Source organism: Cydia splendana, chromosome 13 (genome assembly GCF_910591565.1).
Source record: "Cydia splendana chromosome 13, ilCydSple1.2, whole genome shotgun sequence".
In the NCBI taxonomy this organism is placed as follows: domain Eukaryota; kingdom Metazoa; phylum Arthropoda; class Insecta; order Lepidoptera; family Tortricidae; genus Cydia; species Cydia splendana.
In genome coordinates, this window is record NC_085972.1 from 1974374 (window position 1) to 2262731 (window position 288358).

General features: G+C 36.9%; 8 protein-coding genes across 8 annotated transcripts; 5 read left to right on the top strand and 3 right to left on the bottom strand.

The window, feature by feature from the left end:
* Window positions 1-3361: 3361 nt before the first annotated feature.
* On the bottom strand, window positions 3362-9485 carry LOC134796335 (protein PF3D7_1417600-like). Its single transcript, XM_063768475.1, has 8 exons — window positions 9340-9485; window positions 8991-9175; window positions 8609-8706; window positions 8284-8516; window positions 7850-8085; window positions 7344-7450; window positions 4347-7260; window positions 3362-4234 (listed from the first exon to the last, which is right to left on the bottom strand). The coding sequence occupies exons 1-8, from the start codon at window positions 9463-9465 to the stop codon at window positions 3436-3438; spliced, it is 4698 nt and encodes a 1565-aa protein (XP_063624545.1). The 5' UTR covers window positions 9466-9485; the 3' UTR covers window positions 3362-3435.
* Window positions 9486-17514: 8029 nt separating this feature from the next.
* LOC134795957 (dynein regulatory complex subunit 2-like) lies at window positions 17515-19014 on the top strand. The gene has a single exon (XM_063767848.1). The coding sequence runs from the start codon at window positions 17572-17574 to the stop codon at window positions 18976-18978; it is 1407 nt and encodes a 468-aa protein (XP_063623918.1). The 5' UTR covers window positions 17515-17571; the 3' UTR covers window positions 18979-19014.
* An 11320-nt stretch (window positions 19015-30334) lies between these two features.
* LOC134796414 (cuticle protein 10.9-like) lies at window positions 30335-49415 on the top strand. Its single transcript, XM_063768617.1, has 3 exons — window positions 30335-30415; window positions 40073-40177; window positions 49084-49415. Exons 2-3 carry the CDS (start codon window positions 40073-40075, stop codon window positions 49297-49299), a joined length of 321 nt encoding a protein of 106 aa, XP_063624687.1. The 5' UTR covers window positions 30335-30415; the 3' UTR covers window positions 49300-49415.
* A 9190-nt stretch (window positions 49416-58605) lies between these two features.
* Window positions 58606-65169, bottom strand: LOC134796479 (probable ATP-dependent DNA helicase HFM1; the record flags this gene model as incomplete). The annotated part of the gene is made up of 10 exons (XM_063768670.1): window positions 58606-58641; window positions 59258-59392; window positions 59683-59833; window positions 60158-60244; window positions 60723-60811; window positions 61249-61420; window positions 61974-62103; window positions 63741-63866; window positions 64316-64396; window positions 64956-65169. Coding segments are annotated over 10 exons (1221 nt in total), but the record flags the coding sequence as incomplete, so codon positions are not given.
* Window positions 65170-66097: 928 nt separating this feature from the next.
* Window positions 66098-70035, top strand: LOC134795958 (uncharacterized). The gene is made up of 4 exons (XM_063767849.1): window positions 66098-66246; window positions 66363-66648; window positions 66938-67465; window positions 68692-70035. Coding segments are annotated over exons 1-4 (1122 nt in total). The 5' UTR covers window positions 66098-66244; the 3' UTR covers window positions 68998-70035.
* Window positions 69902-74846, bottom strand: LOC134795959 (geminin). The gene is made up of 5 exons (XM_063767850.1): window positions 74695-74846; window positions 74465-74586; window positions 73937-74074; window positions 71896-72022; window positions 69902-71279 (listed from the first exon to the last, which is right to left on the bottom strand). The coding sequence occupies exons 1-5, from the start codon at window positions 74713-74715 to the stop codon at window positions 71163-71165; spliced, it is 525 nt and encodes a 174-aa protein (XP_063623920.1). The 5' UTR covers window positions 74716-74846; the 3' UTR covers window positions 69902-71162.
* An 803-nt stretch (window positions 74847-75649) lies between these two features.
* Window positions 75650-97464, top strand: LOC134795960 (phosphatidylinositol 4,5-bisphosphate 5-phosphatase A-like). The gene is made up of 9 exons (XM_063767851.1): window positions 75650-75981; window positions 76790-76909; window positions 78440-78665; window positions 82958-83133; window positions 86591-86836; window positions 87768-87921; window positions 92527-92670; window positions 96113-96314; window positions 97193-97464. The coding sequence occupies exons 1-9, from the start codon at window positions 75968-75970 to the stop codon at window positions 97366-97368; spliced, it is 1458 nt and encodes a 485-aa protein (XP_063623921.1). The 5' UTR covers window positions 75650-75967; the 3' UTR covers window positions 97369-97464.
* Window positions 97465-106158: 8694 nt separating this feature from the next.
* On the top strand, window positions 106159-233528 carry LOC134796352 (G-protein coupled receptor Mth2-like). The gene is made up of 10 exons (XM_063768506.1): window positions 106159-106701; window positions 217969-218192; window positions 221642-221868; window positions 224279-224464; window positions 225117-225195; window positions 225337-225518; window positions 227970-228095; window positions 229880-230027; window positions 231236-231425; window positions 232965-233528. Exons 1-10 carry the CDS (start codon window positions 106189-106191, stop codon window positions 233067-233069), a joined length of 1980 nt encoding a protein of 659 aa, XP_063624576.1. The 5' UTR covers window positions 106159-106188; the 3' UTR covers window positions 233070-233528.
* Window positions 233529-288358: the final 54830 nt, after the last annotated feature.

The window sequence follows — 288358 nt, forward strand, 5'->3', positions numbered from 1 at the left end:
GTTTGTCGTTGTTGACCGACCACGACGGAAACCATGTTGAGCGTCATTCATTTTTACTGCGATCTGTTGAGCGATAAGATGGTCTACAATGGATTCAAACAATTTGCCAAACACTGACAGCACAGCAATGGGTCTATATCCTGTTACATCGGATCCTGTACTACTCTTGGGGACAGGGGTTACTCTCGATAATTTCCAGCAGGACGGATACTCCGCACACCGTAGAGAGAGATTGAATATAGCTAGAAGGGGTGACTCAAGAGCAGATATACAATCCTTCGCTAAAAAGGTAGGTATGCCATCAGGCCCAGCAGCGCTCTTCGGCTTGAGCCGCTTTGCAGCGCGTCGTATGTCAGTGGTGCTGATGGCATCAATGGCAACCCGCGCCGAGTCGCGTGCATCTCCGCTGCGCGTTGCGCTTTCCCGCGCCGCATCTTCGGCGTTTAGTCGCGGTACCTCATTATGAAAGACTGAGCTGAAATATTGAGCAAAGGCATCTGCCGCGTCCTGGCCCGAAATCGTTCGGTCTTGAAAGGTATATTCGTCACTTATTTGGTTCATATTTTTACGTTTGCTCTTTACATATTTCCAAAACTTTTTTGGGTCGTTAGTTATGTCTCGCTCAACACCTGTTTTATGTTTTTTATACTCACAGTCAATCAAAAATTTAGCTCTACCTCTATAATATTTAAACATTTCTTTATTGAATTCAGCGCCAGTTACTTTAATTTTTTTTAAATGAAAGTATTTGTTTTGTAGGGTTTGTTTAATTTCAGATGTATACCAAATCGGGTAAATGTATTTTCCTATTGTAGGTGGTGGATTTTTTTTTAATGGAACATGGTGGGAAATGCATTCCCTTAATTTAAAATAGAATTCTTCGGTTGCTGCATCAACACTTACCGAATCTAACACAGATGTCCAATCGGTTTTGGCTATGCTTTCATATAGTGCACTAAAGTCTGCTTTGCGAAAGTTCCATTCAGGTACAGGAGAGACAGTTGGTGGTTGCTTACAAACGAAGAGAGAATGGGCATGCGCCCGCGGCAACTTTATACTCACCTGTAGCGGCGGATGGTAGTTGTCGGGCGGCACGAGCGCCGCCTCAGCGAGCTCTACTATCACTCGCTCCTGCCCTAAACCACTTAGAACCAAGTCTAATAACCCGTCTTGATTATTGCGAATGGTATTGTGCTGATGTATTTCACAGTACTCAAGAAAGCATTCAAATTGTTGGCGTACCTGCACACTACATGAATTAAGATTAAAATCACCTAAAATTAACACGTCTAAATCTGAATATTTACATATTGCATTTTCTAAACATGGTTTAAAACGTTTAAATATTGGTCGTCCGTATAGTTCGGTGGTAAGTAAACAACGCAACATAACAACATAGTTCCCTTATATTCTAATTTTACTATTAATAATTCCATATAATCGGATATACCATCAACGTCAGTTACTATGCGCGCAGTATAAAGATTGGGTACCGCCAGCAGCACACCCCCCCACCCGGTATCCCCCGCGCGATCCTTCCTTAATACGACATAACCAGGAGGAAATAATTCTGCGTCCATGACAGAGCTAGTTAGAAAGGTCTCGGTAAGTGCAATAATATCACAATTACATAGAAGTAAGTTATTGTAAAATAAATCAGCTTTTGACCGAAGTCCCCTTACATTTTGGTAGTAGACAGAGGTGCTTACAAATACATTTTTTTTATTATTATGCACTTTGGGGACGAAAATTATCACGCCAAGGTTTGATACATATATCTTGGGTCCAGTTCTCGGAAGCTAGTACTTGGTGTGTAAAATTTGGCGGTACACCTATTTTAAACGATGCATAATTTCCGCGCGTTTTGAGGCTTTTGGCTTTTCCAAGCCTGGTCGGCCAAGTGGACTGCCGCTAATCGATCCCGAACCAAATCTTATTACCTTGTACAACCTGATGTACCAAGAAAACCTTGGTTCTCAAGGATTTTTATCCCAAAACAGTTCTGTTCCATAATTATTTTATTCGAATGAGACTGGGCCATTGCTGTTCTCCTGTCCATCTGAAAAAAATCCATAGTCGAGACTCCTCGCTGTGCGAATGTGGGCAGGAGGAAGGTGACTTAAATCACATTTTTCTTGCATGCCCTTTATATAATCATGATTATCTTTATACGGATCTTTTTCACCTTAAAGTTTCCTTACCTACTTCTATTATACAATTGATTAAATCCAAAGACAAATTTATATTTTTAGCTCTAGCTTCTTTCTGTGAACTTAATAAATTGAAACTTTGATATATACCATTTTTGGAATCGGCAACTATTATTAATTATCTCATTATAATTTCTAAATTTTCGATTTAATACATATCGACATGACACTGGCTACTGTAATAAACGCCAATATTAAAAAAAAAAAAAAAAAGGTAATAGGGCAGATATAACACTTTAAACTCTCGCGTTTTGTACACATATTTAATTACACAAACGGGTCTACCGCGATATAATTTCATTGTTTTTACCTTTAATTCCGACGTTTCAGCTGAGTTGCACCAGCTGTGGTCACGGAAAGACTGACTATATCGCGGTAGACCCGTTTGTGTAATTAAATATGAATAGGGCAGATATTTGCTGAGGGTCGAATGGATTTACCCGAGTTTGAAGTTAAGCGACACATATGTCGACTACGAAATAACGCGCGTTTTGGTAAGAAAACTGATGTATGGAGTTACCAGTCTTTCTTTACTTATATTACTAGAGATGTTATTACATATACTTCTACCACAGTGTAAAAAGTAACAGTGGTCCCATGGAGTATAGAGTAAGTAGAGTACCTATACCTTCCATAAGTGATCCGACGGCCTTTGACTTGTACCGAGCTATTAACAATGGCGATGACAGCGATGTATTCAGCTCGGGTGCACGCGACCTCCCCGTCTCCCTATCGAATGACGAATAGACTGTGCCTCTACCCTCCGTACTTACCTACAATATTTTGCAGTTGCACTACTACTCGGCATTCTATCAGTAAAATCTGATCTTGATTTTATGGATGGTGCATCTCGCTCGCATAACTCCATTAACTATGATATGATGGAGTATGGAGTCAAAATGCGAGTACATTAATAATGTACAATCACTAACACTATAAAACGAAAGTCCCCCGCCACGTCTGTCTGTATGTTTGCAATAAACTCAAAAACTATGGAATTCCATGCGGTTTATATCAATAGAGTGATTCTTGGGGAAGGTTCAGGTGTATAATTTGTTCAGGTTTTGTGTTACTACCCGTGTGAAGCCGGGGCGGGACGCATAATTAAAATCATAATCAGTATGATTTTTGAAGTATGGTAAAGTAACCTGCATTTTCGTCAATGGCTAAAAATGAAAAGCCAAATAGTTTTAAGAACTTTTATTTCAAAACATTCAAATCACTTTCATTTAGGCTTATACGTCTTTTTCCTTACAAACTTGAACTGGCACAACTTATCGCGTCTTGCACCGAAATTAGTATGTGCCCGTTGTGAAATGACCCAAGGAGCCGATCTCATCGGTGACTGATATGTTTCGTCATCTTTGGATAAACACCATGTTTCCATTTCTTGAGGAGGAGATGGCAAATCTGATTCAAAGGCAGCGCTATTGAAGTTATCTTCCATATTTTCCGTTTGATCATCATTGTTGTAAAGGGATGTAATTTCTTGACTAGCTATCGGGGAATAGATAGGCGCATTATCACTGAAATCTGCTGGTGGAGCGATTATATTAGTGTCTTCATTCGTTTCGGTACAGTATTGTAATAGTAATTTTGGATTAAACATACTTTCGTCTTTCATATCTTGTTTTGGGTTGAATATATTTTCGTTCTTAATATCTTCTATTGAGTCTAATTTTAAACTGTGGGCCGAAACAGGTGATTCGAAAGATTTGTTGTCAACTGTTTTATTATGGAAGTTAGTTTTAGGGGTCAAATTAATATCTTCTGGTTTATACAATTCTATATTTTCTTTAGTTTCAAGTTTGATTCTTTTAGCTGTTGCAACAGGTTCGATCTGACTACTATTAACAAGTGGTTTATTGGTTATATCGAGAGATAAAGGCATCTCTACACCATTAATATCGGTGATTTTAAACGGTTTTCTGGATTTGGGTATGGTGTGCTCAATAGCTTTAGCGCTTGTGGTGTCAGCTTTCTTATTGATCTTGTTAAAAGACGGTGTAGATGTTTCAGGTTTGCTGAAAAAAAAAAGCAATAAACTAAAATGACATAGGTATTAGGTATGTTTGGTGAACAAATGTATGGTAGGTAAATCAACGGTTTGTCTTGTTAATTGTAGTTAATACTTACACTAATATTTTACTGTATTTTTGTAAAATATTCCCGATACTGTTATTTGTTGCTGAAAACTTTGGTTTATCTTCGATACTTTTTTGTATACTCTTTCTTGCATTACTATTTTTATGTATATCAGGTTTATCGATTACAATAATGTCATCATCATTCGTTTGTTCATTTTCATTAGTCATATTTTCTGCAGTGATATTTTCGAATACATTTTCATTGTTTTGTTTTGGTTTCCTGTCATCGTGACCTTCATATGTTTCTCCATTAAAACCTTCATTGGTCTGATTGGTATTGTCCTGTTTCATTATTTCTGTTACATCTACATCTAACTTAAGTTTTCTTGTAATTCGGAGTTCGTGGTCGGGAGCATATTTCTTTGTGCAGACATCTACTTTTGTTGCAGTGTAAGAAAATCGTTTAAAGTAGGTTTCGTTTTGATTGTTAAAATTTTCATGCTTTTCTTGTTTAACTTGTTTTGTATCCGAAGGGCATGCATTTTTATTACCTATACTTGAGGCATTGTAAAAATCACAAGGTTGATTAATATTCCTCGTCAAATTTTCGTTATTCCTCAAAGGTTTCAAATTAAATCTACTTACTAAATCGTTACTACGATCTATACCTCTCATTTGGTCTGTTAAAACCAGATTGGCGCTATTTACGCCATAGTCTGATGGACCACATTGATGATTACTTTGGTTCATCATTTTGTCAATAAGCAAATCATTGATATCTTGACCATATGTATTTTGATAATCGGAATACGGTATGAAAGATTTCAGCTTGGTAGGTCGTTGACTATGGCTTTTCCCGATAGTTTCAACACTGCAATTATATGGTATCAGAGCATTATTGGTATAATTTGGTTTGGTAATCGTTTCTAACGAATTAACGTTAGAAATATCATGTGCTATGTTTTTCAGACTTTCCTTAGAATGTTTAAATGCAGTTTGGCCATAATCAATCCTCTGGCTAGGCGTATTACTTTCTTGTCTACTATGCATATCCATTTGGTTACTATTCATTATCTTTTGGTCATAATTATTAAGGCCTACGGGTTGGAAAGTCGCCAAAATCTTGTCACTAACTTCTGCCAAGCCAAAATCAGCACTTTTGTTAGTTTCCAATGTTTGAACAATTTTCATAGGACTATCGTGATTAAGTGTAACTGGATTCCGTTCCAAGTTTGTATTTAACGGCGTAATCATATCAAGGCTTTGATCACAACTATTACTTCCTTTAATTGTTTCGTTTTCTTGTATGTCCATTTTGTTAAATATAATATTTTTTTGATCAGATTTACTTAAACCATTGCTGATAGTATCTGCTTGGTTTTCTGCATATTGGTTCAGTTTTAAAGTTAGCACAGGGTTTACATTTACTTTTTCAGACTTAAAATGTTCTTCTTTTGATTCATTCATTCTCGTAGTTTGCAATGGATTTACTGGTATGGTTTTATCTCTCGTAATGTTAGAAGTAAGCGCAAGGTTTTGGTTTCTAATTGGCATATGTTTCAAGTTAGTATTTAGCGGCACAGTTGGATATACTGCCTTAAAATCATTACTATCGTCAGGTTTATTAATTTCTTGTAGATTGTCACTTATATCCATTTTGTCGTATTCTACAGTTCCATTGTCAAAGGTTTGATCATCTTTTCGTTCATATTTATTAGATTCTTCGAATTGTACACTTTTTAAATTTACTTCTGGCAAGTCAAGATTTTCATCAAAGTTATAGTTTTCGTCATTTACATCAGGTTGTACATATTTGTCAACGTCTTGCGGCATATCTTTAGCTTGAATTTTGATTTCACGACATTGTACCTCGTTGTTTGATTTGCTGCAAGTAGTGCTAGTATTTTCTTGTCTATAACCGTTGACAAATACTTCTGGTAGTTCTCCGGCCACTGAATTATCAAGCAGCTGATCTATTACTGGCATTTTAGGTTTAGTTGTATTTTGTGCCCGCTGTAAGAACTTATTTATTTGAGATTTAATTGCATCAGAAAATCCACTATCGATGCTTTTGTCAGAATTCTTTTCAATGTTGTCATCAGCAATATTCGCTTTCGTTTCTATTAAATCTATGACACTGAAATTGGATTTAAACATTTTACGTTTATTAAAGTCTTTAGCACTTCGGCTGGATTTATTTCTCAAATTTTGTGTGTTATTCATATTCCTATATTTAAATTCCACTTTTTGCGCTTCTGACATTGGTCTCGCATTAGAATTCACATTATTAGGCTCCTTTGAAACATTCGTTTCAGGGATTATATTATATTGCATATTAGTAGAAATAGGATCATTTGATGTCATTTCAGATTCTATCTTGCTCAATATACTATTAATCTGTGAATCATCTATGTAGTCATAGTTATCATTAATTGTAAATTCTTCAAATTTGTCAGCTCCTACATTTTTTGTGAGATCTACAGTAGGATACTCTACTACGAGACTGTTTTCTGAAAAACTGGGTCTATTATTTGAGCCATCTGTAATGCCTTTTGTGAGATCAACTCTAGGAAATTCTTTAGCCGCTTCAATGATTACTTGGTTATTCTCTGGAAATCGGGGCCTGTTTCTGCCGTCCAGCAAGTCATGTATAACTTTGTTCGACGTTTCTACTGATTTATCTATATCAGTTTTTAAAGTCTTTGATGTTTTACTAAAAGACTCTTTTAGTGCTTTAAGTTTTTGCGTCAAAGTATATTCACGTTTCTTTTTTTCTTTACATTGCGTAATGTCATTTTCGTTCTTCCGCTTGCGTTCTTTGTATACATCTGTGATGGCAGTTTGCTTCGATGCAATATTTGGTCTGGGTGTGTTTGAATTAGACCAAAGAGCATGGTCATTTTCACGTGGTGCTTGCGGTTCCAAGTCAAGAAATAAATAATCAGCTTGCACGTCGATGCCAACTGTCGTAAGAAAAACGTGTAGTCATTATTGAGTTAAATTTAACTTAATATCAATGCAATTTAAATATAATAACATTTCTTACCTATGACAGAACTCACGCAATGGATCAATATTTTATGTTCATTTTGGAGTTTTCTTGTAACCTCGTATTTCATTGTTCCATCATAGACGCTTATGAAGTCCTTATCACTAAAATAAAAAAATACAGATGAGCACGGTTCAGCAGCATCAGATGAATGGTTAAATCAGAGTCAGCCAAGAAGAGGATTTTCCGAATCGTAAACAACCAGTAGGAACTCTTGTGACTTTAGAGTGGTAGTATTTCGCAGTAAGTTGATCCATTTTCTGACAGATGTGCATGGCCAAGTAGAATCAGTTTGATGGTTACCAACCGGTCGTTTTTTTCTGAACTCTTCATCTTATAGAAAATACAGTCTTACGTGTATTGGTTCTCTGAGTGTCCAACGACCAGGTAATTTTTATGGCTGTCTCCCTGTTCTCCGACAGATTCGCGTGGTTCAGCAATATCAGTTGGATGCTTAACCACTTAACTGGTTACCTGAACTATTATGGAAAACACAAACTTACGTGAATTGAGTCAGCAACAACAGATAATTTTCCGAATCCCCAACGATCAAGTAACTCTTATGGTTGTCCCCCGCTGTAAGCTGGTCCATGTTCTCAGATAGATGATTGTGATTTAGCAGCATCAGTTGAATGGTTACTGATCGGGCGTCGATTGGTGTTACGGTTAATTGATATTTCGGTAGGAGGCTGACTTGCTTTCGTATTATGTTTCCAGCTGGTGGGCCTTTGTTCATTATCTGAAAATAATGACTTTGAGTAACTTTTTATGCTATAGGTATTTGTATTTTCATACTGCACTAGTCGCCACTGCGTAGTTTTCCAAAATCTCAAGAACGCCGGCATGTCATGTCATGACAACAAGGAACTGTTTGATGAAGGCAGCGCTGGGCGTCCAGCCGTTGTGAAAATTATTACGGCCCTAGGCCCTATCTTACCCTTTCCAAGTCCCTAGGGTGACTTTCTTCCAACAGCATGAAGCTTGTAACTCCAGCACTGGCCAGTAGCGTACTGAACGTAGGCCCAATGCCTTTGAGCTGCTTGCTGACGTAAGGAGAATTTTCCCACAGGTGTGCCTCGATGCATTTCGATAGGATGATCGAGTTCAACACGGCCGAGAAGGTCTGAGGTTGTGGGGGTAGTTCTGGACGTGTCACGTATTTCACTAAACCTGAGGAGTTATAATGATTTTTATTGATGGGGCATAGATATTATTTAAGAGTCCAGAGGAAAATCTATGACATTAAATAATAAAATACTAACATTTGCAAACCCTGGATGCCGTTCTCATGACTTTTAGAGCTTCTTGATTCAATGCTGGTTCGGGGATGGGCAGACATCCTAAAGTAGCCTGGATGATGCTACAAAATACATATGAAAACTTTATTATTACAGGTAAAAAGAAGAGTCAATCATAACTATGAAAACAAATCAAAATAGTTATTTAGCTTAGCTTTGAACTTCGAAATAGGCCTAGACTTTCTAAAATTGCATATACTCGAGAAACTGGGGTAAGATAAGGTAGCCTACATGACTTTAGGAGCCTAAGTTGAAGACGCCGGTTCGAATGCAGCTTCAGCCACTGGAGGGCTTGGAAACTTTTTCTTTAGTATATGACATACCACTTTATACCAAAAGTACTTACCAATTCAGCTTCATTTGTCTAGTACTTATTTTTTCCTTCATTGGGAATCTGATTGTTGCTGCCTTGTTGTTCCTGTTGAGTAGATTAAGGCACCTCCGCTCGTCTACGCGGAGGTGCATGTCTGCGAATTCGTGGCTTTCGCAGACGATACACAGCAGGCGTTCAAGTGTTTCTGAGCCTTGGATCTGTTGGGAATAGGGGTTATTACTGCAATATTATATTAGAGCAGTACTAGCACTTACCGTAAACCATAGAGTAACCATAGAGTATGCACACGCGTCACGAAATTGATGTGCTGTCTTTCATAAGAATTTGTATACTTAAGTATTACAATGCGTGGTCTACCTACCTTCATAATGTTCTTCATGGTTTCCACGTCCATATAAAACAGGGACATCAAGCGCCCAGCTTCAGTGGATTCTATGCAGCTGAAGTCATCCATTGTTATTAGGCCGGAGCTCGCCAAACTGTTCATGGCTTTCACGCAGAGTTCTGTAATAAGCAAGATTATAGCTCCAGTAAAGCGAGGGTTGAAAGTTGAAGGTTTAAATCCCGACTTGCCAGCGCGTCGTGTCACAAGCTTTTTTAATGGTAATAATTTTCCCAGGTTTTTTTAACTACTTACTACTTACCGCATTTTTGACACTATTCGCTGGCTAGAGTCCGACTAAGCTAACTTTGCACCGACTTTAATTTTACCAAGTGAGGAAATTCAGTTCAGGGAATGCCATTATAATCGTCATATTTTCAAATTTGACATAAGTGATGATATTGCCACACTTTATCATTGCAAATGCCATGCAGAGTTAGATTTTGGCCACGCTAACTTTGCACAAACTTGACAATAAGAATGCATACATAATCCCTCTAAGCCTCAATGGTGCACCATTCCACTAACCCGGGGTTAACCGGTTAAACCTGGAGGTACCATGGTTACCAGTACAATTTGACACCGGGTTAACGGTTTAACCACGGTTCGGATGGTGCAAGTGGCTCTAAACTCCATTCGATACTTAACATAGCACCTGATATGAATTCGAATTAGCGACTCTAGATTCATAGCAATAATATTTTTACTCCCGACACGGCGACAGTACGTATATGCTTTTAGTAAGAGATAAGCTTTTTTTGTGTAACCGGATTTAGTAAAGATTTTCTGTTAAAGGGTTTATAGAGAATGGTGGTTTTTAGATAAGTTTTAATTCACCAGATGGTGTTCTCGTTCTTATTGAAAAAAAAAAAAACAAACAATCATTTCTATCGTTAGGCTACCTAAGTAGTTAGACTTACGAGTATTAGATTATACGGTATTAGCCCTCGCCTAGCCCTTCGACGAATCATACAAACACACACGACATGGGTCAAGAGTCAATCTGAACATGACTAATAAGGAAAAATACAAGCATTACGTTAATATCGCGACCTAGAATAGAGCGAAGATGATCAGCATTATTTATAAACTATTAAAAGCTAAGCCTCATTATGGTAGCGTCTTCTGGAATTATTCGTAACGCTTAAAGAATCGCGTCTGGCCAACCATACCAGCGAGATCTGCGATTACACATATGTGCATTGTGCAAGTTGCGTAAAATTTCCAAAAAGTTGGAAAAGTTCTCAAACTTTGAGGAAAATTTCACAGTAAATAAACAAAAGAGACATTCATTTAGGAAATGCAAAATTTTGATTCGTATGCGGAAATTTCGCAATTTTGGAAACTTTCCGACGGAACATGAGTACCTATCTATTATTATAGGTCCTTATAGAGAAGGGATATTTGTTATGGACTCGAAGTAAAGCGTTGTTAGGGCGAGTTGCACCTCTCGTAATCAACGAACTGATAAACGTAATATGTATCCCACCAAAAACAGTTTCATGTAAAATGTTGCCAAGGCGAGACCATATTAGCTCGAACTGTCAAAAAGTTATCAAATCTCATGTAGAGGGTCTCTATTGTTTCCCATAAAGTTCGTTAGTCATAATAATTTGGTTTTTCTCAGAAATGCGTAACTTTTCAGATGGTCTAGCATAAGTTGCGTTCTCTCGCGCGAGTCCATACTTGAAGTCGCGCTTATGATGTATGGAGTCGCGCGCGAGAACGCAACTCATGCTATACCGCCAGGATTGCCATAAAACAAACCTTCCCTAACCTAACCTATCTATAGGATAACCTTGCGAAAATCCTGAAAAGTTAACAGTTTCAGAATTATGACTAATGATAATCTGGCAATCATCACATTATAACTTTCAATAATTATGTCAAAGAAAGGGATCCGTCATGTAGAGCCAAGCTTCTAACTCTACACGTCCTAACTCTACAAGCCCTAACTTCACAAACTCTACAGTCTACCTTAGTCAAAAATTTCAAACTATGAGACTTAAGGGGCCCACAAATTACCAGTTCGCCGGACGACATCAGCCTATCAGTTGTTCGGAGCTGTCAAAATTTGCGTTTAACTGACAGGCTGATATCGTCCGGCGAACTGGTAATCAGTGGGCCCCTTTAGCCATTTCGCTACCGTCACATACCGTAACTGGCGTAAGGCTGACTAGAAGCCAGTAGAGACAAAATGACTAGTGAATTGAGTACCTAAGTAACAGAAATACCTCAACGTAAAGGGCAGGCCATAACAAGGTATATGCCGCAAATGGTAAACGCGTAGCGATTGATGTCGTCTGATTATTCCATTGAATTAATATGTCGATCGAATGCGTTGCTTCACGGATATGTGGTTATTGCACGATACAATGTAAATTAATTAAATGCCTACACATGCATGAACAATACGTCAATAGTTATAGCCGAAGCCAATAAAAAAACCGGACAAGTGCGAGTCGGACTCGCCCTACGAGGGTTCCGTACTTTTTAGTATTTGCTGTTATAGCGGCAACAGAAATACATCATCTGTGAAAATTTCAACTGTCTAGCTATCACGGTTCGTGAGATACAGCCTGGTGACAGACGGACGGACGGACAGCAGAGTATTAGTAATAGGGTCCCGTTTTACCCTTTGGGTACGGAACCCAAAAAACTGAAAAGTAAAAATTATTTAATTTACCTCGGGCCTCGTCCTGAATTCATTCAGATAGTAATTGGTTGAAGAAATGACACTATTACTTGAGCCAGCACTGATCCCAGGTAAGAGCACAGAATAAATAATAGTGTTTACCATACAGAAAGGAAACTTCCTACAAAACCGAAGTTTGACAGCGGTTCAGGGTCGAATCATGCTGTCCCTTTCTAATATATGGCACTATCCCTTTCGATTATTTAGGGTTGTCAAAATTCAAGCCATTATTTTATTCTACTCTGTGGTTGTGCACAAGAGCAAGAGTCAGCAGCAGAGCAAGTTTCATGCATTTTTAATGTTTTCTAAGAAGCAGTCAATATGATGTTTATCAATTGTGCTTATTTTCATGGACTCATATAAATCTAATATGATTCTTGTGACTAAATAAGAGTAAATTTTGCTCGATTGAATCGCATGTCTGCCGTCACTTATCTGTTTTCAAAAGGGCTGTATGTATATCGTTGGCTTCCCGAGCTTGGGCAGTTTCGAGTTGTCGGAAAAACCAGTATAAGTTGAGCTCTAACAAACAGATAGTTGTCTAGATTCTACTTATAAGTGCTACCAGGCCCCTATTTCACCACGGTGACAGGTGCGACAATTGTCGACATTACTCGCGCGACATGTTTCGGAGAGTATAGGTAGGTATCCATTTTTCGAGCACTAGAACATAAGCAGCGGTCTCGATAGCCGCGCGCTGCGTAACGTCGCCCTCACTGTTAACTGTCGGTCATCGGTGGATCCAGGCGGCTATTAACGCGGGTATCAAAATCGACGTCTAACACCGCGGTGTTTACAAATACGCATTTTGCAAGCAAACAGATCTATTCCCTAAGAAATAAAGCATACACAAAACAAGCTCATTCATTGGTCTATCGTGCCCATTAGTGTGCATTTGTGTGAGTGTAACAAAAAACTCGCGATTCGTCAGTTTGTGCGACGGCGGCGCAAGAACCGGTTATTCCATACAGACGCGTGACGCCACAGGTAAGTGCACTTCAATCTTACTTAGTGTATAACGTAATAGTTATGGCAAATAAACTAGTGCAATGCCTTTTAAGAGGTTGTGTATTGTTTTCTACACGATTTTGAATTACTTTTAACTTAGTTTTTGACCGGGAAATACGTTTAAAATGGAAAATAAAATACAGCGGTGATAGGCGCCAATTACTTCTGTGGTAAGTAATTCCGTGGTATGCCACGGTAATAGAAAAAGTGGTAGTTTTGTTATTTACTCTTTAGTTTTGGTACAAATTATCAGTTTTATAATTTCTTTTATTTATTCCAATCTTGATCTATTCACGCTATTAAAGAGCTATTTCCGTGGTATGGAAAGTATTCAACTAACCCTTAATTTTTAACAAAAACTTCAGCACCGATTTCCTTGTTTCTATGGGAACCCTTAATCTGTCAACTTTTTTTTATTTTGAGATAAAACCTGAAATTTACTTGCCGGTTATGTGATTTTGTCTTTACAAGAAGCTTGTAATATACGTGTTTGATTTGATTTGAAAAATCATCTGTGTTTTATTCTTTTTATGGGTCGGAATTAGGTTTAATGAAATGAAATGAAAACATTTATTTTCAGGCAACTATTGGCCCATAGATAAATACCTTAAAACTAGCATACATATTATTACAAAATATATCTTAAAACTAAAAACACAATCAAACTCCAAATTAAGCCTATTACCGATGGTATGATCAGATTACCCTCGGTGATAGAGTGTATAGAAATCTATTACCGACCCATAGAAACATCGAATGGGTCGGTAATAGGCTCTTAAAGAGTTATCTATTACCGAGTGACTATTTGGTATTGTATTTTTGGTATTTTTAAACATACTTACTCCTATAGTTTTATTTTTTATTTTTGTGTCATTATTAAACTTAATGACACAATAATAATATACAGAACCCACGTCGTTATTATTGTTTTAACCCTCGGTATTAGGTTTCGAATTTTGAGTTTGGTTTCTATTAACGAGTGTAGAAAAATCATGCCAATTGTACCCTCGGTAATGAAAGCTCAATTCGCGGTAATAGAATCACAGCCTGTCCCTTGCCACGGTAATAGAAGATTTGGTCATTTTGGCTTCAAAAAATATTTTAATACATATAATAACCCAAAATGAATCCAAAAACGTGTGAAACGGAAAGTTAATTAAATGCTCTGATGAAAAAAATATATTCCTGGCTGTTAGACAGCATTGATACCCTTAATATTTGGATCTCTTTTGAAAAGTTCCTTAACTACCACGGTAATAGGTGCCTTTACCTTACAGTTAGGAGTGTTGCTGTTTGTACTATAAAATTAGCCCAATGATAATATGACTCACGATTGTTTAAATTCGAATATTGCTTCCAGATCTATCGATAGTACCCTGAGCAACTCATGCAAGGCTTACGAGCACACATTCAGCAAATAATCATGCGTGAGCGCTTGCGCCGCATTCGTCGCGATTCTTAACAAGTAGACCATCGGTACGTCAGCATAGCAGAGAAGATGGCCGATGGGGTCGAAAAGTGCTCGAGTGGAGACCACGGACTAGCAAGCGCAGCGTAGGACGTCCACCCACAAGATGAACAGACGACCTTGTTAAGGTCGCCGGAAGACGCTAGATGAGGGTCGCTTCCAACCGGTACGTATAGAGGTCCAAGGGGGAGGCCTATGTTCAGCAGTGGACGTCTTATGGCAAAGATGATGACGTCAGCATACGTACTGACTCGACAGAGGGGTATAACACCTGAAAGCCTCTAGGAACGTTATTGCATTCTTCAGAGACCGTGTTATGTAAGCGATTGGAATGGGAATGAGCCTGATCCGTCGACAAATGCTAAGATTCCTACGGATGCGGCGCCATCCATCACGAGCCGGAACTTCGCGAAGTCACGATGATGTTTGCAGTTTGCAATAAACTGGAGCGGATTTCGAATGGTAATAACTCATCATATCAACCTGAAAGACACCCATAATTGGAGAAAACCCTCAGAGGGTCTGGGCAACGTTTTATAAGTACCACTTTACCTTTTTCCACGCATTTACTCTATCTATGTTTTTTTATACTTATTTTGTTATTAAAGTAGCTAAGGGGTTAAAAAGTTATTGGCAAACATGGAAATGGAAAAAAAAACATGTTAATGTTTATAAAATGCCGATGAGGTAAAAATAGCAAAGCAATTTGAATTACAAATTGTTTATTACAAGGATGCTCTTTGCAATTGTTTACTCTTATTAAAAGCAATTAAATAAATAAAATTAATAAATAATTAATTTAATGACTTGCATTGTATACCGGATACCTACACTTAAGTTATTCTATTCAATGATTACAAAAGCTTCATCAATTTCATAATATTTATTTACTTAATTAGATATAATTAAGTAGGTACCTATTTAACCTACGTACCTATTACCTATTATTGAACTTATTGTGCCAGTCTTTTAATTTCCTCATACGACGCGTTATTTTTTATTTGGCTGAGATAAGTGATTCTAGGTCTCCCTTCTAAAAATAAAAAAATTAAAAGACTGGCACAAGAAAGAAATGATTGGCGATTACTCCGCCGACAAGAGCAAAGCTCTTAAGTTATAAATAAACGAAATAAATAAATAAATATTATAGGACATTTTTACGCAAATTGACTAAGCCCCACGGTAAGCTCAAGAAAGCTTGTGTTGTGGGTACTCAGACAACGATATAAATAATATATAAATACTTAAATACATTGAAAACAACCATGACTCAGGAACAAATATCTGTATCATCATGCAAATAAATGCCCTTACCAGGATTCGAACCCGGGACCATCGGCTTCATAGGCAGGGTCACTACCCACTAGGCCAGACCAGTCGTGATGATATTAGATCAGTTATGATCTTATGATGATGATGATGAACTTATTGTGTGACTAGGAGGTATAAATTCATATTCTTAAGCTATCCAAAGTAACATAACGTTTATACCTTCAATTTTCTTCAAAATAATTTGCTGCGGGGCACCCGGTGGCAATCCCAGGTATCTCTTCGGATCTTTGGCTGCTCTGACGTACAGGAAAGTGGAGCGGAGCCACTCTACACACTGGGCTACATCTGTGACTGTGCCCAGTGCTGCTTCGCTGTTCAGGTTTTCTGCTAAGCGTTTGTGGAGGTAGCTTTGTAGGGGCTCGCTGCCGCCCACGAGTGCTTGGTAACGGGGCTGTGAAAAAAAAAAGTTGACGAGTGTTCAAACGTTACAATATCAACAATAACGATCATTCGCTTTTTATAGGGACCGTGCGCGTTGGAGGGTCTGACATCTTGTGGCACCAATCAGAAACATAAACATGTACATTGCCATAGCAAGTGCTGCCATCTACCGTTCTCGTACGGTTTCGTGTGCATAATAAGTTCTGCCATCTTGTGGGCTATATCTGAAGCATAAACTTCACATTTACGCCTTGGCCCAACAAATTCAACGTCTCCTATGCTGCCTCCTATAGTTCATACACGCTCCAGCGTGGCGAAACCTACAATTTATTTTTCACGCCACTGTTCGGAAATGTGGCAATAGATGGTCTAAAACCAAGCTGGAAAGTAGGCAATAGCTGTAGCACCTGGACCACCACTACTACAATGTTTCATTGTTATCATCATCTGTCATTGGTGATGGTTCGCTACAGCAATGAGTATCATTTAAAACATAAAAATCAATAAAAAGTCTTTTTTGGCACAACTTTTTCCTTAAAAAATAAAATAAGGTTATTTATAGGACCAATTTCTTGTTTGAAAAAAAAAAGAAATGTCAAAACCATTCAGTTCATTTTTTTTTAACAATTATCCATTCAGTTCACGCTTAAGGCGTTTTTTTACTTTTGTAGCTGTTTGTGGTTTTTTTAGCAAAAACGCTTCTAAGTTTAGAGTCGGTTTGAAGCAAATAACAGAAAAACGCCTCTTAAAAGTGACAAAAAAAGTAAAAAAGGCGGGATTTGAAAATACTTACTGAATTGGATAGTGTAAATTGTGTTTGACTAAAAAATACAAGAAACAAATATATCTACGCTCGCTATATAAATGAGTTCTTCTAGTGAAGAAAATGATATTCTTACACTGATGCCTACCGAAATTCAAGAGACAGCACATGCAGTGGCTAGCAATTTGCTACCTGAGAAATCGCGGGCAAGTACTTATAGTTATGCAAATGTTTTCTTATTTCCTCGCAGTAGTCGTGAAAAGCACTATGTAATGCCTCGGCCGGAAACGCTAAAGATGGACTCGTATTATTTGAGGGCCTCCACTAACGTGTCGGCCCTCAAACGACTCGTCCATCTTTTAGCGGTTTTCCATCCTCTCCTACAATGTACTATTTCAATTCAATTATTATTTAACCTTTTTCCATTTACTTGACATTTCATTTATAATTATTATTATGACTGACAAGCGAATGTCATATTTGTCAAATTAAATTTTTACTATTTGGTTGAGGCAAACCGATTTTTAGTGTATGTTGTAGTGCATTTTTTATACCTAAATCAAAATGGGTTTGACACCAGAACAGAAGAAGGCTAAAAAAGAAGCCCAGAAGCTAGCAAAATTTGCGGCAGAGGAAGAAAAGCGTAAACAACTAAAAAAGAACGAACTTCAGCGCGAAATCGCATCACAATTGAAGAACAGAGATGCCTTGGATCGACAGTATAGAGCACTCATGGCCAAGATCAAAGAACCAGAGTTCCGGAAAGAGATGGAAATCATGTGGCGCACTTTTGAACGGGCTTACGATAAGAAAGACCAGCTAACATCACATATTACGAATTTAATTAATGTAGCTGATGATCAGTTTCAACGCACGGTATCTAGCTTCTGTGATACTATAGACACTATGATCAACAAATTCTTAACCGAGTTGGAGGAGATGACGAAGCAAAATAATCTAAATACGGCGAATCTCCTAAAAAGTGGTGAGCATGAGGCAAATGATATCATGAAAGATCACAATACCGCTGAAACACATTTGCAGCTTTTGTTATATACTGCTAATAAAGAGGCTGACTTCCAAGCATGGACGAAACGTGGAGAAAATTTAGTAAAAGAAGACGAAGAGCGCACAAAGTACTCTAACGAAAGAGAAAATTTACGTTCGTACTTAGAAAACAATTACAATAATATGTGGGATGATTACAAGGCAGTGCTCAAAACATATGTAAGTGAAACTGCTGAGAATCAGAAGCAAGTTCGTAAATTACGTCGTAAAGAAAATACAATGGCTGATGTGATAGCATCGCAAGGTAAGAGGATAGCGAATAGTGATGGTATGTTGAGGCGCCTGCGTGCCGAGTTAGCGGCATATGAATCAGGGACGAAGCAAGCTGTGTTTAGAGACAGGCGAGCTAGGCACCGTGCCGCCTGCGATAAGCTGAAACAGCGAATGATCAACGGAGTTAATCTTGACACGAATCTATTAGCAGTACTGGTAAGCGCCTCAGACAGTACCCTAGAATGGCTTGAAGCAGCTCACAAGAAAGGCGAAAAAATTTTACGCATGGCGGCTTTATGCAGAAAATTCGAGACGCAACGAGAGAAGGTTCTTCCTTACGGAACGGATCAACCTCATTCCCCGACACAGACAGTTCGCAAGCAACATTCAGATGATTCACTGGTGATAAAGGCTATTTCTACTACATGCGGCATGACGAGAATGTGGCAGCGCGTAGCCAACGCCGAAATGACTAAACGTGCCTTAATGCGCGAGAGAGAATTATTGCTACAGGAGAACGATATGATTGAGAAGAAGTTGAAGAGTATTAAGAGACAGAATATTGAACCGAAGACAGGAGAATGTCTTTGTAACAAAAATAAACAGAAAAAGGAAGTGTTCCATCCAACTGCGGTTGAAGGAGCGTTGGAAGCGGCTAAAATAATGAAATTTAATGCCCAATATAAATGATTATATTTTTATTGAATAAATCTGCCGTTAACAATGTGTTCGTGTTATTGGTCACGATTCTCTCATGAGCATTGTTAACGTTGTTCCGGCTTTGCTGATGACACCGTGCTGGATTTATACACAGTGGTCCGGAGATAGGTACCGGATATATTTATAATTGCTTATTTTTTATTTCATCTTAGGTATTTAGAAATTGAAATTTCGATATTGCAATCTGGTTTCATTTCCCATTCCCATGTTAGGGGAGAAGAGAGATAGGTATGTAGGTAGAGTCTGTGCGGACAGAGAAGAGTCGTAGAATGTATTGGATCCCATACCTTTCACGACTCTTCTCTCTCCGCACAAAATCTATACATTTATTGTGAAAACAAACTTTTTAGCTTGCGACGTTGCGATTTGAAACTTTGAGGATATATAAACGTAATAAATAAACAATCCTTTTTATTGAATCATAAACGTAAATATTATGCATAATACTAATAAATAAACTATTCTTGAATCATAAACGCAATAAATTATGCCAAATTTTACTGAACAAATTATTTCTTACTCCCTATAGAGCTTTTGACTCAAAACTGAGACTATTTTAGAAGCTAGACCAAGAAAAGTCTGCAACGATTGTGATAGCCCAGCAGTGCAAGTGTCATTTTAAACGTCAAATTTCTATGAAATTATGACGTATAAATAACACTTGCCCTGCGTGGGCTATCAAAATCGCTGCAGACTTTTCTTGGTCTATCTCTACTTAGTTCAGAAATGTGTTTTAAAAATCACACAGCTCACGATGTATAAGCTAGGTTTCATGTTAGGTTTGTTTTCGCATGTCGCAACGGTACGAAATCCTCGAGAGGCGCAAACGATGCCACTTTGACCTTACCCACTTCTGTTGAGTATTCACATCGGAAACGCGAGAGCGGGTGCGCCTAGTATTCAGGAAAACCAGGGTCTAAAATATCTATACACTAATTTATTGTCAAGGCAATAAGGTCGTATACACGTATTTTTGTCTGTATTTTTTATTCAATGGTAACTGCCATGTCAAACATTTGTCTGCCTTGAAAAAAAAACACTGGATAAAATTTGGAAAATGACAAACTATTTTTTCATATCTCATGCTCTGAAAGTGGGTCGTTGTTGTTCTAAAAGGTGCGCAGAAAGTGATACGTTTATGCTCTAGCGCAGAAAAGTGGTGTACTCCTCTGCGTCCCCGTCCCACGAACAACTGGGTGGAAACAAAATGGAAAAATAGTGTCTTTATTTCCTCGCCTGGAACAATTGGTAATTGTTTAATTTTACTAATCCCACGTTGATACTTTTTTTAATAAAAAATGATGTAAGTAAATTGTTAAAAACAAATTATTCTTGATTTCTTTCGTTGAATTCTATTTACTCGATTTCATAAGGCGGGAACCAAAAGGAATACACCAAAATTTTTTTTTTAAACCTTACACTTGCGTAAATGAGCAAAGGCAGAATCTTATACAGCCACAGTTAAACGTTTGTACGATATTAAATTGGTTTTTAAAGTTATTTAGCACTATATTTATGAAATAAAGTAAAATACAATATAATAATTTCTTATATTATTAATTAAATTGTTATTTAATATTTAAAATACTTTTATTATGTTATTACGTGGTGCGGCGCACCAAGGTCGCGGTGCGGTCCGGTAGTCTGTTGCGGCTTTAAGAATAAAATTAAAAAGTAATTAAAAAGTAAGAGGCGATCCCGCTGATTTTCATACTATAATGAACTCATTTTAAAATTACTGCAGTTTCTTAAAAAATGTGTGTTTTCGTAAATTATATTGCAATCTAAATGATTTTCGCTAGGGGTTATTAATCTTCACACATGTAAAGTCTCCGATTGCAAGTAAGTCCTAATGAAAAAATCATGGCCGTAGGTCTATTGGGTACTTCAATTACTGATTTTGCGAAATTGCCTTGTCTTTTTTGGTTTCCTCGCATTCGATATGAAAAGTAGAGTGTTTAACTCGGGTGAAAGGCACCATTTCCGTCTCGGACTATTGGCATGGTAAACTACCTCGACAGAAATGGGTGCCTTTCAACCCTTGGTTAACAATCTACTATACACTACGAGTATATACGTAGTGTAGCAATACTAAGCAAGTTGTTGCAGTAGCGTAAGTGTTGCTGAAGTATGAATTAGTGGTATTTTTTTTGCAATTTATTTGGGACAACAACAGTAACACACAGGGTTTAGGCACAGATATAGAGTCCAAAGGATAATAAAGTGTGAGACCAACAACATCGTATTTGGTAATTTGGTGGTATGACGCTGTTTGAAGTTTCGAGCGCGTTAAAAATATATTTTACGACTTTGATTTGACATTACGGCCCGATTCGAACTTTAAGATACGTCAAATATTACGGCTAGATACGATATGGATTAGATATGTCAGTGTCAAAAGTGACGTCGCTTCAAACAAAAACGTCAGTTTTGACACTGACATATCTAATCCATGTCGTATCTAGACGTATCTTAAAGTTCGAATCGGGCCGTTATTTTCAATGCACCTTTTATACCTATGAATTGAGGAGCGCACATAATACTGGTTCGCATCAATCTGCTTGTAACTCTCGGTAGGCGATGCGACTCACACCCATGAACTTGTGGTTACGGTAATAAACGTTAGCGACTTCTATGACCAATATAGTTAAAATAAATACCTACCAGAGCCTAAGGTAGACGCAGGCTTCGCGAGATTAAAATGACAAGGTGAAGCTAGGGATGTCTACGATGGTAAATACTTTTGCCAACCCTGATTTTTAATGAATTTCAACGTTAATTATGGGGTTTGGTCATCATAAAAGTATCGACTTCTGGGCCCATTTGGGATAACTGGATGTCTTATCCAGTTATCCCAAATGGGCAGATATAGTCGCCATTAGATATATGGGAGCGCCCGAGGTACCCTGAACTGAACACTGACTCTAACGCCTTGACAATAGAGGCGTGTTTAGATATTCGTGAGTACTTTGACCGCTCAGATATACCTGGTGGCGACTGTACAGTGACCAATGCTTAGTTGTATGTATTCATTTCATTTCATTTCATTTCATTTCATTTCATTTATTCATAAACAATAATACAATTGTGTCTGAATGTTACATTATTATCTAAATAAATCATGCCTATTTACAATTTACAAATATTCATTTACAATTTTACAATAATACCTAAAGTCATAATACATAATTGAGCCTATTATTAAAACTAATTAAAATACATATAGAACGATTAAATTACAATATGTCAAAAACCAACAAAATTTGTCCATAATTATTAACATTAAATAATAATATTTACTTAAAACTGATCAACACTATAGTAATTTTTTTCCAACAAATATACTGTTAGCTTCGATTTGAATTTCTTATGACATGTTATAGATTTGAACTCGACAGGCAACTTATTAAACAACTTCACTGCTTGAACTCTGGCAGTGTGCGAGACCACCGCTAGTCGCGAGGCTGCAGTTACAGGAAAAAAATTTGTTCTCGACTGTAGTCTCAATTCCATTTCAGACTGTGACTCATAACAATCCCGATGCTTCACGACGCTTGTCAAGAGAACTAAAATATAAAGAGACGGAGCTGTCAAAATCTTTAATTCTTTAAAGTGTTCGCGGCAAGATTCCCATTGCGGGATACGCACCATGGCGCGAATAGCTTTTTTTTGTGCAATAAAAGCGCGATCCATATTGTATTTATAGCTATTACCCCAGATCCTTATGCTATATCGAAGTTTGGACTCTATGAGAGCAAAATATACTAATTTTAACTGTTCCATAGTCAGTTCATTCCTAAGACTACGCAAAGCAAAACAACCCGAAGCGATTGAGTCTTCAACAGATTTTAATTCCTCTTTCCAATTTAATAAATTATCGATGTACACACCAAGTATCTTTATATTGTCAACAGAGTTTATTATTTGATCCATCATTCTTATGTCTAGCCTCTCATTATTCCTAAAAGTAGTCTTGAACAGCATCGCGTAGGTTTTGTTGCTGTTTAGAACCAAACTGTTAGCCGTGAACCAGCGACAGCATGCCTCGATAACAAATGTTACTTTCTCGTTTAAGTCGTCAAGGTTTTTACCAGAAGTTACTACGCTACTAGAATTGAACCTTGCGGGACTCCTTTCGTTATCTTAGTGTAACTAGATCTGTGTACCACCTCTGTAGAACTGTCATCTATTTCTTTTATTTCCACGAACTGTCTCCTATTAGACAAATAAGACTTACATAAGTTTAAAACTTGTCCCCTGACTCCGTAAAATTCTAGCTTTTGAATCAATATTTCGTGATCAATAGTGTCAAAAGCAGCTTTTAAATCAAGAAAGACACCTGCTACTTTCAATTTTTGGTACAATTTACTTGTTATATCATCAATAAGAGTGTCCAAAACTTCAGATGTTCCAACGCCAACTCGGTATGCGAATTGCCTGTTATTCAAAATCCTATTGCACATAAGATACTTAGAAAGTCTGTTTATTATAACTTTCTCTAAAATCTTTGAGATTACTGGCAACAAAGAAATTGGCCTGTATTTTCTTACTCGCTCTGTACCTACAGTGACTTGAGAGCTAAACTATTTATTACGGCAAGCTTTTCAATTAAATGTTTAAAATATGCACAATTTAGTAAAGCCACTTAAAGCCATAAATGATTATGAGTTTGAAGACGTGAATAAGTTAAAAGACGTTGAAAATAATAATTATGAACTGTAATTGGTCATAAAATATGCAGTTTCTTGTTGATTGTTATTATTTTATTTCAAAGGTAAGGTAAATAAAGTTGCCTAGATAAAATATTAGTAAAATTTATATTTTACGCGTCACGGTTACGTTCTGTGTTGGTTAACACAGAACGTAACCGTGACGCCTAGCAGCGCCATGAGCGCTATGACCAGACATCGTAAATATAGCATTTTCGGTGCAGCGGAGTGGTGTTAACGGAATTGGTATAAACAATTTCAACCCTAATGATTAATTAGCGTTAATTACGTTAATATTAACCTTAATTTACCATTTCAGTTGGAATTATCTATACCAATTCCGTTAACACCACTCCGCTGCACCAAAAATGCTATAAAATTTACGATGTCTGGCCATGACACACAGAGTAGCTAGAATTTATGTAGGTAGAGTTAGAAGCTAAAATATATATCTCACGCAAAACATGTAAAACCTTATTACATTGCTCACAACATAGGTCTTAATATCACTTATGTCAACTTAATAATGTACCGTGTTTAAGCAAATAAATCATTATCTTATCTTATCTTATCTTATAAAGGGTAAAGGATACATTGATAGCGAAAACGTCACTGAAATAGGGGGAAAAAGTACCAGTATTTATGAGTTTTGACGTGATAACGTCTTATAAATCGATGAACACCGGTAGCATGCACGAAAAAGTGTCACGTTGTGGACAGATCTCCATGGTAACGTTGTGGACAGATCTCCATGGTAACGTTACAGCCAAAGTATGCAAACCGATAAATAGTTCATTTCAGAAAAAATATATAAGTAGAAACAAGTTCATTCATATTTCGTGGTCAGAAATGCAGGCTTCATCAAGTGGTCACAAAAACAAATCAGCTGCAGGCTTTGTAGACTAGGAATCCTCTAGACCGAGTTTAGAGCAATTATTTCATGCAACCGATGATGCCAAAAATGCGGGGGTGCGCGGGGTGAGCGAAGTCCCGTGCCGTGATTGGTCCGTTCAAAGACACGGACGTCACACAAAGACACTTTCGACTCGAACATGGAGTAAAATTACCGTATGCATGGCAGAGGGGGTAGCGCGACTATGCTCAGTCTGGAGGATGTTTTGTCTGTGTAACCTTCTAACAAATTATATAATCTTTTAACAAATTAAATGTAAGGAATCGAATGGTACCTTTTTTTTTTCCTTTTTGGAAGTTAAAAAACACTTAAATTTTGAGACTTTGAGGTCTTGTATTTTTTTATAATTTCCATATTTTTAAGTGTTAAATTATTGTGATAAATGGCTCATTTTCTATCTATTTAACTAAATTTTTTTTTTAAAACTCAACGTGTAACATATCTAATAGTCGTAATAGGGATGTTACGACTATTACGAGTAGGATGCACAGCTGTAATGTTCCACTATGTGATGCGCCTTGGTATGTAACTAAATTTTATAATTAGTGACACAAATTATTCGTATTTTCATGCCCTTATTGGGGTTAAATTAAATAATTCGCGAACAAGCGTTAACTATATTCAAACGATTATTGAATAGATCTGACATTTAGCAAATACCTCTTTCCAACACGGTCCCATCACGATTGTCTCATATTGTAGGTAAATCAAAGACGAGGAAATAATAATGACTAATAAGGATCCTCTGGCTTGCCTTAGCCGGTCGTCCAGAGTAGACTCGCGAGAGCTTTATACTCTAGGGTAGATGTGGAAACTTAAGTGGCTATATGTTTAAAGTCCAGTGATACGTCTCTACCCTCAGCCCTTACACCGGTGTTGCTCTTGAGCCATCTTACATGTTGCTTTTTGTAGGGGCGTCTCATCGTCTATCGGATGCATACTTAACTATCGCTTTCTTAGGCGGGCGTCCAGTTTTTTATCCCATAGCCCAGTATTTAGTCCATTTTAGTATCTTAATTTATTCAATGTCTCTGTCTCTAGCGTGAATAAATTAAATTGCATAGTTAAAAGATGCCATTATGGGAATAGCGGGTAGAACAAGGCTTGAACAATAAAATTACAATTGATGATCGATCGCGCCGATAAGGCTGTAATTTGTTGACAGAGCTTCTTCGAATACCAAAAACATGACTGATTATTGTTGTCGTTGCGACATTAAAATGAGTGCTTGCATGGACAAATTTTCTATCTGGCAGACTGGCTGGTCAATAAAATATTGACATTATAGGCTAGGGGAGGTAGGGGACCATTTTGCAGTCGGGAGGCTCGGGCACCCCTCAACCCTCCCTCCCCCTTCGTTTACTAACATTAGCTCAAATATATACACAAAATACTACAAAGTTACAGTCATTTGTAAAATTAAGACGCCAATTTACAACGCAATGATACAAATTCAGAGCTTTGAATGAAACACATTGCGCGAAGTGTCGTGATGAGGATAATAGCTTCGCGCAAAGCACAAAAACTAAGTTCAACAAAATATTACTGTCACTGTCTAATTCAGAAAACATTGTGTCTGTAGAGTTAGCTTTTCTAATTTAAATTGGCCTCGAAATCCGTGACAATTAGGAGCAAGCATGATTTTTGCAAAAAATCTATTTCCCGCAATATTCAAATGTCTCTTACATTCAAATTTGAAAAATAAACCCGGCGAGTGCAACGCGACTAACGCGAGTGAAAACGCTCCATACAAAAAGCGTTTGACCTGTCACATTGGTTGTAGTTGTAATGTAATCCAGCGGAGATGTGGATACAACAAATGCAAGTGGTTGATTCCTACACGTCTCCCGTCATCTCCGCCTCAGGGTAAGGCCCAGCCTAAAGGAAGGGCCAAACTCTGAGCCCATCACGTTGATCACGTACGCAACGTATGAAATCTGAACTGAACCCTGAAATTTGTATGCTTGACGAGTATGTTTTCAAGCATACAAATTTCAGGGTACAGATTGTCATAATGCTGTATGCTCAGTTATATTTGGCTCATTTTGTCCTTGCCTCTAATCTTGGCAGGGGACTTAGCATGGTCGGACTCTACTTACCTATAACCCCTGCACTAAAATAAGCAGTAATACGATCTATAGCTTTCCTAACCATATTGGCCAGTGAAAGCATGTCATCCCGCGAATCAGGAAGTCCGTATCGTACGCTTGCAGATCTTTGACACGCTCCGAGATTTCGTATTGTCGAGATAACGATAACTCACGTAATATCCATATAGGATTTTGTTATGTTTGCATGGATGTCCTAAAAAGTACATATCATCGTCTACACTATTAAGGATGACTCACGCTAGACCGGGCCGGGACCAGGCCGGAGCTTCCGTTTTCTATGGAAAGCACCACGTGATCACCGATCACTCGGCCCGGGCACGGCCCGGTCTAGCGTGAGTCATCCTTTAAGAGGGGGCTCCCGCGAATTTGTAGTATTTATTTTGATTTTTTACACATTTTAATGAAAGGCAAATGCAATGAAAAATTCATACGGATGCTAGACTATATTTCCGAGGGCAGACTTTAAAATAACAATATCTCAGTCCTGCAATGGAATTCCGCTTGGTGCCAATAGAACGAAATGAAGTACATAGAAATACCTATCTAATGACCTAAATCTAATTTCTGTTGGTTTTTTGACCAGGCTCCATACAAAGTTGCCCATGGTACGGCCTCGGTGGGCGAGTCCGACTCGCACTCCGGGTTTTCCTATAAGTATTTCAAACAACTTTATGTGAAGCTACGAGTTACGACCATGGTAATATTGATAATACGTTTTGAGAACCATATATACCTAGGTTGGATCAATTAAGAATAATACCTAATAGTGAGTGGGTACAATAAATAACAACACATGTGAGGTTTATAGGCCATCAAAGGCACACATCATAAATGATCACCTTGTTAACCTTAATCTAACGATGTTTTTTAATTATGCTTACGATATTCCTTAGTTTCTAGTGTTTGTTGACGCACCTTTTATCTAGGTAGCCTAACACAACGTGACACGTTTAAATAAGAATACTTACCTACATAGTTATGTTATTCAAAATATTTAGTATTTAGTTTGAAAATGAAAAATATTAGTAAAACAAAGGGTTATCGATGAAATGGAATCAGTAATGAGCCAAAAAGAATTTTTAAAAATGTCGCCAACGAAGCCGGGCACAAAAACTAGTAGATCATAAAATGTAGGTATACAAAAAATTCTATACAACGTGTGTACGTTGTACATATACAGAATATAGCCGGTAGTAAAATATGGATAATTAATATAATTATGTTAGTTTCATAATTATTTTCCAATCAAGGATTCGTCATCCACGCCTTGTGCGACCTATCGCACAATTAAAATAGAGTTCATGGTTATTTTATAATTGGCTGATGGTTAAAAATTTTAAAAACGCGTAGATTAGTTACGAAAAACTGTCAGAGGCGTTATTCAACGCGGCTTTTTGATAGCTCGTGACATCGTTCGCATGTAATAACTTGGCAATTAAACTTCATGACCTAGTGTTAAGGGAATCAAGAGTGAAGACTGCAGTTTGAAAAACAATTGTTTTACAGGCATTTTTCCGTTAAAAATAAAAATAGAAATAAAAAAGGGCAAAAACAAAAGTTTCTTTAATTTATATACATATAAAAAACCCAAAAAGGATAATTATATTATGATTTAATGATATTTCAATATTATAAAACCCACAAGACAATTTAGTACTTACTACCTTACACCTTACTTCTTTTTATACATTTCGGTGACTGGTTAGATCATTTTCCCAAAATCATACCTGTACCACCTGTAGCATAATTTCTATTCGCATTTTTTCCTATTCTTCACTTACTCGTACACCAGACGCATTAATTCCTAACATGATTTTTCCATTCGCATATTTTCCCATTAGACAATTTAGCCACTCACAAATATTTCTTACGGCGTTTATTCTATAATCAAAAAATCGATTACCCCACCCCACTTACTTTTCAAAAAACATTTAGTTCACAACTTAGCTAGACCGCGGGGCTCCTATTTCTGGGCGGTTTGCCCTTCGGGCATCTGAAGCTACGAACGCTAACGAACCTAACCTACCTATACCTAACCTATTAATTTAGTGTGACGTCCATGAAAACATTACACTTTGGGGAAAAAAGTGTAGGTAGGTTAGGATCGTTAGGTAGCTTCAGATGCCCGAAGGGCAAACCGCCCAGAAATAGGAGCCCCGCGAAGCGGGGCTCCGTCTAGCTAATTTGTAAACTAAATGTTTTTTGAAAAGAAACAGTGCGGTGGGACCATGGTAATTCTTATCGCCTAAGAAATAAAAAGAATGCGAATAAAACGACGGAAAGTATTAATTATGAGAAAAAATTAACCTAGGAATTAATGCGTCTGGTGTAAATTAAGAATAGGAAAAAATGCGAATAGAAATTATGCTACAGGTAAAATATGATTTTGGGAAAATAATCTAACCAGTCATTTCGGTGGTAAGCACGGTGACAAGCCTAATCTATGAAGCCAAGTTTACAATTTTAATGACAGTCATCACTGACGAATTGCCGACGAATTTCTATTCACAAAACATAATTATGCTCGCTATTTCTCCAACTGTCATTCTTATAACAAGTCGAATACATACACGCGTGTTGCGAAAACTGTCTTAAGACATGATATAAGTATACCTAATGCCCATCGACGGTCAACCTTATTAGGCCTTTTCATTGGTCGTCCATTGTTGAGCGCTTCAATACAATATGTTCCATCATTACAAAGCTTGTTGGATATCAATACGTGTGAAGTCACGAGTTAATTTATAATTTTCCTAACAATACTTTATAGTTTGACGTTTTCAGTATGTAGGTACTTACACGGTGTTTTTTTAAACTCCGATAATTTCGGGGTATGGCTAAGTACATATACTGAATGGCATAATATTTCTTTTTTGTATTTTCATAAGAAGTAATTAATAGCATTGTTGTAACACGGACATTATTTAAATCCACCAAACAATTGACATAGTTTTCAATTGTTTGGTGGATTTAAATAATGTCCGTGTTCGCGATTTCGGGGTTGGTCCCATAGTAAAAGTTGCTCAGTGTAATCCCAAAAACCTCCCTGGCTACAGGAATGCAGTTATGTTTTAGCCACCGTATATAAAACCGTATTTTTTTTCTTTTTTGCAAGTTGAAACATTATTCTGGGCTACGTATACGTAGCCTATATCCTAGTATATCAACCGCTATGAACTAAAATAGTTCAAACCCGGGTCACCGAACGCGAGCAAAGGTTACACGCGACTTTTGGCAGTGATATTTACTCATGACTTTATCGTCGTATCACTAAGATCTGCTACCGAACTCACAATATCAACTGGCACTAACCAGTATAAATGGGCCTCTAGTCAGATAACAACTGTTTAGTTCGTGATTTTAGTTACACTGGTTGGTCTTGAGAACTATACATGTGTGGATCCCTGCATCTATCACGATAGGACATTGTGGCAACTTTAGTGTTAATCCAAACTTGCCAAGCATCTGACTCCTAACAGCTAGCATAACAGTTACATAGAGTTAAGTAAAGATACGTACGGTCATAGTTCAGTATACACGGGTTGCCCCATTGTGTGCAATGACGATACCGCGGTTAGAGTTCGTGGGGTACGCGATATAAGACGCGTACGGGTGTCCCGCGGCAACAGTTGACGATCGCTAAGGGTCCTGTGTGTGTTGTGATTGTTTTTACGGTGAGTTTTATTGTGTGAATGCACGTGTGTGTGATATTTTGTGCATTTTGGCAGTCTTTCAATTTTATTCAGGTCCTTATACATCAAGTCAAAAATATTGGACAGATCTAAACAAAAAGCGGTGTGAACAGGAATTTAGGTTTATGGCATGGATTTAGGTTCTAGGTTTTCCTAATTAATTTGTCTAATGTGACACTTAATGTTACTGGTAGTGACAGGTAGGTAAACCGTTGAAGATAAAGGGTTAGGAAAACACTAAATACCTGTAGATTTAGGATAACCTCTAGGTAGGCATATACAGTTACATTTAAAACCCAAAGTTTAGGCTTCAGTGAAAACCATTTTAAGTAACAGACAAAAGTGTTTTGTTTTTTAATAAATACTTGACCTATAAAAAGTATTAAAATAAACTTAAGACGAATTAAGAAATAATGAATATCCAATGAAATGACATTGAGATTTTAAAATCCATTCCGTTGGATTCATCGTGTTAAAGTTAGACCAAGCTAAGTTGGCTGCGATTTCTATAGCCCAGACTGTGCAAGTGTTATTTTAAACGTAAAACTTCTATGAGTAAGGTTATCAAAATCGCTGCAAACTTAGCTTGGTCTAACTCTAGTAACTTCCTTATACAAACTAATTTAACGCCATGGCTTAACAATAGACCATCCATCACCCATTGTACATCGACTATCGATTTATGTAATAACTGCAAATGAAGTTTACATTTTCACGTACTTTTACATAATGTGTGGTTCAAGGCCTGCATATATATAAATGTATTAGTATTTATTTGTAAATTTTATCTTATTGCATATAAGAAAAACTTGTCGTAATTACAATTAGGCTGTTCTCTGCCAGGACTAAAAAAAATTTCTTCGGATAGTAAAGATTATCGGCAAAATAACAACTAACCCCCTTATTCATAAACGCGCTACAAACCTCGATTAGCTAATAATATTCGTTTGTCTTTATCTGTCATTTTGACTTACGTATTTGTAAGAAAGGGATAAAAAATAATTTAACTAAATCAGGCCCATCAGTTTTATGAATAAGGGGAACAGTATTTATTTGTAAATTTTATCTTATTGCACGTATGGAAAACTTGTTGTAGGTAATTACAATTACGCTGTTTTCTGTCAGGACTCAAAAAGTTTTCTTCGGATAGTAAAGATTATCGGCAAAATAACAACTAAGTACTTAATTAATAAGTTTCATCATATCAGTTATGTTTATTGCTATTGTAAATATTTATAAAATAACAATTCTACTGATCTACATATAGATGTATGTAACGGTAACTCTGTAATTTATGAAGTCGAGTCGGCGTAAGAAAAACCTGATAGTTTTTTAAATAAAATTTGCTAGACACGTATACTGCGCAAGATACCCATGCAGCCATATAAGACTCACGCTAAACCGGGCCGGGGCCGGGCTGAAGCTTCCCGCACGTCGATTTCTATGGAAAGCACCACGTGACCACCGATCAGCCGTCATAGAAAATGATAAGTCGGACGCCTCGGCCCGGGCACGGCCCGGTCTAGCGTGAGTCAACCTTAAATATGTACCTACTTGAAATTGGAAATGAAATATCTATGCCTGTTTTTAACATAGAGCAAAAGTATAACATGAGGTACATTTGCTAGAAATGTAAAATACCTAATACCTATCATAACCTAAAATATAAAAAGACCAAACCTAACCTTAAAGTCTAGGATTAAGTTATTTCATGTATTTTCTAAATTACGACAATCTAAATTAGCCCATTATTATATTAATTATTCAATGTTATCAGTTACATAGATGTGAAAATCAATTGTTAATCCAGCCTAGGCAAAAACGTGTGAGTCTAGAACCGGCAGGCGCTAGGTTTTTACGTATTGGAGCAATGAAGATTTATTACGTCTATTCTGGTCTATTATAACAATGAGGGCATGGTTTGTAAACCCTATATAGATAAACTTACCTAAGCTTGCCAGATGGTCAAGAAAATATAGAGTCTGACGACTCTATATTTTCTTGACCATCTAAATTAAGCTACTAAATTACCAACTAAATTAATAATAAACCAACTAAATTAAGCTAAAAAAATATTTTTTTTTGTTTATTTTTCGCAAGATTAGATACCATGAACTTGTAAATAGTTCGTAGAGACGTATCACATGACCCAAGATAATACATAATAACACAAGTATGAATCATGACCAGACATCGTAAATTTTATAGCATTTTTGGTGCAGCGGAGTGGTGTTAACGGAATTGGTATAGATAATTCCAACTGAAATGGTAAATTAAGGTTAATATTAACGTAATTAACGCTAATTAATCATTAGAGTTGAAATTGTTTATACCAATTTCGTTAACAACACTCCGCTGCACCGAAAATGCTATAAAATTTACGATGTCTGATCATGACATTACGTGGGCGTCTAAAAAGGTTTATGAATAACTTTAACCTAAAAATTAATCATTTGGATTTCAACCAGGAATAAGGTAATCCTATAGCTGGACAATATTTTACAATCTACATACTAATGCTCAATAGAAGACACGTTGCTATTAACTCTATTAAGTTTAAAGATGACATGAACCGGGGCAGTTAAGTAGAAAATTAAAATCTGCGCGTGTCCCTATTACTCGTATATTAACACGGTAGCAGTGGCAGCAACAGCAACACTTAATTGCCGCTCGGTGCACTTTATATCTTTGCAATAAGATTTACAATCAGTCAACAGTGTGAATGACAGTAGGTACTTCTTTTAGGTCAGACAATGACCTTTCTATTATGTATATAATATAATCCGTATATTATTTCCATACTTGACACAACATACCGTTGCATCATGATTTAGATACCTAATTGTTTTCTATTAGATACAACATTTTATTTGACGTCTTGTAAACCTTGGCTTCTGAATTACGAGACATTCGTTTAGTAACAATTGCTAATTAGCTGTCTAATGGCCTAATAGCACTAATGTTGTATTTCAGTTCTCAGACTTTTAGTCTGATAATGATACGGCTACCGATTCTAGCGAAGGTCAAACGTCGTTAGTACTTCAATATATAAAATAAATTACGTGCAAATTATGTTTTACATATCATAAGTTTAATATTTAATATTTAACAAAAACAAAATAATTAAACTCAATATTAAAATTAAAACTAAAATTAAACTCTAACAACTATATACAGATATTTACAAATAAAAAATGGGAGCTAGCTCTGCGCCGGATGGTAGGGTGCCCAGAAGGCTGGTGGCATTGCCGCGCTGAATGGCAATGCCAATTCTCTGGGCAAGGAAGTACCCAGCCCTCTGGTCACCCGTAGCATCATTGAGACGCTTCGCTATTTATGTTTATTAATTATGTTTTATCTTTATCATTAAAATAGGTTGACTAAACATCGCTAAAGTCAACATTTTACATAGGTAGGTAAGTAAATTGACAACCGTTAATAAAAGTAGTCAAACTAGTGGCTCGGTAAAATTATGTTTTTTTTTAAACAAACGTTTTGAAACGAATGTGTGTAAGTATGATACCTTCGGTATGGTGCTTTAGCCCCCATTCGCACGAGAGCTTTTACAACGCGCGTTCAAAAAGCGCTTGAATCTGTCCGCACTCTAAATTCGATTTAACGACCAAGGCTTAAAGTCGAAAATCCAACAACGCTTGATAAAAAACGCCACCGCTGTCGTGTGAATACATACATGGTTATCCATTTGTGTCATCCAAACGCTTTTTTAACGCGCGTTGGAAAAGCTCCCGTGCAATGGGGGCTTACGCACACTACCTACCGTTCTGGTCCTGGTTGACAGTTTTTTAGAATTTTTGAGAAAACTATTAAAGTTAGGAAAAAAGTGTGAATGAAATATATAATCTTTAATAAATTCTAAACTAAAAAGGTTAGATTTAACATTAGACATCGCGAACCCCCATGGCTCAGCCATTTTGAATTTCCAAATACTGGATCGACATTGACTTACAAGCTTAAGCCACCATAAACGTTATTTCTAAGAAAATATGACATTTACCGTGACACTGACACACTTTGTCGCTGCCAAATCGTTGTAGGGTTAGCTTAGACATCCTTAGACAGACTTTAAAATTTCAGCCACATGCAAATCGAAAGAAATAACCTAGCTTAGCTCAAACTAATTAGTAAAGAAAACCAGATCCCATAAGGCACTCAAGCAATAAGCAAGCAATTGCAAATGCTAATTTCAACACAGAACAATTTTCTTTCACATTTCCTGGACAAAAACCTGCTGTCAAGTGTACGCAATCACATGTTTGCAAGATTGTAGACAACACAAAGACATTCCCTTTAGGAATCGATCACGCAAGGCCAACTAAATTATTGGCATACCTTTTTATGCAGATAACCAATGTCATGTTGATTATTTTAATTAGCTAACATTAATCATGAGCGTAATTGGCAGATGGTTTATCTTAAAATCACTGCGCTTAAGAGGTGTCACGCTGTGATGTGGGCTTCTTAGGTTCTTGCGGGTGGTTGATGCGTCTGATACTTAATAGTGGTAATGTATTGTGTACCTAAATGTGGAGTACTTACGCCTCGTAGGGGAGGGGGGGGGCGGTCATTCTCAAATTATATGACTGCGGTTGGACTCAACTCCGTCAAACTTTTTATACATTTAGTATTGGTTTGGCGGAGTTTAGACGCACGCACTAATTGTGGACCGGTGGACCAATTCCATTCCATTCATGCCGCAAACTACTTAGCTATTGAGTTACAAGAAAAAAATTGACACAAAAAAACGTTATTTGTTTTACAACAATATAATACTTACATAAATTATTACATCATCAAACAAGTGCCTAGTTCCAGCTAGTTACTCGTAGGAAAGTTGTAAGTTTTCTTTTGAACCGAATTAATAATATAAAATATAGCCTATGTCACTACTAAACTTTCGTAGAATGCAACATAAAATAAAACCATGGTACTTAATATGGGCTTAAAACTAGCCAAGCTATGCCCATATACCTTTTTCCACAATTACGTAACTAATAATAAGACCTACGTTGATTGTAAATATTAATGGAAATGAACGATTAGTACTTGAAAATTCCCTCATAACTATTTTGCAGCAGTAAATGCCAAATACAGAAACAGACATTCATATATTCGGATAATGGGCTAAGATCTCTTTGTGATTCGAATCTAATAAGAAATATTAGAATTTTAACAATTTACTAATAACTTGATTACTTTTTTGCAAAATTATTTGTTATTTCTATAATCAAGTTAATTGTTAATGGGCATTCATATCCTATTGAAACAATGAGAAAATCAGCATCGCCAGTAATTCGTGATATGGAAACATAAAGTATCTAGTAATTGCTGACTGCGCTGACATCTCCGCTATAAATTATAAAAGTCGTTACCAACACCAACCAACACTTACTTAATGATTGTATTACCTTCGCGTTCATTCAATGTTTACCTAGTTACAATGTTAAGAGCAGAATGTGCTAATGTTTTGTAAGAGTTCATAGGTAAAGCAATAAATCTACAGTTAAATTGAAAATGCAATGCAGGCTTTAAGCGTGGTTAATTGTAGTACAATCATAGTATCAAATATGTCAATATTAGCCATAGTAGCTTAATATATTTCAAACAAAATATCCTTAGTATCTTCTCCAGAAAAGTAATTAATTTACATTTTGTCTTATTGAATTTTCTCTCCAGTGCCTATCATCTTAAGAGCCAACGGGAGTGGTCATTTCTCCATACAAACGTACTCCTCGTTTTCCTCCGTGGTTTTTGAAGCTAGAGCAATGATTTTTTCAACACAGATTAATATTGTCAATATCTGTGTCGGACCGTTTTGCTTTTTTTGATATTTTTGTTTTTTAAGGCGCTAGAGCCCTTCAAAAATGGCCAAAATGGCCTAATTGACTATGCCGCAATGAGAGGCGTGGCATTCAAAACTGATATCAATTAGCCGAAAAAGCAAAACGGTCCGACACAGATAATTTCATAATCATTTAGATTTCCAAATTTGGTTACGATTGGTTAAGTTTTGGAGGAGGAAACAGAGGAGTACGAAACCTCGATTTTTGAGATTTTTACGCAGGATTTTTCGCCTTGTCCTTATCGCACTACTTTTAGGTGCCGCTTCCGTTAGCGAGACGGGTATATTTACCTAAAATATTTAAAACTCAGCTCCTGTTTCGTCTTAAGTCGATCTTCTTGATCTAGTTTAATTTACATGACATCGCAGTATTGTAAGTTAGTTATTCAAACTACCATTCATTGTAATACCTGTTTGTCTCTACACAGGCAATTATCACATTCTTTGCCATTTAATCTGTTTTGATCATAGTCTAATAAAACATGGTCTTCTCTTCCCAGAGTGACTCAAGCCTACGTCACAATAACATTGCCACTTTATATAGCGCTATCGCATATTATCATATAGCGCTGTCGCATGATGACGTAGGCTTGTGTCAGTCACGTGACCACGAAAAGACGGGAAGAGAGTACCAGGCGGAGTATAATATTATTATACCATGGTTTTGATCAAAGAACAAAAGCCGGGATGACACGTGTTCAATGTGCATTTAAATAAGGACCTACTTGTTGATCTTTTGAGTAGTTAGGTCTGAGGTAACCTAGAATAAATGTGGCTTTCCATCACAGAAGACCCCCTTATGATTCATGTGCAATAAGGATTTTTTTATCAGAAAATCCAACAGAAATAGTGATAGACAGGTCTTTATTGCACACGGAGTACCCTTCTCTGCTGGAAAGCCACAAAAGATCAGCATCTCTTAACTGTCCATTGGTGGACTTTATGTCTATCCAATAACTCCAATAAGGTTTACAAAACTAACTGACAAGTTTATTCAAAACAAGTCATGCGGCATTTTCGAACGAGCGAGCGAAGCGAAGGGAAGTTCTTACATTCGACTTGGATCACGCGGCTGGCTAGCGGCACGTCCCGGCATTTCGATGTATTTAAGCTGAACTGTCAGAAGATAGTTTGATACTCAAGAACTTAAGTAAATTTGTTCTAATTTAAATGAAATTGGGTAAACGTGTAGTTGAGGGCATTATATTTTAGTCATTAAATTATGAGCAGGCTCGATCAAGGGATTATTGAGGTAGAAGGGCTTAGAAGGCCAAAAACTGTTTGTGAGAGGTCTGGCTATTCTGGTCATTTTATTTGCAAAAAACATGGTCGAAATTTACCATTTTGATATAATTAGCAAGATAAAAATAAAATAATATAAACATAATATAGGTATTTGACATTTGACAGGAAATATTTCGGCTTAGCACAGATACAGTTTATTTTAATCTCTCCATGATGACTTAAATCCAGGGGAGGGACAGTCGTATATAAAATATAAAGCACTTTATTCGAAAAAATAGCGACATCTATATTACTTAACGCTAAACTTTGTTTTTTAATATGGCTTCACTTTATTTCGTCCGAACGTCTTAAAAGTCTTGTATCCAGCGCATGGATCAAACAAAAAAACATCTGTTAGAACAGATTTATTATGGCCATCGTTGCCATGGAGGCGATTGTCTCAAAAAAACAACTATGTCAAATAAAACTCAAAATATTATAACACCCCATTTATTGTCTGTACTACGACATAATTCAGATAAATAAAAATACTTTCAGTTTTACAATGTTAATAAAAGAAACAAAGTTTTCATACGCCATCACAGTTGCTGAGAACTTTATTACCAAAAAATTTAGAAAAATATTTGGCGGGTAGATTCACAACCTCCTGCGTGTAATTGTGTTTCGTGGTCAATTGTGTGTTATTCCAGCCGTGTATGATAGGTAATTTATTTACATCAACAGTCGAGTTAAAAGTACCTAATCTGTTTTCGTGTATTAATAAATATCCTGAAGCCTTTCTTCAAAGTCAAAGTTTTTTACGTTCGCAACATACTTCAGACGCTATTTATGCCCCTCCCCCCCTGATATTGACGTTGATATTTCTGGTTAAGAATTACAGATGGCACTTCAAAATGGATGCAAAAAAGTTCCACGAGAGGGCTCCTTTTGTCCCTATATACATATTATACATACTACTCTTTGCTAAAATCAGTCAAGGGCTCCACAGACCTTGCAATAAATCCACAGGCGATTTTTGATCCATTGGCGCCTATAGTGCGTTATAAAATAGTAGAAATTAAATAAAATGGAACTCAAAAATGTCAATACTAAATTGTTGCCATGTGTCTAAATTGTTGTGTGTGGTTCACGTCAAAAATGTGACAGTTACGTGGAAAGTGGTGCCCTCATTTATTTTCTATTTTATGTCGCACTACTTATACGAGTACCTAAGTAGGTGCAACAAAGTCAGTCGCTCTATAATAATTTTTGATTAACTGCGAGTTCTCAGTTCGGGGCGAACTACTAGTTATATCAATTTTGTAAGATCCGATCGTGTTAAAGCGAAGGGTCGTATCGTAACCGCCATAGATGTATGTAAATCTATAATACCTTAGGAACAATATGCACGCCAATCGAATTGTCTCGAAAGACAAAGGATGCGTTATTTCGCAAGCCGATTCGGTGAATCGTTTTATTGCGATGTGCAGGATAGAATAGGTCGCATTGCATGTTTGCAGCGATAGGGTTTTTTGAGTACACAATGTAAGTACATTGGTTAAAGGAAGGCCTTTAACTGTGAATTAAACTTGCAAAATTATGAAAGACGAGGTTAAAAAAAACAAATTGACCTACTCAATTTTGTCAGGCTGCTAAGCAATAAAAAAAAAACAACGGGTTGCACTCCGGGAGTGCCGACAGAAGTGAAAACTCAATGACTAGTCCAAAATGACTGCAGCACTATGTATAATTGACCCATCCTCCTTTCTATTGAAAAACATTAGTTCCGAAATTGCTGGCCAGTGAGCTTAAAATTGTACCGTTAATTGTTCAAAATTCGAATAGAAATTGTAAAGCTACCTTGCAGACCTCGTATCTAAATATATTTGGTCATGATATTTTGAGTTTTATTCACCTGTACTAGAGTTCACTTTTATTAGCGATTTCATCAAGATGTAGCTTTATTGAATTATATTGGAGTGATATAAAGTTATGTAACTGTGAGATCCTCGTATTTCAGCCCGTACAAGATTAGAACATTGAGCTTTATTGCTTAATATAAAAGTCCAGTTTTAAATAATTGACCTGATTATGATACGTTATGACTAAAGGTCTTTGGTGAATAACATTGTCCGTGACACATGACGTCAGCGTTACGTAACGCGTTCGAATCGAGTTTATCATTTTTTCCCCACCTCAAAAAGTGCTCAGCGCCGCTAAAGAAGTTTTCACTTCAAAAAATGATCAATATTAATTAATATTTAGTATAAGGGGTGTAAGCTAGGCAAATGCAAATTCATTTAGGTACCTTTATTCACCAAAATCAGTTACTAAGCCAATTAAGTTTTGACGCTACTGCGAAACACACGGTACAAACATACATAGTTAGATACTCTGCTATAAATGGCTATAATTTTAAAATCGTATCCCTTCCCGTAGTCGGGTATAAACATTTTTTGAGCTAAATCAGCTACCGCGTAATGTTATCACTATCAGGCACCGGGCCCAAAATTATAAATGATGTATTACTTATAGAAATGTATAATTTTCAACAGATGTGTTCCGCAAAATGGTTGATATGTACGTTGGTGGTGGTGTGTGTGGCCGTGCGACAAGCCTCAGCAGCGCCAGCCCCGCAACAGGAAGATCCGCCTATGCCTGTAAGTACATATTTCTACCTTTGCGATCCCTACATTAACTAGTACCGTAAAATGGGGTGAGTAGGGACAAAACTGACATTCAAACCTCGATAAAACTTTATTTTTACATGTGGCAAACTGATTTTTATACATAATTAATATTCCGGTCGTTTGAATTTTAGTTTATTTATGATTTTGTACAGTTCCATTTCATAACTTTAAAGATAAATACGAAATAGTAGGAAATCCCAGCTCACCCCGTAATAGGGGTGAGGAGGGATTTCCTACTAAGGTGAGTTTTGAAAATTGTTGGATCGACACTTTGGGATTATGAACATTATAATAGCTTGATTTGTTATTAGAATATATGATTTACGTTGCAGCTGGTAGCCTGTAAAAACCAACTCACCCCTCTGTCATCCCTCCTCACCCCATTCATAACCCAACTGTCCTCGTAATCCCTACTCACCCCATTTTGGTACAGGGTACCCTAAATACTGGATTACTTAGGTACTCCATGAGTGTGAGTGTCACTAACAAGCGTATTCTGATTTTAATAACAGGTTATAAATTAGATCTGAATTAGTTATTGATCTGATCTGACAGTGTCAAAAGTGACGTTTTTGGTCGAAGAAATGTAACTCCAGTAATTAATTGAACCGGTATAAATCAAGCATACTTTGCATCGGGTCTTTCGACCCGATACCGCAGTGATTGAATTTATTAACAACTAATAATGGCATTAATTGTATAAATAGCAAATGTGTCAACCTAACATTTAACGCATTTAGCTAAAGGGCCCATAAAACTAAAAGTTGTCTGCCTTAACATATAAGCAAGGATGCGCATCGGCAATAATTTAAACAAAACGTGCATACCTTTGACCTACACGAGTGCAATGCATTTGAGAATTTTATACGACATATAGCATATAACCCCTTTGTAATAAGACTATAAGGGCTACTTTTCAATGAGTGTGTAAGAAGCTTATAAGCTTTATTAACATTAAGTTTTCTTGGGAAAGATATTGCGACAGGATGTGAAGTCCTACTTTAAATGCGGATGACATTTTAATGTTAACGTAATTATAAAGGGAATTCTGGATTCAGGTTAACGCGCGACCTTAAGCGACCTTTGGTTTAACCTTGACATTGAAAGGTCGATATGATTTTGTTAAGTTTGAATAAGACTAAGCTTAAAATTTAGTAGATTAGATACTCGTACTGTTTTACAGTTCTAATTTTTCTTTTTCATACTTGACTATGCGATTTCATGTGTAACACTAACTGATTACAAAATCGAAATTAATTTGTAGTGGCCTTTACTTCCGGGTACAGACAGCGAAATAGTAGAGTGTATTCACTTTCGCTGTCTGTACCTGTTATAATTTTCAAAAATATGGTTAATACTTTTGGGATACTTTTTTGCGGTCTTTTTTGTAGGTTCTTATTTTTTTTCGTATGAATGTGACTCTTCACGACCCGCACGCGTTGGTCCCTATTTCATATTACGAACCAAATAATTAAACTTAGGTTAAATAGATAGAGTATCTTTTTCATAGAGCACACAAGCACTTATCTGTAAGCCTATAAGCCTATCTATAAGGAGCCTTATCTGTTGCATCAAACCAATTATGCTAACCATGAGAACACAGGCATAATGCTAGCCCCTAATTGGCGTTTTAACCGCCTTTGTGCACTTTTAATGCTTATCTAGTTTATTTTAATCATTAATTGTAAGTTAAGATCGCACATTGTCTAGTAGAAGACCTACGTTTAATTGCTTTTTATGTAGGTATTTGCCGTGGAAACTTAGTGCAGTCAGAATAATTAAGTCATTAGGTATTAGGTATCCAGATTTGTTCCACCATCCAAATGATACTAAATGTGTGAAAAGTTTGACGGAGTTGAGGCTGACTACAGTCATGTACCTAATTTGAGGACGACTCAAAAGTATCGTTGCAAATGCCATGCAGGGATACGAGTATTTTGGCGCGACTCTACAATAATTATAATCTTAAAAACAAATATGTTCATCTAATAACTTTTACAGTGGAACCTGGATAATTGCAATCTCAAGGGACCGGCCATTTTTTGTCAATTAACCAGGTTTTTCATTCAAGCAGGTCGTGTCAATTAACGAGGTTCAAGAAATCGTTGTGTCAATTATAGAGGTTTTCATTAATAGAGGTTGCGTTCTGACAAATTTCTTTTATGGAGGTGCAAATAACCATTGAAAGTAGATTTACACGCTTAAATTCTGGGTTTCTGTTCTATATATTGCTTCTGTCTATACTTGTACTTTTGGACTACATTAATTACTACTTTATTATCTTATTAATCATTTGGGTTTAAAAATTCCCTTGAATTGTAGAAGAAAGTCTTATTAGAATGTAAAAAGCATACTTTGTTTTTGATTAAATCAAAACTATTTCACCTACTACAGGCTGTGATAGATACCCAATAAATAAATTGAATTCTGGATGAAGATATAAATAAAATGATCATTGCTATTAAAATATTGTTTCTGCTGTCTACAACTACATTATTTCAATTACAGAGGTAATAAGTAAGACTCGTTTCAATAATAGAGGTAAAAAGAAAAGCAAAAATAACGGATTTTTTTAGCACAGTGTCAATTATAGAGGTCTTAGTTGCGATGTGGTCAATTACAGAGGCAAAATTACGAAAAGCACTAAAATCTAAATTGCAATTATAGAGGTTCCAAACTTTCAATTATAGAGGCCTTTTGGTCTCAAGGGACCGGGACCGGACTTTTGGTTGCAATTATTGAGGTTTTCCATTTATCCAGGTGCCAATTAACCAGGTTTCACTGTATATATATATTTTTTAAATAAATAAACATTTTGGCGACACAACGGTGTTTTGCTGATGCGTCACCTGTTCTGATGTAGGATTCGGTAGATTCCCACGGACCCTCCAAAAACCATTGCTTGCTCTTGCTTAGTAGGATTTAAAACCAGCCAAACAACGATGAGGAAATTTTAATCTTTTGATCTCCGACCGCCAGTTGCATCCTTATTAACTATTCAAATAAAACTGTAATTATTTCCTTTTTAAGATACAGTGAAGAATATTTAATTGCTAACTTAATTAGATTGCCTTTTTAGTAGCAAATACTTATTGATGCGTTGAAGTTATTTGCGATATTTGGAGTAAATGCCATCATGATTTAAACATGGCAGAAGATATGCGACTTTGGTATTTCTATTATGTTGCTTCATAGTGTGAGTCAGCCAAGAGACATCTGCGAAGTGTCAATGATGGCATATTATCGATGCTTCGATATTGTAGCATTTGCAGTTTAATGGCTTGCCTTAGTCGGAATTTCCAAGCTTTAACGAGATTAATCCTGATAAGGTTAGCATCGTTTAATAGGGTACCTGTGTAATTAAATAATAAAAGGAGGGACGAATGTTAGCCTCATCTTTTTTTGTTCTTTTCCCTATTTGAAAACCAGCTTCAAGTTGTCTCAAAAAATTATCTTTGAGCAACAAAATGAATTGCATATTAGATCCCACTTTTCTAACGAAATATTTACTAATTTTACAATCAGTTTTTGTTTCGTCCAACTTTTCATTTTAACGATTTATTCCTAGACTTGAGTTCACGCATACATCACCAGGCTATTTATTACCTATTAACAAGTGGGTTTTATATTTCTCACGCTAGTCCTATTATTTATGATTAGGGCTTGAGGTTATGTATCCCCATGGTATAATAATATACTCCGCCTGGTACTCCATTCCGAGATTCGCGTATGACCTAACTGACACGCGCCTACGTCATCATGCTGTTTACAGGTTCTCAAACTTTGAAATGTGGGAGAATTTTAACCAACGGTGAAAATTATTTTAACGGCATTAATTTTAAGTTATTTATGTAGAAACATAGTAAAATAAAACAAATCTAATGTATTAAATTAAACTTTATTTATCTATACAAGACAAACGTTTAAAAAACTAATTCACAGTTACACATTAATTACCAAGCTTACGACGTGAAAAGTTTGGAAAACACTGCGACTGCTGACACTGAGCGAGAAGGAAATAACAATTAACACGCGTTCGACAAGGATGACGGTCAGGGCATGAAGTTATCTAGATCCGAATTGTCAAATGTCCACAGCGCTATTCTGTGTTGCCAGTAGTATAAACAGAATTACCCGAAAGTCTGAAATTTCTTTCGTGAATCGGAAGATATTGCTAACGAGTAATTAAAAATGACGTGTTATTGTAAAATTTAAGCTAAAATACATATAAATGAAAATTATAAAATTATAAAGAAATATTTTAACTTATTAACCATAGGTATAATCCCAACAAACAATTAGGCGACACTTAGCACTTATTTTATCACCTAAAGACATATAACGGCTGGAGAATAGCTATATACTCTAAGCTTACAGGCTCTGGTGACATCAAGGTCTTTAAGAAGTCCATGTATAGCTTTAAGATCCACAGTAGCCGTTTTGGCCGCTATAATGGATCTTAAGCAGCTAGTGTTATAGCTCAAAGTGAATTCTACCACCTTAACATCTATATGAGTAATAAGCAGCTGCAATTTTCACTTAAGGTTCTAAACAGGCGATAAAAACTCTTTTATATCTCCGTTACTCGCAATCGCTTCTTAACTCTCTTGTCTCATTTACAGTCGAAAAGAGAAGTTATGAGTCACTTTTATAGATCATGTAGTCGCAGACGGGCGTTATTCAATACCTTAGTACATCTTATAGTGTTATTAGAGTCTTACTTACAACCTAAGCCTATAGCGCCATGTTAATATGACCGATGAATCAATAAGCAAAACGAAAACTGTTAATTAGAACGTAAATACTTAATAAAAATTGATAATTTTACTCAATATAGACATAATGTTAGTATTGTTGTATTTAAAACCGGACTTCACGTATATTGTGTAATTTTGCGAAAATTAAATACGGTGGACCACAATTTAAAAAATATTATATTCAGATAAATATGCAAAGGATCAGAGGCCCTTTAAAATTTTGTTAGTAATACATATAGTTATTGACAGTGTAATTAATTTCGCCATCATAAATCCGCAGATAACACCGGCATCGGTGAACTAAAATAATTATTTGCTTTTATTTATCCGCCATTACATTTCACTTCAAGCTGTCACAGTGCAAGCTTACAAATAATAATACAAAATGGAAACATCTGCAACCAAAGCAGTCAGGGCTAAGGAAAAAATGTGCAATTACCTTCTTGAGTGTTACAAATATTGACTTTAAATGCTAATATACCATCTAAAGCTGAAAGTATCATCTATATAGCTCTACACTACTACTCAAACAGTTAGTAGTCGCTTATTTGGCACCCTTTTAAATCCTAAGTTGTTAATCAACGCTATTACAGCACTGCTTTAGCGCTCTTCTACTACAACAGTTTGTAGTCACCTATATGCAACCCATATAGCTCCTAAAGAATTAATTAACACTATTGTAGCTCCACTATACCGCTCTTATGTCTCTTTTTTTATCCCCTAACCCTACTGTAGCACTGTTATAAATCTTACGGTGATAAAATTTGTGCCCAATCCGGGGTTAAAACGGGGTTATAGCCGGCTATAACTCCTATTTTTAGAGTACTAACAACACCTAAAGAGTAAATAGGCGCTTATATAAATCTCTTGTAACCCTTAAATTTAGCGCCTAATGTTAGTTGGGATGTACCCATGTAACATGTTATGTTGAAATAAAGTGGCAATGTTATTGTGACGTAATCGCGTGTCACTCTGGGAATGGAAGACCATGTTTTATTAGACCATGTGTATCCCTATCCTATATAGGACGTCGTAATGGTAATAATTGTAAATAGTTGTACACAGGTTTTTTAGGGTTCCGTACCCAAAGGTTAAAACGGGACCCTATTACTAAGACTCCGCTGTCCGTCCGTCCGTCCGTCTGTCACCTGGGCTGTATCTCACGAACCGTGATAGCTAGACAGTTGAAATTTTCACAGATGATGTATTTCTGTTGCCGCTATAGCAACAAATACTAAAAAGTACATACGGAACCCTCGTTGGGCGAGTCCGACTCGCACTTGTCCGGTTTTTTATGATATAGGAGGCAAACGAGCAGACGAATTGCCTGATGGTAAGCGATTACCGTCGCCCATAATTAATAAGGTACCTAAGTTGTTTCAAAAAGTTGACTTTCTGGGCCGTTACGACTACAAGTTTGGTTCTAAAAATAGGACATTATTGTGCCTAAAGAAGTATTAAGCAATGACTAACATTCATTATGCGTCTAATCCAGCTGATTCTAGAATAATTACTTAATTCGGTTCATTTTGAAATCTCACATAATAAGTTTTAGTCGCTGCATCGCAAGCTCTGTGTCGTGACTCGATTTTTAGGTGCAGAAAATTACAGGCACCTAAAGCGTTGTGAAATCACAACGAGTAGAATTTCCAAACAAAATAATTTTGAAAAGGAACCCCATCAGTTGGAATTGAAACCAAGCCTTTATGACTTATCTTTATGAGTCCTATAAGAAACAAAAAATAAGTCTATAACTTAAAAAAAATTGACACTATTAACTATTTGAAAACTAGACACTGAATGAAGTGAACTTTACAAAACATAATTAGTGTTTAAGGATGATCAGTTAAAATTCTTCGGGTTCCTCTTAAGAACCTCTATGATACAGCATACAGCACATAGGTACATTAATATTACAGACAGGCCCAGTCCGCAGCTGTCCTTATGAATCATGCTCATCAACCGCACTGTTTATGAAACCCTGCGGCTACGGCCGATAATTCGATACTGTACAATGAAAATGTCAACGGTGCTTTATGAAGACATTATGGATAGTGAAAAGCTTGGAGGCTTTGTTCATTTATTAGTTATGACAAGTTAATTATTAATAATTTGCCTTTTCCCTTAGGGCCATTATTCGGGATGAAAGTTTTATGGAAGTTGAGGTAAAGAAGAGACGCTTTCCAGATAGATTTTCGTACGTTGACCCGCCTGTTGCTATCTCTATAATATTGCACGCACATAGAGTCAGTAGGTACATGAAAAGTCTGCAGCGGATTTGATAGCCCACGCAGTGCGCGTGTTATTTTTAACGTCAAACTTCTATGAAATGATGACGCATAAATGACACTTGCACTGCGTGGGGGGTAAGTAATATAACGTATACAAACCTATAATATATTGCTCAGAATATATAAATTCAATTAGTATAATTTTGAATGGCATAACGTGCAATAAGTATAACGTGCGATACGTATAACAATAAATTCTATAATTTTATAATGTATAATGAACTTTACATATAATATCGTTTATGATAAGTATTTAAAGGTATAACGTTGAAATAATATAATATACAAAACAAATACCACGCAATAAACCTAACCTTTTATTTTTCTGGGGGGTAACAGTTCTAACCTAACCTAATACTTTTCTGGTAGCAGTTTCTTTCTCTGAGGGGTCACAGTTCTAACCTAACCTAACCTATTTTTATGGTAGTAGTTTCTTTTTCTGTGGGGTAACAGTTCTAACCTAACCTAACTTGCTTTTCTGGTAGCAGTTTCTTTCTCTGAGGGGTCACAGTTCTAACCTATCCTAACCTATTTTTATGGTAGTAGTTTCTTTTTCTGTGGGGTAACAGTTCTAACCTAACCTAACTTACTTTTCTGGTAGCAGTTTCTTTCTCTGAGGGGTCACAGTTCTAACCTAACCTAACCTACTTTTCTAGTAGCAGTTTCTTTCTCTGAGGGGTCACAGTTCTAACCTAACCTAACCTACTTTTCTGGTAGCAGTTTCTTTCTCTGAGGGGTCACAGTTCTAACCTAACCTAACCTTCTTTTCTGGTAGCAGTTTCTTTTTCTGGGGAGTCACAGTTCTAACCTAACCTAACCTACTTTTCTGGTAGCGGTTTCTTTTTCTGGGGAGTCACAGTTCTAACCTAACCTAACCTACTTTTCTGGTAGCAGTTTCTTTTTCTGGGGAGTCGTTCTAACCTAACCTAACCTACTTTTCTGGTAGCAGTTTCTTTCTCTGAGGGGCATAGTTCTAACCTAACCAAACCTATTTTTCTGGTAGCAGTTTCTTTTTCTGGGGAGTCACAGTTCTAACCTAACCTAACCTACTTTTCTGGTAGCAGTTTTTTTTCTGGGGAGTCACAGTCCTAACCTAACCTACTTTTCTGACAGTAATTAGTTTCGATGACCTATGAAATACTGATCGAGCTATCCAAATAATTTTACTGATGTTTTGTTCAGATACTTATCTGAGATGTTATTCATTATTTTAATGTATATGCATAATGAATGTTGTATTAAATGTAATTACTTAGTTTATTTGTATGTTATACCAAACAGCGGTATGTATACTGTATGTTATATTATTTTTATGTTATACTTATTGAAAATATAGATTTAGTGCATTATACATAAGATTAGTAGGTATACGTTTTGAATGTTTGTAAACTGAAATTATACCAAAAGTTCGTATTCATTATGATACGCACCCCTGCGTGGGCTATCAAATCCGCTGCAGACTTTTCTTGGTCCGACTCTAATTATATTGCTGTCAAACTCGTACGGTATCATGGGCGTTATTTTTTTTTTACTGAGTAAATATTTTAATTGGGCTTCTTAAACAACATTTTGTCATAAAATCATTACAATTTTATAATTACAGTCAGTTCAAGATAATCTTAACCATCATAACGTGTCTCAAAAATCCGGTTGTGTCCTGCTTAACTGGGGGTATATTAATATTAACCCTATTATAACACCTAAGAGCAATATTTTTTAATGTTTCTAATCAAAACCAGTAAAGACTAGTCACCTAAAATTATCCATAATAGTCCGAACCATGTTTTTTTTTACATAAAAGTTAAATAATATTTTTAATCCTTTCCAGTATGAATACAAATACGACGTAGAAGACCAAGAGAAGGCCCTCTTCTTCGGAGCGAACGAAGCTGGCGACGCGCAAGGCAAAGTTAATGGCGGCTACAAAGTACTCCTACCTGACGGTCGTCTCATGACTGTTGAATATACTGTGGAGGGAGAAAGTGGATTTGTACCGAAGATCAGCTTCGAGGATAACGCTAATCCGTTTGGGAAAGGGAAATAAGTGAAGGATTACTTGGATTGGGAATATTGGGATTGCCTGTTCCTGGTGGGAAAAGAGTTTGTGATTAAAACGTAACAGCATCATTTTTAATTGGCGATTGATGGACTTTTATGTTTTTGCAAAAAGGTTTACGAATTGTCAGTTGAGTCAAATTTATTTTCGTTGTCTTGTTTTTGTTCCAAAAATTGTGATGGAGTTGATGTTAGGTTAGGTTATCATGTAAAATATAATCTACAGGTTAGAAAGATGCAAAAGTACTCGACTTTTTTTCTTTAAATTTGAGTCTAAAAAATCTAGATGATTTGGATCTAATACTATGTCTTTTTCTATCAGGAACAGGAGAGACAAAAGTAAATCCGAGTATGATCTTATAGATAAATTATATTGCCAGCCTGCTCTGAAGATTCCATGATATACTTATTGAAGATTGTGCGTTTGAACCAAAATCATTGTACTTAATAAATTTCCAAACGATTTTCTTATGGGCGTGAATTTACTATAAAAGAACGATATAATATCGGTAGTAAAGTTTAACCAAAAATTTACTAATTCAACAAACAGAACAAACGATTATTATTTTATTATTTTAATTTTTTTTTATTCATTTCAAATTGATTATAATTAATTAATTTCTGGTTGTGACTAGCATCACGACAGAAGGAAATTGTTTGGCATGTCATGTTTTGAGAATATAATTACGGTGTTCAAACGCTCAAATATGCGATACAAAATCTCGTTTTTAAGTAACTTAGGTATTTCCTTTTAAAACTTTCGATTTTCATAAAGCCAGATACGTAATAACAGCATTTATGAATAAGTACCTTTCAGAAACTATAACATTTATTCTTTGTGTTTTTTTTTTGAGCCAAAAGTTAAGATCAATAAATTGGAGAATTATGTAGGTACCTACTTAGTGTAAAAAAAAATTGTTTATTTTAGGATTTTTTTCCTGTACATTATGTTCTGTAATATTTTCGTATTTAGTGAAAACTGACTTTTTATTTTTGTTTAATTTTGTTTATCTTACTTATCAGTGATCACTATACTTTTACAAATTTTAATTGGAATATTTAGCGATTGTAGAAAGTTACCAATTCTGTGATTCAATTAATTATAGATAAGGCCACTATTGCCAATAGGTTTAAGAAATTATTAGCGTATAATTTTGTATAGGACTATTGTTTTATCATCGAACTATGTACAATTTGTATACAAATAAATATTTACGATGACTTATTTTTGTTTACTTTTGCGATGCAGTAACGAAAATTGAATTCGCGACATCAATTGAATTTTGTACCTTAGTACAGACAAAACAAAGTTCCTATTTATACACATCGTCAAATAATATACTACCATGGTTAATTTTTGACCATAGGCCAAGGACACCATGTATACATACGCTCAAGGATATAGGCAATTTAAACTCCGTAGTTAAAGATTGAGCAATTAAGTTATTAAAATAGTAATAAAACAGGTTTATTAACAACCGTGACTGATTAACAATATAAAGTTATAAACACAATAAAAACACAAACAAAACAATTAAGATCATAGTAGTAAACCACTTGTAATGTAAATTATTCTTTATAGAAGGAGAATCTTACTATGCTAAAAAAAGTGACTCAGAAAATGACGAACTCAGAATGTGACGTCCTCAGAAAGTGACGTCCTCAGAAAGTGGCGTTCTCAGAAAGTAACGTACTCAGAATGCGACGAACTCAGAGAGTGACCTCCTCAGAATGTGACCTAACTTGAAAGGGACCTCCTAAGAATGTGACATACCTACTCCGCCTAAACCCTATCGACTACACAAAAAATAACTACCTAAAAAAAATATAGGTACAAACAACAGACAAATACTAAAATTCTTTAGAGATGTAAAAGTCTCCAAGTGTCTGAGATAAAATATATACATATAAAAGCAGCTGACTGTATCACTGTACTTGTAGTCATTTCCCAATACAGATGTAATGCATAAATTGTTTTCCATCGTATTTTCTCGAAAACGTTCGTATTTGTCATGCTACTTCAGTCACGGTCAGTACTTTTTGTACCGAGATTGACTGAAATAGCAAGACACGTTCGTACTTTTCCGTGAAAAAACGATGGAAAATAATTATGCAGTACATTGTACATAATGTAGGTACATGATTGGGAAATGGATCCTTACTTTGTCTTGTAGCCGGGTCATGATGACGGCGGTGGCTTCCGTGTCGAACTGCGGGCGCCCGGCGCGACCCACCATCTGCAGGACTGTGCTGATGCTGTATTCCTGTTCAATTTAGTAAGATTACGGTTGGCAACGCGCATGTAACACCCCTGGAGTTGCAGGCGTTCATAGGTTACAGTGACCGCTTACCATCAGATGGACCGTATGCTTCTTTGTCAAATTATATATGGGGCTAAAGATAAACTAGCTTATATAAACCACGCACGAGCCATGTTCAATTTTGGAGGGGTATTTTAATGTTGTAAGTATTACATTTTGTCCTTTCGACATATACTAATGCTATCTTGCAGCTAAGAGTGCTACTAAAAGGGAAAGAAAAACAACAGCAGCAGTAAGTGTTCTAGAAAAGGATAGACGTAATAATTCCTTACCTGTCCCCACCTCGACCACATAAAGCAAATACAGAGGGGAATGATTAATTTATATTTACGCTTGACAAGAAGAGATAGCAGTACTTTCATTCCCGTCCGTGACCGCCGTGGATTGATAGAAATTATTTCATTTCCATCTGTTGAGAATATTTCCCTTATGCCAGGGACACAAAAGGGAATAAAAGTATTTCCAATAATCCTATCCATATTTTCCTCGGTCACGTTGGGCGAGGACAACGGAATACAAAATTTAAATCTAAATTTTGGTGTCTAAATAAAATAATATATCTAAGATCAATATTACTAACCTGATAGGCTCCATTTACGTATTGCTGAGTATTCTTCACAATCACAAGATGAGCTGGCAAGTTAACGCCCATTGCTGAAATGAAATCAAATTGTGAAATACAACAAATATTTTTATTTACATCAAAACATGAAATAAATTTATTTTTATTGCTATATGTATATTAATAACCCTTTTGACATGTAAAGTTTGTAATTTTATGAATAAATGAATATGAATTTGAATAAGAATATGAATATGAATATTAAACGGTTACAAAAACGCATAGATAATATTTTTTAGTAAATATTTTTTACTACGGCATATTGTAAATGATTTTAACAAATTTAATGTTTGCGTTTGTGTATCAAAGCTGAATGAGAATATCTTGAAGACAATAAGTTTTGTTTCAGTTAAATGATTGTAGTAGTAAAAAAATACTCCAAAAATCTAGTAAAGGGCGCAAATTTCAAGTAAAAACGAAAATGGGCTTCAATTCATTCAAGTTTTTTTTTTCAACGTTAGGTTATGTTTGTTACACAATAAATAAAGGAAATAAACCTAAAGTAGTAGTAGTGATGAGAATGGGTAGGTCTCTGTTGCGAAAGGCACGTTCGATGTTTGTTCTCTCTTCATACAGCAGTCCTGCGTGATGACATCCTACACCGCTCATTGCCAGCATCTGAAATTATACACCCGTAAAACTACCCATTTAAGCTGAGCCTTAAGCTGTCAATGTCACGTATGTTTGTTGTTATCGCGGAAAATAAATAATTTTATCGGAAAATAGTGATAAATACGTGGAAAATTGTGATATCTATGAACAATTACAAAGCTGTGAAACGTACCAATATTATCTAGACGTAGTATCTACGACCACACGGTAAAATGCGTGCGTAACAAAATTGTTTGCTCCTGTCAATACATATTGTTTACTTGAGTTTCTTATGAATACAAGTTATAAACAATGTTACGCACCCCGCCTAATTCTCATAGAAAACTCCGCTCATCAGAGGGCCAGTCCTCAGAATTACCTGAGGAGTTTACCAGGGATACTAAAGATGCAGATCCGTCACTGCGCCCTAATAACTCTGACCTAGAGGACCCCGCCAACCTAACATTCATTCTTGATCCAGATACAGTAGACGCTGAACAGATAAGTGCGCTTACTTTGGAACAATGCAGCCCAATTAATATAGACAACAACTGGCCAAACCAAGAGCAACCAACTGTTCTGTCTGAAACCACAGAAAGTATGCACATAACAGATTTCGCCACCATGACCAACAATAGCAAGAAACAAAAATATAAACATGAGGGCAATGAAAAAGAGGACTCAAGAGTTACCGAAATAAAATATGCCGTCATCAACAACCTACAAATGTATTCAGACGTAACAGAAAAGATAGCAAACCTGACCAGCGAACTCCTTGGTCAAAAATACCTCAATGCGTCAAACAAACGCGCCATACTTGCTCTGATGGAGCAACAAATACATATGGTCAAAAAACTTCCAAACATCCTTACACAATGTAAACCTGTGAACCAAGAACTTAACTGCAACAACATTGAAAACATCCTGGAAATAGAGGTAAGAAAACCAATTACTGAGCTACAAAAGGAAATTGGAATAATGCAAACAAGCGGTCTCTCACACATAAATAAGATTCAAGAGCAAATTATTAACCTCAAAAAAGAAATAAGACAACTACAGACAATTCACCCCACCTCTGCAGCGCCGTTTCCACATGAATATGTAAGCAAGCCAGACGGCCAGCAAACGGAAGAACAACACCGAAAATTTATCTCATATGCAGCTGCAACACGAGCCACTAGCACGAGCCCACAATCGTCTAAACCAACGAAAGTACAGTCTATTTCTGAGACTGCACATCTTACAAGCTTAAAAAATGTCCAAACCACCAGCTATGCTGTTATACTAGAGTCAATGGATCCAAACACTGAAGGAGACGATATCATCAATGAAATAAAACAAAAAGTCAACATCGCGGAAATAGGCATTGGAGTGCAAGGAATTCGGGTGACTAAGAAAAAGAAGGTGGTCATCTTATGTGACTCAGAACAAGACCAACAAAAGCTAAGCTCTATTATTAGACAAAAAACAAATGGAATAACTGTAGACGCGCCTCAAATTAAGAACCCCACAATAAAAATTATTGGGGTTATCCCAGAATACGCCAGTGAAAAGATTGTTGATGCTCTAAACAAACAGAATCACAGAATCCTGGGGACCATCAAAAAAGAAGACATTCACATCAAATATATACGCAGTGTTAGAGGAAGAAATGCTGCAATCAAAAATGTCATTGTTGAAACAAGTCCACAAGTCTGGGCGGCTATGCAAAATCAAAAAGTGCGGATCGGATATCAATCGGTACGAGCTGTTGATCAATCACCGGTTCTGCAGTGCTATCACTGTCTGGGCTATGGACATCGCGCAACTGAATGCAGCTCAGAAATGCGATGCGGCTTTTGTGCAGAGAGACATGATACAAGAAGCTGCCCAAGAAACACAGCCACACCATGCTGCACCAACTGTAAAGAAAATGGAAACCAACATGATCACCCAGCCTATAGCCAGACTTGCCCGGAATGGCAAAAATGGGACCGAATAGCACGAGCGGCAATACGATATTGTTAAGGGCCCCCCACAAGGTACAAAACAAAGAAAATCCGCTCTCACAGTATTACAGTGTAATCTTGGACGTGGCTATGCAGCAACCAAAGAAATGAAACATAATGTCGCTGAAAAAGAACATGATATAATCATGATATCAGAACCATATGTTGGCAAAAATAATAAATTAAGCTCCATTAATGGATATGACTTATACCAAAAATCAGACGCCACCAACAGAACCAAAGCATGCATTGCAATAAATAAAAAATTGGGCACTTACCTTGGACTCACGCAACATATAACAACCAATTTCTCAACAGTGCAGTTATCACTTGAAAATAATAAAATCATGCTTACCTCTATCTATGTAGAACCAGGCGAAGATCCTTCACGTACTCTACCCCACCTGGAACAGTTCCTACAAAATAACAAAAGACAAAAACACGTCATATGTGGTGATTTTAACGCATGGCATACAACCTGGGGCTCCACAAGGAACAATGAAAGAGGTGAAGAAGTGTATGATATTGCCATTGCAAATGATTTAGTGCAGTGGTTCCTAACCTTTTCAGTCCGGTCACCCCTATGACTAACTAGGGAACTTGATTTTACCCCTCCTCCCAATGGTGGTAATAAAAAATAAAACGTGTACGTTTGTTGTATTGTTATATTAGGTTAGCTTATTACCCCCGTAAAATACCAGTTTTACCCCCACGGGGGTAATTACCCCCAGGTTAGGAACCACTGATTTAGTGACTTGCAACCAAGGAAATGAACCAACATTTGAAACGATCGCACAAGGACAAACAAGAACCTCTATAATTGACCTTACCCTGACAACACTAAACACATCGAGAAACATTATAGACTGGAAGGTAAACCAGAACGTCATACCATCTTCAGATCATCACGCTATAGAATTTAAAATCAATCTCAATCAGGAGAGACTAAAAAAGAAGATCTCAACAACAACTTTTATATATAATACTGACCGTACCAACTGGGAAAACTTTGACACAAAACTAAAAGAAGACTTTGAACAAATGTCATTAGACACAGTCAACATTGACTCATTGTGCGCAGATCAAATCGACACGTACATAACTAACATAACACAAACAATAAACAAGAGTTGTGATGCCATTTTCCGTCGCAAAACACCCTACCAGAAAATTCCATGGTGGACTGAAGAACTTACTGAATTAAAAAAGAAAGTAATCCACTTACACCACCGACTTCAAGATCTGAAACGCGGAAAGAAAGACCTCACTAACATAATTATAGAAATAAATAAGGCCAGAGATGAATACAGCAGAAAAATCCGGACCACATCTACTGATAACTTCAAAAATTTCTGCAATAAGCAAGATAGAGAAAACGTATGGTCTGTCACAAACAGATTGCTAAAAAGTACACCTCAGCCACAGCCACCGGCAACTTTGAAAATAGACGAAAACAACTACACAAAGTCTACGGATGACACAGCTGAAAAACTTATGTTCAAATTCTTCCCCGAAGATAACCCAACCGATGACTCTCCGTACCACCAACAAATAAGAAACGATAATGACAACACACAAAATACAATGAACTCTAATACGCAAAATAATGAACCTGCATTCACGACCGAAGAAATCAAAGAAGCCATATATAATATGAATCCTAAGAAGGCTCCAGGCGTAGACCACTTAACCTCAGATATATGTAGACATTTCATCGACTCGTACCCGGCACTTATCACAAAATTATATAATAGATGTTTGTTACTAGGATACTTTCCAAAGTCATGGAAATCCGCGTACATAAAAACTATACCGAAACCAAACAAGTCAGGTTATGGCGAGCTCGCCTCATATAGACCTATAGGATTAATAAATATTTTAGGGAAAGTTCTAGAAAAGCTTATTGCGAGGAGATTAACGTACTACATGCATACAAGATACGCCTGCAACTCCAAGCAATTTGGTTTTAAAGAACAGCAAACAACAACAGATGCACTAATTACCGCTATTGATACCATGAAGGAACTAAAACTTAACAAAAAATTAATTATAGTAATATCCTTAGATATACAAGGAGCTTTCGACCACGCATGGTGGCCAGCCTTGATTAACCGGCTTAGTAACATAAACTGCCCGAATAATATATTAAATCTCATACGTAGCTACTTCACAGAACGAACAATCACTTTAAACTATTCCGACGCCACCGTAACAAAAACGCAAACCAGAGGATGTGTCCAAGGATCTGTCCTTGGACCTATCTTCTGGAACACTATAACCGACACCTTGCTGGAACAAATATCACGAACCAACACCCACATACAAGCGTATGCGGACGACATTCTATTAATTTGTCACGGAAAAGATTTAATTGAACTGGAGTTAAACACAAATAGCATCCTAGAGATGGTATATACGTGGGGGGAAAACAATAAGTTAAAATTCGGACCTGCGAAAACACAAATGATCTCACCAACGCCGAAAGCCAAAAACTCCAAAATATTTTTTAACAATATCCAAATCCCATTTAATAAACATTTCAAACTACTCGGAGTAATTATAGGCCAGCGTTTAACATTTATTCAACATGTAGAATACATAATTAATAAGGCACAAAATATTTACAAAAAAATGTGTATGTATGTAAGACCTACATGGGGGGTCCATTCTGAAAATGTTAGCACAATCTACCGACAAGTCATTGAACCCACAATAACATACGCGGCTGAGGTATGGCATCACGCTATTAAATATAAAAAAGTGAAAAAAGCACTTCTAAGCCTGCAACGCGGGTTCGCTATCAAAATTATACATGGCTTTCGAACTCTCCCAACCATACAATCGATAGCACTAGCTGGACTCACGCCCCTTCCGCTGAAAGTGCAAGAAATTGCTTCCATCGAAACTGTTAAACGAACCAGACTGACAGAATACCTACCAGACGACATAACATATGACAAAAGAGTACCAGTGACTGGCTTATTACACCCCGCAGACAGAATTACTATAAATATAACCGACATACTTACTGAAAACGACTTAGAACCTTATTATACGTCAGATATGCACAGAATCTACACTGATGGAAGCAAGCACGATGCAGGAGTAGGAGCGGCATTCGTTATACACTACCCTGATGGAAGTGACAGAACTAAAAAAATTAAGCTACATAAGAGCTGTACAGTTTTTCAGGCTGAATGTGTGGCTATAGAAGGAGCGTGTCATGAATGCATCATACTGGGCCTTGAAAAAATCACAATTTTCTCGGACTCGAAGTCTGCGCTGCAAGAAGTTGCAAATCGCAGCAGCACAAACAGAACAATAAACAGTATCCATAAATTAATCCGCCAAATCCAACAAGCAGGAGAAATCCATTTTTGTTGGATTAAAGCCCACGCCGGCCTTCACGGCAATGAGGCAGCAGACACAGCCGCCAAACACGCGGCATCATTACACAGAAGTCCTGATTTCTGCAGATTTCCCCTATCCTTTCATAAAAAGAACCTACATAAAACAATAGTAGGAAAACATGAACAAATGTACACAAACAGTACAACAGGAACCCACACAAAGCAACATCTGCCTACACTTACACATGTAACAACACTTCGCAAGCATATGTCACTCACCTTCGAACTCACTCAAATACTTACCGGTCATGGATATCACAAAGCCTATCTAGCACGCTTCTCATCACCGACACTGATACCTGCCCATGCGATGACACAACTCCACAAACTATCGACCATCTCCTCAAACACTGTCCCAAATATTCATACTTCCGCTGTGACCACGAGTTTCTCTGTGAACTACATCAAATAGACCCATATGATATATCTAAAATAATAGAAAAAGAAATAACAAAAACATCGTTCGAAAAATTCATAAGTAAAATAATAAACACACTTAAAAAATTTAATAACACATAAACATGCTATATACTATAATATAAAACTAATGAAACGAAGTAATAATAGTTATAGGCCGCCCGTATTGAAAGCGAGGACCTACAACTATAATAATAGTAAAAAAAAAAAAAAAAAAAACCCATTTAAGCTAAAATGAGTAAAATGACAGATTGACTCGCCATTTACTACTCGATCATCATAAACTTTTTACTAGCTTTAATTAAACTTGCAATGTTTGTATGTATATGTTGGTGTCTAATCTTGCAACCTAAATTTAGGCTCACTTCCCTTTATTCGATTGACCTGAAACTTTACATATTTATATTTATGTAAGTACTATTAAGTTATGGTTGGGTGACAACGCGGTGTTTGGGTTTATTTTAGATTAATAGTTTAAAGAAAAATTAAGTCAGCGATGAAAGCATGTTAGAAAAATGAAATATTAGATAAAAGAACTTTTCACTTTTTGTTATTAAAATGATAATAAAAATGTTTCATTTGTTAGTGAATTAGTAACCTGTAATTTCTTATTTTTCAAAGTGGAAGCTAGCGCCGTGAGCTTCGCTTTCTGTTCAGGACTAAAGCTGACGGTCACCTCTCTTGACAAAGTTTCTGCAGTAAGTGCGACGCTCTTTCTCGTGTTACAAAATATCTGGAATTAGGTTAAAAAGTCACATATTATAAATCATTTGTCCCACCGGGCACAGGTGGGAATAGGTGTATTCATATGAATCATTCCCATCTGTTGGGCCTCATGTATGGCGGCAGTCACATGGGTCAGGGAAAATGGAAATATTATTAATTATTAAGGTTCAAACGTTCGAAAAATCTTTAAATACATACAAAAATATTTATTGACAGAATAACTTCGTATTTTTGAACGTCCTGGAAGAATTTTCGAACATATATATTTTTATTAAAATTTAAATAAAACAATATTACCAGAGTAGGTTTTCCGTTATAGTATTTCTGGATGATAGGCCACAATTTGTAGTTCAGTATGAGGTCGAATTTAAATATACTGGTGCCTTCAGCGCATGCATATCCTTCCACTATTCGCTGTAACTTTACTGGACGGCATTCGTCTCCAAATCTGAAATATAAATGTTTTTTAGATTACAAGCCCCAATTTTATAAAGCAACACTGACCATTGACCAAAAAACTACTCAAAGACTACTCATTACTTATCATTAGTCAAGCAAATACGCCTGCATGATTGTATCTTATACTTTTAAAAATTAGGTCCAAGAACCATTCACTAAGGGGATAAAATTGAGAACAAAAGTGTGGGGACACTAAAACAATGGGAAGAGAGAGGATGTTTCAGCCTAGGGACTTCTACATGCACAAAGTCACGGGCAGAAGCTAGCATATTATGATATTTTTGTGTAGTAAGTAGGAGTAAGAAAACCTTACTTATGAAATACCGCAGGTTTCTCGTTTGTCCCGAGCCAATCGGCTACGTCTTCAGGATTTCCGACGGTGGCAGAAACGGCAACAAATCTGTAAAGTTAATATATTATGTACTTACTTGTCAGTAAAACGGCGTCAGAAAAATGTAGGCGCGAAGGTTAAATCTCTCATACAAATTTTGAATTTCGCGCCTTGACAAAAACGCGACTGACGAAGTTGGTTTTCCAGAGCATACTTTCATTATACTTATGATCACAGATGAGGTACAGCGACGCCAAGATATTCAAAGAGATTCGAACCCAGAATCTTCAGCTTCATAGGCAAGATCAGTGCCGACAAAGCTAGAGTTAGACCAAGAAAACTCTGCAGCGATTTTGATAGCCCACGAATACGAAGTGCAAGTGTTATTTTTACGTCATAATTTCATATGTGTGACGTTTAAAATAACACTTGCACTACGTGGGCTATCAAATCACTGCAGACTTTTCTTGGTCTAACTCTAAGAGACCGTTTAATTTTGACTTTTAATACCAATAATGAAGATTCCAGTATGGAAAAAAGTTCAAACCTGATGCTCGGAGGAACGCTGATGCTAGGCTCAGCTCCTTGATACTGCTGCTGAAGTTGCTCTATACGGTGTGCTGACTGGGCTGCTGACTGTAGGGCACATAAAAAAAACAGATGTGAACAAATAAAATAGTTACCTACAGTAAGCCCGTAATTTTGTACTGATAAAAGTATTAAAAGTATCTACCCAAAAAAACAATAATATGAAAGAGAAAATTACTGTTAGTAAATATTTATTTTCTGTTAAAATTATTACTATAGCTCGGACAAATCATCGCAAAATAGTTTTAACTCGAAAATAGCTCAAGATTCGTGTTTTAAAGTATTTACAGTGTTTTTTAATTAATTTCTAAATAAAATTCATTATCGCAACCCACAAAGTTTGCGCCTTTATTTTGCGATAACCTACCTACTAACCTGTCCGAGCTCTGATTACAACCTACTTTTTGACACATTAACTTCTTAACTGCTCAGCAAAACTTGTCTTCAAATCAACTTTCATAAATACATTGTGGCTATTCACATACCTCAACAGTCTTCATCCTGCTAACAACCGCTTCTAACACCGGCCCTCTAGTCTCATCGTTGAGTATGTGCACTTCATCGATGAGGAATAATTTTATCATTTCGACCAAACCGCGGTGGTCGCGCCAGCGACGGGTCAGCATGTCCCATTTCTCTGGCGTGGTTATTATTACCCTGGTTCGAATAACATGAAAAATAATAAATTATAGAGAGAAAGGTGAAGAATGAAAACGTTTCAATGAGGAGTCGGATTTTTTCTAAACAAAATTAAGATATTTTAAAATAAGGTCAGAAACAATTTTGTACCAGACAAAGTACCTATTCCCAGCTGGCGTTTTCTCAAGAGACTAATAATATAGCTAGTCTAGCTTAAAATGCTCTCTTTTTTGGCCTTAGAAGATGCCAAGACAGGTGCGGAGAACTTAACCAATAAATACATCAAATTTAACACACGGCACAAAAAAGATTCTCTTTTTGTATGGTCGCAGCATAAAAGGTTTAAAAACTGTTTTAACTCCTTAGCTGGATTTATAACTTAGGTCAGGACCTAGGAAGTTGTATATCTTGTAAGTGGCACTTCCACACTTTGTCACTGCAAAGTTATTTACTGTTTTTTTTGGAATATCTAATTAATGCAAACTGCAACTCCTACAATCATTGTTTACAACAAAAAAAAATTCTGCGATTTAAGTCAAATAATAACGCTAATATGAATTATAACGCTCACCTGTATGGGCTTAGTTGCGAAAAGTCCACTTCCGTGTCGCCAGTGACTTCAATACAGAGGAGCCCTAATTTCGTAAGCTTCGGGTACCATTCTGTTAGGCGTTCGTTGCATACCGCTTTTACTGGTGCCACTAAAATTATTACAACAATGCGTATTTTCTTTATTGAAAATATATTTTTTAAAAACACGTAAAATAGCTAAGACGAAACTTTCTTTTAGCTATGATGCCACAGACATATAGCGGATGGTGCTGGGCCTAAAATACGGCGTTGCGTGAACAAGAGATTTCCTTTGGCAGGATTGGTCCTTAGGACCCAAGGATGGATTTAAGAAGTGGAGCCACCGAGATTTTTGATGTAAATTTTTAGGGGGGGGGCTCTCAACTTGATCTTGATATCTATATAATTTAAGCTACTAGGCCAAGTTTGGTATCGTTTTCGTATAAATCGGGGATGCAGAGTTCATTTCTGATATCATAATGACACCATTCAGAAGTAAAAACACATAAAATATGAAAAAAATACTTTTTTTTAATTCCTCTTCTCGCTTAAACCAATTTAGTTAAAAATTGGTACAGAGAGAGTTTGAGTTCCAGGGAATAACATAGCCTACTTTAAATCTCAAAAATCATCCTTTAAGGGTGTGAAAAGAGAGGTGGAAATTTGTATGGGGATTCAATAACCGCTGAACCGATTTAGATAAAATTTGGCATAGAGGTATTTTGAGTCCCAGGGAAGAACATAGGACAGTTTTTATTAAAAAAAAAACTTTTAACAGTGAAAAGGAAGGTGTAAGATTGTATGGGGAATCAATAACGGCTGAACCGATTTAGATGAAATCTATGTCTACATCTTTGATTTACTTGAAAATGATACTAAACCTTACATAGAACCTAAACTTAAACAATTATTAACATCAGACGTCGCCGACGCTTAAAACCCCCCCACCCCCCACCTGCATCAAAAATCTGGGTGGCTCCACTTCTTAAATCCATCCTTGGGTCCTAAGGACCAATCCTGCCAAAGGAAATCTCTTGTTCATGCAACGCCGTGGTTGACCTTTTTATGCTCTGAGCACACTCAACTAATAGAGACAAATATTTATTAAATTTAGAAGTAATTTAAATATTTTCCACTATTCCTCATTATCTACGGCGGGGGCGGATAGAAATGAAACCATTTTTATTTGTCCAAGCGGTCACAGATGGGAATGAAACCATAAGAGTGATTCTTATTTATCCCCGTAGTTACAGATAGGAATGAAGCCATTCTCATTTGTTCCTAGTACGGGAATGAAAGCAGTCTTATTTGTCCGCGCGCTCACAGATGCGAATAAAACCATTTTCATTTGTCCCTGCGATCACAGATACGAATGAAAACATTTTCATATGTCCGTGCATTGACAGATAGGAATGAAACTATTCCCAACTGTCCCTGGTGAACACAGACTGGAAGGAATATCGGTTCCCGACTGTCACTTAGAAAAGGAGTAGGGACATTTGGGTAATTATTGCCTTTAAACATTTAAATAACACTAGCACAGTCTGGGCTATCAAAATCGCTGCCAAAACAGCTTGGTCTAATTCTAATTAGAATGAAATAGTACAGTCCGCAACAGAAGTGTCTAGCAGGCGAGGTGTTCAAAATTATAAGCACACGCTCTGAACCTTTTAACAATAAAATGTGTTCAGATCGTTTTGAACACCTCGTTCGCTTTGACGCTTCTGTTGCTGACTGTAGGTACATTCGCTGACAGGAGGATATTTACTGTAGATGATCTTGAAGTCTCCATTATAATGTGTGTCTTCCATATGCATAAGTAGCTGTAGAATGGCCTGTTCGAATACCACGGTCTTTCCCGAGCCTGTCGGGGCGCAGACCACCAGCGACTTATCTGTAACACGAATATCCAATGTCACTACACCTTACTTACAAAAGTTATAAAACAACTAGCGACATGCCCCGGCTTCGCACGGGTTAAACAAATTATACACCTAAACCTTCCTCAAAATCACTCTATTGATAGGTGAAAACTGCATGAAAAGCCGTTCAGCAGTTTTTGAGTTTATCGCGAACATCGATTGCAAAACAAACAAACTTTATCATGCCATCAGATATGCGGAGCGGCCGAGGTGCTCAAAAATATCTGAACAAGCACTTACTCTAGCGCCTTGATAATATAGCGGCGTGTTCAGATTTTTGTGACCACGTTGACTGCTCCGATCCGATGACGACTGTTATGTACCAGTTTACATGTTTGGAAAGAATGAGATGAAAACCTATATGATGCACTTAAACGATTAGTTACTTTTGCTCACTGAGCTATTTAAAATGTATATTTACCTGAATATAAGGCATCTTCTATGATCCTGGATTGCACCAAATTGAAATATGGATACGTAAATAAACACCTATACTTCGGATCTGAAATCAATGAAACATTTTTAGAAAATATGCAACAATAATATGTAAATTATAATTATATCTACATAATCTATATAATTTAAGTAGGGCCATATTTAATTTTATCACGTAACCAGTGAGACTACCTATAGAGTTAGACCAAGAAAAGTCTGGAGCGATTTTGATAGCCCACGCAGTGCAAGTGTTATTTACACGTCATAATTTCATAGAAGTTTGACGTTTAAAATGACACTTGCGCTGCGTGGGCTATCAAAATCGCTGCAGACTTTTCTCGGTCTGACTTTAGGGACATAGGGACCGTGCACGTTGGAGGGTCTGCCATCTTGTGGCCTGAATCGGAAACATTTGAGCACATGTACATTGCCAAAGTACTACCATCGACCGTTCTCGTCGGTACGTTTCCTTGTGCATAGTAGGTTCTGCCATCTTGTGGGCTACATCGGAAGCATAAACGACACATTTACGCCTCGCGACAAAAATCTGACGGCTCCTATGCTGCCCCCTATAGTTCATGCACTTCCCCTATTTTGTTTATTTTGATTAAGATAATGCATCTTACCTATTTCTTCGACACTCCGAAACTCTCCATGTTGACCAGTATGTTTCGCAGGTCGAATAGTTTCTACCCCATTCGTATTAATTCCGTTAGATTCAGGAGGAGTATCACACGTGGTAGGTAAAGAAAGAGGTTGCGAGAAGTTCTCATCTGCAACTTCATCAATTGTTTCACCGAAAACATCAGTAAAACCATCCCTGAAATATTGTAAAATTGTTTACTTGGAACACTCTTTTAATCATACCACAGATCGAATACAAATTTTAAGTAATCTTACAGCTGTGAAACAGTTGGAAACATGCTCGTGCGTAAATAATGAAATTATTTAGTTACACTTCACTTTAAGTTGCACTCTATTTTCATAAAATTTGTCGCATTTCAATATTTTTAACGTCAAACTAAGTTACACAAAATTTCACTAATTGCACTTGGGTTTTCCCGCCATCGATCGTTTTTTTTTTTATATATCACAAACAATTGAACTGTGCCTGCGTTCGAGTAACCCTTTAAAGGCCATAACAGACGGGCGTACTGGACCACGATCTTGGTCCGGTTAGCATATCTCTTTCTCGCTTTCACATAACTGCATCCTTAACGGACGTACGGTACGGCGGACTACCTTTTACACGATTGAACCATTGCGTGGTTTCGTTACTTTTTGTATGATATATTGAACAAAAAGATGATTCTCGCGGAATTACAAGGAATTTCGTCGTTACCTACTTTAAAATTAAACGTGCGATAGGTTCTAAATAGGTCATTTCCAACTATAGTCTGTCAAACAACTTTGTCAGAAGGAAAATGCGCGAAATTCAGATTTTCTATGGGACGATAACTCTTCGCGCCTACAATTTTAAATTTGCCGGTTTTTCCTACTGACGTTAATGGCGTGACAGGTTGACAGACTATAATAATTCATTGTGTTAAAAATAAAAAATACTGGCTAATAGTAGATCATCAGAACTAGCAAAAACCATTTGCTAAATTAAAAAAACCTAAATATGTTTTTTTTATTACTATTTAAAGGCTACGCGTGGGCTATCTCTAGCCAGTATTTAAAACTGTTTACCGGTTTTTTTTTAATGTTACCGTTTGTGTCTATGATCCTCACGTGCGTGTAAAAAAAACAACCCACGCGTCATAGACAGCTGTCATGTCAATGTCAGATGCGATCTAAACAATTTCTGAGAAACTTTTCCTTAAAACTTGCGCTGTATTTACCGTGGGATTTTCTGCGTGTCTTACCGTCAATGAAGTGTAAACAGTGAAATATCAATCGATAATTAATTGTAATGTGAGTAGATTAGTTAAAATTTCTCAATATTCAAGTGATCAGTTTAAATTTTAATATTGTGTTTATTAAATTGTATCAGTCATTTTTGAGTAAACTATGTACTTCTCAAATTACAGGGAAGTTCTAAAAGATTACGACAATGCAGACACAATCAGTATTGATACTTTGGCGCTTGAAGAACTTCTTGAAGAGGAAAGGGCGAGAGAATTGGCCGACTTGAACTCCTTGAGTAAAAAAGTGGGTCACCTTCATACAAGTTTGCTGTATTATCGTAACTCAAAGTCTAAGATGGGTGCAGCGAGCTATGAAACTTGGAGGACGCTGGTAAAGAAGGTCGGAGGCACTCCCGACGGTTGGAGGGATCTTGGCTACATTTTAGGCATACCACAGGATGATTTGGATGTAAGTTTATGTCATAAGGAAAATACCATGCCTCATAATTATTTGATACATATTTTCATGGATACTTATGATTTAGATAAAGACAAGATTTCGTTGTATATTTGTAATATTATTGATTCTGGCACATTGATAGAATGTTTTTTTTTATCATAAAAAAAATACTTAAACATCTTTCACATAGTTTAAGTAAAATTATACACCTTTGGAGAAAAACTAACCAATATTTAAAGCCATCAGAAATAAGTGGAAGTATCATGGTAAATTTATTAATTTATGATTTTCCTTTCAGTACATATCAAACTCAATGAAATATGAACCAGACCCAACTAATGTAGTACTTAAAGTGTTCATGCAAGATGAAGATTCAACATTAGACAAAATTATAGACGCTTTCCTGAAGCTGAAACGCTACGACATATTAAAAGCACTTGAGCAGTCGCTCCTCGATCTCACACAATGCTTTAACGATAAACAGGAAGACAGTGGTTATCATAGCAATAGCAAAAACGTACAGCGAGAAATAATAAGTTACATGAAAAATTTGGTGAACGATTTACCACCCGCCTTATCGAAAAATAAAGACCACAACCAGCCAAATCCGGTACCAAGAATACCGCTAAATCCAGTAGATATTAATGTGCAAAAGGATGGGCCAATTCTGTTTCTCACATATGTGGAAGATGGTTTACGGACAGCTTGTAATATTCAGCGATTGGTTGCCGGTTGGGATTCAGAAGTTAGGGTGGTTATGCTCAATGATAGAAGGGATGAAGTTTATCAGAATCCGGAGAGATTTATTAGGGAGTATGTGGAAAAGGTAAATGTGTCTTTTTTTTTATCATTAGTATCATTACATCTGCTGTAATTAGAAAAGATAAACCATTAGTACCTTTTCAACAAGACATTCTTTATAAACTGAATAGATGTCATATACAAAAAACAAGTGACCAAACAAAGCCTTCAGTGCCCAGGGTATGAATCAAACTCTACATCTTTAAAATTTCCGGCTGACATATATTGTGATTTTTTTTTTCTTTAGGGCTAATTTATATAATCCATCACAATCTTAAAACAAATTAGTACCTACCAATATACTGAAATTTAGCAATTGATTGACAGTATTTCCTTAACCTTTCGAGACCCGTCGGCTCCCTGGGTAGCCAGCATCCAAATCGCATTTACTATAATAGACTCAGGAGATTAAGGATTCTTATCATTATTTGTAACAATCAAATTAATGACAAAGTCAAGTTTAAATTAGTTAATTATGAAATTCCTAGTTTAATTTAATAGAAAACCGCATTTTCCTTCCTACAGTTGTGTAATGTGTCTGGGACTACCCCACGGAACTATTGGTAAAGCCATTTTGTTTCATTACTAAGTACTGAGAATCAATAAAGGAAAAGACATAGTGGTACCAGGAATGGGTGAAATAAAAACCTATTGTCATTGTGCTTAATATATTTAATGTCAGTGCTTGATAGGAATTTTATCAAAGAATTCATATAGGCTAACCCTCTAAAGGCCCATGCTACCCATAGGAGGAAGAGCATTAGATAAAACTAATTTTAAAATTAATAGGATAAACATTTATTTTAATTTATGCTTTATTACCTGTATCATAAATAAAACTACTTATTCTTTTTAGGGTTCCGTACCCAAAGGGTAAAAACAGGACCCTATTACTAAGACTTCGCTGTATGTCCGCCCGTCCGTCACCAGGCTATATCTCATGAACCGTGATGGCTAGGCAGTTGAAATTTTCACAGATGATGTATTTCTGTTGCCGCTATAACAACAAATACTAAAAACTACGGAACCCTCGGTGGGCGAGTTCGACTCGCACTTGTCCGGTTTTTTTTTTCTTTAATTACAAGCTGTTGCCCTAAATCAATTTGCAGACAGCTCAATTCAGTGAAACAGGCTAGATTATGTTAACATCATGAAATAAACGTTATTGCCAAATGTTAAGGTCCAAACATAAAACATAATGTTGATACTACATAATCAATCAGTATTAACTTGTTGAATTTTTTTTTACAGGCTGACTATGTAGTACCAATCCTCACAACGGGCTACCTAAGCGCAATAAGAACACACAACACCAGCGCACCCAGCACCAACGGCAACTTAGACCACAAATACGTCAACTACGTCTACAATTTGATCACCGGACAATATATTTACGCAGACGGGTGTCTAAATAAGAAGGTTAGAAGTGTACTGCCTGAAGGAGTGTTTGTGCCTTGGATGTTGATATCGTCTTATCCGGTATTGAAACCGTGGACTTGTGAATCAGAGTTTGATAAACAGTTCAAATCGTTTTTGGGGTTGACTGATGGCTCATAGATAAATGTATTATTGTATCTAGATTATTTTATAATTTTAGTCTTATTATTTACTAAATTGGGACTAAAACATTAACCTCGTGAGACTAAATGTACATATTCGTTGCAATCTACTTTGAACCTTTCATGAACCAAATAAAGTAGCATTTCTTTTGTTTCATTGCTGTTTAAAACAAACGAAATTCGTTCCAATTTACTTTTAGAATAAGGTTCAAATAAAAAATTGGGAATCTTTTATATGGTGGGTCTTACGAGGTTAAGTCGCGCGATAATGAGCGCGAAATTGCACTTGTGCTCCCTGAGAAAGACTAAAGTTGATTTTAACATCTAGAGCGGGTATTTCGAGCTACCCACACTTGGTCTTTACTCTTTAGTGTTAACTTTAAAATCCTGCACATTATCACTCACTAAACCATATGACTGGATTCTAAGGGCCGGTACAGACGTACTGCAACTTGTACGAACGACGGACGAAGAAAATTGCAGTCGGGTTGCAGTCTGTCTGTATCGGCCCTAAGTGAATGATATCCTATAACCATTGCAGCAATTTTATTTGTTTCAATGGCTTTACGCCTATTCCCGTTTTATTAAATAACAATGTGATTGTGAAAGCGAATATATTTCAGTCTTGCCTATTAATGTATGCCGTGTGCTTGATATGTGTAGCAATGATTATATAGCAATTTAATTGGCCGTTATTTCCTTAAACTATACTTTTTGGAAATGACGGCCAAGTATCAGTGTAAGATATACCTAAATACCTAGATATTAAGTGCCTTCTAGCTTTATATTTCTCATATTGAAAATGTAATGAAATGAGGCTTTACTTAGCCTTTTATAAAGATGTCCGAAATGAAATAATAGTTCAAATTGTATAAGCTTAGTTTGATTATTTTTATTTAATATTATTTAACCTTAATAATTCTTTGCCTCAATGTACCTTATTATCATTTAAGTAATGATTGGGTTGTGTGCTCATATTCTGGCAGTTCAATTGTATTAATGTAATAGTTTAATTATGAATAAAACACTTTTATATTTTAAAGTTTTTTTTATTAGTTATTTAAATATTTCAACTACATATAATGTGGAAAGGAAAAATAGAGGAACTCACATAATATTACTAAAGAAACTTCATTCTAAAAAGTTGCTCTATCACTAGGTTGAGCTTAAATTTTTAATAGAAAAAACAATTACCTACCTACATATAAACTTGGCACATTATTTAGTGCTTAGATGGCTGAAAGTCGATTAATCGTAGACAAATGCATTAGTTTGGAAATAATATTGAAAAATATGATAAAGTGAGGTGACAGCTTAAATGTAAACTAAGATAATTTATATTAACTCAAATTACACAACTTTTAATATTGTTATTTAAGTTAGACTATCTTTTGTACTTACTAACTATTTATACATAATAAAGACTGGAAAATTAGGTGCTGTGTAGAATGACTGAGGGGCTATTCATAAATTACGTCATTTCAATGGTAGCATGACGTAGGAGGAAACGGGGTCATTCGAAACATGATTTTTGGATGATTTTGGGGGGGGGGGGGGGGGGGGGGGTCAAAACTCGTCAAAAATCGATGACGTAATTTATGGACAGCCCCTGATACATAGATTGATTTTGTAAGTACTTATTTGGTGCTATACTAATACTACATAATATATATACATAGACTAACTACCAATCAGATTATTTAAACAGATGGCGGAACCTAAAACTATGCAATTAAATTATTGTTAACCCTTTTCCAGGCCGCACCAAACTACAAGGTTTTTCCAAAAAATGCTAATATATAAAAATGTATGCAGCTTTGATGATTCATTTAATGATAAGTAACTTTTCCCGAAAGACCAATCGAATATGAACCTTAAATCGGATTCCTAAGGTTGAAATTCTATTGGCGAGTATGTGGTCGCTACGTGCACTATGCCTGAAAACGGGTTAAACTGCCAGCAATGAACAATACTCAAAGTTAAATGTTACTTTGTGTTTTTAATCAAAATATTACCAATTGTTTAACTGGCGAAAACTGTTTTTGAAATGTTACATTACAATAATCCAATTGATAGCTAGTCCATTTTTATATACTTAAGGACTTATGTTCATTCCCAGAGTCATAATTTTTCAAGTGAACATAATAACTAGATTACTACAAGTTACTTCTTTTTGGGAGTCTTTGGGGAGGGTTCAGGGTCTTCTGTGGTCTCGTCAGCCGTGCTGACATCGTTCACGTCGATACCGGTGTCGTCGTTGCTGCCAGTATTCAACTCCTCCTGGAATAAAAACGTAAATTAATGCCAAGTCCCCAGACATTTGACATCTGGGGGCCGATTTTTGAATTCCGATCGCTCGATTACGTGTTCTCCTGTGGAGATATCACTAAAGAATATAATATCTCCACTACTATGCATTTAAATTTTACTAATAGAATTGAAAACGAATCATCGCTCGTATTTTAAAAATAGCATTTCGCCGTTTACCACAAATTATCAAGTGACGAAATCGGAGGAATTAGTGATAAGGCAACTTTCAATGGTTGCCCCACCAACTTATGTACAAAATATCATTCAGACTCTTAAGAGCATTTATTTTAACAACTGGAGATGCCTTGTCTGTAATTTTCTGTACAAAACAGTCTGCCGATTTTCGTGGGGGAGGGGCACGTCAAATGTATGGCTATTTGTACGCAACGAGGCTTTCAACAGAGCTCTTAAAAGTGACTCTGCCTCCGGTTGTTAAATTTTCTATGTCCAGGCTCATCCCAATTAGTTCCGCTTCTTGATTGAAACGTCAGACGGCAGTTGTTTTTGTAATTCTTGGGATTAGGCTGCTGAAAGCTGCTAGGAAAACATATGAGAAATAATGGCAAAATGGTTTATATAGACTCGCCTTGATGACTTCAATGAAACTATTGGCCTCCTCCAACATCTGCTTGTATTCTGCATTCTTTTCCTTCAGCTCCTCAATTATTTGGCGGAGCTTTTCATTCTCATCCAACGCATCTTGTAGAGCAACTCTGAAAAATTTAGATTATACAAATAAATTTTACTTCTGATTGAGCAATTTTTACATTGTGAAAAGGAGAGTGATATTTTAGATGCATCCACACCTCAGTTAAGTTTTGTGGAGAAACACAGTAACAATAGGTAACTCACCTACTTAAGGGGCCCACTGATTAACAGTCCGCCGGACGGTATCGGCCTGTCAGTTAGAACAAAATTTTGACAGTTCCGAACTACTGACAGGGCCATACCGTCCGGTGGACTGCTAATCAGTGGGCCCCTTTACTGTTGCACAGTGTTGCACCGCAGTTGTTCCACAAAAGTTAACTGTTGTCTGGATAATAACAGAATGGTTTCCACAAGATGGAAAAAGGAAGAAAAGGTGGCCAATTTAAAAGATGGAGAGACGACATCAATACAATTGGAGAGGAACAGAATGGCCCAAAAAGTCTAAAACAGAGAGGAATGAAAGAGGCCTTTGTGTCACACGACTAGTGATGTGCCGAGAGTAAAATACCATTACCGGTATTTTACCATTTGGGAATATTACCAGTAAATTACCATTCTTCCCGGTAATATTCCCAAAAGCGGGTAATATACTCGTACTTGAACGCTTACGTTATAAATGAATTAATTTAATTTAAAACATGTAGAAATGGCTTAATGTTGTGAAGATATACTTTTATTTAATATTAGTGCATACAAACTTAATACCTAGAATCAAAATAATACCATAAGTAAAACATAATAAAATAACTAACCTAAAAACTTAAAAACTAAATCTAAAAATAAATAAAACTAATCTAAAAATAAATAATTACAAACTATCCTGCGGAATGGTGCCGTAGATGCTGGCAGCATTTCCCCGCTGTATGGCTTAATTATGTCACTAAATAAATAAAGTAAATAAATAAAATGAATAGAATGAATAGAATGAATAAAATGAATAAAATAAATAAATAAAATATATAAAATAAAAATTAAAAAAGAAACAAATATACACGCTCAAAATAAGAATATAATTATATCAATTAAGCTATAAAAAAATAATGAATAAATAACGTATAAAAACAATGTCATTGAACTACACCTTAATACCTACTCATAAAAATGTGATGATTATTATTAAATCAATGTGATTTTTACATTTTCGTTTTAGTTTTACTAAAATTCTAGTATTATTCATTGAGTGGTTTTGACTGGAACTGGTTTTGACTATGCCCACTTGCCCAGACAAGGGGAATACTTCCTAGTAATATTGGTAAAATACCGAGTAACATTGGGAAAATTACCAGTAGTTTTGGGAACTAGAAAAGTAAACCTATGTTGATTTTTTGCACTTCGTATGATGCATTTGTTGACAAGTAATGATTTAATGTAAAACAACTTATGTTGACATTTACTTAATTTGAATATTACCGTAAATTACTGATTCTGGGTAATATTACCGGTAACATTACTGGGTATTTTACAACCTTGGGTATTTTACCGGTAACGGCACATCACTACACACGACACGCTGGACACTAAATCAAGAAAAACGATGCGTGATAAAACTGACAAACAATGATGTGTAGTTTAGTTTCCAGAAATAAAAGGCAATAAATAATAAAACTGTTGTCTGAAAACTCCAGCCATTCCACAGCTATTAATTAGACGTCTTTGGGATTATGCTAGACTAGGGCTTTTATCTCTGAATTTTACATAATAAGAATACTCATAAATTTTGAAGTGACAAGATCTTTACCTTTTCAAAATCCAGGTTCATGCTTGAAATAGAAATCAAATCCTAAGTATTGCAGTATTATTAAAAAGATTAAGTTTCACAGCGAGATAATTTATTCTTATTTGTAAGTTTTCGAACGCAAATAAAATTTCATCCATTATATTTGTAAAGTTGTTACCAGCAATATTGAATCATTACTCACTGGCGCTTCTCTGCTAGGATTTGCCAATACTTCTCCGATGCTCCTTCAGGATTGGTAAGGTCATCTGCAGATATTTTAGTGTCAAAGTTGGCTTGAGTCTCCTTGGTCGACAAATTCTTGCGCTTTACTTCAACATCACTGAAACAAACAAATTAATAAAATAAAAAAAACTTAAATAAACTGCGGCCATTTCATAAGATAAGAAAATGAAACCTTATTAAAACATTTAAAATGAAGCTTACGCCCCAAGCATACAAACTAATTGATTTACACCCTATTCACCAAAATGGGGTCATATAATACAAAAACACACATAGGAAGCTATCATAAGCCTGTATTCATTCTTGTGGTGGTGTGAAAATGAAAATCTATTTCTATAAAATCACTAATATGGGGAATTCTTAAAGTACCCCAATTGGATGTGATAATGGTTCTGAAAAACCTCTTCTTTACATGTGTTTTATTCACTGTATTACCAATAAAACATAAGGATAGTTTGCAGTTCGAAACGCATGAAATAAAACTTACACTGGCGAATCCTGGCTTAGTTGATGCTTAAGAGTTTTTGAAGGCCTGCCAACTAAGTTTTCTCGGTCAGAAGCCGTGTGCTGCAGGGTCTTGAGTCCCTTCCTAGTCACCCTCGTCGAACCCTAAAATTAAAACGCTTCTAAATTTATAACACTCGCGAGTATAAACCAAAGCATCATTGTTCATCATAATCTATTAACGGTTGACAATAATAGTTATGTTTACTGTACCTGAATTTCCCGATTACTCATGATGGAAGCTTCAGGGATATTAGCACTTTCTGTTTTAAACTAAATCACTTCGTATACGAAATAAACACGAATATCATGAACCAATTTCTTTCTGGTAAGCAAAGCAAACCAAGCGTAGCAGTAAGCAACCGAAAGAAGTCACTGTTGACAGTGACAAGGGGATCATTTCCCGCCTTTTCTCATGTCCAAACTGTATTCAAAGGTGAAATCTATGAGATATATTATTTGCATATTATTGTATTATACACATTTGAGTTAATATTTAAAGCCATAACAAATTACCGCACCGCAACGTGTTATTGACATGATTTTATGTTATTCGGTACTTCAATATTAGTTGCGAGCTTCTAATTCAAGTGTACAATTCGGACATAATAATGACGTCAAAAATGAAATTACCAGCATTGCCAGAGGATTCCATATCCCGGAATCTAGGGGTAATTTAATTTCACTTGTCTTATTTTTAGAGTTCCGTATCTTAGTCAGCAAAAATGGAACCTTTATATAAACCAAGTCTACACCAATATTATATTATATTATCTATTTATGTAATAGATATGGTGCAAGTATTAAAATGTTTCATTCCATTTACCCGTCATCAACTCTAAATTTTGTAAACATTGTCGTTTTTGAGCTTGAATCGCCTAGTGCTGATTTTTTACTAGTGTAAAATTATTCGTCACGCGGAAAACTAATTCTCACACGCCGATTTTGTAAAGTTTCACCATGTTTTTCCCGTTCATCACAAAACACAAGGAATACTTAAACGATTTTGACAAACATATACCATAGCGAATGCACAATTGCACTGCAAAGTTTCTGTGGACTCTATGCATATTAGTGAATTAGGGGAAATAAAAATATTCCACTGGCAACTTTAGTAATTACTTCACTTTTCGTTTTGACACTTTTGACAGCTAGTTTTGCGATTGAAGCGTACTCGATTGCTCGTCGTGATTACGATATAAAATAATAGTTTTTTTTAGAGAAACCTCTCATTGTAATTATGCGTAATTGAAAGGTTTGACAACGGTGACCTACATCACTGAAACTAGTGGTTTAAGTAAGTGTACTGTGACTAGTGGCGTGAAATTTGTGATGTTCGATTACAGTAAAAATATTATCTTATCTTTACCTGGTTTGTTTATCTTGTAGTGTTTAAACCTGTGCTTGTTTCTAGGAAATTTACTAGTGATCGATACAGTTCGTATAAGTGTATTGGAAGCCCTTAGGAAAGGGTTTAATAGCAAATATGGATAATCTTAGGTAAGTACCTTTGTACCTAGTAATACGAGTTTCGCGTCAAAGCCAAGGTTACTTAAGTTTGCTTTACACGAGATCGATAACAGAAGTTATTTATAAAACCCACCTGATGTTGTGCATTGTGTAGAACTTTTTCTAATTTGACCTACTTTACTATCTAATAATAATGTGCAGTTTCAGTTTGGTGCAAAACATTGTTTTTATAAACTTTTAATACTTTTATGCAAAAATGTTGATATATTACATAGTGACAATAGACCTTTAAAGGTGCAGCTGCAGTCACTGGCAATAATATTTGATAGAACTCAAAACTTTGAACATTACTATTTTTCTTCTTTTTATTTGAATTTATCAAATTATTAAACTTTTACATATAAACTCTTTAAACTTTGAATTCTACTTACCTAATATTAGACAAAATAAGCGTATACCTAAGTCATAGAATTATTACAGAGTGTTATTATGGATCTAATTTAAGAAGTAATGGTACCATCTATTCTTTTTTATCCTCCAGCCACCCACAAACCATTGTACAGATGTAGTGCATAATTATTATCCATCGCATTTTCACGGAAACATACCAATGTGTCTTGCTATTTTAGTCAGTCTCGGTACAAAAACTACTGACATTGACTGAACTAGCATGACAAACACGAAAGTTTTAGAGAAAATACAATGGAAAACAATTATGTACTGTATTATGAATGCAATTTTAAATTTATCAAAATAAAGATTTAAAATACAACGTCATAGAAGGCCCTTTTATACGCCCCGGAGGAAATCTCTGATATTTATGCTTCTTTCTTCACAGGTTATATTTTGTGACATGGAATGTGGCCACAAAGGCGCCGTCACAAGACATCAATGCGTTACTGGATTTCCCGTCTCAGTTCAACAAGAATAAGCCGCTGCCAGACTTTTTCATTCTAGGGTTGGTATTTTGACTTAACCAATATTCAGTTACATATTGTCAGTTGCTGCATAGAGCAGAAAAATTGTTTACGAAAAAAATGCAAAAAGATGTCTAAACAATTTGGTCAGGTTCCTTATCATATACATACAAGAGGTTAAATGAATTTAATACTCCACAAGTTTATTTGCTTTAGTTTGTGCTGCTAATTAGCCCAACTCACGAAAGTTTTGCATAAAGCAGTCTATCTACCAGTGAATGTGCACCCATGTAGTATATTGTTGTATCTGGGGCCCGTTTCTCAAAAGCTTGTAACTTGTAATACAAGCAGATGTCAGCTTTTGTTAGAAAGAGACTTCCACTTGTATTACAAGTTACAATCTTTTGAGAAACGGGCCCCTGGTTGCACCTTTAAACTGTGCTTTTAGTTGAATTTAATTGATAATTATTAAAAAAATGTTATGTTCATTCATTCGTTTGTAATTTGAACCTTACATCAGTGTTTATGTGGTTCAGAATTCTTTGACTTTTGTAGCACTGACATACTGTGTGCAAAAAATCGATTAAATCTATATGAACACAATGGTACAGTTGCAATTTTTTTGTTAACTCATTCTTTTGTCATGTGTTTACAAATAAAAAGAAAATAACTGTTGTAATAATTTAGTGAATCACTACTGATAAGTGTCGGTGTTGATAGTAGATTGATAGGGAATACAGATAAACAAATACATATATACACACTACACAGTGCAATTTCTTTTCAAGGTCATTTTAATGGTATTAATATAAATAAGGTGAATGTGGCCAATTCCGTCATAGGGTCTATTCCGTCTACGAGCGTATAGTTCTTTGATTTTCAATCGTAGGAAAAAAAGCCATTTACTTATGATTGCTGAAACTAAAAGCAATCGCTACTTTGTCGACGAAATCATCAATGTTGTTCATTGTTCGAGAAAAACGCTAGTGGACGGAATAGTCCCTATGATGGAATTAGCCACATTGACCTTAAATCATTTCCGTATTTTCCTTATTGGCCGTTTACTTTATGGCTCATAAATATGTTCACATTGATAACAATTTACGTATTCAGTTAATCCATTAATAATAAGTATAATAACTGAATTTATTAATCGACTGGTGACAACCAAACCTCACTAATTGTAATAAAAATACTAAACAAATATCAACCTTGGTTTGGTATTAGTACAGTTCACCATGGCTCTGAAATTGTGGTAGTAATTAGTGAGTTTTGGTCTTAACTTAACATGACGAAATATTGGCATGATCCGCATGATAATTTCAATACTTTGCAAATTATGATTCAATATAACTAAATATTTTATAGATAACCAAAACTGATAATATGGGTAGATGTGTTTCTTTATAGAAGAATAGATAAAGAGCCAGAGGCCCTTCCCACCATAACCACATTTTCCCCTAAAGAAAAGGAAAGGTTAATTGGCAGAGGGCTTCTAGCTGTTTGTATTTTAGAATAAGCACAGTTGCCCTAATGTACGCACTTGTCCCAACATATCCATCTTTTTCCAGCCTGCAAGAAGTAAAATCGCAACCCCAAAACATGGTCATGGACTCCCTATTCTCGGACCCATGGACGTCCGCCTTCAACAAAGTTCTGTGCCGACAGGAGTATGTAATAGCCAAGTCTATAAGACTGCAGGGATTGCTGCTGTTAGTGTATACGCAGTTGAAGCATATCACCCATCTGAGGGATATTGAGGCGCAGTATACTAAGACTGGCTTGGGGGGAATGTGGGTAAGTTCAGCTATTTGTTTTCATGTCATGTTTTTTTATATTTAGTGAAGGGGAGGGGAAAATCGAAAAGCGGATATTACCTGCGTCCGGAAACAGAATAAATAAAAAAATTGATGGGTAAAATGAGGAAGATGAGAAAGAATGGCATACATAATGCTTAAATGAAACTTTTCTAGTAAAAATATAAGTTATATAATTTTAGTTATATACTTCAAAACTTTTCAAACTTAACATTTATTCAGCAAATAGGCCACAAGGGCACTTTTACACGTCAACATTGAATTTACATACAAGCAAAAATAACAATACAATAATACAATATTAATCAATACATCAACAATTTTATAGGAAATAATTTTATAAGAAATACTTTCCTATATAATAAATATTATGTGTATGTGTTGTGTATAAGATCAATAGGTACGAATAAGTGTGGCTTGCCATCACATTGGGGCCTGTTTACACATTAGTTAGTATTTTTTGCGCAATAAACACTAATTAATGTGTAAATTGAAGGTCAGCCACAATTATCCGTATGCCGCACCTATCCATATCGACCTTATTTTATATTCTAAAAACCCAACTCATAGAGAAGGATCATCTGTAATCAGACTGTCTGTAATTAATGGCAAACTACCTCACTATCATTTTATGTCAATAAACCAGTTTTTTTATAGTCGTTATTATCATAGTCGTTACCATAAATATCTAGAACACGAGGGGTCAATTTAATATAGACTTCAAGGGCAAGACAATATAATATCGCGCACTCATAATTCAATTGATTTACAGCTCTTACGAGGAACATGTACAATGGCGTAGGCAGTTCTAGTAAATAGGATTATTAATGTAGTATGTCTCCATTAAGTATAAAGTCTGTTTCATTGTGAAGGCGTGTCTCGATATCGCGCGGCGGCCGCGCGAGCATTGTTTGACCGCCGCAAATCTGTATTTTGGCTCGCGAGCCATTTTTGGCACCATCTTGAACTATAGCGCGGCAGCCGCGCGCTGCAAGTGATCCGACGATTGACCAGTTTGTACTCTGCAACCATGGACGTATCACGTCGTCGTGCAGCTGCCGCTTTTTTAATTATTTGTCACATTATTCACAAGAAAACAAAGCGGAAAGTTCGATGGTGGATGAAAAAGATGTTTATGAATAGAATGCCTGAATTTTAATTCCTGTACTGGCTGGCCCATTGCTGCACTAATATATTTTCATGCATCACTTCTTAATGATCTGTTGCGATAATCACTACATTTTACTGTTCCATAGAAACTGTTTAGTGCCGTATAATCTAATTAAAGTACGACACTTTTCATTATCCATGTCTGCGGCCGCGCGAGCCAAGTGAAATATATACACATCCGTCCCAACTGCGCGCGAACACTCCTTTGCCGCGAGCCAAAAACCGACAGTAAATGGTTCTATGCGCGGCACGTTCGAGCGCGCCAATGATCGAGTTGGCTCACGCGGCAGCCCGGTATCCATTGCGCGCGGCTGCCGCGCGCGGCGCGAGCCAATGTTCGATAGTTTGCCGTGCGATATCGAGACGCAGCTTGAGACCCAAAATATTTTGGCTCCTCTGGGTGGATTTCAAAATCCTGCGAAAACTTATGGTTCGGTCTTTATAAAAAAAACTAGTAGGTTGTGCGAGTTGCAACTTTTTTATATGTTTTTAAGAACTATTATCTTAATGTTCCTTCAATTACCATCTCCAATAACTTAATAGTTTTTTTTATATAAAATGTTTTATGTGTCTAAAATCATCACCGTCTACCGGAAAAATCTGAACCTTTTTGTTTGCAGTGAAAATTATAGCATACCTATCGTACGATTGCGATTTTTCTTTTACTTATATCTTTTCCATGTTGTTGTTTAACACATGAAAAAATATGCAATAATTCCTTCACCGAGAAAGTACATTTAAAAATATTTAAAATTTTGTCACGAATATTCGTCAACACCGTCATGGTAATGTCAATGTGAGCTTATCTCCGTGTATGAACAACGAAATACCGCTAAAGGTCCTTGCCCTATTTTTCACTTTAATATAGAATTCCAAAAATTATTTCTCTATAAAGTCACATCATTGAATCGTGAGAAATATTACGAACAAATTTGTGAAACGTAGTTTGTCACAACAGAGCATCATCACCGTTATGCTTTGGTTTAAAAAAGTTACAAATGATATATTAGAAATAATTACTGAAATGAATGACAAACTACATGAAGTTTATTGTGTAGCATAGACATTAACTACTATTATTCGTATTCTAGAAATAAAAACAAGGAACTCTCAAATCGTCAACACCATACCCATCATCACCGGGAAAAAATGACGACCGGTGATGATTTCGTGTGTATGGTGATGACGGTTCTCAGAAACTTTTCTATTTATTTTGCTATAATTCATTATGAAATTAAGCTGTATGTTTGAAAAACGTTCTCTATGTCTTCTAACACTATATAATGTCTACCTTATAAATGTAGAATAAATGTAGAAGAAGATATAACTATTTCTTTCACACTAGAGGATGGTTAGTTTTTAAATAACATTTTGACTGAAGTAGGCAAAATTTAGGTCACTTAGAACATACAAATGTTTTTTTTTATAATCTAATAATGTAAATCGTGCAACTTAGAGTCTGTAATTGCATGTTAGTCGTGTTAAAACAAAGTATTTAAACAAGCAACATATATTAAGTTTTAAGCGACCATAGGCTACGGTACTGGCTCACTATCGTGATGGCCTTATGTTTTTTGATGATATTATATTAATTGATGTATATAATTACATCAATTAATAATTATACCATTGGGTAGTCACCGGACCCAATACCTAACATTTTGTAACTTATGACATGCATTACAAGTAGGGGTCTTGCAACTTATAAAACACTGATAATATATTAATGTTTAGCTATTAAACAACATATATATGGATTTAAATCATTATAGCTATTTTTAAAGTTAATTTATAAAACAACAAAAATACAAACTTATGCAATGAATCAAATTATCAAAAAAAAAGTAATATATCATAAAAATTAAGCTCATTGGTAAGCCAGGAATTTTAGAATATGATATAAATACCAAGTTATGCAGTAGATAAAAGAAGATGCGGGTTTAAACTGATAATAAGAGTACAATATTGTTTATATGATTTAACATTGAAAAAACCCAAAAAATAATTCAATACATAAATTGCCTATTTCGGAATATAAATTATTTAAAATTATACAATTAAAATACTTTTTATATATTTATTTATATGAATAAAATGTATTTTTTATAATTTTCTAAAAATAATTTATGTAGCTAGTCTTATGTTCAAAAACATGTTATTTGTAATGTTTATTAAAGTTCTAAAAGCCTTACAATTAAAAAAAGTTTTTGTTTTTTTAATACATATATAAATTACTTCCCAAATCGTCATTACCGTACATGCAGTGTCATTACCGTCTATAAAAGAGTCATTACCATACCATGGTTGTCATCACCATCTTGCTTTTTAATTTTCCGAAAGCGATAACTTCAAATATAAGCCACAAATGATTGTATAAATACCATAAATATCCTCCATATATAGCCCCCTATTACTTTACCCAGGTAGAATCGTGTTAAATTAAACATTTAAAAAAAAATATTTTTTGTATGGTGAAATTTTATGTGATGAAATCCACCCCTCTACACGATGGGCCAACGCCGGCCAATCCAAGGGACGCATTTATGCGTTAGAGGAAGCAAGTGATATTGCTATCTCATTCTAGGGTGGTCATTCGTCAGGATTTCAGGATCAGGATTTTTGGTTATTTGTCAGGATTGCGGGGAGACTTGGCAAGTGTCAGGATTTTATAAAAATCTCAACTTTTAATCAATATTTAAGTGGAAGCTAACTGAATGTCTGGAGTTAGGCACAGGAAAAGCAAGTTTGTGCTACTAGCTACACCGTATTTGCTGTGACTTATTTTTCAAAGGTGTTTTTCAATAAAAAGGCACGTTAAGAATGTTCGGTTTCACGTTAATCGATAGGGCTTACTTATTTATTGGCTTCCTTACGGATTAGCACCGAGCTCCGAGTAGTGCTTTAAACAAAACACTCCAGGGGGCCTACTGCGAACAGCGAACACCGAAGTTTTCATATTGTGGGCATCTTTCTCTGTCACTCTAATAACTCCTTAATTATTAGGAGTAAAAGAGAAAGATCACGCAATTTGCGAACGTCGGTGTTCGCGGCAGGTCAAATTAATCCACCCGTCTTATATACTAACTTAGTCCTTATTTCCAGGGCAACAAAGGCGCAATCAGCATACGTTTCAACATCTACGGCTGCTCCGTCTGTTTCGTGAACTGCCATCTAACGGCACACGAGCATTTACTAGCGGACAGGGTGAATGACTACAACACCATAATAAAATATCATAATTACCATGTTCAGGAGACTTCTAATATTTTATACCATGAGTGAGTATTTTTATTTAGCTGTGCTATATAATGAAAGGCATTAAAATAGAGGCTTATGAAACAAGCTGAAAGCGATTATCAAAAAATCAAAACATTAGGTACTGTACAGTTACATACACTGCTTTATCTACACACTAGCGAACCGCCCCGGCTTCGCATGGGTTAACAAATTATACACCTAAACCTTCCTAAGGAATCACTCTATTGATAGGTGAAAACCGCATGAAAATCCGTCGAGTAGTTTTTGAGTTTATCGTGAACATACAAACAGAAACACACAAACAGACAGACGCGGCGGGGGACTTTGTATTATAAGGTGTAGTGATATAAGTTCGCTGTGATGTGTTCAGGAACATATAATTAAAAGATAAAGTTTTATATCCTCAAGAAATGCGTTATAACTGTAATGGGATTTAAGTCAATCGTATTAATCTACTTTTGCTAACATCGTTATTCAATTGGAATTAGGTCTCATATCAATCTAACCTAGGTCCACAGTTCCACTTATTTGCCTTTCTAGGTTAAGTACAATAATGTTTTTACGTAATTTTTCTTAAGAGTATGAATTCTTAGTATAAGGGAAAAACCCCCGCTGTGGGTTTAAGTATTATAGTTCATTCTCATTAAAAACGCTGACTACTCGTATTATAAAGTGTGGTGGTTTATATTTTGAACTTTATGTACTGGATATAAGGTTACTGTTTTAATAACTCGTGTCGGTGTTTTTTTTAATACACTTAGGTCATTCTTTTATATTTCCTTTGAATGTAGAGCAGTACTATGGACTGCGACCCGACTGAATCTTGTATTGGGAACTGCACGCCGACGTTGCAGTTGGCGTGCAGTCGGCGTGCAGTTCCTATACAAATCGCAGTCGGGTTGCAGTCCGTCTGTACCGGCCCTAACTCGTGTTATTTATTAAGGTTTTCTAGTTGTATTTTTTTATCCAACTGCGACAAAGCTGAAATGTAAGATTTTGATTAAGGAGGTACGGAGCAGTGCCAGTGCCATCTACGTCAGCTGTCAAATTCGAAGCACGTTTTTTTCCTTTACTCATCTACAATCAATATCATCTTGAATATTAAAGTGTCATTCTATAGAACTTGCTAACAATGTGAACAAACCACCATATTGAACCTGTCACTGAATGATGATTTCAGTATGGCGGTTTGTTTACATAGTTAGCAAGTTCCATAGAATGACACTTTATGAAACAGTTTATTTAAGATAGGTCTCCATGCCTTCACTTGAACCACATTATGAGATAACACCCTTGTAAATCAGCCCTAATTAAGTGAATTTATCAACTAGTAGCGCCATCTATCGCGCCACTCAAGTACTAAACCAAGTACAAGTACTGTCAAAAGATGGAAACCTTTTAAGCAAAAACACAATCTTTACGAGGTGTAAAAATATAAATAATTGCAATGACGTAAGCCTAATGTAGAAACCGGCTTCTGGGCAAAATACCGTTGACCCATAATTTTTAGACCCTACTTACAGAACTTAGCAAACAACTTTAGTTCAATACTACCTACTCTGACGTAAACGCTCAAGCAACGTCATTTCTAAACGTGACGTTAATTAAAAAGGTCTTATCTGACATGTATGGTTTGTTTAAAATTGAGTCTTATGTGTGTTCATTAGAATTGATTGTTGGTTCAAAAGCTCTAAAACGTTAAACACAGGCTCTCGTCATATACCTATGAACCGGCTATACCGATATTTTTTAACTCGATATATCATAGTGTCATTGAATATTGAACAGGTTTTTTATTTTTGGCGGAGTACTCCATTGAGTCTCGCCGATGCAAATTGTATTTAATCGCAAAACTAGACATCCACATCAAAAATTGAAGTAATGTATTTTATTATTACAAGCTTTTATTTAGTTTCACCTGACCGTTGTCTGTCTGTCTGTCTGTCTGTCTGTCTGTGTGTAATCAAATCTTGCAAGTTACATTTGATCCACTTCCCGGTTTCCGATTGAGCTGAAATTTTGCATACATACGTAAGTCGGGTGACAATGCAATATTATGGTGTCATCGAGCTGATCTGATGATGGAGACCGGAGGTGGCCATAGGAACTCTGTGATAAAACAACGAAACCTAATTGTGTTTGGGATTTTTAGAATTGTCTCGATGAGTATTAGTTGCCTCTGGAAAAAAAAGTACGGTCGGCTATAAAAGCTTGTACCAAAAAATGAAATTTTTGCCAAAAACTTATTAATTGTTTTCTTTTCGATTGGCTTTTGTCGATAAAAGATTGCACAAACAGCAACACTCTTAACTGTCCATCATTGGATCATATGCCTTTTGTAATAAGGTTTACGAACTGTCAGTTAACAGTGTGGGCGGTGGTTACAGGCAAAGAATTTAATTTCCGACCCATTTTGTACCTTGTCACAGTGACAATAGTATGAGGTCTCAACCAACTTTCATATTGATTGTCACTGTAACAAGGTACGAAACGGGACTAAATTAAATTCTTTGACTGTACGGCTCCGGCTATTCCATAGAAAACGGCACACGAGTCCGGAACTTGAACGGCCTTCACTTTTGCGTTTTTGGGGTTAGCTTCATAGGGGCTGTCCATAAATTACTTCATCGATTTTTGACGATTTTGGACCCCCCCCCCCCCTATAATCATCCAAAAATCATGCTTCAAATGACCCCATTTCCTTCTACTTCATGCTACCGTCATCCGATGTCCAGACCCCCCCCCCCCCCCCCCCAATTTGAAATGACGTAATTTATGAATAGCCCCATAGCAAAAGTGACCCACATATTCAACTGTCAGAGGATGGACTCTGAGGAAGATGTTCCTCGCGTTGCGTCGCGTTGTCCCGGCTTTTTTTGCCACAGCTCATGAGAGCCTATAGCCCGCTTGACAACTAATCCCGAAAATTGGCGTAGGCACTAGTTTTTACGAAACTGCCATCTGACCTTCCAACCCAGAGGGTAAACTAAGCCTTATTGGGATTAGTAGGGTTGTGGTTCAACTGTCAGAGAACATACATAAAATAATCATCCAGTATAAAGTATACACTGCAACTGGATCGCTTTGACATTGCACTGACACTAACCACTATAGCGGTTGAAGTCTGCGACCTCTATGCGTTTTTGCATTATAAAGGTTACAGTGGTCAACCAGTATCAACATCACCCAACAAAACTAATGTAATATGCATTTGGACCTATATACCATAGAATGTAGGTACCTAGTTGTGCTCACAGTTTGGCAACGGCGACCCTGGCTAATTTTATTACGAGCGTAAGCTTTGATATGGCTGGCAAAGCCGAACTTAGGGGAGGTAGAGGACCATTGGGTCTTGTAAATCGTCCTGATTTACAAGGGCGTGCCCGAGCCTCCCGACTGCCTAATGGTGCCCTATCTACTTTTAAAAACTCTATCGCAGGTGGAGTATGAAAGTGAATGTAACTACGCTTGTTTCAGCTACGTATTCTGGATAGGCGACCTAAACTTCCGTACAGACCATCCCACCGGCAGCAGCCCAACGTCAGAAGAGATCGTCACATCACTAAAGAAAGTCGAGAAAGACGTGTACACAAACATACTAAGGCACGACCAATTGCTAGCCGTTATGGAGAGTGAGGAAGCCTTTGCGGAGTTTAGTGAGCCGGATATCAAGTTCCCACCTACTTATAAGTTTAATATCGGGACGGACGAGTATGATATCAAGTAAGTGTTGTTAAATATGTATTTGTGTATTAAATGCTAGCCTTTATGGAGAGTGAGGAAGCCTTTGCGGAGTTTAGTGAGCCGGATATCAAGTTCCCGCCTACTTATAAGTTTAATATCGGGACGGACGAGTATGATATCAAGTAAGTGTTGTTAAATATATATTTGTGTATTAATTGCTAGCCTTTATGGAGAGTGAGGAGGCCTTTGCGGAGTTTAGTGAGCCGGAGATCAAGTTCGCACCTACTTATAAGTTTAATATAGGGACGGACGAGTATGATATCAAGTAAGTGTTGTTAAATATGTATTTGTGTATTAATTGCTAGCCTTTACGGAGAGTGAGGAGGCCTTTGTGGAGTTTAGTGAGCCTGAGATCAAGTTCCCGCCTACTTATGTATAAGTTTAATACGGGGACTTATGGTAAGTGAAATGTTCTGGTCATCATAGCTTGATAATATACGGATAAACATATTATAACACATATATTATAAACACATATTATGGGTAACAGAGGGCCTACAATCTATGTCGATTCCGTTATTTAACTCTCTATCGCTCTTGCATATCTAATTTCTATGTTCGGGTTAGGCCCTTAGAGAAGTAGACCGAGAAAGAAAATTCTATACTTATCGTCTTGCCTTAATAATTACCTAAGTTAATTTCACATTGTCTTATCAGTATTTTAATAGCCAGCTCTGTAAAGGGTTAACTATTGTATGTCTCTGTTTATTATGAAATTGAAAATCCAAACAATAAAGATATTGACGTTGACGTCAAATCAAAACTTAAATCTGAGAGATTTAGTCATTATTTTCAGTAAGTAATTTCGCATTCAATTGTTTAACTTGTATGTTTATGTTTGTTATGAAATTTTAAATCCAAACAAAAAAGATATTAACTTAAATCTGAGAGGTATTGTCATTATTTTCAGACGGAAACCTTCCTGGACAGACAGGATACTATACAAAGTGATCGCGAACAACTATGAGAACATCACTCTCCGAGCGGACCTGATATCTTATAACCACGTGCCGTTCTACACGCTGAGCGACCACAAACCTGTGGTAGCGCAGTTTAATATTAAGGTCAGTACATACAAACTTATTTATAATTTTATATGTAGGGCTCAAGGAACTTTTCGCAAAGGTCCAAAGCAAAATCCAATGGAATTGAACTTGGTAAGCATATCTTACGATGGATTGTAGTAAAATAACACTGCTTATGTCAATAACTGCCTATGCTCGTGCTTTAACTTTGACCTTACTTATGTTAGTAAATAACTAACGAATAGATGCGAAATGTTACAAGTATCGTACTTTAAAAATGCATGTCTAGGTTTGGTAGCATCGCCATTCGCCATCTAATCTAATAGATACATCAGTCCGGCTAGAATGAGTTGCATTCTCGCGCGCGAGTCCATACTTGAAGTCGCGCTAGATGTATGGAGTGAGTAGGGATGTTGCGAATATTCGCATCCGCATCCGCGGAACTTCCGCATTATTTTCAACATCCGCATCTGCATCCGCATCCGCATAAAATCGATGTCAATCGAAGAGCTTATGCGGATGCGGATCTGACATTTCTGGATCTAGACGATTTCGTTATAGGTAATGACGAAATTACCTAGCTATACTTATGTACGTCGGTACAGGAACGTCTTAGCGGCGGCGTAAGTGCTAGGTAATTTCGTCATTACCTATAACGAAATCGTCTAGATCCAGAGAAGTCAGCCAAGTTACCTACTGTTTATTAAATATAACGCACCTATTATATTCTTGCTCAAATAATAACCATTTAGTTTTTTTATAATAAACATTACTAAAAATTTAATATTTGATGTTTTTTAAGTGCCTAATCTTGACATCCGCATCCGCGGATGTGAGCCTTTAAATATCCGCATCCGAGGTTGTCAAAAATGTTGCATCCGCAACATCCCTGGAGTGGAGTCGCGCGCGAGACCGCAACTCATGCTAGCAGGTCTGAGCGGCCAAGGTGCTGCAATGCAGAATCTGAACATGCGTTTTAATATCATACACCTGATAGTAGGTAGAGACCTAGAGACTTTATTTAGATATTTGTGAACACCTTGGCCGCTCAGCCACTGTAGTATGCAGTATGCATGTTTGTATTGTTGGTGTAGCTTTTCGAATAGCTTGTGAACCATGTCTGTGTTTGTTTCTTCTATTTGTTAAATAGCATCAAGTCAATGCTATTCGCGCAGTAACATTTCCAAACCTGTGCGAAAATATTTAATGAAGTGGAATATTCTTTATTACATATAGTACGAATCCAACGACGGCCAATGATAGGGGGGCCTTAAGAGCTTACCGAATAGACCCTCATGTATTTAGCGAAAAATGATAGTTCGGAAAACTCGTCGAGATTTGGTTACACACAATGATGGTGGTTACGGTAACAGTTTTCTTTGAAAGCTGGCTGTAGGTAAAAAAACTTTAGTAGGTACAGATGTAGTTTATAGTTTTCCATCATATTTTCTCGAAAACGTTCATATTTGTCATGCTACTTCAGTCAACCTCAGTACTTTTTGTACCGAGACTGACGGAAATAGCAAGACCCGTTCGTATCTTTCCGTGAAAATACAATGGAAAATAATTATGCACTACATCTTTAAAGCCCTTTCTTTATACGTGTAGTAGTGTTCAGTTTGCAAAAAAAAAACGTACAAACATAATAAATTATATAAATATTCCTTATAAAGTATTTTTTCCATTTTTTACCGCAATAACTCGTCATTATTTCGTCATCTTCATTTTTATCAGTATACTGTACAAAAACAATGTACCTACCTTTAATGTATTTTAGAGGTCCGAATGATAAAATTACGCGACTTTCTAAATACGGCTAACGGTTTTCGTTCTCACTTTCTTTGCGATATTAATGCATGGGTAATTTTGCGTGAGGTCACACTGTTTTACATTTTACTTTCATAATTAAATATGTTTGGATAGGTATTTTACGCGATCCTTGGGGACCGAGGGTACAAACACGTTCTTGTATATATTTGTAAACTAAGATCATTAAGTTTACATACTTGAATACAACTTTGTTTACATTTTAACTACAGATAGAAGTAGATTACGGTTGAATGAGCATTCCATAATCTCTCTCTGTCCCGTGCAAAAGCAAGTTTTTCCGAATATTAACTATCTTATTGAAAGTTTTTCAGTTTATCACATACCTATCTAACAATAAACTAATTCCTTCAATCTCTTAAATTTGCGTTTGTATTAGACATTTGCATCAGGTGTTCCAAAATCATATCTTGAGGCCAAAATCAAAGTGTAATTTGAGTTTTAAGTAATTCAGCCCGACACCACCCTAAACTATTTTTTATCAAGCAGATATGTCCGGTAAGCCTTGGTAGCTTAGTTGGTTAAAAGCGATTGGACTGGTATACCGAAAGGTCGCAAATTCGAGTCTTGGCCGAAGACGTGAATTTTTTAATTTTTCCTTTATTAATAATAAATAAATTCGGACATCGCATTGTCACTCAACAATAGACCTACTACATAATTTTTTAGGGTTCCGTGTCCGAAAGGTAAAAACGAGACCTTGTTACTAAGACTCCTCTGTTCGTCTGTCTGTCCTTCTATCTGTCTGTCTGTCACCAGGCTGATCTCATGAACCGTGCAGATATTAGCTAGACAGTTGAAATTTTCACAGATGATGTATAAAAACAATAAAATAGTAGATTGTACAACAAGGGCATAAAGTGACCCATTTTTACCCGAGGCAATTTTTTGCCGAGGCAAAAATGGACATTTATGCCCTTGTTGTACACTCTGCTTTTCACTTTGATTGCGAGGAAAATATACAAAAAATCAAATATTTTAGGTTATTTTAACGTATTTATTCAAGACTAAAGAAAACTGTTCTTGGGCCGGTCGGAGGCGCGGGGCACGCCGATCGGGAGAGCGCCGGTCGGGGGCGCGCCGGCAGGGCTGGCAGTTTGTATGGCAGAATTTGGACTTTATTGCTAAGTCAATAAGGGTCGTAATAGATGATTTTACTTTATGCTCTAGAGCATAAAATGCGATTTTATGTCGTCTACGCACGACGTAAAGGTGCACTTTTTGAGCATGAGAAGTGAAAAAAATATTTAAGTCGGAGCCCGACTACGACATACAACAAACATCATTTTTTTGCCGATTTTTGCGTAATGGTACAAAACCCTTCGTGCGAGAGTCCGACTCGCACTTGTCCGGTTTTTTGGCGTTACCTGCACTTTGATTTTGGCCCCCCAATAGTTGCTTGCCACTAACACTGTAACATTGCACGTGCATGCGTAGATCAAACACGGCTTCATTCGCTCGCTGATCGAACGCGAATCGCCCAAACCACGAGCGTCCATTCGCATGAGATCTGCCGTCATGGCCCCGATGACACAGACAATAGATGACACTGCCAAAACGACGGTAACTGATGGGCTGGACGCAGTGAGCGCTGATGTTTGTGACTCTAATGAGGTAATAGTATATTGAACGTTGGCATTTTGATTTATTAATGTACAGTAGCAAAACTAGAGTTAGACGAGCGATTCTTTTATTTTTTGCCATTTTATATATTTTTACCTTTTTTGTCACTTTTGTGTTATTTCTAGTCAGGATCGCGAGCCCTTTTCATCCTTATAGGAGAAAAAAAGTGTCCTAAAATTTCCATACATTTTTCAAACTTTCCTTTTCGTTACCGCCATACAAAGTGTATGGGGAAATGGTAACACAATAGGAAAAAGCTCTGGGACATTTTTTTATCCGATTAGGATCGAAAGAGCTCGTGATTCTGAGTAGAAATAACACAAAAGTGGCAAAAAAGGTCACAATATATAAAAATGGCAAAAAATAAAAGAAACGCTCAGACCAAGAAAAGTCTGCAGAGAATTTGACAGCGCACGCAGTGTCAGTGTTATTTGACGTTTAAAATAACACCTGCACTGCGTGTGCTGTCAAAATCCCTGCAGACTTTTCTTGGTTCAACTCTATTATACACTCTCATGTAGTTCGTTTGCGTTAAGAATGCAGTACGAGTAAAATCATCGCCTAGGTCTAGCTACGACCGCAAATCAAATCGTTCCTGATTAGAAAGACAAGTTCGCAGTGACCAGTTGAAGGCATTCCGTATAATTAGGGACAATTTGATTGGTTACATTGTTAGACTGGCGGACAATGATAGTTTTACTGCATTCTTACAGCTCGCCCACGACATTGAGCGACTTGCGACAGCGGCAGCGACAACCATAGGTGGGAAAAAAACGTCCGATCGCTGTGTCTCGCTCCAACCTACGGTTTTCGCCGCCGCCGTCGCTAGTCGCGCAATGTCGTGGCCGAGCCGTTAACGCGAACGAACAATAGCTTAGAATCCCTGTATAATTGTGAATGCTTGGATTAACCTAAGTTAATAAGATTTGCTCGGTCTTCCCTGCAATATTTTCTTATGTACACACAGCAACACCCTTAACCTTTTGAACGCCAAACGGCGCATCCATTTGCCGTGCCACTGACGCCACGGGGGTAAAATTTAGTTTTTTGAATAAATAATGCCAACCTAAAAGTGGGGTGTTTTTCAGTAGATTTTCATCAAAAAACGATCGACGTCAAATGCCGTCTTTGGCGTCGTTGTCACGATTTTGCGTTGACGTCAATTTTTACGACGTTACTGTTCTACTTCCGCAGACGTTCTCAAACTACACGGAGAAGACGATCAAGTTCGTGCTGAACAACCAGAAATGGTACATCGGGGACTCCGAGTACAGGATGGAGTGTATCCTGTCTCAAGACGTCGAGATACATCCTAACGACTGGATCGGCATTTACGATGTAAGTTTATATTGTTAGAATCTTTGTAATTTGTCCAAATGTTACGAGGAATTCTTATGGCCTATAGTCTTCTAACCCAAGATGGCCTAGACAATAAAGTTTGTGCTGAACAACAAGAAATGGTACATCGGAGACTCCGAGTACAGGATGGAGTGTATCCTGTCTCAAGACGTCGAGATACATCCTAACGACTGGATAGGCATTTACGATGTAAGTATACTTACTGCTGTGGCGACCCCAAGTGGATCTTGGCCTCCGACACCAAAGACCGCCATGCTTCTCTGTCCAAATTCGTTTCTGGCTCGACGGCGCCGAGTTCGCTATAGTACATTATTGTCGAGGCTCGGAAGTAGCTACTTGCAGGCTGAGGATTCGTTTTAAACGGACGACCTTGGGAGTCCGTTTAATTGAATCCGAAGCCAGCAAGTAGCCTTCCAGCCGAGTCATATATAGTGCTTTTCTCAAAAATGGTGCAAGAAATATAAATATAATAGAAATATTTTACAAAAGCAACGTTCTTACGTATATATTTTCACAGAAAAAAGTAGAAACAATTGAAAAAGTTTGCTTTGCCGGCTTTTTATTTTTTAATTTTAAAATAGAAGTGTATTTTTCTGCCGAAAATACGCCAACCTATTTGAGACAGCTAAATAGTCGCGATACCAACATTATAATAATAAGTACTTATCATCTGTTTGGCTGTTTAATGGGCCTGTGCCTTTATTTGATATGGCCATTTAAACTTTTAAAAAGTTTGGAACTCGACAAATAATGGAATTTGTATGCAACATTGCAGTCCCAAAATCGAGACTGCAAAGTTTTTAACTTTTTAATTTTTGACTGACCATAAACTCCACACTTCGCGACCTATTTTTTAAATGGCAAAGTCGACTTTGCCGTCCATTTTTGAGAAAAGGTCTTTTTGCACTTAGGGTTCATTTAGACGATGCGAGAACTCGCATGCGAGTTTCATTACATTGCGGGTTTTGATCAGTCGGTTGAATTGGACGTAACCAATAGTCCGCAATGTAACTAAAATCGCATGCGAGTTCGCGCGCCGTCTAAATCAGCCCTTACTCTCCAGCGATACCTATGGCGTACACAAGTATATAATTTTTTAAGTGTCTGAATGTGAAGGGGTTCGCTCATGGTACGATAAATCGCTTCGATCAATCTGACGAGAATCGTGACGATCGGTCGTTTCGAAAATGCCAGTCAACACGCGGAGGAATTGGTCGTTACGATCCATATAAATCGTCTGATATTTCAGTAGTTCCCACGCTATCGTTACACGAAGGACGAAAATAAATAGAATAGTATTTATTCGTAAGCACAAACAATCGACACAATACATAATAAAAAAGAAAACACAAAATAAGATTAAAGTGCCACGAAATGGCCCCATCTCAGCATGTTGCTGGTGGCTTCCAGCCCTGATCTTCCGATGAGACCATCAAGTGAGAAGAATCACGGAAGGTAACAGAGAGACAAGAAGAAAAAGACAAAAATAATGTACAGTTGTAAAATAAACAAACACACAAGCCTTCGTAAATCATAACCCTTCCCGCATTGTTATGCGGCTGTGCCAATGACCTCTACCGAGACGAGATAAAGTTCATTTCAGCGTGACGTAACATTACGTCAAACGTAAGGAAAACCCGCAACCTTCACTTATGATAATTGTGCGTCAGTACTATGTTGCTAACCTCTGACTGGCAGTAGCGTGCACAGAGATTTGGGACTGGGTAGGCAAAATTATATCAGAAAACCGGGCAAGTACGAGTCGGACTCGTGCACGAAGGGTTCCGTACCATAATGCAAAAAAGGCAAAAAAAAAACGGTCACCCATCCAAGTACTGACCCCGCCCTACGTTGCTTAACTTCGGTCAAAAATCACGTTTGTTGTATGGGAGCCCCACTTAAATCTTTATTTTATTCTGTTTTTAGTGTTTGTTGTTATAGCGGCAACAGAAATACATCTGTGAAAATTTCAACTGTCTAGCTATCACGGTTCGTGAGATACAGCCTGATGACAGACGGACGGACGGAAGGACAGCAGAGTCTTAGTAATAGAGTCCCGTTTTACCTTTTGGGTACGGAACCTTAAAAAATGAGAGCTACTAACTCACCAAAAAAATTGCGTGATGGTTTTCATTTTGTTGTCAAGTCTTTTCAATTACTTCTTTTTTTGGCTAAACGAAAGCTTCGAAAACGCATCATTTTTAATAGTTTGCACACACACACACCCACACCCACACCCACAACTTTCACAGATAAAATTATCCATTTTTTCACTAATCGCACTTTATAATTTCCGGCAACTGTTAACTGTTATGTCATAAACTCACCAAAACAAACAAACAATGGCGACCGAATAAAAAATGAAAATAAACTTAACCAAATACTGTAAACGAATAAAAAAATAGTCTCGTTTTTGCACTAAATTACCATAGCAAATGCTACTTTTTAAAATAGTCACGTAAACATCGGAACTATTCGGAAACTTTCGGGCGTCATTCGTTTATGTTTGGTACGAAAGACACTGCCTATTGCGTCTAAATGTGTGCGTTACTTGTATAATTGTGTGCTCGTACTTATAGGAAGGTCCACTACACTGTAACCGCGTAACGACGACTCACGGGGAGGCACACATAGAAAGATTTAGACGGAAATGTTTTCTGTCTTTGCCGTGCAAGGCACGTAGCGGCGCTAGTGCCGCGTGGTGTAAACTTCGTCGCGTAGAATTATTATAGATGATGACTTGATGACAAAGCTTAACCGGTAGATGGAGCGCTTATTAATTTTTAGAATGTTTTAAGTTATATCGATTACTGATAGTACGATCAGGTATAAATTAAATTAAGTAGTTTAAGAGGATAGACATCGGAATTATAGTAGGGTAGGCAGTGCCTTTTTGCCTTTATGAAGTGCACGCCACTGCTGACTGGGTAATGTTACATTGTATCTGGTAAGCAAGGAAATCGTCTTTCGTGACCATAGCAGTGGGGCGACACTCCTCCTTTCGGGTATTCTCGGCTCCGTTCGGCTCAGCATTGCTCCGAGCAATATTAGCGTTGGCACAAAAAAAAATCATTTATTCAGATGAAATAAACCCTATTATACAGATTTTTTTCTTCTGCCAACAACTTGACGTTCCTTTGTGTGCATGGCCACAGATAAGATAAATTTTGACAACCCTAAAAAATCGAAAGGGATAGTGCCGTACATTAGAAAGGGACAGCATGATTCGTCCCTGAATCGATGTCAAACTTCGGTTTTGTAGGAAGTGTATACTATTATTTATTCTGTAACCATAGCAATGGCTGTAACGACGCCATACTACGGAAATCGTTTGAGTATCTATGTGCTCACGTCATATCTGTATATGCATCAATGTGTGTGTAAGCGCCACAGTTGAAAATGTTATGGTGTACCTTTCCAGGCATCCTTCCAGAACCTGGACGACTACATAGCCTACGAGTACATGGCTAAAGTGCATCGACCAGAGATCCAGCCCGTGCACGTAGCCCCAGGCACACGAGTGGTGATTCTGAGCTTCCCGGTTGGCAGCGGCGTGAGAATACCAGGCTTCTACCGGTTTATATACTTCAGCCAGCCCAACAGCGACGTGCGGAGCGTTCTAGGTAAGAAACTACCCAAAAATACCTTTTGGTAGGGTATTTAATTACAGAAACGGGTCTACCGCGATATAATTTTATTGTTTTTACCTTAAATTCCGACGTTTACAAATAAATATGTGTACAAAACGCGAGAGTTTAAAGTGTTATATTGGTAGGGTGTTAACTACTGCTGAATTCTGAACTACCGGGAGGGTGTTCCTCTGTAAGGTGACAACTATAGGTAGTGTGTCAACTACTGGAAGATAGGATGCCAACTACTAGCATACTACAACTGGAGCATCAACTATTGGTAGCATGTCAGCTACTGGTAGGGTACCAACTATTGGCAGAGTGCCAATCATTGGAAGGACACCAATTATAGGGGGTTAAGCCCCTGCACTTGTGCCAGGCACACGGGCGGTGATCTTGAGCTTCCCGGTGGGCAGTGTGAGGGGTAGGGTAGGTACCCGGCGATACCGGGCCATATACCATCTTCAGACAACCCAACAGTGACGTCAAGCAATAGGCGACATTCCTACTAGTCAAATCAGCTTCTTTTTTAGAACTGTCAAAACGATTTGCTAATATGGAATTTATATGAAAACGAATGTAGTGACGTCACGGTAAACTCACCTACTTTTTACATTTCAATCTGATTTATTAAATACAAATGGTATTTAAAAATAGCTGCTATCTATGTTTTTCTAATAATTATCTGGTGCTTTATTTCGTGCACGGTTTGAAATAATTTATTTTAAGTACAGGAAACATCCCTATAGGAGCTTTGGGTCCGCTTGGCAAATAATCCGATGACTTGGCGTAGGCACTAGTTTTTTTAGTTTTTTTCACGATTAAACTTCATTAACGAGCGGTGACAACTAATTGCAATTAATTCTTTACAGGCGTCTCAACCCCCTTCGAAGCCAGCTTCAAAACCGAGGACCCCCAATGGGCGTCCACCAGCACCACCCCCACCCCGAAACCCACCTCCGCCACCTCGGACGTGTTCACAGACTTCACGGGGCTCGACGTTGCGAATCTGTCGCGGCACTTCTCGCACGACTTGAGTATCGACTGACTAAAGAGTTACTTGCCTGGCTCGCCGGCAAATGGGAGGAGGAGGCCTTAAGGTTTGTAAGGTCACAAATTTTAGGCCCATGTAGGCACGTAAAATTAATATTTCTATTTTTAGGGCTCTAACATTACACGGTTAATTCATACAATGCACATTCAAGTAGAATGTCGCTTACAAACGCTACAATAAAGTAGTGTTAAAGTACTTGAAAGTTGACGAAATATAAAGTGAGCCGATCTCGTTCACTTGTTCGAGAGATCGGCTCACTTTATATTTCGTCAACCTTACCTGGAGTTGATTTTTGAACGCAAGCTTAAGACGAAACAGGAGCTGAGTTTTAAATATTTTAGGTAAATATACCCGTCTCGCTAACGGAAGCGGCACCTAAAAGTAGTGCGAGAAGGACAAGGCGAAAAATCCTGCGTAAAAATCTCAAAAATCGAGGTTTCGTACTCCTCTGTTTCCTCCTCCAAAACTTAACCAATCGTAACCAAATTTGGAAATCTAAATTATTATGAAATTATCTGTGTCGGACCGTTTTGCTTTTTTGGCTAATTGATATCAGTTTTGAATGCCACGCCTCTCATTGCGGCATAGTCAATTAGGCCATTTTGGCCATTTTGAAGGGCTCTAGCGCCTTAAAAAACAAAAATATCAAAAAAAGCAAAACGGTCCGACACAGATATTGACAATATTAATCTGTGTTGAAAAAATCATTGCTCTAGCTTCAAAAACCACGGAGGAAAACGAGGAGTACGTTTGTATGGAGAAATGACCACTCCCGTTGGCTCTTAAGAATTTATTGATGTGGTTTGCAACTTTAATAGAAATACATGATGAACGCAGAAACTAATTCCTTATAGTTCAAAGATCGATGATAAATGTTTCCACACGATTCATAGTAACCCCAGTTTCCCGGAATTCTTTTGATTTTTATATGAAAGAAATGTGACCTTAAATCAAGTTCGTGTGTTACACAAATAAATAACTACTGGATTAAGCTAATTTAGCCATTGTAAAGTTAATAGATAACGCTTACGATTAACATGACACTTCTGTTGTAGTGACTTATTAAATACCTCCCTAATGATATAGGTACAGTCAAAGAATATAATTCCGACCCATTTCATACCTTGTCACAGTGACAATCAATTTGAAAGTCGCTAGAGACCTCATACTATTGAGCCTGTAAATTATTTGACTGTATAGTCTTTCGATTTGTAGCTGGCCCCGAGCCGCTAATCCTTTGTCTATTGTTAAGTAAAACCGCACGTGCCTCTTCCTGTAAAAAAAGAGGATCGTGTAATTCTCTACAGTTACTGAGTGCTGGCGAGTCGAACCAGTCTAAAATGTGTCATCCTGGGGCCCATTTCTCGAACGATATTCGTCTAATATTATTAGTGTGTTGTCATGGCAACCCATACGATTTGACAGTTCGTGGACTAATAATATTAGTCTGATACCGTTCGAGAAATGGGCCCCTGATGCGTAACGAAGGCGCGTTATCGGAAACCGCACCTACACTGGTTTTTTGAGCGTTGGACTAGCCCGCGCTCAGGAGCCAATTAGAATAATTAAGACCCTTTTTTGCAGGTAAGTAGCACGTGCGGTTTTACTTAACACTAGACAAAGGATTAGCAGTTCGGGGCCAGCTACAAATCGACAGACTATACAACATTTTTTTTCAATCCTTAACGTTGTGCGAGATGATATGTAAGATGACTTCGTCGTTGGTCTCATTGTAAAAGTGGTACAGTAAGTCCTACATATTCAACACAGAAAATGGACAAGAATTTAAACCAAAATCACCAAAATTAACAAGTTCAACAACACAGTTTCAGTTTCATTTATTCATGCTAAATAACATAGGTATACAATACACGTCATATTATGAAACCCGGATGGAAACAGAAGTGTATGTTTATGTAAATATTAATATGAGAAGTAAATAAGCAAATTCCATGGCTTCTAGACAATAACTAGAAAAATGTACATCATAGTAGTATTTATAGGACATGCATAACACTTATGTATGTAGGCGAGTAGCGAATTATTATCGGAATTGATTAATTAGTATAAATAAAAAACTTGGGTATTAAAGCGTACCAATTTTCTAATTTTTAATCTACGAGCGATATTAGACTCAAAAATGTAGTCTAGGTCTAGAAGATCATTGTAACTCCAGTCACACGCGCGTTGCTTGCCGAAAACCATACTAAAACATTTTTTACAGTACATATGGTCCTATTTTCCCGCACTAGTGCGTAAAATAGCACTTTTCGTGCGATGTCAAAAGTTTAAAGGGCCATATGTACTGTAAAACGTTGTACGATACACGTGCGAATAGGTAACTCGCAACTCGTGTCGATTTAAAACAGTCCCTTCGGTCGTGTTTTAATTTATCGCCACTCGTTTCGAATTTCCTCTTTTCCGCACTTGTATCGTAAATAACTATTTTATATTAAAGGAAAATGCACCTCCCCATGGCCTGTAAACAAAAAAAGGGGGGGGGGGGGGGCATGGAAAAACTCCCACGCTTCTGGTAAGATTCGGTAGCTCAGTTGTTGTTCCGAATGCTAGCAAGGTCAAGTCTTGCCGGAGTCGATTAATTTTTTAAGATTTTAGTTCTGTTTTATATTCAATTTAAGTAAATATTAAGCTGCGTAGAATATATTTAACTAGTAGAGTCCAAAGGAGGGTCGGTTTATATAGATTGTATTTATCTGTAAATATTGTATTCAAGTTGAAAAAGTACATGACATATTTATTTGTAAAAAATATAGAATGAGGTTAGAGTCTGACCATGGTAAGTTTTCATGCCAAGTGCTACGTCAAGTATTGAGCTTATAGGGATATGTATACATTTTTACTACCAAGTTTGTGCAAAGTTAACATGGTCAGAGAATAATATCAGTAGTCCGGTTAAAAATACTTAATAAACATTGTTATTATATTTTGATTAGCGCTATTATATATCAGTATATCACTTAATCTTAATAACATACATGCTATATTATGCAATAATATTCTTCCCAATAGATATATGACATTTCATTATCTATTATCAAACATTCATTGTGTATAAATGTGTTGAGTCTACAATTCGTGCTTTGAATCTGACAGCTCAAGTAGATAGCGTTGTACGGCTCCGTATCTTAAGGGTCCCACGGATTACCAGTTCGCCGGACGATATCAGTCTGTCAGTTAAGCGCAAAAGGTGACAGTTCCGAACTGACAGGCTGATATCGTCCGACGGACTGGTAACCCGTGGGCCCCTTTATACGGTAATTCTGTTCTCCTATAGTTAACGTTTGACATTTCAGTTTCCATGTAAGGTGCTGTACAGCGCCATCTTCCGCTGCCAAATTCGGGGGCACAAGTTTTTTTTTAGACTTTACCTTGTACAATCAAATCTTTGCTATGATTAAGTACCTGGCTGGGCTAAACTTATGTAATAATGTGATATAGATAATTTATATGCTTAATATACATATATTCAATAAGTTTGCATAATACACGGTTTGTAATGTAACCATTGGTTACTATTTGTATGGATTATCTTCGTATGTAAGTAAAAGTAATTGTAGCATCCTATTTCATAAAAAACCTCGTGCCGCCCACCATACAAAATTATAGCCAAGGAAGTTAGAATCTTGTTGTAATCTCAATTGGGTTGAATTTCATTTGTTCGAAAATTTTACGAGTCAAATGAAATGCTACCTACTTTGTTTTTAATTAAGGTTGACATTGCATCGAAACTGAGTGTACATCCTAATGTACATTGGGCGGCACGAGGATAACTAAATGCAAATGACCATATTACTTATCCTAATAAAAATGGTAGATAAGTAAATACTGTGTTAAACCAACGTAAGTATATACAGATGTAGTGCATAATTATTTTCCATCGTATTTTCACGGAAACGTACGAACGTGTTATGCTATTTCAGTCAGTCTATGTACAAAAAGTACTGAGGTCGACTGAAGTAGTATGACAAATACGAACGTTTCCGAGAAAGTACGATGGAAAACAATTATGCATTACATCTGTATTTAATTATAATTAACTGTCTTTTCCTGACAAGTAGATACCATAAAAATTAAATAATAGTATAATTTTATTATTTATACAGAGTGTCCCAGAATAATCGGAACAATAGGTTCATTTGGTCTATAGAGTTAATGGGGACCACAGTGCATTGTATTCATACCATCATACCTATCGCTTTAAACATCTAAATGTAATTATTACGGGCTCAAAATTAAAGCTCACTACGACAATAATGGGTTAGATAATGTATTCTTTATTCATAACTTCTACACAGGCAATGAGTTTTCATTTAATGCCAAAAATTTACTGTCCCCTTAGTTAAATTTACTCTCTATTTCTTGTTACATTTCTGACACCTTCGCGAAAAAAAATTTGGCTTTCTACTCTGGGGTCGTCCAGAAATAATACGATCATATTTGGCCTATTTTTGACCCCCCCTCCCCCTTGGTGATATTTGGTGATTTTAACGCAATCACATGATTTCTGGACGACCCCTCTGCCACGGACCCTACTGGCGCTTAAGTCCTTTAGCCCTATTTCCGCCATATTTAATATTTTTCAAAAAACGAAACGACAGAAAATATTGTATCTAACTACCAAACCTGCTCACAAAATTTAACGAGAATCGGTTAAGAAATGCGAACTACAGAGGAGAACATCCGGACATGCGAAAGCATTTTTGCCGAAGCTTAAACGTAGACCATCGCAACGCTCGGTTAATAATGTAGAAAATATGATAAGAACTTTACACTTGTTTCTTTCAGTTTAGTAACCATGTGCGTACGGGGTTTATTATACTTTTTGGCCGAGTGCTATAATGGGTCATTGTGACACTTTATCGCTGGTGTTAAAACTTTTCAACTTTTAAGTGCTTAAAAGCCTTGATTTGTGTTTCGGCCTCAAAAGTTTAGGCTGTTGGTCCATTAGTAGGAAATATGGCCTTTGGCATTGTAAACCTATGGAATCACTATACTTTATAAAACAAAGTCCCCCGCCGCGTCTGTCTGTATGTATGTTCGCGATAAACTCAAAATCTACTGAACGGATTTTCATGCAGTTCTCACCTATCAATAGAGTGAATCTTCAGGAAGGTTTAGGTGTATAATTTGTTACTGTTTTGTGTTACCCGTGCGAAGCCGGGGCGTTCATAAACGATGGCTTTAGAAAAAAATCTTTTTTAGAATTTCCCATTAATCTTTGGATGAAATAGGGTTCCATAGGCTCAAGCTATTCTACTATGACAATTTAATTGGCTAATACAATCGAAAAAGACATCGAAATGACAGATCGCTTGGCCAAATAGGAGCGATCGAACTGTTATTTTACTTATTTTCAACCCTTAATTGGACAGTGTCCAAAATACTGTACAAAATCTTTGACCCTCTTTTTGTATTTTTCTTAACCAGAATCATTGATATTGATATCTTTCATAAATGGTTACATGATCAAATTTATGAAATTTCGCAAACATAATGTCACAAACTACCCTGGGTATACCTCGCCTTAAGGATAAAAATGTATTAACAAACTGTACCTATATTGCTTTTCTGTCTACTTGTAAATATATTGGAGATACGTCGGACTGAATTAGTAGTTCACTTTTGTAGTAACTATACTTGGTCAAGCAGATCTTGTCAGTAGAAAAAGGCGGCAAATTTGAAAAATGTAGGCGCGAAGGGATATCGTCTCATAGAAAATTTGAATTTCGCGCCTTTTTTTACTGACAAGATTTGCTTGACCATCTATAATTATGTATATTTTAAGATATTATTATGCATTTTAAAATGCATTCCGAACAGTCAACCATTGTATGTAAAAAAACATGAATTTTAATTTCAAGAGATATAATCCTTTTGCATAAACTGTACTTTATCTTAGACGAGTAAATAAAGTAGAACACTACTTTAGCAGCAGTAGTAGTAGGTACCTAATAATATTGCGACCAATTCAGTAGAATCAAGTTAGTTACTTGGAAAACATAATATATACCATACCTACATTAAATATACAATTATACACCATGGGATTGAATGACCCGACCAACTTTAACTATAGATTCCACAATAGCTAAATGGCTTAAAAATAAACAATGTAATGGTGAAAAAAATCTTACAATAAGAGATATTTATATCGAAATATATTTGTCAAAGTCAAATTGTTAAATCTCTAGGTAAACTCATCCTGATTAGTTGACACTAAATACCTCAACGTTTGTGTTGTTGTTGTGGTCAACTCATCGCTGTTAAGCATGAATTTTGGTTGGGTTATTCTAGTCCACCCTGCATACTTTTGCCACATCCCGAAACTTGTGTTACCTCGATTGATTCTTGCCAAAATTGATGCAATACTGTACAAATATTATCATTAAAACATTTACAGTAACCTTATTCATAAAACTTTAGAAGCCTCAATTAGTTAATTTACCTATGTTTTATCCCTTTCTTGCTAATACATTAGTCAAAATGACAGATTGAGACAAACGATTAATAGGTTATTGATGTTTGTAACGCGTTTATGAATAACGCCAGTAACAGTATGTCACCAACTAATCTTTTTCATTTTCGTGATTTGAAATTCATAAAAATCGCTTTTTTATAGAATACCTACCCAGTTCATTTACAATTACAGACCTTTTTATAAATGCCTAAGTATTATAAGAAGACTAAGATGTAAAGTTAGACATAGTGAAAAGAGACCTTTTGTAGAAGTTGTGTATTTTGATAAATATTTCAAAATTAAAATTAATATTAATGTATTTTGATTGTTCATTTGGTAAATTAATCAGTTGTTTCATTGTCTATCTTGAAAACTATAATTTTGTGTATAAGGCCTAACTGTATAGCGTGTACTATGTGTGCTATGACGGGAATTAAAAATGAAATAGAAATCAATTAATTTTTAATAAATAAATATTATCTTTTATGACACAGTTTGCATACGTTTCGCAGGTTCTCATATTTATATAATTTTCATATTTTATGAAGCAAAAAGGACTTACCTACTTAATTGGAATTCTTTAACTAATAATGAGATAATCAATATATTGTTGTTTATTTATGTATGGTTATTATATCAAAAAGTTAGTGTAATAATGGCTACACCATTAAGAACAAGCTTTTAAGTTTAGATTATGGTAATTGTTGTTTAAATTGTCGCGTTTTTAGTTATGTATATTTCACGACATAAATGACTTCGCATTAGTGCCAATATTAGATTTGCATTTCTTTCCTGAGTATGGAAAAACAAGAGAGATGCATAATCGTATTTGCATAAAAAAAGGCGAAGCTAATTTCGTACCTTGTCACAGTGACAATCAATATGAAAGTCCCTAGAGACCTCATACTATTGTCACTGTGACAAGGTACGAAATGGTACTGAAAAATTACTTGATCAAGTGTAAATGTACCTAATAGAAATATTAGTTGATATACCACGTGTCCTAAAATTCAACGATAAGCTGGCACCAGAAGATGGACCTGCTCATGACTACTCGAGGAAAAAAAAGAAAAAATATCTCAATTTATTATGAAATTACAAAAAAAATTAAAGTCGACACCCCTAGTGGTATTTTTAACGACCATGTCTACAATTTTTCAATAATTTTTTTTTATTATTTTTCCTGGAGTAGTCATGAGCAGGTCCATCTTCTGGTGCCAGCTTATCGTTGAATTTTGGGACACGTTGTATATTTTTTAATAAATCATTTCGATTATTGCAATTAAGTAGCGTTTACATTTTGTTATCTTATTGTTGAAATATTAAGTATAGGATTGCGAAAACTAGTTTAAGTATCAACTTTATGAAGTTACTAATTTCGATAAGAGTACAAATGTTAATTTTATAGTTGTCACAACTGTGTTATAATTTATCGGAAATATAATTTATTTAGTTCAACAGGTTGTTTTATTTTATCTATATTACGAGTATAGTACTCACAGTAACATTTAACTGATCGAAAATGAACCGTATGTGTGTTTAAATAAGGTTTACGAAAGATAGATAACGATAGATAGTAGGTTTGGACGATGGTAAGTGATAGAGCACGCATTAGATTAGATAAGGAAATCAGTAGGTACATATTATTATTGGTACATTACAAATCGATATGGGCATGCATTCGACGACAATTGATTCAGATTCAATATGGTTATCACTGATATCAGTGCGCCGTGCTCAACATTTAGCGTTGCGCGAATGAGTAAGCGAGTGTAACTATTTAAATATATAATATCTTACTATATAGGTAATCCTATGTATAAAAGCAGAAAAACATAAATACTTAAATAGGTATGCAAAATATATCCATAAGTCAGGAAAACAATTCCCGATACCACCAGGCCCTTATTTCACCACGGTGACAGGTGCGACAATTGTCGACATCACTGTTACTGACGTCACAGGCCTCCATAGGCTACGGTAACCGCTTACCATCGGACGGACGGTGTGCTTGTTTGCCACTAACATTTTAATTTGCAATTGGTGACATAGGGGCCAGTTTGACACTGACATATTCTCTAGCCGCTAGTAAGCGTGCTTTTCAATAATTTCATACATGCATGAATAAATTTAACTATTAACGCTACGTCGCAATCTCACACAAACCTAACCAATAGCCGGCCACATACGTACCAATAGAATTGAAATCGAATCTCGTCGAATTTTCACTCAAATATTATAAAGCATTCAGATTTATAGAGTATTTGAATTACACTTGGATTGAATTGTCTATATCTGAATTCTGAATCTAGTCCTCGGACAAGTGCAACGCGTTGATGTCGCGGCGTTATCGGGAAAGCGCGCGAAAAGCGGCCCGAGCCTCAGTAGCCTCGCGCCCTCCGGACGAGATGGTCGCCGCGTGCGCGTTCGGCCTCGCCGCGATCCTCGCGCTCGCGTGCGCCCACCTACCCTCGCACGACAACATACTACGAATACAACTATGGGATGCGGAGGGTTTGACCAGGGAGCCCGTGACCGCTGCGCCGGCAAGAAAAAAGTTGAAAGTCAACTTGGATTCGCTCTACAAAGCCATGCTTGAGGAAGACGGCGGGGAAGTTGGGAGATTCACCAGACATAAAGTGCGGCATAAGCGTCGACGGCCGCGCGAACTTCAGGAAAATGTTAAAGTCCCGTGGCGATTTCATGGAGGGAACACTTCGTTAAACGTTATTGAGTATGAAGGCGACGAGCCTCCAGACTTGTGGTCTTTGGACAGTGCAGTGAGTGACAGTGCTTACGTGAATGAACGTCCCGAGCCAGATCCACCGAAGGCGTACCGGCAGGAACAGGTAATGAGGAGCAAACAGGGTATAATACCCCTTTCATAGTTATCGTCGCCCGAGGTGGTTAATAGCCATTCAGGACTGATAGCCTCCGGCGTGCCTATTCAAGGGAGCTTTTCAGTCACCCCCCAGCGATGCGTTGATAAAAGTGAATAGCCTTTGTTTTACAAATATTTTTTCTTGTGGGATAATCTTGATAGCGCTCGGGATGCGGAAATGAAGATATTCAACGGAGATTGGCTGTTATGTTATCTAGAGATAGGAATATCGTCGATTTAGTTGTTGCACAATTGATAAACACATGTTTTTTTAACCGCGATAACACTTAGCGATTCCATTTTCGGTTTTGTTTAGTTATCACTCTTTAACCTCGGTTGGATAGTTGTTATTATTATCGTAACAACCGAATTCGGAGTAAAGATTGGAATTATCTGTTCCTAGAAAGAAGCGTAATAAATTAAATATCATAGGTCAAAATGTTGATATACGAACGGTAGAATATTTCCATCGGATAAAAGGTGTTTTAGGCAAAATGTGTTGGCAGGGTCATTTAATTTTCACGGCAAAAGTAACGAGAATCATCATTTTATTACGTGTTCCATTAATATAACGTGAAACTGTAAGTGCTAGGACTTAGTTTAAATCTACGTAGTAATTGTTACTTTTATCCTCTAAATACCTACATTGACACTTAAATGTGCATTTATGGGCCGATTTTTTTAATTGGCAATTTTTTTGTCCAGATTTTGACAATATTTATGTAGTGAATAGATAGAGTTCCCTATAGTGTGCAATAAGTATATGTAGGTACCTACGCGCAACTTTACTACCTAAAAATCATACATGAAGTAACGAAAAAGTATGATATTTTCGAAACTCAACGGAAGGGCCAAGTTATGATTTATTCCACTCAAAATGTCCTAGCTCTTCAAACCACTCAATTTGTATCCAAACCTAACACAAATAAATTCGATACCTAAATAAAAATCTGCCCATTTAGAAAAAAAAAACATGCATTGAAATAGCAATTTTCGTGAATGGGCCTGGCATACGTCATATGATGTGTAGTACTTACGAGATTGTGCGTTATCTTTTGGAACTCGGAAGTTTGTTACGTAGCTGATGCACATTTCATTGCTAATATATCTCTATATATATTGAATGTTACTTTCTGCACTCTAGAATCTCTAGATCATTGACACTGAAATGTGCATAACTTCGAAAAAACACCCATTGAAATGGAAACACATGTAATTTTTTCTTGAGAGGGCTGGCATACGTCGTATGCTATGTAATTAAGTGATTGTGCGTTATCTTTTGGAACTCGGAAGTGATCATAGAAGGTTGGTTACGCAGCTGTGGCCTGAGGGCCCATGATTTGTAACTGTCACGAAGATCATTAATACACATTACGTAGGTATTACGTACCTCCAATTAGTTAACTATTAGTATCTTGTTTGTGTTTACATTGTAAACTTTACAATCGCAAGATAATCGGAATAAAACTACAAATCAAAAGTTTCTGCCATTCTCTTAATAGCGTTTTAAAAGAGATGTCTCTGTTTATTATATAATAAGCGTTTCGCAAGTTGTAAAACCAGACTGTAGGGAATTGGTAACACTTGTAAAAATAGTGGTGGTACATACTTCTGTACCGTTGTTTTATCCGCTAATGTTGCAGCTGATTTTTTAAGTAGGTACATATCTATCAATTCTTTTTTTGTTAATTTGTTGAGTTCAATATCATTTAAATACCGATAAGAAATAGTTATTTCCCATTGATGCGTTAATGATATTAGATGATAGGTAGATCCCAATATGAACTTGTAGATATTAATGCAATATAGAGAGTAATGTTAATGGCATTAAAAAAGACAAGACGGTCTTAATAACCATGAGATTTCTCAAAAATAAATTACGCGGAATTAAAACTCTACTACCATTTATGGAGATGATTCTAAAAAACTCGAACTTGGTAACTTCTGATGTTGCGTTCTTTTATCACAGTGCCCTTCATAACCTTCGGTCTACATTATCAGATTAGCTCTATGTACGTATTGTACGTACCATGCATACTATTGTCACTACCAAATTTGTGCTCAGTAGAACGTCAAGAAGTAAGTGGTTCTCAATGAACTCCCAAGATCTAAAACAGCAAGCTAAAAAAAACTTGTAGAAAATAAACGCATACAGGTTTCTCAACCAGACACTCCAGACGGCCTGTATTAAAGTTCTACATTTGTAATTTTTTCACGATCACAATGCGGAACGGAAGAACAGAATTATCAAGACCGGATTAGATCCGAAATCCCTTTATGTCCCTTTTATTTCGTTAATTAATTTAATGGCGGGCATCGGTCCAAGTTTACGATTGCGGTCAGAACACTCAACCGATAGATACAGAGGATCTTGGTTACTTGTAGTGAGAGGGGATACCCACTGAAGGGGGGTGGGGGATATATCAATCTATTTGTTACCCATCTATTCAGCCTGTATTTACCCACTGTTAAGTACAGTCAAAGAATTTAATTTCTAACCCATTTCGTACCTTGTCACAGTGACAATTAATATGAAAGTCGCTAGAGACCTTGGTGTTGTGAAAGAAACTGTTTTAACTTCCGCTATATATCGTGTCCACGACATCTATTAGTCCAAATGTTTGAAATATAATGAAATGCGATTCATCACGGTTCGCGGAGTCATAATATCTCGTTACCCAAGCGTATTTTATCATTTATATCATCAATTTCCAGAAAAAAGGCAAGTAACCCTCGCGAGTCCCCCACACTGCATATTAATAAATTCGCAGAACGATTGAACGAGCGTAGGTGCTTTTTATATGCTTGACCTTTCCTGCCTTTGTGTTCCTATTGCTGAACGAATTCTGGCCTCAGAAAGGTCACAGTAAATGTGGTATTATTCATGCATAGATCTCTATTTGTAATGATACTCCTTCAATTTCTTCTGTTCAAGTCGGTGTAAAGATAACTTAGACGAACTCTAAGACAGACATACAGATTCTTCTAAGATAATTCATTCTATAATGGCTGTCATAAGTCGCATGCTCTGTTAGTTAATATGAATTTTCTGACCATCGGAAATCATCACGGTAAAATTAATAATGGTGGATGCCTCTGGGCACTGATGGCCTTAGTCATTTATTTCGTATACGACATCTGTTCCAGTTTATAATGGCTGAAATAAGTGCTCTGTTCGTTAAATGAAATAGGAATCTGTTCTGGCCAGGGTAACCTTTACACGGCTAACTGTGTGGAGCCATGCAACGGAGCTATTTCATGTTTTAACTACGTTTCAGCTGACTGGCATGTTCCGAGTGTTTTCATCGACACGGTCTTCAATAACTTACAGAATTTTGTAGAAATGGATGTTCGTGTGATTCGTGTCAGTTTTCATTAAAATCACCCTGTATAGCTTATTTTAGCCTTAAAAGTTACACGCAATCCTATTGTAGGCAATATTCATAATAGGTCGTCATCATCATCATCATCATCATCTCAGCCATAAGACGTCCACTGCTGAACGTAGGCCTCCCCCTTGGCCCTCCATACGTACCGGTTGGAAGCCACCCGCATCCAGCGTCTTCCGGCGGCCTTTACAAGGTCGTCTGTCCATCTTGTGGGTGGACGTCCTACGCTGCGCTTGCTAGTCATAATAGGTATTTGTACCTAATGTAATCCCAGTTTGTCTATCTGTTTCTTCTTCATGCTTAAACCGCTGAACCGATTTAGATGAAATTTGGTGAAAATACGATGGAAAATAATTATGAACTACATCTGTAACCTCTCGCCTGTGTATGATAAGGATCCTGCAGCTGTATCATGGTCGCGTTTTTATCACCTGTCATGCGATGCGTCACTTTCGCACTTACATATTTGTTAGAACGTGACAGGCATGGTGACGAATGATAAAGAGCCGACCATCTAAGCCCTTCTGACCAAATTGTTAGTCACCAATCACCATGCAGTTCTTTCGAGAACGATTTGATCTGCTCTATACAGCACCTAACCTGGGTTTGAACCTACGATTTTTGGCCACCACAAACATAATGAAAGGTAAAATCTTCGAACCACTCTTGTCATATCTTTCTTTTTTTATGTTGTAGGTATAATGGGAATGGTTCAAATTTAAAAAAAGACTCCACTGTTTACAAATGCATTTATTTCATCACTTTATTTACAGCTGCTTTTTTGGTTTATCCAAGCAATCATGATTACAAAATATACTATGTATAACGTATCCTACAAATTCCAAATGTTTATGCACGAAGTAAGAAAATTTACATTTTCATCAAAGGATTGCGACAGATACGAGCTTGAGAGGGTAAAATGTGGAAAAAACGCTTTTTTCAGCGGTTCAGGTCGTCGTAATAAATGAGCTAAGAATTTGCAATCCTTTCTTGCCAATCACCTTCATTGTCTTCAATTGCCTTCTTAATGTGAACGTTTTTCTTTGGATCCAATAGCAGAATAAGAGATTGCACAATTTAATAGAGCTACTTACACATATTTTAAACCTATAGGTAGGTATTTTGTATGTCCTTTTCTGTTATAGGGTAATTCGCCAATAACTGGCCACCCTAAACTGAAAATGAATTTTATTCACCTATAAACATAATTCATTTTAGTGGATAGTTATTGAAGACTGGCCAGTTATTGAAACCTTATACTGTGTATTAACTAATTAAACTGTTCTACTCTACCTCCCAGTAGAAAAGAAAAGTGTCAGGTACCTACAGTGAGCTGCAAAATGGCATGGAGAAATTATGAATGAATTCATTGAAAAAAGTCGCCATGATATTTTACGGCTGATGCTACGTGATGCTATTTTTAACACACTTGTGATGAAGCCACAATTCGCAAAGCATAGAAGCCGGCATGATAACGTTTGATAACTTAGCTTTTAATTCAACGGTATATGATACAGATTTCTGCGGGTTATTAACGTAGCTGCCATAAAGTAGACCTTTATGTGGACTCCTAGTTGATTTTATATTTGCGAATTTTAATGAACACCACGACGACCACTTCTTTAAAACTATCCTGGAGGGGCGGATAGGACACAAGCGGGGAAGAGGAAAACCCAGACGCAGCTTTTTGGAGCAAGTGAAAGAAAAAGTGGGGGTCGTGTCGTATCAAAAAGTCAAAGATCTGGCGCAGGATAGGGAAAGCTGGAAGATACTCCACCGACAAGAGAATAACTCTTAAGTTGATGATGATGATGAATGAACACATATATTTATTTATATAGAGTTCACGTCACTGTTCCAATATAAGTAGGTACGTCTCTGTCGTAACATAAGTCTTTAGTAAGGAAACTTTTAAAATTAAAGAAATATACGATATATTTTTTTTTCAAATTGACAATTTCCCAGTGGGCTTACGAGGTCAGAAACTTGAATTCAACAAGAGCATTTTGTCACTATTAACATACAAAAAACAAGCCGACCCTTATTTATTAACAAGGCACCAGGCACCACCTCTTATTTGGCACGCTTTCAATAGGCTGTTATACCTAGTATGAATTATCTCAGATGATGGCTATGTTAGCACTGGTATGTTTTCCTTACCTACGTATTAAAAAAACTGGAATTAAAATATTTTTCTCAAAATCGATGGCTGTTGTACTGAGGTACTAGAGAGATATATTTCCAAGATGTCAGATATACGTAGTCGCTACCAACTAGATTAAGCAAAGTAAAAACGTGTAGGTACTTATTGTATGTCAAACCTATTTAAATCACTGTTTCGTCGGCATTCAGCCCACACAATAAGTTTTTATAGTTATTACGTCTACACACGGCCACTGCCCTTAAATGACGCATAGTTCACAATATACTATAGGTACAAGTTAACAGTGTTGGCCGAAAGTTAATGCGAATTGAAAATGTTGGCCATTAACCATTATAAATTGAACCTTAAACCGTAACGGACGATTACAGATTACGGTTCAATTTATAATGGTTAATGGCCAGCATTTTCAATTTGGATTAACTTTCGGCCAACACTGCAAGTTAAGGTCTACCGGCCCAGGCTGCCTAGCCAAGGTGACGATCGCTTGCGCTTCGCCATCGAATCGCTTTGTGTTTCTCTATCACTCTTCCATATTAGTGTGACAGTGACAGTTGCGTTTCGTTCGCTACGTAGCGTTAGCGATTGGCATGTTGTCTACGGGGCCTGGCCGCGTAGCCAAGATGCCAATCGCTTACGCTCCGTCGCGATCGAAACGCAACTGTCACTGTCACGCTAATATGGAAGAGTGATAGAGAGACATACCTAATGCTTTTCGTTTTCGAAGCGATAGCGATTGTAACCTTGGCTAGGCCGGCAGTTCGAACAATGCTTCTAAGCTTAGAGGATATAACCAACGGAGACGCCATGTCTAAAATTTTCGGTACAAAATAGTCTGCCGTTTTTTGCGGGGGAGGGGCACATCAAATGTATAGGTACGTCATGTCAGATAAACGTCAGTCCATACATATGGTTGACAAGTTGTTGACCATTGGCCGCCTATTTTCGACAGAGGGGAACGCCTGTTAATGGCGGCTCCATTGTTAATTACTCCGAGCTTCTAAGAGATCACTGCGTTACGATACCGATCTCTCTGACAGGCCTTCTCTGTTACTCTAATTACGCCTTCATTGAAGTAAAAGAGAAAGATACCCGCAATTTGCGAATTTCGGTTTTCGCGGTAGCCCCCCAGATCGCTACTTCGTCAGACTTTTACTTGTTTTTTTTTTGTATTGCAATTTCTAGACCTATGTCTGATGCTGTATAAGTAAGTATATGTTACTTATTTGAATGTTCATGCACAATTTAATGATATTTTAGCATGTCGTTTTAACATATTTAATTACACTAACGGGTCTACCGCGATATAATTTTATTGTTTTTATTTTACCTTGAATACCGACCCCGATTCCGATTCCGATTGTGGTCGATCCGTGACCACAGCTGGTGCAACTCAGATGAAACGTCGGAATTTAAGGTAAAAACAATGAAATTATATCGCGGTAGACCCGTTTGTGTAATTAAATATGTGTACAAAACGCGAGAGTTTAAAGTGTTATATGTATATGTCGTTTTAATATAAAAATGTATCTGCGATTATATGTGGTGACTTTAAATACCTGTTTTATAGCAAACTTGACAAGAATGCTAGAATTTATATTATTAGTATCTAATCTGGCCATAAACAGATACCTACACACTTTTTTACTTTATTCTAATGACATAAGCCGATAAAGTGTGTACAGGTTTATAAGTAACCGTTACTGTCTTGCATTTTAAACAAGCAATTAAACCAATCAATGATCATTAAGTTGATTTACAACTTACAAAAAAGTCTTAATTGTAAGACGTATTTAAAAGCGTAACAAGATCATTAAGTATATTGTTTTGTAGATAAAAGTTCTAAATAATAATGACGCTGACAGTTTTAAGTATACAGGTTGGCCTAAAAATCTTTTGAGCGTTGGCGTCAGCGGCCATAATCAAATACAAAATACAAATACGAATGCTTTATTCGTCGATCATAAGTGTACACAACATGATATTGCATATGATGGTAAAAAAGGAAAATCAGCGCTATGGAAAACGGCGTTGCTGCGCAGTTGCGCCAAAGTTGCGTCGAGCAGCAGCCATAGAGTTCACTAGACGCCGACGCTAGTGTGGGGTCTTTACTCCAGTAAAGATACGGTTACGTTAAACATTAATTAGTAATAGGCAATTCTTTTTTTATTCCTGTTCTTTAGATCATTTTAAGATACTTTATTTTCGAATCCAACCAACTTTTTGTCCGGAAGTAGGTAAAAAAAAAATAGTTAAAAAAAAGAGCCGTTCTTGTTTGTTAAAAATAGTAATAGTATTTTTAGTTCGTAAACGTGACGAAAATAATATTTATAATGAGTCGACAATGGAATCAGTCAAAATATTAACACGGAAAATAACTCATTCAATAAATGGCGGGGCCTCACGGATATACGTCGTAACTTGATATAAAAAAAATAAAATAATTAGGTCTTTGATTGAATTACCATAAAACTACCTCATTAAGCTATTTATCCGAGAATCCGACATCAATATTATTTGTATCACTTGTATATATATTTACGCCTTAAACATGCTAGAAAAAATGGTTATAGATATAATTTCTTGCAGACTTTGTTCTGATAACGTTCAAAGTGATATTCAATACATAATCACACAAAAATATGGTCAATGTAATAAATATGTGCATTTTAACAAATTCGCTAAATGAAACTACCAAATTTGAACTCTTTGCGCTAATGCTAAGGATTACATTTCCTTGCGGCGCGCGGGGACAGTTTCAATGCGGGCGGTGGCGGGAGTTCGTGCCAAGGACGCGTGGATAGTATGTAGGTAAGTATGTACTTACCTACAAGTTGCTACAAGTGACAGGCCAATTCGAACGTGCGCGGGCGTCTCGCTCGCACCAAATATTTGTGCGGCCAAGTCTGAGCAAAATGAACGCGTGCGTGAATGATAGCTGATTAAAAATAACTGATATCATTTCCAATATTATTTGAATATTGGTTGATGTTCAAATTATATTCGTAATTATATACGTCAATTATGACCCACTACAAAAATAAAAATTGCGAATGACTATCTATCGTCTTATTTAATTTCAGAATGGCATAGTGTGGAGTGGCATTATAAAAGGAATACTTATTATCGTAGTCATTTGACAGTTTTGGTGACACTTTCACATTCTGTCACAGCGAAGTGGGTAGGCCCACTCTTTCATTTGATATTAACGTCTATCCAACAACTTTGTCAGTAGAAAAAGGCGCGAAATTCAAATTTTCTATGAGACAATAACCCTTCGCGCCTAAGTGTCTGTAGACTTTTTTTTCAACAAACGTATTATATTGACTATTTCGTGCTCTTTCTATTCATAGTTTATGTTCCTAAGTTCCATAATAAGTATAACATAGCATAATAAGAGTCGACGTCAAATATATGTTTACACTTTTGCACCTTACTCCTTGCACCATATTCGGAACCTAAGAATAAATAATATTGAGAGTGGCAACACTGTCGTAGGGGGCTATTCATAAATTTAAGTCATTTCAAATTTGGGGGGGGGGGGGGGCGGGTCTGGACATCGGAGGATTGTAGCATGACGCAGGAGGAAACGGTGCCATTCGAAGCATGATTTTTGGATGATTAAGGGGGGGACAAAAATCGTCAAAAATAGATGACGTCATGTATGGACAGCCCCTTACTAGGTCGTATTGTCTTTTTCTAGCATATACGTCCCTCTCTCCCCCACACTCCTACCGCACATGCAGGTTGCTTTGTCAGTTATACAAGACAAATTTTCAAGTCATTGTCTCAAAATTATACATATTTACACCATGCAGGATTAAAACTTTAGGTTCCGAATAGAGATGCACCGGATATTCGGTTACTATCCGGTATCCTATCTCGCCCTTATTTTAATATCCGGCCGGATACTGGATAGTAACTATGCTTGATATCGGAATATAATCGTACTCGATTATTATTTTAAAACAATTTAAACGTTCCTTTCACTAGCTCGCGCACTAATTTCGTACCTAGTGATAGACCTATATGAGTTCGCGCGAAAGTTCATTACGAAACAGGTCAAAACTTCCACAATGCGCACCTGAAAAACCGGAATGTAGGTATATTTCCGCCGGCCGAATATTCGGCGGCTGAATACCGAATATTCGGCCTATGGTCAGGCCGTACATCCGGTATCCTGTATGCGGCCAAACAACTATCCGTTGCATCTGTAGTTCCGGATATGATAAGTTATTTAATTAGCGTTTTATTTTTGTGTAAATGCTGTCATTAAACAGCTTTACCGATATTCGGAACCTACGAATAATATTGAAACATGTTTGTTATCGCCTGGTGGTGGGAAGACGCCAAACCAATGTGATTATACATAATATGTATAGGATATTATCCTATGATATACTTATTATGTGTATGTAATATAATTATATTATGAGTGTTTAATTAATTATGTAGTACGTACACCCTTTATTGTAACACCTGTGAGGAGAGAGATATTTAGTAAAGTATACAATTTGATAGGTACATTTTGTAAAATTAACATTTATTGTATTTATTTATTTATTTCAAATAACAAATTGCACCTTACAGCTAATGCCAAAACGGCACAATTTGGAACACATTAACAACATAAAGCATTTTTAACATTATTTATAACAATACAATATACAGCTAAGACACATGTATTCATTATGGTATGGTACTCTTAGGCATCTCTCTTTCTAATATCCTCTTGCACTTTCACATCACTATTCCGGATCGTTTTTATTTGCTAGATAATTTAACGGACAACTATAGTACATTGTAGGAGAGGACGTAAAACCGCTAAAAGATGGACGAGTGAGTTTGAGGGCCGACACGTTGGTGGAGGCCCTCGAATAATACGACTCCATCTTTAGCGTTTCCGGCCGAGGCATTACATAGTGCTTTTCACGACTACTGCGAGGAAATAAGGAAACATTTGCATAACTATAAGTACTAGCCCGCGATTTCTCTGGTAGCAAATTACTAGCCACTGCCTGTGCTGTCTCTTGAATTTCGGTAGGCGTCAGCGTAAGAATATCATTTTCTTCACTAGAAGAACTTATTTTTACAGCGAGCGTAGATACGTGTTTCTTATATTTTATAGTACTATCCAATTCAGTGAGAATTTTCCGATCCCGCCTTTTTTCTTTTTTATCACATTTAAGAGGCGTTTTTCTGTTGTTTGCTTCAAACCGACTCTAAACTTAGAAGCGTTTTTGCTAAAAAACCACAAACAGCTACAAAAGTAAAAAACGCCTTAAGCGTGAATCGAATGAACTGACTGAATGAATGAATAGTTTGACATTTCGTTTTTTTTTAACAAGATATTGGTCCTATAAATAACCTAAATTTATTTTTGAAGGAAAAAGTTGCGCCAAAAAAGACCTTTTATTGATTTTTATGTTTTAAATTATACTCATTGCTGTAGCGAACTGTCACCAATGACAGATGATGATAACAATGAAACATTGTAGTAGTGGTGGTTCAGGTGCTACAGCTATTGCCTACTTTCCAGCTTGGTTTTAGACCACCTATTGCCACATTTCCGAACAGTGGCGTGAAAAATTGAATTATTTATTTCGAGCGGCATAAGCCGTTAGAAACTGTTTTTCACCACACCAGCTCGGAAAGGCTTACTTTGCGCTTCAAAAACTGAGAGCAAAGTTTCATTTTATTCACAAGTGAGGCAAAGGAATCAAATGCAAATTTTGAGTTGTTTTCTTATATTTGCTGGTAGAATTGACTTTTAAATCATAAATATTTAATAACATTCATTTGTATTTGATTTTGTATGATATTTTTACATTTAATATTTGCTTCGGGTTGGTATGGTGAAACATTTTGTGTTTCACTTGGGGCAAATTTTGTTTAACCCTCGTGCTTTGAAACCCTCGCAACGCTCAAGATTCCATGTTTCGAATGTTTTACTTGCTCAAGTATCAATATTAGCACGAGCGGTTAAACAACAACTTTGCCCCCTTGTAAAATAAATAACTATTTCAATATAGTCAGCTAAACTGAGGTACAAATTCAAAAACTCACCAGCAGTTTAGCTTCACGACCTTCCAGATGGAAAAACAGCAAGCCAATGACTTGAAAATTTGCCTTGTATAACTGACAAAGCAACCTGCCAGTGTGGTGGGAGTGTAGGAGCGAGGGACGTATATGCTAGAAAAGGGCAATACGACCTACGACAGTGTTGCCACTCTCAATTAGAGATGCAAATGATGCAATGGATAGTTGTTTTTGGTCAGATACCGGATATTCGGCCTGACCGTCGGCCAAATATTCGGTATCCGACCGCCGAATCTTCGGCCGGCGGAACAATAAAAAAAATAAAAAATCATTTATTTCAGACCTTGGTTCATACACTTACACCAAAAAACTAATTAACTACAAACTAAATTTAACAATACCTACATTTCGGTTTTTAGGTGCGCATTGTGCAGGTTTTAACCTGTTTCGTGGTGAACGTTGGCGCGGACTCATTTCTATGTTCGAAATGAGTAGGTACCTACGCGTGCAAGTGAGTGGATGTTTAAATTGTTTTGAAATAATAAACGAGTAATGTACAATATGACAGTGACTGTTTCTTAAATCCAATTTGTTTACTCTGAAATCAAGCAAAGTTACTATCCGGTATCCGGCCGGGTATATTATAATGAGGTTCCAAATATCGGTACAGTTGTTTAATTGTTGCTTAATTTGGAGATTGACCCCAATTTCATTTCTGATCAAATCGGTCGATTTGATCATCCCGTCTGGACTTCACTTAACAGCCGTAACACATTACCGCGCCGTTCAGGGTCACGGTGCGCCAAACCATAGCCTGATGTCATGTATAATGTACTTAGTCCAAAATTATGTTATTTACTAATTATGTTATTTATATGCATTACACGTTAAATCTGAACCAATTCGATTACTATTCTATAGTGAAACACATTCAGCTTGACTAGAAAAAGCGCGGCAAATTTAAAACATGTATAAGTAAAAAGCATTTAAGATTTCAATAGCGCTCAGAGACCTGACTTTTATCTCGATATCGTAATTTTCTAGCGACAAATCCATTATCTATACAAAACTGTCGCAAAAATGTTATCGCTTGTATATCGTGGTACAGGATAGGATGGAGCCATATACTTTACTACTTGCTTGCAAGTATCGTAATTAAACAGTGCTAAGTAGTTAAATACGCGCAATGTATTTTTATGTCATAAATAATGTATTTATTTAATGTTAATTTAGTATTAATTATAGTATGTATATTGTTTTATCCACAAATATGAATAATTGTAGTTAATTTACCAATAAAACATAATTTATACGGCCACAAATAAAATATTAAATGCTTCTAAAGTCTGTTTGGTTATTTCTACATGGAAACGAAGTCATTTCAAATTATAAAAACATTAACTGAACACCTTATTGCCGCCTGCAGTCACCGCTCGCCGCTCAGCTATCCGCTGACGTTAATACCACGGCCTTACGTTTTGTGACATTGAGTCGCGTCAGGGGAGCGACACGGTTCGGTGCGCTTGCGTTCAGTCGAGTTTTGGAATATTACTGCAAATATTTGTTGTTTGTTAATTTGTTGGTTATTGTTGTTTGTTAATTTGTTGGTTATGGTGTCGACTTTTATTGCCCTAGTCGCCAAATGATGTTACTAGTGAAATTTTAACCGACACCACATGGTAAAACTAACTTTAACAATAATTACTCAATTAATAATCGACTAAAAACGGTATTTCTAATACATAACTTATATTTTTTGCTATTCAATTAAAGAGTACTAACAAAATCCTAACTCAATTAATTAGTGCAAATATTTTAAGGTTTGCGATTCCTGCTCGGCCTTGCGTCGCAAGGTGCCCGGTACCACTGTATTGCAGCAATAACTAGAAATGCTTACTTTAGGGAACATTAGCAACTGTCGTTTTTGATAATTACATTTAGTGGTGAGGGGTGGTACTTAAATGACCGCTATTGAAAAATGGTTTAAACTTATAGGCGCGAAGATTTGATTTCCCTAAGAAAATTTTAATTTCGCGTCTTTTTCTGCTATCAAATTGGGTGTGTGTCAGTATAATAGCCCTATATAATTGGCCTATTATTGTATTAAATTTAACGCGCACGCTAAGACGGAAAGCCTGCAATTAGGTAAAATTTACTTTCTTATTTACAGCACTCTTGCCCAGATTAAAGCTGATAATTAGTTCGAATCTAGTCTCCCATGTTTTTTACGTTCACTGGTACATATGTTTTGACCGAGTAAATAGTAAATATACTAAATACTTTTTTAAATATTCGCGCTCGGGGCGATGGAAGTTTCATCGTTCCGTCGCCCCGCTCCATGCAACGACCAATCGCGTCAGCTCGCTGGCTCGTGCGCGGCAACTTTAAAGCAACGATAATGTTTTTGATGGTTTTTTGTGTTACGAATCATATTTCAAGTCGATTTTTACAGTATTCGACGAAAGAGAACTCATAATGAAAATCCCATGTGATATTGATCTATTACCATTTTTAACCAGGCAATTAATGCACAACCCCATAAAACCCACCATACGGTATTATTTAGTGTACGATTAAATTGCAACGCTTGTACTTATTGTAATTTGGAAATAATGAGAGAAAAAATAGCCTATTACCATTTTTGAGGACGGAAATATACTGAATTTAATAATAACCGTAGGTTACTTACTTTAAATGTAGGATACAGAGTTATTTTTTGTGTGATTCATGCTTAATGTCATAAAGCAAATATTTATCTATGAGTATAATTTTAAAAAATGTTATTAATATTTTTTACAAATTTTCTGTGATTTTTTATATTTTTACATTTTTTTTTAAATACCTAAATGTAATATATTTATTTGGATTATGTGTCGACGTAATCACTAGATTTATTATCTGTCCCGTACACCGAAAATTTCAGCTATTACTAATTATTTCCATTCCGCCATACTAGCCGAGCGTACCTTTCTTGGCCTACTTAGCTTTGATACATAAACGCACACACATTTGCAAACGCACGCCAACGCTTGTTTAACATTATCAACAATATGACGCAGTAAAAAAATAACTTATTTTTGGGGCACTCAGTATAAAATTATAAATAACGTCTTGTCACAACAAGACGGCCAAACACACATCTTTGGCCTTTTATTACGGTGTAAGGTTCCTGAGTGGGAATATAGTACTTAATGGGAAATTAGTAATGTAGGATGTACTAGAAGTTAGGATCGTTAAATAGTATCGTTATATAAAACCTTAAAGTTATTAACTCAATTAGCAAAGAAATCTAGAATCCCGAAACCTAGGCTTAAAACTTTCTTTAGCTCTCTTTGACGTCGCCTATTATACGTAATTCAATTATATTAAAGTGTTCTACTTTGTTAAACTTAATATAAAGAGCAATTCAAGAAAGAACTACTTACTTATTATTTCTCTCTTTGAAATTATTTTGGCCCACTACACAACAATTTTAACAACAACCATCGAATAATAATACAATTTAAAGTAGTTACTTTCCTGATTTAATGTATAATTTTTTATGTCAAATAAATCTTTTTCTGTTTAGGATAAAGTAGAATACATTTATTTACGTCTATTTCTAAAATTATTAACCGTGTTCTACTTCTCGCGCAAAAAAATCTGCTTGATGCCTCGTAGAGAGGCGAAACACGTGTCCAGTTTTTTAGGTACTTTTGGTGGTGGTACTTACTTACTTCTTACTTCCGTTGGCGCTACAACCCTTTGTGGGTCTTGGCCTCCTCCACAATCTTCCTCCAGTTGTGGCGGTGCCTGGCGACATTCTTCCAGTTGGTAAACTTTCCCATCTTCCTAAGATCTTCTTCTACACAATCTATCCAACGCTTCTTAGGCCTGCCTTTTGGTCTTTTTGTTGCGGCGTCCACACCTTGTCATGACTTTTGGTCGTGGTATGTTGTATTTATTTTTGTAGTAAGGTTCGAATTATTGATTGCGTGCAAGTATATGCAAGTAAACGGGGCTACTAAGGGCCACCCCACATTAGCGTCTCCCGAGCGTCGGCGTCTAGCCAACTCTATGGCTGCTGCTCGACGCTACGTTGGCGCAACTGCGCAACAACGCCATTTACCATAGCTTTCATTCATTCGTTTGTGGTGAGTATTCCGACTGAACATCTAGCGACCTTCACTAAGGAGGAGTTTTGGCCGAAGGGTGTCACGTTTCGGCGGTTCCGCGGCCGATTCCCAGACACTGCGGGGTTGCGTAATGCATGTGATTTATAGTGTGTAGTTTTTAAAATATATTTTTATAATATGTATGCTAGTTTTAAGGTATTTATGTATGGGCCACTAGTTGCCTGAAATAAAAACTTTCATTTCATTTCATAGCGCTGACTAGACGCCGACGACGCTCAAAAGACTAGTGTGGGGTCTCTCTAATTGACTGACTAGTCAAAGTCCTACGAATACCCAATACGCTTTATTCCATTCCTTGCAGTCAAAGTTATTATTGCCTCAAAACGCCCTAGTTGAAATTGGCACATCATTCCACATCAAAGTAGCTTGTGTAAACCTAATTGAAACGTCAGCCGCCTTGGAAGTGCGGTTTCTGGTACGAATAATTGAATACAACTATTAAAGCCTTTATGGCCGAGCCGTAATGATCACTTGACACACTAGATGTAGCATAATTGCAATCCTGCGCCTGGTCCCTCGTAATTTCACATGGTGATAAAATAGGGTTCGGCCGCGCTCAGTTTTCACGCTAATGGCTACGTCGAGGCGTTCCCTTCCCTTGCATTCAAACGTGATATGGCTACAATTTAACTACTTTCATGTTTCAATCAGTTATGATATGATATACCTATTAAGAAATTAAAACTATACTTCCCCCTGTTTGTTGAACAAATGAAGCCCCAATGTAAAATATTTTTGTGTATAGTAAAAAATGGTTTCGCATGCGGCTAAACATCTTCACAGAACAAATGTTGAAAGGTGCGACTCGCGATTGTATAGGTATACTTGTTCTTTATAAAAGTGGCAGTGGCGAAGCGTCCATGGAACTCGATCCCCATCGGCTTGTCTTATCGTAAAAGCAGGCTAAATTATTCCGGATTGCTCAATAACTGCTTAACGTGCTGCTACTGAAATATGGCTAAACTCTGGTTATTCGAGTAGATTGTGGTCAGTGCGAGTCCTCATGTACGATACATTATGCGTGTTCTATTATGAGGTAATCTGTAAGTCGTAAAAACGTCCAACGCGTAAACTTGATTGATGGTAGCTGCTTAACAATTTGGTCAACTCGAATGGGCTTTCACAACCTTTTATTTGACTTTACGTGTCACGTTGGTGATCAAATTTTATGGCTTGATTTTGAACTATTTACCTCATTATGACGGAAGGTAGTAGAGTTAGGTGGAATTCAAAATTCAAATGTTCTCGCATATACATACCATATGCGAGAACATAAAAATTAAAATTCACACATTTATTCTTTGGTCTACCTGGGCTAAATGGTTAATCATAAGTATGTCAATAAAAGGTTTAGGTAAGTAGGTACGTACATTTAATGTATGGTAAATTTACACTGTTTTGAATTTCGTGACCTCATGACATGAACATTCATAGAGTTAACCCAAGAAAAGTCTGCAGCGATTTTGATAGCCCACGCAGTGCAAGTGTTATTTATACGTCATAATCTATGTTTGACGTTTAAAATAACGCTTGCACTGCGTGGGCTATCAAAATCGCTGCAGACTTTTCTTGCTCTAACTCTAACAACACAACAGCCAATACATGGGTAAAATATACGCAAAGGCCTGTGATGAATCAGAATCACACAACAAATTACAATTTGACAAATATAATTTAGTCTCCATTAAAAGATGGAGATATAAAAGGTACCCAATAACAGAGAAAAATGTAATATTAATAAAATTTGGAGGTCTAAAGTAACTCCAAGCGTATACATTTTTGACTCAGTTTTAAGACTAAGTAAGTACAGAACTCTCGAGTTTAAATAACATGAGTTTAGATGCGGTTCCATGAGTCCATGACTCAAATTACTACCAACACGCCGTTGAGTTTGAGTTGTTTATTACTTTTATTGTATTCATTTGTCTTTAAAATTGTTAGTGATAAACTTGCGTTGATTTTTAAATAGTTATTATTAGTTTTAAAGGGCGCTGCTGTACATTTTGGGTTTATAAAGTTGTTGTTATTTTCTTATTGTTTGAAAACAACAACAAAACTGAGTTGAAGTTTCACGCAGTTTTCTGACAACAGGATTTATTTACCTCGACCTCGAATTGAAATAAGTAATAATTACGGGTTCTTGGAATAATTAATCTATTATAAACTGAAATAGATAACATGCACTAAAGAAAAAGTGACATATAGAGTGATAATAGTTTGATTTGTTCCCAGTTGGATAATTAATACATTATACAATTTAAATATATTGATAGTTATATTGTAAATACATTATACAATTCTGTCCGAGGGGTGCTGATCTGCCATGAATGTGGGCGTACATTTGCTGCTAAAATCGGCTATGTCAGCCACCTGAGAGCTCACGAACGTCACTCTCAATAAACAGTAATAAACAGTCGCCGTGGTCGAAAGTCGACACCGGCCAGGACAGTATGATGATATGAATATGGCTTATCACAATAATAATGAAATAATTCCTTTGAACGTACGTGACATGGGTAGGAAAGAATATGTACCTACCTTAGTAGGCTTAGTGACTAATGTTGCTCAACTAAATGACGATGACCATTATTAGTTTACAATAGTAATGCGTAATGTCGATATCTATGTGACACTAATGAAAGTTATAGGAGTAGCTCAAATATATTACATTTATAAATACACATTGCGACAGTAATTGTTATATTTTTTTGTTAAGTCGATTAAATCTTTGACCAATTATTGCATAATATATTTCGTGTTTTTGCTGTATATGTAACTTTTTAACACAGCTAGTTAATTACTATTCATTTTAGTCTTTTTTTACTGTGTAATAGTTAAATGTAGGTAATAGAGTTAAATAGAGTATTTAATGTTGACTTCTCAATAGCAACACATGTTATGGTATTAAAATGGTAAACAGAAGCACCAGAACCTTCATGCCTCATAACCGTAACACCAAAAAACGTCACGCGATTGTACACTATATTTGTTTTACTCGTAAATTCCTTTAATTGCCAAGTGAACATAAAGAAGAATTAATGTGACGATCCTGTGCCACGATAGTGTGACGTGGGCTGTAATAGTATGTGGGACGGAAAAGTTTACATATAGGGTGAATAAACCTTTGTCCAATATAATTGATTGAAGTATGCTCGGTTAACTTCTTGGTCTTCATTTCAGATATCGCTGCGGAATCAGTCAGTTAATAATCATAACATAAAATCTTTAAATTAAATTACAAATATAATTTATTTCTACCATCTGGGATCATACATAACAAACACAACAAAATTATACATTACAACAAATTAAATTAAATACAAACTAAAATCTAATACAAAAACACATAAAAAACCAGCATTTAGCTTAGCTCGCAATAATAGTAGATTGTACAACAAGGGCATACAGTGACCCATTTTTACCCGAGGCAATTTTGAGCGAAGCGAAGACCAAAATAGTAGACGAGGGTAAAAATGGACATTTATGCCCTTGTTGTACACTCTGCTTTTCACTTCGATTGCGAGGAAAATATACAAAAAATCAAATATTTTAGGTTATTTTAACGTATTTATTCAAGACTAAAGAAAACTGTTCTTGGGCCGGTCGGAGGCGCGGGGCACGCCGATCGGGAGAGCGCCGGTCGGGGGCGCGCCGGCAGGGCTGGCAGTTTGTATGGCAGAATTTGGACTTTATTGCTAAGTCAATAAGGGTCGTAATAGATGATTTTACTTTATGCTCTAGAGCATAAAATGCGATTTTATGTCGTCTACGCACGACATAAAGGTGCACTTTTTGAGCATGAGAAGTGAAAAATTAATATATTCGTATGGGGGTCGAATCGACCTCATGGCGCATTGAACGTGTGTACTATAATAACCTCTATTCTCTGATCACTATAGGACTACTACAGGAGGACGCGATTTCCGTGAGCGCCAAAAACTTGTAAATTTTATTCCAACGTTATGAAAGTGACGATAATAAAATAAATAAAATCATAACAAGTAAAAACGTAGAAAAATTATACGAGTATAGTGTTACTTACTTTAAAAGCTGTCGTTAACATACATAGTAATTAAGTAACGTTCAAGGGCTGACGATAAAACTGTAAACCTGAACTGTAGTGAAGTGTAATTTATTGATGTTTACTCAATATAAATATTTTGGGCCGTTACTCGCCTATACCTACTTAGTTTAAAATACCATAAAATACACCTGATGGTCACCCCAATTTAGGCAATTTAGTTGACGTAGTTAATGTAGTTATTATGTTAGTAAGTAACTTTTAAGGGTTTAGCATAAATGTCGGAACTTCGAGTGTTTATTATGTAAACTATACATAAGTTTAGTTTTAAGTAGGTTATACCTAAATTATACAGTAGTGTGTAGTGTGTAATTTATCGATGTTTTTTTAATTGTAACATTTAGGGTCAGCACGTTAGTGTAAAATACCATGAAAACCTAGTGGTCACCCCATTATCAGCCTTTAGGCTCACACAATTACAGAGTGGCCCAAAAATACTGATATCGATGCACAAACTGATATTGTTGATAATTTTAACAAACGTTTGCGTTTGTGTATCAAAGCTAAAGGAGAATATTTAGAAGATAATGCGATTTATTTTAGTTCAATGATTGCAGTTTTAATTTCTAATTTTATAACAGTCGTGTAAGTAAGAATTTTTGGGCCATCCTGTATATTCCTTTAAGACCGTCATAAACTATACATAAGTAATTTAAACTGTAGATAGTAAAGTGATCAAAGTCACCTGGCGCGACCGCGGCCCGCCTCCCGCCCGCAGGCATCGCCAATCACGAGGAAATTAGGCGCAAATCAATAATTTCCCGCCCGACTGTCCGAGCACTAATGGGCTTGATGGACTCGTCTCCGTGTGTACAGTCGGCGACAAAAGTAGCGGATAAAATAACGTGCCAAACAGGGCCGTCTTAAACTATGCTGGGGCCCTTGGGCACATAAGAATTTGGGGCCTTTTTGGGGTAAAGAAAGCGAATTAAACTAACATTTTTCTACTATGATCTTCTATTAATTATGAGTAATCAAATATACTGTTACTGTCTGACCTTCGGGGCCCCCTGAAGATGGGGGCCCGGGCCCCGTGTGCCCTTATGATAAAGACGGTACTGGTGTCAAAGCATCTATTTATCACGTGGTAAGAGCGCGAGATTAAATAGCTAAGATTTAACACAAAAAATCTCTTGCAAATTGGCGAAAAATTGCCGCGTCTGAATTGACTTTAATAGAAGATCTGTTCAGATATTTGTGAACACAGCAGTGATATATCTGATGGCGAGTGAATGATACGAACAAAGTTTGCATCAATTTAATAAATTTGATTCCAATAAAAGTAATAAATATATGGATGGCTTTTGCCGAGACGTCATATTTCCGACACGTCTAGACGCATTACTTACCTTTCATACCTTCCACTATAGTAGATTAAATTTACAATTTCGTACTGTATCATTACATTTAAAAACTTACCCACAATTTATATCCATTATAATACAAGCATCCTTATAAACGAAGCCTGCTAATTAAAACTCAACTCATCGCGTTTTAACTCTTTGCAATAAATTATTATACTATGGTGTCAGTGTTGCAATTTAAAATTATTGACCGCCATTGCTCGGCCAACAGGCCGATTCGAACGTACACTGATATCAGAATGACATCTAATTGATGTCATTCAAATATCGTGCATTTCGTTCGTTCTTGTCCGTACATTTATTGGCGCGGGCGAGACACACGATGACTGTACTTCACGCATCGAATGATGATTAATCCCTACAGTTCCTCTAAGTCGCTTTTGCATAGGCTTAGTTAAAAAAGAAAGAATGAATGAATGTTTATTTGCATCAAATAAGCGTATATACAGGATGATTCATGAGACGTGAGCAGGGCTAAGGCCAAGCCACACCGGATGCGTGTGCGTAGACGTGCACGTGCACGTACGCGTCCCGCTGCGTTGTAGAATACTAAAACTCATAAGAGAGGACACACCGCTTGCGTGACGTGTGCGAGACGTGCGCGTACGCGTGACTTGCACGCAACGCAGCTCCGACGAGACAAACCGGCTGCGTGCTGCGTGCACGCGTGCACGCAGCAGAGCGGCAACGTCGCTTCGTTGCGTGCAGTGATGACGTTGTATTTAACTGCGTTCCCTATGAGAGGACAAACCGAGCAGGTTCGGGTACGCACAGCTCGGTGCTGCATAGGTGCTGTGCGTGTACACGCGCAGCTCGCTTGTATTTATTTACAACTCGGTCGGTGCGCGTGCTGGTTTTTAATATGGATTCAGTGATAAAAGAAAAACTAATTAAAATCGTTCGTCAGTACGAATGTATATTTACAACATAGCACAAAGATTACAAAAAATACGTCTTATAAAAATTTAATTTCGCCTGTGGGAACTGGGAACAAATCGATGTTAGGTATTAACGATACTATTGGAAAACAAGGTTGTTGTATTGTGAACTATTGTGCGTCGGTGAATAATATTATGTACTCTCAATTATCTCGATTCAAATATGAGACATTTTTTTCCTCTAATTGCAATGGCGGCATTAGGTGAGCTGCTTCCATTTGCAACGGGAGTTATAATAACATGATGTAGGCGTATTTTATTTTACTGCACGCATGACTGAGCTGCAGCGTGCGCCTGCGTGGCGTGTGCAGCACACTGCGTGGCGTGCGTTGCGTGACGTGCGCGTCACCCGGTGTGACAGGGGTGCTGCGCACGTCACGCAGTGCACGCCACGCAGCGTGCTGCACACGCAGCCGGTGTGGCTCGGCCTTAATCCTGCACACTCAGTAACTGATAATTGATCGATCACCGTCGTATTTAGGAGAAACAACAACACTTTTTCCTATTTTTTTAACTTTTTGGTGAGGGCAAATTTAATTCTCAACAATCATGGTCACCCTACAGGACCTAATTAATAAACATAAAACCTCTTTAACCGTAATGGCATTTTGATTACGAAGAAAATAAACTGTCAAACTTGAGTGAGATACGAGTTTTCAAAAGTAACCAGACCGTGATGACAGTAATGACAATCAATTTGACACAGAATATCGGTAGTTTATTATTCTAATTTTAGGGTGACCATGCATGTCGTAAAAAAAATAATAACTTTTTTTTTCAACACTACTAAAAATTAACGTTAACCCCACTAATACTGACACGAAACAGTTGCTTATAATGAACGATATGCGCAGTGTTAGTCCTGCTCACGTCTCCTGAATCACCCTGTATATAGGTGTTACATTTTTGTTTTTGTACGATCCTTGAAGAAATAAGTTTTACCGTATTTTTATTACTAATGTTACATTTCTAGTTAAATGAATGTTATACTTCCAAAAAATGTATACATTTTACGTGAGACGTGACAGGTGATTCATATAAGCATGAACCGGCAGGGATCGTAATTGGACGCGCGAGGATAAATAACTTAGGGCCCGATTCGGATTTTGAAATAGACATCTATTAGATATATTTTCAATGACCTTTTATTTATGTAGACGTGTGACGTTCATAGTTGACAAAACTAAAATTTGATCCAACGATTTTGACAACTTGACAGGTTGGCGTCACCCATACGAGTAACTAAATATAGGTTCCGGAACCTATATTTGATGGCTCACGATCGTGCGCCTGGTACCATATCTACCTCTTTTTACTTACATCCATGTATATTTTAGACATCACCAAGATACGATGACGATATGTATAAGATCTAACCTGTCAAATTTGACATTTGCGCGATTCTGGAGATAATCTTGAACGATTTCCCCAGGATATGACTTAGAGATCCAATTCACATCTAATAGATATCTTTTTCTATCTAACGTAAAAGTGACATTGGTTGCCCGAATTGCGCTGCAAAAGAGAACTAGTTGTTATCTAAACTATAACGTATCTAGAATGGATCTAGTACGTATCGTCTCTTGTGAATATCTTGAAGTTCGAATACGGCAGTTGATTCAAATATTATTCTGATGTCAATGTAAATTCGAATTGCCCTCCAATTCTGTTAAAAACTACTCAGCTCGGCATTCTTGCCATTACGTTAACGAATGACGTGGAGCGACCGAAAAAGGAATGACCGCGCCTTGTTTGGTGCCAATTTTTGTCACACTTTACTTTTTAAAGAACTTTAGGGAGGAATATTTTCTGTTGCTATTCTGTCCCATTTTCCAGGAGACAATCGGCCCGATTCGTACTTTAAGATACGTCAAATATTACGTCTAGGTACGATATTCTCCTGAGTCCCCCTTGTCATTATTTTTGAATTTGGAACCTTCTTGTATTCCATAAGTCAAAATTCGATTTGGATTAAATCCTTTATAAAAGGGGCCCACTGATTAACAGTCCGCCGGACGGTATCGGCCTGTCAGTTGTTCGGAACTGTCAAAATTTTGTTCTAACTGACAGGCCGATACCGTCCGGCGGACTGTTAATCAGTGGGCCCCTTAAAGGCTTCAGGGACTCAGGAGGATGGATTAGATATGTCAGTGTCAAGAGTGACGTTTTTGTTTGAAGAAACGTCACTTTTGACACTGACATAATATAATCCGTATCGTATCTAGACGTAATATTTGACGTATCTTAAAGTGCGAATCGGGCCGAATGTACTGTTTGTTAGAATAAATGATGATCCTACTGACAGTACTGACATGTTTAGCCCATTATGGAAAGGGCTTATAATATAACTCATTAGCCACAAAAACGCATCTTTTGTAAATTGAAATCCCTATCAAAATAAATGGCGCTGTACTGCATAACTGGAGAAAAGAAACAGTTTTAATTTGTTAATTACGTTAAAACCGATTGCAGTAACAGTAACTTTTATTAAACACGTCGAAAACATAAAAGACGAATAGGAAAATTCAACTATTACGCGCAAAGCGGTAGAAATTTTACTGAATTACTGTATTTCATACTGTGTGTTTTACTTTAATTTGAACAATAATTATTTGATCCATTAGTTAACCTTAACTGTACTTCGTACTTACGGTAACCTTAATCAGGAACTTGATATTATAATCAAGTAAATTGTCTCTCTATTAAGTATTATGAATAACTAGCTGTGCCCGCGGCTCCGCCCGCGTGGAATTCGGTCTGTGTCAGTAAGCGGCTAATTTCTAATCCTAATTTCTCTCCCTCTCCCCTGGAGGCGGAACTTGAAGTAGGTAAAGTTGACAGATGGATATGCTAGAGGACTGTAGTCCAGATAAAATATTTTACAATTTAAATAAAACTACACTCCAAAGTCAATAGTTTTTTGCCCTTATTCAAATTTTACACGTGATTTAATCGACAGAGTAGGTAGTAGGTGTATATCGGACGATACAGTAAGCCGTAAGGTATACGTGCGCGAGCGAAAGCGAAGCGGCCTGCCTGTGGCTAGACCGCCACTCACCGTGGTCTTCTTCAGACTCCTGAGGAAGACACGTGCCCCTTGTAACCTCAATGCGCTGCGAGACTTTCGGGAATGATTCGATTGTTTTCGGGAATGCATGGTAATGCGTATAAAATGCGAGTCCCAAATCATTTGACTCCGCAAACAACCAGTGCCGGATTAAGATATTTTGATGCCCTAAGCATTTCTAGACCATGGTGCCCCCTCTCCCTAGGGTCATCAAGATTACATTGAATTTTTTTTGTAAATTGAGTGACGTTCATTGCCGCATTACAGCTGAGAATGGAAATTAATGACATCATTTTATCACGACAATTGACAGTGCCGCAGCCGTAACGTTGCAACAGAGTACCTAATGCTGCTGCAGTCGTCACCGGAATGTCACCTTTATCACATCTTAGAATGTCATAGAAAACGCGAGCGAAGCGAGCGCGAAAATTTTTCGATATAAAAACGCAATTTTATAGACACATTTACATACATTTACATTTATTGTACATTTTTACTTTTAGTATGGAAATCAGTCACATCATTTTATCACGAAATTGACAGTGCTGTAGTAATAACGTTGCAACAGAGTAATACTGCTGCAGTCGCCATAGCTTAGAAAGTGATTGAAAACGCGAACGAAGCGAGCGCGAAAATTTTTCGATATAAAAACGCAATTTGATAGACAGAGTTGTACATTTTTACTTTTAGTATGGAAATCAGTCACATCATTATATCACGAAAATTGACAGTGCTACAGCAGTAACGTTGCAACAGAGTAATGCTGCTGCAGTCGCCATATGTTAGAAAGTGTTTGAAAACGCAAGCGAAGCGAGCGCGAAATTTTTTCGATATAAATAGGCAATTTGATAGACAGTTGTACATTTTTACTTTTAGTATGGAAATCAGTCACATCATTTTATCACGAAAATTGACAGTGCTGCAGCAGCAACGTTGCAACAGAGTAATGCTGCTGCAGTCGCCATATCTTAGAAAGTGATTAAAAACGCGAGCGAAGCGAGCGCGAAAACTTTTCGATATAAAAACGCAATTTGATATACAGTTGTACATTTTTACTTTTAGTATGGAAATCAGTCACATCATTATATCACGAAAATTGACAGTGCTACAGCAGTAACGTTGCAACAGAGTAATGCTGCTGCAGTCGCTATATGTTAGAAAGTGATTGAAAACGCGAGCGAAGCGAGCGCGAAATTTTTTTGATATAAATAGGCAATTTGATAGACAGTTGTACATTTTTACTTTTAGTATGGAAATCAGTCACATCATTTTATCACGAAAATTGACAGTGCTACAGCAATAACGTTGCAACAGAGTAATGCTGCTGCAGTCGCCATATCTCAGAAAGTTATTGAAAATGCGAGCGAAGCGAGCGCGAAAATTTTTCGATATAAAAACGCAATTTGATAGACAGTTGTAAATTTTTACTTTTAGTATGGAAATCAGTCACATCATTTTATCCGGAAATTGACAGTGCTGCAGCAGTAACGTTGCAACAGAGTAATGCTGCTGCAGTCGCCATATATTAGAAAGTGATTAAAAACGCGAGCGAAGCGAGCGCGAAAATTTTTCGATACAAAAACGCAATTTGATAGACAGTTGTACATATTTACTTTTAGTATGGAAATCAGTCATATCATTTTATCACGAAAATTGACAGTGCTACAGCAATAACGTTGCAACAGAGTAATGCTGCTGCAGTCGCCATATCTCAGAAGAAAGTTATTGAAAATGCGAGCGAAGCGAGCGCGAAAATTTTTCGATATAAAAACGCAATTTGATAGACAGTTGTACATTTTTACTTTTAGTATGGAAATCAGTCACATCATTTTATCCGGAAATTGACAGTGCTGCAGCTGTAACGTCGCAACATAGTAATGCTGCTGCAGTCGCCATATATCAGAAAGTGATTAAAAATGCGAGCGAAGCGAGCGCGAAAATTTTTCGATATAAAAACGCAATTTGATAGACTGTTGTACATTTTTACTTTTAGTATGGAAATCAGTCACATCATTTTATCCGGAAATTGACAGTGCTGCAGCAGCAACGTTGCAACAGAGTAATGCTGCTGCAGTCGCCATATCTTAGAAAGTTATTGAAAATGCGAGCGAAGCGAGCGCGAACATTTTTCGATATATTAATTTATTAAATCAACACAATTATTCAATTATTTTTGTTGATATCCGTGTCTTCTAAACTTAGAGTTAATTTGGCAATATCTTTCCTCGGTGGCTTATTCATGTCACAACGTATTAAATTCAGCTCCATCTGTTAGTTTACCAGGGTACTCAATAGTGGTAGCACATATTTGAAAAAAGTTTGCCCCTCCTTCCTAAGTAGCGCCATAAGATTCAGGGGCAAACTTAAGTCAATCGAGTGTTGTGGCTACCCCCTCTTTTAGGGGTTGAATTTTTATAGCCTATAACCTGGCCGGGGATTTTCTCGACAGATTAGTAAAGTTTTCATCAAAATCCGTTCAGCCGTTTTCACGTGATGCGCGTTCAAATAAACAGACAAACAGATAAACAGATAAACAGATAAACAGACAAACAGACAAACAGACAAAAATTCTAAAAACTTTTGGAACGTGTTCTGTTATCGATTCTAAGTATCCCCAGCCAACTTTTTTTCAAATATCTTCCATGTACAGACTTTCGACCGTCTTCAGCTTTATTATATGTATAGATTAATTTATCTATTACATATTTTATATTAAAGGAAAAAATGGAAAAATTTACGCTTCCGGCATTGTTACTGGTGAATTCTCAATGCAACTTGAGACTCCGGTGCCGTTAAAAGATGTAATTGTCTTGCGGTAGATGTCGCTATACGCCACCCCAAAGGCGTGTTTACATAAGGAAAGGAATGGAAAGATTTGCGATGTCCTGGTAGGCTTCCGTAGCTCAATTGGTTAAGAGCAACACACGGATTGTGGAGGATGCGGGTTCAAGTCCTGCCGGAAGCGTAAATTTTTCCATTTTTTCCTTTAATATAAAATTTGGAATATCGCTCGCAGACGTATCTGCTTGTTAAAAAATTGATTTAGTATGGGTTAGCACATTGTTACTGGTGAATTCTCAATGCAACTTGAGACTCCGGTGCCGTTAAAAGATGTAATTGTCTTGCGGTAGATGTCGCTATACGCCACCCCAAAGGCGTGTTTACATAAGGAAAGGAATGGAAAGATTTGCGATGTCCTGGTAGGCTTCCGTAGCTCAATTGGTTAAGAGCAACACACGGATTGTGGAGGATGCGGGTTCAAGTCCTGCCGGAAGCGTAAATTTTTCCATTTTTTCCTTTAATATAAAATTTGGAATATCGCTCGCAGACGTATCTGCTTGTTAAAAAATTGATTTAGTATGGGTTAGCACATTGTTACTGGTGAATTCTCAATGCAACTTGAGACTCCGGTGCCGTTAAAAGATGTAATTGTCTTGCGGTAGATGTCGCTATACGCCACCCCAAAGGCGTGTTTACATAAGGAAAGGAATGGAAAGATTTGCGATGTCCTGGTAGGCTTCCGTAGCTCAATTGGTTAAGAGCAACACACGGATTGTGGAGGATGCGGGTTCAAGTCCTGCCGGAAGCGTAAATTTTTCCATTTTTTCCTTTAATATAAAATTTGGAATATCGCTCGCAGACGTATCTGCTTGTTAAAAAATTGATTTATCTATTACATGATCGGTAGCACCAGCGAAGTTATTAACTATAATATTATTAAGTACCGTTACAATTTGATATCATAATTAATCCATCACGAAATAGCCTTAATAATAACGGAAAATGACGCTTAATTAAACAATTTGGTTGGTAAAATAGCTTTAGTACAATTATGTTTCTTTAGAAATTTTGTTATCTTATTTTGACTACCTTTTTTAGGGTTCCGTACCCAAAGGGTAAAACGGGACCCTATTACTAAGACTTCGCTGTCCGTCCGTCCGTCCGTCCGTCTGTCACCAGGCTGTATCTCACGAACCGTGATAGCTAGACAGTTGAAATTTTCACAGATGATGTATTTCTGTTGCCGCTATAACAACAAATACTAAAAACAGAATAAAATAAAGATTTAAATGGGGGTCCCATACAACAAACGTGATTTTTGACCAAAGTTAAGCAACGTCGGGAGTGGTCAGTATTTGGATGGGTGACCGTTTTTTTTTTGCTTTATTTGGGTTTTTTTTTTTGCATTATGGTACGGAACCCTTCGTGCGCGAGTCCGACTCGCACTTGCCCGGTTTTTTATTTGGGTCTTCTACTCTACCAAATAAAAAAAAACGGGTGATTATATGCCTTTCTAGCTGTAGATATTATTTTACATGGGAAAAATTAAAAACATAACTTTATCTTATACAAGACACTCCACACCGTCACATTATTTGGGGACTAAAAACAAGATAACGAAAATTATATTAACCAGAATCCCTAGTGTACATTTCATTCGAAAGCGTGACGTGACGTTCCTACGCGTTTGCGTTAAGTGACATTTTGTATGGGATGTTAAGTTTAGAAAACGTCCCGCTTGGCGCGCTGTTCAAAATCCCATACAAAAATAGATACTCACGTCGTGGTATCGAATGAAATTTACACGACGGGTTCTAGTGTCAATTGTAAGCGTGGTGAGGAATTGAAGATGTCATGTCATCTAAAACAGTGACGAAGAAAGCCAAGAAACTACTTAATATGTTCTTTATTCTTCACGTGTCCTTGCAATCAACAGAAATAACGCAAATATAATGTGTATTATTATCCTCACATGAAGCATTGTAAAATTAATCATAACTTGAGCATTATTTATGAGGCCCCCGGGGAAACGGTTCCGAAGAATCAAGAATTTATTCTCAACCTTAAAATAACCATTTTAAGTTGGTCTCTGACAACGCAAAGTTATTAAGGACATTAAGTTCAAGTTATACTAGAGAAGAATAAAGGAATGTTTTGTGAATTAGGAATCAACGCGCACAGGTGCCTTTAGGGGAGCAAAACATCGATTTTCGCTAAAATATTCGCCTCATCGCGTTTTATGATTAAGGGGGAAAAGAAAGATAATTATTTGCTTGACGACTGCCAATGTTTCAAAAGCAGATGTTTGATTCGGTAAGAAATGGGCGACATTTCCTTGAGGGAGAATTATTACATGGGGTCGATTGTGTTTTAAAATTTTGATACGGCCTTCATTTTATTTTGACACGACGTTGAGTCGTGTCATAAAGCCCGTTTCACCGTTAGGTTCCGTCGTTGGTTATCGACCCGAAAATTAACAGGAAAATGCCTGTGTCAGTATCCTTACTACGAGTTTGACATTGACATATTCGCTAAGAATAAAGGAATGTTTATGAATTAGGAATCAACACGCATTTTCGGTTTTTATTTTATTTTGACACGACGTAGAGTCCTGTCATCAGGCCCCTGATTCACAACGTTGAGAATTGCCACCTGACAGGAACAAATCGCTGGCTAGGTTTCGTCGTTGCTTATCGACCCAGAAATGTACAGGAAAATGTATTTGTAAGCGCCATTTGCACCATTCCACTAACCCGGGGTTAACCGGTTAAACATGGAGTTACCATGATTTGACACTGATATACCTATTCGCTAGCGACTACTTAAACTAACTCACAATGCATCTCCTTCGTACTGACATTAGTGCAAGCGAGATGCATTGCGGTTGAATTGACGCAGTCGAGTGTTTAAGTGAGGGTATTGGTGTCAATTGAAAGCGTGGTAGGCTCCAGGCATCTCACGCACACCAATAAGTGAGAACGAAAGGCCTTATGAAGCGAATCCTGATTGCATTTTATCAGCACCAATCAGCGTACTCTGATTGGTGCTTAAGGTATGTCAAGGTCGTATCAAAATAAGATTAACACCCTATCCAATTGCGAAAGCAGAATCGGCCCGGCTGTTAAGAATTATAGTCGAAATGAAAGAAAATTTTGAGTTTATAGCCAAGTGTTTTGTCGACAGCTACAAATGTTAATTGACGGAATAAAATAAGTCTTAACATCTTTCGTTAAACTTCAAGTATCTAAATGTTAAAATAGATGTAAAAACGATAAATGTAAAATCAGGTACTTGTTGAGTTCGCTTGGCTCGATAAAGCTCAGGTAATTAACTGGGGAACAATTTGTCAAATAAACGTCAGGTGTAAAGTAAATGTTTAGTAGAATTTATTAGCGAGTAGGAAGGATAATGATTTTGAAATGGCGCTGCACGTTAGGCTTTAAAATGTTTACATTTGCTTTGGATTAACTTAATTATTTCAAAAGGAGTAGATTTAATTTGATGGTATGTATGCTTTTTATTATTGTGTACTTATCAACTTAATATCAAGCCTTGACAAGGCATTCACTAATTTGACTAAATAACATCATCCGTACTACATATAAGGTTTTGTGAAACTGTTATATGTAAATCTAGGTAACAGATTTTTTAATTTCGAGAGCTCGATTTCGTCACTCGAAAATCTGTGGAAAATGGCGTTATGCTATTTTTGAAATACGAGCGATAGAAATTAGGAATCTAGTGGTATTGAACACTCGTTTTCAATTAGTATTAGTAGAATTTAAATGCCTACCATTAGTACAAGTGGAGATATTATTAAAGGGAAAACACGAAATCTAGCGATCGAAATTAAAAAACCGGGCAAGTGCGAGTCGGACTCGCGCACGAAGGGTTCCGTACCATAATGCAAAAAAAAAAAAACAAAAAAAAAAAGCAAAAAAAAAAAACGGTCACCCATCCAAATACTGACCACTCCCGACGTTGCTTAACTTTGGTCAAAAATCACGTTTGTTGTATGGGAGCCCCATTTAAATCTTTATTTTATTCTGTTTTTAGTATTTGTTGTTATAGCGGCAACAGAAATACATCATCTGTGAAAATTTCAACTGTCTAGCTATCACGGTTCGTGAGATACAGCCTGGTGACAGACGGACGGACGGACGGACGGACGGACGGACGGACGGACGGACAGACGGACGGACGGACGGACGGACGGACAGCGAAGTCTTAGTAATAGGGTCCCGTTTTACCCTTTGGGTACGGAACCCTAAAAATCAGCCCCCAGATATGATTTAGTAGCAAATAAAATATCTAGTATTCAAATTGGTCATTAGACCGCCTGTTGTTACCCTCTATCCAATTGTTTATGTTACTGTAGATTTATTTTAAACTGTGTAAGGTGTGAAATAAAGAGTATTGTATTGTAGGTATTGTACATCCAATAATTTGTACAAAAGCAACTCAGATTTGTTCAACAAATCCCAAAAACAAGTCCACAAATTTGCAGTCAGGAAGCGCACGAACACCGCTCGTAAAACTAGCCCACTTTATGGGACCGGGCCAGTTCGAGTTTTTAGTTATTCGATCTGTTTCCGATATGATACTGATCTGTCAGTGTCAAAAGTGAAATTTCTTCAACCAAAAACGTCACTTCATTTGACAGTTCAGCATCGTGTCGGAAACATATCGAATAACTTAAACTCGAATTGGCCCATACCATTCACATTGCTCACGGAAAGTAAACCTTATGGTAAAGGAAAAGATTCACCGATGGTCAATTAAGAGCGTTGCTGTACAGTCGCCTTCAAATATATCGGAGCTGCCGAGGTGGTCAAAAATATCTGAACACGCACTCTAGCGCCTTGAAAATAGAGGCGTGTTCCGATATTTGTGAGCACCTCGGCCGCTCCGATATATCTGATGGCGACTGTACAGTCGGCATTAATAGTAGCGGATGAAACACGACGCCAAAATGATCTGCAGCCCTGGAATACTTTTCCAACTAGATAATACCTGTTCAGTCTGACTCACGTTAGACCGGGCCGTGTCGGCACTAAACTTGTCTATGACATGACAGGTGATCACGTGATGCTTTCCATAGAAAACGATGCGCCGGAAGCTGCGGCCCGGACACGGCCCGGTCTAACCTGAGTCATCCTTAATTGTTCAGATACTTATGTACATACCGGGTGTGACCAGTAATAGGAGCAATAAATTAAACTGTACATTCTACTCCTCAAACTGACCAACAGCAAAATATTTATATGACAATGGTTTGAATTGAAAACTCACTTGAATTTTTAGTCGTGGGGGGTCCTTCCTCAGGCTCAAGTGCTCGCGGCGACTGCAACTCGTGCACCCCATGACCCCCCCCCCCCCCACCCCATGACCCCCCCCCCCCCCACCCCATGACCCCCCCGACGGACCCGCGACTAAAAATTCAAGTGAGTGAAACCGTTGTCGTATAAACATTTTAAAATATGTCTCACGAAAGTTTAATATCGATGACCAACAGCAAATTAAAAATAGAATAATAACTTGTGTTTTGATTTTTAGTACACTTTAAAGTTTATTCTAAGACGCGGTTGTGAATTTTGTTATGTTTGAAGCGTGACGGTAGAAACTTTTGACGCATGGTCTGATCCGTTACTTTTGACGTTGACTGTACAACGAACGACACAGAAATAGACATTCACATTTATAGTGTTATTTAATAGAGACGTTAATGGCGTTTCGGCAATTAGATAAATTAGTTTAATATTGAACGGACGTAAAGGTTTTTTTAGGTAATTTGTTAACAGTTATTTTAGTAGCGGAGCGTGAAATGTGTAAAGGCAGCTTCACATTTAGGCTGCGTTTCCACCAGAGATGTGAGAGGATGCGAAGCGAGAGATTTTTCATTTACCTATCGCTCAGCGTAGCTCAAGTGGGCAATTGTTTCATTGGCTCTTAACAAACGCATCCCTCGCTACGCGTCCTCTCACATCTCTGGTGGAAACGCAGCCTTAGTGCATGAATGAAGGAGCTCGATTCAGATGGGCCGAGAAAACTACCGAGTAGGACCCTACCGAGAGGGACCAAACATAGTGCGGCGTCACGGCAGACCTCGAAGGAGATGGCGGCCCGATCTTCACGTCTTTCGGAAAGATTGGCCTAATATTGCCATAGAACGAGACGCATGGAAGAAAGAGAGGGAGGCCTTTGCCGAGCAGTGGGATACAACAGGCTAACAAATAATAATAATAAATACGGTACTGGAGTCAGCTTTAAAACGACACTAAGGTATGATACAATCTACTTGTGTTAAGTTGTTATTTTATTTTACATTTCCCTGGTTGCCATTAACATTGCTTTCACTGATTAAGTGCAAAATCAGAGTAAAATATTGCACCATAAATATCAGTGGGAATCTGGGCGGCAAGTTGACTTTTTGCAAAGTATTTTTTGGTAAAGCGACCATTTTGGTCAATTTTATTGAGCGGGCAGGTCACCAGCATGGCAATTCTGGCAATTTTTGTGAGGATGATGACAATCAAGCGTATGTGACTCACCAGGCCGCGTAGCCAAGATGCCAATCGCTTACGCTCCGTAGCGATCGAAACGCAACTGTCACTGTCGCACTAATATGGAAGAGTGATAAAGAGACATAAAGCTTTTCGTTGTCGAAGCCATAGCGATTGTAACCGTGGTTAAGCCGGCTGGACCCCATTTTGTAGGTCGTGGTGAGTTTAACAAAAAGCGATAGTGCTCTACGTAAAGTTCGTGCAGTCAGTTACTGCGTGTATTCTTGATATTTTACTTGGTGATAAAATTCTAAAGTTTATACACTTAAAATGCTGACTATACCTACTCTAGTGAAGTTCAAACGTCGATATCCGATTAGCAAGCTACCTATTAAGTGCAATAGTTATACTTAGCCCGATGAAGTCATTAAGTCATTATCAAAACCAGTTTAAAGTATAGATGATGCAGGTTTAGAATGTTCGAGAGAACGGTGCACGTAATATCAGTTATCAAAGAAATTGTTACCTTCGTCTAATGAGTATAGACGAGAATTCTTCTCAGTTAAACCAATGTAGCTTATACAGTATTTTACTACTTTTGGAAATGTGGTTTAATTGGGATGATGACACATGTTGAATTGTGTAATAAATCCTAGTTAAATCAATAGAGATATTATTATAAACGTCATAATCTCATAGATATTGTATATTACAATAATTTGGACACTAAAAATGGAAAATATAATATATAAATGACCTTTTTGACGTTTCCTAAAGCAAAACAACCAGCAAGCGATTCAACGGAGCCACGCCGTTTTGTCGTCTAAATAGTGTTTAGTTTTTAAGTTTAAAAAAATGCATATACCTACATATATGTTAGTCTGTAAGGTATTTGTAATATGGGCATTGTTGCCTGATTTAAAATCTTAAATAAATAAAATAAAAGAAATAAATACAGTTGTCAGAAGTATTGCAGGGCGACTGCATTACTGCCGCAAATGTCAAAATCGGTGTACTGCCCGGATTTTTGACATATGCGGCAGCAATGTCGCGGTGTAATGCTAGTATAGTCTGAATCTGACCTTAAAAGATAAGACCAGTCTGTATTCGAAAGGTACCGCCTTAAGAGGTAATATCCCTTCAGTCGAATAATCTTCAACAAAAGGGAATAACAGGACTTCATAACAACTTAATGTGGGGTTTCTAAATAACCTTCATTAGTAATAAAGATCTCAATCTTCGGGCTCCGCAGATCTGAGGGCTCGTTTAGATTGCGTCCACAAACTTGGTGCTTAAGGAAAATAGGACCTTATGCGTATATTATAAAATCCAAAATCGCATACCTTATTGTTTATTTACGTAGTCTGATCCTTGATTTATTTCAATCTATGATCAAGTGAAGGCAGAACTGTGACATAAATTCAAGGTGTCATGTATGTGCAACACTTACCTTTGGTACCTTTTCGCATGAACTTAAGGGTGTACTCGTATTGAATGGTAAAGCGAATTAAAGTTGATAGGTAATATTTAAAGGTTCGTTGGTGATGGTGTTCTCAGAGACCATGATCAAGCGAAGGAATGTCTGTGACATAAATATAAGGTGTCATGTATGTCCAACACTTAGGTATCTTTTCGCGTGAACATAGGGTTTGCAAATAAAGTGAATTGAAGCATTTATAGATTTTCCTTTTGAGTTTGCCAGAGAGAAGTAATATTTAGCGACTGGTAATCTCTGTGCAAAGTCGCATTCCTATTAATTGATGCGAACGCCACTTAGGAACGTATTTAATCTACATATTTTTTGCTATGTCTCTGTTTAAGACGACTCTCCATCTTAACGACTTTGGCCATACATAAATAAGACACTGTCGGACTGCCCGTGAAAGCGAAGTTAACCTTAATACTATTCTCAATGTAAATTTTAATTAGCTGAATAAAATAAAATACAAATAAATTTATTGTATTATTATATTTTGTATCATTTGATGTTGAAGAATCAGGTTAGGTGTTCTGATTTAACCTAATTTAATATGATTCGTCAGTGAAAGTGTATCTACACTTACACTGTATATGTAGGTAAATGATTTTCCCAAATTTAAATAGATAAGGGGCTATTCATAAATTACGTCATTTCAAATTAGGGGGGGGGGGGGGGGTCTGGACATCGGATGACGGTAGCATGAAGTAGGAGGAAATGGGGTCATTTAAGCATGATTTTTGGATGATTATAGGGGGGGGGGGTCAAAAATCGTCAAAAATCGATGACGTAATTTATGGACAGCCCCTAAGAAATAATATCAAACAGAAAACAAATGACAAAGTAAGACGTGAAACTAATACAAACGGTTCAAAACCAACGGTGACTGCTCTTTCTCTCATTTTCTGTGTCTCTGCGATCTTTCTTGTTAAAGCTACCATTGACAGTCTATTATTGATTGGTCTCTGGCAAGAAGTAAGTTTGTTTCACGAAAGCAGGATTTACAACATGTGGAGACAGAAACGGCCGCGTTTATCTTGGAGATTTAGTGGTCTGCTCTTTTAGACATCGGGTATAAACGAAATCAAATAAATAAGATTTTAGGTAGACAGTGTCTTAAGGTGGTCACGAAATGGCGCTTAATATATAAAGAAAATAAATAAGGATAGATCATCTTACACAGATAAAGATAGGGCCATATTACACAGATCGACCTAGCCCTAAACTAACCACAGCTTCATATTCATCGTTATACTCGTAGTTGAATTTTGCAATTCACGAAAATTATTTTCTAAATTACATGTCAGTGATTTTGAAACGTAATTAGATTTTAATCCAATCCAAAGGACTACAGAGAATAATTACTGTCTAAATAGGTTCTTTGCCTATTAAGTAATAACCTTAGAATAGATTTAAACATTAAAAGTTATCTTAGTTTATATAGAAATAAACTGTATTAATTATCTTTTGACTCATAAACCGCTTAAGATCGCTTTGTAGCCGCCGTCTTAAATCTGTCACTAATACTTTAACATCACATGCTAATTAAAAGGAGAAACTCATTTATTATATAATAAGTGTTATAAAATGAATATAAAACTAAAATTAACTATAATTAAGATAACTAAAGCTAAAAAATTATAAATACCTATCAAAATTTTGCGCCCTTGGTAGGGTGCCCATCAGACTAATTAGTAATTATATATACTTAAGTACTTAATTGTCTCCAATAGTAAGTGAAATTATAAGAATGCTGTACGTCGACGTCAAAGATATGTTTACACTTTTGCGTCTTAATCCTTTGTAATAAGGCAAAAAATGTAAACATATCTTTGACGTCGACTGTACCATAAATGTATAAAGTCAATTTATTACTCGACAATTTATTGTGAAATCGGAGCCTAATTATTTCCAGCTCATTTAAATGCATTTATCTTTGTATGTTGTCATCATACAATCAGTTGAATTGTGCGTCTTATAATAAATAACAATCCACGGAGTCTGTGAAAAGACTAATTAAGTTCTTGTGATCTCGGACGGTGCGTGGGCGCAAGTTGAAATCATAAAACAGCGTTTAAACTGTATACGCGTTTAAAATTCAACTTTATAACAATGATATCAAGACTTAGTTTCGCCTGGCTGGTTTAAGTGAGATGCAAATTCAGAATGTTTAGTGCCGTAGTAAAGATATGACTCTATTTCAATAATTGATAATGGTAATGAAGAGTCAGGTTTCGATGTGTCGGTAAAATGCAAATGGTTTAGATTTATAGTACAAATTAATGGGTTATTGTATGAAAGTAAGATGGTTGGGAAACAATTTTGTTTTCGTGTAGGTTTACAACTTTACATTCAAGGAATAGGTAAGTTTCCTCAAGTTAGAATAAATTATTTCATGCCGTGCACGAAATGAAGCACCAGATAATTATTAGAAAAACATAGATAGCAGCTTATTTTTAAACACAATTTCTATTTAATAAATCGGATAGAAATATACAAACTAGGTGAGTTGACTGTGACGTCACTATACTCGTTTTCATATAAATTTCATATTAGCAAATCGTTTTGATAGTTTTAAAAAAGAAGCTGAAATTACTAGCATGAAAGTAGCCTATTACATTTTTGTGTCACTTCGTTCTTTGTCACAGTGACTAGTGCCTTTCCTTTAGCGGCTTTCATACTTATTACCACTGTGGCAAGGTACCTACAAAATTGCACAGAAAGCATAATGCCTTGATTGTATATATACTCGTACATATATATGGAAGAGTGCAAACAATAGACCTTTTTCTTTTTTCTGCGTCCTACGGACTTTTTTTCTCCGTTTGATTCTCGTTAGAGCAAACTTACTTGGATATCAACATACAATTACATATGTATAGTTATCGAAATATTTACTAAATTTAGGTATATTACAGTTCACCTTAAAATAATGTAAATATAAATAATGTAGAAATTAGCAAAACTGCTGTTTTGTATGTACTTATTTGAAATCCTAATTTATATGTATATATTTGTTTATTTCGCAATCGCATTCTTGCAACCACTACCATATATTATTAAAAATATTCTACATATAAAATTATAAAATTATCACTAATTCATCCCCAATCTCTAGCATTCTTCAAATCTGACACATGAGGAAACCAACATTAACCAATAATCCAGTATACCGTTACACCAAATATTTTGCTCTAACGAAAAACAGTAGTTCCATACAATATGTATGAGACTTATACCGTTTTTCACTAGTCACAAAATCAAAGCATATCATATTAATGCCCGATATATCGGAGGTGGATTTATCGGAGCGATAAGTCGCCTAACGTTGACAGTCGGACCCAAACTTGACCACAAACGCGATACCGATCAGATGTGTTAAATGTAACCTAACAAGTATGCTATAGATAGATAGTCGTACATTTGGAATACCTATAAAATGTTTGGAGTACAGATTGGTAGCTAGGTAGTAATTTTAAATGCGTTATAAACTATAAAAATACTCTTACAATACTATTTTATTCTTACGTCAGAAGTATTCTTGAGTTCGGGTCTGTGATCTGGTGTCCTCAATACCATGTCCATATTAATCGCCTAGAAAGAATACAAAATGTTTTCTTGAGAGCACTTTGTTACAGGACCGGTACGCCTCTGGAATCATCAGCCAAGTCAGCCAAACATTTCAATATGATTTCCCTTTGTAATAGAAGACTCTTTTTAGACACACTTTTTTTCTTCAAAATCCTCAAAAATGAAATCGATTGCCCAAATTTGCTACAAAATAATTATTATGTTTAATGTACCGCATCGCTCCTTACGTTCTCGTAATTTGTTTTATGTGAGTTTTGCACGAACTAATTATTCTAGACATACTTTTTTCAAACGAGTATCAAGAAACTATAATGAGTATTTCTGTGACATCGATCCATTTATGCACTCTCTTGCAGCTTTAAAAGAACATACGAGATCCAAACTGCTGTTGATAAAATAAATTATCACTATAATTAGTAGTAGTTAGTTATCAGTTATGTTTTACTTATTTTCTCATCGCAAAACGCTTTTGTATCTTTTGATGTTTACATGTTTACATTATGAACCTCCAGGTCTGTTTTTATATATTTTTGTAAGTTATATCTATATTTTTATGTATGACTGTATGTGTTCTGAACAATAAATAAAAAAAAAAAGTTTTTAATAAAAATAACTTATTTAATAAATCAGTATTTCATTTAGCATTTCAAAATCAATTTTATTATATGAATCTCCTTGGATTTCACGGGCCTATAAATCCCGGTCTTTTGATAGGCTTGCGTGGGGATATAGATCCAACTCATCCAACGCGTAAAGGCCCTTTTACTAAATTTAAGTAAATAAAAAAAACCGGCCAAGTGCGAGTCGGACTCGCGTTTCTAGGGTTCCGTACATAAGTCCGACTCACGCTTGACTGCACATTTCTAATAGGTTTTCCTGTCATCTACAGGTGAAGAACTATTTTGTGTATTTTTTTAAAAATTTTAGACCCAGTTGTTTCAGAGATAAAGGGGGGGGAATGGTAATTTTTTCGCTATTTTTTTAAATAACTTCGAACCTATGTATTTTAAAATAATAAAAATACATGTGCATCTTTGGGTCACTAATTTACATATGTGTACCAAATTTCAACTTAATTGGTCCAGTAGTTTCCGAGAAAATACGTTGTGACAGACGGACAGACAGACAGACGCACAAGTGATCCTATAAGGGTTCCGTTTTTTTCCTTTTGAGGTACGGAACCCTAAAAATGGAGTTTTTTTATTTTATTGTATAATTTAAGGATTAATACATTTTTATACAATGATGGTTAATCGAATGATGTAAAATGTATATAGTTTATTTCTATACCTACACAATTTTGTAGGCATGTTTTTACGGAATAAATTACAAAATGTAATTTCTAAAATATTTCAAACTGTAATCTGGTTGCAAAACTAATACCTGAGTAAATTGATAAAACAAACAAGTCCGCACGTGACCATTTACTAATTAAAATAAATTATAGCGCCATTGGTAATGCAATGGATTTCTAAATACTTACATTGAGTAGGTGCCATTTTATCTAACTTTTACCTGCATCGTTATTAGAATTTGTGTTAGTATTTTTTACAAGACCAAAAAATCAAACAGATTTTTTTACGTAATTTAATTATTTAGGCCTTAAGGCATATTATTATAGTAATTTAGTAATTAAACAAGTAGTACCTAATAAGTAAATTAGTGAAACTCATCAGGTATACTGGTACAGTGGTGTAAACTTTTTACTTATTTATTCTAATACTTACATATTATTATAGTATACACGCTAGGGTAGGGTGTAAACGTTTGAGGCATCAACGTTTTGTTCAATATATTACCCACATGTGTAGTTATCTCACAACAACCCACGAATCGTATGAAGAATGAATGGTAGTCTCTGAAAAAAGGCTACACACACGAGCAAACGAGCGATAAAAAATGTAAACAGCTGCGGGCGCTTTGCGGTGCCTTTTGTCGCTGTGTATATTCAACTAGGGGCCCGTCCCGGCTTCGCATGGGTTAACAAATTATACACTTAAACCTTCCTCAAGAAGCACTCTATCGATAGGTGAAAACGGCATGAAAATCCGAAATACAGACAGACGCGGCGGGGGACTTAGTTTTATAAGGTGTAAAGATTCTTACGGATTGGAGCATTAAGGTGGCTTATAGTATAATTTTGATACTAAATTTTTGCGGTTTTTTGTAGCCTTATATTTTTTACATATATTTATTTCTTGTCATTCTTCTGTTATTTATTTTTAAATAGAGATTCTTGTCATGCTATCGTTATAAAAAAAATTCAATCACGGTAAATTATTTGCAGAAATATATGAACATGTATATGCTTTACTAGTACTTTATTTTAACATAAGGTACTTGTTTCTTCTTTTTCGTATTCGTATTGTATAAAAATCTTAAAACATAGAAATCAAGTCAATAAAATCGAGGTAATTTCATCAATACTTTCAACTTGGCGCAAGAGAGGTAATAGAATAATAGACACGCATACGAAAACGACGAACACGCACTTACACCCTATTTCGTATGTCAGTAAAAAAGGACAAATTCTTCTAACATCGGTAATTAATTACAATATGGTAATTCACCTACGTACCCAAAACGCGTGTGGCGTGTGAACAGGCTTTAAATTTTAATGGATGAGATGTAGATTAAAGGTGTCGTTTGTATTCACTATTGTTCTGAATAATGCATCACATTGTTTGTCCCGAAGTACATGCCTCATTAAAATGTTTGTGTGAATGTGGACAGATAAATCGGGATAATTGGATGGTGTTGTATGGCAGTAGTTTACGTTTTCATCATATGCTTGTTAACCATAGAATAGGGATGAAATAATAAGGCATTATTCATTGTCGTCTCTCAAATGTATTGAGCGGTTGATACATATGTAGTGAATTTCTTTTCCATTGTATTTTCTCGGAAACGTTGGTATTTGTCTAGCTACTTCCGTGAACGTGAGCGTACGATGGAAAATAACTGTAATGATTTGCCCATGAAGAGCGAAAAAGTCGTCGTTCGGCTCGGCTCGCATCGGCCGGCGCCTGCCGACGCGTCGACGGCTTTTTCGCTCTTATTGCGTGGACATAAAGCTTTTTCCTATCGGCTTTTGCCGAATGCGCGTCGATATATCAGGGGAGACCCTACACGCCATCTTATTCTTAACTTTTATGTTTGTTAGAACGAGGCAAAATTTTACAGAAGTTTGTTAAGTTTTATAAATAAAGGTAAAGACTTACGTAGGTGTTAATTTGATTCCCATGTAAAAACGTATTTTTTAAGGTAAGAAACCCTGGTTATAATGGTAGGTAAATTTATCCATGAAATAAAACTACGCTTAATTTAATTTTTAACCATTCTTTAGTATTTCTGTAGGAAATCATGAAGTTCTAATCAAGTGTGTTTGTAATAAAAAAATTACAGTACCTACTTATAAATTATTTCAATCCGGATTTTAAATAATATATATTCTTCTTCTGGCCTTATTCCATTTTTGTTAGGGAGTCGGCTCTCCTAATCAAAATTCTCCAGCTATATCTTAAAAAATACTTTAATCAAAATATTACACCTATCTTTATAATCGACCCAAAACGACGACCCGATAAATATAATAAGGTAAAGTGGCATTTCAATGAGTACTTTAGAAGTTATGAGGGAACAGATGAACATACATACATACATACCCACAAACATACCGGTCAAAATCATAACCCTCCTTTTGCGTTGCCGTAGTCGGGTAAAAACACCCACCCGTCGCCGAGCGGGGTTGTCACTAAACTAACAATTTATGCATGGCCCCTAATGGCCCGGCCCATCAAGCTTTGTTTGCCAAGCTTTCTATGAAATTTTATTCGGCGATAGCGCGTGTAGGCCCATCTTGCCGCTAATTCATTTTGTCAATATGGGCCATTGTTAAGTGATTTCCCGAGACCTTTGTGTACGTAATTTTTTTCGATCTTTATAATATTTGTTGTTTATTGTTCATATTTCCAGGACTAATGCATAAAAGTATTTTGAGTGTTGCGTAGAATCTGAAATATCCAGTTACCTAATAACATAATAACAAAAAAATCGAATAAGTAAATGCAAGCAAAGTTTAATAAACAATAAATTGTGCAAAAATATTTAATGTATAGAAAAGAAAATGGGGCCTACGTTTTTATGGAGAAATGGACGTCCACTATACTCTATAATATTCAACCGAGTGCAATGCCAGCTGTTACCGCCAACCGGGGTGAATAGAGATGACTGGGGTTAACAAAGACAAAACTTAATATGTGATTAACCTGACTATTTCTTCAAAAATATATGATACAATTTATTTGGGTATATTTTAAGAAATAGTCAGGTAAATCACATTTTAAGTTTTATACCTATTTACCCCAGTCATCTCTATTCACCCCGGTTGACGGTATATACTTCCTCATAAATAACACTCCCAAATTCGCATAAAACAGTGGGAATATCACATTAAACTCATCCACCCAGAATAAGCTGCTTAACTATTACGGTATACGTTCGTTTAACACCTCCAAACGTGAAATTGGCAAAATATGTGACATTTTCCACCAAAAGGGCACTTATTGTCCATTGTCAATAAAGCGCTATTTCCATAAAGCTTCAATTTGAAATAAACCTTATCGACAATCGACAATATCGTACCTTTTAGTTGAAAACGTCACATATATGCATCGTCTGGCGCACACAATGGCGTAGAACCTCTGGTATCCGGAACGCGTTGAATAGAATTCTTTCATACCCTTTATCGGCTGCCCTGGTTATTCCTACACGATTGGGACACGTTTTGAATCTTTTATCCCTTTCTTTCCTTTCGGAGTTGAGTGGAAAAGAGCGAACAATGTCAAGTAGTCGCCTGGTTGGGATTTGAGTTAGTGATGTGCTTTGGGACGCCTACTTTTCCGGGATTATTTCCTTTTTGTTTTCTGTCGTGAATTAAGATCGAATGAAACAATTATTTAGCGTTGATCTCTTATTAGAAAACTACTTAAGATATTTTTAACTAAAAAATAATAATTTATAATCAGTGTGATTTACTGCTTTGCATTTTTCATGGGAATGATCCTTGCCTTTTAGAAAACTAATAAAATTAATCAAAATATGCATCGAGTTAAAAGATGCAAAGGTTTTAACTTTTTGATATATCTTTGAGTGATAGGGTAAATCGTCAATTACTGGCCACTGTTTAATAACACTGGCCACCTTATACTAAAAATGAATTATATTCACCTATAAACAGAATATATTTTAGTATAAGGTGGCTAGTTATTGAAGGGTAGCCAGTTATTGACACCTTATACTAAGCAATAGTTAAGTATTTTAAAAACAGATCACCTTATGGTTATGTGTGATGGTAAGGTATACCTACTTTAATAAATGAATAAATAAATGTATATTTAGGGGGACATCTTCCATAGATCAACCTAGCCCCAAACTAAGCAAAGCTTGTACTGTGGGTGCTAGGCGACGATATACATACTTATATACATAGAAAACAACCAAAACTCAGGAACAAAAATTTGTGTTCAACACACAAATAAATGCCTTTACCGGGATTCGAACCCAGGACCATCGGCTTCGCAGCCAGGGTCACTACCCACTAGGCCAGACCGGTCGTCAAAAAATAAACGTAAACGTAATGTAAAAATACACCATATTATTCAATATTCCCTCAATTCAAACATAAATCAGGAATAAATTCCCGGTCTCTGGTCACATCTCTAACCGTAAGTGTTAGCCGTTTCTACTCAAACACGCAATATTCGAAGAACTCGCGCGAGGCACGCGCCAATATCTCGAAGAAAGGTTCCGCTGTCATTCTGACGTGTCGGTCTGAATGGTGTTAATGGTGCAAAAACGTACAGGGTGAGAAAAAAATGGGTCCGCTGTTGGTTATGAATTTATGATACAATTTGTAAGTTTTTATATACTAACCGTAAACTCAGTCCTATGCTATTTCAATTCAACTTCTTGCATTTATTTTAAACTTTTAGAGGTTTGATATATGTATAAATGCTTTTTTTGAATATTTTTACATTTCTAAAATTGTGTATTAAGTGCATTTTCTACTGGAATGGCTGCACTGGGAATGGCTAAGCAGGTTGTTTTTGTTAATCTTCGTTGTTTATTGATTTTGTTGCTATCTTTTATTTACAATTATTTTAATAATTTTATCGTAGCTTGCTTTAAATATCGGTAGAAAATAAAAATAAAATTACCTATCAATCAGAGTAGAGAAAAATTTTATCTGAAATCCGATTTTTTAACAGAAGTTCTCAACCTTTTTTGCGCCACTAATCCAGTTTTAATAGATAAAAAAATCGTGAAAATTCAATCAACAGTTCGCTTTAACAAGTTTAACATTTCCAATATGTTTTCATCGTCCTATTCAAAAGCCGACGACCGCTGTTGTCGCTCCAGTTTTCATTTTTAATAGTCAGTCTAGTTTTCACTATGAAATTTTCATTGAAACCGTGCGCGATACATAGAACAGTCTAAAAGTGAAGTATTTTTCTCTTTGTGTCAGAGATAAGTAAATAATACAGAATTATAAAGTCTCTGAATCGCTCTGTTACGACGTTTCATTTTACGAGATGAGCTTCTAAAAGTAAGTATAGTTTGTCAAAGGACTGTCTCATTTCAAAACATATATAGAGAGAATCATACTATGTTTGTCTTTAGTAATAGTGTAACTAGCACTAGCACCCAAAAGAAAAGGATAAGTATAGTTTTTTTGTTCTTATTTACTAACAAATTTAGTTTGACCAACTATATTATTGACTTAATGGCGTTATTCATAAACGTCAGTCAAATCTAACAAACCATTGATAATCATTTGTTTCTATCCATTATTTGGACATTTCCATTTGTTAGAAAGAGACAAAAATTAACAGCAGTTTTTAAGGGATTGCTAAATTTTATGAATACGACTGTAAATCTCATACAGAAAACAGATCTTACATAGTTTGTATAAAAAGCTCATTGAGCACTCTTGCGGTGCATTTAGGAAGCTAGGAGCCATATAAGACGGTAATACCTACTATTGATATTTATACTAGGTATGTAAGAAATCTCTGGCGTGGGACGAACATGTATAAAAGAAAAACCAGCCTTACCTGAGACCTCATTTACAACAAAAGAGCACTCGTTTGTGTAAAAATATACAATCTGTATTTTTACTCGTCTCTCCATTGCACGCCCGGGTCATTAGGTCGCCTGCATAAATTATCATTTCGCTCTCTGTGTTTTCGTTTGACTTAACTTTTTCGGTATTTGCGAAAATGTGTATTGAAGCTACTGGAAAATATGTTAAAACGTTTTTGCTCTCGTTTTTACTTTGCATATTACCTATAAGTCACTTGTTGATTATAATTTATGAATTTTAAGTTTCATGTCGTTGAAGGTTTTATGCAGCTCTTTTTATGACACAAATTATTTATGATGTACCTGCAGAACGACCCAAAAATATGTTAACTATTTTTTTTTCTGTGCACATTATTGATTATAAAATCATTGCGTTTGTGTACCAAAGCCAAATGAGAATATTATGAAGATAATTCGATTTGTTTGGGTTAAACGATTGTAGTTTCAAATTCTAATTATATATTTTTTTAACTTGTAAAAAAGGAAAAAAAAATATTTTTCCTATTCCTAGCCTATTTGAGTGTCCCGCTGCTGAGCAAAGGACTCCCGATTTGGTGAAAAATATTACTATAATATGGGGGCTTTTTGAGCCACCTTGTATATGAGAAGTTTCCATTAGTTAAAAATATATCGGCTATGAAATGTCAAATGCAAAGAATCCCTTAATAAAAGTAATAAATCGTATAGGTACCCAGCAACCAACGTACATCTAATTTATTAGCTTTAAGCTTAGTCACTAATTCTAAGTGAGACTTTTCAGTCAATCAGTGTGAATTGAAACTGAATATACTTACAATAATAAATTTTAGCATTAACACAATTTACAACATAATTGATCTGTAGAATAACCAATCTACATTGAATGTATTTCAAAAGCTCCACTAGCGAAATTTATGATCGTTCAGAAATTTCACAATGGCCTGTCAAAACATTTTACACCCACTGTAATTAACTTTTTAATTCACGGCCTGAATGCTTCATTCAAGTTATGGACTGGAATTATTAATGGCTTTTTAATATTTATGCGTAGTTATGCAGGTTTAAAAAGTTTAAAAACATCAAGTGTGAATCAAGTACTAGTATGGTTTATAATATTGGATATAGGGTAGTTTTTATCAGTTATCATCATCATTAACACAGACGAAGTCTCGTGCAGAAGCGAATCGGTAAATAATACTGAAGTGTCTCGATGATGTTTTTTATTGAATATACTTAAAATGGTACTAGGTACATAAGTGCCAAAACTTGTGTTTATATATTTTTTTAATATTGTTCATTAAGCTTTCTGTGCTAGTTTAACTTCATGCAATAAGTAAAAATATATTTAAAACCTAATAAAGTAACCTAATTCAACTCAATCTCCGCTCTCACACAAAATAAATGTAACATTAAAAGCTACGCATAACGAATTTCACACGCCACGCGAAATTTCCACAAAATACACGAAGAATATAATCTTTCCAGCATTAGGCCTTAGCAATGTGGGTAATTTGCCTCACAAATACGAACACCGCTTGTGTACGGTGCCCTTTATATAAATACGTATAAAGTATAAACTTGGGGGCTGATTCTGATTATCGATATGGTTTTTATTTTGTTTGACGCTCACAGTCACGGCTCGGCCACGACATTGCGCGACTTGCGACGGCGACGGCGGCAACCATAGGTTGGATCGGACCTTTCGTTCCCACCTATCGTTGCCGCCGCCGCCGTCGCAAGTTGTGTAATGTCGGTAACATTGACTGTGAGCGGCTAACGCAGGCGAAAGGTAATCAGGAGTCTTTTATTAAAATCCAAATATTCACCAGTTTTGGCAAGACTCGGACTTGTGGTGTCATTATTTGTGCAAAGTTTCATTACAATTCAACCCGCAGTTTTAAAATGAGAACGAAACTCCGTTTGTATTGGAAAGTGAGATTCGGCCGAGCTTGCTGGGGACTCTTAAATACAAATAATAGGGAATATTACGCAAAACTCTGAGTAGAGGGCGTCACTAGGCCAATCACAATTGGCCTACCGTGAAACACGACATTCGAAAGTTCGGTTTCTGCCTCTATGGGCCCGATTCGGATTTTGAAATAGACATCTATTAGACATCTTTTAGACATCACCAAGATACGATAACGATGTGTTTAAGATCTAACCTGTCTAATTTGACATTTGCGCGATTCTGGAGATATTGTTGAACGATTTCCACAGGATATGACTTAGAAATCCAATTCACATCTAGGGTAAATGTGGGATAGATGCTATAGGGGGATAGATGCCCAAATTTGCACATAGCGACTTGTGCGAATTCAACGCTTGCAATTCATTTTTTATTTTTAAGCTTACACCTTTCCTCCCTCTGGTTAATGACGAACATTTCGCTAAAATGGACGTATAGTGATTTATTGCGAAAAACTATTTTACGCCGCAACAGATTGAGGTAAATGTGGGATAGTTGCCATACTTTTTGAATAAGGTGAATAAAATATAGAAGATAAGCGTTTAAAAATCTTATAACACCGTGTTAGTTTGTATACTCATTAATAAACAATATTTTCAAGGTAGCTGGGTGTTATTTGTTTTATTTGTATACTATCCCACGAGTCAAAATATCATTGCGGCATCTAACCCATACAGTTGGCATCTATCCCCGTCCGAAGGACCTTTTTATTTTGTTTATAACTAAACAAATAAAACAAATAATATCAAACTACCTTGAAAATATTGTTTATTAATGAGTATACAAACTAACACTGTGTTATAAGATTTTTAAATGCTTATCTTCTGTATTTTATTCACCTTTTTCAAAAAGTATGGCAACTATCCCACATTTACCCTAATAGATATCTTACTCTATCTAACGTAAAAGTGACATTGGTTGCCCGAATTGCTCTGCAAAGAGAACTAGTTGATATCTAAACTATAACGTATCTAGAATGGATCTAGTACGTGTCGTCTCTTGTGAATATCTTGCAGTTCGAATACGGCAGTCTCTCTGCTCTTGCCTATTCGATCGATAAAGAGGCAGATAGAGAAATTTCGATTTTCGCGTTTCGCGGTAGGCCACCTGTAAACAAACCGCCTTGATGCATCAATGTCATAGTGAAAACTTGTCAAAAAACTGTTTAAGGCCTAGTATGTATAAGTTACTCTATGGTTTACTAAACAAATTAGTGCTGCACTCTGGCGGCAGAACATTGCAGTAATACTCCCTATTGTAATAACGCTCGCAAACGCATCTCATTGATATAAATTAGTTCAATCAGGAGTGATCATGTAAGGCATTTCGTTCGCACAAGTCACGGTCGTATCAAAATGAGACGAAAACCATTTCAAGTTTGTAATACAGAACAGGCTGGTATAAGACGGTGTATTTATGGAACCATTCGGCTTATGTTTTATGAATATTTCATGATTCCCGTGGTTCCTAGAGGATGAAAGTAATTAGAAATATGGCATGTATGTCTACGCCGTTGAATATATTATAACAACAAAATTTACATTTACAAGTTAATGTCCTTTGAATGCGATCGTGGTTGGTTAATATTTGTATTTAAATTACATATTTATTGGCACTTAAGTTCACTTAACTTAATTAAATCTATCCAACTATTTTCCGATCTACATTTTCGGGAAACAAGACTACCTCCATAATTGGTTTCTCCTGTCAATGCACATTGAACTGGGCTAACTATCCGATCGGTCTTGGACAATGCTGCACCAAAAGGGCTTATAAACCTTGAATTTCCTACGAAGATACGATTTTTATTATAACTAGGGATGTTATTCCAATAGATTTTTCATTAGCGTCGAGTCAGCGATATGGAAAATGGCGTCGCTGCGCGGTTGCGCCAATGTTGCGTCGAGAAATAGCCATAGATAGAGGACTATACGCCGACGCTCGGGAGACGCTAGTGTGGGTTCTCTTACACTGGAATTCGTGAGCGATCAATTCGCTTCCAATAGGAATGCAGCCCTGGACAATGCTCGCCCTGGGGACCAGACGTCTGTTGAAACAATGCCAGGCTCGCTAAAGGCCTGATTCGATTCCTTGCACGATAAGGTTCAGACATAATAGACAGGGGGATGGTCGGTAATTTCCGAATGTAACTGAGCTAGGTAGAGAAATATTGGGTTTGGCTTTTGTGCATCAAATTTACTTAGAGTTAGACCAAGAAAAGTCTACAGCGATTTTGATAGCCCACACAGTGCAAGTGTTATTTATACGTCATAATTTTATAGAAGTTTAACGGTTAAAATAACACAATGCACTGCGTGGGCTATCAAAATAGATGCAGACTTTTCTTGGTCTAACTTTATCAATTGTGTCGTAAACTGTCTAAACACACCGTTGATATGTGTAATTCTAATTGTAAAAATAATGTGTTAATGTGATATTTCGATTGTTACAGGTACGGATTGAAGGGACACTAATAGACATGGTTTTACTTACATTGCCAGTGGCACGCAAGTATAAATGAAGGTAATACTTTAAGTATACAGTTAGGTGCAAAATTGACTCAATAGTAACCTCTATAGGTCCTCTTAATATCATTATCATCACTCCACAAACAAATGCAACATTTCCAAAGATATCTAATCAGCGTGACTGTTACCCATTACGCTCGACTTTCCAAAGGAAGATGCCAAATTACGGGAATTAACTTTTTTATTATTAATTCTTTTCCCGCTTTTGCAAATGACGTTCCATTAATTGTGAGATGTAATTAAGTCACTTCGTTTTTGCTCGTTTGCCAATTATTTGTTCGTTAAGGCTTGTGTTTTGTGAACGTGAAAACAAAGATATTACCTCAGGGTTTAAGAGGAAAGTGGAAGAGCGTTTTTCCATACAAAGTTACAAACGTAGTCCTCATTTTTCTTCTTTTGACGTTATGGAAAATATGTTCATACAATTAAATGTATATTAGCCATAGCGAGGCCCGTTCGACTTATTACATATATTTTCGCCATGTCCATAAGGGTAACTACGGAATCCTATACTGAACATGGCCTGACCCTGACATGCTCTTGGGCAGTTTTTGAATTATTATAGGTAAGAGCTAGGAGTGGAAAACCAACTTACAAACAAATAAAAAAAAGTCAAACGAAGGCTGTTGACATACATCTTTGTATAAATATTTTTCATAATGTCATTATCCAGAGTGGAAAATAAGGCCTTACGTTTGTACGTATTAGGCTCTTATTTTGGACTTTCCTCTTAAGGCCTGTGTTTTGTGAAGGTGTAGACAATGATATTACCTACCGCAGGATTTAATGAAGAGATACCTTATTAGTTTTCCCTTTGACAGTTCGTTGGTTGGTGAGAATAATATTGACGTTTTAGAGCTTTTTATTTTGCATAAATCTACGAATTTGTTGGCTAAATGTTTCATTATATGAAATTAAATTATGTTACCTACATTAAGTATGCAGTCAAAATTATGCCTCTATGAGCTTTGGCTTAAAGGACTAGCATTCAGGCCATAAAACTCCAAACCAATAATAAGCATTTGACCTATTCGTACGATTGACATGTAAAAGCTATGCTTGCACCATCTGTAAAATACTTTTACCGGCCAACCCTATTAAGCGTATTCTGGGCAAAAACTCTAAATAACTTACAACTTTTTACTACAATTAGACATGGCGATCTATGATTAAAGACAGTCCCGTTATTAAGGCCCAACCTGTATATCATCACCTTACCTTTTATTCACCTATGTCTCCCATAATCGTGTTAAAAGGTCCGAATGGGCCTAATTTGGATATTGGAAATAGGCTCAATGCCATTACCATTCACTAATTTATAGAGCTATAACTCATAACGGACGGTAAGCCCCTAATAAATTATCATGTGACATCCCTATAATATCTTCCAATCTAAAACGACGAATGTACATTAAATTTTATATGGAGATACGTCTTTTGCTTCTGATTGAGTAGAATAGAGACCGCGATGAGTAGTATGTTTAGAATTATGCTGGAATTAGAGTATTGTTTCTAATTTATTTAATGTTTCGAGTTGAATTGTTCATTTGTGATGAGGTATTATCCCTTTGTGGTAGTGGGAAAATAGGGCATATGTGCACGTACATTATATTGTCGTGGAATAGGTATATAAATTAGTTGATAATGTAAATTAAAATTAAATCTTCTCGAGGCAGAGGTGTAGGGTTGGAGCCGGTGTAGCTTTATTTAGAATAGAATTGAATTGATTTATTCGTAAGCACAAACAATCGGTACAATACATTATATAAAAGAAAACACAAAATAAGATTAAAGTGCCACGAAATGGCCCCATCTCAGCATGTTGCTGGTGGCTTCCAGCGCTGATCTTCCGATAATTTGAAGTTCATAAGCGCATTGTAATATGCCTACTTAAATGATAAACTATATTTATCTTTATATGGTCTAGTAATACTTACATATACAAAGTGATTCGTTATACTTGACCATACCTTAAGGCTTAAGGGGTCAATTGTAGGTCATACTGAACAACTTTTTCTAAGGGGCCAACCCCAGAATTTTCTACGGGGCCAACAATAGTTATTTGTTTTACAAGGGGGCAAAGTTGTTGTTTAACCGCTCGTGCTAATATTGATACCCGAGCAAGCGAAAGATTCCAAAATTGAACCACGAGCGTAGCGAGTGGTTCGAAAAATGGAATCTTAAGCGTTGCGAGGGTTTCAAAGCACGAGGGTTAAACAAGATTTGCCCCCCAGTGAAACACAAAATTTTTCACCACACCAATCCGAAGCAAATATTAAATGTAAAATATCAAATAAAATCAAATCCAAATGAATGTTATTACATATTTATCATCCAAAATTGTCATTTAAAACTCAATTCTACAAGCAAACATAAGATATCGACTCAAAATTTGCATTTGATTACTTTGCCTCACATGTGAATAAAATGCAACTTTGCTATCAGTTTTTGAAGTGCAAAGTAAGCCTTGCCGAGTTGGTGTGGTGAAAAGATTTTTTTTGCTGTATCAGCCTGTATTATTCTAGGAAAATAAGTCATAGGTATTATGTTTCACAAATAAAATATTACTTTGGTACTTACGACAGACATACCTAATTCTAAATATATTAAAATCATTTGATATTTACCACTAGTATTTTCGGTGAAGGAAAACATTGTGAGGAAACCTGCATACATCTGCGAAGAAATTGTGTATGTGAAGTCCCCAAACCGCATTGGGCTAGCGTGGGGACTATAGCCCAAACCCTCTCGCGCATGAGAGGAGGCCTCTGCCCAGCAGTGGGACGTATACAGGTTGAATTATTATTTGTATGTGTCTTACAAATCCTCGGGGCCATGGGGTCCGGGCATTTGGAAGGCGTGCGTGGGGCCAAAGCCAACACGTAATAAGACAATTTACTCTAAATGTAATGTGACACGAGCTATTATTATTATAATGAAAATGTTTTCACTCGTTAATTAACTAAAATTGACATCAGCCCAATACCTCATTGAAATCAGCCGCCAAAAGTGTCAAAACCAAAAGGATAACCATTTGAAGTTCACATTGTGAGGGCCGAATGCCAAAACTTCCCGATAACAATCTTTCCCGAGCAACAAAGCGAAAGAGACGTCAAATTCTCGGAAATAGGCCGTGTCAAGTTAAGAATTATTCTCGTGACTTACCTAGCCATCGACTTAAAAACTAGTAGAAATATGACATACCAAGTATTCACCTTGTAAATGATGACTCGCGCTAGTCACGCTAGGCCGGGCCGGGGCCGGGCCGGAGCTTCCGGCGCTTCGTTTTCTATGGAAAGCTCCACGTGATCACCGATTACCCGTCATAGAAATTGACATGTCGGACGTCTCTAGTAGTCTAGTAGTAGTGTCGGCCCGGTCTAGTGTGAGTCATCCTTAAAGGTACTGTTCGGATATAGACGACACGAACATTACTGCTGCAGTGATGCAGCGTGACAATACTCCCGACTGGATTGCTGCCGTAAATGTCATAAGTCCGGGCAGCAATATCGATTTTGACATTGAATTTGAATATTTACAGCTACAGTAAAGGTGACAGTCCATTTCGGCCATTTCCAACGACAGCTGCACTACTGTTGCGACGTTACTGTCATTCATTTTACTATGGAAATTGACAATAACATCGACGTGTCGGAGCACTAGTGTAGCTGCTGTCAGAAATGGAATGTTACCTTTATGCTGGCAACTGCATTACTTCCAAAAAAGTCAAATATATACACCTATATTTCTCGATAAAATAATCTTTTTGACGTTTCCTGCAGCAGTATGGCATCGCGACATTACTGCCGGCTGCATTGTGCCGCAAATTTCAAACAGAACTTCTCCTCGCTTTTAAAATTTCTAACAACGAAAACTAGTACCTGACCTGCTAGCATGAGTTGCGTTCTCGCGCGCGACTCCATACATCTAGCGCGACTTCAAGTATGGACTCGCGCGCGAGAACGCAACTTATGCTAGACCGCCAGAGGTCTATATTATTCTGGTTAAAGCAACGAGGGTTTTGGAATAAGGGCAAGAACTCCCATGCCGGAGTCGTGACGATTATGTAACTTAAGTGACGTAGGGTTGTCGCCAACGAAAAAACTAGATTCTTGTAGAAAAAAACAAATTAGTTACTGATAACATAAAGTGGCAGTAGGTATGTTTTCATTAGATCCCCACGTTACAGGCTGAGCCTATACTCTGTATCTTTAGGTATTTAAAAAAAAGTTAATAAAATCTACCCTCAAATGGCTCCTTAAGCCAGTTGAGGGTAGATGAAAACATTACATGATCAAATAATGGAGGTTAAAGTCAGGTCGTTCAGTGACTGATCCAGGCGGTTTTGTATTTGGTTGGTTAACCAATGAATGTTATAACTACCCGAAAATATACAAATTGTTTGTTTACTTTTATTTAAATACCTAAAGATACAGAGTATAGTGTGGGGATCACTGTACTATCTCTCTTGGAATCCTAATTTCTTGAAATAAATATATTTTGATTTTATTTTTGAATTATTGTCTTTATTTCTTTATTGAGCATAGGGATAAGACATTAAGATAAAACGGCTTTCTGCAAAACTATGTGAACACACACACATTAATAATAAGGTGAACGTACGTCGCTCAGACAGTCAGAAAGGAAGAGCTTCACTCCCTCTGTTCTACCGACTTTCTGTTAGTAAAGTATGTATACAAACACAAAATTTAAAAGCGACGAAACCTTATAGATGGTCTTCGCCACATTGACTTCAGTTACTTTTTTTGGGTTATTAGCACCTACTACAAAATTCTAATATAAAACAAAATCAGTTCTATCCGCGAGTAAAATATTCAACTATTTAAGTTTGCATATCGAAATTATTCTATAGTATTTTATACAATCGTGATATAATAGAGAGTTTTTCAGTCGAGTACCGTGTTTAGACAACGAAGCTTGCTGAGTTGTCTAAGTAAGGTACGAGATTGAAAAGCTTGATTATATCACTATTGTATACAATACTTTTTCTACGAGTCAACAAAAATAATACTTTAAACTAGTAGAATCATACAAACAAACCAAACCAAAAACGGAGATACGCGCGCAGCCGCGATACCTTCATACTGGTACGCGCCCCGGCCGCCGCGCGGCGCGGCCTGGCGCGTTGGTCAACGACACCATCTCGTAACTCATGAGGCCCTGGTACTTGCTCCGCGCTAAATTCAATTTTTAGTCAGTTGTTTTCTCGATTTCGGCCACCGTAGCCTATGGAGCCTAACAAGCAACGTAACAATATAGAAAAAATAAATAGAAAAACAGTTTATAAATTGTAAATACAGATGTCAATCACAATGAAAAAATCAACGATGATCAAACTCTGGCCAACGTGGGACTCGAATCCACATCCTTGTATTGCCGGTCCAATGCGGTCTCATTCCGCCAGCTGACCATCCGTCAATCAACGCGAATTTAGTCATTGCAACTGTGACAACGTCTCTAGCGACATCTGCATTCTAAGGTTTACAACCTTTGACCACCTCTCGGGACACAATAAAAAGGTCCCAAAATAAAAAAGGAAAAATATAATTTACATTTAAGAAAAACAGTTATTTGTGGAACGAGAGAGGAAGCAAGATGGTGGAACGATATAATAATAACATTTACATTTCACGTAATACGAATTTATGATAGTCAGGTTTACTGAGTGACGGTCTAAGGAATATTAATGGATTTAATTATGCCAGGTAGCTAAATTACATGAAATTACCTGGTCTGTGCCTGAATAGCAAATCTAGCCACTGGGGTATTACACGCCGAGAATATTAGTTTATGAGTATGAACGTGCGGATGTATAAACTGGCTTGCGTTTAACTACCGCTTTTAGCTCGACTAATATAATTTATTGTCTAGAGTCTGTTCGGAAAGAGAAGAGTTGTGGAATGTACTGTATGGGGCCCATGCTTCAAACAAAAACGTCACTTTTGACACTTGTTTGACACTGACATATCCAATCCATATCGTTTCAATATCTAGCATTTGACGTATCTCATTGTTCGAATATGGCTGTCTATGTATCTTAGCGCTTTCCTTGTTGAATCCTTAAGGAGCCCCCCGCTTTGGTTACCAGTACGGCTACCACCAGTTTTGACATTGACAGATTAACTCGCGTCTACGTAAATTACTTTCTATACATCTCGCTTGCACTAATATGCGAGTACGAGCGAGATGCATAGAAAGTAAGTTACTTAAACGTGAGTGAATATGTCAATGTTAAAACTGGTGGTAGTGCTTCTAGTCAGTTTTTATGAAAAAGTTGACATTTGACCTTGGCTTCTCACTACTTATCTTAGTATTCAATTATTACTTATTATTTTATTACCTACTGTTTAATTTTATTGTAAATGTACTTAATTTTTTTTTTGCCGTGCTTATTTATCTGTAAAACTCTTACCCGTAGAATTCTGTGTAAGCAGATAGACTGGGTGAAATAACATTTTCTTGTCAATTGTTACGGAGTTACTTTATAAACCCTTTCTTAAATTTTAGCTTTATTCTTCTGACAAACTATGCTACTACTGTCCCCTGGCTGACGGGATCAAATACCAATAAGAAATAGTTGATCCATCCATCTATTCCATTCAATAGCGAAAACATCAGGGTGAACTAACCATTAACGACAGCCTTAAAACCCCATTATTTCTCCAAGCCACTCTAAGCCGCACTATTCTCCAATTTCCAGTTTCAATTGCCAAAAGTGACAACCCTAAGCCGCTATGACGAGTTGACGACCCTTGTCAGAACTGTGTTCGGCCATTGGAGTCTTGCCTTTACTTTAACTCTATTCTTATATACTTTTTATGTACTAACCTTTTCACGTTTACTACGTCATTGCCATGTATGGACATGTACGAGTGAAATGCACGATAACTGAATGGCATCATTTTAACGGCGTTGTACTTATATTCGAATTGGCCTGCAGGTCGATTTGTATACGTTGTTCCGCAGTTTTTAATTTACACATAATATACCTATCTATTTATTTGTATAACGACATTTTTAGTTAACATTAAAATAAATCTTTAAATCGTTTCAATAAATTGTTTTTGTTTTAGATTTTAAGTTTTGACATGTAGGTTATTTGTGGAAATGTCATAAAAAACTTATAAATCTTTCAAACGATCATAAGCGTTTGATGTCTTTCAATGGAAAGTGCCAACCCTAACCCATGAAAACCCATGTCAAGAGTATGATGTCACAGCATACATTCGTAAAGCGTTTTGTTCCTTCTATTCTGTGAGCTCGTTTCTAACACTTGACCCTTAGTCCGTACTGTGAAATCGAATACTAGATGCGCTACTTGTATTTTTATGGTTCCGTAGCAAATATGGCTAAAACGGGTTTCTTATAGCTGCGTCATGCCCGTCTGGTTTTTCGTCATGAACAAATCTCGCTTGTGTGCAAGTCGCTTAAGTTTAAAAATATGGATGCACTTAAAAATATGTCCCATGGCTTTTATGTCAGCGAATAAAATTAAGAACTATGGGACATATTTTTGAGTAAATTGTATGCACCCATATTATTCATGTAGCATGTGGAACCACAATTTGTTTGATGGTATAGGTACATGCAAAACAAAATAAGCCCTAACTAACCCTTTAAAAGACGTGAAGTAGCCGAGTCTCTATTTTTACGCAGTTGAATAAAATGTCTAGGTAATATATGTTGTTTAATTCAAATAAAATTCTAACACTGAAATGTAACAACCATAAGCTGTGACGACCCTCGTCACGGGTATGACGTCACAACCCACATTGCGAACCTTGATTGTATCGTCGGCTTAAACAATCCAATAAGGCATTTCAGAAAAGTGTCGGGTACATGACGCTATTTATTAACACTTCCGATAAAGCTAAGAAGCCGATATTTTGGCATGATAACGTTTGATAACTCAACGGTATATAATACAGTTTTCTGCAGGTTATTAGGGTAGCTGTCATACGCGTCACGTCACCGACAAAGTAGACATTTTTGTTAAATGATATTTTTTTCCCAAAAAGAGTTTTATAAGGACTTTTGCTGTGGGCAAAGAGAATAAAGTCTATAGAGACGGATTGTCAAAGTAAATTATGTAGCCACTGTAAATTTACTGCCATCTTTCGAGTACTTTCGACAGAACATAAAACTGTTTGAACGCCATTTGACTTTGATCCTTATTCTTTCAGTGATATGTGTTAACTTATTAAATATTAATATTCACGCCATCTACTCGACTATAGGCCAAAGGTATGGTTCCATGTTTTCGAGCGATGGCGCCACAACCTTCAGCCTAATATGCTCGAGTAGATGGCGTGAATATTAATATTTAAAAAGTTAACACATATCAGTTAAAGAATAAGGATCAAAGTCAAATGGCGTTCAAACAGGTTTAATCTTCTGTCGAAAGATGGCAGTAAATGAACTGTAGCTACATAATTTACCATGACAGTAACTCTCTTCTTCAAATCTTCTTTGCTGTGGGTAACAGTAACGTACATATCGTTGTTTAGCTTCGTTATTTATTATTTATTATTGGGGTGTTGTGGGCCTTTGAGTGCCACGTCGACCAAGCAGTAATCTATTGTGGGGGCCTTTAAAGTTCACTACTAATGCCCGTTGAATCCAGGAAATTCAAGATTCTTTGGGCCGTAATGCTCTATACCTCATAGGGTTGCAATACGTGCAGCCCTAAGTAGGTACTTCTTTTTGACATTAGTGGTCAACAGCATCAGAGAATGTGCATTGCAGTCTCCTCTGACTCCTGGCAGAACCTGCATGTCGCATCTTGTTTCTTTCCAATCTGAAACATCTGTACGGTTACCATCAGTTTGTCAGTGACATAAACGCCGTCGAGAACGTAATTTACTTTCTATACATCTCGCTCGCACTCGCATATTAGTGCAAACGGGACGTATAGAAAGTAAATTACGTTCTCGACGGCGTTTATGTCACTGACAAACTGATGGTAACCGTACTGTTTGTTCAACTTACGACTACAGTGTCCAGTCAATATTCTAGTCACCGCGAAGATTTTGTTTCTTTTGAGCCCTACGTTAAGTAAGTTATTATTGAATCCAACGATCATCGTTATTTAGTTTATCTACAATTTAATTCACACATTTGTCTTATCTACCTATTTGAAAAGAAAAACCGCATATATTTCGTTTTTGATCTTGATTTTTTTTATAATACTTCCCTGTGTCATTCCGTTTGTGTAGGTACCGCCTACATCACACTCCCTCAAGATATTGTGAATTAAAAATAAATAGGTTTAAGCAATAATTTCGTTTCAATACAATTTCCTAAAAACACTTTGATGGACGCCCGCCTAATGTTCGCAATACTCACGAAGGTCAAAGAAGTATTTTACTGGACTATAACTTCGGCCAAAAATTACGGTAATAAAAATGTAACTTTATACTTTCGCTGTAAATGTGGGCCTTTTTCTGCGTAGGTATATTTTACATTTACATTGACTGTCAACCTTATTTCAAAGGCATAAGATCTACTTTTGGTCAAGGTATTAGTACCTAATACATTAAATAAAATAGCCTTCAGAAGGCCAAGTTTAATGTATGTAATTCACATCAACCAACATGATGGATGTGCATCACTCGTCCGTGGTCCCGACGGAAAACCAGCGTTGGCCCATCCAGGCTACACCGGCCTAGGGTTAAGGTGACAATCGCTATCGCTTCGCCATCGAATCGCTTTGTGTCTCTCTTTCACTCTTCCATATTAGTGTGACAGTGACAGTTGCGTTTCGTTCGCTATGCATCGTTAGCGATTGGCATGTTGTCTACGGGCCTGAGTCGGGAACATTTCGTGGCTAATATTACTTGTTATTGTTATGTAATGATGTGTTGTAATGTTATCTGTATGTTTTTTTTTTATTTTTTGTTCCTCTTTTTTTATCTGTTATTTCCTTGGCCACGAATAAACTATTTCTATTTCTATGTACAGATGTCGCTAGTGACGTAACAAGTAAATGACTAAAGTCGCTGTGAAGGACAAACGGTCAGCCAGTGTAATTGGTCTTTTTTATAATATAAGAAGCATACGAGTCTGATGGTAAGCAGTCATCGTCGCCCATGGACACCTACAACACCGGAGTTTGCAACTGCGTTGCCGGCCTCTAAGATAGAGATATATTTATGGTGAAATGGCGCTTATATTGTTTAAAATAGGGAACTCTATCTATTCACAAAATATCGAAATCTGACGAAAAGAAGAAAACGTTGTCTAAAATAAAAATCAGTCCACTTAGTATGACTTCTTTGTCAAACGATTTCATTCTCGTAACAAGATAATCCAAACAAAATCATAACAATGCACATTAAATTTGTAGATGCATTTATCGATAAACCGGTGCAACATACAGTACCGGTAATGCCTCGTTTCCGTCCCTAGGGCGTCTTCTGAGAACAGCAGCATTCGGAATTTTAAAATATTATTTTGCTTTGTTATTACTTTCAAAACGTTTATTTTTGTAGCCAGTGCCGTGGCAGGGCGTAAGTATTTTCATTCTTTGCAAAATATCAGGTAGTTAGAATATACAAAAAAGCATTTAAAGGACTTTGAGCATACCTACTCAAAGTTCTTTAAATGCTTTTTTGTATATTAAACACTTTAATCTGCATATACTTACCTACCTATTTTATACAATAAAAACAAATCAATACTTTTTATTGCACAATGTAAACTGCATATACAACAATTTAATCAAACATTTTAATCTGCATATAAGTACCTACCTATTTTATACAATAAAAACAAGTCAATACTTTTTATTGCACAATGTAAACTGCATATACAACAATTTAATCAAACATTTGAATCTGCATATAAGTACCTACCTATTTTATACAATAAAAACAAATCAATACTTTTATTGCACAATGTAAACTGCATATACAACAATTTAATCAAACCATTTTAATCTGCATATAAGTACCTACCTATTTTATACAATAAAAACAAATCAATACTTTTTTTTGCACAATGTAAACTGCATATACAACAATTTAATCAAACATTTGAATCTGCATATAAGTACCTACCTATTTTATACAATAAAAACAAATCAATACTTTTTATTACACAATGTAAACTGCATATACAACAATTTAATCAAACATTAGAATCTGCATATAAGTACCTACCTATTTTATACAATAAAAACAAGTCAATACTTTTTATTGCACAATGTAAACTGCATATACAACAATTTAATCAAACATTTGAATCTGCATATAAGTACCTACCTATTTTATACAATAAAAACAAATCAATACTTTTATTGCACAATGTAAACTGCATATACAACAATTTAATCAAACCATTTTAATCTGCATATAAGTACCTACCTATTTTATACAATAAAAACAAATCAATACTTTTTTTTGCACAATGTAAACTGCATATACAACAATTTAATCAAACATTTGAATCTGCATATAAGTACCTACCTATTTTATACAATAAAAACAAATCAATACTTTTTAGTGCACAATGTAAACTGCATATACATCAATTTAATCAAACATTTGAATCTGCATATAAGTACCTACCTATTTTATACAATAAAAACAAATCAATACTTTTATTGCACAATGTAAACTGCATATACAACAATTTAATCAAACCATTTTAATCTGCATATAAGTACCTACCTATTTTATACAATAAAAACAAATCAATACTTTTTTTTGCACAATGTAAACTTCATATACAACAATTTAATCAAACATTTGAATCTGCATATAAGTACCTACCTATTTTATACAATAAAAACAAATCAATACTTTTTTTTGCACAATGTAAACTGCATATACAACAATTTAATCAAACATTTGAATCTGCATATAAGTACCTACCTATTTTATATAATAAAAACAAATCAATACTTTTTATTGCACAATGTAAACTGCATATACAACAATTTAATCAAACATTTGAATCTGCATATAAGTACCTACCTATTTTATACAATAAAAACAAAACAATACTTTTTATTGCACAACTATGTAAACTGTTTGTGTTTAGTCTTTCGACGTGGTATTACATATGCTCTAGAAAAATCTGAACTTAATTTCATTGAGTGTACGTATGTCGCAACCAATATTGGGACAATAGGCATATTTGACATGTTTTTATGAATGGTATCAATCGATCAGGTTTGTTTTGAGGATCAAATGTCTGTATGGGACCCATTGTCTTAAAGCAATACAAAAGTCAAAAATGATTTGTTTTTTAAACTTTGAGGTCTTGTATTTTTTTTATTATTCCCATATATTTTTTAAGTTTCCAATTTATTGTGATAAATTGCTCATATTCTATCTATTTAACTAGATTTAGTTACACAATTCAACATGTGTCAACAAATATATTTAATAAACGAGATGAATAAAATTGCGATTGTCAAATCAAAATCAATCATAATCTTTTCCTAGCGAAATGATTCAGACGATGACGATTGGTTCGACGTTGAGATTAATGGGAGTTGTGTGAAGGATGACTGTTTCGGCCGATGATTGCTGCAATTTGTTATGTTAGTCACGCTAGTTGATAAAATGTTACGTTGAACTTGTGTTTTGTAAGATAATAGCAGCATGTGTCATTCGGTGTTCTCAAAATCTTATTACCGACAAACGTCAGCTCTAATCCAATCTCTATCAAAAATCTGCCAGGTACCTTGGTACACACATGTATTATGCCTAACATACCTATACTTTTTTCCTGTTCTTAAGAAAGGTACCATAGGTACCTATCATCAAAGTCGTCAAGATATTAGATTACATTGTCACTTCGTACCTTGTTACAATGTAATCAATATGACTTCACAACATAACTGTGACAAGGTAAATTCGTATTCAATGACCGTACACGCATATTTCGGTAACTGCGGCTAAGACAGTTAATGAATGCCGACAACGATTAAACATTGATAAAATCGATATTTTTACCTCCTAATTGTATCTTAAATCAGTGTTATCAGTAAGTTTCCAAAGAGACCGCTAACCTCGATATGTCGCTCTTTCGCTGGATTATCTGGACGGGCCTTAATGATTGCAATTAGCGAAAACTAAGAAGCTTATATACATAATGGAGATCGCATGTAGAACGAGAAAATTAAGAAAAAGTTATTCAACTGAAACCTTATATGTTGTGTCTCTTTCAACATGATTATTCCTTTGAAAATATCGGGCAATTTATAACTGCCCGATTCGAACTTTAAGTTACGTCAATTAATAGATCTAGAAACGACATGGATTAGATGTGTCAATGTCAAAAGTGACGTTTTTGTTTGAAGAAACGTCACATTTGAGACTGACATCATTTATAAGTTTTAATTTTTAATGCCATTTTACGCATAGTACGCTTTTTCGTATCGGCACGGAAATACCGACACACTTGGCACAGTTTGGTGGCACAGTTCATTCAACGGCTTAGCTATGCGAGGCAGGAAGTTTCTGGCTCGCACAGCTAAGTTCTGGAGAAACGCACAGTTGAGGACTGCCAACCATCTAAGTGGTGAAGATGAAAATGTTACCGAGTAGAACTAAAACTATTTTTTTAACACATTTTTTAAGTATTCCTTTATAGTCCGCATACCTATGTCGCGTCTGATGACATAAGCTATTACTTTAATGAGTTTTGGATGTCGCCTTCATAATATATTTTTGAATAGAAGTCCTGACCTTGCTTGGATAAACGCCGGGCCTACCTATTCGAAGCTACAAATACAACAAATTTGCTAATGATATTAAAATGAGATTTAATAAGTGAAGTTCGAATATACCTACATTCAATTCGTGGTGTAAAGTATTACGTTTATGATTTTTTGTATTTTATATAACCTAAGGGGCTTTAATAAATTTGCCAAATTTCATGTGTGTAGGTTAAATAGGTTTCAAGTTGTGAAGGGGTCAAATGTAGCTCGAAATGGTTCGTGTAATATCACACACGGTTGCTGCGTCGCCCGTTCCTTTTTCTTTAAACTTGGCTAGACACCTCGTGTCTAGATAATAAATAGGTAACCATATCATATCAACTGTGAGATTTGAAAATATTAAAATTATTTTAAACATATCGAGAGTTTGTTTTAATAATACGTGACTAACCCGTTTAAAATCATTTTAATCAGTATTTAAGTTTCAAAGTGTCGCATGACATGAAATAGATTCATGTTCAACCATCATATCACATCGACGAATGTCACGAAGTGTCTATGTATTTCATATATGTAATAGGTACATAATAATATAATACTCGTACATCAAAGGTTCTACTTAATTACACTTGTATATCCATTACACTGACACATAATTACCAAACTTGAGTGTAAGTGATAGATTGATTCCTTGATCAGAACTAGGCAGTTGTGCCAAATATAACCAATGATAGATCTCTCTTATTTATTAACCCGAGACTTATTATGTAGGACAAAACATAGGTTTTCTCTACATAGGTGTAGGTACTCTATATTATGTATAACCAATAGTGGTCATGATCGAAAAAGTTAAGAGTCAATAAACTTTAAAGCGGAACTTACGCTACTGAGTTCCGTTTACTAAATCGGTATTAGAGCTCTTTTAAAAATAGATTAAGTCACGATTGTCATGAGCTATGCAAAAAATGGAAGCGTGAAAAGTTTTTGCCGAATGAGTCATAAAGCTACAGACTAAATTACATTCACTATCAACGTGTAACAAGCTGTGTAGTTCGTTTCGTTTTATGTGTAATGTTTTTTAGCTATGACCGCTCAAATGCGTAGCGAATCTATGTTAATTCACTACTACCATACCACATTTCTACAGATACGCCAATGTATGCGCCATCCTGATTGTATATAGTTTTTATTAAAACAGGGGTCAGGTTATAAAAGTTGAATCGTATACATGTAAATGTTTTGTAAATAGCTAGGTTCAAATGGTTCGAGGAACATAAATTGGTTCGTCCGATGAAATGATGGCCGCAGATACTGCGGGTACTAAAATTAAGTGCTTCGGTTGAGATGTTAATGGGAGTTTGATGTTATTTCAATAGTTAAGGGGTAAAGTTTGGTTCCTGCTACAATGTAGATGAACCTACCTAATAGCGACGTGGAAGAACATTTTGTTCGGCTTCAAAAAGGTAGTGGTTTGCTTATGTACAGCTGACCCTATTAAAAAAAATATTTTGAGGGTTTCACAAGTAAGGCACAAGTAATTTTCACCTAAGTCGAGGAAAAACTTTAGAAATTTTAAGCACACCTATAGATAGATCAGATGATCAAATCCAAAAATCTATCTAGATTATTCAGAGGTGAACATAACTCATTATCTTGGTTAATATGGGACTAGATCAATCTGTATAAGACTGTCCTCATTTTATTTAAGACTACCTACTAAGAATCCTTTGTTACCAAAGTAGTTCGATGAAAGAACGAATTCAGCCGTAAATATAATGAAGGTTGCTCTTACAATTGTTAAGTAATTAAAGTGTATATAAAAGGCGAAAAGTTTGGATTAGAAGTCGTTACTGAAACTGAAATAGAAATTTCATTTTACTTTATTCGTTTACTTTTATTTCTATAATGAAGTTTATTTAATGAAATTTCTTTTGGATTGCTTTGGTAATGGAATCAAGTTAGATCACTATCACTACACCTTATGAAACAAAGTCCCCCGCCACGTCTGTCTGTGTATATGTATGTATAAACTCAAAAACTACTGAACGGATTGTAATTTGGTTTCACCTGTCGATAGAGTGATTCTTGAAGAAGGTTTAGGTGTATAATTTTATAAGGTTTTGTGTAACCCGTGCGAATCCGGGGCGTGTATTAATTTGGTTATCGATTTAATACTCGTATTTTATTGCATTTATATTCTTGCATTGCCTAAGAGCCTTATCACACTGCCGATTTGCCGGAGAGTTCAAAGCGAGACGAGTACACAGTTCTTTGGGTGCAAAGTTCGAGTTCGCTGCGTGATGACATACTAGGAATAAAAAAAAAACGGCCAAGTGCGAGTCGGACTCGAGCACGAAAGGCTCCACACCATTATGCAAAAAAACGGCAAAAAATCACGTTTGTTGTATGGGAGCCCCACTTAAATTTTTCTTCTGTTTTATTCTGTTTTTAGTAATTGTTATAGCGGCAACAGAAATACAATACATCATCTGTGAAAATTTCGACTACCTAGCTATCACGGTTCATGAGAATCATGAGATACAGCCTGGTGACAAACAGATAGACGGACAGATAGAAGGACAGCGGAGGCTTAGTAATAGGGTCCCGTTTTTACCCTTTGGGTACGGAACTCTAAAACGTAAATTTGTTGAAAATTCGTCACTTACTGCGCGCTTGCCTCGCTTTCAACTCTCCCGCAAATCGCCAGCCAGTGTCATAAGGCTCTAAAATGTATACGCAATATTTATAAATATTAATTTCAATAACAATAACATTGCCCAGCCTTACGTTTCTAACCTCTGTGTCAAACCTGACGGCCTATTTAATAAGCATTGACGTATATCTCAGGACGGGCCTTACGGGCACTAAGAATAGTGCTAGTTCAGCGTTGTCACTCACGAATTCGAGCCAATCGTGCAGTCTAACGCAACTAGTTGCGACCAATCGCGCGCGTGATGCGAACTCATCAAGCAATCGCCTTGTAGCAGTGTCACACCGCTGTACTGGCCCCATTCATGCACCATTCTTATTACCCGTAAGGCTAGTCCTGAGATATACGTCAATGTTAATAAGCCTCTTAATAAGTATTTGTAATTATTTTTGATATCAGTTACCTACTACCTAAAACTATAGTAGCAGCAATTAAGATAAGATTTTAAAAGGTCAAATAGGCCTGTTGCAAGTAACAAAGAATCATGGAAATAATGGTTTCAACGAAACATATATGTTAATATGATTCTAAAAAATGGCCCAATCTCAGTATAAACTGAAGGATTATTAATATATTCAATAAAATAAAAGTGCAAAATTTTCCAATCGGCCATTTTTACTGAAACGCCAATCAGAAACGTTCCAAACAGTGACGTCATCAATCCATAACATATTTCTTAGAGCAACATAGACAACCTCATTGACCGAAATCTATACGTGGGCACCAAAGAGTTCGAAAGGTGCAAAAAAAATGTTATTTCGCCACTAAACATTTATTACGTCCAAAAAATATTATTACACGATATAAAGTAGATATCTATTTGTTATTATTTAAATAAAATGCTAAATAATACGATATTTCAACAACAAACTTTTTTAATTATTTGGCTGAATGGAACTATCATTGCCATGTTGGCTGTCGTAACTAGAAAAAATTAAAAATTAAAAAGTAAAAGCGGCGTTCGGTGATTTTCACTCAAAATTTACATGTATCTAAATAATTCATCTTAAACTGCAACCGTGTGAGAGTTTTTGTGTAAAATGAGTTATTGTGATAAATTTTTGTAATGTATTTATCATCCCTAATCGTAATATATGGTGCTGAATTAACAATATAATTCGGATTCAAGGGAAATTCGTAACTGTAAGTATGTAAACAATATCTACCACCCTACCACCAACTAAATAATGACGTCACAAATGGCATGCGAGGCGTTTTCGCGCGAAGTTTAAACTAGCTATAATAAAATGCAATTATCTATGTTAAATCTTATGAGTATAACTGAAATATAGTGTTTTTCGGAACTAATACAAGTGTACCGACGATATTAAAAGGGTTTTCAAAATTTGTCATCAGGCCTATTGCCGCTCTAGTTCCGAAAGTCGATGAAAGTTGATATGCGTTGAATGTCGACAAATTATGAGTAAGATCGTTGTGTAGTGCCGTTAATCTGGCATTAAGATGGCGTTAGTCTGCTTACTGTTTCTTGTTTTTTAGGGTTCCGTACCCAAAGGGTAAAAACGGGGCTCCCAAACAATACAACAAACGTGGTTTTTTTGTCGTTTTTTGCGTAATGGTAAAGGGTTCCGTACCCTTCGTGCGCAAGTCCGACTCGCACTTGGCCTGTTTTTAGCAATTATGTTAACAAAGAAATTTTGACGCACCGATTTTTATTTTGTTATTATAATTTTTTTATTACTTTTGCATAAAATTTTAACTGGATTGAAGAGCTCTTCATTCTAGTTGAAAATTATACAAAATCCCAAATAGGGACAACAGTAAACGTATGTAATTTTCCGTTTAGTTATGAACATTTTCATTTTTGCCTACTTCTGTTAAGTCCTAAGTGAACATCAAAACAATAGACCTCCGGTCCCTGGTGGGTAACAATGTACCCGACGAAATTACGTAGCTTGTTTTCGGTATATGTATATATGTTGTCAGAAATGTTAAAACGCGTTTTTAATTTCGTCACATTGCGTACCTATGTTTCGGCCCGCACGCACGTTTCTTCTGAAATGTGGCTTTCCATAAAGAAGGGACCTTATGCTTCATCTGTAATAAGGACGTTTCTACAAGAATTTCAGATGGAAAGTGACATATTACTGTACCTCTATGATCCAATATAAGAGCATGTTAATTCCGCCATCAGTCATGATCGGGAACCAGTTCCGGACGCAGTCAATCCGGACAGATTGAGTCCGAATGCTATTAATCTCTGAATTACGATCGTTGGGTTCACACCTACCGCAGGTTCGATCAATTTTTGTTAACTTTCGTGCTAGGTATTTGAAAAACAAAAAATAATTAATCAAATTAATTAACTAAGGTTTGTGCACTGTCGAAGTCAATTATAATATAGGTATACCTACTTATACATTCAAATAAATTTTACCTTTATATCGCAATTTTACGAATAACTATTCAATTATTCCATTAATTGTATCCCAAAGTCAATTAGCTTTACGTAAAAAGTATAAAATCACCGAACGTTAAGTATATTCCATTAAGTACAGTTAGCAGCATCAAACTGGTTTTATATTATATTTTCTATAGAAACGTCAATGTGTTGCAATGTTATTTGCAGTAGTATCAGCTAATTTTAATGTTGATTGATTATACATTTTTGTACTTCACTATGAACATTAGAACGTCCATACTGACAATTTATCTTTTGTTTCAGGTAAAAAAAAAAAACTACATTACATGGCAGAAACTCAACAAGGATGGAAAATCTATGTGGTATGATAATGATAAGTGTGGTATGAGCCCAAGAAATAGTTATTGTTAGGCCAGCATAGGCCTGAGGGTCGATACAGTTTACGTGGGCTAGTTCGATAAATTGCCTCCATTTTAATGTTGTATTTCCTGAGTTAGTACTACTTACTTGCGCTTTCCTAGATGCCTTCAGGTTATCGGAGCTAATAAGGTGGTCACAAATATTTTAAGAACACAACTCTAGCTCTTTTCATGATACTAGAGTGTGCGCTGTGCATGGGTTCGAATCCCACGTTGAGACTGTATACAGATTAGTACCAATATAGTAAAATTAGGGAACCGTACCTAATTTTGTTGTCATAAGCTATATTCCATACGTAAGAAAAGTGTAAAAAAAATCACAAATGAAAGTCGTTTATTGACGTCGAGAAATGTGTTGTGCATGTTAAACAAAAAAAAAACCTTAATTTTTGAAAAAATATATATACAACAATTTTTTTACTAAGAAGGTATCTTTCATAGACTTATTTTTTGAATAGAAACTGTAACGATTCATAAAATGTACGAATAATCGAACGAGAGAGCGAAGCGAACGAAGTTCTTACATTCAACTTTGAACACGCGGCTGGCTAGCGGCACGTCCCGGCATTTCGATGTTTTAAATGAAATTGGGTAAACATGTAGTCGAGGGCATTGAATTTTATTCATTAAATTATGAGCAGGCTCGATCAAGAGGTTATTGAGCTAGAAAAGCTTAGAAGGCCAAAAAGCTGTTTGTGAAAGGGCTTGCTATTCTGTGTATTTTATTTGCAAGAAAGTATGGTCGAGTTTGGTATCAAATGAAAGTGCTCGGCTTACACTTTTATAATATCGTTTTTAAATTTACCATTTTGGAATAATTAGCAAGATAAAAATAAATATAATATAGGTATTTCACATTTGACAGGAAATATTTCGGCTTACCACAGATACAGTTTATTTTAATCTATATGGTGACTTAAATTTATCAATTAAGGGCTCCACAGATCTTGCAATAAAAGTTATATAACTTTAAGTTGTTTTCGATCCTTTGACGACTAAGTAGCACTGCATTCAATTGATCTTTTTGGCGAACCGCGAGTTCTCAGTTCGGGGCGAACTACTAGTTTATTTAATTTTAGACTGGTATGATAAGGATTCTGACCGAATTTTTAGTCATCTTTTTCCATTTTATTGGAGAAAGATTTTCTATACAGCACAAGTAGCACAACCCAAGATTTTTGTCCACCACCACACACATAATTATGAAAGGTTAAATATAAGTACGGTAGGTGTAAACCTCACACTATAGTTGCACCTACCACTTATTACGCGTTAAGTTACGCATGTTACCTTAAGTACAAGTTATATAACTTTAAGTGAGATAAAGGGCTTGCGTAGGATTAGGTATTCGTAACGGTTGTATTATGCATAGATTGCTGCTGCAACTATCTCTTCGGTGATTATATAATGATAGGTGATCAATATTATGTAAGAGTACTTATTACCAAAATGAGTACTTAGAAATAACCTTAGTTAAGTAGGTACCTAAATGAATTAAATCCTATTAGCTTCATATATATTTTTAGTATGTACCGTAAAACCACCCAAATAAAGCCCAAAAGATCCCAAGTCAACTATGGTTCATAACTAACTCGAATATCTTTAGGTGTAAAATAAATATTATTTGAATGTCGCAGTTCTGTGGCAAAATATTTTCGGTTTTATATTAATCGAAAAAATGCTCAAATCACACAGATCTATCACAACAAAGTAGGATCACATTTGCGAAAGTGACAGATTATCAGATTCGTTACACAACTTTCCACTCAAAAATAATTAAAACCGGCTCATAATATTTGGAACCCCATAGAAAGTCTGTCTTTGGTGCCATTTCCAAATACGCTCCCAAATTGGAGCTTTTATAATTGCAAAGCTTGCAAAATAAATTAGGTCGCCATAATCATAATATTTGCAGTAACGAAGGGTAAACTTCTCTTCTTTATTCTATCCTTTGATTGTACAGTCTAAACAACCCCCGGGCTATATGTACTCTCAAGCAAATTTGCACGTCGCAGTAAAATACACCTGTTTTAAGACACTTGTGCGCTATTTAATTGACCGACTGACCTCTTTCAGACCTTTCATATTCATATTCATATTCATATATTTATTCATAATAGTTCGTATTACATGTCAAAAATATTTTATGTGTGGTAAGGTGCATTCGGGTAGTTCTGCCCTCTTAAGCTAGAAAACCGTATTTGCATTCAGTTTTCATACAAATTGACTGCAAATACGGCTTTTTAGCTTAGGAGGGCAGAGTTTCGGACATTGGATTATCCTGAAAATCATTTAAAGCACTTTTATGTCTTTGTAGGTAATAAGAGTCCCTTTTTGGAATTATGCGCCACATTCTTAGTTAATTTTCCTTTCAGAATTTATCGAATACGCCTTACTGGCATCGATAATTTATTTAGAGGTACACACAGATATATTTCTGTGGAGGTACAATATTAAAAAAAAATGCGGTCTAGCAAAATACATTTTTCAAACTGGTGACAGTGACCAGATAGCAATGTTTGTATATTTTTATAACAACATTGCATATATTTTAAACACTTTTGTATAGTTTTGTTCTAAGAGTTTGTGTTTTTTAGCCAATAATTCAGTAAATACGCTGTAGAATACGCGCGTTTGCACGCTGGTGTGTCCACACATTTATCTAAGAAAGTAAAGTGTTCAAGTACCTACGTGTGCAAAATTGCATAAATTTTAAGCACGCTTGTATGTTTTTGATATATTTCTGTAAGAGTTTGTATATTTCAGTTAAGTAAACACGTGATTCTGCACGCCGGTGTGTCCACACATTTATCTAAGAAAGTAAAGTGTTCAAGTACGTGTGTGGCCAAACAGAGGAGCACGCGACTTACACAATTAACACTAATGGAGCGCTTGTTTGCTCTCGAGGGTTGTACAAAACATTTTAACGCGTTTTACAACGCTTTGTTTTAGTTTCGTAGTTCTAACGCTAAAGTTTTCAGGTAGGTAAGTGGGTGATCTATTTTGTTAAATTAGAGCTGTGTTTACCATTTGAACGCTACTTACTTACTTAGTTACTTACTCCGTTGGCTCAGCGACTCAAAACGAGACTTGGCCTCTGACACTTTTCTCGATCCCGTGTGACCTTTCGCCAATTGTTGACTCGAAGTTCGAGTAGATCCGCCTCCTCTATATCGCACCAGCGATACCTGGGGCGTCCGATAGGACGTTACGTGCTGGACGGCCCAGGTATGCTCTTTTCACGTTTCGATCTTCATCCATTCTCTCAAGATGGCCCGACCAACGGAGTCTGTGAGCTTTAGTCTCCCCCATGATGTTAGATTCAGCCACTAGGTCTTCAATCTCACGGTCCCTAAGGATTGTCCAGCTCCCATCCGGTCTTTTTGAACGCTAAAACCCTTTAAATCGTGAGTTATCGCGATTGTGCCTATATCATCACAAGAACGCTTACCAATAAGTTTAGTGTTATGAATGTTATGATAATGAGGACGTGCGTTCCAGGACGTGTTTTCGTTAGATGCCTTCTTTGTCGTCACACTCTTGTCAGAGTGCTCGTGGTCATCATATCAGGGCAGATGGCAAGCTTCACAATCCGTCGCCATTCTTCCCGCACTGTAGTTAGCCCTTTTTGTATTTGTGGAGCATTGAGATATTATTACTATAGAGACGCCATACCAAACAATGAAATTGTGGCAATCGCAACCTGTTCCATGCCACCAAAACGTCGTAAGCGCCGTAAAATTCATGGCGCTTACGCGTTTAGGTCGCGAGGTACGCTTCGCTTCTATGGTTTGTTTTCTAAACATTGAGTGCATTTCTGAGTAGGTTTATCCAACGCCTGTGACAAATATTTTCCTTTCTTTTCTGGGAAAATGCGTTAACGGTGGAAAGACTGGAAAGGCCTCTAAACCTTAATTTTCGGTTGTATCTAGGGTGGGTTCAATTGTCCTCATGGGCGCACTTGGCCCAACCTGTTCAATTATGTTTGTACACGTCAAATTTTTATATGACAAGTTGCATTTGAAAAGTTAAACCCTACTCGGTTACACTGTTAAATAAAAATTCGGAAAAAATACATTGCACAGGCAGAAGATCCAAGGATGGACAGTTAAAGGATCATTCTCAAAAAATTATGTCTGCGGTTCTAATTGCCGCAACCCGTACAAAATGTATGGAAAAAGTCGTGGCAATTTAGACACGATCGAATAATGATCCTGCTGTAGTATATTACAATTTACATAAATAATATCGTCCTGTTTTACAACGGTGACAATTGTCACCTGACAGTAACAATTCGCCGTAAATTGCTGGTTCAACAAGTAAATATTGATGATAGATATTGTCGTTACTAACCGACCCAGAAATGGATAGGGAATTGACAGTATCGGGTGTCAATTGTCGTTTCATGAGACGTGAGCAGGACTAATCCTGCACACTCAGTAACTGATAATTAATCGATCACCGTCGTATTTAGGTGAAACAACCACACTTTTTCCTATATTTTTACTTTTTGGTGAGGGCAATCATGGTCATCCTACAAGACCGCTAATTAATAATCATAAAACCTCTTTAACCGTAATGACAGCATTTTGATTACGAAGAAAATAAACTGTCAAACTTGAGTGAGAAACGAGTTTTCAAAAGTATCCAGACCGTGATGACAGTGATGACATTTAATTTGACACAGAATATCGGTAGTTTAGTATTCTAATAATTCTAACTTTTTTTTAATACGACTAGAAAATTAATGTTAACCTCACTAATACTGATACGGAACAGTTGCTTATTATTTACGAAATGCGCAGTGTTAGTCCTGCTCACGTCTCCTGAATCAACCTGTATTTAATTACACAAACGGGTCTACCGCGATATAATGTAGTTTATTTATTTTTACCTTAAATTTTTAATGAAATTTTATCGCGGTAGACACGGTTGTGTAATTAAATATGTGTACAAAACGCGAGAGTTTAAAATATGGTATGTATAACAGCCAAATTTAGGTAGTTAGTAGGCACTAAAACATGTGTAGTTGTGTACCCGTACATTGTTTACAAATCGCTGGTTGTCTTCAAGCAATCGTAGTTTGACAACGGACCGATGTTTGCTGGCCTGAGCAAACATTCTTATGATCTGTTTGTAGACCAGGAGCAACATTCGAACGCAAGAAATTGATTTCAATTTGATGGGAATCTAAGCGCCACTTGTACAGTCAACGGTAAAAATATGGGTGTAGACAACTTACTTATTCAAAAATATGTCCTATAGTTTTTAATTCACTGACATAAGAGTTATGGGACATATTTTTGAAATGATTTGTACACCCATATTTTTACCGTTGACTGTACCATTCCACTAACCCGGGGTTAACCGGTTAAACCTTAAGTTGCCATGGTTACCAGTACTAATTGACACTGGGTTAACGTTTTAACCGTTTGACCCCGGGTTATACTAGTGGGAGTGGTGCAAGGGGCGCTTAGTAGTTTAAACACTAGGGGCAGTTGTACCATCCCACTAACCCGGGGTTAGCCGGTTAAATCAGGAGTTACCATGGTTACCAGTACAATTTGACACTGGGTTAACGGGTTAACGGGTTAACCGCGCGTTAGTTGGATGGTGCAAGTGGTGCTAAGTAATAAAATAATGTTGGCACAAAAAAAAATTGTTATGTAAAGAATTCGCACTGTCTCACACAACCGATGTTTGATAACGGAATACGGTTTGAACCTTGAGTATTTCGGTAGTTTATTTAATCTTCATTTCACAAAAGAAGAACTTGTCGTACAAAAGGCAGTCTTCACGCCAAAAAGCATTTTCTGCCAGTCAGACTTAAAGCAAGGCAGAGAGAAAAGATAGGTTGTAAATCTTATAATGTTGGTAATAGGTATCATTTTACTTTTCATACAAGAGCGAAGGTCAAATACTTTCGGTTTCGTAAATACTAGTGCTGACTTACAATTTTAGACTCTTGCAATTTTAGACATAGAAGAAGCCGTGACAACGCTAGCATAGAATAAATATAGTACTAGGTCTGTACAGAAGGATCACTCTCTAACAAAACGTGTCTAAATATTACGACAGATATGACCGCAAGGCGGCGCAAGCGCGAGCAGGCGTCCGTTCCATAGCGGTGCGCGGCAACTACTACTGCTAGACACCAAAATTGGTGTGGGCCACGTGTACTTGTAGCGACGTGATAAAATCGCGGAGTGAGCCACGCCTGACGCTATGCAGATGATGATGATATTTCCTTCGCGCCCACTCTTGAGCTACACCACATCTGAAGTCAAAATTAGATCAAAACTAAAGTTCGAATACCTCTCCCGCGTGAACAAGTATTAATTACATAACACTATAACTAGTAGTTTTAGTTTGTATGGGAACGTGGGCTGAGGTAGACGTTGTTTTGAAAGGTTCCGTTTTGTTTACAATAGGCGAAAGCTGATGTATTGATGGATGGAGGTACATTAATCGATACCTTTATGGTACAGTTAGCAACAGAAGTAGCTAAGAGTAAAAAGTAGCTAAGATATTCAGATTTATTTATTTAAACTTTATTGCACAAAAGTACAAACAAAAGGCGAACTTAATGCCATGAGATTTATTGTAATTTGCTAATGTAAGCTTACTATCTTGGTATGACAAAATTTGGTAATCTCATCATTAATGTCAAATTTCTATGAGAATATGACGTTTACGATGAATGTCAAATTTATATGAATATTTGACGTTGACACTCCCTCATTTGGTTCTGTTCAACTGCCGTATTCGAACTTCAAGATATTCACAAGAGATCACATGTACTAGATCCATTCTAGATACGTTATAGTTTAGATATCAACTAGTTCTCTTTTGCAGCGCAATTCGGGCAACCAATGTCACTTTTACGTTAGATAGAGTAAGATATCTAATAGATGTGAATTGGATCTCTAAGTCATATCCTGTACAAATCGTTCAACAGTATCTCCAGAATCGCGCAAATGTCAAATTTGACAGGTTAGATCTTAAACATATCGTTATCGTGTCTTGGTGATGTCTAATAGATGTCTATTTCAAAATCCGAGTCGGGCTCCAAGTCGGTGCAAAGTTAGGGTGGCACCTATTCCACCTGTCCAATGTCATTGCGTCTCACTCTCTCATTGAGCAAAATGTGCGACGCATTACACATTAGGCAAACTCCATGAGACGCTCTTGAAAACGACTCGCATTGCATCACACGCGCACTTATCAGTGCGCCACCAAAAATGAGCAATCTTGCCATTTTAATATCAAATCGTAACAGAATTAATCACCCCAGTTAGTAAAAAAAGTTAAGGTGCAGCGGGGCAATTCTGACTGCGGGATAATTTCAACTAATCGAAATATCTTCCATGTTTTACATTATTAACTAGAGTGCCATAAATGAACAGTTAGTGAAAAAGATGTGTTGTGTGTGTTGTGTGTGACTTTACTTAATAATGTAAAATATGGAAGGTATGTCGATTAGTTGGACCTTATAGCACATTTTTCAGTCCCTTTTATGTGTCAACACTGTCAACTAGTTCCAAAATGCACCTTACCTCCCCCACTATTTTGAAAGAGCGTGTGCAAGTAATTTTGGACACCTGACCCGCATAGCTTCTCTGAATACTTCGCAATCCTCACAAAAATACTGCACGTCTTTTTATACGAGCTTTCTTACCCATACTGCCGCGTGTCAAAGATAATAGAACGCAAATATTTGCTATAAACTACAAAACTGAAAGGGCGTAGTGAATATGAAACTCGTATAGAGATACGACCTTATGGTAAAGACGGTATAACCGGCCGCCGAGAGACACTTAAGCGACGCATTTCATTTCATTTCCACCAGCTCTCGAGTCATCACATCTGTGTGGATATGCAATATTAATCTTTGTTCTGCAGAAAATAGGGTTGCTTTTGCAATAATACAATACAGTTGAGAACTCATTGATTACCCCACGTAGACCCCCCATAAGAGCCTCTACCATCAGTTTTAACATTGACATAACGCTCACGTCTACGTAATTTACTTTCTGTACATCTCGCTTGCACTATTGCTCGCATATGCGAGTACGAGCGAGATGCATAGAAAGTAAGTTACGTAGACGTGAGGGTATATGTCAATGTCAAAACTGATGGTAGACGTAAAGGTAAGAAGTATTTTATTGAAGCTCCCGGTCACATAATATCACAGTCACATAACAGCGCTGTTCTATGTAGTTTTTAAGTACCTACATAGGTACCTACTACGCCGCGAGGCATAGCACTCATAAAGAAACTGACGCGTTATCCCGCCATTATAAAATCGATAACCGGCATGACCGCCTCTATAACACGCCCCGTCGTAAATGTGGTCATAATCATAACTGAGATGTGCACTTGCATATTTATGGTACTTAAATAAATAAATTTAATGAATGCGTAGGTACTCATCTATGGCTCCGTCATCAAAAAACACGGGATGAGTCTGACTTAATAGAAAATGAAAATATTTAAGCCGCGTATTCACTATAAACATTTTGTTTAGAAACGGTTTCAGAAACACCAATCCACGTGTTTCCGAAACACAGAAACGGTTGCGGTAACACACTATTGTTTGTCGCCAAGTTCACTGTAGGTATCTCAGGTCATCCACACTACCTATTTGAGCTGAAACATTATTTATGTAAAGTGTTTCAGAAACAGTGTAAGTATCCCAAGCATTGTTTATAGTGAATACGGACCTTTATATCGTGTAAGACAGTTTACATTTTTACATAACAAAAATACAATCACTCCCAAAGTAAGCCAATTGCCACAGAGCATGAGACAAACAGTGGCACGACGCTGGTTTTCAGGGCAACCAGAAACACGAATCTCCTTGCTCCGTCTAGTGGGCGAGTGATCTGTGCCCCAGAGGGTTATATTCCCCATCTGATGTGTACTCGGTCAACACGGCATTATGCCGTCTCAGCTCGCCTCTTGATAAATTGCTTTGACGTTTAATTGAGCCCGTGGAAACTCTTAGTACATCTCGCTCGCGCATATATATTTGTGCGAGTGAGATACATTGACAAATATGCTAATATTATTTAACCAAGATTGGATTAAGATATGAATGTCGCTCCTGCTCGAAATCTTGGATGCAAGAGTCTTTGCGGAAAGAGAAGAGTCGTAGAATGTAAGGGAACCCATACATTCTACGACTCTCCTCTTTCCACACAGACTCTATTTAGTAAAAAATACAGTTTTATTAATTTGACTGGGATGGGAGCGCTACTAATTAAAAAGCGTAAATTTTTTACAAGTTTCTAGTAATAAGTGTAAAAAGGCCTATAAATAGAAGCACTCATATTGACCATACTATAGTTTCAATAATTTGCTATAATTAAATAAAAAAATAAAAATCGTTTATTAAAAGAAAGAAGATAAAATTACATTAAGTACTTAACTAGCTCAGTGATCCCACACTAGTCTAGGTCTGTGTCGTGGTGACCGCTCTACAGAATTACTAAATACATACATAAACTTTTGGGGTATCCTCTAAACTAAAGTCTCTTACATTGTATAAGAAGAAAAATATAAATGCTAAATGAAATGCATGCAAAAACTAATACAATTTTTTAATATTATATTTACAATTTCAAGTGTGTACAAGAAAGTTGTGATGTGTGTGATGTGTGTGTGTGTGTGTGTATGATGTGTAGTGTTTGTGTCTGATGTGATTTAGTACCTCTATGAGCGAGCCTGAAAGAAGTAATTGTATTATGTGTAGAATTTAGACAACTCGTTTCACTATTTGCTCAGTTTCATGGTAGTTCAGACTATTAAATGAATGTTAGAAAAACTTACTAAAAATACATTTAACTTATCAAACCAGTAGGATAGCTTTAACATTTTAAACACAAACGGCCCGATTCGAATTTTAAGATACGTCAGTTAATAGATCTAGAAACGATATGGATTAGATATGTCAGTGTCAAATATGACGTTTCTTCAAACAAAAACGCCACCTTTGGCACTGATACATCTAATCCATATCGTATCTAATCGGAGAGAAAGTTTAATAAAATATTAATTAAATCCCCACCAATATCCAACCCCAATGGCATTACGCTAATCGAGGAAGGGTGGAAAAATATCAAATGATCCAGATTAAAAATTTAATCGGATAAATAGGTCCTATCCATAATTTCTTTTATACCCTGACTCATCAATCATTCAGCTTTCCCGGGGTTCCCCATTCACAGATCACTTGTTATTGTTACTAGATGACACATTAGACCGCTTTCCCATTGACGTCCAGTTTGTTGCGGGTACGGATTTTTGCAGGATCCCGTTTTAGTAGTATAGGTGCTAATATAGTAACGTTCACGCGAGGATTCTGTTTACGGGATCCTGCATGCATACTACAGAAAACGGGATCCTGCAAAAAACCGTACCCGCAAAAAACTGGACGTCAGTGGGAAACAGCTTTTATAAGTAGTTACTTAAGACCCGCTCAACCCGCTGTTTCTAGTAATTGGCGCTTTTGTACGAATTTTGATATGAGAAAATAACCGTTATTACAGTGCGATATGAAAGAGTAGAAATGAAATAAAATGGAACTAAAAAAAACCATACCAAATTGTTGCCATGTCTAAGCATTTTACTTCAAAAAAGTGACAGTTACGAAGAAATTGACGGCCTTATTTAATTTCTACTCTTTCATGTCGCACTATACACCAGTAAACCGGGTGTGGCCTGTAACTGTACTGTACTCGAGCAAAGAATTAAAACATAGATTGTACTCCTCAAACGGTGACACTTTTGTTCAACAACTTTTAAAAATTATGAAGTATTTAGAGTCCCTATTTTTCATACAAAATAAATATTATCTTCAATGGACGCCATCGCCACGCCATATCATTGTGATTGACGTTGCTTGTCACGCTTTAAACATAACAAAATTCGCAATACATTGCGTCCTAGAATAAACTTTAAAGGCTTGGCCACACACAGAGCGCGACGCAGCGCCGCGTCCGCGCCGCGTGATGCCGACGCGAAGCCTGGTCAAACAGGGCGCGCGCCGATCGCGCCGGCCTCACGCTCTCAACACGCCCTCAAGGCGCGCGTGAACGCGGCGCGGCCGCGCGGGAACGCGGCGCACCGCTCGCTGCCTACGTCCGATCCTACTGACGTGACCTTGCGCGACGCGGCGGGCCGCCGCGTTCGCTCGGCGCAGCGCTGCGCACGCGCCGCGCGGACGCAATGGGCCGCGCGGCGCGGGGCGCGACAGAAGCGGGGCGTGATACCGGCGGGACGCAGTCTGTTTGACGTCGGTAACCTGTTAGCATGTGCCGCGGTCGCGCGGCGTGGACGCGGCGCTGCGTCGCGCTCTGTATGTGGCCAAGCCTTAAAGTGTATTAAAAATCAAACCACAAGTTATTTTTAAAAGTCGCTGAACAAATGTTGGTCAGTATGAGGAGTACAGCCTACAGTTTAATTTTTTGCTCATGTTACAGGCCACACCCGGTATACAGTGACGGCGCGTCGAAAATCTTCGTAGGCAAGACGGAACTTACTCGGAACTCTTTTTTGTTTTAAAATTTGAAAAATTGGTGTGCATTGAGTTCTTTGGACAACTTGCCAATGGTACACTTATTGGCTACAAATATAATGACCACCAAAAAATACTTTGGTACCCTAAATAAAAAAATCATGCTTACCAAAAAAAATTATTGAACACCAAAAAAATAAGGCCTAAAAATACAAAAGTACCACCGTTTTAATAACGACTGCACTTCAAATTGTATTCAAATACCAAATATATTAAATGATCACCAAAAATCATTAATGATCACCAAATCTTGAAGACCAAATTAATGCGATATTTTCACCTAAATAAACCACTATGATTACCAAAAAATGTATACATATTACCAAATAAAGTAAACTAATGCCAAAATTACTAGCCCCTCCCGCTCAACCCCCCGTATCCCGCACCGCACCATCCTCGTTACTCCTACTAGAAAAGTAGGTTAAACTGCTATCAGTTAAGAGGGTTAGGTTAGGTTAGCACTGCGACCCTTACAGAAACGAAATGGTACTAGAAAAGTAGGTTAGGTTAGGTTTGAACTGCGACCTTTACAGAAACGAAATGCTACTATAAAAGTGGGTTAGGTTAGGTTAGAAATGCGATCCTCACAGAACCGAAATGCTACTAGAAAAGTGGGCTAGGTTAGGTTTCAACTGCGACCCATACAGAAACGAAATGCTACTAGAAAAGTGGGTTAGGTTAGGTTTCAACTGCGACCCATACAGAAACGAAATGTTACTAGAAAAGTAGGTTAGGTTAGGTTTCAACTGCGACCCTTACAGAATAGAAATGCTACTAGAAAAGTGGGTTAAGTTTGAACTGCGACCCATACAGAAACGAAATGCTACTAGAAAAGTGGGTTAGGTTAGGTTTGGACTGCGACCCTAGCAGAAAAGAAATGCTACTAGAAAAGTGGGTTAGGTTAGGTTTGAACTGCGACCCTTACAGAAACGAAATGCTACCAGAAAAGTGGGTTAGGTTAGGTTTGAACTGCGACCTTAGTAGAAAAGAAATGCTACTAGAAAAGTGGGTTAGGTTAGGTTTGAACTGCGACCCTTACAGAAACGAAATGCTACTAGAAAAGTGGGTTAGGTTAGGTTAGAACTGCGATCCTCACAGAACCGAAATGCTACTAGAAAAGTGGGTTAGGTTAGGTTTCAACTGCGACCCATACAGAAACGAAATGCTACTAGAAAAGTGGGTTAGGTTAGGTTTGAACTGCGACCCTAGCAGAAAAGAAATGCTACTAGAAAAGTGGGTTAGGTTTGGTTTGAACTGCGACCCTTACAGAAACGAAATGCTACTAGAAAAGTGGGTTAGGTTAGGTTTGAACTGCGACCCTTACAGAAACGAAATGCTACTAGAAAAGTGGGTTAGGTTAGGTTAGAACTGCGATCCTCACAGAACCGAAATGCTACTAGAAAAGTGGGTTAGGTTAGGTTTCAACTGCGACCCATACAGAAACGAAATGCTACTAGAAAAGTGGGTTAGGTTAGGTTTCAACTGCGACCCATACAGAAACGAAATGTTACTAGAAAAGTAGGTTAGGTTAGGTTTGAACTGGGACCCTTATAGAAACGAAATGCTGCTAAAAAGTGGGTTAGGTTAGGTTTGAACTGCGACCCTTACAGAAACGAAATGCTACTAGAAAAGTGGGTTAGGTTAGGTTTGAACTGCGACCCTAGCAGAAAAGAAATGCTACTAGAAAAGTGGGTTAGGTTAGGTTTGAACTGCGACCCTTACAGAAACGAAATGCTACTAGAAAAGTGGGTTAGGTTAGGTTTGAACTGCGACCCTAGTAGAAAAGAAATGCTACTAGAAAAGTGGGTTAGGTTAGGTTTGAACTGCGACCCTTACAGAAACGAAATGCTACTAGAAAAGTGGGTTAGGTTAGGTTTGAACTGCGACCCTTACAGAAAAGAAATGCTACTAGAAAAGTGGGTTAGGTTAGGTTTGAACTGCGACCCATACAGAAACGAAATGCTACTAGAAAAGTGGGTTAGGTTAGGTTTGAACTGCGACCCTAGCAGAAAAGAAATGCTACTAGAAAAGTGGGTTAGGTTAGGTTTGAACTGCGACCCTTACAGAAACGAAATGCTTCTAGAAAAGTGCGTTAGGTTAGGTTAGAACTGCGACTGTTACAGAAATAAAATGCTACTAGAAAAAGGTGACGAAGTGGATTAATTAATTTAATAGGATAACGACATATTTTTAAATATTTGCACATTTTTAATTAAAATGTGGTTACAATTTTGGTGGTCATTTACTAGGTATTTTTGGGTTTACAATGATTATTTTGGAGTAATTTGCTTTAATAGAATAGCAAAATTTAAAAATTTGGTTATAATTTTACATTAAAATGGAGTTCTAATTTTGGTGGTCATTTACTATTATTGGGGTTACAATGATTATTTTGGTGTCATTTTCTTTAATAGGATAGTAAGATGTAAAAATTTGGTTATCATTTCACATTAAAATGGGGTTTGAAATTTGGTAATCATATACTATTTTTGGGTTAATAATGATTAGTTTGGTGTCATTTCCTTTAATAGGATAGTAAAATGTAATAAAATTGGCATTTTACATTAAAATGGTGTTATAATGTTAGTGATCATTTATTATTTTAGGGTGGTAAAATATATTTTTTTGGTATTAAATTTTACTAAATCTGGTGATCAGTTAAATAGCAGCCCTTATTATTACAAAGATCTTGTATGCTTAAAGTTTTACTAGCGTTCTGTACTCAGAAAAAATAATTACAAATATCAACAAAAAACGTCTCAAGGTATACTATGCAGTGCAGTGATGCGGTTCGCGACAATCGCGTCTATTTTAAGTCGTCGAGTCTTCATATACGTTCCATAATGCGGAGTCTTAAGTAGATTAGTCTATGTTCCCTCTGCAATTATTGGCCAGGAAATTGAATTATTCCTTGATATCGTTTAGAAAAGGGATTAAAGACTTATGAGCTTTTTGCATTAAGGAACCCTCTTTGGAGATAAGTATACCGTTTAAATAGCTACTTTTGTCGGCGTGATCCACTTAAGTAAGTAACTTTAATGCATTCCTTTGTTCTTTCTTTTCTTTATAGTTAATGCTTACTCTTTAAACTTGGTAAGGGGGGAGCGGGAGCATGATGGCCCGTAGGGCGAGGCTAGCTTCATTTCTAAAGACAATCTGTAGATGTTTATCGTCTTTGTATGTTGCCTATCTAGACAAGTACAAGAATCTACTTGCAATATCACTGAATAGGTAATATTAAGTAATAATATTACTCATCTTCCTCGCGATGTCCCGGCATTTTGCCACGGCTTATGGGTAACCTGGGGTCCGCTTGGCAACTCATCCCAAGAATTGGCGTAGGCACTAGTTTTTACGAAAGCGACTGCCATCTGACGTTCCAACCCAGAGGATAAACTAGGCCTTTATTGGGATTAGTCCGGTTTCCTCACGATGTTTTCCTTCACCGAAAAGCGACTGGTAAATATCAAATGATATTTCGGGTAAATATCAAATGATATTTCGTGCATAAGTTCCGAAAAACTCATTGGTACGAGCCGGCGTTTGAACCCGTGACCTCCGGATTGCAAGTCGCACGCTCTTACCGCTAAGCTACCGGTGCTTCTCATAAGTAATAATAGGTAATACTATAAAAATAAAAATATTATTGTCACTCCGTTCATTTTTCCTTTAACCAATAGATGTGGTAGGTTTAGACTGTTTGGAAGATATGAGATTATGTAAAAATATTTAATTCAAGTTGCTTTGTTTACTTTTTCTTAAGTTATATTCCTTTTAACCCCCTTATTAACCAGTATCACCGTTTACAATCTGAGCGGATCCGATTGTTAGGATCAATCTAGACATAAGGTGGGCGTTCCCATTTAGGTCGGCCTATGGCTAGTCTCTCCGAGCCACAGACATATAGATATTAAACCCCACATGTGAGGTGAGGGTAAGTGTGGCTGGCCTTCACCTTGGGGCCTGTTTACACATTGATTAGTTTATTGCGAGTTGCATTTGCTACTTGAGTATAGGTAGTTGCAAATGTATGAACTCACAACAAACACAAATCAAGAAGTAAACAGGCCTCAATGTAAAGGTCTGCCACACTTACCTATCCACGTTGACCTTACTTTCATTTGGGTGTGGGTGGAAACCCTGTATGCCAGTCAAGAGACAACAACTATGTATCTTACAGTCATAGTAATAATGTGTCTTTAGTTTGACGTAGTTGTTATCTAATTTAATTTTGTGTTTAATTCACAAAAAATACATTAGAGTTGTACATACTCGTATTAGGATTATTTAAGCGGTAAAATATTTCACCTGGAAATACTTCGGTGTGTTCATGTAAGATCCTCTGAAAATAACAGAAATTGTCGTTAGAGCACAAACATTGGAACACAAAGTAGTTTACCGAGCAAAGCGAGGTCTTAGGGTCAATTAGGGGTAAGAGGACTGAAGATGTTGTACGTTGTACGCCGTACGTTGCACGGCGAAATAGAGTCAGATAAAGCTAACACACGCAACCATAAAAGGTAATTCCCTCTTCTTACCGGTAAGGAGATAAGCGGTTAAATTTTTAGTTTGCGCTCCATGAATTAACCGAAAAAATATAACGGTTTTGGAACGATATTTCAATACCGGTACCGAGCTCTGGCTTAGACGTACTCTAGTCGGACTATATGTCTGTCTTAGAATAGATACTAGATAAGGAATGCTCTGCCCAGGGCTAAGGGAATGCAATCTAGACAACAATCAAAATCATATTGAATTAGCCATTTGCTATAATAGGATAGCCTGAAGGCGGGTGAGAGGTTGCGCTGAGCATTTATGAGTACAGTTGTGTACTTAGAGTAACTGTAATTATATGGCATAACGCGTTTTATCTATACCTCTCACATCGAATGATGGTCACTATGACAGTGAAATTTTGTTTGGAAACAATTAATAGCAGATATTAGTAATAAAATATTAATAAATCAAGTTTTTAACAAGCAGATACGTCTGCGAGCGATATTCCAAATTTTATATTAAAGGAAAAAATTTAATAAGTTACGCTTCCGGCAGGACTTGAACCCGCATCCTCCACAATCCGTGTGTTGCTCTTAACCAATTGAAGAGCAACAACTTTTTCCATTTTTTCCTTTAATATAAAATTTGGAATATCGCTCGCAGACGTATCTGCGAAATATTCTGTAAAATATTAATAATAAAAATAAAACCTTAAGTTAGCTCATTTTACTAAAAGGAAACTTTCTTTTATTTTTGAAAAGAAACAAAACTGCATTCAAAGATTTTGTTAATTCGCATGCCTCGCCCGGGAATATCGTAAATATAGTAATCTGAACGGAACCTTTAGTGACATCATCTGCGTCAATGCTGCAAGTGCTGCAATAGTACCTACGAATAGCGTTTCATTCCAAGACTACATCTGCTGCAGTCGTCTTTCGAATTTCACATTAATGAGTGTATGAAAATCTTTATTTCAGGCATAAAAAAAACTCGTAATCCATCTTGCGCGAAACAATAAGCGCTAGCGATGTTATTCATATCAATACCATAACTATTATAGATTTAAAATACTGAACAGTGAATGCCGCTAAAATATCTCGAAAGATCAAATTATGCATTGTGTGTTGTTTGATTAGGAATATTCATATAATAATTTAAGGTAAATTCAATTAACAACTGAAATGCTAGTAAAAGTGAAACTTACCGCATCAAATTGGCAGGATTAGCAAATACGGCCGTTACGGCTTAATCGCATAGCCCATAGCCAAACAAAGCCGAACAAACTATGCATGGTAATCCAAACAAGCATTTCAACTAAAATTGCCTCATTCCGTTTATCAAACTTTCGCAACCTGTTGGGATAATCCTGATAGCGTTGTTGCGGATTATTACTGTGGTTTTAGCGAATAGAAAAAGCCGCATATGAGTTAAGGATGACTCACGCTAGACCGGGCCGTGCCCGGGCCGAGGCGTCCGACATGCCATTTTCTATGACGGCTGATCGGTGATCACGTGATGCTTTCCATAGAAAGCAAAGCGCTTGAAGTTCCGGCCCGGCCCCAGCCAGCTCTAGTGTGTCATCCTTTAAATACGGTTGTTTATAAAATTAAAATCAGATTTTTTCGGTCCAGCCGGGCTAGCACCTGATCCGCGCGACAGTATACAGTAGATAGACTACCCGTCCCTCTTTTATTAACATAGAAAAAGACGGATAGTCTATCTCCCCGCGAGATACTTCCAAGTGTGTTACCCCGGTAATAATCTTACCCCACCTTACCTTATAAGTAATTTCACTCTGATAATTGCCTTGAAATAATTATAATCTTTTATCTGATATGAGTAACGAGTTTCGCATTATCGAGCGCATTCTTGAACGCTTTCAAGTTGTTATAAGGATAAGTAATTGCAATTTGATAAGATCGTGATAAAGATAGTTAGTCTGGCGCTCATACTGTCAATACTACGTTTATATCAAGTTTATATTATACCTAATCCATTTTCTTTTTCAAAAAACGAAATGAGTGAAAAAATTCCATCGAACTACCGAACCTGGCCGCATTGCCAACATGCCAATCGCTTACGCTCCGTAGCGATCGAAACGCAACTGTCACTGTCGCACTAATACGGAAGAGTGATAAAGAGACACAAAGCGTCTCGTTGTCGTAGCGAAAGCGATTTTCACCGTGGCTAGGCCGGCTGGTCATTAAATTTTACGAGAATTGGTTGAAAAATGCCACCGACAGAGGAGAATATCCGGACATACGAAAGCATTATTGCCCAAGCTGAAACGGAGACCTTCGCTAACGTTCGGTGCTCGGTCAATTACGCAAAACCCACTTGCAACATCCCACTAATCCGGGGTTAAGCGGTTAAACCGTTAATCCAGTGTCAAATTGTAGTAATGGTAACTCCAGGTTAAACCGCTTAATCCCGGGTTAGTGGAATGGTGCAAGTGGTGCTAATAAGCAGAAAAAGATAATAACTACACAACAATCTTACATCGATCATCTCGTAATTGACTGGAGCTCGTTAAAGCCTTGAGTTGCTCTCATTAGTTGTATGAAAGAAACTAATTAAAGTGCTCGTGATTTTTGTGAGGAAATAAGAAGTTTTGACTTACAATTTGGAATATTGGGGTCATAATGCTGTTTGATAGAAATAAACCTTTTTTCCATAGGTAATGAAAAAAGAAATAGGTAACTTTGAGCCTTCTCTACGTCTTACGTAAGCGAACAACTCGCGAACGCGACGCGGCGCGGCGCAGCGCGGCGGGCCCAAGGCGTTCGCGTTCGCAACGAGATCGCCCACGTAGGACACTTCTATATAGGTATCAAAGGATTGGGATAGGGAGCAGTGGTGGCCGAGTGGATATGACGTCTGACTTTCAATCCGGAGGTCGCGGGTTCAAATCCTGGCTCGTACCAATGAGTTTTTCGAAACTTATGTACGAAATATCATTTGATATTTACCACTAGCTTTTCGGTGAAGGAAAACATCGTGAGGAAACCTGCATACATCTGGGAAGAAATTCAAAGGTGTATGTGAAGTCCCCAATCCGCATTGGGCTAGCGTGGGGACTATAGCCCAAGCCCTCTCGCGCATGAGAGGAGGCTTGTGCCCAGCAGTGGGACGTATATAGGCTGAAATGATGATGATCAAAGGATTGATTCACCTCGCGCCGCATCGCTCCGCTTCGCGTTCGCGTGTTGTTCGCCTACGTAGTACGCTGCGTAATAGAAGAAAATTGTCTTTCAACAAGAAGATGCCTTTACGATTGAGATAATATATTAATTAATAGGTAGGTACGGACAAGAACTTTAATTATTTAATAATACCTACTTAGGTACGCTATGAAAGGTCTGCTGTACACCCCAAGCCCTAAATGGATAAACAATTAAAACTGTATCTGATTAATCCACATTTATACCCAATTTTTTTTTGGTTTGAACTCCTTGATGTTACAGGCTCTTTCAGCTCTCTCTTTTACTATTTTTAATAATAAATAATAAATAAAATCATTTTATTTCGGATATAAACTCATAGTTGTTAGTGACATTTAAAATGAACTTATAAAATAGTGTTAGTGGAATTACAATCTAATTATATCTTAACCTAAGTACTTATTTAATGAGTAGTAGCGAGTTCTTTCCAGTGGGGCGAAAACGATAATAATTTATATAAACTAACAAATACAAAGAGAAGAATAGATGAAAACCTCACATTATTTGTTATTCCTATTATCATGTCGCTGACCCCAAACATACTGGGCCAATACCAATAACTCAGTCTGATCCTAAATAAACTGCTTGAATAAACATCACAAACAGCACGTTTCTCACCTGCCCAATGAATAAATTACACAAAGAATATTATTTGTACAACTTACAGACCAATTCGAACGTCCACTGATCAATATATTGTTTTAAACTAACAAGATTTTCACTCATACTTTTACACGTCAGGCCATAAATAAACGTAAGTTTTACGCGATTATGTCCCTTGTTACCTATAAAAGTACACTGATCATGTGAAAAGTGTTTTTTTTAAACCAAAAGCGTCACTTTTGACACTGATAAATCAGTATCATATTGGAAACAGATCGAATAACTAAAACTGGAATTGGTCTGTACGTCTTAAGAGGCCGTCAGCCGTGGGCTTTATCTCGGAGTGTCACCGCCGCGCTGCCGTCTCGATACCAGATTAGACACAAACACGCTCTAAGATACTCGTCTGACGGCTAGTTTTTGGAAAATTTGCAAAATGGCGGAGCCATGGTGGTTCGCGGAGGGTACAGTTCGCAAAGCCACTAGTTTAATAGGATGAAAGGGGATGAAGTCTCGTGACTGCTACTCCATATTTACAAACATTATTCTTTCTGGATTATTAACATTATTGAAAAAAAAGATAATGCAATTTGATGTATATTAATCACAGCGGGCATCCCTTGATTTGATATTTTTCGATTTTCTAATGATTATAAATAAAGAGTTATGAGCTTTTAAAAATTGTATACAGTTTATTTTTGTTAACTCTTATAAAATCAAAAACACTTAAACGATGGGGCATTGCTATTGTTATTATACGAATACATCAAATTGTATAAAAATATTTTCTAAAAGTAGGTAATGTTAATATCCAGGGACGTAAATAGGGACGGTAGTATGTTTGTCCAATTTCCTCTTAAGAAGCCGTCAGCCGTGGGCGTTATCTCGGACTGTCACCGCCGCGCTACCGTCTCGATACCAGATTAGACACAAACACGCTCTACTCGTCTGACGGCCTTTTAAAGAGTTCGATAACAGCGCATTAAATGTGTCACGGTTTGGATTGGTTTGTGATAACTAGGGCTGGGGAACGTAGGAATTTTATAATTTGATTTAGGAATTGAACACAATTGCTAAGCAAACTAGTAAATTATGTCAAGCGAAGTAATAGATTTCTATGTATATTGACATATCTAGGCATATAATTCCAAAAAGATATAACAGTATAAATGGGAAAGTTTGTACGTTTGGATGTTTGTCGCTCAAGGAAATTTCACATAGATAGTTTATTGTAACCCACAGAAGACCCACTGTCTATGAAAACCTCTATTAAAAACAGTTGTCATAGGTTTCGAATCTATATGATCCTCCATAAGTCATAACATATTATTTTTAAATTTTTCATTGCGTTCGTAAAAATCGTAAATAAATTACATACTGAGTCGCCGGCAATATGCTAAGATAAGACCATTTCGTGGTACTTTATTCTTTTTTTGCATATGTACATTGTCTCGTTTGTGTTTACAAATATTTATATTTCTTTTATAATCGTCCATTACGCGCCAATACGAATGTATCTACTCGTAAACAAACAATTGTTAAAGATAACCCATTTTTAAACGCTTCTCTCCCAAGAACGACAAAAGCCAACTGAAATATTTTGTCTCTAGGGTACATTCTCACAATTAATTCCACGGTACATTAACCCCGCAACCAAACAATGCAATTAACATGAAGGACGTTCGCGGGACCTCGTGGAATAAATAACTAATAAAGCCGATAAGGCCAAGTCCCGGTTCCACTTAAAGAGATTGCCCCGGAGCCTCTAGGCACCACATTCATTCTACGGGGATCGAGATAGTGATGTACTGTGGGAATATTCCTAGGAATCCGGGAATAATTATGATAGTGTTCCGCAAAAGGTTGTTCAGTCAATATCAAAAGTTGCGAATCGGACTACCATTTTCTCTAATAATTTAACTAAAAGTTATATGAAAAAAAAACTTTGTAAATAAAAAAATACATGAATATTTTTTTAAAGAAAACACCGCCAAATCGTAGTTGTACCTACTCGTAAACCTGTTTGAGATATCTATGACACGAGAGTGATAAAAAAATTAATTCACCCTTTCTTTGGTGACATAATGACACTAATTTGTGTTATTGTAGGTGGTTATCTTATTAGGAACCTAAGAAAATTACATATCTTTCTAATTTTTTATAGATTGTTACTGTCATAATGCAATCTTTACAACTTTTGAGATACCTATTACCTAATCCCTTTGTAAACTGTCAGCATATTTGTCGCAGACCGTCTATAATGAATGTATGACGGCTGCGTTTGATGGAATGTCAAGTATTGAAATAGTCTATGCTTGAGTGTGTTTGACTGCGATACAGTGACTTTTATTTGAATGACCCGAACAGCTTCTTTAATGGATTGGTTCCTGGCTGATTCTGAGGACAGCCCGAAATGAGATGACAATACATCCTGAGTGGAACCGTCAGTCAGATTTGAATTGGAAAGTATCGCGGTGAACCTTACTACATTCCTATAATTAATATTTTATGAATTCTATAGTTTTAGCTGTGCCGTTCATGGAGTATCTTTAATTTATGTACTCCCCGTCATATTAATATATTGATACCAAAAATTTGCACAATATTCCCAGGAACACCCCATCCTTAGCTCAAACCAGTTAATATGAGCATTCTCTGTACAAAAATACAGCCCCCAGTGTCGAAATAAATATCGTTAAGTACGGAACTGTCTCCAACAGAAACTCTAAGCGATATATCAGATAACCGTCTGACGCTTGCTGTATGGGATCCCACGTGTTGACTTTAATCTCATTTTGAAATGGCTGTTTCAGTTTGAATTAGATATATTACTTATATGTTTTGATCAAGATTTAAATCTCGTTGCACTAACCACGATCGTAGAATACGCACATTGGTGGTGCGAAAGAAATCACTCTTTAGTAACAATACGGTTTTTTACCGGCCTCTGTCTAATTAATTATATTTATGTTGTTTCTTTTACTGATCTGTCCACTAAAGAGCATTATCTCTTTCTATATTATATCAACGTATTGGATAGATATAGGAGATTTATATGAAGAAAAAGGCGTTACTCCGCCTGTAACTAATATTCACATAGCGTACTCATTATACTACTCTTTGGCGTACTCTTTGTAGGTTTTTCTTATTTAGTAAATTCTGACCAAAAATACGGTTTAATTACGACTCTACATAATTATTTTATTAGACAGCCCATGTTTCTAATCGACTAATAGCATTTTATGTTATCTACTGGAATAATTGCTGTATGCGTTACCTACCAAAAGTTGATGAACACGATGCATTATAAGAACCAAATTCGATTAAGTATTGATAAAAATCTTGTTATGTAATACGAGCCATACAATTTTCATAAGCATCAAATTCCTAACTCACTGTTGAGTAAATGTCAACATTTTGCCATCCGTAAACAACACACGGCGCCCGGATCGCACCAATGTTTACTTTCTATTACCTGAAGCTATTACTAAAAACCATACACCGACCAGAATAATGTGATACATACGCGGGTGCTACGGTTCTTGAGGCCTATAATACTGGTTTTGGTATAGGTGTTTCTATTACCATTACGGACAGAATAGGTTGTTACGGAAGTCATTTTTCGCAGCAAAGACCTCCAGCTAAATTCGGTAGAATGCTGCAGAGACCAGTTCAAAAAAAAGGTGTTCCGAAAGTTCGCAAGTTCGAGTTTTGTCCGAAGCGGTGAATTTTTTAATTTTTCCTTTAACGCATTTGTTGGAAAGGAAGTAAACACTGCCAACTTTTACGCAGCGCTACGCTCGCAGCGGATCCCAGCGTTTTCCCGCTTTGTAGAGGAAAGCGACTACGAACAGAGAATCTACCGAGCGGGCTCCCGGCGCTCAATGTGTTAATATACAAACGGGTGTAGAGGTCTATGATACTGGTCATGGGTGTGACGTGACGTGTCGGTGTCATGGGTGTGACGATGGAAAAATAGCCCTCTTAATATTATGGTTGCGAAATATGGCACGTGCTTCGGAAGTGGATGAAGGGACGTTATATTGAATAATAGCATCTGCCACTGACTTCGTCTGTGTTGAAAATGTTACATTGTTTTCTCACCTCGGATGTTGATTTCCGAATATGAGATTTTAGGGTGCAAAACTTTATGATACGTAGAGAGTTCCTTTACTCGAAACCGGTTTTCCATACAAACGTATTCACTATTTTCCCAATTATTATAAGAGTTAGGAGCGAAAAACAGGTTTCATACAAATTTTAGAAAGCTCCTGACTCTTATAATTATAATGAAAATCTAAAAAAATCTACAGGCGGGCATAGCTATGATTAAAATACATCAAATTGTGTAAAAATATTTTAAGATTAAGATTAGAAAGATTAAGTCTGGCGGTTCAAAGGGGCAACGCCGCCAGTATTCTAGGCTCCATTCCAGAAGCGGGTAGCTTTGGAGAGATATTTTATATTTAGTTTTAGTTGTTAGTAAATTAGATTTTGTGTAAGTATTATTTTTAAATGACCTGGTATGTACTTTAATACAACGTAAACGTTTTTACGTTATAAATTATGAAATATTTTCCATAAAGTAAATATCCAGAGAGGAAAATGAGGACTACGTTTGCATGGAGAATCGATCGTCCCTTATCCTCTTAATGTTGTATTGGAGCGATCACTAGTATATATTCCTAGTATTAGGTTTCAATAACTGGCCAGCTTTCAATAACTGACCACATTATACTAAAATAAATCCTATTTATAGGTGAATAGAATTCATTTTTGGTTTGGGTTGGCCAGTTACTGGCGAATTAGCCTACGAAGCATCGATAACTATCGATATAGGAACACCCTACCTGTCATTGAGTTTTCCCACGTTGTATTCGATGTCTGTTATAAACATTTGTGTGTCACTATATTCAATTTCAATTTCATTTATGATATTTAAGTACCAACCGAGACCATTTTTGTAAGTACTTACGAATATGACGTATAAAATATGGTAGATGTTCAAATCCTTTCAGGATCTTTCACTTCATTAGATATTAAGTTCACAGCTGCCTCCTCAAAATGTAATTTAAAAGTTTCCAGATCTGAAAGACTTTTAGGAATCTGTATTATTTCTTTCAAGGTTATTCAACAGTTTAGGGAGCTCACTAATCGGCTTTTTCCGTAACATGGAATGAATCCGTTTATACCCTGAAACCAATTAATGGAATTAATGAGATTGAGTAATAATCTCATTTATCGGTGAATAAACTGTAACTCTTGAAATATAATATAGTTATATTGCAAAAATAGAGCAAAGTTCAGTTTTGGTTTCAGTGCTAATTTTGGGTCTTTAAAGCTGATCATGTTATACCAACTATTACAATATAGTTAAACATATTACACAGCAGTGTATTGTAAGCTATAGCAGGATAGAGTTAGACCCATGGTATAATAATATACTCCGCCTGGTACTCCATTCCCGTCTTTTCTAGGTCACCTAACTGACACAAGCCTACGTCATCATGCGACAGCGCTATATGATAATATGCGATAGCGCTATATATAGCGGCCATGTTATTGTGACGTAGGCCTGTGTCACTCTGGGAATAGAAGACCATGTTTTATTAGACTATGGTTAGACCTAGCTAACTTGACAGCGATTTTGATAGCCCAGACTGTGAAAGTGCTATTTTAACGCCCTAATTTCATCGAAGTTTGAACTAGAGTTATATACTTAAACCTTTTTGACTGCCATTTGTCGTAATCGAAAAATTGTTACGCTTACGCCAACATCACAGGTACGATCTAAAAATATGAACTTTGCATTGAAAACATACTTTGACAGCCGTTCGCCATAACATTGAGGATAACTTAAGCGCTATTGGCACGAAAACTTACGAAGCCTTCAAGGGTTATTAGCGTTCAAAGGGTTAATTAATTCGGTTACGAAAATAATAATATAACTATATTCGTGGCCGTATGTACCAAAATTTCACTTTGGCTTTATTGGGCTTTACCGTCAAAACTTAACCGAAATATACAAAGGTTTAATAATTGTTTGGCATTCTGTTACAAGCAAAGGCTTAAATAACTTCCTTTCAGTTGTGATACCTTATATCTTCACAAGTTTGGAATGATGTTTACCTCCGGACCTTGGGGTTTGTTCCAATCGCTTACCGGTATCGTCTTGGGTCGTCCCATTCGATTTTCGTCAAGTTCTTAAATTAGTCCTATTCTGCTTTCGTCGCTCATTCTAGATTGGTCACAATCGTCGGTGGCTTTCACTGTAGAATGAGTGACGAAAGCAGAATAGGACTAATTTAAGAACTAGACCAAAAACGAATGGGACGACCCAAGACGATACCCGCTTACCTAGCGCTGGCGGGTGTCGAACTTCTGTATAGGTAATATAGTAACGCAACATGGCTCGTGATCATATATTCCTGGTCAGGCTTTATATGTCCAAGTAGTATCAAGTACTTTACGTTACTTCACTGTAGGTAATATCACCACACACTGACTTACTGTCGGTTGCACCAACCACAATTAACAGACTGATCAACGTCAAGCAGCAGATAACTATGTAACTTTCCATACGATAAAATTTAGAGTACGCTAAAACGGTGACAGACGGTTTGGTACAACCGACCCTTAGAAGAGCAGAACTTGTAAACCAATCGTTAAACAACAGATCAATATTATGGTTCTCTTAGTGCAGTTTTAAGTGGAATCCCGCCATGGTATATGAAATGGGGTATAATTTAAGGATGACACACTACAAGGGTCGGGGCCCGGGCCGGGGCCCCCGACATTTCTTTTTCTATGACAGGTGACGCTGATCACGTGATGCTTTTGAAAACTCCAAGCTCCATTCATGGACCTAGAATACTACGGACGTAGTTTTGCTAAGACAAAAACTGTGATTCCATGATCCACCAATTTCCTAGTATTTACGCGTGACACACACACACTGACAGTTATCTCAATGCCCTCATCCACCAATTTGCCGTCAGACGGATCGAAACGTCAGTGAAGTAAATTTATCCAAGAAAAATGTAAAATATGCCGGCATGCGTAGTTAAATCCTGCAAGAATTGTACCGATCGAAAGAAAAAAATTGACGGAATAACTTTTCATAGCTAATTTTATCAATTATCACGGTAAGTACATAAAATCTCCATATTTCATTGTTTATAAATGCGAAACAGGAGTGTGGCCAGTAAGTTGAATAGGGTAATTTCCCGAAAGTAGGGTAATTGATGCCCTTCTTATTAAATCATTATGTATATAAGAGATCATTTAGGATATTTAGGTAAATAGCTAAATTATTGATTTTGCATTTCAAACTAGGTCGGTATGGTAATTTCCCGATAATAAGGAGATTAAAGACGTTTACATGAATAATGTTTGATAGTTAACGTTTATTTGTTATGTAAGGTAAACCATACTCATGGTGCTCGACGCGGTCACAGTCCAGTACATGTCATCTTGAAACTGAAGTCATTGTCAATACAGGTGACAGCAAGGTGTCATCTATTGGGCATTAACATGTCGAGCACTAGTATATTAACCTTATATTTATTTTTTGTTTAAAACCAGATATGTTACAAGTTAAATATCATTAGGTATTGAAAATAATATTTGCACAAAGTAATTGTGCAACAATGCGCATTTTTCAAGACCTATAAAATCAGTTAGGTACACACTTTTTTATTATCTAACGTAAAACTGTCCTATTTTAATATTTGAAAACAAGGGCGATATTGAAAATAATTGTTTCACCATTAGGGGAGAATTTGTGTTACATGGTTATCACTCGTCTACACGCACACTTTCAAACCGTCCGCCATTGCAGTGTCACAGTTTGTCTTAAGTGACATTCCCTCTGTCAAATATATAACTCTATGGCTCCATTTATAAACCAAGAGCGACAGAACCACTAGATCTCAAGGTCTTCTTATACAGGTTTGTCCGCGAACACAACTCGCCTGTACTCTGGCAACCAATGAGTTTATACGGCCTTATTTCCAGCACGTGACGGGCATTTCTGTTGTTCATAACTCCTATCTTTCTCAGCATCTTATCCTTCTCTTCCCTTTACTTGAAATTCAATTTTATGCGTCTGAAATCAGGGTCGGATTTTCCAGTTACGTGACTGAGCTAGATACGACATTGTTGAACTGAGTCAATGTTACCTGCTAGCAAAACGCCAACGCAAGTTTTCTTAACCAACTTAGGATCGGGAATAGGGAAAGGCTACTCTATTTCAATTGGTGTAAAGTCTAGTTTCAAGTAAGAATGCTCTAGGCTGGGTATCAATGGAACTTTATACTCTGACACGATCATATTTAGTTACCTTATCTCGCTGGAAGTGCGGGTGTAAATAACAATTCCTGTTTGGGTATCTGGAACCTATTGAGCAACATCTTTCCTTACTTACCCTAAGTAAACTGTTTTGTGATACGTCGTAGCAGATACAGGTATCGGAACCGATAATAAATTTTATTAACCTCTGGTTTGTGGACGATTATGATTCCTAGAAGTTTCAAAATCATAAAAATATTTTCATTAACATGTTCGCCCGGTTATCAGTCAGTCACCACAATCACTACCGATAACGCTAGGGAATACTTTACTTATCTTTCAACGTAGAAACACTCCTATTCCTAGAAATATTCAGCTCGGTATCAGCCGATAGTGCTGGCAAAGTCTACAAATTAAAATTCTCATCCTTAGACTTCAGTCTTCAGTTTTTGCTACTCTCTTTCTCTATTTATCTCTCCGTCTTTCTTTCTCTCGCATTTTCTTGGATGCATCCTGATTCACTAGTTTTTACAAAGGCAACTACCATTTCACCTTCGCAGTTCCAAGTGTTCCAACCCAGAGGGGGACCCAGACCTTGTTAAAATCAGTCCCGTTTCCTCAAGATATTTTCGCCATAAAAATTTACTAACAAGTTAAAGCCTGACAAGATTCTGCCAAAGCCAAGAGCCTGAAAAGTTAAGGCTCTGAGGGTCTACCGTGAACTATGTCCGACGTGTTGCCTCCCTGTCACACTTGTAAATTCGTACGTTAGTGTGACAGAGAGGCATGGTTCGCGGTAGGTCCTCTGAGATTGTGTCGCTACAAGCAGATTACATATGGTAATAATGTACGTAAGTCATAATTATATAATACCTACCTATAGTCAATTAAAATGTCAATACCGTTAATGACAACGATTAGTTTCAAAACACTACGACGCCGACGCAATACTTCGTCCTTTTAGTTCAAGTTCAAAGTTCAAATATATTTTATTCATGTAGGCCTTATGAAAAGTTATAAGTACGTATTACATATTATTATCTTTATTTATTTGGATTCTTAGGCTAGGTGATTTATAATATGAATATAAAAGTAAAATATAAAAACACTTACAAAACAATAAAAAATACATATAAACACATTATAAAAAACCTAACCTAGGTTACCGCTGGCAGCGGGGCTTGGCCCAAGCTGCCGGTGGCCAAGTGAGGAACCGACGTACTATACGCGCCATGTCCAAAATTACCGCCTTCTGCATCTGACCCTTGATCCAACCACCCAGCGAGAGTCTCTCTAGGTGTTGGTCGAGACTCTTCGCTATGAGACCGTTCGCTGACACAACTATCGGAACAATGATCGTCGAGTCAACATCCCACATGGCGGTAATCTCATGAGCTAAGTCTAGGTACTTGCTGGACTTGTCCTTCTCGGTCTTCACGAGATTCTCATCATGGGGGATGGTGACGTCGGCGAGCACGGCCCGGCGCTGCGATCGGTCTATCAGCACGATGTAGGCTTATTGGCGACAATAGTCCTGTCAGTGATGATAGATCGATCCCAATAGAGCGTGGCACGACCATTCTCGAGAACAGGTGCAGGTAAGTACTTGTAGTACGGTACTTCGCGGTCCACAAGGCCGTATAGAAGAGCAAGTTGCTGGTAAATAATCCTGGCTACGAGATTATGTCTGTGCAAGTACTCACCGTTAGCAAGATGAGAACAACCGGAAATGATATGCCTGAGTGACTCTCCGGGACGGCGGCATGCCTGACAAATGTCGACCGTACCGTCCTTCAGGATATATTTCCGATAGTTGTTCGTCATCATCACTTCGTCCGCAATTGCACAGGCAAAACCCTCGGTTTCTCCGAAGAGGTCCCCGAATCGGTATTACATATATTATTTTCTTAAGCTAATTATCAGAGCAATTTATTGTTTTTATTATTATTCCATTGCATTATCATAAAGATCAAATTTAATACTAAGAATTTCACAAAAGGTCGTCAAACATTATTTTTTTTATTGATGTAGAGATAGACCAAGAAAAGTCTGGAGAGATTTTGACAGCACACGCAGTACAGGTGTTATTTTAAGCGTCAAACTTCTATGAAATAATGACGTATAATTAACACTGGCGATATGTTTTATTTATTGTACCTATTCAAAATATTTTTCCTTGCATCTTTTGTAGCATTTTTCTGATGCTTTTCAACGTGGTTGTCAAAGAGTCTCCTTGCCAGTAAAATAAATTAGTACTTATAACTGAAAATTCGCAACATGGCGAAGGTCAAATAAAATGTTGTAAGAGTACTTCACTTAGTTTTATTAGACAAGTTGTTAAATCGAAGCTGAAGTTCTTGAAAAGTTAGACTTGACTTGAATTAGTCTCTTGAAGGGACTACTCAGAATTTTTAAAACAATCTTCAAGACGCTCTGTCTGGACGCATAATTCAAAGTTTAACTAGAAGCACAAAGGTTTAATAGTTTTAATTTTAGTGTTTCTTATAGACAAAACCTTAAGAGTTCTCATCCTTTATAAAACTATGGGAGAACCTAAAAAATACAGTTTTTCAAAAAAAATCGTATAAATATGTGCCTACTTTGCTAAGGCTAATGCTATCACACTGGGTAATTGTGTTCCAACAGTAAAGTTATTGTACGTTGAAACTCTATTACAACCTCATTTAGTATTACAACATGATAGCAATGACGGTCTACTGTATGATAATTTTAAATGTACAATTGAGGAGCAAATTCTGGAGCAAAGTACATTTTACGGTTTTAAAAAAACACAACCCACGACTCAGATCCCTACGGAGTCTCTTAAAAAAGGTTGAAATATCCAAACATTTAAGACAAAAAATCAATCGCTTTATCAACACTATCTAAATGATTAAATACCTCAGATTCCGGAGAACGGAATCTTTTATCGGAATGGAAGCCGGAAATTTTAGATCCGGTATTCCGGTAAATCACACTTAAACGTCGAGAGGGATTTCCCGTGTCCGGGTGAGTATGACGTAACTTCGAGGATACTTGAGTGAATGGACTGATAAGAATTGTACAATCGGCTTTTAAAGTATAATAGAGCTAGTATCAGGTGAATTTATCGGTTTGGGCTGCGGTGGTTGGTGGAAAAAAAACACCTGATACTAGTTGTCTATAGCAGTCACTGTAGCCAAGATCATTTTCAAACAATATTTAAGTTTCGTTTGGTGTTTTCTATAAACGAATGCCATGTCACGTGGCTATGAGGTCCCCTGTATTCGGTGTATACTGCACTTTTCTACTTTATAGAGTTCTGTAGCCAAAATGACGAAATGACGGCGCAACCAGTAATATTTAAACGTTATAAAATCATTCACCATCCAATTCTTGTACTGAATTGAAAATGAATTCCAATTGCTTTGCAACATAAAAGTGGTAAGCTAGTAGTTTTAAAAATTGTACCTACTCACCATCTCAATAATTATTCCTCTAAGAATGCCACGACTCCTTTTAAACTCCGCAAAAGTATTTCAAAACAAAAAACCCTGAAAAGGTTGTTCATCTTTGCAATACACAAAATAAAGTTTCGTTAACATTTTTACAGATTCGCGTCTCAGCTCTCCAGTAAAATATCCAATTCCATTCACTGATCCCTTCCGAACTTGTTTTGTCAACTTTCAAGGACCTTATTCTTCATTTACTCTGTAACACTGGGCTGAAACGCCATACTACGGAACTTGTAAAGAGTATCATGTGCGCACATCATGTCTGTATTACGCAAGTGGAAAGGAGACGATCACTTCTCCTTACAAACGTATAACGTATAGGTACGTATAGTATGTATATTTGTAATCTACTTACAAAACCCTTTCATTTGATACCCCACATAGTAAGTTTAAAAAAAAAACTACCTACTACGAGTATAATGTGTATGTTTGAATTTTCCATGACGTGTAGCTACGTCATATACGACGATGTCATACATGACGTGTAACATTATTAGCATAATGTAAGCTGATTACGCGATTTGACACTATCTCAGGGCCAAATAGAATCTTGTCATGCTTTACATCACAATGTCAAAAGACATTCTACATTTATGGTATCTACTTATCAGGTTATCACCACTTGGTTCCTTATAAACAGAACATTTTTAAAGTCAATAAACAGTTGTATGTAAGCTAACAAGACCCGAATCGCACTTGAGATGGTTCTAATTGGCCTTCAAATAAGTCGACCGGACAGCACTTTCCTTCTAAATGATTTGTAACAATAGACGTGATGCAACACTTAGACCTTTTTTTTCATCGGGTAAAAATAAATGTACATATAGTATCGATCCTTAGTATCCCAGTAATATCCAAAAACCTTAACGGATTAATAAATGCAAGTTATTTTTTTTCAATTTTTTATTGGTGACCAAAAATATTAACCTACTACGTTCTATTTACAGTCATATTAAAGATCCAGGAAATAAGATCTCAGTAACTTCAACTGACTGTATGTATATGGGTCTGTATGGATGGAACTATGTAAAAAAATCACGAAGTACATACTTTTCCAACAACTATACCTCTAAAAACAGTACCTATACTTTTATATCGTTTTGTATAACCTATGTCTCTCGATAATCGGAATATTGTAATCCGTTATCGGCATTTACATACTTCTCAAAGCTATAACAGTCTTTAACCAATACTTATTAAAAAATCTCCTGGGAACTGGCATTTAGTAGGAGGTTCTGTGATACATGCGGTGCCAGTGGGGAGACACTCCTGACTTCGGGCAAACTCGGCTCCGTTCGGCTCAGCATTGCTCCGAGCGATTATTAGGGTTGACACAACATGACATCCCTTTGCATGCACGACCACAGATAAGATAATGAGTTAGACAGGGATATCATGATTCGACCCTGAATCGCTGTCAAACTTCGGTTCTGTAGGAAGTGTCCTTTCTGTACGGTAGTACAATACTATTACTTATTCTGTGGCGATGCCACGTCATCTGATTACATGCTTACAAGCACGTCTTACATTTCTAACAAAATAAAATAAACAAGCCGCAATTGCGACGTGGCGTCTTTTTTAGGCGATTTGCGGTAAAGGGATCATTAAGTAGGCAAATGGTGCTTTTTGAGTGATGGAGTCCATTTTGTTCTATGAGTGTTTTCATAGTCGTGGGAAAATAACAAGCTACATGTATGTACCTACTTGTACGTATCATTACATTATCTAAGTATAGAGCTTCCAAAATTATTCAGACCTCTAATAGTAACCACCTTTAAGGCTAAGGAAGGGGAATAGTCAAGAATTTGTAATAATTATAGCTCGCCGATGTTCTGACTCCAATGTTTCATACTGTATCTGCCTTTGTACGTAAGGCCTATGTGGTGAATACAGGCATATACAACTTATTGGACGGAAGACCGTCATAGGACAAGGTATTTGGATATGAACTCCGCTCAGACACGGTCAGAAAGGAAGAGCTTCACTCCTGCTCTACCAACCTGGTAAATGGAGCAAAAGCGACGAAAGAGCTTCTCGGTCTTCCCTTATAGAAGATCTTCCCCACGCTGATTTTAAAGTGAATAATAATATAAATTACTCGCCAGTGGCATTTTTTTGCTTAAAATTGGTCGCCATAACGTCATATCCTGTGGTTACGCTGAAACGGAACATATATTTCACGTTGCGTAGGTACTCTCTGACAATATCTTTATATGCCTAAGATTAAACAGTCCGTCAATGTCCATTTGCTTTACTAAGATTATTGCACGTCATATGATATGATAAAAAACACCGCAAACGAGTAACTTGGTATCTCGGTACTTACTCGTAGGTACCCATTCAAGAATTTTATTACCAAAAAGCACCTACAAAATGGCATGGACATAATTATTAGATATATTTGTCACTCATGAAGTCATGAAAGAACATCAATAACTCTAAAGTTAAAAGACACAGACATGGTTGTTTAGAAGCTGCACACATAGGTACAGTCACCAGCAATAATATGTTACACAATGAAGGCCGCAAAAATATGTGACGCGCTCTTGTTGTACTGCGAATAAGATCGTGTCAGATATTTTTGCGGCCTTCGTTGTGTAACATATTATTGCTGGTGACTGTACCTAGTTAAAATTTAAACCGATACGGTATCAACATAACTGCAGGCCACTTTGCTGTATATTGTTATGTGCGAAGTGATTGGTAGGGAAAGACGAGTGACGCCAACCAACGTATGTATGGCGTGGGAAACATGTAAGCTTGCTTGAGACATCTTTATGCAACGTGACTTTCCTTTGACTGTCAGATAACCAAATCTCGGAAAAACGCGTGTGTCATTGTGTGTCATTTTGAAATCATGACCGTAGGTACAATAGAGACTTCCTTATACCAATTTCAACGACTAATTATGCCCCAATGACGTCCGTAGACTGTGAACTAACATTTTCCACTCATAATGGGCCCTACATTATACCTAGTTGTTTTAAAAATACTGCGTTCTTCCAGACCTTGCAGATAACTGATGTACCTCATAGCCATCCGAGCAGTGCCACAGTCATGTATGGAAAGGTTGAATAGTTAAATTATTTCATTGCCCTTTAGATCTTTAATTGTTTCTTACAGATTTACAATTTTATGCACATGGGCATTTTCACTTAAAAGTGTACCATTTTCTTTTTTTTAGAAAATTCAACAACATTTGGGTTATTTCTACTCAGAATCACGAGGACTATGGATTATAAAAGAAAAAATATGTGTCCCAAAAAAAATTACAGATTGTATGGACAGGTACATTTTGTATGGATCGTTACAAAACTGGCACCCAAAATTTGTATGAAAAACAGGGGACACTTTTTAGGGTTCCGTACCCAAAAGGTAAAACGGGACCCTATTACTAAGACTTCGCTGTCCGTCCGTCCGTCCGTCTGTCTGTCACCAGGCTGTATCTCACGAACCGTGATAGCTAGACAGTTGAAATTTTCACAGATGATGTATTTCTGTTGCCGCTATAACAACAAATACTAAAAACAGAATAAAATAAAGATTTAAATGGGGCTCCCATACAACAAACGTGATTTTTGACCAAAGTTAAGCAACGTCGGGCGTGGCCAGTACTTTGATGGGTGACCGTTTTTATTTTTTGCATTTTTTTCCGTTTTTTTTTTTCATTATGGTACGGAACCCTTCGTGCGCGAGTCCGACTCGCACTTGCCCGGTTTTTTTTCTTTGTCTCATTCAATCGTGCTCGTGATTCTGAGTCTAAATAACCCAATAGTTGATGGTTTTTCGAAAAAAAGTAAATGCCCAACTAACATTAGGCGCTAAATACCTATAAGGGTTAAAAGAGTTCTACATAAGCGTTTGTTTACTCTAGAGGTTCTATTGATGTTCTAAAAATATGAGTTATAGCCGGCTATAACTCCCTAATACCCCCGGATTGGGTACAATTTTTATCACCTTGGGTTGTAAAACGGCGCTACAGTAGAGAAATAAGAGGTATAAGAGCGCTAAATTAGTGCTGTAATAGCGTTGATTAAGTACTTAGGATTTAAAAGGGTGCCAAATAAGCGACTACTAACTATTTGAGTAGTAGTGTAGGGCCATATAGATGATACTTTGAGCTTTAGATGGTATATTAGCATTCAAAGTCAATATTTGTAACACTTAAGAAGGTAATTGCGCATTTTTTCCTTAGCCCTATCTGTTTTGGTTGCAATGTTTCCATTTTGTATTATTATTCACAAGCTTGCACTGTGACAGCTTGAAGTGAAATGTAATGGCGGATAAATAAAATCAAATAATTATTTTAGTTCACTGATGCCGGCGTTATCTGCGGATTTATGATGGCGAAATTAATTACACTGTCAATAACTATATGTATTACTAACAAAATTGTAAAGGTCCTCTGATCCTTTGCATATTTATCTGAATATAATATTTTATTACTTGTGGTCCACCGTATTTAATTATAGAAAAATTGCACAATATACCTGAAATCCGGTTTTAAATATAACAATATTAACATTAAGCCATAATTGAGTAAAAGTATCGATTTTTATTAAGTATTTACGTTCTAATTAATAGTTTTTGTTTTGCTTATTGATTCATCGGTCATCTCAACATGGCGCTATAGGCTTAGGTTGCAAGTAAGACTCTATTAACAGTATAAGATGTACTAAGGTATTGAATAACGCTCATCTGCGACTACATGATCTATAATAGTGACTCGTAACTTCTCTTTTCGACTGTAAGTGATACAAGAGAGTTAAGTAGCGATTGCGATACACAGAGCTATAAAAGACTTTTCATCGCCTGTTTAGAACTTTAAGTGAAAATTGCAGCTGCTTATTACTCATATAGATGTTAAGGTGGTAGAATTCACTTGGAGCTATAATACTAGCTGCTTAAGATGCATTATAGCGGCCAAAACGGCTACTGTGGATCTTAAAGCTATACATGGACCTCTTAAAGACCTTGATATCACCAGAGCCTGTAAGTTTAGAATATGTAGCTATTCTACAGCCGTTCTATGTCTTTAGGTGATAAAATAAGTGCTAAGTGTCGTCTAATTGTTTGTTGGGTGATAGCATTTTTTTGGAAAACCCCCACATACCACCACATTCTTTATAGTTGGTTGGTACGTCTATCCACGCATTCGTTGGCTGTAATCGAAAAAGCTGATAGATGAATCCCGCTCGTGCACCACACTTCGATGCGCTCGCTGCTTTTATACGATCTGGTCTGTTCGTGGCTTCCAGTAATATTGCCCGAGTAGGCGAGTATTTAGGTAAACCAGTATAAAAGCACATTAAGGTATAGTAAGCTGCAAAAGTACATATCCATTTTATAAATGGAATTCATTCATTAACCCTCTGCAACTGTGGTGACTTTTTTAGAGAGATTCTACTGATGTGGTGTCTATCAGACCTCATTTTCGATAATTCATTAAAAATAATCTAATGGCAAAATGGTAACTATTGTTTTATATAACAATCAATCCATTTATAATTTGATAAATTCAATTGTAAAATACGTTTAAAATAAAATACATAAGAAATATATAATAAATCTTAATGAGATCACACTTTCTTACAATTTGTACTTAGGCTAACAAAAAAATTAAAAAATACTTAACAATCAACGACTTCAAGTAACTTCATTAATTTTCCTTCTTTTGAACATTATATTTATACTTTAAAAAAAATAGAGAAAATCTAAAGACAGAATAAGGCACTAATCAGTCCTGAAGTTGGTACTTATTTTAAAGGATTTTCGTCGATCAACTATGTAAAATATAATTATTTATGTGGTGAGGTCTCTCAGACACTATAGAAACATTACTATTTTTGTGAGGTGACGTCTGATAGACCCCATGGAATTACTATGAACAAGTAGGTACATATTTTTCTTTTATATAGGTCTGTGGGACACCCGCAGCTCATATCTCCCGATGCATGCACCACATTGCCGCTCGGGCATCACTGTCCGATGCCGCGAGTCGTTTGAGGAAGGTAATGAGCGAGACAGAACTATATCGCGCCGTACGCTGACATAGCAACAAAAAAAATATTTGGCGGTGTCTGATAGACCGCACATCAGTCGCAGAGGGTTAAGTGGGCATGCACTTTTAAAACTCATAAAGCCACTCAAAAAGCTACGTCGGTACATGTCATGTAAGTGTAAATGACCATATTAGCTTGAAATCAAATATCACCCAAAAAAATCCAAAAACCAAGTAGGTATATTTCTAGGTACCTATAAATTTTATAAATAAAATACAGTCCGTCAGCATTTTTGCAGCAAAATGCATTCACAATCTACATAGTTGCCACGATTCTTTGAACGTTTGGCCTGAGTATTCGACTCATCTATTCCTCGAAAGCGATTAGAATACGCCAGAAATTCTTCCTCGCCTCAGATTTATCCATCAACTCCACTATCTGATATCGGCATGTGTGTAGTAAATTACGCCTTATCTTCAAGGCGCGCTCAAGGTACGAAATCAACATTAGGAGAGCGCTAACCTGAAATTTGGCTTGGAAGAGATATGCGTTTAGATAAGGTCGTGTTATAGCGAATTTGTAGGTAAGTATAGAGAGAGCTTGAGAGATTACTGTTTTATTTAGTTAAAAGATTAATATACTCTGTCAAGCAATTTCCGTCAGTAGAAGAACGGCAAATTTAAAAATGTAGGCGCGATGGGTTTTCGTTCCATAGAAAATTTGAATTTCGCGCCTTTTTCTACTGACAAACTTGTTTGACCCGGCTATATTGATGTTTTTAATTCAAGTGAAAATACACAGTGATAATTTTTTATCAGTGTTATGCAAAATATCATTAATATTTATCATTATAGTGCCTAATTATCAGTATTCAGTAGCAATATGTGGTTTATCTTTTTGATTAATTATTATCATAACAAAGATTTTTGCATTCAATTACAAAATTTACCAGTTTCGTACTTAAATATGAGTGTTTTCGATGTCTACAATATGTACTGTAGTTTTTCAAACAAGTAGGTGAGCCTGAGGAAAGGCTAGGTGATTAAATTATAGTTTACATTTGTGCCTACACTAATTCTCTATTAAATGCGAGCAGTTAGATGCTTACTAGAATACCCCATCATCATCATCATCATCATCATCATCATCATCATCATCATCATCATCATCATCATATCAGCCAGAGGACGTCCACTGCCAGGACATAGGCCTCCCCTAAAGAGTGCCACAATGACCGGTCTTGCGCCACCCGCATCCAGCGGACTCCCGCTACCTTTACTAGGTCATCAGTCCACCTTGTGGGGGTCTACCCACGCTGCGTCTTCCGGTACGTGGTCGCCACTCGAGAACCTTTCCGCCCCAATGGCCATCGGTTCTACGTGCAATGTGCTAGAATACCTACTAGTAGAAGTCATTTTAGTCAGTAATGTTGAAACTTAATATTCAGACTTCATAATAATTAGGCTATTCAAATTATATCATAACAAACGTTTAAATAGCGTCCAGGTAGCCAAGCTTTACCGAGGCACGTCCTCTTATTTACGTGACCAATTTAAATATATTGCGTCGGTTCAATTTCTTTATGGACGCCAAAGTTCAAGAGGAACACTTGAGCTGAATTCTGAGAAGGAGGCTGTTTCTGTTTCAACGATTTGATAAGAAATAGAATAAAATAAGAATAAGAAACCATTGCAATCTACACAAGAAATGGTAGTAGTTACAATTTATATAAAAATAACATTAACAATTAGCATGTGTGACAAAAGGAATAAGCATAAGCTGCGTTGGTCATTTCATTACAGAATGACCGCGCAACGCTGATTTTCAGTCCGTCCCCCCTCCATAGAACCACATTGATAGGTATGTGGGTTAGTAGAATTTTATACCGAAATACTAAGAATAAAATGCATGCAAGATTTTAGTATAAAAGATAAAAACACAAAAAGTAAAAATCTCTAGTTTTATCTATTATTTTTACAGTTTGCAGTTTGTTTGCAATTTGATTATGGTTTTCATCTGGTCGTGTCGTCGGGAATCTCACGCGCAACAATTAAGTAGTGCAAGTGAAATGCTTCCTTATCAGATGACTCGTGATTATAACTATTTCGTTAGCACTTCGTGCTCAGGGTTCGCTGATTGATGCTCACGGTCAAGGTCATATCAAAATGTAAAACCGTATCAAATTGTTAAAACAGAATTGGCCTTCAGGATGATTTGTGTGATTTATCATTGTTTAAATGACGTCCCTAATTGACTGTCCTTGTCACGTAAATGGTGACCTAATTTGGCGTGTCATATTTTTTACATGCATCACCAATAAAGCTGGGTGGGACTGAATAAATATGATAGTACGTTATCTTTATCATAAACATATATCGTGACACATTCTAATATTTTACCTGACGAGCCCTTGGTGACGTTTATACTACTGGCTTGGTAGCGTTGGTGCTAGCTTCTTCCCGCGACTTCATCTGCGTGTAATTATGATAATGCAATCAATATAAAAACTATCCTATGTCGTTTTTCGGGCCTCAATCTCCATACCAAATTTCATTTAAATCGGTTTAGCGGTTTAAGCCTGAAGAGGTAACAGACAGAAAAAGTTACTTTCGCATTCATTCATAGAGGTAGTAGGGATGGTTTCTGCATGTGAATTATACGAGTAGGTAGTCACAGCAAGTCGGACAAAGCACATATTACGAAATAATATTTTAAACGTTCGCGTTTTGAACACATATTATCTCACATTAATAGACGGGTCTAACGCGAATAAATAATTGAATAAAAATTACCAAACGCAACGAAAGCGAAATCAAGGGATTTACCGACGTTTCGACACAGGTTTCACTGGTCGTGGTCGCGGCTGACTGATATCCCAGCAACATGTCAAAACAGAGATTTGTGCAACTACCCGACGAAAAGTGTATGGAAAAGTTTGGAGTAGACATCACATTTTCAAACCACCCACTACACATAATATTACAAACTTTGTAATATATATGCAGGTATATTAATGATAATAAGTATTGGGTATCATAATACTGTCTAGATGGTTCTTTTTCCCACATCTTACCAAAACAGCTTTCACTTAAAATCTTTGAACAACTTACCTTACCTATTTACATTTAATAATCTCCAAAAATCTCACCAACATTTTTCTTCCGCAGGACCAAGACGAAGAAATCAAAAAACAGCTGCCAGTCGTACCAAAATGCTGCGACAGCGGTCAGAACCTCACGTTCACGATGCAGGACGGCGCGGCGCGGTCAGTCTGCGCGCGGAGCAGCCTGACCTTCCAGCCTGTCTTCCACAAGGCCAACGAGTCTCACATCTGGAGCTATGACAGCAACGTGTTTGAGACCATCGTGGGAAACCCCTGCGCCTACGACAGGTATAGTCAAAATTACGTCGCTTTTGGCTTTATCAATCTTTGGGTACCTAATGGCTGCACCGATAGGGTCATCCTACACTAGCCTCTTTCGAGCGCTGCCGTCTCGTCAGCGCTATGGAAAATGGCGTCGCTGCGCAGTTGCATCAACGTTGGATCGAGCAGCAGCCATAGAGTTGACTAGACGCCGATGCTCGGGAGAAGCTAGTTAATGTAGCCCCTAAGGCCCTAACCAGACGCGGTTAGAGATAGAGAACACCCTATGCTTCCATCAAATATATGGTGATATCTCCAATGTCAAAAGCGTGTAGAGCATGACGTTGTTTTAGCACAGTCAGCTTTTAGTTGAAATTTTCTGAATATGACTTGCCTTAGCTTTTTCGTACAAAATTCTTAAGATATAATCTAAGAGTTTGACGCAATTTTGACCTGTTTATTGACAATTTATCTCTTAATTCTCGTGTTGTTCCTAAGTCTCATGTTTATTTTATGTGTAAATTGTGTAACACTGTTAACATTTACTTCCCCTCCGAACATTCACATCATAATCTGTCAAACTGTATCCTTATCAATACCCTTATTACATTACGTAATGCATTGCTTCAGACACTTCCCAAAACTTTTCTTCGCATACGTGATTCGATCCCAAGAGGGAAAACTTCCAAATATCCCGATGGCAACATTATTAGCTAACGAACGCAGTTATATATCAGATATATGAAGTAAGGCAATAAAAACGCCATATTTAGACGATTTATGTTATAATAAGGGTCATACTCAAATTCAGCTTTTAATTTGCTGCTCATTGTGATGGTTAAGATAAACTGATAATGTTTTGTAAAAGCAGTTTTGTTAAAACTGTAAACATTATCAGTTTTCCTTAACCATATATTCTTATAATTTTGCCATCTAAATAGCGCTGATACACTTATTGTACCTTTGGGTAGCAAACGGTCAGAGGCTATTGTTGACCTCAAACCATCAAAAACTTCAGCAGACCATCGTTAAAGATAAAAGTAACTTCAAATATTTGAAAACTATATACCTAACAGATCTCCTTCAGGCCAGGATTAGTTAGGAGTAATGTATTAGCGTAAAAAAGAGCGAGCTTTCGGAGCGATTATTTCTAAAAGCATTTACTGAATCAAAAAACGTTTTTAGCAACCTGTACGGATATGATGGTCGTTCTTGTCTACGTGACAGCGTGATAAAACGGTGTCCGTCACTTTCTATCACACGGTGTTAAACAGTGACAGTTATTTTATCACTATAAAGCTATGCATATTTAATACGCCGGCTGAACGTTATTTTTAATAAAAAATAAGTTCAAAAACTAAAACCCGACTACTGCAAATCGCGCTCTAAAAAGTATGAAACAAGATAGAATCTTATCCGAAATTATCATGTAGGAAAATTATAAGGGTTATCATTTTTTTATATATTTACAGAGATATTGAAAGGATCGCCGTGGACGTATGCCACGATTATAAACTTTAAGGTAAAGTGGCATACGACCACGGCTATCCTCTGAATCTCTGTAAATATATAAAAAAATGATAACTCTTATAATTTGCTTGCTAAAAACGTTTTTTGATTCAGTAAATGCTTTTAGAAATAATCGCTCCGAAAGCTCGCTCTTTTGTCGTCCGCTGGTTATAGGCTATATGACGTCACAAAAAAATGAACACGGCGCCCTCTAGAGGTCATAAAGTCACGAACCAAAAAAATAAAAATAAGTAATGATGACGTGTTGTATATCATTTGAAAGAGCTCAATTAGCACATTTCAAATATATACATATTGTTAGCTTTTGCACCCGGCTTTGCTTGCATGCACCCGATAAATAGCCGTGGTCGTATGCCACTTTACCTTAAAGTTTATAATCGTGGCATACGTCCACGGCGATCCTTTGAATATCTCTGTAAATATATAAAAAAATGATAACTCTTATAATTTGCCTATATGATAATCTCAGATAAGAATTCTATCTTGTTTCATACTTTTTAGAGCGCGATTTGCAGTAGTCGGGTTTTAGTTTTTGAACTTATTTTTTATTTAATTAATTTTGGGGTCAGGATTTCGTTACTTACAATAATATTTGAAGTCACCTTCGGCGCCTGGCTTTGGGACGCGTACAGCGAGCCTCGTACGTCGGGCTACGCCCGACTCTTTTAGTATGAGGGCGCCTTCGGCGCCCGGCTTTGGAACGCGTACATCGTGCCTCATACGTCGGGCTACGCCCGACTCTTTTAGTATGAGGGCGCCGAAGGCGCCCGGCTTTGGAACGCGTACATCGTGCTTCGTACGTCGGGCTACGCCCGACTCTTTTAGTATGAGGGCGCCGAAGGCGCCCGGCTTTGGAACGCGTACATCAGGCCTCGTACGTTGGGCTACGCCCGACTCTTTTAGTATGAGGGTGCCGAAAGCGCCCGGCTTTGGACCGCGTACAACGCGCCACGTACATCGGGCTACGCCTGACCCTTTTAGTGTCGCCTTTTGGACAGAGTCCGGTGCGTCACATAGGCACGTTTCAGTATGCTTCGCTTGACCACTGCGAATTTTAACGAGGTGAATATACTAAGATTACTAAGCAACTTTTACCATGGGACCTAACCCGATCTCGTAAAAAAATTTGCTGATCTGGACTTCTATACCTATTCACGTTATAAAATATTGCAGGTCATGTTAAAAAACACCATGTATATAGCGGCCAAACAAATTTCTTTTGAAAAATCCTTCTTGTATCGCCGTAGTCGCGTAACACGCGGATAGATAGAATCCGTATCCAGAGCGATTGTAGATTCGTAGTTCGAATTACCTACCAGATAAATTAATGTTTTATCGGGTGCATGCAAGCAAAGCCGGGTGCAAAAGCTAACAATATGTATATATTTGAAATGTGCTAATTGAGCTCTTTCAAATGATATACAACACGTCATCATTACTTATTTTTATTTTTTTGGTTCGTGACTTTATGACCTCTAGAGGGCGCCGTGTTCATTTTTTTGTGACGTCATATAGCCTATAACCAGCGGACGATTAAGACGATTCGAATGACACGTCGTTTGTCAAATTTCAATGAGTAATTTAAAAGTTATGAGGGAACAGATGAACATACATACATACATACATACCCACAAACATACCGGTCAAAATCATAACCCTCCTTTTGCGTTGCCGTAGTCGGGTAAAAACATATAAATTATGTGTCATCGATATATTATACTAATATAGTTTTTACTTTAAGTTACATGTATGAAGTGCCCTTAATGTTAACTTCTAAACTTAATAGCGGCTCACAAAATGCTAATATGTATGTTCAAATTTTCATTCAAATACACCTTATCGTTTTGAGATAAATGGCTGGGAATGAAGAAAGACCAGTATTTTAATGTCAATCTAGCTCTAGGGACAATTATGTATTCAGGGTCTCATTTTAATTTCCTTTACAGATACAAACTGGAACCAGACAAAATCAGCGAAGACGAGTTCTACCTCCTCGTCAACGGTTCTCTCTTCGTCCCATTCAGCAAGCCGCCCTTACTCAGCACCAAAGACTTCTGCATGGAGACGTTTTACAACGAGTCCAATCCCGCGGGGGTCACGTTACCTTTGGTGTGTTTCTCTCAGCCGGTGGATACGGCGAAGACTTCTACCACACTCGTACTTTATGCAGTAGGTAAGTTGGGGGTTCCTCTTGTTTTAATTTGTTTCGAATCATGATTTCGCCTATATTATTACTAATAATATAGTGTGCTCGAAGAGCATGACGTTGTTCGGTAATTGCTTTTGGTAAAGTGATAGCTGGACTTTATAAATAGCCACGGTGGAATGCCGGGTGTTGACTAAAGTATGGTTAAACGCGTTTCAAGATAAATTCTTCATTATTAAATCGCACAACGGGACTTAATCGCGCAAAACGTTCAAACTGATAAACAAGACCCAGTGCGGGTAGTTCGAAAAACTCGCGCGGCTAGGATGTTGATGTCAACTTTAGCCAGTCTTCTCCGAGATCACAGGGACAACGCCGTCCTCGAAACGTCGGAGGTAAATCTTAAAACTGAAATACGCGATTATGTCCCGTTGTGAAATTTAATAATATTTAAAAATCGCGAAAATTCTTCATTAGCTGCAGACTTTCACGTTAGTTCACTGCATAATAAGCTATCAATATTACACTTTAAACAACACTATTGAGCTAAAACTAAAAAAAAACTCGAGACGACTTCGTCAGTTTGAATTGAAGTTCAACCGGAAATTCTCAAGTTGGGGGTTGAATATTTATCAAATTAATACTTTAACGAGCAGAAACTAAGAAAGTTTCTTTAAGTTTTACACGAATGAAGTTTCTTTCCACATGGAGTGTCTTTTGAAAGCAGTCTATTGCAGTTAAGTTTTATTTCTGCTCCGGGTTACACTTAAAAGCTAATTAGATACTTACCGTTTAAAAATAAAACCGGGCAAGTGCGAGTCGGACTCGCGCACGAAGGGTTCCGTACCATAATGCAAAAAAAAAACAAAAAAAAAGCAAAAAAAAAAACGGTCACCCATCCAAATACTGACCACTCCCGACGTTGCTTAACTTTGGTCAAAAATCACGTTTGTTGTATGGGAGCCCCATTTAAATCTTTATTTTATTCTGTTTTTAGTATTTGTTGTTATAGCGGCAACAGAAATACATCCTCTGTGAAAATTTCAACTGTCTAGCTATCACGGTTCGTGAGATACAGCCTGGTGACAGACGGACGGACGGACGGACGGACGGACGGACGGACGGACGGACAGCGAAGTCTTAGTAATAGGATCCCGTTTTACCCTTTGGGTACGGAACCCTAAAAACAGTAATCGTCGCTGACTTGTTATCGCTGTTGCTTTGTAATTACGTTGAACTTAACCTACAAGTGGGAGCCGACAATAGATAGATTTGCCCTATTAAAACGAAGATCGACCTTTATAGCGGCTCACGCACATACGTGTAATTAGGTACCTACACAAATTTCATATTAAAGGCCAAGGCCGCCCACGTGACTGACATTCTTGCGTGGTATATGCTGCAGGGAAATTTCCTACAAGTAGGATGGTAATATTTGGTAATGCCTGTGTAGGTACTCGACTACAAGATTTCGTTATTGCAAATAAGAGCGTTTTTCCCGTTAGTCCCGTTAACCCTCCAAGTGGCGGTCAACCCGTGAATGGTCGATGCGAAAACCAGTAAACTGTCATCCACCAGTGAGTGGTTAATGAGGTGTTGACGTATTTAGAGGTGAAATTGAACGCATTTAAGTATAGTTACGCTCTTCTAGCGCCCAAAATTAGGTAGCGAGTTAGAGAAGGATAGCATACCATAAGAAACACAAAAACACTTGGTATAAAATTTATTGGTAGGACCATTGATTCGGGAGCGACCGCCTAGTCCGAGGTCACTCTCGTTTTTTAAGAGGTTGTTTTGTAAAAGAAATTGTATCTTAGGTCTTTTTTATGCATTTAGTCTTAAAGATTAAAGTCTTCCTTTGATCATTAAATAGCTATTACCTCCAATAATCAAATAATTTTATGGTGGTAGTCATTTTTAACAAGGAAGCTGGAAAACTGTCATTCTTCCGGAGTTTGATTACGTCTGGCCAAATGTATAAACATTAGAATAATTTAATTGCTATATTCAAATAGCCTATATAACGCTGATTCTAACAATATGTGATTTAATATACTTTCAAACATAGAAAAGCTTAAATCGACGATTTTGTAAAACTTTCTTAATCTGCGCTGACCACCCACCGGGGCCCCGCCACTTGACTACTTTTCGCGTTTTCGGTGGCGCGACTTGAAGGGTTAAAGTTGTATATAAAGTATGAAAGAACACCGAACGCTATTACGAGCAACAGCACTAATAAGGTATATGTTTATGTTGTGATTAACGTAAGTTTTAGAAAAGAAGAAAGGAAAAACAACCTATTCTAATAGCAGCGGTTTTAACGAAACGTACGCGGCAAAACTGCGGGTTGCGGGTATATTATTATCTACTTTGATAATAATTAATTGCTCCTTATTTATTTTAACCTTTTTTGCAATAAATCCCGATTTGTTCACAGGTTTACTAATCTCCGTGCCATTTCTGCTCGCAACGGCGTGCGTGTACACATTTATCACCGAGCTGCGAGACACGCATGGCAAGGCTCTGGCATGCCATTCTACATGTCTGGCAATAGCCTTCTCCTGTCTGGCGGCTACGCAACTGGCGGGCCATGCATTTCCTGCCTTGGCCTGTACTATCATGGGTAAATATAGAATATCATTACCGAGTTGTTACACGCATGGCAAAGAGTTCTGGTATGCAATTCTAAATGTTTTGTACCTACTATCTTTCTTCTGCCTAGCTGCTACGTAGTTGGCGGGCCATAAATAATAAATATTACCTATAGGGCAATCTTAGACAAGCCGACCTGTCCCTCAGTAAGCTCATTAAAGCTTGTGTTGTGGGTACTAAGTAGACGACGATATACCTACATAATGTTGCAAGCACGTGGCTAACCGCTCATTCCACACGTTTAGGCAATAGCCTGTCTCATTGCCACCCAACGGGCTCGAACGCAATTCACCATGGTTTTTGTGCCGAAATTGCCGAATATACCTGAATATACTTCATAATTACCTAAAGAGCTAAGGATATTTATTCTCATGACCATCCTCATCGTCGAGAATTGTGACCTGTAGAGGAGAACATCCGGACATACAAAAGCAAAATGCCCGAGTCAAAGCGTATATCTTCGCTACGCTTCGGTCATTTATTCTGTTCAAAGTAAAATGGAATAAATACACCCGTTATCATGTAGAAAATATCATGCGGCTTCAACATTAAACTTTAATCGACACGTGTAATAAATGTTCAACATTGTTATGTAGGATTGTAATATTATTTGTTTGTTACAGCGTACCTCATCCAGTTTTCGTTCGTGTCCTGTTTTTTCTGGTTGAACGTTATGAGCTTCGATATTTTTCTAAATGTTAGGTAAGTTATTTAATTCAACCATTATACTTGATTTAAAGTACAACTGGGTCGGTTAGTGCTGATGACTGTATTTATTTTTAAAATTAATTGCTGCTAAATTACTTAAAAAAAATTGCATTCTAAAATGGCGATCTCTTTCAGGAGATACCTAAACTCCACTTTAAGCAGAAGAAGCATGCGTCGCCGCTTCGCGTGGTACTGCGCGTACGCGGTGGTGCTGCCGGTGATCTTATTGGTGGTCACCATCAGTATGGAGCTGTCGCCGGCCGTGCCCAGCACTTATCTCAAGCCTAACTTCGGGGTTAAGGGCTGCTGGTTTAAAAGTAAGGACTTCTTTCATACAAAACGCTTTACCAAATATCGTTAGATGGCACTGTACCTAGGGTTGCCAGATGGTCGGGATTTGGCGGGATTCTCCCGATTTTTAGCATGTGTTCCCGATTCCCGATAAAGTGAAAACTGTCCCGAAAAACAGCTTCACGATATAAAACAATAATTTCAAGTTCCGAACTGTCGTCGAGCGCGCGAGCTGACGTAGTGCCAATAATGTAAAATATCGTTTAGTACAGTCTTTATATCCAAAAAACCGACCCTATCCGTGAAGAATTAGTTCTTGGTTTTTTTTTTCGTAGGTCCCTCGGGGGGGTCACTGGGAGTGTAAATTCAAAAAGTAGACTGAATCAGGCTCCTGCGTATATTCGAAAAATGTTTTTTTCCAAAAAAACGGTTTTTCTTATATAACTCGGCCATTTATGATTTTACAGTAAAACCGTGAGGACAAAAATTGTAGGAAATTTGATTCTCTACAAGTTAGTCCAGTCATTTTATCCAAAAAACCGACCCTACCCGTGAATAATCAGTTCTTGTTTTTTTTTTCGTAGGTCCCTCGGGGGGGTCACTGGAAGTGTAAATTCAAAAAGTAGACTGAATCAGGCTCCTGTGTATATTCAAAGAACGGTTTTTCTTGAATAACTCAGCCATTTTTGATTTTACAGTAAAACCGTGAGAACAAAAATTTTAGGAAATTTGATTCTCTACAAGTTTGGTTCTTACAATTTTTCTTCTAGGATCGATATTTTGGAAATTAAATTTGAAAAAAAGCGACAAATTCAAAATATTTTCATTATCTCGTTTATTTTCAACTTTACGGCATAAATGTAGAGGACTAAACTTGTAGAGAATCAAATTCTGAACAATTTTGGTACCTACCTTTTTTTCCCCAAAATCGATATTTTAGAAATTAAACCTGAATAACGCGACAAATTTTAAAATATTATCATTATCTCCTATGTTCCACGCTTTATGGCATGAATGAAGAGAAACAAAGTTGTAGAGAATCAAATTCTGAACAATTTTTGTTCGAGCTTTTTTTGCACCAAAACGATATTTTTTGAATTGGACCTAAAAAAAGCGACAAATTCGAAATATTATCATTATCTCGTTTATTTTCAACTTTACGGCATAAATAAAGAGAAACAAATTTGTAGAGAATCAAATTTCCTACAATTTTTGTCCTCACGGTTTTACTGTAAAATCAAAAATGGCCGAGTTATTCAAGAAAAACCATTTTTCGAGTATACACAGGAGCCTGATTCAGTCTACTTTTTGAATTTACACTCCCAGTGACCCCCCGAGGGACCTACGAAAAAAAAATCCAAGAACTGATTATTCAAGGGTAGGGTCGGTTTTTTGGATATAATGACTGGACTAACTTGTAGAGAATCAAATTTCCTACAATTTTTGTCGTCACGGTTTTACTGTAAAATCAAAAATGGCCGAGTTATTCAAGAAAAACCGTTTTTAAAAAAAAAAAACATTTTTCGAATATACGCAGGAGCCTGATTCAGTCTACTTTTTGAATTTACACTCCCAGTGACGCCCCCGAGGGACCTACAAAAAAAAAATCCAAGAACTAATTATTCACGGGTCAAAATCTATAATGACTGTACTAGTTGTTTTTAATACAATTAATTCAATTTGAATGTATTTTTTTCCCGACTTGAGTCTCAAAATCCCGAAAAATTGATATTATTTCCCGATAATAGCGCCTTTCGATCTGGCAACCCTAACTGTACCGGGAGTACATCGCGCTAATGATTTTTTTATTGAGATGGTATATAAAGGTTTTAAGGAATTATTGGCATTTTTTGTGATTGGTTGTTTAATATAATGTGGTACTGTGTCTACGCGGTGGTTTTACCGTTGGTGTTCCCAAAGCGACTTCGGTGTGTCGAGTATTTAAGAAACTTGTGTAACAGCTCCATCGCATTCCAGACTGGACTGGATATCGTTCGATATCTTCTCAAAAAAAGGAAGGTATGTGAGGCCGTTTCCGCCTTTCAGCTATGAGGAGACGTCGTGTTCTGTTTGGAGACGAATTTGTAGCTGTAGTTGGCCAGCTCTTCGCTACCGATCGTTACCTAACCCCACGACGTTACCAACCCCGGTGATATCTATACCATTTTTTTGACGGAATGGGAATGCGTTTATGCACGGTGTGTGGCACTCGCCGCTCCTTTCCCCTCTCCTGGCAAGAGAGGGGGAGAATTTGGCCCTACCGACTAAACCCACTCCGGCGTTTCACCCTGAGGGCGTACTGGGATCGATGACATTCCACCACGACCATTTGAGTGGGGCCGCGGTGTAGGCGACTAGTAGGTAGCTTAAGCCGTTTGAGTGGGGCCGCGGTGTAGGCGACCAGTAGCTTAAGCTGGCTTATTACATTCCAGAATGAAATGGAGTCGTGTCAGAAGATAACTTGCCTTTGTTTGCAGCGGACCAAGCAGCCCTACCCTACTTCTACGGGCCCGTGGCGGCCATCTTGCTCAGCAACCTCGTCATCTTCGTGTGCACGTCGCGCGCGTTCGCGAAACACTATGACAAACTGAAGGATATTACGCGTAAGTTCTCACATTCAGTTATACTTGTCAGTAATACCTATCATTTTCATTACACCAGCTCGTAAAGGTTCTCTTTATTCTTCAAAAACTGATGAGAAATTTGCATTTTATCCACAATTGTGGCATTGTGGCGAATTTTATGCAAATTTTGAGTTGTGATTGATGATAGCTATCGAATGAGAAATAGTACCTAAATAGCGTTCATGTGAATTAGATGTGTAATGTAATATGTATGTAGTTATAGTATTTTCCTCGCGTTGGTGTGGTGTTTTTTTGTGTTTCACTCGGTAGCAAAGTTTGTTTAACCCTTGTGCCTTGAAACCCTCGCAACGCTCGAGATTCCACTCTTACCACCACAAGAAGAGAATACTTCTTTTACTTAACCTCGGAATACTCGAACATTGTTTATTATCGTATCGTGCCCACGCCTATTTGGATTTCATGCGAATGGGCGATGAAAGTTTAATTTATTTTATCCTCTAACCGCCCAGAGACCTATAAAAAGGTCTCCTGTTCCATTCTAATTTGAACTTTGTGTTGAAAATATAAAATTTCATTTTGCTTGGCAAGGTTTGACGTATGGGCGGCTAGAGGTTATGACTAAGACAAGTAGGTGTATTCTTATAAACAAACACACACGCAATGGTCATGTGCTTTCATTATTTATTTATGTACCTACGTCATCATAATCGCATATTAAAAAATGTGACGAAAGTACTAATAAAAGAGTTATGTCTTCATTTATGAATGACTAACACAGAAAACATTTGACGTGGGATTTCCCTAATGGCGTTATTGTGTAAAATTGTGAAAATAGCGATTACTTATCACTATGTGTTTAAAACATCACACAACATGATAACGTGGAAAAGTAGGTAAACATAGATTTTTCGCCGTTCGTGGTAATAATCACCAACAATTTACTTATCATTTTTGGTATTGGCATTTCCGGAAACCTCAAAATTATAGGAGCGAATGGTAACCAGATTTCAAATTAATTTCACGGTTGAACTGTATTTTTGAATCTCACTCGTTTTTTAGTGGCTCACAACAGTTTATGTTCGGTTGTGCATGGTAAACAAATACTTAGATGTCTCGTAATTATATTAATACAGGCAGCACAAATTTATTGACAAATTTATTGAGTCAGATTGTGCGCAGATCATTTTGAACACCTCACCCGCTTAACGAACTGGTAATTTCATTTTAGTATCTCTTTTTACAAAGCTAAGTTGTAACAAATATATACATCAAACGGCACTTATGAATGTATAACTATATAACTACTAGTCAACCGGCACGGCACCTGCTCCTGTAGGGATAAAATTGTTACTTATGCTTAAAATCATGCCTAATTTTATACACAAGCTGTTAATTAAAGTCCACAGGAATCACACCATTTAATTTGAAATATTGTATAGTTCGTAATGGATATTATACACACTAGGTGCAAATTACCATGATGAGCGAATTCTTAGTTCTTTATTCTAATATACCTATCATCATCATGTGCTCATTACTCAGATTTTCAACAACTGAGGATAATATTAGTTCAGCCATATTCATCCTTTTTGTTCATCGTTTTGCCTTGGCATGGATCTAGGATCCCCGGGCGGCCCCAAGGTATATTTGCCTTAATGTGACGTTCGGATAGTTCAAGGTAATGGTGAAATGGTGAAGATGCATCTTTACCAGGATACTTAGATAGGTTGAGTATGGCTGGATTAGATCAAGTTCCGCGGGTGTTGTTTCTTGATGTTAAATTATGTTTTTTTTTTGTTTAGCATTAGACTTGGCCCATTCGGACTTCAGTACGACGGACGACTGGGTGCGCCTGGGCACAGTGTTAGGGCAGCCATTGGCTGTTTCAGAGCGCTCGCCCACGAGAGACAGCGGCGGGTTCACGCAGCGGTTAAAAAAGTATAGAAAAATGTAAGTATTAAAAAAAAAGAAAACGGAATCTTAACTCGTTTTACATTTTTAGTGGAATGACTCTTTGAATTTTTCGAATACCTCCCACTACTCTATCTACTTCCTATGATAAGGACCCTGACCAAATTTTAAGTCCTCTTTCTGCATTTTTTTCGAGGATGATTTTTCTGTTGTACAGGATGGCCCAAAAACACGTTGACATTTTTTTACTGCGGCATAATTATTGTTGATAAGTATAACAAACGTTTGCTTTTGTGTGTCAAAGCTAAAGGAGAGTATTTTGAAGATTGTGGTTATCGTTTTAATTAAATGATTATAGCTTTAATTTTTAATTAAATTTGTAAAAAACGTGTTAGAAAAATAATCCTAAATATTTACTAGTGGCTCTGTGAGCTGTAAACCTCGCGAGCAGAGCTTTAAATAACATGGTGCTAAGAGCTTTAAATACAGTAAATTAAAAAAAACAATACGAAATTTATGTCTAAAAAAATACAAAAAGTTATAATATCCCAGCATACAATTAGTACAATAGTGTTTAGTTTTAAGTTTATAAAATACATATGTATGTTAGTCTGTAAGGTATTTGTAATATGGGCCTTGTTGCCTGAATTAAATTTCTAAATAAATAAAAATAAATAAATAAATAAAATTACTGGGGATCGAACCCAGACCCTCTGTGCAAACAGAAAAAGCGAACGCCTACAAACTGAGCCAAATAGTTCTTTGATGGGTTGACGAAATTTAGCTACTGCTTCTCAAATTAAAATTAGTTAAAATTAAATATCTCAATACCTCCGAAACCAGCGAAATAAATTTTCTGAATTTTTGGCCATTTAATCTATAAACATATCTCAAAAAGAAAACACTCGTATGGTACCGATACCACTATTTGTTTAGGCGCGAGCTATCACGACTCCGCCATTTTAAAAAAATTCAAAAACCGGACGGACAAAAAAATTTTATTTAGACATAGAATCCAGTCACAAAATTTCACGAGATTCGGTTAAGAATTGCGACCTGTAGAGGAGAACATCCGGACATACAAAAGCAAAATGCTCCAGTCGAAACGTAGACCTTCGCTACGCTCCGGTCAATAACCAACGTATTTTGAGCCATCCAGTATAACTACAGCACAACCGAGGTTTGAACCCACAATTTTGGCCACCACACACATAATATGAAACGTTAAAATCTTTGTTTTCTTCTAGCTTCCGTACGAGCTGCCTGCTCTCCGTCATCATGGGGCTGTCCTGGGTGCTGGAGGTGGTGTCCTGGTGGGTGGGCGCAGGGTCCAGCTCCGTCTCCGTGTGGTCGGTGTTCGACATCATCAACGCACTCCAGGGCGTCGTCATTTTTGCCATGTTCGTGCTGCAGCAGCCCGTGCGCTCCTACGTGAAGGTAAACCTTGCCCAACCTAGCTCTAGGTTAGCGTTAGACCCCCCACCACACTAGAGTCTTTTAAGCGTCGCCGTCTAGTCATTGAACGTCAAACGCTCTCCAGGGCGTCGTCATTTTTGGAATGTTCGTGCTGCAGCAGCACGTGCGCTTCTACGTGAAGGTAGACCTTGCCCAACTTAGCTGTAGGTTAGCGTTGGACCCCCACCACACTAGAGTCTTTTGAGCGTCGCCGTCTAGTTATTGAACATCATAGAGCCACCCCACATTAGCGTCTCCCGAGCGTTGGCGTCTAGTCAACTCTATGGCTGCTCCAAAATGCCGACGTCCAAAAGACGCTAGTGTGAGGTGGCCCATAGTATAAAATAGTATTGGCTTTCAAATTTAGACCCAGGAGTTGAAGGGTGATTGATTCTATTAAAATTAAACTAATAATATTTAATTTCTTACATAGGCAGATAACTAGATATATACTCAGATAGATAGATATATAAACAAGTATACCTAATTATACTTATCTGTTAGTGCTATTTCTACATTACACACCTAACATTAATTCGAAAACACTTATGTTAATTTAAACCATATTTGTAGACCATAATTACCTCAATTCACGGAATTCAAATGCAAAAACAAGTATAAAGCATGACATAAGCATTCAAATTGTGAGGACATCTGTTAATAATTGCTTATCACACTTCAATAATCAACTTCTTATGGTAATTTTCATTTGTTCTTTTGCAATTACGTCGAATGAATGATTATAAAATACGGCAATTACTTCGCAGTGGCATGGACTTGTAATTGTTGAGCCATCTAGGGATTAATATATTATATATCCGACATATCATAGCGTTATTATTGAAGAACTACATTAACTTGAACTTTATGTGGTTTATCAATTAAGTCCGTCGCCGTGCCTATCTATAAATTGAATACCTACATTTACATTGTTTCTTAGTGCTTGGAATCCTTTATGATGCTTGGTACCTACTCTTTATTGATTCCTAGGTTTTTATTACTGGTAATAATATGTTAATATAAAATGATTGCGTGCATTTATAAGTCCAGTTTAAGTAGCAGCTGTATTTATAGTTTTAGCGCATATGATAATAGGACTGGATAGATAGAAATGGTTATAAAACTTAATCCTGTCTCTTATCAACTAGGTAGTTACCATTAAATTTATGTTCCACAATCGATCCTCAGCATACTCGTAGCTTTAAGATAAAGATAAATCCAGCGTATATATTTCTTCGTTTAGTTCGAGATATGCTTAATGAATATTCATCTAGACGCAGTATACTTAATTCTATAACTACAACCGTAATATAGGAGCTATATTGTTATTTTTCTAAGACTTTTACCATACAATTTTCAAGAAGTAGAAGGCTTTACAACGATGCCGATAATGATAAAGTGCGAAAATTAGACTTGACTAGGAAAAAAGTCCATTTATTTTGTGAGGTCCACAGGAAATCCACATAAGTCATACTAAAAAAGTTTTTGTCCCATTTTCTTAAACATTTTTTTTATCCACAGCTATCAAAGTTCTGCCAGTTCTGCCGACGAAGAAGGGACGGTTCAGAAGTGTCTGTGGTCAGTGCAAAGTGCAGCGTTGGCTCCGGTAGAAGAGACTTCGTGTAAAGTGTATCTACTAGGTTAAAAACTGGAATGGTAACCCTTACCATGTCATTTATCGCGCCAATAAACGCTAGCGACTGCCTCTACTCGCAGTGCATATCGCATTGATGGAAATATACTTATCGGTATGGGAGACATGCATCGCTACCAAATATGCCCGCGTTAAACTTGGTAACCGGTATTTGTCAAATATCAACTGGTCCTTCTTCCAGTGGTATCAACTGGCTGACAGATTCATCTGCTACTGGTACCTATAAAAATGTATGGTTTACCAGTTTGTCACATCCACTAGTAATCCGGCATGATTCTATAGTGATGAGATGGTGACATTTATGACAGATCCATCAGATATCTGCAGCGGTATCATGGCCGCGTTTTTATCACCTGTCATGACTACCGTCACTTTCGCACTTACATACTTGTTAGAACGTGACAGGCATGGTGACAGATTATAAAAAGGTGACCATCAGCCCTACTGGTTGAAATAAATTGATAAGACAGCCGATTAAATTAAAGTGGTTGCGATAAATTGGCTGCATGGACTTGTTGTATAAAATGGTCGCGTTTAAGAGCTGTCACATTATAGACGCTCGAGACTGATATTAGTAACAGTATTATTCTTTAAGATCGCTTCAGTGGTTTGACCTTTCAGTATCATTTTGTGGCATCTATCGCCGACGACACTTTTAACAGAGGGTTAACACAAGGTTAGTTTGCTGATTTTTGTAAGTATATGACGGTCATCCTCGATTTTCCATAAATGGTTATATTAATTTTATATGTTTGGTTGATGTTTAGGTACATATTACTTAGAACTGACTGATGACTGTTGTGCTGTTGTCATATTGAAACTTAATTTTAAGTGTAATGGAAAAATTTCCTTCTGGATTTTAATTTTTAATTCAACATGGAACAAATAATTCAATTTTTAATTTTCGCTAACAAAAACTGGAGTTCGGGTTTCTTGTTCAATTCCATCGTGTGATTCCTAATTCAGATTATTATTCAAGCAGAATTCAGAACACACCACAGGTATAAGTAGGTCCCTAGCTTTGTTCGATTCGCGAACTCATTGACATCCAATTAACGCGGATATCGATATCTGTGTCAAGTGTGTCACCACACTCAGCAATACCAATATTAGGTCATTACGCTGGAGTTCAAACTATTAGGAGCGATCTATAATACCACCTGTATGTGTGTAAGCCCTATTACATCATCTGACATGATATCTACCGATACCTTGTGTCATAATATACATAGATAGGTTTCTAGAGTGAAAGACGCGTGATCTTCTTTCTTTTTCTGTGATAGCGCCTTTCGAACGTTACTTTGCTGTTCTACCATGTTCTTTACTTTAACCTGAGGGCCACGGAACTCGCATGCATTGACAGACCCCGCACTAGTGTCTTTTGAGCGTCATGACTAGTCAGCGCTATGGAAAATGGTGGCGCTGCGCAGTTGCGCCAACGCCAATGTTGCGTCGAGAAATAGTCAGAGTTGACTAGACGCCAACGCTCGGGAGACGCTATAAGTGAAGTGTAGTATGGGGTCTCTCTTAACCAGGGTATGGCGGGCGGCGTCAGCGTCAAGCGTCCTCGGAACGCGAGTTTCGTGGCCCCGTTCCTTGTAAAAAATGTATATTTAGGATTGTACAAACAGAAAAATGTCCATTTAAAGTTACCGTTTGTTTAAAACAGCTTGTTGTAGCTATGGTTGTTAATAGTTAGAGTAAGAGAATTGGATATTTTTATATCGTTCGTAATGATAGACGAGACCAAGAAGTTAATGGTTATTTTGTAAGTTTGATTTGTTTGTGGAGTGCACTTTTTCCGATGAGTTATTTTGTCCGAAATAGTCATTTTTCCGAATGTTGTTTATCAGAAAACAACTAAGCTGAAGGATATATTTTCTTTCAAGATGGCATGGTATGGCAATGGCATACTAATGTCACCTTAAACTTTTTGATAATAATTTCTTGGTTACCTACATAAAATACGGATAAGTGTGGCTGGTCTCCTGACATTATTGCTACTTGCGTTCAGTAACCACACTTACCCACGCAAAATTATAGACTAAAATTACCTCTCACACAGTATATGGTATACGGAATTTCCAAATATTATTAATAAAAGAATATTCTCGGACAAAATAATCAGAATTTTTTAGTGTATCCGTTTAAGAGCTCATACAGACTCGCTTCTGCATTTTTTTATTTCACTAAAAATGTATAGTGCCATATTTATATAAAATAGTAACAATCATGGTGCATTTCCTTTCCTTTACGAGGGCTAGTCATATATTGTGTAATTATAAATGTTATAAACTAAGTTAATTTATTTATATTAATTTAAGTATAGTTTTAAATGTTATACGATATCTCATTTCGATATATGTAAGAACCTTTACTTTCAAATATACCTAGCTCAAAAACTAAAGTGCCCCTGACCCCTGACTTCGTAGCACGACTTGCGTTGTCACGCGCGACTCAATAATAATAACAAACGCCAGTTCAAGTATGGAGTCGCGCGCTACAACGTAAATCTATGTTGGAACATATTGTATTAAGGTGCATTGAAGTAATTTCATTAGTGGGATATTTCGAAAATTACAAATGTACTAAACTAAAAGCACTTTCTACTGTTGTTGTTGTGACGTAAGAGTTTTCAGAGTATGAGGTACTTCTAGTTTAGAAGTTATTAGCGATTTTCAAAATTGCGCCCCTAAAGTTACTATAATAAACCTTACATGTCTATTTGTATAGGGAAATTCAACTTTTACGAAGGGCACTTTTATGGGTACTTGTTTTTGGGATAAGACTGTATAATGACGGAACAAGAATACGTAATACGAAATTAAAATTCAATTTAGAGCGCGATAAGATAAGGGTTTGTACGGGACTCTATTGCTTTACGAATTACTAAACAAATGAGCGTCGCGACGCCGGCGGGGGACTTATTCGAGACGGCTTAGTGACATTACTAATTTAATGACATAGCATAGCCTATTCATTTTGTATCGTACACTTTTCATGACTAAGCGCCACTTGCATCATCCCACTAACCCGGGGTTAAGCGGTTAAACCGTTAACCCAGTGTCAAATTGTACTGGTAGCCATGGTAACTCCAGGCTTAACCGGTTAACCCCGGGTTACTGGAATGGTGCAAGTGGCGCTTAATGTGTTAAATTAATAACAATATTGGACGGTTATATAACCGTGTGCCGTACATATGTATGTACATTACAATTTTTTTTACTTTTTGCGACACTTAATAGTCGTGCCATCAAAAATTTTCTAAGAACCAAACATTCCGCTAGCGGCCATTGCGAACGTTTACGTGAAGCTCAGCCGGCCTAGCCAAGGTTACAATCGCTATCGCTTCGACAACGAAAAGCATTATGTCTCTCTATCACTCTTCTATATTAATGTGACAGTGACAGTTGCGTTTCGATCGCTACGGAACGTAAGCGATTGACATTTTGGCTGCGCGGCCAGGTTTTAGTGAACAGCGCTGGTGGCCTAGCGGTAAGAGCGTGCGACTTTCAATCCGGAGGTCGCGGGTTCAAACCTCGGCTCGTACCAATGAGTTTTTCGGAACTTATGTACGAAATATCATTTGATATTTGCCAGTCGCTTTTCGGTGAAGGAAAACATCGTGAGGAAACCGGACTTCCATCAAGGCCTAGTTTCCCCTCTGGGTTGGAAGGTCAAATGGCAGTCGCTTTTGTAAAAAAATTGTGCCTACGTCAAATCATGGGATTAGTTGTCAAGCGGACCCCAGGCTCCCATGAGCCGTGGCAAAATGCCGGGACAACGCGAGGAAGAAGATTCAGAAGAGCATTAAATAATCTGATGGTTTCTGTGTCTGCTTCTGAATCTATCTATCTAAAGATGTCACGACATGTCATTATAGCCTGTTGAATAGGTCCCAGCCTCAGCCTAGTCCTTCTTCTGTGGAGCAAATCTTCAAAATTAACCCACGACAATAATTAGATTCGTAGTACTGTATTCTGTACACTGTATTCTCGTATTTTGGTTCCAAATCACCCTAATCTTGTACAATTGCGATTATTTTATCCTTTAGGCTAATAGTGTAACTCGAACTCGAGGAGGGATGTTATTTTCGTAGCTTTTTGAGCTCGCTTTAGGAAAACCAGAGTAGTGAGATCTCGGCAATAGGGTAGGTTTAATAAGGGTCTCTATTGTTTCCCAAATAGTTTTAAGTCATATTGTTTGTCTAAATTTTCGTTAGTTATAATTGGTTTTTCTCAGAAACGCGTAACTTTTCAGCATTGCCATAAAACAAACCTAACCTAACCTAACCCATCTATAGAATAACCTTACGAAAATCCTGAAAAGTTAACGGTTTCAGTTTTATGACTAACGATAACATGACAAACAATACATTATGACTTAAAACTTTATGGGAAACAAAGGGACCCCGTTTAAAAAAATCGTCTTTCTAACTTATATGAAAAACATAATAATATACATTTTTAATTTTGCTTTAAAAAGAATGTAACCTGTAATAGGGTATTTTCCTACTAGTCAAATCAGTTACTTTTTTAGAACTGTCAAAACGATTTGCTAGTATGGAATTTATATGAAACATTACATCGTGACGTCACGGTCAACTCACCTACTTTTTATATTTCTATCCGATTTATTAAATAGAACTTTTCTTTAAAAATAACTTCTATCTGTGTTTATCTAATAATTATCTGGTGCTTTATTTCATGCATGGTGTAAAATAATTTATTCTAAATACAGTATAATACCCTAGTTTCTAATAATAATTTTATTAAAAGAGAGGCAACAGCGACTACAGCACTCGTATAAAATTACAAGCCAATTTTAAAAAGCAAGTTGATATCTACGTCCACAAAGTATCAAAAGTAACGAATCAGACTACGCGTCAAGTATCTACTATTCTCTAATAGCTTAACAAAAATATATTCTTCTTTATAGTATATAGAACAGTGCTGTGCTCTGATTTACAATCATGTAAGATTAAATAAATAAATAGTACAGTTAGATTGAAACATACTTTGAACGCAAACTGTAGAGTATAATCGTATCTACATATATTTGGAAAAGTATTGCTGTGTGGCAGATTCTTTTGGTAGTTAGTTGTTATCTGTTTATTTTCCGCTACTATTGGTGCTGACTGTACAGTCAACGATTCGACCCATTTTGTACCTTGTCACAGTGACAATAGTATGAGGTCTCTAGCGACTTTCATATTCATTGTCACTGTGTCAAGGTACGAAATGGGTCATAAATTTCATAAATTAAATAAGTAAGTAAAATCTTCGACCGTACAACACGAATTTGTACCCGACATGCGATCGTCCTATAGACCGACCACTTAAATGAGTCCTCGCCAGCGCGGTACGGGGGCGACGGGGTAGGACGACTAAGGGTGGCGGGGAAGGTGCGGGGGCCGTACGCCTGCCGCCCCCCGCTGCGCCCCGCTGCTGCTGCTGCGGACTCATTTAAGCGGTCGGTCTATAACTCAGAGATCACATTTACCTCATGTTCTCCTGAAGCGATGCGCTCAACAAACTTTGAGAATAACAGTCCTAATGACGTGTAATTTGGCGAATTAGTCTAATTACCGAGGGTGTACTATACTATGTAATGTATTATTGTTGAATGTTGATGCGGAATTTTAAGTAAATGACGATTTCAAATGTATATTTGTCTATTTTGCAAAACATGACGTTAAATAAACAAGCTTTATATATTGACGACTATTATTTTACTATTACCTTGTCTCTTGGATCACTTGTACCGTAAAACCTCCCAATTATAGTCAAAAAGCTCCCAACTATGGTTGAAAATAATTTATATCTTGTTTTAGTTCTTTTAGTTGTATGGCAAGATATTTTTTAAATGGAAGAATAAACTTAGATAGAACCAAATGGAACATTGTTACTGTTTATACATAATTGGATGGTTTACCGTAAGTACTCCTCTGCAGGGATAGGAATTTATAATATTTTTCTAACTCAAATGGTAGGATGAAGGGTTCCTGTCATTTCAATACAATTTTGCGAGCACAATTTGTCATATAGCAAACAACATGCAATAGGGCTAAGATGGTCGGTTTTTTATCATCTGTCACCATGCCTGTCACGTTCTAACAAGTATCTAAGTGCAAAAGTGACGCATGGCATGACAAGTGATAAAAATGCGACCATGATACCGCCGCAGAATTAGCTTAGTCCGAGTCTGCCTATACCTACCATCTTTCCTTTATTTTAACTTAGAATAATCACGAGAAAATTTACCTGCTAAATTTCACCACAATCGAATGAAATGCTGATAAGAATTTCATTAGAAAAATCCTTATTCATTAGTTTAAAATAAATCCAGAAAGTCTCGTCCATTGCCGTGAACTGACGTGTAATTAAATTACTGGAATCAGGAGATTCAGAAGAATACGGTATTAATGGTTTTTCCACCATGTTAGTTTTTCTTATTCTGGCGACGGAAGAAAAAGAAAAGGTGTGAATTTCCATTGCTTGGCGGTGGATTGACCGGCGGAGAGACAACGGTTATAAAGCCAGGGATACACTGAGCGACGAATGTCCTAAGACACGTGTCTGACACGCTGGCTCGTCTGGTAATGTGGCGCGACGTTGCCATCAGTCGAAAAGTTTTGCAACACCGCGCGACGCCTGTCGTCAGTGTGTCATAAGTCGTGCGATGTCGCCAGATATGTCAGGTATAATTTCGAGAACTCTTACTACTTCGCCTGACATGTCACCGACACGTATCGCGGGACATTTTGTCCCCTAGTGTATCCCTTGCTTAAAGGTTCACCGTTTATGACACTAAAAATTAACCTGAAAAAAATCTTAAAAAGATTCAAAAACGGAATCGTCAAAAATATTTCATGATATTTCATATAATTATGCGACCTGCTCACAAAATTACTATTTGATTGGATAATTTGACTGTGGAAACTTACAATTCTTTCAAAGAAACTTCGACTTTGCTCCAGCTATTTAAAGTTCACATTTGAATGATAAAATAAACACTTGCTAGGAGTTTCTTCTGGAATCCAGGGACGCGTCAGCTGAAGGTTTGGATCACAGACATGTACTTGAAAAAAGTAAGGACGTTTATGTATAATGCAGAATTTCCTACCGTGACCCGCCTGTTCTTATCCATATCTATATTGCTTTGCCGATGATGCTGGTGGTCAATGTCTTAAAAATAAAGATATATATAGTTTGTCAAAGGACTGTCTCATTTCAATCATAGACAGAGAGAATCATACTATCTTTGTCTTACACTAGCACTAGCACCTAAAAGAAAAGGATGAGTAGGTATAGTTTTCCTGGTTGGTCCTGACTGACAAATTGGTTTGACCAACTATAGTTTATTTATAAACTGAAGTTCATAAATAAACTATACTTCATAGTATAGTTTATTTTCAAAGTAGGCATGTTACAATGCGCTTATGATAGTCAAATAAAGCCAGTGCCGCGCGAGTAAAAGAGATAGGAAATGGCGGATCAACGTACGAAGGTCTCCGTTTCAGCTTGCGGGGAAAAATGCTTTCGTAAAGTGTCATTCTATGGAACTTGCTAACTATGTAATCAAACCGCCATATTGAATGAATGAATGAATAGACAGAAATAATCCTTATGTGATTTATACATATTGAAATTGTCAAAGAATGACGAATTTACTAGTGACTTTTGTTTACATAGTTAGCAAAGAATGACACTTTATATCCGGATGTTCTCCTCTGCAGGTCACATTTCTCGACTGAATCTCGTGAGTTTTTGTGAGCAGATTCGGTAGTTAGATATAATTTTTCTGTCGTTTGCTTTTTTTGGAATAAGTACAAAATGGCGAAAATTGGGATAATTTTTTTTTATTTATCTTGCGTGGCGCCACTGCGTGGGCTATCAAATCCGCTGCAGACTTTTCTTGGTCCGACTTTATGTAGTTATGTAACTATGCTTGTACAGGTAAAATCTTTCAAGCTAAATTTGACCCACTTTCCGACTTCCAATGAAGCTCAAAATTTGCATACTCTCTTTATAGCGCATTTAAATAAAACCTTGTTTGTAAATAAGTTTTTTTACTTTTAATTTTATTAAGCTTATCGAGAGGTCTACAGTTCACAGATCCACAATTATACGTCTATTCAGACTATGTCTGTGGCTAGGATCCTCGCAAGGAGCGAAGGCTTCGACATTCCTTTTCCAATATCACGGATGCTTCATTAAGCAAAATGAAGAGAATGTGAGCCTGTCGTTATAAAATTTACTGCGCATTTTACCCCAATTTCAACACTTTATACTTTAGCGACCCACCCCGGCTTCTAACGGGTTAACGAATTAAACGGCTAAACCTTCCTCAAGAATCATTCTATTGATAGGTAAAAACCGCATGAAAATCCATAGCCTAATCGGAGAAAAAAATATTTTACAATATTACCAGATTTTATAGTAGTTACGATTCTGGTGTAGGAAAACAGATTTCTGCCATGGTTAACAGACTCATATTTTTGACAATATTAGAATATTCTAGTTAAAATATTCTAGTACACTAAAACTCTGATATCGTTTTGGTAACCATCTAATAGTAACAGAGTAAAATATGCATTTAGCTTAAAACACTTTTCAATAATTGCGATGCTTACAATATTTATTAATTCTGTTCACCATCATCTAGTTTAACACACCAATAATAAAAGTGTGTATTACAAAATATTTGTTTAGGTCCACCTAGAGATGGGTAGGGGTGAGTAAATACTGAGTATTTACTCGGTATTTACTCAAAGCACCCGATAAATACCCGTATTTACTCATTTAGGTGGGTAAAAACGATTGCTTATAAAGTATTCAAAAAGTGAGATTTAAGGACAAAATTGTCTATTATTAAAGAGTGCTAACGTGTATTAACAATATCTATAAAATAAAAAGCATACCTATAGGACGCTTAATTTTGAAAAAAAAAGGTAATTATCAGTGAGAGGCAAATTGTGATAATTCATAGTTAACCATTTTGTTTTAAATAAGAAGGTATTTACTTTAAAAATATGGTAAGTACTTAAATTCTATCGATGTTCTAGATAACTGCATGTCGCGCAAAAGTGCGTGTTTACACGGCACTTATGACCTTTTATTAAGGGTTTTTTGAAGAAAACTCAAAAATGGCTCAACCGATGGTGTTCAAAATATTGTTTTTTATACTCTATTATGCGGGGTAAGACCAATCGCAATTGGCAGCACATTTCGCCGATTGGTGGCTAAGCTTGGGTGTCGGGCGGTGCGAGAGGAGATGGCGGCGTATTTGCGACCTTGCCAACTAGGATTTGGCACTACATTGGGTTGCGAGGCTGCCATACACGCGACTCGAGCATTTACGGAGGATTCAAGGAACAAGGATTGTGTTATAGTTAAACTAGATGTCAAAAACGCATTCAACTCGGTAGAGCGTGATGTTTTGTTGTCGGAGGTCAGGGAGAAAGTGCCTTCTCTCTATCCCTTCCTTTTTCAAGTTTATTCCTCCCCTTCAAATCTTTTTTACAATGGCTCCCTTGTCCTTTCCCAGGTGGGAGCGCAGCAGGGTGATCCTCTAGGCCCTTTGGTCTTCAGCCTTGCTATACAGAAAGCAATTTCTGGGCTTACGTCCCCGTTGAACATTTGGTACCTCGATGATGGTACCCTCGGGGGTAAGCCAGAGGATGTGCAGCGGGATCTGCTTACTCTTCTACCACGTTTGCAGGTTCTAGGTCTGGAGGTTAACCCTAAAAAGTGCGAGTTTTTCCCCTGCAGTGCCGAGGCCCGTGATTCTTTCGCTACTTTTAGCCATTTGCTTCCTGGACTCAAGGAGGTGTCAGCTCAGTCTTTCGCTCTTTTAGGTTCTCCAATTTGTTCGGAGGCGATTCCTGAGGCCTTTGAAGAGAGAAGGCAGCTCCTCCTGATGGCTGCGGAGAGATTGGGGGATCTTCCGGCCCATGTAGCTCTGGTTCTTCTGCGGGTATGTTTTGCCGTCCCTAAAATCATTTACTTTCTGCGCACCATACTAGCTTGGTTGTACCCTGATCATATTGACTCCTTCGACTATGTGTTAGTGTGTGTAGTCGGTGGAGCGTTTGCTGAATGTCTCCCTCAATCCGGATCAGTGGGTTCTGGCGTCCTTGCCCATACGAAACGGTGGTTTGGGCATAAGGCGGGCACGGGATGTCAGTCTACCGGCGTTCTTGGCATCGTCAGAGGGAGTTGTGGGCCTAGTCACTAAAATTTTATCCGTGAATGGTGACAGGCCGACAATCCCTTTTGCGTCTGATGCTGTGGCTGCCTGGAGGACTCTCAACCCGAATGTGCCGATGCCGGATAAACTCGACCGTCAACGGTTATGGGATGACATAGGTGTGAGGCGAGTTTTTACGGCCTACTGGAAGGCGCTGTTGGTGCGGACAAGGCTAGGCTTTTGGCAGTGTCTAGGCCTGAGGCTGGGGCTTGGTTGCATGCTCTGCCCTCTCCACACATGGGTACCCTTCTCGACAACAACTCCATGCGGGTGGCTGTTGCTCTTCGCCTGGGCTGCGATGTTTGCGAACCTCACATATGCATCTGCGGCACTATGGTTGAGAGTAACGGCCATCATGCGTTGAGTTGTTGTCGGTGTGTGGGGAGGTTTCCACGCCACCATGCCCTAAATGACATTGTGAGGAGGGCTCTTTTGTCTGCGAATGTGCCGTGCATGTTGGAACCTCCAGGCCTGAGCCGGTCCGATGGCAAAAGACCTGACGGGCTGACACTTATTCCATGGGAGAAGGGTAAGTGTCTACTTTGGGATGCCACATGTGTCAGCACGTTTGCCGCCTCGCACATGGGCCGGACGGTCCGGGCGGCAGGAGCGGCGGCTGAGTTAGCGGCGCTTCGGAAGCGCGATAAGTACTCGGCCCTGCTAACAAAATATCTTTTTGTCCCTTTGGCAGTGGAGACGTCCGGGTGTTGGTGTGCCGAGGCCAAAATTTTTTTGAGTGAATTGGGGCAACGTTTGAGGGAGGGAGGTCATGACCCTCGTTCCGGGTCATTCCTGATGCAGAGGCTGTTTATCGCGGTCCAACGTGGCAACGCGGCGAGCGTGATGGGCACCTTTGCATCTGGAAGGGCGCGGGACGGGTTGTTTGATTGAGTTCTCGGTTGTGGCTTTATTTAGCTTAGTTTTAATTTAGTTTAATTTAGAGTTAATTTATTAATTGATCGAGTGTGTTTAGGTATAAGTTTTAATTTGTAATAGGTTTAGTTGTATATTTTGTTAAAAATTTAAGTTAATACCTTAGTTAGGACTCTATTATACGGCTAATCTACCGATATGTTTTCATATTTTTTCTGAACGTTGGTTCGAAAGTTATAAAGAGGTAAAGATTATTTTGGCCTTTCGAAACAGTTTTTTTCCAAAAATATTCGATTTATCCAAAAAAGTTCTTAGAAACATTCCAGTTATTTTTAAAGACCCATTTAATGATGTGCAACACGTTGATGGTTTCTGAAATATTTTTTTGTTGCAATTAGTTACATGTATGGAGTGCCCCTCTTAAAAATACATTTCTTACAATTTTGAGTACTTAATCCAGTAGCGGCTTACAAAATACACCTATATTTCAAATTTATATGCCCCTTTCAGCACTCTAAATAGTTTATACCCACCAATTTGGGTATAAACGAGTAAATACGGGTATATTGAGTAAATACTGAGTATTTACTCGGTATTTACCCATGAGTATTTACTCACTACCCATCTCTAGGTCCACCTTATGTAATTCATTTATAATTTTATAGGTACTAGATTTCGTAGTACCTTTTAGCGGATTTTTAATACCCATTACTTACTCGAAATTTCTTGATTACTAGGAATATTTTCACTCATAACTAGATACGTTCTCTGTTGTCTAACATACTCTTTTTAATGATAACAATAAAGGACATCAATACCACAACCACCAACAACAATACCAAATACCACCAACAACAAAAAAAACCACCAACAGCAATAAAAAATGTTGGCATTACAATATAATTGCACACTAAACAAAATATTATTTGCCTGCAACGAAAAACTGTTCTGTCCACGACATGAGCTAACTGCGGCCCCCGCGCCCCTGCGTCCCAATAATAAATCAGTCCAAGTCTCGCCAATAATAAATGAATCAGATTGCATTCCTGTTTAGATCACCGTTTATAGCAAAAAAAAAGTGTCTGTGTGTAGTGTATAAGTTGAATTATCGAGAAGATGGAATTGCATTTGTAGTGGTTGTATGCTGATAGTACAAGAAAATAGAAAATTCAAATATAGAATGCCTGTAAACAAACAATACTACTACATATGCAATTCCACGCTCTCGATGATTCAACTATACATGTACAAAGGCGGACGAAGCTAAGTTCGGTTTAATTGAAAATTTATATGTTGCTAAGGCCCACTTGCACCATTCCATTAAACCGGGGTTAACCGGTTAAACCTGGTGTTACCATGGTTACCAGTACAATTTGACACTGGGTTGACGGTTAAACCGCTTAACCCCGGGTTAGTGGGATGGTGCAAGTGGGCCTAATAGTGATAAGGTTATATTGGAGTGTTGTGTTTGCTACCAAAATTATCTCTGTATTATAAGTGCCATACGCTCACTAAAATTGCGGCCGATAATTTATGTTATGTACTACTAAAAATAAAACGAATTTCAAAAAGAAAAGTTTGTTTTTATTTTACCCATTGTAATTATTTAGGATTGAGATTTTTCTGTTTATGTTTCAGGCCACCACACCTATACCACAAACATCATTATTGCGGACTAAACCAATATAGGTACTTACTGCCGCGTTAAACAGAATAATGTTAAATACCTTAGAAGTCTTCGTCGCAACAAAAGCATATTAAAGCGAAGACTCACCTAAGATATTTAACCTAACTCTGTTTCACTCGACAGTATATTATAATTTCAGTCCGCAATAATGATTTACTGATCACAAATATAAAACCCGTTAAACTCTACAATATATATAGTAAACAGAACATACTGTTTATTTCATGCCACAACAATTAAACATAAATCTGGTATTCTCCAATACTGCATACAGTAAACAGAAATTGTTTATTATTTCAGTCCGCTAAAATGATACTTAAAACTAATAAAAAATCTGGTGTTCTTAACTAGTCCGCAGTAATGATATTGAACACTAATGAAATATCTGATAAACTCTACTCTGTCCTATAATTATGGCTACAGATAGGTTTTGTATACTACGCAAAATTTATTTTTACGATACTAGGTAAGGGGGTAATTGGAACTAGAAATGATGTTGTAAAGAAGTAGAATTTTCTATTAATGTGTAAAATAAGTCTATTTGTCACATATAATACAATAAAATGAAGTGAAATTTACAATATTCTGGTAAAGAAAACTAGATTTTTTTCTCCGTGATAGCAGTGTGAAACTGACATTTTCGCTAACGTCTGCGTAACTTACTTTCTATACATCTCGCTCGCAGTAATATGACGAGTGAGATGCATAGAAAGTAAGTTACGCACACTCTAGCGAATATGCAAGTGTCAAACTGGTGAAAGCTGTATAGAATGAACATGTAAATATTTACAAGTTCCATGTTTGTTAGGCTATATCTTGAGTAGATTTGTGCCGTTCCCGTGAAAGTTGTCCGTTATGTATGGGAAACATTCTCGTTCGATAATATTTCTCATAGTAAACGGAGAGCGTTCTTAAGAACGGCACAATTCTAATGTTGCGTAGCCAATATTCGTGAATTTGTCAGTAACGTAATAGTTCAGATAAATTCAATATCGAAGTTTTAACATATGTAGTTATGAAAGTCGGCCGGGACATTAAAGGGGTATAGGGATATTAGGGATTAAAACATGCATGTGTGTCAAACTCTCTTTTCGGGACGAACTAATTTACATATCAATTCATTATAGATAGCCCGTTGCCTGCCACGGATAATGTTGCACATACACGGAACAGAATACATAAATTGTAAACAAACGCCACCCTCGAGAGTACAGAGCTACACGTAAACGACATTAACATCGGCTCAGTACTTCTAAATGCAGGTGTGTACTGGAAGTTGGCTTTTATTCAAGTCTCTTTAACGTCTTTTCTTTAAAATAGGTACCTAGTTGACCCAAATTTATTGCAAATTTTTAGACTATTCCAAAATAAATAAGAAAACTAGATACTCAATACCAAAGAAGAATAAATTACATCTATAGGTAGGTATAGTATGAATTATCTCAGGTGATTTTTTCGGGCTCGGGCCCTAATCTTCTAAACAAAAGGTATTGTTTCCTGTATAATTAACTTCCGTCATAATTAACGGGAAAAAGTCCGTTTAAAAAGCAAATTTACCATTCTAATTATATGGTTCAAATTCATGAACAGCCCATTCGGAGATAACACGTTTTGTTATCTCCAAAAACAAGACCACCCTGATTGTTCTATGAATGAGCTGTCACATGAATTTGTACCTTAATACTATAACGATATAGTTGCCTTTTAAACGACATGGTTGCTTTGGCACGTGCTGTAGACTGCTCTTAAAAGAAACAAAGGCTTTTGTTTAACGGATTAGGACCCGAGCCCGAAAAAATCATCTGAGATAATTCATACTATACTTATAAAAAAAGTCGGGCTGGCTTTTATGTGGTCCAATGAACTTTAGCTGTTTAGCGTGTAGTGCTAGCGGTTGACCAACATCAGCTGCAAATGGTGTTAAAGGTATGAACATTGGCACGATTAATCTTTAGGCCATTTGAATCAATTTGACCCGTAACACCAAAAAAAAAAAACGGAAAGGAGTTATAACGTCATCTAGTGGCATTGCAGCTAATATTTAGAACGTTTGTCTCAGTCAAGGAATAGTTCGGAGCTCAATAAAATTGACATTAGAATGGGTAATTTTTGACGAGACGTATGTACAGTCGACAACAGAGCTATGAATACAGGCAAAGTGCCAAAAATATGTATACACGACCTTAATGTACAGGCAATAAAGTACTGTATACATATTTATGTCACTTTGCCTGTATTCATAGCTCTGTTGTTGACTGTACCTACGTACGGCCCGATTCGAACTTTAAAATACGTCAAATATTTCGTTTCTTCAAACAAAAACGTCACTGTTGACACCGACATTTATGTAATCCATATCGTATCTAGACGTAATATTTGACGTAAGTATGTTAAAGTTCGAATCGGGCCGTTATTTAAGTATTTTTTGACGAAGTATATTGTAGAATACAATTTTTGTGTAGGTATAGCAACTATGACGAAGCTTGCGCTGTGGATTGATATTGTATTTTATTGCGATTATTTGTTACGTAAAAAAAAAAAAACCTCTTAATAACAACAATAATTCTCACATCCACTTTCAGCTATTACATTAGGTCTTTCAAGATATTGTGAAGCTCAAAACGGTACGTCTATATAAAACGTAGGATGTTACTGGTATCTCCTTGTATAACATATCCTTTTGCCTTATATGCTTTCGACGTTCTCAAACTGCTTGTCTTCAGGTAGGGATACCAGGCGTCTGGATTTTCGTGATAATATATTGATTTAAAATTTCACGATATTTGCTCATTTTGATTCACACACATTTTAAACTGACGTTTCAAGGATGCTTATTGTTATTTATATTGATTAAAAGAACAATACAAGTGAATGCCAAGAACTCACAAATTTGTAGGTACTTTAAGGTATTTTGATGTGTATCACTGTTACTACATCACTTCATATTATAAAACAAAGTCACCCTCTGCGTCTGTCTGTCTGTATGTTCGCGATAAATTCAAAATATACTTAACGGATTTTCATGCGGTTTTCACTTATCAATAGAGTGATTCTTGAGAAAGGTTTAAGAGTATAAATTGTTAAGGTTTTTTGTAACCCGTGCGAAGCCGGGGCGGGTCGCTAGTTTGTCTATAATTTTGACAAGACTTGAAAATTAAACACATATTTCGGCTACATTTCTTCAAATGTATCATGCTCGTATTTCCAAACATCCTCATGGTATAATATTTAAAACTTTCGCGTTTTGAACACATATAACTCACATTTATAGACGGGTTTTTCATACACTTTTCGTCGGGTAGTTACACAAATCTCTGTTTTGACATTTTGCTGAGACATCAGTTAGCCGCGACCACGACCAGTGAAACCTGTGCCGAAACGTCGGTAAATAAAGGTAATAAAATAAATTCGCGATAGACCCGTCTATAAATGTAAGTTAATGGTAACCCTACGTCTAGTGGCAATATCTAGCAGGAATGCGCCTTTGTACCTGTACTTTTGATGTATCCTTCGTAATGGAGTGTACGACAAATTGGAGATTCCTGAGTGTACTAGACTAGACGGGATTACAAGTCTAGAACTATTTTATTAGCGTGAGAGGAATTCTCGGGTACCGGTATCTATATGTGTTTAATTTGGCGGCGGAAGACGCAAGAAATAAATGGATTTGATGTAGGTAGGTATAAAGTAATGAGTTTTGTTGACAATAAGGCATTTATCGATGATTAATTTTGTTTTGTTTTTAACAGGAAAAACTATAGGTATTGCATGATGTAGGTTTCACTTTGAAATAAGCACCTACGATATGATTGTTCTTTTCTTTTGTATCTTTTTACTGAGGTGTGCCAATAAAGAGTATTCTATCTATCTATCTATCTATGCACTATTGCATATTATGCAGTAGGTAAGTAAGTACCTACGTATTCGGTATATGTAGATACATATGCACACCAGAACCTTTGTAACATACTCTCATATGAAAATTTGTGCGTGGTTTTTAATCCCTACAAATTGGCGCTAGGAATTTATTGTTTTTTTGTGTAATTTATTAAATCATCGTCCAGTGTTACCCTTGAATGTTGCATTCAAAGTAACGTATATAAAAATATAAATATTTTGCGTCAAATAAGTACCCCATCTCAAATAATTTAGACTACGTTAGCTCAAAATCGTACAACTTAAATGATTCACTAACATTGAGAACTTATTCACCTGCCTAAACATCTGAGGTACGCCAAACCCTAACTAACCATGTAAATCCGCCCTATTTGTCACCAAGAATGATAAACTACTACTTCACAATCTAACCAACTTATTTAATACTCTATTCATGCCATTTTAAACTTTATATTGGCGGAATAAGCAGGTCATTGTGTGTATTATTATGCTGGTTTTTAGAAACCAACCAACTTTAATAACAAATCATTCATGCGATTTTTAACTCTTTGTCAACGGAATAAGTATGTCATTGTGTGTGTAATTATGTTGGTTGAGGTTCGGAAATAAGGCCCGTGTTCAGTTTAGTAAGTGCTAAAGTGACACGATTTCCGATTGAATTAATGTTAGACACTAATGTACAGATGTCGTCCGTTTTGTAGTGAAAATGTTTGAAGTGACCGTTTGACAAATGAAGCCAAACTAAAATACTACTCGTACTAGGTAAATAAGCGATGCGATGCGATTTTGCGAGAAAATGCTAGCTAACTAATCATAGGGTAGTTTGTTAATTAAAAGTAGGGAAAACTAGGTTCTAACATCTGTTAATCTAATTAGGGAGAGAACTAACCAAAAAGTAACTAAGCTAATTAATAGATTAAAACAAAAATAAACTAATTGGACCTTTGCTAGTTGGATAAATTTTCTAGAACGTACTTCATCATTTTCGTAATAGTTAGGGCCGTTTATTAGGGTTCCGTACCCAAAGGGTCTGTCTATCTGTCACCAGGCTGTAACTCACGAACCGTGATAGCTAGACAGTTGAAATTTTCACAGATGATGTATTTCTGTTGCCGCTATAACAACAAAAACATACTAAAAAGTACGGAACCCTCGGTGAGCGATTCGGACTCGCACTTGTTTTATTCTTTTAAAATTTGGTGGATTGTACACTCTAAAAAATGAAGACCAACTAAGAGCAGTTTCTTCTTAGTTGACGTTAAGTTAATTACAACAATTACGATCTTATATAAATCAAAGAAAGCTGATTACTTAAAACAATAAGTGTATCTGTGATTGAACTAATAAAGTAGGTATTGATTAATCCTAACAATTGTATACCTTGCATCTATTATTAACTTGTTGACATAATTATGTAACGTAGGTTGATTCAATAAATATCAAGCTTAGTTGATCTGGCTAGGGTCAATTAGTTAGCATAATTCTTTTTCATGTATATATTGAACAAGATCTTAGTTGGCTCAGTTACATAGCAATAGTAAGATCAATCAGAATTACCTTATTTGAAATGTCGAAGTCCTTGTTAGGCTCGTATGGAATCAAGATGCTTGATTACGACTATCAAAATATTGATAGGGCCAACCAAATTTTTTTTAGAGTGTAAGCGAAATTTCACCGTATATATGTATGTATGTATTTCGCCTACTACAAAATCTAACATACATTTTTTTGTCTAACATTGGTCTTTCAGGGCTTTCAGACTCAGGAGCTCTTCAAAGTTACCAAATCACAAAATCTGACAAAAAAAATTGACAGCAAATAAAAAATGTCCAATATTTAACGAAATAGAGTTAGACCAAGAAAAGTCTGCAACGATTTTGATAGCCCACGCAGTGGAAGTGTTATTTTAAACGTCAAACTTCTATGAAATTATGACGTATAAATTAACACTGGCACTGCGTGGGCTATCAAAATCGCTTCAGACTTTTCTTGGTCTAACTCTACCAACCTTTACGTTTTATAGCTGACTGGTCTTGTTATGTCTCCGACAACGTTTCTTTCGGCCTGAATCTAACTTTAAGTTACGTCAATAATTTGTTACAAATAAGATATGGATCGGATATTATGTCAGTGTTTGGCATTATTGTTTAAAGTTAGTATTTCAAATGTAAAATGGTCAGGCCCGGCCAAGGCCCGGCTAAGGACAAATTAAAGAATGTCAGAATTCACTTCGAGATGCATTGCGGCTTTTATTCTGCATCATAAAACTTTCAGTAGGTGATATATTTATTATTAAACGCTTACATTCAAGATACTATAACGCTTATTCACATCAAATCGAGCAGGACTCAAACGACAGAATAATAATTATGAACTTAGACACTCCGTGAAATATTACCCCTCAGATCCCTTTGACGTTGCACTTACAAAAAGGCTTAAAATACTACGAACAGTTCAGTGCATAGGATTTTATACAATCAAAGATATCCTTTACTAGTACAGTAATGAAATGGTTTAAGTATCAACGAATGTTTTGGTTCATAAGTTTCTTTAGTATGGAAGGGTGTTTATAACGCAAAGTGTGATGGATGTGCTCTTATCGGGGTGTTGCAGTCGATCTATTCGCTAAACATTTGTACACGATTGTAGTTTGGAGCTGGTGTAATTTTTGTAAGTGAAGTTTTGGTTTTGAAGACAGGCAATATATGACTTATACGGTGAAGATTTTTGGTGTACATAAAGCAAAAAAAATGTCGTAGGTTCCCAGCACAACTCCTATTACCAAATCAAAATTGTTCACCGAACATTCTTATCGTGCGTGGTCAATGACCTTTTATTTATGTGCGTACGTACGTCTTAAAACGTCGTCATTGGCAAAATCCCTCCTGCCAAAACACACAAGACTATCTATCTATCTGAGTGGAAGGGAGTGCTTGAAAGGATGCAAGACAGATATTCGTAGATGTAAGTTAGTTTTATTTTAAATTAGTAAATAAGTAGTTTTAAGTTATGAATCTATGTAACGCTTTGGCGCAAGCTTTAATGTTATATATAACTTGATTCAATAAATAAATAAATAATAAATAAATAAGAGGGGAAAGCCATTAAAAAAAAGCAAATATAATAAAGCGAATTAAGGTGACGTTCGGATTCAGACTGCACCAGCATTACTGCTGCAGTATTGCGGACATTACTGCCAACTACAATGCTGTCGCAAATGTAGAAATGACATAGAAATCTATATAATTATCGAACCTGCTCACCAAATATCACCAGAATCGGTTGCGAAATGCGACATGTAGAGGAGTAGAACATCCGGACATACGAAATAATTTTTGCCTAAGCTGAAATGGAGACTTTCACTATCGCTCGTTCGATATTATATTAGGCGGACTAAAATATTAACAGAATGGTGACCGCTTTCGGATGAAAGAAGCTTCCGGAGTTCGTTGGCTCGTTGGGTGGACGACATCCGGAAGATTGCGGGTCACTTCTGGATGAGATTAGTTCTGGACCGGGACAAGTGGCGTACTAGAAGAGAGGCCTATGCTCAGCATCAGTGACGATAAAGGGCTGATATGATGATGATAATGATCAGATATTACTGCGGCTGCGGCATACTGGTGCTAATATATCACGTTAACATGTTTTATCGAATATCCCTGTACAAAGCTACGTTGGTTTCGCTGGTAAGTACGCTACGTACTTTGTGAATGATAAAACCACCTTGAAATATGGACTCACTGCATATTTAGGGGATCGGGGGAAAAGGGGACGATCGGAACGACGTTTTATTTGCGAACTAGGCTAATCTCTACCGTCAGGCTTGCTGGAATTGATTACTTTGCGGTTCCGGTATGCATTTATACTGATAGCTATATGCTGTCATTTTTCAGGGGAAATGCGTACAATATTGCACCATTTAGACGGTTTAAGAACTTGCATGCGATTTTCGTTACAGTATTTGGTCGATCGACTGAATTCATTTTAGGTACTATGTAGTTTTGTAGTTAGCAATGTATCGAATTTTGCATGAAAGTTCTTGGACCGTTTAAATGGGGCTTATGTGATATGTGAAGAAAATGAAAATGGCACATTTTGAATTTGGTTTAAGCGGTTTGGTTTTGGTTGGTTTAAGCGCGCTACTTACAGTGACATTCTAAATTGTATGTATGTACTATGTTTGTATGTATACACTTTATTGTACATAGAAATAAAAACACGAGAAATACAGTTACGGAGTGAATTAATTACAACAAAGGCGAACTTATCCCTGTATAGGATCTCTTCTAGTCTGTCTCTAATTGTGAACGGACCCATTTAAATCATCTCTGCATCATTAACCATTTAAATAAAATATGACCACCCTAGCTATAACGTACTTTTTTTCTTTTTTTAAATTAGGTAAAATTAGGTCATCATCATCATCATCATCATTTCAGCCTATATACGTCCCACTGCTGGGCACAGGCCTCCTCTCATGCGCGAGAGGGCTTGGGCTATAGACCCCACGCTAGCCCAATGCGGATTGGGGACTTCACATACACCTTTGAATTTCTTCGCAGATGTATGCAGGTTTCCACACGATGTTTTCCTTCACCGAAAAGCAAGTGGTAAATATCAAATGATATTTCGTACATAAGTTCCGAAAAACTCATTGGTGCCAGGATTTGAACTCGCGATCTCCGGATTGAAAGTCGGACGTCATATCCACTCGGCCACCACCGCTTTTTAAATTAGGTACTCATTTAATATACAATACCCCTATTTCCGTATAATATATTAGGCTGTTCTTGTGCACGGTGTATAATGTTGGTAAAGTTTTATGTAGATGTGCACAAAGGGAGGAGAATGTTTAAATGTTATGGTTTTAATTAAGATTCTCGTTGCGTCGAGTAAATATATGCATTTTCTTTGTTTTTAGGGTTCCGTACCCAAAGGGTAAAACGGGACCCTATTACTAAGACTCCGCTGTCCGTCCGTCCGTCCGTCTATCCAGGCTGTATCTCACGAACCGTGATAGCTAGAGACAGTTGAAATTTTCACAGATGATGTATTTCTGTTGCCGCTATAACAACAAATACTAAAAAGTGCGGAACCCTCGGTGGGCGAGTCCGACTCGCACTTGTCCGGTTTTTTTGTTTTTGCTACAGATACAAACATTTCTGTGGAAAGGTTTAAATGAAAACAATAATAATGTAAACCTGAAACCAAAAGAATTTTTTTTATGTCTTAATTTGTTACATCATTATTTACAGCTATATAATATATATTTAGGCAATATATATATTTAGGTAATATATATATATATATATAGGCAGAAGATCGGCCAGGTTGGAGAGCAATCCAAGAAAACGCAACTTATGGCGGTCTCGACTAGGGTTGCCAACCGTACTATATAATATAGTATTGTACTATATTTCGGCCTTGCGTACTATATATTTTTAGGATACTATATAGTACGCAAAAATACTATATTTCGATGGGTCCTTACGCTGTGCTTTTTTTTTTGCATAAATATGAAATAAGTTCTTAAACTGAACAAGCGCGAGTGTTTCATGCTTGAACGTGAACCTACATGTCAATGTTACTGTCAAGAGTGTTATGTCAAAAGTGACACTATCAGTGTCACTGTCACGTCCTCATGTACAGCGCTCAGCCAACTGTCAACGGTTTTTTCATCTTGTGATGTGAAGTTTCAGAAGTTTGTAACTTTGCATCGACGAAATAAATTGAAATAATATTTCAAACTACTTAAGAAATGGATGACCAAAATGATAATCTGATAATGATCAAAGTAATAAGGATTATAATAGGAACAATGGGTCGGCCTAAAGCAAAGGGGGTGCAAAAAAAGACCAAAAGTGCAAAATATATAGGTATCGTAGAAAAATTTCAATCAAAACGCTAAAATAAGCATGTTATGTAGGAAAAACTTTTCTCTAAAATCGAAAATGGCCAAGATATTTGACCCGAAAGTTGGGAAAAGTCTAGGACTTGGAAAATTTCGATGGATGATGTGTCATTATAACACTTATTTTTTTAATGTGTTATCGTAGAGAATACGCTAAAATAATCATGTTTTGTAGGAAAAACTCTTCTTTAAGTCAAAAATGGCCGAGATATTTGACCCGAAAGTTGGGATATTAAGGCCGTTCCCTGAGCCAGAAATGTAAAAATACCCCAATAATTATCCTATTTTTCTAAGAAACGGTGATATTTGTAGACGTGGGAAAAATAAATATAATTCTTGATTATATTATCTTTAATAACACAGCTTTCGATACACGATTCATAACACTTCGCTCAATACAATTTATTCCCAAAGTAACCTCCAATTCGAATTTTTACTCCAACTTTACTCGTTTCTTTACTATGTGACACTATGAAACAAAAAAAGGAGAAAAATCAATCATAACTATAACAGTAATTTGACAGCTTTAGAAAAACGATAATTAGAGGCAATATTTTTAAAATAAATAAACATCAACTAATTCTATCGTAACAAAATATCGACTCCGGCCTGCATGCTCTATCTCCGTCCGTCTTTCGAAATGAGACAGTGATGGCTGAGCGCTCGTGCCAGACGGACCTGTACTAGGTGTCCCCAAAACAAATATAAGATTTACTTATAAAAACTGTGCTGTGTTGTGTGTCCTAGTGATATACCGTGTGCACCAAAACCTTTAAGTTATAATGGGTAACAAGCAATTGAATAAAAAGAAGACATCTCGAAAAAGACAACTCGGAAGATTCCAACAAACAATGGAACTAACGTAAGTAAAAATGTATATTTATTACACAGTGAAATACGTAATTATTACTTAATTTAATATATACTTGATCGTACTAATTAGTAATCCATATAACTTAAAACATTCTAGAATTTAATAATCGCTCCATCTACCGGTTAAACATTGTCATCAATTCATCATCTAAATAGCTTAAAAGGATATTGCGATTCGCGACGTTTACACCACGCGGCACTAGCGCCGCTGCCTAATGCACGGCAAAGACAGAAAACATTGCCGTCTATGTGTGCGTCTCCGTGAGTCGTAGTTACGCGGTTGCGGTGTAGTGGGCCTTCCTATAAATACGAGCACACAGTGATACATGTAACGCACACAATTAGACGCATAAAGCGTTCTTTTAGCAATCCATCCACCTATCGAGGGTTCGAACCTCAGCTCGTGATTTGTCATGCGTCTAAACTTTTTACTTTTTTGTCTTTCTAGGAAAAGAAGAAAATTGGATAAGTTCACAGCCGAACATGATACTATATCTTTAGACTACATCGAGTGAGTATAATTATTTGACTTGTGCTTTTTAGCCCTACCTAATACGTAACACAATACACTACTACAACTTATCTTTATTTACAGACTGCAAAATATGGAAATGGAATCTCCGATTTCATCAACCACTGACATTCAAAGTAACGAGTAAGTTCTAATTCTAATTGTGGCATTATCTATGAAAAAGGACCTTATTGTCTATGGCGCTTACGACGCACTGCGTCGCACGGCGTGGTATTTATATCAGAACATCGTTAATAATGGCGGAAGTAATGTGTGTAATTACGTTTTTTGGGTTGTTGAGAAAAATTACATCGAAGCTTTGCTCTCGCCTTAGTCTTCTAACCTAATCATATCCAAGTCGGCTCTGCCCAGGAAGGTCTTGCTCGCTCGTTTCGCTCGCTCGTTGACACTTCCTTCAAATATTAAAATATAAAGTCTAACAATTCGGGCATTTTTGATTTAAAAGAAAAGTTTTTCCTACAAAAAATGCTTATTTTAGCGTATTCTCTAGAATAACACAACAAAAAATAGGTGTTATGATGACACAACATCCATCGTAATTTTTAATGTCCTAGATTTTTCTCAACTTCCGGGTTAAATATCTCGGCCATTTTTGATTTTAGAGAAAAGTTTCAAATAAAAGATTCTTATTTTAACGTAGGTACGATAACGTCATGAAAAATAGGTGTCGTAATAACATCACTCGCATGATTTTTTTTCTAAGTAATGCAACCCCTTTGCTTTAGTCCAACCCATGATTTTACACACGCCTACTGGCACGCGCGAGATTTGGCATACTTTTCATTTTTTTTATACCATCTCCTTGACTGTACTATATTTTCTTTCAGTGTACTATACAGGGTGGAAAGGCACGACGATCCTTCCCGGAAGTATTAGGTCGTTTAAGTGATACAGAGACTATTGGTAATGGTAAGAATCGTTAATTGAGTAAAAAATAAAAATTGCAAAAATACTACTTTTTAACTGTGGTGATAACCCTATAGCATGTGCACATGACGGCTAGATTAAGGATCTCCGTCGGGAAAGCTCGGGACTTTACACTTTTTTCCGATCGTTGACAGTATCGCAATGATGTATGAATGACGCATAAATGTCAAATAAATCAAATGCATGCAAAAATATTACAAACAATTTTATTACTTTCTTAGATAATTACTTTTTTCCAATATTTAATACTATCTTCTTTTCACATACGGTGTTCAAATGTACCTCCGTGTATTACAACGCCGCCGCAGCCCGTACCCGAGTATGTCGATGCACATGCGATATAGTGTATGCTCTTCGTCATTTATCCTCCGCAGAAAGCACCAATTAGCCTTTGTCTCATTTCGTCCGCAGTTTCACATTCCGTTTGGTTTGGTACACCATATCTTTTACACAGCCCCACAAATTTAAATAGCCACGAGCATCTAACATTTTTATCTGAAGAATATGACATTCAATAAGTATAGTTCAATGAAAATTTAATTTCAAACATCAGACGTCTTGTCTATTTCCTACCACGCAAGAAGGTTTGTTAGTTTGGTATTGAAGAAGTATTTATTCTTGATTTATTCTTAGTATTTCATTTTTGCAAGTTCATTTGGTGCAACTAACACAACCTACATGTAATTTTTTATTATTTTAAATAGTTTCCAATTATTCGAAAATAATTTTGTGAAACGTGTTAAGAAACTAAAACCTTTTTATCAGTCAAGGAAACCAGAGATATTTATAAGACGATTGCGTACTTTTGAGTGGTTGTCAATGTCACCATTTGAACTGTCGTTGTAAACAATGTTGTGGTTAGTATTATTAATATTAAGGAATAACATAACTATTTCATTCAAGTATTGAACAAGTGGAACCACTAAGAAAGCGAAAATCCTGCAATGATTCTTACCGTGCTGTAAGCAGACCTAAAAATAGTTAGATGGCAACAAATTAGCATAATTTCCTGTCGAATACTGATTGTTTACAAGTAAGTTCATTGACCCTGTCACCTGTTAGGGTTAGAACAAAGTAGTTTTTTGCGTGGATGTTTAAAAGGTCATAATTTAGAAACGGTTGCCCATATTAACATAGTTTCTATGGAGAAAATGTAGAGCTTAGGCTAAACTATCTCCCATTTCCGGAAAGGATCGTCGTGCCTTTCCACCCTGTATATTTTATATGTAATTTTGCAAAATACTATATTTCACTAAAAAAAAGTTGGCAACCCTAGTCACGACCCTCAGTCATTAGGTTACGACGAAGAAGAAGAAGAGAATATATATTTACGTACTTAATACTCCATATCTGTATTTTTCAACATATACTCAATTCTGATATTTCGGATTACCTTGTTATCATTCTCTCAATTCTCGCTAATTTAAAAATATTATACATTATAGGTATTAATTTAGGTACCTCTAATTTTTACCTTTGTAGCTTGTGACTTGTATAGTAGTTTTCTTTTATTGGCTTCGCAATATACGTAAAGAGTAATGTATTGTATAATATATGTTGGTGATTTTTTCCGCCCGGTTTCAGATTACAGATTTCGTAATATTAAGCCATTTAGGATAATTCACCCTGTAGGGAATAAGAAAGATTTAATCAAACGTACTACACTCAAACACAATAAAAAAGGGTAGCTTTACACTGAGTATAAATCCAAAGTGACCCGATTTCACGAGATCGAGTATACTTATTGTTCTATTTCTATACTGCAATCACTCGCTCCATTACACTTGTAATCCAACTGCTCCCAAATAGGGGGGTTCGTATTTCGTATGTTACGATTATCACACTCATGCAGTGGGTGAGCGAGACAACGCTACTATCACATATAGCCGTCCCGCTTTAGTATCAGACTTATTTATCCCGCTTAGTTACGCTCGAAGTTTGCGGCATTTCGCCGATCATGCTTTATGTAGCGAAGTGGAAAAGCTTTCCTTTTCCACACCCTCGCATCTCTCTTCCACTGCTATTGAACTTTAAACCATAACCTTTATACGTTAAGGTTTTATTTAGGATAAAAGTAGTTCTGTAGATACGAGTTTGCGTAAGTTAGAATAGGCAATAGCTGAGCGATGCTTGCGTTAAGAGATAAGTCACGTATGCGACCTACTATCGTGGTCCTACTAACGTAACTCGCACGTGTGGTAGTATCGGGTTTCAGTTGTTTTTAATTATCTTTAGAAAGGTATTAAGTTGCTTTTGGATTGATAAGAGACGAGTGTGAAATAAAGACTAACTTGATAAAAAGTTTTAAGTATGTACCTACAAAAGCATTACTTTCTAGGTACCTAGTATAAGACCGCCTGTTGTCTGCCTCTACATTTAACCAATTGTTATTTTCTTTTGTATATTTTTACTGAGGTGTGCCAATAAAGAGTATTCTATCTTCTATCTATCTATCTATCTCTAAAATAAGTAAGCGTAAATTGACGTTAATTGTTTGCAAAAATAATATTGGTCAGGTTCTAAGTAACCTCGTGAGTCTAAATGTACATATTCGTTGCAATCTAATTTGAACCTTTCATGAAACTAATAAACTAGTATTTGTTTTGTTTCATTGCGTTTTAAAACAAACGAATTTCATTCCAATTTACTTATAGAAAAAGGTTCAACTTAAAATTAGGAAAAGTTTTTGTGGTGGGCCTTATGAGGCTAATCGGCATCTACGATAAAGGCAAAGAAAAGGGAACAATCAAATGTCAACTGGGCGATATTCGTTGCTACATTATTGCCGTGATTAGAATGTTCAGGCACCTGTTTGACCACGCAAACAATTGTCACCTGACATTGACAATGTTTACATTACTGGTCCAACAAGTAAAGATAGACGCTATGTATCGTCTATACTTATTGACCCAGAAATGTACAACAAATTGTCAAGTTGGGGAAATAGGCGCCGGCCTGTCACTAATTTTATCAAAGAATTGGCAGTGACATTCGAATGTCACCGAAAAGAGACCCTTGTCTTGTATGGATGCATGTACTGTGATAGCCTCCTAAGTCCTGAGTTCCTTTAAAAAGAACAAATTAAAATCGAATTTTGAACTATAATGGAATAAAAGAAAGTTCCAAATTCAAAACTGCAAAAATGACTCTGGGTCTTAGGAGGATAGACTTTATTAATCCCTGGTCTCTGGCTCCACATAAAAGGTATGTGAATGATAGACGTTGTTATTGCGTTTGTAATATACATAGTTATCGAAGTACATTCTAATAGTGTTTTAAAAACATTGGTATAGGTAAGTATTATTGTTACAAACACCTGTGGTAAACACAGTCATGTTTTGAAATATTGTGTAGGTACCTAACGCTAGAGATATACAAACGTTTTATTTGTGATACTTACACCTTAGAGCATTAACTGGAGACGCCTTGTCTGTCATTTTCTGTACAAAATAGTCTGCCGATTTTCGCGGGGGAGGGGCACGTCAAATGTGTGGCTATTTTTCTATGTCAGATAAACGTCAGTCCATAAGAAAGTTTGCATAATTATGCAAGGTTTTCGGCAGAGGGGTAAGCTCTTAAAGGCGACTCCGGTTATTAAATGCTCTACACTTACACTTAACTTACACTTTTAGTGGTAAATACGAACTCAGTGGATTATCTTTGTGACAAATAGTGTTTCTTTTATAAAGGTAAGTGAGTGTCTTTTTTTTATATTACTGCCGACTGCGATAAATCTGCAGATATTTTGACAGCGAACGCAGTGCAGGTGTTATTTTAAACGTCAAACATCTATGAAATTATGACTTATAAATAACACTGGCACTGAGTGTGCTGTCAAAATCTCTGCAGACTTTTCTTGGTCAAACTCTAGAAATAAATCATTATAACATTTCCAACTGTCACTCATTTCATTCAGAAACGAGTTCAAGGTCAAGAAATTTCCAAAACAAGGTTATAATCGTAGTCTAATAAAATATGGTCTTCTATTCCCAGAGTGACACAGGCCTACGTCACAACAACATGGCCGCTATATATAGCGCTATCGCATATTATCATATAGCGCTGTCGCATGATGACGTAGGCTTGTGTCAGTTAGGTGACCTAGAAAAGTCGGGAATGGAGTACCAGGCGGAGTATATTATTATACCATGGTTATAATTTATGCTGTGACTGACATAACGAAATGCCACAGAGTAGTAAATATTCGACGTAAAAGACTTTATTGTGCCCCAGGCATACATATGTGTGATCGAATACGGCCCTTATTTGAGTAGGAAATTGGATTTTTCTTGACACGCCCATGCGGCGTTGTTATGGAAATGCCCAGTGAAATTAGTCGTTCGCCAACGGTTCTTGTACTTGCTAGTACTATAGTACTAGCAACTACCAGCATAGTACGTATAGTATGTATAGTACTAGCAAGATATCAAAACCATAATTCACTTTTATAATAGAATCGACATCGAGGCTGCTGCTCGACTCGACGGAAGGTTGGCGCAACTGCGCGGGGACGCCATTTTCCATGGCGCTGACTAGAAGCCGACGCTCAAAAGACGCTAGTGTGGGGTGGCCCTAAGTTCTATTACAGGATCGCGTGGATTTTTCCCGCGTCCGGAGTTCCGGAGCGCCCCGTCCGGAAATTGACGTCAGCTCTGGAACAACATCCGGCACGTAATCGCGGACGACACTGGCCTTATTCATATTTTAATAATGCTTAGTTGCGTTGATTGAATTGTTAACTTGTTAAAGGAACTTGTGTGTTTATGTATAAAATTAAGCGCCACGTGCACTATTAACCAACCCGGGGATAACCGGTAAAACCGTTAACCCAGTGTCAAATTGTACTGGTAACCAATGGTATCTCCAGGTTTTACCGGTTAACCCCGGGTTAGTGATATGGTGCAAGTGGCCCTAAATGTTGTTAAAAGTCTTGTAACTCTTTGACGGGCTTTACTGAAGGTCAATACCAATTTTTCAATTTGTAATGGTTACGAACTGGTTTTGATATGACCTTGGCGATGAAATCGTAAGCTCTTAAGACCCTCTATTTTTAGGGTTCCTTAACCAAAGGGTAAAAATGGGATCCTATTACTAAGACTCCACTGTCCGTGTGTCTGTCACCATGCAGGCTGTATCTCATGAACCGTGATAGCTAGTTGACTAGCAGTTGAAATTTTCAAAGATGATGTATTTCTGTTGCCGCTATAACAACAAATACTAAAAAGTACAGAACCCTCGGTGGGCGAGTCCGACCTGCACTTGTCCGGTTTTATTGATCTCGATTTGATTCGTACTGAATGCGACACCGTGTATAAATATAATTATATCGAGATTTTAATTTCGAGAGTGAATTAAAACATGTTCGAACATAGCGTAACTTGTCTAAAACACTCTTTTTTACACTGTGGCAGCTGTAACCATAAATTTTTCATGTGAATTCCCATAAACATAATGCTGGCTTATCCTAGTTCTGGTGTGATGTGATTTATACATTCCCGAACCTTCCGACCCCCATAATTATGTCACATAAACTCTGATCCGAAGACGGGGCAATAGGATGCATTCAGAGCCGGGATAAGGGTACAAGCTAAATAGGCTTAAGACGAAACAGGAGCTGAGTTTTAAATATTTTAGGTAAATATACCCGTCTCGCTAACGAAAGCGGCACCTAAAAGTAGTGCGATAAGGACAAAGCGAAAAATCCTGCGTAAAAATCTCAAAAATCGAGGTTTCGTACTCCTCTGTTTCCTCCTCCAAAACTTAACCAATCGTAACCAAATTTGGAAATCTAAATGATTATGAAATTATCTGTGTCGGACCGTTTTGCTTTTTTGGCTAATTGATATCAGTTTTGAATGCCACGCCTCTCATTGCGGCATAGTCAATTAGGCCATTTTGGCCATTTTTGAAGGGCTCTAGCGCCTTAAAAAACAAAAATATCAAAAAAAGCAAAACGGTCCGACACAGATATTCACAATATTAATCTGTGTTGAAAAAATCATTGCTCTAGCTTCAAAAACCACGGAGGAAAACGAGGAGTACGTTTGTATGGAGAAATGACCACTCCCGTTGGCTCTTAAGGGAAGGGAAGTGATATTATCAGTTTTACAACCTTTCCAGTGAATTCCACATCTGTGCGACTCAACTTTTGAACTTGCACAGATGTGGAATTCACTGGAAGTGTCATTGGAAGCATTGAATTCTTTGGAGCGCTGGTGGCCTAGCGGTAAGAGCGTGCGACTTTCAATCTGGAGATGTGTCGCGGGTTCGAACTCCGGCTCGTGCCAATGAGTTTTTCGGAACTTATGAACGAAATATCCTTTGATATTTACCAGTCGGTTTTCGGTGAAGGAAAACATCGTGAGGAAACCGGACTTATCCCAATAAGGCAAGTTGGAAGGTCGGATGGCAGTCGCTTTAGTAAAAACTAGTGCCTACGCCAATTCTTGGGATTAGTTGCCAAGTGGACCCCAGGCTTCCATGAGCCGTGGCAAAATGCCGGGACAACGCGAGGAAGATGATGACGGAATGGAAATATTGAATTCAGAAATATGTAAGTGGCTCGCCAAAAAAGGTAGCAGTTCTTATGCTAAATAAGAGAAAATTTTAAAGTTGTAAAAAAAGATAATAACCTACTCTGTTTCCCTTTATTTTGATACTCGAATCATGTAGGGATTTCAAACTTTCCGTTTCGTTACTAAGCATGTTAGCAATGTACCAAAAAACGTCATTGTCCGCTGCAAATTTATCACTTTGAAATGCAAATCTTGACATAGGTATCGCATTCTAAAATAAATCCGAACACGTTTTTCGCGGTACGTTGCGAATGATAAAATGCTACAATTCAATTTGCGTGAAAATCTAAATGAAAATATAATTTACACGATATGGATACGAATTTCGAATGCGAGTTTTACAAATTGGAATTATAATTGAGCAATTTTCGTTTCACGTGTGAAAAATATAATGTATGAGAGTAGGTACATAAAGGTGGGTTTAGACTGAATGATAAAATAAGATTGAAGTATATAAATTGATAAAATATAATTTGCTAGTTTTTATTTTAAACGCGCTACAAACTTCAATTAGCTAATAATTGTTTGTCCTTATCTGTCATTTTGACTTATTTGTTTGTAAGAAAGGGATAAAACATAATTTAACTAAATCAGACCCGTAAAGTTTTATGAATAAGGGGGTTATACTGCAATTATGCACCACAATACATAATTAAGTATGAATACCTACTGATTTTATGTTTTTTTTAACCCATCCATTCATGACTATATTTTGCCTTTCTAAACATTGTAAAAACATCCTAATATGTGTATAAGTAGTCGTACAAAGGTTTCATGAAAACCCTCAGCACTCTAATATGACATTGCGCGAAGGGACCAAAATAGTCCAATGTCAAAGTGATTATTAGTAACATTATTTGCACGACTCGCATGTAAAGCTTTACTTTTATTATGTTAATTACTATAATGGATGCTTTCTCTCTTAATTTATTTTGTATGGTTAATATTTACATTGTATTTCTAAGCATAATTGATCTCAATATACTTCTTAGGTCCTATACTAACCATAATTGAGTTTATCATATTTATAAGAACTCCCTGCCAGTCATTAAATTTTACACCCTAAAATCGAATGTCCGCTTATAAGAGTAACCAAGAATCGGAAAACGTAACCCTATAAAGCACTTCCACCAACACTGAGTGAACTTTTTGCTCCACTCTGATAGATTTACTAAGGGATTAAGACCATTAGTGCTGATTGCCGGCTTAAAGCTGTCTGCGCTCTGTAATCCGATGCAATAGAAGTATATCGGTATTGTGGATATATTTTAGCAAAAGCGCGGTGTATATTAGTCTTTTAAAATAAATAATACTTAAATAAATAAATTTATACATTTCGAACATCATCAGTCCATAGGTACAATAACTAAAATTAAACTAAAATAACTAACTTAGACCAACAGCACTCCTGTTTACCATGTGCGACGTGCGTTCCATCCATGCATGAACAATATTAGGAGATTTGGGCTAAACTTACGACTTTTTATAGGCTTTTTAGGTAGGTTTCTTAGGGTAGGATGCCTTCGGCTGAGAATACGTTTGTGCCATATCCATTATTGAGCAAAATGGTTTTTTTTATGATTTCTAAAATAACAAAAAATATGCTATAATTGACACTAATCGGATTAAAAAAAATAATAAAAAATGTTGTCCGATATCCGCATTTTAGTATAAGATAATTACACTCTGTTAACAGGAAATTTTCACAAAAGTTGTGACCTACCATCCAAAATTTTGCATCATGCCATACATTGTATTGTACGTTTAACATTTACTCATCAAAAATGGATAGGGCAATAATAAAAATGTGTTAAAAATGTTTGGTTTTTCAGGAAAGATATCTGACACTATTTTATTGGAAGTTTTTACTTAGGTACGGCGAGACCTTGGACTTAAAACACACAAACGAGAAGACTGGATGTCACAGAAGACTTGGGACCTCATTGAAGAAAGAAGGGAACTTCATCTTAAAATCCTGGCGACCAGCGACGCGATATTATTAGAAGACCTGAAGCTGCAATACCGTCTGATCCGCAGGCGAATCTACCGTAGTACCCGGTATGATAAGCGGGTTTGGACAGATGGTGTTGCCGATACCGCCCAACGTGCTGCAGACTCCGGTAATCTCAGGGAGATGTACAAGGCAACAAGAGTCTTAGCCGGAAGCCAGAAGCGCAAGAAGAAACCCCTGAAAGACAAAGAAGGCCAACTGATTGTGACATCCGAGGGACAGCTAGAACGCTGGCGTGAACACTTTGAGGATATCTTCCGCGTCCCCAACGACCCCAGCACTGACAACACACCCGCAGACAGCTCGCCCTTGCTGAGACTGAATATCGACGTGTCTCCACCTACGAATCAAGAAGTAGCGAATGCCATCAAATCGCTCAAAAACGGCAAAGCCCCAGGAGTCGACCTCATCACAGCGGAGATGCTAAAATCTGACTTGCCGACCGCCGTGAATGCCCTTACACCACTCTTGAATAGCATTTGGCTTGCTGAAGAGTTACCGGACGACTGGAACAAGGGACTTCTCATCACCGTGCCAAAAAAGGGAGACCTCAGCGATTGTAGCAACTGGAGAGGCATTACTTTGCTTTCGACCCCATCTAAGGTGCTCTGCAAGATCATCTTGGATAGGTTGTCGAGGGCCGTTGAACCTCTCATACGCAAAGAGCAAGCTGGATTCCGACCCCACAGATCATGCACGGATCAAGTCAACACACTGCGTATCATTTTAGAACAGGCTACTGAATGGCAGAGGGAAATGTACCTAACATTTGTAGACTTTGAAAAAGCCTTTGATACGCTAAGGTGGGCTAGTATCTGGAACAGGCTGCGTGAAATTGGTGTCCCCGAGAAAATCACTAACCTCATAAAGGCTATCTACAAGAATTACTCTTGTAGAGTGACGCACAATGGCCTCGTCTCGGAGGATATTCAAGTAAATGCTGGTGTGCGACAAGGGTGTCTTCTTTCTCCTCTCCTCTTCCTTGTTGTTCTCGATGGCATCATGCATCAAACGATTGACAATAAGCGCCGCGGCATAGAGTGGGGACTGTCCAACATCTTAGAAGATCTGGACTATGCCGATGATCTATGCCTGCTGAGCCACACACGCGCTGATATGCAAGCCAAGCTGGACGACCTTCGAAGTGAGGCAATGAAGATAAGATAAGATAAGATAAGATAATCGTTTATTTGATAAAACACGAGTTATAAATAAGATGTCAATATATACAAATTCAGTTCTTTACATGTCTGGCTGGAATTTCAGCATTCAAATATTTATCACAAAATTACATAACAAATATTAAATAAGCAGTACAGAATAATGTTGAAGAGAAAGAAAAAAAATGTCAATGTGTATCAATGTCAAATTACTAAACTAAATTATCTAAATATTGTTAATTATAAATAGTTGCATTAAATTTTTAATCATTCATGTCATTATCGATTTTCCAACAGTAAACTGTACAATTATTTACATGTCCGGTTGAAATTTCAGCATTCATAATCAAATTAAATTTCCAATAAAAGAAAAAATACAGAAAAAATAAAAAATGTTAATGTGTATCAATGTCAAATTCCTACTTAATTAAATCCTATCTAAAATTATTAATTTTAAAATGTTGTTTTATATCATTTAAGTTATAAAAACAATGTTCCAATAGTAGACTATACAATTTTTTTTGAAAGGCCTTTCCTTCTAGTATCCTTATACCAACAGGAATAGAATTATATAAATTTACAGCCATACAATAGCAGTTATTTTGGAACAGCTTTAGCCTTTGATGCGTCGGTATCTCTAGGTCGTGTTTGTGCCGTTTATCGTTGCCCTTTTTTTTAAACAAACCTATATTATTTTTAACAAATTTACACATTTCGAACACGTACAAGGATGGTAAAGGCAGTATTTTTTTTCTTTTAAATAATGGCTTGCAGCTATCTAAGTAGTGGGCCCCGCATAATGATCTCACACATCTTTTTTGCGCTTTAAAGACTCTATCGGCCTCGGTAGAGTTGCCCCATATTATTAAGCCGTATCGAATTTGTGATGATACATAGCCGTGAAAGGCTGCGGTTGCTGCCGCTTCAGAGACAGGAAGGCGGGACTCAAAGTCAACACCCGGAAGACACAGGAGATGAGGTGCAGGGACACAAGTACCGTGCCGCTCCTTATTGGCACAGAGGCTGTGGAGCAAGTCCACAAATTTACTTACCTCGGAAGCGTCGTGTCGGAAACTGGAGGGACCGAAGAGGACATCGCTTCGAGAATAGCCAAAGCAAGAGCAACCTTCGCACAGCTCCGCCCCGTATGGCAATCAAGCAAACTGACACGGAGAGTCAAGCTCAGAATATTCCGGTCAAACGTAAAAACCGTATTGCTATATGGATGCGAGACGTGGAAGGTCACAAAAGACATCTCGCGCCAGCTTCAGGTTTGTATTAACCGCTGCCTCCGCCGCATTCTCGGTATATACTGGCCCGAGAAAATTTCTAATGCCAACCTGTGGAGATGCTGCAATGAGACCCCGATCGACCAGCAGATCAAGCGCCGGAAATGGAGTTGGATTGGGCATACACTCCGAAGGGATCCTGACCACATACCGAGGCAAGCCCTCGACTGGAATCCCCAAGGAAAGAGGAAACGTTGCCGCCCAAAACAGACCTGGCGCCGGACTATTGTTGCCGGACTACAGAGGCGAAGGCTATCGGGAAGACTTGGAGCGAACTCAAGCACGAAGCTCAAGACCGATCCAGATGGCGGCGCACTGTGGACGCCCTCTGCCCCACCTAGGGGACATAGGACAATAAGTCAAGTAAGTCACGGCGAGACCTATTATTTCGCCAAATATTAGTTGCGTTACGACGCGGTAATGTAGCTTAAAGTCGGAATTGGAACCAAACCTTTAGGGAATAATTGTATATATTTTCCTCTTTCTTTTGAAGTTTTAGTTTCTGACAAGAGTTATCTTCTATATTAAATGCGATTCCCACCACATAATAACAATTTATGAATCAGAGTGGCCGGAGTTAACCACAACCAGGGTATCTCTCTGTTTGCACAGACCGAGTGAAGCGCGTTCAAACCTCCATACATAATGCAATAAGCGCCAATGAAATCTATAGTCACATACTACATTATGTTACTGTGACTACAGCGGACATAGGAAAAGCTTCAAGTGAAAAATGTCAGATCAGTACGGTTACCATCAGTTTGTCACTGACATAAACATAAACATCCCGTTTGCACTAATATACGAGTGCGAGCGAGATGTATAGAAAGTAAATTACGTTCTCGACGGCGTTTATGTCAGTGACAAACTGATGGTAACCGTACAGTTTAGGATTCATGGTCACATAGGACTTTACGTTACGGTGAATGTAAAGAGATCATACGGGCACTGCCAAAATCCAAGTATAGGTTCACAAAACGTTTTAGCTTGACTAGGTAGGTTATAAGGTGGGGTAAATATAAGACGGGCTAAAATAAGGCTAAGTTTTTAACCCTCAAAAACTTATTTTATATTTCATTCCTATTCCATTTAAAAATATGTCTACACAGTAGGCTTCTTTTTAATTAGAATAGGAATGAAGTAGAATAAGTTTTTGAGTGTTAATAAAAGCTTAGTCTTATTTTTACCCGTGTCTTTTATTTACCCACCTGACCCTATGACTTTTATGATTATGATTATAAGATCCAATTGACCAAGCGAACGCGAAGCTTCTGCTTGGACATAAATTCTTTCGTATGTCTGTCCGGCGGGTGCATTACATTTGTTATAACTACTTTTCATATATTATAGTTTGATATATCGTTATTTTGAATAACGTAATAAATGGCATACTACCTTAATACCTAATTAACGGTATACATAATGTTATTACTGGTATAACGGTCATAAGGTATCTTTACACTTCGTCTAATATACATTGTCATAATTATTACATACTCTAAAGCATATTATTTGTTATAACAAGTGACTACACATAATTATTTATGTGGCATAATAGTTGCATGACATAAATAGGTTAGGTTAGGTTGGAATTGTGACTCCGCACAAACGAATACCACCTAACAAAAGGAGGGTTAGGTTAGGTTAGAACTTTGACCTTCCGTAGAATAAAATACTCTGGCAAAAAAGTGGTTTAGGTTAGGTTTGAACTGCGGCCCCCGTAGAACGAAAACCGTGAAAAAATTGGTTAGGTTAGGTTAGAACTGCGACCTCCCTAGAATAAAATAGCTAGCAAAAGCAGTAGGGCTGCGTACTCGTTATAAAAAGTATGTAAAACTTTACGTTATCAGTAAATTAAATATGACAAAAAATGTTATACAATATATGTATTTATACTTGATAAAATTGTATGAAGTATTACGTTATACAAAAATATAATATAACAAATGTCATTATAAAACATGTCTGTATACTATTTGTAAATTATATTACACTAGGCGTTATATCAATGACAGTTTAGATGAAATCATAATATAATAAAGGAAACGTATAATAAAAATTACATTATAACATATAATAATATATCAAATGGCGTTATAACAAATGTATGATAGTTTTTTTATAATTATATTAAACATTACACACCCCTGTCCGGCTGTCTTCTCTATAGAACTCAGTGTGCCTGCTGTTAGTAATTGGCCCTTCCATAGTAAGGTAGAAAGAAACAAGACAATATAAGTCTTATCACAAAACCTCTCTTCTCTAAAGAAAATCTTCTTCTTAAATCTTATTATTATGAGCCACCAATTACTATTGAGGGGACAATAACTATTTATAGCAGTCACCCTATTTGTCTTAGGAACTTTTTTAGCAATTCAGTTTTTGGATTTTTATTCAATTTTTAAAAATGCCTGAACTATGGGGGTTCTCGAGGCTTATACAGCTCACAGAGCCACTAGGTTAATATGGGGTCTAACTCATACTGGACCTCCGACTAAGTAATACCTTACAATTGCGAATACCCGTAGGTATTACCGGGCCGTAGCCAGATTTAAACGTATGCGACATGAATGCCAAGTAAGGCTAGCGAGGTAACGCGCGGAATAATGGCTGAAGTGCACACGGGGTTAGTAGGACCAGCTAAAGTGCAGTAAATATATGCAGAAACTACGAACTGATGTCACAGAGAGATTTGGCTTCTGAGGGCCAAGCTAAACTGACAATCACTCATAGAAAACGGAAATAACTTAATTGATAGGTTTACTTAAATACTGTGTAGATATTATGATCACGAATCACGTGACATTTCGTTGCATCTCCGATAAATTTTGTATCTTTCGAGCGAGATGTACAGAAAGTACCTTACTTACGCAGACGTTATCAGTGTCAAACTCATGGCGAGGCTACAGGAATCAATCCCACGACTGCCAATAGATCTCGCCGTACATGCAAAATTTCCAATAAAATAACGTCGGTTTCTATCTGAGAAACTAAACATCCGGAAAATTAGATGGGTATATTGGGTATTGACATCCTACCCTAATAAATGAATACTATTAAACATTGTCCTAACAGTAATTTTAACTTACTTTGTAGTCAAGTCAATATGGGTACACAAATCATACTCAAAAATATGTCCTATAGCTCTTATGTTAGCGAATTCAGAACTATGTATTTTTACACTTGACTGGACTAAGCAAATATTATGGTAATATTAAAAATTAATGATAAAATGAGCAAACCCACGGAACACCATAGATGGTGCTGGCCGCAGTGCAGGCAGAGCGAAAAGGAGATGGCGGGACGACTTGGACGCATTTTATCCGGATTGGCGGGAAACTACAAAAGACAGGGTTGAGTGGAGGAAGCGAGGGGAGGCCTTTGCCCAGCAGTGGGACACTTAACCAGGCTAATTAAAAAAAAAATGAGCAATATTTCTATAAACTTGAAATTTGGATTTTAACTGCGGCTGCATTAAGTGTTGCGGAATTACTGTTGCGGCCTTTATGGGCGAACTAACACTGTAAAATTTCTCGATAAAATATGTCGCAACGCAACAGGAATGCAATAACGAACATCACTAATTTTATCTAGTAAATTGACAGTGACACAGAACGCGTCAATGTCATAGCAGTAGTGCAGGCTGCAGATGACATCCGAACCGAACGTCACCTTTGAATTTACTATGTAGCGGCAAAATTTATCATTTTATGAAAGAGATTATTTGATAATTTCATTTTAGTAACAATTATTGTATGATTATTATTTAAGGAATCGTTAACTTTATGTAACCTAGTTATGTAATTAATCTAGATAATATGTATATAATTAGCTTCTAAACTACATAATTTTTTTTGGTAAAAAATATTATGTAAAAAGTATGTTAATATATCTTGTTTTTTTTTATTATTTTTATAGAACAAAGTTAAACAACATTTTATTCCTCATTGATCGGTGTAACTAATCCGCAATGCATCACCAGCAGAGCGTTGCATTCACCGGGCTCAAACCTTAACCCTTCCACTCTTAACCCAATTCAAAAGTCAAGCCTTAAGAGGACAGTGGGCCCCCGCTGCTCCATACAAACGTAGCCCCCATTTTCCTTTGTGGAAATTGACTTTATGGAAAATATTTCTAGATTTTTAGGGTTCCGTATCCAAATGGCAAAAAACGGAACCCTTATTTTGAAGAGCGCTGGTGGCCTAGCGGTAAGAGCGTGCGACTTTCAATCCGGAGGTCGCGGTTTCAAACCCCGGCTCGTACCAATGAGTTTTTCGGAACTAATGTACGAAATATCATTTTATATTTACCAGTTGCTTTGCGGTGAATGAAAACATCGTGACGAAACCGGACTAATCCCAATAAGGCTTAGTTTCCCCTCTGGGTTGGAAGGTCAGACGGCAGTCGCTTTCGTAAAAACTAGTGCCTACATTAATTCTTGAGATTAGTTGTCAAGCGGACCCCAGGTTTCCATGAGCCGTGGCAAAATGCCGGGACAACGCGAGGAAGATGATGATGGTTTCTAGATTTTTGAATACTATAAAAGTTAGGTGCGAAAAACAAATTCTATACAATTTTTCTAAAGCTGCTTACTCTAATACCTAATAATTTATAAATCGAAAATTTTAAGAAAGTGAAATACATCAACTCGCGTAAAAATATTTTCTTTAATGTATCCAGAGAGGAAAATGGAGACACGTTTGTATGTAAAAGCGGTCGTCCCCTCTCGTCGTAAGCCGCGCTCGCCGAGCCGTGATATCACCCTGTACATATTGTTGCTACGTGACGGAGAGAACAGAATTTTGAGGGGCGTTTTTTTGGAAACTGTTCCGGTTCTTTTTGGCTGCGGAAGAAATTTTTAGATGGAATTGTGAGATGGAAAAGGTATTTCTGAGAAAAAAACTAAATTTAATAAATACATGGTGGAATTTTTAAATGCGGCACTGAGGGCAGCTACCTGATCCTGTGCTGCTACGCGAGAATGATCTTAGAAGTCCTTTCCTTAACTTTTTAATTTTAACGATTACTGACAATTACGGATTTCGGAAAAAATGTAGTCAGCGGCAATATCGACAATTATGACAAATCATTTATTTGGTGCCAATCAATTCCATTTCCATCCAAGATCAAAATATTCATAAGCTTCTTAGGGACCAATATAGATTAGGGTCCTACTACTACTACTAGGGTCAAAAGTCATAAAGGGGAGAATTTTTTTGAATACATTTTGTAGGTATGAAAAAAAAATTGAATTTTTCCCATGCAATTTTAACGTCAATCATTCCTACTAAATGGACGGAACATTCTGTTGTTATCGGAACTTTGTACGATATGTATATCATTTAATATTTACCAGCCATATTTCGATGAAAGAATACATCGAGAGAAAATAGAGCTAACAGTTTCATTTCTAGGTTGGAAGGTTAAATGACAGTCGCTTTCGTAAAAAGTAGTGCCTACGTCAATTCTTAAGATGTGCATGAGCCGTGGTAAAAAGATGATGATGGAAATAATAGAATCAGGTAAAGAGGCATTTCTCAAGTAACACCCATTTCTCAAGTATAAAATAATATACAGTTAGGTTTAATTCTATGAAGCGCTGGTGGCCTAGCGCAGCGGTATTAGAGCGTGCGATTTTCAATCCGGAAGTCGCCGGTTCAAATCCCAGCTCATACCAATGAGTGTTTCGGAACTTTACGGTTACCATCAGTTTGTCACTGACATAAACGCCGTCGAGAACGTATTTTACTTTCTATACATCCCGTTTGCACTAATATGCGCGTGCGAGCGAGATGTATAGAAAGTAAATTACGTTCTCGACGGCGTTTATGTCAGTGACAAACTGATGGTAACCGTACTTATGTCCGAAATAACATTTCACATTTATTTAGATATTTACCAGTCACTTTTCGGTGTAGTAAAATATCGTGAGGAAACCGGACTAATCCTAATATGGCCTCTCCTCTGAGTTGGAAGGTCAGATGGCAGTCGCTTTATTAAAAACTAGTGCCTACGTCAATTCTTGGGATTAGTTGTGAAACGGACCCCAGGCTCCCATGAGCAAAATGCCGGGATAATGCAAGGAAGAAGAGTTAGGTTTAATTCTAGTGTTTACTTGTACAAAGTTGGTGTCAACGTGCACGCCGAGCTAACGACAGTTTGCTAGTTCTATCAAATAACCAGCTCAGTCGGCTAACTTAGTTCATTAACAATAGATACAAGTATAACAACAGTGCTAAACTTGAAATTGGTATACTAGGTAAGGTACAGTGTGTGAGTTCCTAGATAGATTTTGATTTTGACTATACAGTTTTAACGTGGTCGTATTGTTTTATAGTCGATTTTTTGACGATTTTCAATTCACATTTTTTTTTATTTTTTGTAAAAAAAACTTTTTTTTTTTAAGTTGTCGATTTAAGTGTCAGTTGATGTTCGTTATTTCCATATTATTTTACTGAAATTTATTATTACGTTTTGTTTTTGTGTTCGATTGCGTTAATTAAACTTAATTCTTGCTCCTTTCCCGGACCGGTTTTAGCGTGAAGAGGTGACAGACAGATATACAGAGTTACTTTCGCATTTATAATATTAGTAGGAATAATAAAGGAAAGTAGATCGTAAATAATAAAAATAATCAATGAGCTTATTTCTTTATCTTCTGACAAAGTTTATTTATTTATCTTCAGTATAACCGAAATACCGGTTCAGCAGTTTTTTGGGCCATTACCAAACGCTCAGACTTTATCAATATGTATTTGCTTTGATGTCTGATACTCTGTCGTTTCATTTATTCGAGCAAATAGTAATCAATGGAGACGATTCGAAATCCTGTATACGTTCGGAAATAGGCACGTGTTACTGTGTATATTTTTCTTGCTCCAATTTACATGTTTTCTGAATGGGTTTTTGTGTAAGTAAATAAGAACTCGAAGCTTAAGAGCTTACTTTTTTATTAACCTATGTTAATATTTTGGATTTCGTGACCAAGGGCGCGGTAGTCATTCGTTCTTAAAAAACCGGACAAGTGCGAGTCGGACTCGTTTACCGAGGGTTCCGTACTTTTTAGTATTTGTTGTTATTGCGGCAACAGAAATAATTATATCTTCTGTGGAAATGTCAACTGCCTAGCTATCACGGTTCATGAGATACAGCCTGGTGACAGACAGACAGACGGACAATGGATTCTTAGTAATAGGGTTCCGTTTTTACCCTTTGGGCATGGAACCTTAAAAATGTAATTGGAAAAAAAAATGTTACATTAAGGTATAAAAAAAGAAAACAATATTTTCGTAATATTCGTGAAATGTTTAAAGTTGAAATTGGTTAGTCTTCGCAAGAAATACCTCTAAATCAACTTTGCCTTAGGCCCGATTTACACATTACACGTCTTTCGGTCTTTGGGTACATTATGTGTACCAAATTTCAACTTAATTGGTCCACTTGTTTCAGAGCAAATAGGCTGTGACAGACGCACATACAGACAGACGTCCGAATAATCCTATAAGGGTTCCGGTTTTTCCTTTAAAGGTATGGTACCCTTAAAAGCATCGACTGTAATGTACCAACACTTTTCATAACCAACAATTTCCACACACGAACTGACACAAACGAATAAGCAAAGAATAAGTACTATATCAACTAAAATTCATATGAAGAAGTTGTTATGTAAAACAGTCTGCTCGTTACGATGTGAAGTTTGGCTTCATTCGCTAGCTTTCCCAGACTTATAAGGTCGTGTACACACTAACTTAGTTGACTTTAGTTTCAACTTAGCGAAGTTGTTAAGTTCATGGTTGCAATTCTAAATGATGAATTTACACCATTTTGTTGGCATCGTAGTTGAGCTGAAGGAACAAGTATTGATAATTTCATTGGAATTATTAATCATCTTAGTTAATTGTGTTAGGTACAGTGAAATCTGGTTAATTGGCACCTGGATAAATGGAAAACCTCAATAATTGCAACGAAAGGTCCGGTCCCGGTCCCTTGAGACCAAAATGCCTCTATAATTGAAAGTTTGGAACCTCTATAATTGCAATTTAGATTTTAGTGCTTTTCGTAATTTTGCCTCTGTAATTGACCACATCGCAACTAAGACCTCTATAATTGACACTGTGCTAAAAAATCCGTTATTTTAGCTCTTCTTATTACCTCTATTATTGAAAGAGACTTATTGATTACCTCTGTAATTGAAATAATGTAGTTGTAGACAGCAGTAACAATATTTTAATAGCAATGATCATTTTATTTTAAATCTTCATCCAGAATTCAATTTATTTATTGGGTATCTAATATCTATCACAGCCAAATAGGTAGGTAGGTGAAATAGTTTTGATTAAATCAAAAACAAAGTATGCTTTTTACATTCCAATAAAACTTTCTTCTACAATTCAAGGGAATTTTTTAAACCCAAATGATTAATAAGAAAATAAAGTAGTAATTAATGTAATAATGTAGTATAAAAGTGCAAGTCATAGACCAGAAACCCAGAAAGTAAGCTTGTAAATCTACTTTCAATGGTTATTTGCACCTCCATAAAAGAAATTTGTCAGAACGCAACCTCTATTAATGAAAACCTCTATAATTGACACAACGAAATTTTGAACCTCGTTAATTGGCACGACCTGCTTAAATGAAAAACCTGGTTAATTGACAAAAAAATGCCGGTCCCTTGAAATTGCAATTATCCAGGTTTTACTGTATATGTATATCAACATCAATCTTAATTACTTATCTGGGTCGAAATTATTTACGTTGTCTTGTTTCTAACCACGCTGTCTCGCTTCTATTTTTGTCCTTTATCAAATAAATACAAAAAGGTAAGTGCTATTGCATATCTTACTAGCTGTAGATTATAATTCGCTTGAGAAAAAATAAAAACTAAATTTTACCCCATACAAAAAGCTGCACTCCGTCACATATTTTGAGGACAAAAACAACACAACGAAAATAATTTTGACTCAGCTGGCTTATTTAAAATAACCGATCATTTACCTTTACTTATCATCAAACTAATGCCTAACTAATAACTAATATTGGAGACGAATGCTGCGAGTATCTTGGACACAACACCGTACAAACGTCTCCATACTTGAAGAACTTAAGGTGAAAGAGAGGCTCTCGGCTACGGTCAGAGCGCGTATCCTCAGATACTTCGGACATGTGACGCGACGTGGAGAGCAGGCCATGGAGAGACTTGTTGTCCAGGGACGGGTCAATGGCTGTAGGTCAAGAGGACGTTCCCCAATGCGTTGGACGGATCAGATAAAAGCCCTTACCAACACCCCACTTAACACATGTGCCAGAGAAGCATCTGCCAGGGAGAACTGGCGTAGAATCGTTCGTCGTTCAACGTGACCACGACTGCTCTGTCAAGAGTAATTCGACGGAGAAGAAGAAGATCATCAAACTAAGATACTCGTATTACTCATAATTTAAACTAGAACAGGACTCAATAATAATAGGTACTTCTATTATTTGGCCTGGCGTTTCAAACGTGACATTAGGTATTGTATGCGTTCTTGTGCCAGAGTCATGACTTCATGAGTGAAATTCACGTTATATTCGTTTAAATCAATATATAAGATATTCCTATTGGATTATTAGAATATGGCACTCCAATGATATTGCTGCGCCTAAAATAGCAATTAATTTATCAAGTTTCACTTATCAATCACCAATTATATATTCTCCAAAGCGTTTGGCCAGTTTAAATTTAAACTGCATTTAGTTTCATTTATTTATCGGTACCACAACCTAAGCATTTCCACTGCTAATTTAGATTAAAAGCGAATATTTCTTATTCTAAACTCACGCAAAGAATTGATGTAACTTTTCTACGTTTAGAAATAATTATAAATATCAAGAAACATTACTCGACAAATAAAAACAATGGCTATTCAGACGTTTTACAGAATAACTGGTGCAATTCGAAACAAAATGGAAATGTGAGACAAGACTATTGCGTCTACGAGAAAGTTCACCAAAGTGAGACGATTGGCGACTAGCTACATTTAGTATATCCTGCGAATTAGATGAAAGTGATGTTTTATTCTCTCTATCTAAGATCTATTTAAGGTAACACCACCGTCCAGTACTACAAGATATGGTCCAGAAAAACACGTAATTAATTAAGTATTCTTAGGTAGGTACTAAAGTAAACGTACTGGTGCTCGACGCGGTCCCAGTACCTACATGTCTTCCTGGAACTTATCTTGTCAATAGAGGTGACAGCAAGGTGTCATCTATCGGGCACTAGCATGTCGAGCACTAGTACGTTTACCTTAATCTGTTTTTGGTATTGTCTGAGCTTTTTCTTAATTTTTTATGAAAGTATTTTGCGTCTGAATTGCGACATTTAAATTATATTCACACATGGACGAAGATATTCCACTTATTTTGAACCATAATTAGAGAAGTTTCGAACTATAGTTGGGTGGTTTTACATCGGTATTTACTTACTTAATTTTTATTTCATAAGTAGTATAAAAAACTACCTAATCTTAAAGTGCTACCTGGGCCAGGTTATAGCTACTCGGATTAAAATATGGTATAAAGGTTGCGAACAGTGGCGATATACCTATATTTATTTATTAATATGCCACAAAACGACAACATCAAAGTATTTAAAAATAAAAGAGTAAAAATAATAAAGTTTCGGGTAAGCATTTATAAAACAGAAAATAAAGACCCTTTGAAAACCTTTTTACTTGAAGAAAACTTAAAAGGCTTGATGAACCAACTTTTTTTTAACTTATAAAAACTGCGCAAAATGTATCTGAAGCCAAAAAAAGAATTGTAGCTTAAGTTCAAAATACGGAGTAAAATAAGGAAATACTTTCTCTCTGGATCCAATAATAGGCACACCAACATTGTTATGTTTTATTTATAATCATAATCATAATCATAATCTTTATTGTTTGTGAGAAATACTTAAGGTCGTTTCCACTGTAGGTTTCGTATGTATTTACTCCGTAAGACATGATGTGAGCATTTCATTTACTCTCGCACTTGCAGAGCGAGCAACTTCTAAACTCACGGCATGAAATGAGATTTCATAAGTTGCCTCCGGTATCACCGGTGTGAGTTTCCTGATATTCTGTAGGTACAGTAATGTACGGTGTAAATTGGCCGTTCACTTGAGCGATTGGGTAAAGTCGGCTGTTTTCGGCTTTCGAGCTTCTTTGAATTGAGATACCTATACCTACTTAAGTTCTTACTGAAACTGTGCTTTTGAATTCCATACTATACTTATGTCACTTCGATTGAAATTCTCTTGCTTTTGTACCAATTTTGTAATACGTAAATGATATTTCAGTAATAACAAATTGGGGTGAACGAACTAGTAGTTTAAATGATTATTTGAACGACTGCTTCATTATGCCTAATTATGTACAGTTACACATACACACACTGCTTTATCTACACACATATAAGCTCTATATAAGAAATATACAAGCTCTCTATGATACATTTAGACATCTCGAGTATATTCGACTGATACTAGAATTAGCCTTTATTTTTTAGAGATGTTCGAAATTAGAATGTCATTATTAAATCAATATCGACGTTATTATTACGCAATGATAACATTTTCACAGATAAGAAATTTGGTGTAACAAAACAGTTTATCTTTATGCTGGCCGTAATTTGCGGTTTTTCAATGCATCATGGAGGGATATTGTGGATGATAATAATATGATATACAGTAGGTACATAATTTATGTGTGTAGATAAAGTCATTTTAGTATCTAGAATATAATAAATACCTACAAGGTTTACACTGCCAGATGTTAGGAATTTTAACACAGTCATTGCCACTAAGTGCTACGGGTTACGCTCGTTGCGAGTAGTCACGTTTTCGCCGTATGTAGCGCGTAGTCGCTACGAACAGTGTACCCGACAGTCGGGTTCTTGGCCCTGAATATGTTAAAATGAGAGTACCTAATCATCTATGGCACTATGAGAGTAGCCCATCTATTCCGTAGTAGGTATAAGTAGGATGATCAGTCTCCGAAGCCGTCGCATCGATAAGAGCTGAACTTTGCCAGTTCCCGCTCAATGGCCGCCATTCTCCGGCTTAGCCGGTTACTTTACTGCCCATAGCTTCATTTTACACACTTTTGATAACGGATATTGCACGAACAGTTTATAAGAGGTTTGAATTTTCAGAACATTGTGGGAAGACGTTTTGTATTAGCTGATTAAAACAGTTTATTATCCAACGATGGCAACTCGTCTAAAAATTGCTGGAGTAAAATTGTAGTAACTAGATTAAGTGTAGAGTGCTGTAGAGTAAAAGCATTGTTCATTTACACGCTCTACTAGCCTCTTTTAACTATTAAATGTTTGTGTTAATCTGTCATTTCGACTTATGTATTTGTAAGAAAGGAATAAAACATAACTTATTCAGGTTAGTATAATATTATGAATAAAGGAGTATTTATTTTGACCTGACTGAAAAGTTGAATTTTAATAATCAACGCGTGTCATCACTATTGAATACATTATTTAAGGAACGACTTTTCGTGTTTCCATTTAAGTCAAATTTTATAAGCAAACTAGCGACCCGCCCCGGCTTCGCACGGGTTACAGAAAATCTTAACAAATTATACACCTTCTTCAAGAATCAATCTATTGATAAGCGATAACCGCAAAATCCGTTCAGTGGTTTTTGAGTTTATCGCGAACATATTACCTACACAAACAGACACGCGCGGCTGGGGACTTGTTTTATAAGATGTAGTGATTTAGTTATTTTAAAGACAATATCTCAGACAGCCTACTACTTTATACAACCAAAGAAATATTACAATCAAAGCTAACATCAAAAGTAGAGTGCAATAAAAATAAAGAACGAAGACAAACCCAACCTCTCGAAAACAATCATAGAAAGAGATGAGTCATCATGCGACAATCCTCAACAAACTCAACTATACACTAATCGAATGCGGGAGCCAAAAATGTTTCCGTATTATCCGTGGCAAGGCAACGGTGAAATTGAAACCAATAAAATGCTGCTTGTAGTAAAACGTTTTCCGTGTACCCGGTCGCGAGTGACAGGGAGTTATTTCCATCACTCCTAGTGAATTTACTCAGGCAAACCTTTATACGTTGATCTGTAAGTACTTGCCGCAGCACAAAGTGGCGAGTCGAACAGTAAAATTCAGCTTCAAACCTGATAAGACATCCTCCAGCCTGAGCATAGTCGCGCTACCCCCTCTGCCACAAATATACGGTAGTTTTACTCCATTTTCGATCAAGTGTCTTTGTGTGACGCCCAAGTGTCGTTGAACGGACCAATCACGGCACGGGACTCGCTCACCTTGTCCCCCGCTCCCCTGTATTTTTGGCAGCATCGGTTTCATGAAATAATTGCTCTAAGATCCGTCTAGAATTTGTCTTGTCTGTGGGTTCAAATTTACTATGTCATTGACATATAATCAGCCAAGAAAGGGCCTTACGGGCAATAAGAATGGGGCCATTACAGCAGTGTCACGCACACGAATTCGAACCAATCGTGCAGTCTAAGGCCACAACGCGATTGGTCAATGAGTTCACGAGTGCGAGTGGTCGCAACTAGTTGCGTACTATTTCAACATAAATTTTGATGTCATGTTATCTTTTGCCCATGCGTTTCGCCTGCGCCAAAATATGTACGAACAATTACGACCGAAATTCATAATAAAATCATTTTGATGTCAAAATGTAAATTCCAATTGGCCTCCAGGTCAGTTACACTGGTTTCCATGAGGCGTTAAGCATAGTTTCGAGTGGAAATAATGCCCTTGGGCGCCTTGACGAGGGTTGTCATAGTCATAAGTCTTCCTTACGCACCGCACTCCCAGTGCGTTCGAGCGAGCTGTTACTAGCACCGTTTATTGGCAGCTCGGCGATAATTCAGTTGGAAAAGACGCTTGTTCGCTGTAGGCGGATATTTGGGGGAAATATGGAAGATTTTGTTTACGATTGTGTGGCAGGTGTCCGTCACTTGTGTGCGTGAAATAGTTTCGTATTATTGTTGCTGGAGTGCCCGAAATTATAGTTCTGCGCGTTTAGCAAAGTGATTTAAACTTAATTTGTGCATTTATTACTGAATATTAATCGTGTATAAATATCGATAAATCACCATTGACCTATTGTCTGTGTAGGTACAGCCGACGTCAAAGATATGCTTACATTTCTCGCCTTATTATAAGGGAGTAAGGTGCAAAAGTGTAAGTACATATCTTTGACGTCGACTGTACCTATGATAAGAATCCTGACTGAAATTTATGAGATATGTTTTTGGACTTTTTCCGAGATTTTTTTCTTCTTTATACAGCACAACCGAGGTTTTAAAATTCACGATTTTTGATCACCACACACATATGAAAAGGCAGCATTAATGATGATTGTTATCTATATTCTCATAGTAGCAAAGTCCCGTCTTGTGCTTAAAGAGTTTTTTTAAACTTCTGCAAAATAAGTTATAAGCTTTTTTTTTATTATGAATGGGCTTACTCATGGCCACAGACTAGCCGAGGCGTAGACGTGGCCTACGACTTAACTTAACACTACACGTATAACTTATTTTGCTAATATCAACAAGACTTAATTTCACTTTCATAAAAATGTGCCAATCTCAAATTAAGGAGACACGCATCTTCCGCCCAAAGGACGCTCCCATACAATCTAAGTTACGGTCTCATTTTAAAACGACATGTTTAAAAAATTACATCAAACTTGGCATAAACATTTATGTACGTACATAATACCTATGTATCTATGGCTGGTTATAGTTTTCAATTTTCGACCTTTTTTAAGGATGCGAATAACTACTTAAGCGGTAAGAATTAAGTTTCATCTTTGTAGCGATTATATATCAACCTATTTAAAAAGATGTATTTTGCCCGCAGTAGAAAATACAATGTCATTTAGATTAATTCAAATTAAAGTCAAAGTTGCGAACCTTACTAAGCTGTGCGTGCTCACGCACATTAAGTGCTGTGTTTTCAACACCGATGTCTGCAAAGTTTGCAGACGGCAAAGGCATGATAATCTCACTGACACCTAAATCTTAATTGGATAGAAATATTCTGGCAAACGTTATTTTGTAAACAGGCTTCGTAGAGAACATGCCAATCGCTAACGCAGCGTACTACGTAGGCGAACAACACGCGAACGCGAAGCGAAGCGATGCGGCGCGGGGTGAATCAATCCTTTGCTACCTATGTTGCGAACGCGAACGCCTTGGGCCCGCCGCGCCGCGCCGCGTCGCCCGGCGTCGCGTTCGCGAGTTGTTCGCTTACGTAAGACGCAGCGTAATGCTTCGTAGCGATCGAAATGTAACTGTCACTGTCGCACTAATATGGAAGAGTGATAGAGAGATACAAAGCGATTGGATGGCAAAGCGCAAGCGATTGTCACCTTGGCTAGGCTGCCAGTGTAGAAATGTTGTGCGCCAGCTTATATATTATGAATTACTTTTAAATTATGCCACCAAAATTAGATTTATATGTGAAGCTAGTGCAGAAATTCCGTTTTATTCTATTTGTCAAACAAAACTTAATAAGGTCAGTCAGGGCATTTGCAACTATGGGCCAAATGACACTTATACCACGGGTGAACTACCTTTTATGACTGGTTTTAACCTAAAGCTTTAGCTTTTATAAAGGCTACTCACGCTAGACCGGGCCGGGGCCGGTCCGGAGCTTCTGGCGCTTCGTTTTCTATGGAAAGCACCACGTGATCACCGATTAGGCGTCATAGAAAATGACATGTCAGACACCTAGGCCCGGGCACGGCCCGGTCTAGCGTGAGTCATCCTTAAAGTGTGCGATGAAGAGGCTCTAGCTCTGAACTTACTTCTTGTATTTTTAAAATAGTTAGTTGCAATTGCCCTGACCGACACCTTAGCTAAACAACCCCTCTGTAAAAACGCATTTTCTTATTTTCTACCGATTAACATCGATTCTGTTACCATTATTAAATTTTAATTACACTGCTGTTTTCCTCATTAAATACATGCATAGACGGTCCCTAAATGGCCTTAAAGGGACACGCTTTAAGACGAAACGGGAGCTGAGCTAAAAGTCAATTTTGAGATTTCAAGCTGAATATACCCGTCGCTCTGACGGGGCGTGAGAGACTGTATTTGTGTGTGTAATGCACGCACACAGATGCGTACGCTTGCACCCGCGCGCGCCTCATTGCCGACAATTTGCAATGTTATTTTTCGTGCGTTACTGCCACGAGGCGTTCACTTATTACTTACTGTGTTGCGATTGAATTTTTTGACCCGGCTTACGTTTACGGAACTCGATAATCTTTCTACTACTGTGACTTGGCTTTGTTTACTTGACTTTGCTGATCAGCTTATTGTTTTGGACTCCGTGAGTTGTGGTTACCTATTGGACCGCACGCAATTCATCTACCTTTATTCAAGTAATTAAGCGTACGTAATTAGCCGAAACCTTTATAAGAGTGTAATTCATAAGAAGTACATAAGATATAATTTATGTACTGGTCTGCTGTTAGCTTTTAATTGTATCACTTTACATATATGTTACTCAAATAACTAACACGGTTACACTGTTGTAAGAACATTATTTTTCAGGTAGGCCTTATTATACCTACTATAGGCCTTATTACCTCCTAGTACCTTAGTAGTAGTAATACTACTACGGAAATTGATTCAAAGACTCAAGACTGACTTAAGTGGCAGTAGGGTGTAGGGTTTTTTCTAGGCTTAATGAGTTCGCTGAAGCTTATTTTTTATACTTAGCGCACAGAACCACTAGTTTAACAGTATCAGCTCTAACCACATGTCACCATTTTGTCCTTTACGTAACAAACTCAGGGGCCCAGAATATCCGATGTACCTATCAAATCAAGGTTCTGTACCAAATAAGGCCCGGTTATTATAGTTCGTTATTTTTTAGCATTAGAAAGAAGGTAAACAATCATGACGTGTCTTTTTATTAATAATTATTGAAAAACGCTTTCAAAAATTAGTTTATATTACTTATGAAAGCAAAAGAATATAAAAAAGTATATGATTAATACATACATACATACATACAATCACGCCTATTTCCCGGAGGGGTAGGCAGAGACCACGGATTTCCACTTGCTACGATCCTGACATACCACTTTCGCTTCCTTCACATTCATAACATTCCTCATACACGCTCGCCGGTTTAGGGTGCTCTTGCTCATTAATATGATTAATGTGATTTATAATTCTAACATATTTGCTATGACTTATTTTTCAATGGTAATTTTTAATAAGACATGTCAAAATCTGTTACCTTAATGCAAAAAAAACGAACTTTAAGCGTGCTAACTTTCAAAATTTCATTTTTTATAAGATAGTATAAGTAGATGGGCAAAAATTTTGCGTCCATGTCCACCAGTGAGTAAGTGATTGAGATACCTAAACATTTAACTTTATAATGTAAAATGATATAATTTACTAACCTACTCGTTTAATTTCAGGTAGGTTGAATAAGGAACCAAGTAACCATGGGGAGGAGCAGTATTTACTAACATTTTCTTTTTGGGTCTTCAGAGTGTATCGTTTCCTTTTTTTTGCACATATTACACTTAAATATATATTCTCTGTGTAAACCCTTACGTCTTTCAATGACAAAGGCAAGATCAGCAAATGTACAATTTGTATGATCGTGCCTGATATTTGAGATCACAGAAAATAAATATTTTAAATCCACTATTCTGCGACCTTCTAAAATTTTGTTTTATCATGATTCATGATCAAAAAGCTCGGATTCAATAGTCATATCAAACGTCGATTATGCAGTTGATGATGAGCTTGCATTTTCTACCATTGGTGCTGCAAATGCATCAACCGGTGGCGATAAACTTTGCCCTCTTGTAAAACAAATTACTATTGTGATTGTGTCCAGCAAAAGGCCAAAATTCGGTTTACTTTCCTGTTTAAAATATTACTAATTTATTCATATTTCAGATTAGGTACATAGGTAACTGTCTGAATGTTACAATGCCAGCTGGCAAATTCTATCACATTTGTTTGTTTGGTAGTCATGGTAACATTCACTTACATTGATATCCTTATTAAGATCTGTATCTTATTATCCAGACCTTAAAATATTGCCACCGTTGCCCTTTAAAAAAATACTGTTTAAATAATTGGCTACTCAAACAATGCTTCTATAGTATAAATAATGACTACACAAAAATGGGTAGTATTGTATATAATGCACGAAATAAGGCCCGATTCTTAAGCGGGTTTAAATTTTGAGGCCATGTCCGCTAATACTATAGACAAAATATCAAGTTTAATAAACACAAAAAAAAAGCATTGATGGGCCAACATTATTATTTTATAATTTAGGCCTTACTTTGTAATTTAAAGTAGAGTTAGGCCAAGAAAAATCTATAGCGATTTTGATAGAACACGCAGTGCAAGTATTATTTCAAACGTCGCTTCTATGAAATTATGACATATAAATAACACTTGCACTGCGTGTGCTATCAAAATTGCTGTAGACTTTTCTTGGTCTGACTCTAAAATATTCTTTATTACACCACAAACATAAAAACAAATTTAAAAAAAACCGGCGAAGTGCAAGTCGGACTCGCACACGAAGGGTTCCGTACCATTATTTATAAAAACGGTCACCCATCCAAGTACTGACCCCGCCCGACGTTGCTTAACTTCGGTCAAAAATCACGTTTGTTGTATGGGAGGCCCCACTAAATTTTTTATTTTATCCTGTTTTTAGTATTTGTTGTTTGTTATAGCGGCAACAGAAATAAATCATCTGTGAAAATTTCAACTGTCTAGCTATCACGGTTCGTGAGATACAGCCTGGTGACAGACGGACGGACGGACAGCGGAATCTTAGTAATAGGGTCCCGTGTTTTACCCTTTGGGTACGGAACCCTAAAACCGATTTACAATGTAGATAAAGGTAGCAACAGGCGGTCTTATCGCTGTTAGTTCTTATTCTTCGTTTGTTTAACATTAGAGTGAAGGTGACGTGCAATCGTATAATTATTTAGCTTTTTTGTAATAGTTATGTACTTAGTGGTTAATATTAGTATTTACTATTTTTTTTTTTCAATAATGCTTAAAAACGAAGTATAGACATGACAACCAAATATTAACGCCATTGTAGGGCAGGATATACAGAACATGAATCATTTGTACTGTCACGCTCCGTGATTGTTGAGCCATTTAGGGTTCTAGCTAAATTAGACATTCCATAGAGCACGAGTAAGTATGGAACAACCAATTCAGCTAGGACC

Bases quoted from the DNA above. Each gene is read 5' to 3' on its own strand.
- LOC134795959 (XM_063767850.1), bottom strand. From the start codon at position 74,715: ATGAGTAATCGGGAAATTCAG. The intron at 74,075-74,464 runs GTAAGTTTTATT...TGTTTGTTTCAG, and splicing joins CTAAGCCAGGATTCGCCAGT to TGATGTTGAAGTAAAGCGCA. The intron at 72,023-73,936 runs GTGAGTAATGAT...TAAATTTTTCAG, and splicing joins ATCCTAGCAGAGAAGCGCCA to AGTTGCTCTACAAGATGCGT.
- LOC134795957 (XM_063767848.1), top strand. From the start codon at position 17,572: ATGGGTTTGACACCAGAACAGAAGAAGGCTAAAAAAGAAGCCCAGAAG.
- LOC134796335 (XM_063768475.1), bottom strand. From the start codon at position 9,465: ATGAACAGTTTGGCGAGCTCCGGCCTAATAACAATGGATGACTTCAGC. The intron at 9,176-9,339 runs GTAGGTAGACCA...TATTCCCAACAG, and splicing joins CCATGAAGAACATTATGAAG to ATCCAAGGCTCAGAAACACT. The intron at 7,451-7,849 runs GTAAGTTTGTGT...TTTTTATTTTAG, and splicing joins TTGTTGCTGACTCAATTCAC to TGATAAGGACTTCATAAGCG.
- LOC134795960 (XM_063767851.1), top strand. The intron at 76,910-78,439 runs GTTGGTATTTTG...ATCTTTTTCCAG, and splicing joins CCAGACTTTTTCATTCTAGG to CCTGCAAGAAGTAAAATCGC. The intron at 96,315-97,192 runs GTAAGAAACTAC...AATTCTTTACAG, and splicing joins CGACGTGCGGAGCGTTCTAG to GCGTCTCAACCCCCTTCGAA.
- LOC134795958 (XM_063767849.1), top strand. The intron at 66,649-66,937 runs GTAAGTTTATGT...TTTTCCTTTCAG, and splicing joins TACCACAGGATGATTTGGAT to TACATATCAAACTCAATGAA. The intron at 67,466-68,691 runs GTAAATGTGTCT...TTTTTTTTACAG, and splicing joins TTAGGGAGTATGTGGAAAAG to GCTGACTATGTAGTACCAAT.
- LOC134796352 (XM_063768506.1), top strand. From the start codon at position 106,189: ATGTCGCGGCGTTATCGGGAAAGCGCGCGAAAAGCGGCCCGAGCCTCA. The intron at 224,465-225,116 runs GTAAATATAGAA...TGTTTGTTACAG, and splicing joins CTTGGCCTGTACTATCATGG to CGTACCTCATCCAGTTTTCG. The intron at 225,519-227,969 runs GTAAGGACTTCT...CTTTGTTTGCAG, and splicing joins TAAGGGCTGCTGGTTTAAAA to CGGACCAAGCAGCCCTACCC.
- LOC134796414 (XM_063768617.1), top strand. From the start codon at position 40,073: ATGTGTTCCGCAAAATGGTTGATATGTACGTTGGTGGTGGTGTGTGTG. The intron at 40,178-49,083 runs GTAAGTACATAT...AATCCTTTCCAG, and splicing joins AGGAAGATCCGCCTATGCCT to TATGAATACAAATACGACGT.